Raw genomic sequence first — 243793 nt, 5'->3', positions numbered from 1 at the left:
ACACTGTTGTGCAACCACAATAAAAAAGCTCCTAATTTTCATATTGTTTATTTTGCAACTAGAATGAGACATGGGGCACTTGAGTTACTTGTAAAAGAACATTGTCTTCATGACATTTTGAGAGGCCATAGTTATGAGCACAATTCAGGATCATTGTTAATGCATTTGCTATGGCAGATATTCACAGTGATTAACAGACTAAATCTTTCATACTTTGATTGATTGAAGTAAAATGTTCCCATGCCACACCATCTCTTAAAATCCAAAGGCTAACCTTTGCTGAGAGTAGGAGTGGAGGCAAAACAAGAGAAAGGGGGAACACCTTAAATGTGTAAATAATGAAGGTGCACAACTTAATCAAATAAAACTTTATTTCACAAAACATGAACATATTAATAGTCCTGCCAACAAATGTACCTTGGTGGCTTCACAAGCCTTTGTTTTTTTTGTTTTTTGTTTTTTTAATTTACAGGTAACTGGAGAATTTCTTTGGCAAACATTGGAGGAACACATAAGCTAGGCCTTTTCTAAATCAGAATGCTTTGGGTGACACTGCATCTTTGATGATCAGCTGCTTATTTCTCTGACATAGAATCTGTTTTCTATACTTGTAAACAGTAAGTCTGTACTGCAGCTGAACTTGGCCCTCATTGATCCAGAATGACCACAGAAGTAGGGCTTCTAAACTACATTAGTATTAATGTGGTGGGAGGAAGCAAGACTGGCTTTTAAAGTGGTGATTTTGACTTCCTTTGGCAAAGAAGAATACAGATCTATCAAAATCTGGTTATTCAACTTCAACTATGGTTAGGCTTTTTATTCCAGGGAGTACATTGGTTGAGAGGGGAGACTGATCCATGGATATTTTGGCCAAGGCAGACAAAAAAAGAAGCTTTTATGAAGGAATATGAACAAAAGTAATGGAAACACCGCTGGTTTCACCTCCAGAAATAACCTTAATTGTGCTCTTTAAAAAAACTGTGGTTCTCGGTTGCCTTCCAAACTAAACTTCTGCATGTTTACGTCAACCTCTGCAGCAGTATGCTAGATAGCGAGGTATCCCAGAATGCCCCAGGAGAGATGTAATATGGAAAACCCCATGAACGCTGTGTCGGCATGCTTGGAAACGGCATCAAATAGACCTTTTTTAATGAGCCCATCGGATTTACTGCATTTTGAGTACCGTTTGTGCTGTCAGCAGTGTAAAGGCTGAACATCATAAATCAAAGGTTAGCCAGCATTTTCTATGGTGTCCCTCTATTATGTTGTATTCAGAGAAGTTCTGAATACAATACATCATGATCCAATTTCCAACAGACTAGCAGTGATAAGCATCATTAATTTTGCTCTTTTATGCAAAGCAAAGCAATAGATGTGAACAGAATAAAGTCTTTATTCACATATTACACACAGTCCAAGATTCTTCCAGCAAACAGATGTGGTAAAAAAAAAAACTCTCTACACGTAAAATGTAAACAGTCAAAATTGGCAAAATACTACCCAGCAAAAACAGTACTACTTTGTAAATTAAGTACAAGCCACTAAAATCCTAACTATAAACAAACAAAAAAGTAAAGTTTTGACTACTGGATCGGCTACATAGGCATTCTACAGAAAATAATATTTTTAAAGGTGTTTAGTAATGATTTACAAGATGTCTGGAGTCAGAGGATGTGATATGGCTATCTAACCTGGCTATTAGGATCGTGTGGATGCGTTCTCTGAATCACGGGCAGAAAAACACTGAAGCAATGACAGAAAACTTTGTGACGGTTCGTGGGACTGGGAGGCTGTGCAAGGACTTCCTCTACGTCCTCTTCTTCATTTAAAACTCCAGTTAATGGGATATTTACAGAACATTAAAACCTGTATCTCATTTCTGTTCCTGAGTGATTTAATTATGAGAAAAAATTCAGTCTTCGCCACAGAAAAGAAGCGATTTCCCCGATAATTACCATGACACTGTGGATATGTTTTCCTTGCTTTAATCATTTCTAGTAATTCCAAATACACAAATAGAAAATGAAAGGGGGGAAGAGCGAGCTGATTATTTCAGAATTATCTTTGGATAAGGACATTTGTTCCAAAGGCACCTTTGTTAAGGTAAATGGGAAAATAGTTTGACATACAGTATCTGACTAACCATCTTCTTATGAACTACCATTCCATAATGTGTACTTGGATATGTGTTGTACTTGGATCAGCTATCTGACAGTTGTTTTCCCTTGTTGTTGAATTAATGTACTCTCATTTGCTACTTCCCTGCAGGCCCGAAAATCTCTGAACACTCGATGAGAATGAACTCTACAATCTGGTTCTGGTACACCATGTTGAACGCCATATTCCCTCCATCCAGTTCAGGCCACATGAGTGTTGGGCCAAACACAATCCCAATGCCCTGCGTTGACATCAGGTTCTTCAACGACTTGGTGAGAATCCTGAAAGAAGAACAACAAAACGTTGGAAATTACAATGATTTCAAATGCTATTAAGGTAATAGCAATTATAATCTGAACGAAACATAATTACAGTGGTATTTGAAATCGTGTCAAGTTGTAAGGTGAAGAAAGGCTTTTATGCTTTTTTTATTTGTCTTGTATTGTGTAGTGCTGTCCTTATTTATTGTTTTCTCTGTTGTGTAACATAGATCTTGTTAGTCAAATTCCCATTGGAGAAAGTAGTATGATTAAGATGCTATTAGTCAGTGCAGTAGCTTGTTTCTTTTTTGGTGACCTCACATATCCTGTTCAAGAAAAACAGAACAGTGTCCAACCCCCAAAAAATATCCTTGTTTCAGCTCTATGTAAGAAAGCATAATTTGACAAGCAGGGGCTTTATTTTACAAGAAGATGGGCCCTGTGATAACCTTTTAATATGAGACTGAAAATATTATCTACCTCAAAACATCTATTCAGGCTTTTTATTCTTGGATAAGTGCAGATGTTTTGACTAAAAAGGCAAAACCTTGACAATGTACATATTCAAACACAGATACCAATCACATGTGATTTCCTCCATATAACAACATCTACATGCATTTTAAGACACTTTTTTATGACTCAAGATTCACAAGAATATACCATTTATCCTACTGAAGGAGAGAGAATAAACATCAGATATTAACCGTAACATTCCAGCAAAATATTTACAGGGAGACACAAGGCTTTTGTCCCAAACAATACTGACACAATCCAGATGTGTTTTTTGTATACACATTGTAAAAATGAAGTGATGCTACAAGTCACATGTTCCATTTGGCTTCATGAATGTCACTTTAACCTTTTTTGAGCCTTTTAAATGTATTTCAGAAACATTTGACCTCATTATACATTATACCGTAATCTGAATGATGAAGTGGCACTGTAGTGTTGTCACATATAGGGACCTTGTTATGTTAAGTTATAGATTACACAAAAATGCATGCTTTCCAAATTCAAACTGACCAGACTGCTCTGTTGGTGAATGTTTGAATCCCTTCATATCTGTAAAATGGATCATTTGAGATTTATAAAGTACTGATAATGAATCAGGAGAAACGGTCAGCTGTACTCTAACTTTCCAGCAGGGATAGCAAAGATCAAACTAGAGCTGCCAGCTCATCCTGTATTTGAACTTTTTTGTTTATTTATTTATTTATTTATTTATTGTTCTTTAATAAATGTGTGCACCAGGTGGGCATAGCAATGCATAGTAATCAGCCGTATGAAAAGCATGAGCCATCCCCAGAGGTAAATCTTCTAAAAGCCATGTGCAGTCAGAGGAGAACATAACTGCTAACTACAGGACCGGCGCCATCAGGAGTCGGGTCTGCGGTCTCGCAGGCTAAGCCCAGAAAGTATGGCTTCACTACGGTAAAGAGAACACCGCGGTTACCACGGTACCCACGCCCTCTCCAGAGCTCCCAGATTTTTTTTTTTCCCAGCTCTCAAGCTCTCAGGCAGCGGTCAAGCCCTAAACTCAAATTCCGAACGGATGTTCCGCGCTCGAGCTCGCTCAGACCACATCACACGGTGGCAGCGTGCCGAGAAGGGCGTGGGGTGCGACTCGGGTACCCGAAATGACCAAAGTCGGCAGGGCCCGCTTTTGCAACAAAAAAAAAAACAGACCCCTGGCATTCCGGTGCGATTACGTGTTCAATAACCGCGCTCGTTAAGCGGACGGGCCGATTGAGGGAGACACTGTAATAAACTGGCATACGTAACAAATTGTGTGTCCCCATTCCCGAGTAACAAATGCTGAATTGATTATATACAGACTAAACATGAAGCGTGTCGCAGACAAGCCGGGCTTTTCCCTGGTCCTCACATTAAAAAAGCACACACACACACACACACACATGCCCACACACACACGCACCCACACACAGATACACCCACACGCACCACATACAGACAAACACACCCACAAGCAACACACACACACACGCACAAGCGCACACACACACACACACACGCATTCCCACACACACACGCACCCACACACAGATAAACCCACATGCACCACATACACACAAACACACCCACAAGCAACACACACACACACACGCACAAGCACAAGCACACACACACACACACACACATGCCCACACACACACGCACCCACACACAGATACACCCACACGCACCACATACACACAAACACACCCACAAGCAACACACACACACACGCACAAGCACAGGCACACACACACACACACACTCACTCACACACATATATGCGCACACACACGTGCACAAGCCGACACACACACACATTCTCTCTACACTTAAAAAGACTAACTTACAACAGACCCCCATTAAACATTTTATGTGAATACCACAATCACATGCAAACTTGCCAGCCTGGTTATTTTATTTTTGTCCAGTTAATTAGCCGGCTTTGTTATTAGAAAGCAAATTTTCAGGATCATTGACACATGAAGCCATTAGGGATGATGAACATGTATGGATTAACAGGTCGTCTTGAACTATGCTGCTGTACCAGCAATAAGCTACTGAATAAGCATATCAATGAGTGCAATTTGAATGACTGCCTAGAAACTGGTGCTTAAGCCCGAGGGAAGAATATTGGAAAATAGCTATTAATAAGATCAGAAATTGTGATGAAAGCCAAGAACAAAGTGTGCTCTGAGCTACACGCCTTGGTTTATTTTGCGCTTACTGTAAAACTTGGTGTTTTTCAAGTGAAATGAAGCTGAGAGATGTACCTTATATGTGGTCAGACTTGTAGGAACCAATTTGTTGACGCGAGCGCGCTTCTGCCAATGTAAAGCTTGAGGTAAAAAGCAATACATCTGAGAAGTCAGCGTAAGGAATGCACGGCCTGAAAGCCATTTTCCTTAAATCAACACCCAATGCCAGCTTGAATGTGATCTATCTGAAGCATTTACTCTAGTTCTTTTTTTTTTTTTTCTTGGCATTTCAGATTACATCACTGATGGAAAAAAAAAAAGAATCGCCACACGCGATGCGTCTTCTCACGGGATGCGTGACATGCGTGCGGCGGACGCCGCCTCACACTCGTTTGACCCTTTCGGCGAGAACGCGGCCGTTACTCGCGGAAAACCTCGGAAAGAAAATGGGGGTTTGCTACACAGGGTGATGCGGTTCCTTTCGTGCAGGGTGACATGTGTTCCTGCATCGCCTGGTGCTTTTGCTTTCAGAAACTCAAAAAGGTATTCTTTATTATACGTTGTATAAATAGGCCTGGTGCAGTTAGGGGCTTGGACCGGGCCCGGAGAATGCTTTGGAACGTTTCAGCCTGAACTGAGGCTTGGCTGAGAGACAACCACAGCCAATACAGAGGGACTCTAGGGGAGCCAGCGTTTGGCACCAGGAACCATTAGAAACATTACAGATGAAATTGGAACACAATAGAAGCTTGCGGTGGGGGCTCCGGTCCAAGTTGTCAGGGCCTGGGACAAACTATTCTGATTAAAAGCAGCGAAGGAGTATCGGGTCTTCCCCCTAAACTTATACCAGTCAGCCCTCTCAGTGGCTAATTGCGTCCAGCGCTTTATGGGGCTGAACTCAGTCGACTTTGTTGTGGCGATCAAATCCCTTGTTGCAAAGGGGGGGGGGGGGGGGGGGGGGGGGGGGGGCGAATAGAGTTTGGGTGATGCTATCGGAACACAGCACATAAAAACACAGCTCATAAATTTCCAGCTTTCAGGAAGTACTGTGTTCACGTGGATGTATTGCGTGTGTACTTTTCAAAAAAGAAAAATGGGTCCTTTACCAAAAAACATGCGGCGGAGGTTCAGATGAACAATGTTTCAATGTTTCAACTTCATCCCAGTGGAATGATCTTAGCCATGAGGTCTCAGTGAGGCACAAGTTACCGTGGAAACCTTGTTCTAAAGATTAGAATAACCAAAATCAATGTGGCAAACCTCCACCAAAAGAGGGTATAAACGTGACCATGCAGTGCTCCTGTTATCAGTCAAATGAAGGGCACTGCAATGACTAGTGTTGGGAGGAGGGGATGGGGCAGGGGAATTAAATGAAAAGGGCTCTTGGGTCCTGTATCTAGTTTAGACAATGCCACTTGATGTAGTGATGTGCCCAGGTATGTGCATTTATATTCACATTTAGCAGGCATGCTTATCCAGGACAACTTGCATTAGTGCATTCATACAGGTTTAGGTAACAAACAGAGCTGACGCCAAGTCATCAGGATCATGTTAAATAGTACAAATCAAAACATTACCTCACAAAGCAAAAGTTAAATGTAGTAGTACGGGGGAGATGAAGATGGGGACTGCAGTGTTATTATGTGAATGGGTTAGAGGGTATAGTTTTAGATTTGGCGTAGGCAGGGCTAGTAAACCAGGTCAGAATGCTCAGAGTTCAAGACTCATTGCTCCTTTCCCAAACTCCATTCCATCGCTTGGTCACATGACTGCCGTCGGCAGTGTGCAGAGAGTGAGGGTTTCGGTCTGCTCATTTGCCAGAGTTGTATAAATACTCCATGGCACGCAGAGAAAAATAACAAATAGCACAGTGAAAAGAAGCAGCAGCTAGCCACCATTCTCCTGGTCTGAAGAGTGAACATCGCTTGTTGTAGGACAGGCTAACTACAGAAACCGGGCGTTGCAAATGTAGAAATGAGAAAAAATGTTTTCTCAAGGAGAAAGAAATAAGGATTTATCATGTCGGATACTGCATACGTTCAGCAGTCCTGAGAATAATGGTTGTGTGGCTTCAGTGGCTTCCATTTTGCTGTGAAAAGTCACTAAAAAGACAGTCAACTAGACTGGAATGTGGACCGGGTATGTTCCCGTGTTCTGAGAGGAAAATGTTGCTGCTTCTCTTGTTAATTACATTTTCCTCGTAAGGTGGAGAGGCAGTGCCAATGAAGAGCCTTGTCAGACTTAATGATAATAATAAAATGACAGATGAGCCATCAGGTTAAGATTATTCCAGAAAAAAACAACACTTTTAATCCTCTCTCTAACAGTCCTGGAGACCAGACAAGACTGGGTTGTTGTCACACGGCCAAATTGATGGCTGCCCCAAACACTCACTTTCCCGCTTTTGGCGTGTAGTTAATTTTTTTCACTCTGAAAAGACACAAATGACTGAATAAATAATTAAACAACCTACACCATAACCCAATATATAGATGAAGAGAGCTCATGATTTTACACCCGTGGTACACTGCAATTTTTGCACTTAGAGCAGTATATTTTAGGCAAGGTTTTTTTTTTTTGTTTGTTTGATTATTTTATTTTGGGCCCTAACTTGAAGGCTATTAGTGTAATTATCATAGTATATGCTATTTAATATCAATTTAATACAACTGTACAGTATGTGTGTATCATTGTAATATTTTAACGATACGTGTATTATTTTAACAGTCTAGATTAACAATTAATTGTCTAGATTGACAATTAAAACAATTAGTCGCAGGACATCGTGACAGAGGTCTTTGTGTAAATATGCTCATCATGAGGCACTAAACAACACTGGAGTGGAAGATATATTTCCTTTTTTTACTCTTCAGCAATTTGAATAATAAGATGTGAAGGTAAATGCGATTTATTACATAGATTTTCCCGTTTAGTTCACCTGTAGGCAATGGTATACCATCAATATATTTGGATAATAAAATAACAATCGTCATCATCATCATCGTCATCATCATCATCACCACAATGGGTCTTTAAGAGCTATATTAATAAATTTAAATTTGAGTTGTTTATTGCATGTTTTGATGAATCAGTGCATGCTTGATTTATTACAGGTTGCACACAGCACCTTAATTGCTTGACTAAGATCAATACGGAATGTAAGCATATTATTTATCGCTGAAAAATGAAGAAAAACAAGTAGGTGATTAGAGAGAGGGAGAGACAGAGAGATAGAGAGAGAGAAAGAGAGAGAGATGGCTTGTGGCAGTGGCTGGACAGAGGACCTGAATGTTTGTGCTATTATTGGGGTGCTCGGTTTGATCAGATAACAGACAAATAGGACCTGACATGCACTGCTAAAGATGCCAATGATAATTAATTAGCATCTCATTTTTGACCGGCGAGGCAGCGGGATACAGGAGCTGGAGTTCGATGCCTTTCCCCCCCAGGGCTCCTATATTAGGGTCAGGAATCAGGCTGTTTGACCTGGGGATATGGCTAATAAATTGAGGGGGCGGTGGGGGACATGTTGACACTCATGCACTCACAGTACCTTCCCTGTCACCACTCCCAGTTCCCCTCCGGCTACAGGAAATGTGTCGAGCTTCACCATCTCCATGGATACAGGCCAGACATACTACAACCTGGTCACTTTGATTACCAGCAAACCTGCCATCATTTCAACGAGGACAATCTTAAAAATTTAAGATTTGGATCCGCCTTTAAGAGACTATGACTATGAACACGACTGAGTCAGCCATGGCGAGACACATCTGACTTCATCTCAAAGGTTGGTTAAAAACAACATGGGTCCCTTATGTGACTGCTACTTTAGCTCCTCCCAGCGGTCCAATCAGAAGCCCATAGTATAATGGATATCACCAGGTATAAATGTGCTGCTAGCCCCTGCGGCCTGTAGCATTGCACGGTCTTTATGGCGTGAAATTATTACTGGCTAAAGCAGTCAGGGAGTGCAGAGGAGGACATGTGATTCAGCTACAATGCTCTTGGCAAACGGTTGCAAAAGGCTCGGTGGTAAAAGGAGGGGCGTCTCTGCCAATTTCACATTGGAACAAATTTTCACAAATTTAAAAGTATAATAATAAAGAAATATATATATATATATATATATATATATATATATATATATATATGTCATTTCTTTAAACACACACGCACACACACAGACACGTGTGCGTATATATTAATTTCAACTGGATTATTGCAGGTCTCCTGTCAATCAACACCAATGAACTTCTCTAATTGGCGCCAGGGAATGATTTATCTTAACATTTGACATTCTATTATCTTGGCTCGGTTTCTTTTTTACTGCTTTGAACTGAGCTCAGCTTCCCACAGCCAACCGAGCTGGATCAGAGACATCCATTACGGAAAGCCAGGAATCACAGCCTCAGCGAGCCGCGAGCTCCTAGCGCGCTCGCTGGTGGTAAAGCTGAAGAGACGGGTTCGTATTCGACGTGACGCGCCCGATTACAGGGTTCCCTCCGAAAACGACCGACCCCCGGCAATTACGCTCTAAATCCAGGGTTCATTTTACCTGACGGATATAGACCAAACAACCCTAATCCCCTCTCAAAATGTGTGTATAATTTCTCAAAGCGGGCTCCCTTTGTACTCCTCCAGAGCTATTGCGGATATTGCAATCCAGATGAAAACCAAAAGGCAACAATAGCAGGGACTTTTCGCTTGTGGACAGATTTCCACTTCGGGCCTCCTGCTTTGACTCACTCCTACCCTGGCTGCCTCCTAAGGTTTCAGGGTTTATTTTCCGAAAGTTCGAAGAGAGAGAGAGAGAGGGACTTCGGACAGGCGAACAAAAACATAACGCGCAGACCTTCGAAAAACCAATGCGGTGAATTACGAAAGAATAAAAAAAAAAAAAAGGAGAAAAAATGAACGCCACTCCCAAAACACCCACGAGAGAGGAATAAATAGCAAAGTCGAAACGCGAAGGTACACTTAGGAAATCTGGTTTCCTTGACCACATCATCACAATATGGATATACACGCGCTTATTGAATCCAGGCAATGCGGATCAGGAATAAAGAATCCCGGCTCTGCGAGAGCACTAAGTTAACCCACAACAAAGGGCATTTAGAGACAAGCTTCAGAGACTTGTGCTGCGCCATTCGGGTGCCAGGGTGTATAAATAGAGCTCCTTATTGAAATGATTTTTTGTACAGGTTTTTTTTCCCTCTCGTCTTAAAAGCGAACAAAGGAAAACTCCGTTTTTATGATTCGCATGAAAACAGGGGAGTTTGCCGCTGTTTTCTGACATTATGTGCATGCATGTACGTGCGCATGCTGGAGTGAACCACACAGGCTCATTTTGGTTTTCCTTGATGCAGGCCCTGCTCGTTCTCCAAGTTTGGTCACTGGCTCTCTCCCAGACCTCTGCGTATAGTTGTGGGGGTACTTCTTGTTGACGTGTCCAACGAACAAGTCCAACTAAATCTGCACTCAAATTCGGACCGTGCCAGTGGCTACAGTAGCAGCCTATGAGTGCTATGATACCCTGCGTGATTACCAGGGGTAAAATTTAGGATTTTTTTTCCACAGGCAGTTAATGGAGACTAATTACCATCTATAGCACAGGATGTGCAATGGCAGGCATAACCAACACTTTTATGAATCTCTCAGCCCTTTAAAAATCACCAGCACAACGACCTTTCACCTTTCATGATCCTTCTAAGAAAAAGCTGCTATTTCAAACACAGTGGAAATTGAAAGACTACTGTACTATTTAGACAAACATATAACACCGCTTTTGCTGTGCATTTGGGTTATATTTCACTGTTAGATTGACAGTTTTGTAGCGATGCACCACCGCAAAGTAAACACTCTGCGCTGGCCTGCTGCCTGAGGGCTTTGTGGCTTTTTGACGATGCATCGATCCAATGTCGGCATGGAAACAGCTGAATGAATCCATCGTTTTTCTCATTGAAAGTTTGTAGTTCTCAAGATTACGGGATCAAGGAGGACTAAATTTCCTCTTAATGTCACACTTGTCTCTTTTTCCTATGCGGTATTTAACCTTTAGTTAGAGAACAAGTTTGGAGAGCCTGTTGTCATTTAAAATGTCGACCATTTCTGTGAGATACACTAGTCTTTGTTCAATGAATGTCAATCACAAATAAAGTAACAGTCATTAAGAAATCATAATTGATGTTTAACAGCTGTGTATAGAAAATGTATAAATAATAATAATTTGTTTGAGTTTACCTAAATTTACCTTAACTTGCTATTTACATCAAAATGAAACTTGTAATACTAAAAACAAAACCCCAGGAAAGTCCAATCAAATATTTTCATAAGGTTATATTTCCAAGAAAGCAGTTGTTATATAAACACAGATTATATCCATTTTACAAGACTTGCCTGTTATCAAAAACGTAATCTTAATCACAAGCAAGACTAATTTTGCAGTTATTTGAGGTCGAGTTCACTGAATGGTTGCCATGTCAAAGGCAGGTGCACATTCCTCATGTGTTATTCTTCAGTATGTGTCATTCTTTTCAGTCTGTTAATCAAACTTTCTGCCAAAATGACATGTCCAATTTACATGAAGTAACAGATAGGACTACTACATTGTACACTCAGTGATGACACCTGAAGGTGGGAGGACTAAATAACACATAGGTCAAGTACTGAAAAGAGGGATCAAATAATCACATTGCTACTAGATGGTTAAAACCAAACCAAAAAAAAAAAAAAAATTCATCCTCATTTGAACATATGCCCTCCAGAGCTTTCTCTCCTGTATGAAAAACAGGAAAAAAAAATAAACCTTTCACATCCACAGATGATGTTAATTTGGTGTGGTTTAGAGAGTAATTTATATCAAAAAGATCCACAAAAACCAGGCAGTTTCTTAATTAGGTGCCTCTGAAGAGAGGGACGGAGGAAGAGAGAGTGATGGTTGAGGGTGGAGGAAAGAAAAAAGATCACATCTGTATATTTGGGTGTGGTGCATACAGCCTATGGCTTTCTCTGACTCTGACCTGCACACAGTCCTGTGAAATAAAGTATACGCTGTGTCATGCTTTTCTCTTTGACACAGAATAAAAGTGCTTGGTGAGAAACGTTGATTTAGAAAAACACCTTCCCTGGAATACAGCAACAAAAATAAAATGGGTCAATCCATAGATGTAATGATCATTTTTGATGTTGTTCCTGGCTATATTCTTCTCGGTCGAGGTACTGGCCGTGTGCCAGCCTATGATATTTATCCATTAGTGGCATCTTCCCCAAGCCATGCTTCTTTTACAAGGATTATCACATGAGGTGTGCAGTGTTTCTGCTCGCAACCTAGGATTAGATCGCGTGGAACATCCAAGAAATACAACAACAACAACAGCCGCGGTTTGATTAGTTAACAATCTGAGTAATAGAGAACCTGGCAGGGCTTGCCAAACAGACGCTACCCCTCCCCAGCCCCACAACCCCCCACCCACCCAGCGCACGCCAAAGGGTACGCTCCACGGTGCGGGCCGGCTAAGGTCCTGAAATGAGTCATCTGGGGGCAGTGGGACCACCTGCGCAGGAGGTAAACGCAACATGGAGAGAGGGTAACTCTCCCCGGGGAGAAGGAGTTTGCCACATGGCCCGCGCACGCTGCCAGCCTGGCCGACGCCGAGCGGGCCCGGCGCCGGGCCCTCGAAGCTGGCGGATTAATACGCCGTCGTGTCTGCCGGTGAGAGAGAGCGGATACGAGCGCTGCCTTTACCGCCGAGCGTTTTCTTTTCTTTTGATGCCCACCCCCTTTTCAACAGAAGAGGAAAATGCCCCATCTTATCAAAAGCATGAATATTTCGCAGTACGCTCATTACTTTTTTAGCCATTAGGTAGACAAGACTGTCCCAACATGTTTTTTTAAATATGATGATTTCTCAATACCATATCAATCAATCAATATCACTAGCAATCAAATGGATGGGCGTTGGAGCTGTGTTGTAGACTTCATGATTAGGTTAGTTAAAAAAGTAATGCCGTGCCATTATCGACCAGTCAAGATGTTATTCCTTTTGGCGTTGTCTTGGTGACCAAGGATGATTTTATTAAGTGACCATTCACCTACTAGAGACCAGAGACCAAATGAGAACCACTTTTTATGTCTTTAGATTTTCTTATTTTACAAGCTCCCATGTTTGAGGGAGTTGTTGATTGTTCTTTTGTTGTACGAGCGGTTCCTTTCAGTTTGTTTTTGACCAGGCGGAGCAACCGCAGCACAGGTTATTACACACCACATTTTAAGGTTGATTCTGGCTTTTCTGCTCAGGTTTTCAGACCTGAAAATATACTGCATTTAGCCAATGATGTCATCCCTCTGTACGTGAAGACGATGGAACTGTTCTCCAACAAAAGCAATCATTTAACATGCGCAGCATGTAGGACTGGGGTTCGAGATGACGTTTTGGAAAAGACAAGACGCGTTTTGAACATGAGGAAATGAGGGAAAGCTCTTTCTTGGATGTGACAATTAATGTGAAAGTAATTACGAAGTGACCCGTATATCCAGCCAACCCCTCCCCTTGGGTCTCCAGGGTTTCCTTTTCCCAGGAACAATCCAGGAGCGGTTGATATTTGCAGTCCCATTTGCCTCTTGTGGGGGATGGTGCCTAAGACTGCCAGTGGTAAGAACTTCCCAGATGTAATATGTATCAGGGAGATTCAGAGATTTATCAGCTCAAGCTGTAAACAATCCCATAATGCATCAACTCTGCGGCAGCAGTAACGGTAATCTAAAATGGGCTCTACAGCAAGGAGAGAGTTTCATCACTGAGCTGTGACTGATGGCTTTACTTCAACTGCTTTGTTCTGCATTCTTCGGGGAACAAAATAATGGAGAAGCGCTATTCTGGCACTGCAGGACAGGCAAAGTGTGGACCAAGCAGTGAAAACCGCAGTATAAATGTTTTTGTTCACATGAACAGGCATCGTTGGTGAGGGAACTGACGTCCTTTTTTTCATTCAATGCTTCATGTTCTTTTGAGGTCATGCAGGGATGACCCATGTTTTTGCTTTTATAGGCAGAACTATTTAGATTGTAAAATGTTTCCTTGGAGGATGTGAACTGTTTTGGTGAGCTGAATTGTTCCGATAGAACAATAAAAAGGCAATTATCAATAGTGGCACAGCCAAGAACTGTGAACCCTGGAAGTGAAGTAAATCAAACAGGGCAGAGTTGCTGGTTCCTTCGATCTTCCTAATCACACGGTGAGCCTCACAGATACACTGACCTACAGTAACTACAAGCAGCCTCTGGGCAATATTTCTAAGATCCAGTAACTCTAGAATCTCCAAGTGTAATTTCAGCCTTATCGATGGGCCTAATGTTAGGATTATTTGAATATTTCAATCGAGCTGAGGATATTTGTCTAAAACCCCCTTGGGAATTTTAGATCCCCTGCGACCTTTAACTTGAGAGAATTAGAGGGATTTTATTACAGGATGGTCATGACTCTCTCTGTCTCCTTAGAGCTACGCCATTATGGATTACTATTACATGAGGTTTAAGGGTCAATAGCCGGTGAATTAGATTCAAATCAGTGCAATTAAAATGTGTAAAGGGCTTGGGAGTTCTGGATTTATTTTTCCTGTAGGTAATTATCGCTCCAATTTACATCTTTACATGCAATGAAGGAAAATAATTATCACACAGGGAAAGCAACTCTTTGACCACAGGTATTGTTGACTTCACAGTTTTTTTTCAGTTTTATTTTTCTGTTCTTAATAATATGCAAATTGGCAAGAAACACACAAGAAGCAAGTCATGCCTTTTGAGCGGACACGTTATGCACCTTAAGTGTTACTCACACTTTACACATTATCAATGGATTCATTTTAATATGTGGTGATTTACATGGGTCAATAATAATAATAAAGCCAATAATGGCCAAGAAACCACCAAGGTATCAGGATGACATCACATTCCTGACCTAGCTACAGTCCAAAGCTTTGTTGGAACAACCCTTTCAGGAGCAAAATGGAGTCCTAATATAGGAATACGGGTCACATGGCTTGGTAGCCTGGCACCAGCTCCATGTTGCAGCTCCTCTAGAGTACCTTACGTGTAGCATTCGATCATTCATTTACTCAGCAGATACTCCAGTCCAATATGACTTGCAATGCATTTTTTAACACCACAGACTACTAATGCACTTAAGGTTACTATAGCTGCCTCATAGGGCAACAACAGCTGTGCCATTCTAAGGTATTAAATGTGAAACCGTCCAGTTACAGTAGCCATTATAGTGACCCTCTGCATCTCCCTCTCTTAGCCACCATTCTGCACAGACTTGAATCCCATAATGCATCTACTCTGCAGTAGGCAGTTGAAAGAGTCAAAAGTTCAAAGAAAGAAGTAGACAGTCCCAATACCATTCCCTCCTCAACCTTTTACAGGAACTTCATAAAATTGTTTGTAATTTCACGCGATTCACCTTGCAGTCTCCAGCATCACAGTTGATGCACAGCAATTACTGCTTTCATGTGAGAGTAATTAAAACAGAACTTAGGGAGCTGCCGTATCTAAAGAACTGAGATGTAATGCAAGTCGACACGGTCATTCTATTGTTTACGGTCGCCGGGTTTGAAGCGAGGACGTTCGTATCACGGTTTTCATATCCATTCGCTCTTGACTGAGGCTTGGTCACTGTGCTTAATTAATTAGCAGTGCTCCCCAGGTTCTGAAATGGGGCTGATCTTTAAAAAGTTATATCTCTGACTTTCAAAGAGCTGGAAATAGAAGCAGGAACAAAGCAGTGGAGGTTTCTGAACCGTTAGTTCAAAGAAACAAGTTAATTAGTTTTCTCATATACAGCAGATGATATGATAAGAATGTATACAAATACATTCAGTGCAGGATGAACCAGGCTGTGTGACACATTACTGTACAGTGATACATGAGCGTTGTTAGTGGTCTTTAGAGAACTTTCTAGATCAAATGTCTTGCAGCAGAAGTGAGTACAGACATGCTCAAAACTGTCATGCACAAAAAGGAGTAGAATATGGGAGAACTTGCCTTAATTAAGAAAATAAGTATACTTTATTAGTAGAAGGTGAATGACTACATATTGGAAATGTAGAAATATTCCAGTTCTTTTGGGGTATGCAAATGAAGTGGCATGCTCAGTTTCACACATACTGTACCCATGTGTTTATGCTACACAATGCATGGCCATCTATATATCGCATACTTACCACTCCAGTAACCAGCTCAGGGTTTTTTTCTGGCAAACATTTTGTTCTCTGCTGTGACCTCTGACTTTTTACATTTTAATTAAAGTGCTCTGGGTTAGTTAGATGAAAAATGTACTATATGTACTAAAACATTGTGCTGTATTATTTTTTTTTCTGTGATTTGTGTTAAAATATATATAGGTGGTTCAGAACAGAATGGTAAAATAGATATTATATAGGTGTGACACTGTAATATAATGGTTAGGGAACTGGGGCTAATAGCACAACGTTATACTACGTGAAGCTGCTTTTCTGCAATTCCCATATGTGTACCTTTGAGCAATAACAGAAGCTTCAGCAAACCAACCAGTTATATGTGTATTGTATGAAAATAGTAATTAATGAATTAGTCTGTGTAGGTTTCTCTGGATAAATGTTGTGTGTCAAGAGCAGTGACAGTATTTGGGGTTTGGACTTACTTCTGCAGGTGTTTGAAGAGAAGTTTCATTGTGTCGTGGTTAGGCTTGGGAAGCTGATGTACCAGCTTCTTCATGGCTTGCACCCGTTGTTTATCATCCTTTGTTTCTGTTAAGAAAACCACACTGAAAATATTAGCAAGGATATTACAGCACAGTTTTAATCATGAGCATTCATCCATATAATAACATTGCTTGTATACAGAATGTTATTCCCTTAGACCTCAGACTCAAATCTGGACCCTGGAGGCCTGTAGTGTTGCTGATGTTCATTCCTCCCCTCTGATCACGGATGCATTTAGACCTACAGTAGCAGGGACACCAGGTGAGTGGCATCTCTGGCCAATCAGTGACTTCAATTAACCAATCAACCAATTAACTATCAGCAGGGGCAGCTCCAGAAATGATTTGTGCAGGGGAAAAATATGAGAAAGAGCCCCCACACACACGCAAGCAAGCAAGCAAACACACACACACATACATAGCTGGTCCTATAGGGGCCCTCTGGACCTGCTAGTGGGAAAGCTTTCTCTGTTATACCGCCTTAGCCCCGCCCCTGACTATCAGGTAGAAAAGAACACCAGCAGCCCTCCTGGCCTTCAGGGCCCGATTTATCTATCCTTTCCTTAAAGCGTGGGGATGATGAATCACTTCAGTTTTCTTTAAGGAATAGTATGTATTGTAATTTGTCGACCTACAAAACTATGTTTGGAAGTGTGTGTGCGTGTGTGTGTGTGTGTGAATTTCACGAATCTCTGTTTTGAAATTTATGTTTCTTTCCAGGTGAGGGAATGATAGCAAACCCAATAAATCACAGCCCATGGCTTACACCATTAAAAAATGAACTACCGAGCAAGGGTCTGGCACGAGGCGGAACCCGAACCTGTTAATACACAACAGCTCGAGTCAGCGATTCAGAGCCCTGAATGACAAACCACACCGCCTCCCCGGCTACCTTTATCTCTGCCCAGATCAGTGATTACTGCAATACAGAGAGGTATAGCAGCCATTATCATCCAGCGAGGACCAAGTAATCATAATGGTTCTCGAAGTAGCTACCTGCAGCACGCTAGCTGCAACATTTATCACGATTACTTTACAGAAGGAATCCTACCCTTTTGTATATCTGGCAGGAAAATCACAACAAATTATTATTGACAGCTATGTAGAAAATTGTACCTTCTAGGGACCATTACTTGAGATAAATCAAAAAGTTGCGTCTCACCTCACAACCGCTCAAAGCTGCTGAGTGCGGGGTTCCCCCCCCCCCCCCCCCCCCCCCGAACCCTCTTTTTCATATTCCCTCATTTTATTTTTTTTCCGTGAGGTAGTGGTGAACATTTCTGAGCACGCTCCCAGAGCATGAATAACTGTCATGGCCTCCGTTCGTGCCGCTAATGTATACAAATGGGGAATGACTGGCGCGAATGCTGCGCTAAGTTAGCAGGCGATGAAGGGTGAAAATATATTGTTTTGGATTCTAAAGAAATAAATGCTAAAGCTAAGTAGGCTCTTTTTCCATGGGTCACTGTCGTGGTAAACTCTGTTATGCACTGCAGAGTTCTCAGAATTTTTCCCACGTCATTATTCCAGGACGGCAGAAAGAGTGCCTGGGATTTGTACACATCATGCACCGCTATCAGGAAACAAAATTGGTGCTACCAGAAAAAAAATGCAGCTCAAAACAACATTTGGGTGGATGCAGCAAGGGGATATAATTCAGCACTTCAAGGGCTGTTTACTTGTTTATTTATAATTGTGCACCTAAGTACTTTCCCTGGCTTTTATGACAAAAAATAAGTCACGTACGTATGAACTACAGACATCTCAAATAATTCCCTACGTTTTGGGAATATGAGAGAGATTTCTCAGCTGTCACTCTTTCTCAGGAATACATGCCTCTCTGTTGATCCTCATGTTACTCTCTTTATTGCTGTGTTAGAGTTATTAATATTAATGCGTGACATTAATCCGGCTGAACACGGCCCTCTCGGACAGGCTTCTCTTTGCCTGACTGAGCACCTTGCTGTAGGTGCCTGCCAGCTTTGATTATCCGCACGCAGCGATGCCTCTGTTCTAAATGACAATGATCCCTGACAAGCCAGGCCACAGCGTAGCTCAATACATCAAGTCTATAATGTCAGATAATAGGAATACTGTTACATACTGTCTGTTATTACAGTTCACTTCGGTCTTGTAATCGAAAGGTAAAAAGCAGCTGCTTCATGAATGACTGCTTGGACAGACCACAATCTCATCTCACATTGTTTTTCCACAGATATTTAAAAAATAAAAATAAAAAAAAAGCTATGAGGATCACACTATCATGTTTAGGCTCATTTAATCATCCCCAGGATATTTGCATCTATATAAAAAATAAAAATGGTGGCTCTCAACTGAACTGGTGGAAGTGAACTGATTGAATTTAACCATACTGGTGTGAGTGAACTGATTGAATTCACCTGAACTGGTGGAAGTGAACGGGACTGAATTCACACAAACTGGTGGAAGTAAACACACTGAAATCAACTGCCGTTAGTTGTATTTATGCCCATGCCTTGCTGTGTAATATCCTGAGCTGACTGCTCTTTGATGGATTGGAACAAGAGGCTAAAAGGTAACAGGGTGTCGAGAGACCTACTGTCCATTCAGCCTGCGAGACATTTATAATATTGCTTATTGCAGATTCAGCACCTTTTCTGTTTGTGTCCGCTTCCTGCAATCATTTTCTGCAATCTATAGTACTTTCTCACCTAAACATAATACAACCTGGACAAAAAAGGAACATTTAATCACTGTGTAATGACAAGGGGCACATGTCATGTTTTAGATCTTAAGGATTAAAAGCTACAAGCCCACAGCATTGAGTGAGCTTCACCCCAAAGCCTTAGTTCTTTTTACATAAAAAATATTAAGGGGACCTATGGCTGTTTACCAAACAGTTCTAATTATCATTTAACAATTGATAGTAATTGGATGCAAACTTAATTTAGACTTTTTGGAAAGGAAATATGTGGGAAAAGTGTTAAAGCGGATGTGCCAAGCACATACTGGTCAATTGTCTGTTAAAGGATGTTTCATGACTTCTTTATTTGAAAAAAATTCAACAAAAAAAAATTCAACTGTGAGTTATAACGTATTGCGAAACAGTCTTGGTAGCTCTGAAAACACATACAAAATAAGTAACAGTGCCTGGATGTGAAAACATTTAACTGGGTAATCGGATGTGGTTCTGTCCAAGTGTGTGCTTGCAAATGGTGGAGCAGGGTTAAAGAAGAATGGGGGTGAAAGGGGGGGGGGGGCACTGAGGGGTATCCAGCCCAAGGCTCAGTTAACATTCATCAGTCTAGCAGGGTAAGGCTGAGCGGGTTTAGATTTTCACAGCAACACCGCACCAACATTTCCTGTTCAGTTAGCTCTCTGATCCCTGACATCCACCTTCCCCCCTGATTCCTGCCCTTACCTGACCAGGTCAAACACTGAGAGTGCAGGGAAGCTAGCGAAGCGTCAGACTCACACCATGGAGGGCCCACAACAGATGCTCATGGCATTTGGTGTGTTTTTTTGTGATAGGCTGATAATCGCTGAGAGTAAATCTTGGGATTTAGCCCTAACGGCATCGAGGATTTGGACAGAGCGTTGGTCACGTGTCTTTTTCCAATTTACAGAACCTGGGTGTGCTGGCAAACCCAAACAGATGTTTGCGCCTTGTCTAATATGCTTCTCTTTCTGTTTTTTTGGACTGGGGATTGGTGTGTGGATGTGTCGGTGGCGGTGGGGTGTTGATATTATCTTGGAACATTCATTACATCACCACTGGTTCAATTGGTAGACAGGCACACTTGCATCTCACTAGGATTAATACAGATTATTTAGAGAAAACTAAACTTGACAATTGTCCATTTAAAGAATGTCTAATGAGTATGGGGAGCATCAATGAGTAAGTATGGAGCACCTTACAAGCCTGTCCTCTGTGATGTCTTACATGTCTTACACTGGTAGCTGAAATGTTTATTTTTATTTGGGTTTTGACTTCGTTGTTTGAGCTCCTTGGTTTGGGTAGTCCAGCAAATTTAGAAACTTGAGAGGAAATTCTTCCATGCCTCCTGTCACTTCAAGACAAGCAAAGTAGACAAAGGAAAAAAGGTCTACCTTTGACACAGGTGAGCCCTAATGGCCCCACAGGGACTGCTTCTATTGCATGAAGGCTAATGGCTAGACAGTAAGCAATTCAAAACAAAACCCGCCCCTTTCCTCCCCAGTCTGGAATGTCTGATTGTATTTATTGGTGCTCATTGCTGCAATATGCAATACTGATTCAGGAGAGCAGCGACATGTGTGTGATGTCTTCTACAGCAAGGGAAGTCAGCTGCCACTTCTCATCACACTACAGTCAACGAGTCAGACTCGCACGGACAGGAGTCAGAGGAAGACACTTCATGCATAGTTTTAGCAGGCAGACTTTTGTAAATAGCCCCGTCTGGCCACAGTCAGCACTGGCAAGGTCCGACACCAGACTGCGGGGCCTGTCCGTGCGCTAGTACAGTGCCTCAAAAGGACGAGCTGCCATTTGGGTCTTTCTGACTGAGGAACTGGCCAGAACCCCCCCCCCCCCCCCAAACCCCTCCAACCCCTCCCCCACCCTTGGCACGGCCCAGTCAAGTGCTCACTTTGAACCACCAAGACGGGTGATTGCAAGTGCCCTGTGACCTGGCATTGCAACAGGCAGCAGATGCCCTCATAGGCGCCAGGTTTCCAGGTTGCCAGGTTTGCCAGAACACGGTCTGTCATGGAAGGTGCAGGGCTTACCCCTTGCCAAAGGTGATTCCCAGCAGAATATGTCACAACTTTGTTTCTGTGTAATGATTTATTTATTTATTTGTTTTTTTGGTATGCAGTTGGCACTTTCTCCCATGATGCATCAGGGACTTTGGTCAGAGTACAAGATTAATTACAAGAATTGGAAGATTAGTAAGATGTGTTATTTTACTATTTCTTACTTTATTAAATATGATTGTGTATGATATTATATAAACACTACCACCATACAATGGAATAGTGCTCTCCACCCATAATCTTTTATGGCAATGAAAGCCCTCTTGAATATAGTTCTAAGCAACTGCTAACTACTAAATTAAAGAAAAAAATAGTTACATTCTAATACTCACATTTTACCCCATCTCGCCACAATGGACACCCCTTCCTTGGAGAAAGGCACGTGAAACCCTGTGTGTGCCAAAAGGGCGGTGCTCAGTTCATGTACCGAGTCTCCACATGGCAAATTATCACCGACTCATTTCCCCACTGTTCCCAAAGACAGGAAAGAGACCACAGAGGAGTCTCTTGTTCCTCTGGCTTCATTCTTTGGAGGAAAGGTCTTGTCTGCCAAAGGTAACACTGCTTTCATTTGCATCAAGACCACCTGTGGGAAATCAGCCCATTCAGACCCAGTGATTCATAACGAGCTCCGACTGAAGCTCTGCGGTGGTTAAACACGCACGGAAGGGCGCCGCTAAGATCGCATGGACGCGCCCGCATCTCATTAGCGCTCCAAACGCTCTTCTCTGTATTCTCCTTATTGAACAAGCAAGGCTTTTCCCTCAAGCTCTGGGGTGGAGCAGCTCATTCTTGCTGATCTTGGTGAAAAGGCCTCGAATCAGCAGCGATCAATCATCTCCGTCCCACTATGCAGTCCAGCCCGGCGCAAACCATTCCATACAGCACACGACCAGCCTTATGCCGCTGAATCACTCTGTTTATCTCAATCTCAGGTAGAGAATGCTAACGAGCACTTCTGTCTCTGCAGCCAGACACACGGATTCACTAGCAGTCAGTGGATCTCTTGGTTCGGATGGGTTCATACTTCTTCTCGGTTGTTTCAAATTCTTAAAAGTTATGTATTTTCATCTCTTTCAGTGATACAAACATTTCATAGTTTCAGGCTACCTCTGTTCCCGATGTGTTCTTATTTCAGAGCGCGTGCCCTAAATCAGAGGACACTCTCAAGTCAGTTCACTGTTCTCTGCAGTTGAAAAGGAGTCAGAGGAAACCAGGAAGAAGTTTCATTTATTTTGATTTCGCTTCACTTAGACTGGTTTCAACTGCAAGTTTCCCATGACAGAAGCAGGTAGCTTGCACTGTTTTACACAAACAGAATGGCCAGTCACTTTCTTTTGAGGTTTTGATTTGGCCCCAACAAAGAGTCCACGGCCAGATTAAAACCTCATTTTTTAAATCTCCGCTGCCTGTAGAACGGACATCATCCATTAATTATTCCTCCACTGCAGCCAGGCACGAACTGGAGAGACCCCTCTCCGGACAGATGGCGAGGACATCGTTATTTACATCTATCAGGCCTCACTTTTCAGGCCAGGTTACTGCTCCTCAGACAGATCTCTTTCCCTCAGCCCGAGACCCGATTGCGTTGTCAATACCCGAGGAGTGAAAAGCTGCTGCGTTTGCCATTTGTTTTCCTTTTTGTTTTTCATTTCTATTTTTTTTTCTACTTCAAACATTCAATTCTCGGGCATTTGCTGCGCTTGCTCTCTTTCAGAATCCATCGGGGCTTGTCTGTTTTTCCAGAGTGTTCGGGGTCAGGGCTAAGGCTGCCACAACTGCTGATGCACACCGGCTTCTACCTTTTAACACCTATGACCATGCTGCTAATCTCCACAACAGGCCTCTGAAGGTTACAATATAAATTTGGGCCTTGTGAAATAGAGAAAGGATGCTATATTTCATTGGAAGATGTCCAAAATTGTATGTGGGAACTTCACATGATATTATACTGTTCTTCAGCAGTGTAGCGATATTAAGCATTTGAAATATATATATAACATCTAAGACAAAATGTTAAATTGGGCTAAATTAATTCTGACATCCTTTGGCTGCAAGTTCAGGAAATAGAAAAATGGGCTCTGATAAAAATCAAACCCTTTCCCCAGCTGCCAATTTCAAATTACAAACTTATTGCTCATTTGCAGATAAGCATTTGGTAGAAATGTCTGGCACATCCAGTTTTAGTTTTGATTATCCTTTACGGTTCATAATCACCCGTCACCTTTCCTCTCCTTTAATACGGTTTGAAATCATCCCAAACATTATTTGACCTGGTTCACTTGCTGCACGGTGACCTTTAACTGCCTATGAAGAAGGGCCATGCATTCCCCAACACACAGAGATCATAGAAAAGCTCATTCTCACCCCTGTATTAGCAGCTATCATTAGTTATCTCTTCACGTAAAATGTGCGATTCAAGTGATAAATGAGCATTGCGGTGCCAATCTTATGGGGGAAATGGACATTTTTAGTCAGCTTCCCTGGGTCCACTGTATGATTAACAGCTCAGCTGGGGAAACTTAGCTCAGGAGGTAAGAGCGGTTGTCTGGCAGTCAGAGGGTTGCCGGTTCGATCCCCTGCCCTGGGCATGTTGAAGTGTCCCTGCACAAGACACCTAATCCCTAATTGCTCCCCATGAGCTGATTGGTGCCTTGCATGGCAGCCTTTCACCGTTGGTGTGTGAGTGTGTGTGTGAATGGGTTAATGAGAGGCATCAATTGTAAAGCGCTTTGGATAAAAGCGCTATATAAATGCAGCCCATTTTTTTACCATTTAGCTCACTCAAATTCCGCACGTTTACATAAATGGACCTAGGCAAACGATGAAAACAACTTTTACTAATAATGGTAGTAGTAACAGGGATCATTTTCAGTACGATTATTACAGAATATTTTAACAATGAAACACGGCATATTGGTTTACATGGTTTAGATTCTTGGATTCATGGGTTTTTCCTGAGTTTAGTGTTAATGGTGATTTAGAGTTTTTCCACCCACTAACAGGGACAAACGCATTTCCATGCTGAGACTTTTTCCCTGATGTGTCATGTTTATCCTTGTAACTATCTCGGTTTTGTCGATTATTATCCAAAAAAACTACAAAAAAATCTAAAATTGTGGAAAAAAATTCTAAACGGCTCTATGTGGTCTGTGGGTTTCTTACCAGCAGTTAAAACCACTGTATCAGCCACCAGTTCAGTTTCTCAGCTGATTCATGATTTGTTATGGCCCCAGACAATTAAAAATGAGAAGGGATCCATTCTTGGTGTTCGTCTACACCCAGGTATAAAAACACCATTTTAACAAATATTAACAGTGCTAATCCAACATAATTCCTAAACTCATAGTGATACATATTTTCTTTGAATGTTGCATGAATGTGTATTGATACTTAAGATAATTCTGTTAAGATGCCTGAATGCAGCATTAAGATATGGAAATATAAAATATATTTTCTTTTGCCTGTCAAGGTATGCAGATATACTGTGGCAAAATGCTACTGCCCACTTTAACTTGGGTCAATATGCCTCATTAACATATGATGTTGGTATGTAAAGAGCCTTTGGGCATCTGTCAATTACAGCAATTTTACACTACAAGGTAGGTGAAACCTACAGTGTTTAAAGTACTTCAAAAATTGTGCTTTGATATTTACAAACATCTTAGTTATCAACTGATTCAAGCCGTATCATGCTACCTTATTGCAGTATTAAATATTGGTCCATAATTACACATTCAGTGTCTAAAATGCTCTTGATTTTGTTCTATAATATGTTTTATTTTTAAAGGTAGTTATTATTATTATTATTATCATTATTATTATTATTATCATTATTATTATTATTATTATTATTATTATTATTATAAAGCTTGTTGAATAACTTGTTATTGAGTTTAATGCTTCCATCCAGGCAAATATTTGCAAACTGCTAATAACCTTGCAGGTAGTGATTAAGATTTGAAATGTGCGCTTTTTTCTGCTTTTAGGAAATGGAAAGCAAAGTCTTGGAGGATCTTAGTTGTAATTTATTAAACATAAAAAGCTCCTTGATAAAATATAGAAATTAGATATATTTTGCATTTCAAAGATTGAAGCTGACAACATTCTTGCATGCAAATAAGGTTGGGATTCATTAAAAAAATATATTTGAAGCCAAATTATTTCTGAATGCACTTACTATAATAATGTGGTACACAGATAAGGGGGTGCAGAGGCTATTAAAAGCCACTGATGTCTCCAAAGTGCTGAAATGAGTTTCTTTCTGCCATTGTGTATTAATGCTCTTCTAACAGAACGATGCATATTAATAAATTAACAGAATTGGTAATAGATTTGTTAATTACAAATTTAAGAAGCTCCACAGTGTTGTTTTCCCAATATGTTTTTCCCCCTCTTAATTCAAAACCAGAATTGCAGATGCATTGATTAATAGTTAATATGCAAATATGATGCTGAAAAACAAGCAAACAAAGAAAAGAAAAGTTTATCACTTTCTCCTCATGCGTTTTGCACAACGACTCCAGTTATACAGCGTATATTGTGCTTTTCTGTTCAGACAATGCACCTATAAGATGAATGTGCCACATCTGATCCCTTTCATTCATGTATTTTAATGGGCAATTTGACTCAATCATATGTTTTTTTAATTAAATCTGTTTGTGTTGGGGTACCAATATGTTAGTTCAATAGGAGGCACAATTGTCCTCAGGAAATTTTAGTCTTGACTTTTTGGTCAAGACAAATATTCATTAAACAAGGTTTGAGTAACCTTGAGTGACACCAAATATATTTTTGCTGTGCTTTGTGCAAACAAAGCTAAATGAAAACATAGTTTACCTCAAACTAATCAATTAGGCACCAGAGGGCCTTTTCAGCCTGATGGTTTGTTGAAAATAATTTAGCAATAGAGTGGCAGGAAACAGCACTGGCAAATAAGATGGCAGAAAAACGCTAACCGCTGATACTGATTGATGTTGTGCGCTAACAATCATCCTCACCAAAAACCCTTCCTCTGAGAGCCGGGGAACGAGGCGTCTCGAATCCTCGCATTGTCCGTTTTCGCCAGGCAAATTTTGACACCGAAGCCCTTGCAAACCTCCCCCCCACCCCCCCACCCCCCCTCACCCACCCACCCCCACGATATCAGCGCGACAATGTTAGTCAGCAACGCTCGTAAATACCCAATTCATCAACGCGGGAGTAATTTCGAAACGGGGCGCTCACAAAAGGCCGAGCTTGTCAGCGAGAGAGACAGGTGGTGGCGGATCTCGCTCTGATACGGAGCGATATGAATAATATATTCCGCGGAGGAGCGTGCCAGAGCCCAGGCGGTAAACACAGCTGCTTCCTCTCTCTTCCAAAAGAACAGCTTGGCGGGACGGGAACCAGGGAGCCCATCCCACCTGAGCACCGGGGACTATTAACTAATCAAACACGCGGGCTAAGTAGTGAAGGAGGAGGGGCCGAGAACAGGGGCGGGGCTAAAGGTATCAGCTTATAGGTCTACTGGACTTGCCAGCCAGGTGGACCAGTACGCGATGGGAAAGGATGAAAAAAACTTTTTTAGCAGCTCGATGGAAAAGTTGACATCGAAGCTAAAATGGTTGCTTGAATGGTATTTCTGAGAAATATTATTTCAGAAATACAGTCCTAGGTTTAGAGCTTCCAAAGCTGCTTGTTTTGACATTAATGTCTTTCCAATGACAGACACAGTAACAGGAAGCCAAAGGTACAGAGTGAGTACTGGCATTATGAGTTGTCAGCAACTTTCTGGGTTAACTTACACCCATGATGATCTGCTGAGGACAGTAACATCCATACAAAAAAGTTTTTATATTATCATTTTCACAGAAACAGTGAAATCCCAAGAGTGTATCAGTAACTCTGCAACAATGGAAAGTGTTTGTTTCTTCAGGGGATGGGTGGTGGGGGGGGGGGTGGGGGGTGGAGGGTGCTCAGGGACAGATTTTGATGTTCCAAAAATCTATAAATCTTGTAAAGGCCATCTGTTTGGTGTGAGCTTAGTACTTACGACCAGGAATTTACCCAAGGGTCCATTTTCTTCTTCTTTTTTTCTTTTTATTTTTTACATTTTTTACAGGGAACTTCCTTCTAATTGTAGACCTCAGGTGAAATATTATTGCAAAATAATAACGGCAGGGTGATCTTATGATCTGTGACTCATGAATGGGAGTAAAGAGCACAGTGCGTCAGTGTCACGCAAAAGTTCTTGTCTTTTTTTTTTTTGGTATCATGTTTTGTCTCTTGTCCAGCTCCACATACTGTAGATATCTCGTAACTGTTTTGATAAATGAAAAACTTTTTTTTTTTAATGCTGTTCCAACGAATTCCTTCTATTTTTTGGAAAAAGAGAAGATTTTGTGCAATGCTGACGTATGATAACCCAAGGAACCTCAATAAACTCTGAACTATCCCCTACTTCATCAGGGCAGAAAGATACATGTATAAAAAATACATTGGATTCCTGTAACCAGCAAAGGGAGTGTGGGTTTCATCACAAGCGATTGCTGCTGTATTTTGTCTTGTCAAGTTTTTTTTTTTTCCACCCGTAATTTCCCTTCATATTCTCACCCATATTGCAGATTGCGTTGGGATCGCTGCCATAGAAAGTCATAAAATCCCTGTCATCGCGCGGAGCTCTGCTCGATACATCAGAGGACAAATGACCGCGGTCCCAATTTGGCAGATTTAATTAATGGAGGAAAAAGGGCGGGAAAGGTCGAATTAAGTACAATATCAATTCTGAAGCAGGTTCTGATTCCCATTCTCATTTCCCAGTCCATTTATTGTAAATGAAGTTGTGCGCTTGACCAAAGTAGGTCCGCGTCCCTCATCAGCGTAACGACTTGGCGCTACCTCGTAGTCCATCCCTGAAATTGTGCTCCTGACTTTTTTTTTAAGGGGTCTGTGAATACAAACAAAATACAGTAAATTAGGATAGATAGAGGCTCTGCCTCTCTGTAGGGTAATGTTTCAGGGTAATCATGTACAGTACATACTTGGGGGGTTGGAGGAGTAGGGGGGGGTGGGGGGGGCGGTTGGTTGTGATGGGGATACTCTTTAAGTTCCTGGAATTACAGTCTCAATTAGTGACTTGCAAATGGACTGCTTTCTTAATCACCCCCCAAAAAACTGGCCCCCGGGAGCTACGCTAATGTACCCCATTAAAATGGCCATCTACAGAAGGCTTCTAATGACAATGATCCCTCGCCGTCATCACCAAGAAAAGCCAAAGTTTTGTCTTAAATGAGGAGTGATGAATGGCCGAGGGTGGCCGTGTCACAGAGCTCTTTATTAGCGCTGACATGGCGGCCAGGTTTTGCGTAAACGGGACATCCTGTCACGTCGGAAATTGCGACGGGGAAGACGAGACTTCCGAGAAGCATACTGTAAGTAACGTAATTTAGGTTAGATTCCCACCTTCCCGTCCAGAAGCTCCACAGCGACTCCTGCTGGCAGAGATCGCATGTGCGGCACAAAACAGTGGGGCCTGTTGTGCTCACTGTTATTCTTGGATGTTTTCTTAGGGCGGTTAAACTTGAGAAATTTGTTTATGAAATGGGCACTGCTCCACACACAAACTACATAATTAACTGTCATTGAACTGCTTTCAATAAGTTAATTTAAAAAAGGCTTTTAATTGGAGAAAAAGCAACCCGTTAAATTATGTGCTTTCCAACTGTTTCTGGAATGTGATGCTTATTTAAAAAAAAAAATAATAATAATAATATATTTTTTTTAAATATATGATTAACAAGTACACAACTAGCCATAACTAACTAACTATATTCTGCATTTCTGCTTCATAGTTTTTTTTTCCTTTGGTAAAACTTTGAGTAAATATTCCATCACAATTCAGGGAAGAAGTATAGGAGAACAAAAATGCAATCCATTTCTTAAATTTATGTTTAATTTATTTGATTTAAAAATGGTTTCACTAATAATAATAATAATAATAATAATAATAATAATAATTATTATTATTATTATTATTATTATTATTATTACTTTAAACATTTTAAAATATGATTTTAATTCTATGAAAATTCATCCTGACATTTGCTTTGATCTGTGTCACTTAAAGATTTTTTAAAGGCTTGGGTAAATCCACCTAAAAAGTCTTCAATTGCAGTTTGACTTTCAATAAATATATATTTTAGATGAATTATTATTACATTTTTGATGTTTCATAGACCTATGCTTTTGTTTTGGGTTTTAATTTCCTTTGTTGTGATGTACCCAGAAATAACAGAGAGTGTGTCTCTTAATTTTTCCTAATTACAGATTCTGTGTGCACAAGACTGCTGTGTGTTATCAGTGACCCTCCCCCATTTAGCTGTGAAATCAAGAGGAAAGGGTTCCAGGTAAAGCTAATTATGTCTCCTGCTATGCAGGGACTTTGCAGTACTAATTAGACGCCTAAACTCTGAAACTGATCGGCACTGACAATCCACGCTCCTGCTTTTCTGTGTAATGGGATGTGAGCAGCCAGAGTACAGAGGGTATTCGGTCCTTGCATTCGGTGTGTAAATATTCATTGATATTCATATGATACTTGGGAATTGTCTTGATTTCGCCTTGTGGTTTGGCACAGCCAAAAGCGTTTCGGAAGTGCGGGGTGAGGGGTATATTAATTTCCCAGCCTTTATGTAAAATTAGATCGTAAGGGCATTATGAATGGCTCAGAAACCCGGCTCAAGGCTTGCTAACGGCAGGAAAAAACAAACAAACAAAAATCTTATTTTTCTGTTTGTTTGTGTTCTAAACATCTAAACATCTGAACTAACTCCCACCTAAATCTCGTGCAAAATTACCCTGGCTGATATAGGCTAGACGGACTCAAAGAAAAAGAGTACGACAGGAAAAGACGTAACGCAGCAATGATCACAATTATCTTACTTCGTTATGGTAACACAGGTTGTTAATGAGCCTAATTAAACATTTTTCCACGCTCATTATGATTGGCTGGCTCGCGCGTTCTGGAAAAGAGACTCTATCCTGGGATGCGGGTCCACAATGAGACATGTGACCACGGTCCTCAGCCTGTCAGATGGACCGCATTGACGTGGGGGCGAAAGTGGGGCAGCCGGACAGCCCTTTCTCCCAGCAGACCCCCCCCCCTCTCTCTCTCTCACACACACACACACACGCACACACATGCACGCGCGCGGGCGGTCGGGTGCTCAGACACAAACTTCCCTGGAACCTGAACAGCAGGCCACAGATGGCCCTCTCACCATTCCGAGCTCCGGCACGGCGAAGATCGCGGTCTTTGAGAGCCCACATGATTTATTCATGGTGCTGGGTGACGGTCAGGGGAGTGAGGGCCAGAGAGTTTCTGGGCACGTCCATCAGAGACTGATTGAGATGAGTCAAAAAAAAAAAAAAAAAAACCAGGGTGACTCGAATTGGACAATCTGGTGACAGCGTCTGTCGGGGTTCCGTGCCTGGCTGTGCCCTTTCTGGGGAGGCAAAGCCCCCTCCCCAAGTTGGAGTGAGATATATGGGTGAGCTAGTAAGGAGGGGGGGGGGTGCAGGTGGTGGAAGAGTCTTTGGCTAAGCCTTGTGGACAGGGCCAGATGTATGAAAATAACACTGGGGCAAAGACAATATATCAACAGGACCTACCTCATCTGAAAGGGAAATGCTAACATACCTGGTTTTCTCACAATATCATTATGATTCCTGTCAACTTTTAGAGTTAATTCAGACCTGTAAAAAGGCTTTGCTTTGAAATATTTGCTAATTTATTGGCAGATCAGGGGAAAAAATAATTCTTAATTATTTATTCTTAAAGTTATTTTAAAGATCATTTGATTATATTTAGAAGAGAAAGAAAGAGGGGGAGAGGGAGAAGAAGAGAGAGCGAGAGAGAGAGAGAGAGAGAGAGAGAGAATGCAAATCTGCTTGTTTGCTGTGGTTTGGTAGAGTGGTTAGGGCTGTGTCCCCAACTTCCTGCCCACAGCCCAGAGGGTATCGTGGGAGGAGAACGACACTGGGGGGCATGTTTCAGGGGCTCCAACTGGCCTGGCCTGATGCCTCTTAATGCTGCCCAACAGGCAGGAGAAGGCCTGTGTCTTTTCATGCAAGAGCGAACAAGCTTTCAAACCAGAATGCCAACCACCGCAGCATTGTGCAGCTTCTTCCTTTGGTCGGCTGTTTTAATTTTACAGCAGACAGAATGCACATTGTTCTTTTTCACTACTGATTCCATTGTAACAATGTGCATAAATACTGTATTTAAGTGTAATTTTGTTTTGGAACGGCCAGCCAGATCATTGCATGTTTACCCTGAAAACATAAGTAAAAGGATTATGTTTGCTGACGACACTGGCAGACTTGTTATTGGGCATAAATAAAGCAAACCTTTTAGCTCTTTTTCCACAGTGCTTCACTGGTGTGCTTTTATGTGGTCACAGCCCCAACTAAACGAGCAGCGATGGATTCAACTGATCTGATTCCAGTCGCAGGAAGCCAGGGAATTTAGAGGATGACAGATGAAGTGAGACAGATCTCCGTTTACAAGGGATGGCAGTGAGGTAATCTGTCCTGTACCCCAGCATTCCGTGGGAAAGAACGGAACATGTACACAATTACAGCTAATAACTATAAGAGCTTCCTTCTCAGCATGAACAGCATCTAATTTGATCGGTTGACAAAGCTTAAAATAAAAAGCCTAAGTCTCAATGGAAACATTTTACAGCAAAATAAGGGCTACCAATACTGTCAGTCCTCTGAATTTTACCATTGCAGTACTAGGCAGCTCTACAAGTGAACAGTAGGTAGCAGTTGAAGACAGATAAAAAAAACATAATCATAATCAATAATATTTAATATTAAAATAGCAGTTCACAATAATGTGATTCGCAAATAGAACTCCAACATTATATATTTTGTTGCTCCAACAGGCAGACACCAGAGCCAGATTTGTGTATCCCTGGTGGAGGCTATTGGTTAATGGACTCAGCTGAGGAGTTACAATTGCACAAGTCTCTCTGGATAAGAGCATCTTCTAATTTATTGTAATGTAATGTAATGAGTAGCTCTGCAGGGCATAGGGTGTAACTGCTAACAATTAGGAAATGAGTCGCATCCGGCTCAACCCCAGCATCATTCTCCAATGGGCGAGTGTCTGGGCGTGAGAGCCCTTATGGATTAAAGAGAGAAAGTGCCAAAGCGAAGGCACTTTATGCACCCAGGGCATATTATTACCATGAGAGGAGGGTGACCATTGGTCAGATAGTTCTGGTAATTTACCTTGAGGGAGCAGGAGGAGCAGGGGGAGCAGGGGGGCATTACATAGTGAGAGTTAAGCTAATATATGATCTCTTTCTGACCAAACCCACACCCCGCTGCATAATGAATCACTAGGAGTTTCCGAGATTAGCAGCCTGGCGCGGAAAGTTTTAAGGTGTAAAATTACGGGACGCGAAAGGCTAATGTTAACAGGATTAGCTTTATCGGCCACATGCGAGAGAGCTGGTGCGCTCGCATTAAGGGCAATGCAGATAAAACGCATGAATATGTACAGAGCCGAGGGTCTTCTTCGGAATCCGCGTGCATGTGTGTGTGTGTGCGCATGTGCGCGTGTGGGGTTATGGGTGTGGGATATGGGGTGGGATGGAATGGAGTCGGTTGGTGGAGGGGGGTGAGGGGTGGAGTTTGACGGCCACAGCATTTATATCTTGGCTGTTGTCCTCGTTTGAGATGCCTGTTCATGTGATGGCAGACTGGGAGGATGGGGCTGAATCTTGGGGGACGGTATTATAAATAAAAAAATATGTGGAAATTTCCAGAACTTGTATAAGCCTTGGTTTTTTTTCCTCGATTGGGGAATCACCCTTCCCCCCCATATATATATATAACTTAACACGCCTATATTGAATACAGCTGACCAATGGGACAGGAAATTAAGGAATGACAAAATTTCATAACTTCTTAAAAAAAAAAAAAGACTGGAACTGAAAAAGTGTTAATGGATCAAATTAAATTTTAATGTACACCCTTCATGGTGACAGAGAGCAAGGTGAATAAAGGTGTTCTCTAACCGAAGCATATGAAGGAGAAATTACATTGTTTAAGTTGCTTTTTTTCCCTCCCACTTCGAACCAGATATCTCAGAGTTATTTGAAATTTCCGCATGCAGATGGATGACAGTGTTAATTTTTAAATGGCACAAACATAATCTAGGAGGCTTATTCAGGATGTTGATTTATAGATAGGGCTCGGGAAGCTAATTGCGGAGCACGGCTTGATCAATCACGGCCTTTGAGGAGATTTCTAAGCTGCTGCGTGCTTATCTTCGACTGCTGTTTTGGAAACTAACAATACATTCATATTTGCACAACAATTTGTTTATGTGTGTTTCTCAAATCACACACTGCTGCGATGTTAGAAACAAAAAAACCCTTTCCCCTTAGTTATAATAAATGCACTGATTCCCTTGTAATGGCGGTGAAGTAGTTTGTTTGCACGAGACAGAGTAATCTGTGTTTTCTGGGAAAATGAAAAGGAATGTATATGCTTTTCCTACAACGAGGCTAGCGAATCAGGCGAGCGTATGTATGTGATCTGCAGTTTATTTGAGGTCATTAATCTTGATTGGATGTACTGTGATTATCTCAGGGAAATGCTCTTTGAGGTACTGAGAACAGATAAAATGTCACATTCATGCCCAAATTATTTAGTGTAAAGCAAGAGTGGGTGAATGCCATCTACGTGCTGTCACTGTTGTTTGTTCCCACTCTGATCCCATGAGAAGTGCGCCCCCTCATGGATCCAGAGGGACACAGCAAAAAACATTGAATCATATAAAAATAGAAACAATAAAATAGAAAAAAATATACAGATGTATCATATTTAAACATCACTTGTAATGGTTTATTTAAATGATGTTCTAAAAAAAGGCTGAAACTATCAACATCCATAAAACTGACATGGCTTATTTATTTCAGATAAATATTATTTTTTTCTCTGAAAAAAAACAAAAAAAACAAAACAGATGGAAGAGAAATGCTTTTGAAAAATGATGAGACAACTAATGGAACATTATCACATTCTCTGCTTTAATGTTTCAGTCGGAGAGCATTGACTGAACTTTGACTGAACGGGCAATCGCAAAGCGCTGTCTGTTGCCCTATAGGTTCTTATGCTGTTAGTCAGCTGCACCCTGTCTGTTTGCTGCACACGTTAACATCTGCCCCGCGGTTCCAAACCCAGGCCCCGCTGAGCTTACAGCAGAGAGTACACCGGTCAGAGACCTCACAACAACCCCAAATCACTCTCACCCAAAACGAATAAAAAAAACAAACAAGTTCATGTAAAAATCCTCAGGTTTTCTAACCAGCATAGAAGCACAGAAAATAAATAAAACTCTGTTCTGGTTATACTGAGGAATTTTTGTATAAATTTTTCAATTTTTAAAAATATCCCCACTGCAATCAAAAAGACCTGAATAAATGAATAAATAAAAATCTTTGAAAGTCCCCAATTCATGATCGGACCAAGAGCCAGCCAGTTAAAATGACAAGTGCTGATAACTGTAGATTTCCAGCCTTCACCATCTCCTGTGGGTTTAATAAGGACTTCCTAAGAGGAATACGTTGCTAATACATTCCTGCTAATATTTGGATGCTAAGCTATCGCATTTTAATGAAGTTCATTGCGTTTACTTAAGTCACTCTGGACAAGAACATCTGCCAAATGATGTAAATGCAAATAGGAAAATAAATACACAAACAATATTGAGGCCTACTCACTTATCGCCTCCACGAACGGTTCGAAGAATCGGTACGGAAACAGGGGCTCCGGCAGCTCCCGGAAAAACATCTTGAGCGCTCCGGTGACCACGTGGATATCTTCCCACTGGCAGTCGTCCAAATTCAGCTCGTCTTCTGGGAAAACAAGGGAAGCGATGGAACAACCGCTTTTAATGAAACAATTACACTGCACTAATTATTATGTTAATGTTTGCCGACTATCATCAGCCAGCGCTAACAGCCGAGCGCACCTAGAGGTTTAACGCAGTGCATTTTCCCTCTCCTTTTCTCTCCCTCTTAGGAAAGGGGAATGCCATCTGCAGAAATGTCTGTCATCTCTGACATAGTGTCAGGTACATGTAATTCCCACAATGCACTGCTTTAAGACACTGGTAACAGGGTAAAGCAATTCATTGCTATTAGTTTTAGGTACTAAAAGATCACTGTGTGGTGCTCCACCTCTGGCTCTTGAGACAGGCCTTGACGTTCAAAAATAAGACATGAGCCTCTTGTGTTTAGCCTCATGCTAACATTAATTTTACAAGAAAAAGCAGAATTTTTATGAAGTGTTACATTGGAATAACTTTAAAGGAAGGAAATTCCAGCAGTCATGTCACCCTAGATCCTACTCATATCAAACTGCTAAAGCTAAGCAGCCATACCACGATGTACAGTACCCTTCTCATGGCCAAATTCCTGGACAACATGCCCAGTGCGTTTTCAAACAATAGTTGCACACTCTTCACTGTGTATAAAATAAATAGATATGTTTTTAATTCAGAGGCAACTGAATACATATAGTAAAGTTGGGGAGCGTTTAAGTGCCGGGGTGTGAGACTGCAATCCTGGAGGATCACACTGTCTGTTGGTTTCCAGTGTTTCAGCTCTTCTTAAGTGATTGATTTAAGTCATTGATTGGTTAAAGAGCCCAGACACCTTCTTTCAAGGCTTAAATTGGCCACTGATTGAAAGGAAACCACAAAAACAGCAGAGAGCACGGGAGTTTGACATTCCTGCTGAAGTGTATTACGTGAAAGAAATGTTAGGGATTTCGGTCAAAGGAAAAAATAAAAGCATACAAGTCTGTTATTCCACCAAAATCTTTTTTTTTTGATGTGGAAAGAGAAATTATTCAGAAAATGAAACTTTTTTCTTTATAAACTATTTTTCCTGCCTCACAAGCCAGCACTCTGCTATCCCCCAAGCCCCCTGCCCCGACCCCCAACTGCCCAAGTCACATTTGATTGAAACCAGTTAACCAATGGCCCTAAATTTCATGGTATTAATTTCATGGGACTTCATCCTAGTGCCAGATCTGAATGCGCAATGCCTGAACAAAGACACCAGCCACTCCAGGGAACTCATAGAGCTGCATACTGAAAGACACAGGAGGGGGGGCTGGGGGGGCTTTTACTGATGTCTGTCAAATATGTTCATACCACCCCCCCAACACACACACACACACACACATACACCGTGATGCAGCCAACCCCCCCCCCCCCCAAAACCAAAAAAAAACAAACAAAACAACAATTGAACCTCTTCCTTCTTGAATTGCCTTCCTCCTGTGCTCTCACCAGACCGTTATGAAGGCCCGTCATTTCCACCATCTGAACAGCTGCAGTCCTTCTCATGGTCCCCCCCCACCCGCCCCCCCTCCCTTGACCTGAAGAAATTAACTTACCCTTTCTGTGTGGTCTGAAAGGTTCCCTTAGCATGACACCATTTGTTCTAACTGATCTCAGTTTAGCAATATTATATAGAGCCCATATATTCACAGTTGTGTACTGTCACAGGGTTGACATTATAGTCATAAACATTAATGCTGAGTATTTGCTAAGAACAGACATTAAGACATTGACCGTAGCTCAGCAAGAACAATGCATACTTGTGCTTACTTATGTGTAACGACTGGTATGCTTGTGTATCCCTAGCTCTAGTGGAGTTTGCTTACCACTTGAAATGTACTTTTTTTTTAAGTCGCCTTGGCTAAAATCCTGTGCTAAAAACTGTTAAATTTTAAACTGTAAATTGTAAATCATTTATATGTTTGTTCCCAGCAAAGAAAGAGTGGTTTGGCTCTGAACCACACTAGTGGCCCAGAAAAACATGGAATGTGAATTTTTGTGTGAATTTTAGCAGCCTAGCTTTGTTAGGGAAAATATCAGATATTTTGGATGTACAGTGTTTGTGAGCATGTTTAAGGCACTATTAATTCAGTGGTGCTCTTGTAAAACACTACATAAACAAGTAGTTTCTACATGAAAGTGCTGCAACTGCAGCAAAAGAAAAACTGCTGCCTCAGTACTGCTAAGGTAGAAGACACCACAAAGCTAATTTAGTAAAGATGATAGCGGGGGAAAGTGAATGTTTTTATGAAAGGATGAGTGGATCTCAATGATGGGTGTGTTGAAGAGAGATCTGCCTCCCTTTAACAGTCCTTCTTTGGGATACAATGAGCAACCAGCCATTCAATTAGCTTGCCACTGCAGACTGACCACTTGACAGGCCCAGCTAAATGTTAATCTGTCCATAACGGATGTTTTGTGCAATTAATCATGTTCAGCCCAGCAACAATGGGGCTTCTCAGGCAACCTGGAGCTCTGGGAAGAGTAGACACTTCTCCTACAAGCTCCACAATTCTAATTTGGAAGTGCATTCAAAGCTTGTTTGGCCTAATCGTTCACCTTAATGTTGACCGCGTTCGAGTACATAAATTGTCTGTGTTCGTTTTCTCTCTCTTTCTTTCGGCGTAAACGCAAGGACAATGCCACCGAAATCCCAGAGAAACCGAGGTCTGGAGTCGCTCTGTCCTTCTGTGATGTTCGGGGGGGAACGGGTCCTGGGGGGGTCAAGCACCATTCATCATCAGATCGAGCGACTTCCTGCCCATCCCCCCCGAGCGCCCCTCCTTACCGCCCCGCTCTGACCAGCGGCTTTGTCGAAGGAAGAGAAGAAAGGTATTCTTTGAGAAAAGAGAGGGGAGATTACAGGCCGGGCTCTCCGAGCGCAGGAGGGATGAATAAGAACACAAGGTGCCACTGTGTCGGAATCATAATGCATGCAAAGTCGATGATGTCATCCTTATTTTCCCTCCTCTCGTCTGACCTCCAAAGTCACAAGGCTGGGCCGCAATCCTGGAAGCCAGGCGCCCCTGACAGAGGCAGAACCGTGCGTCCGCTGAATGAATTAGCCGTGACCCATAAGTGAATTTTTTGCGCCGCTGAATTATTATGATTTATATCTGCCTTCTGTCTTCCTGTTCAGGGGAGTCGGACGGTCAAACAAGACCGTCTCTTGTTCTCTTGAAAAGAACCCCAAGCTAGAATTCCACAAAAAGGCCAAATTAGATAATTTGAGAAAGTAGACATAGTCCTGGGGTTTTTTTCTTTTCTTTTTTTTTGCCTCCCAACAAAAGCTAGATCTAGACTGCCCTTTCACAGTGTACATTTCTGCCCAGTCGCCCCACCCCCGCCTTTGGGAGATTCCATCAATACTTTCTTGAAGAATTTGCATGTGTTCAGCGGTATGTCTTCCATGCCAAACTTCCACTTACATTCAATGTAAGGTATTCCCCCCATTTTGTACTCAAGAGGTGAAATGCAGCACTTCATGGAAAGGAGTAATTATTCCATAATTTAATTCGGCCAGATTTCAAAAGAATAAATCTGGCTGTTCTTCCACAAAGTCAGAAGGCTTCCTAATTGAATGATTACTCAAACAGAAATCCCCTCAAATATGAAAACAATAAAGATTTTTGTGTGTTCCTACATTTGATTAAATGTAGGAACACACAAATCAATCCCCTGATGTTGGATGTTGTGTTTTACACAGAATGAAACTAACATCCGTGTTTTGAAAACATGAGTAATATTTTATTGACAGTGTGTAAAGAGTTTAACAAGTTCCCCAAACCACTATTTCATACGCATACCACTTTATTCATTTCTAAACATTGAAATAAGCACTAAGCAACAGATTCCACTGTTAGAAGAAAGTACAGATGATTGACATTGTTCCTCAGTTGGCATGTACTAACAGAGAGGTGTCAGGACCAGGAACTCTCCTTACTTAAACTTGGCTCAATGAGACGCTGAGCCTAGTGGGGAGACTGCTTAGGTCTGAGCATTAAAATGAGTCGCCAAAACAAAGCATCAAACCTGGCCAGCCTTGCCAACCGCCACATCAATCTGGAAGAACGTTAACACCCTACACAGAGAGCCAGGTCCCGTAACTACGAGAACGGAGAGACTCCCGCTCTAGTTTGGCTGTTGCCTCAGGTGGTCCCTGCCCGCGGACAAAGGGGTCGTCGCCGTTGTTTGGATGAACTGGACGCGCGGGCGATGCCTTGCAGCGCTCCCATCTAAAAATAAAAGGGTTGTTTTTTTGGCAGCGCCCCGAGATAACTCCCCGGCACTGAGCAGCGGACACTAGCCTTTTTGTCCCCGTGTCTGCACGACCTCGATGAAGAGGGGAAGGGGGGGGGCATCGAAAATTCCCCGGTCACGTGACTTGGAGAATGCCCCCCGTGTGTCAGTTGTGGACAGATTCCTTTCTGTCTATTCACACAAGCCCCGCAGGGTAGGACCCTAGGCCGCTAAAAGCCTGCTGCATGCTTGTCCGTCCGTCATAAACGGTAAATAACTCATTCAAGAAGCTGAGCTGAGATATCACAGCGGTTTTATTATTAGTCGAAGAGTCCTGAGATCATGGCTCTGAAGTCATCGCGGTCTTTCATCAACTTTTAACATGGGGCTCTTGTTATGACACTGAAGATATTGCATTAAACAGCCGTGTAGAGTACTGTAATGAATTCTGTTAGAGATTGTTTGTGTGTGTGTGTGTTTGTGAGCATCCGTGCGTGTGTGTTTGTGTTCTACTGCTGGAAAACTAAGAGTAGTATTAATAGTAGTAAAAGGTATTAATTAACCATGCACTTTTTTGTGTTCGTTCATATGTGTTCATGGAAAATAATGTGGTATTAAATGAATGAATATGAAAAAAATCTTAATACCAATATTATTTCCAATGAATACAGACATATAATTCTTCATAAAGTTAAAGTAAACATACATATATAAATGATTTAGTCTCTTAATAGATATATAGACTTATATCAGTAATTTGCCTTCCAGTTTCCACTAAAGAGATATGTCTAGTCAGAGTTCAACATTATTTAAATTGAAAACATTTTACAATAGACTCCTTCTACATCCGAGCACGCATGTTGCTTTATTTTATCACTAAACCACCCTGCGGCCAAGTGATGAAATAGACGTCCATTGAACACAGGGCCACTGTTAGAATCCAGCGCCATGCAGCGTGACATTTTAAATCCTTGGGGTCACCAAAGACACCCACCCCAAAGCCCACCACCCACTCTGCACTCATGTGAACGGGAAATTCCTGCCATAAAAGAATCACGAACACTGCCCCTCCCCTCCCCCTTTTCAGTCGCCAATTTAGACGAAAGCATACAAAGGGTTTCTATCGCATTTTTTTATTTTTGGTGGCTCATGGAAAATGTCACGCTGACCTGCGTGCAGTATATCTTCCCCCGTACACAGAGGAAATTCTTCTCGAGTCTTACGATTTTGAAATATGGAATTGCGGAATGCAGCCGCCAGGAGGGCGGGGATACCTTGGAGTGCCAACGTCTCTTCTTAAATTTCCAGCAGGTCAGTGGTTTTGCTCTGGGAGCTATCTGGAAGCTATCTGGAAGGCCTTTTCTCAGGGTGTGTTGTAAATTGGGGAATGCGAAGGTCCGTGAGGAATATACAGGGCATTTTATTCTGGTCTTCACACCCGTTCCACCTGTCCGTTCCCTTTTCCTCAAGGAATCTCCCCCCCCCCCCCCCCCCCCCCGCTTCAAATAGCCCCAGTTGAAGTATTTCAGAGAGGTTCATGTAAAGGGCAAAGCCGACTCTTCTCCCAGGGAAACTGGTCGAACACACCCACATTTAAGAATCGGCCACGTGAAGTCGTGTACTTGGTAGGCCCTATCAAAGACGTTATTTCATGCCTTCACTGAAATCGCAAGCTCTTATTTAAATCGGGTTGGATGGATAAAAAGTATGAACCTGAAGTGGGGGTGGTTTAATGTTCATTCTTTGGAAATTTAAATAAGAACATTTCAGACCATCGGAAGTTCGTATTGTGGCCAGTTTCACACTGCCGATAACATACAGGACCTACAGGTCCAACAGACTACAACCCAACTTGTGTCCCTTTCAATCCCCTTGGCAAATTTCAGCTGATGCCACAGAGAAAAAGCGATTCCAAAGTTAACCCTAGTTCTTTCAAATGAGCCCTGTCGGATTGTCTTCTTGCTTTGCTGTATCTTCACTTCTTCGCTAGCTAGCTCTGAAACAACATCCATCCCTCCCCACACAGAAAACAGCACCACACCCAGAAACGTCTGAAACATATTTTAGAATAACAAATAAAGGTGCACAAATTCAACAAAAGTGCATAAAGAAAGAGATTGTCAGCACATATCATAATTATGCTTTAGCAGTTATTTAATATTTTCAAGGTAAAAATCCTGCATAGTATGCTTTTAAGTTTTATTACAAAATGAGAAGCCTCAAATCAGAACTTCATTTTCTATTTTTGAGTGAATTTATAAAATGATTGTTCCTCTCAGCAATTAAAAAAAAAAAAAAAATAGTTGTCATTTGGAACAGGATCACCCGACCACCCGCCCCCCTCCACCCCCCAATGATTCTCAATTAAAAACAAAAAGAGCAAACAGAACAGCTTAATTAGTTGATGCATTTACTAGTCTTAGTGGGGTCATATATAGCAAATACACTTTGTCTTTTTCTGTTAACTATAGCCCCCAGAGGAACCCCACTTCTGGATGCTTTCATTCAACGAGCTCTGAAGTGATCTGACGGACCAAAAATTGACTTAACCATGTCTGTGCCTATGAAACCACACCCTGAACCAGAGAGGATGATGTTGGGTCTGGTTTCTCCTAAAGTTACTTCCCACATGCCATCCAGGGAGTCTTTCCTTGCCACTGTCGCCATTTTCTAATAATGTGTAGCATAGTGTGAAGAATTCTTTGTAAAATGGGCTATATAAATACAATTTCATTGATTGCTTGAGATGGTAGCCTGCACAGCTCCCACTGATTTCCTTACACTGCTGTACTGCTGACACATATTTATACTTTACCGCCATTTAGCAGATACCCTCATCCAGAGCAATTTTCCTTCAATTTTCAGTGATCTTAAAATGTCCCCACAGTACAAGATAGCTTGATAAACACTTCCGTGTATGAATTAGGGAAATAAGATTTTTGTTTATGTGGAAGGCTTCATGGCAGGAGCACTGCTGACAGATGTGAAACCAAACTTAAGCAGTACAACACAATCAGCCCAGTTAAAGGCTCACAATGTAATTTACTCTCTCTGTTCCCTGTGCTGGCTGGCTTCACAGAGAACTGAGACGCAGGGAATTCTGAACAAAACATAAGTCTCAGACTAACACTTTTCTCGAATTTGAAAATTGTAGATGGCAGGAAAGCATTGTGGGTGGAGAATTGTACTTGCAATCAGAAGTTTTCAGGTCTTATGCCCGGAAGAGCTACTGTCGTTTTGTTCTCAAATGATGCCTGATTTGCAGGAATGTGGGCATAGTAACAGCTGACAGCATCATTATAAACGGTGCATTCTGGTCAGACCTGACAACTGCGAAGATCTACAGCCAAAGTTACTTAGCGAAAAGTCCCCGCGCAATCAGTCAGATCTCTGATAGGCGGGGTTCCATGCGCACAACTCCTGTCAGAACAGATATGGCTGATCCCAGGCAGTTTCCGTGGGCAGACTTATCCTCCGTGATGTTTCGATGTCCCCACAATCTCCCCGAAGGCGCTGTGCCGTTGGAAACCGACCGGGAACCGATCGCGTAATTTGAAGAAGTCATCTAACGCGTACGCCTGTCTACCTTAATACCAAATAATTAGTTGTGTCTGCGCCTCACTGGGAGTATGCCCCCCCCTCCCCCCCAGGGATAAATCCCTCCCCCCCATTTGATCGTCAAGTTAATTAAATTTGGCTCCGTCGCCGGGGATTTTCAGATCAGACAGGTAGGTGCCGCGTCCACCTCCGTGAGGATTAAAACACCCGGTGCGAGTAAGTCCTCAGTAAGGCTCTGGGGCAGACGTGTAACACTGTGGGGTGGATGGGGGGGGGCACAGCTTGATACTGCCAGACCTACGGCATCCTTTGGACACTGCCGTGGACCTCCCACTGGGGACAAAACCAGAGGTGCCTTCCAAAAGTGTCAAAAGTGTTTTCAGCCTACTTCTCCACTAAGTAAATTATTCCAAAATGATTGAATATTGATGTGCACCCTGTGTTATTCTCTGACGCATGAAACATAGACCCTACACCCAGCTATTACACACTTCAAGTGCTTTAGGTTCACAGGTGTCACTGAGAATTAAACTTGGGAAGAGTGCTTTCATGGATATACAAAGCACACTTGAAGCAGATACAGAGTTTATACAGCTGATGTATACATACATAGCAGGTCTAAATATTTTCCCTGAGTACAGTTTCTGATTTCCAGAGAGTTGCCCTGTGTGCCCTTGGAAATTCTTTGTCTTCTCACTGGGTGACAACATTGCCTTAGGTAATGCAAAATTAATTTCTTGAAGATGAAAAAAACAGATACAGTATATTTCAGTTATCAATTAAGGAACATGCTGTGACCAACAGACAACCAAACAAACAGTAATTCAAACGGCTGGTCCTGTTTTACCAATGGGGGGTTGTGTTAATGATGATACATTCTCAGGTGAATATCTCCTTAATTATCTCCTGGTGTTTCAGAGATGATTGCCCCACATGGTAATCTTGTAAGCATTTTAATTTCGGTACACAGCTGGCACGTAGACCTATCGCCACACTGGCAAAGGAAATTCGCAAAGGAACGATTCTTTTATCAACATTTGAGCCGCGAGAGTTGTTCATCACACACAAAACACAAATTCCTTAATACGTTGCATATTGAGCTGGCATTCATATCCATTTACCGTATTATCGTGAAAAGCAGTCACGCTGTGTTAATAAAGGCCCCTGGATCAGTTTAAGGACAGTATCGACAAGTTCAACATGGTACACACAGGCTTTTCACCAGAAAAGACAGGTGTGAAATTTTACCTCCTTCAGAAGAACCGCGTGTGTACTGCAAGTGTGCGTAAATACTACATGTTTGTGTTTGAATTGAACAGGCTTGTGTTGTGCTGTTTACATCGAGGTAGAATTGCTGGTTTGAAATGGTTGCAATTCAACGATGGGAATCCTTTGTTCGTTTACAAGCTCTGTTTAAAACGAGCTCGTTTCCAATTTCATAATTAGCAGCTGAGGGCCTCAGATACAGGGGTGCGATGCTAATGAGGTGTAATTGAAGGAATGATTAACAACTGGGAACACCTGCTGTAATTATGGAGCTCCCTTTAGAAACAGGTGTACAGGAAAGCGCTCGCTTGCGTCTGCGTGCGACTGCGATGTTCTGTTGCGCGCTGTGAATGATAACGCTGGAATATTTTCTTAAAAAAAAACAAAAAAAAACAGATTGTACTTTTATTATCCGTTGCAGAATTCTTCAGTCTCTTCTTTTATACCTGCTGCATGACAGGTACAAGTATCTATAAAGAGATTAAGGCCGCCAGAGTGTCAAAACAAACCGTTTAACGCTGTCATTGTTGTCGTTCTCGTAAGCAAAACTGACACATCATGCCAACGACCTTATACTTTGTAATTAGTCATTTCATCTGTCATCTTTTTTTCTTTTCTTTCAAATATTCATAAACATTCACCTACAAATGTGTTTTTTTAAGCCTTTTAATTCATAAAAGGACAGATAGACAAGGCATTTAAATTACAGTCCTTGGAGCAAATCATTTTCAATTTGTGCTGTCACATTTTAAAGGCATTAGTTATGCTCTGGCAGGAAGAGATCACGCCGTATCATCTCTGATTCGAAATTAATGCCATCTTGTATCCATACGGAAAGTTATTTCAAGTTAGGGGCTCTGTCAAGACTGTGAAGGATGGGGTGATTACGGAGTAAATTAACAATACTTTTAAATGAGCATTCACTTATCTTTTCAATTTAAACCTTGTTGAACAATTTCAGAGAGGGTAATGGTTACTCTTAAGGCACTGACCACGCAGGCCTTCCAACAACAATTAATCAGGCATACATGTTCTTCATTAAATTAAGTAATTCATATATCACGTCTCCGTGCATGTACATGCCTTTTAATGATTAAATGAGCACCTTTCCCCCTGCAATCTCTCAAAGTTTGTAACTGAAATATACAATTGTGTCTCGTTATATTGAATTTTGTAGTGCGCATAATTAAAATCTTTGCTTAATGATGCTTTTCTAAAATGAAGACAGATACTGCATATGAGCACATAATGACACTGTCTTAAATTTTATATTTTGTACAATGTAAAGCTTAAGAAATCAGAAGAAAACTATACGGCCTCTACAGCTTTATAATTCTTGTGGGCTTTCATGGATACTGAACTGTTCCTCGTTCTCGTAATGAGAGGATAGTGTAAGCGAACAGAATTGAGTGATTTTGCTGATGGGAAGAAATTATCTGTCAAAGCAGGGGTGTGGGGTATTGGTTAGGGAAAGGGGAACTGTCATGAAAAGGTTGCTGGCTTACATCCTAACAGAGGCGTGCTGGGACTTCCAGGAGTGTGGCACAAACCAAATTGTTTCAGGTATTATCTAGCCATATAAAGATAATAAAAGTGCTGTCAATTAAGCAGATACTATATATATCTGATGCCTGCACATAGACTGTACTGTAAGTGCCCACTCTGTTTAGTAAAGCAGGTACCTGGAGCATGCACAGTAGTTTGGGGCTATATATCTGCACTCAATACAGGTAGAGAGCTGGTTGAGAGCTCATTTTAATCAGGTGGACAGCTACTCTTCTGCTAGTAAAAGAGGTGGCATTCTCCTTTAATGGGGGCTCTGTAATAACACATCAATGCCACAAATGTATGTAAGTAGAGATTTCAAACACTCCATGGTAGTTTGACAAAGTTGACAGAAAAGCCATTTGGCAATCCCTAAGATTTAAAATACTCCTTGCTTTCCCCTTACTTCTCCCAGCCCTCTCATAAGACGTTTAACAGAATCATCTGATGGATTGTGGAGAGCCTCCTCCCCTTTCAGAAGGCTACTGTCTGCTGATGACCTTTTCAAACAAGATGATTTACACTGTGGTCAGAGCTTCTGCATTAATGTACATAAGAGATGACCAAGCAGACAGTGGGCAGGTGGTTTGGGGCCTCTGCTATAGTCTTCATTTCTCTCTCTGTCTGTCTGTATTTCTGTCTGTTTGTATGTCTGTCTCTCTCTGTCTCTCTCTCTCTCTCTCTGTCTCTCTCTCTCCCTTTTTCTCTGTCTATCTCTCTCTCTCTCTCTGACACACACACACACACAGTTGAAAACCTAATGGTCTCGGTAATTGTACACCAAGGATGTGGAATTGTCTGAACCATATGCAGTATAGTTAATGAGTCTGTTAGAGCCTCCTGGTCTGGTACATAACCAATGTCAATAAAGGCCATTTCAGTTGAGTTTTACACGTACACAGTCCCCTCGAAGAATTCATAGATTTATCATCAATCTTGCGCCACCACAGTCATTATAAAGGGAAAGATTACCTTGGTCGACTAAGAACCGTAACTTCTGGATAGTCGCCAGGTTACCGCTCACTCTGTATATTCCGTCTGCTTCCAGACCTGATGACGGAAAGAAAGAATGTCAAGAGTGAGATCATCGACACAGACTGAATACCCACCTGCAGCATGGCTTCCTTAGCCAAAACTGACCTCTCTCCCAGATATTTCCAGAACGATTTAATGTATATCTGCCAGTTATTTGACTACTGGTGCCCTTCTGTGTCTATGTTGGTCTCATCTAGCCTTACTGTATGCGCTACTCTTTAAGCTGCTCTGTGAAAAGATTTATGATAAATGAATGCATGTGAGTAAAAATGGGTAGATGTTCATTTACATGAGACCTACTCAATTGCTGCAATGGTCTAATCTCAAAATAAAGTCTTGAGAATTACATCTGAAAGGTGAGGTAAACTACAACTATATTGTGCTTAATGTATTTACATTGTTGTCACATTTGTGCATCACTTATTTTGCCTATTGCAGATGATGCAATGATGCACAAAATGATGCACAAAATATAACAACAATTCTATATCAAATAAAGTACTATATCTGTGTATCATAATGTATTTAGGCTGCAGTTAGATAGCCCCCGATGCCTACAGGCCTGTTGATACAATACAGCAGTCAGTCCTCTGACAGTATAACACACTGTATCCTTTGTAGAACTTTCATCTGCATCATTCCTCTGCTTAGACTTTGTATGCTGACACCCGGCCTGACTCCGTGGCTGGAAAGGTGGATCCATCTTGGATCTATTTTAATGTGAAGGAAATCAAAGACTTTCAGAGGAATGCTCCGATTATAGTGTTCCATCAGATTTTTGGACCCAAGAACGTTGAGACAACCCAGCCAAACCAGAGCTGGATCCGAAGCCTTTCATTACTTTGAAAATTAAACGTGTCTCCAGGAAGTAAAACAATGACTGTTTGGCCTTGTCGATTCTATGAGGATATTAATCACCTGTTGTGGCTTAATAACAATCTTGAGCACTGACAACAAAAATTACCCATATATATTAAAGTCAAAGCGATCCTATATCCTACATAGAGAGGGAGAGAGAGAAAATGAGAGAGAGTGAGCATGGCATGGGTTTAAAGGAGAAATGGTCCAGTTGTTAAGAACCTTCTCATCACCATGGGATCACTGAGACCTTCCCCAGTCTTACTAAAATACTTTCAAGTGCCTTTAAAAAATCACAAGATATGAAATTCTCTTTTTTTTGGGGGGGGGGGGGGTGTCATTCTACATGATAGATCATGCTGCTGTTTGTGTGACTGGAGATTACAGTACTATGTATAGCGCCTTTCCTTGTTTTGTGGCTGCGGAGCCATTTGATGTCTATCCAGCAATGATGAGGTGATTCTGATTACATTAACCACAAACCTCGGGATGGCTTATAGGACAGCTCTTATGGGGGAGAAAACATTTCAGGAAAAGAGTATATTTGACAGCTGATTTCACATGTACATAAATATAATTACAAGAGCTTTCCTGTTTTGTCAGTTTAAGAAACAAAAACATTTAATTTCTCATGCATTGCCTTTGAACTCTGGCGAAATGGGGATTAGCCACATGTGCGTTGGTTAATTATGCCGTTTACCTCAGGTATGTAGTTCTGAAATAAACATTATTCCCTCCTGTGTATTTCCACAAAAAAAGCTTGAATTCATTATGCATGCAGGATAGAGGCATCTGAGGAAGTGCATTTCCAAGATGATTGTGAATTCATTTACGCGACTCAGTGTTTTGCTAATCAACAACCCCCCCCTTCTCAGCCCCAATCTTAAATTGTTGTCTGCTTTCTGGGGTCCCTCTAATCAACTGCTTAGGGTAGCCAGTGCTGACAGCATCAAGGGGAAGAGTGCAGAGTCCCTTTAAAAGAGTTTTCATGAACGGGGACGGATTTGCAAATGGCAGAAGGGCCATCGCTGAGTCGCAGAGCATAACGCGGCATGTAAAATGATGAGCTTCCGCGGAGCGGGGTGTTCAGATGCGCGGTGTCATTCTGTCAGAGTGGAATAAGATGCTATATGATGGCAGGGGTCTCTCGGTCTCTTAATCGCATTAATGCTCTGATGCCTGATCCATTTTGCGCGCCAGTGGACGTTTGATATTTACAGCAGTCGCCAGCACAAGTCCGGAACGCCGCAGTTGATTTGAAAAGTAACGAAACGATACAAGTTTTACTTTCAGCGCGTTCATTTGACGCGATCATCATGGGCGAAGTTATACTTTTGAACTTTGAAACGTCTAGACCTTTAACTTCCCCCCTCCCCACCCCCCAATGCTTTCGTTACAATGTAATCAAATCTCCGCAAATTTCCCCTCCACGTCAAAGTCGAAATGTCTTCAACGCGCCTCTGGAAATCCCAGGCCTGGCCCGTCTCGATGAATATGCAAACCCTGTCATTAACATCCTCTGCTACTCAGTCTGGGCACTCCTTTAACAAACTTAATATGGTAACAGCCTCACATGCTATGGAAGTGAGACTGTCATTTGCATATAGTTTCAACACAAGGGAGAATCAATTACAGCCTGTGCATTAAAGTTTTTTTGTCATCAAATATGAATGTGAGCGTTTTTATCGTCGTAACAGTTGGTATTGGCAAACCTAGAAACATAGAGTCATCTTTATTTTTAAATGTAGGTTTATTTTCAACTTAATACCTATGGGTACTGTGAAGAACACCTGCTTTTTACCACCAAATAAAGGTGTGTGTGCTCTCCCAAAAAAAGTCTGATGAATTCCATGTTTGGGAAGACTGTCATTTTAAAACTCCTACTCTTTGAGCCTACGTTGGTTTTGTCTTCTGCAGATGGGTATTTCTGTAGTGCATGTACCAAAAGCAAGCCAAGTCTTGGAAACACTTAAACAGTTTGCAGGCAGACCTGTTTGTTTTGAGAAGAAGGAGAAAAAAAAGGCTTTAAGCTTTATTCCTTTAGGGGCATATATTTCAGGTCACAGTAATTTTAACCAAAGATAACTAATTGTTCAGCGCAAACACTCGACCAAAACCCACAAAAGGAATCCGTTACACAAACATATAATTCGTGCACATTTTTAGAGGGCTGTAAACAGACTGAAAGGGGATGCGAAATGGGATGGGAATCAAAGTGAACATTTTTTGCGATGAAAAAGCGCTTCGGCCTCGAAAAGGTCAGTCCCTTCGCCTGGCAAAGGAGTCGGAAAAGCCTGGGAAAACTGCTGATCGCACATGTACAGAGGGAATTTTTAAAGCCAACAACCTCAACTCTTTTTTAAACAGAGATCGGAACCTCGAACTGGGTCCTGTCAAACAAAAATATGTCAACAGCGGGGGTGAAAAAAGGAAAGAAAACATCTGCTGAGAGATTAAACTGGGAAAGATAAGACTTCATTAAGGATGGACCGGTGCCAAACAGGACCAGGTGACATGCCAGAACTCCTCTTTTTGGTCCAGTGCTACGGCTTCGGAAAGATGCTCCTATTGTTAAGGTGTACTTATTGTTTTCATGTTTGGATCAGTGAACATATGAACCCCAGAGAAGGTCTTTGATTGTACGCACAAAGGATTTATGAATTGGCTTTCATCAGCTATCAGTGGGCCTCTGAATTCCAGCACACCTGAGCCAGCCAAAAACTTTCCCTTGGTTTAATTTCAAAACATGCTGATTTATGTCAAGCTCTAATTCGATGATTTATTAAAAATGAAATTAAATGTCAGCTTCTAGGTAACAATTGAATTATCTGATAGTTGACTTTCTTATCCTGTTCATTCAAAATTAGAGGGTGCATTTCCAAAACTTATTTTCAGTACTGGAAAATGTGAAGCCTTCTTCTCACTGTACACAATTCAGAAATCCAGGCGAAAGCTCTTCCTAGGAATTACAGATTTCTTCCGAATCTATCAGTCAGATCAGCTTAAAATAAATTCCCCTTCCAGAACATCCCAATTATGAGTCCACCCTATTTGTCATGTGAAGAGGAATAAAATGTTTTAGAAAAGGATTCCCCTCAAAGTAATAGCAATTCATCATTCTATTACTAGATGCCAGAAGGACCAGCAGAACATCAACAGATCTTTAAAAATATATATTATGATATAAAGTAATATAAAAAGAACAATATATATATTTTTTTTTTCCTGAGAAACTGTATTAGTATAAAATAATACCATTTTCCTGTCTTTTGAGCATGCAATGCAGCTCATTACCTGTATAGTTTATTTCATACAGTCTGCTTAGCTTGTCTTTATCAAGGGTGTGAATAATTTAAACAGCACTGAGTTCTTTTCTGGAGAGGTACAGAAAAGGCTCTATATTTCTACCCCTATCCCATCCCACAGCCCATTGTGACAGGTGTCATTCAAATGATGCTGCATCCAAAGCTCTGCCCCGCCCACAAATTGCTCACCAGGATCTGACAGGAAAGATCCAATGCAATGTTTCATAAATATAAAAGTCCCAATTTGATTTCTGAAACTCCAGCATGAAAATGTGCACTATGGTATTTAAATTACAGTTAGAAACTGCTGTTTAATTTGTTTACTTTGCTTGTCTTGCCTGGTTCACCTGTAAATACAGCAAGCTATTTCCCCTTGTTTTTAAAATATCATGTTTTAGCAGCATGCCTGTAAGTTCAGTTTAAAATTGTTTACCCACACATTAATATCTTAGATGTTATTCCACATATGCTAAACATTTCTTCATGTTTGTACCAACCTCTTTTTTCAACTGCCTGTACACACTTCTGTACGAAGCTGGGGATCGTAGTTCCCTCCCTTGTACAAAGTGTCAGCAGGTGACATCCAAACACTCGGTCTGTGAAAGAGAATGCGCTTTTATGTTCTTTTCACTTTAGTTCGGTTAACACAAATTTAGAATGAAAGAATAAATTACAAAATGGTCGTCATCATTTCTGTATCGTTATGGGACATTGTATAAACATTCAGAACGCATTTTGTGATCCACTGCATTCGAATTTACCCAAAGGCTCATTTTCAATAGTAGTCCCTGACTTCCTGGGTAGGTGAAATCATGTCTACATTAAATCAATCTCTCAAACACACACCCATACACACACACATGCGCACACACACACATGCACATGCACACACATAATTATACCATACTGTACCCATGACACAATTTAAGCTGAAATACTAGAAATAAATGGTGTGAATCTAATATTTTTCTACAATTTTTATTTATTTTTTTTACTAATATGCAGCCAAAACGTACTTAACCACACAAACTATGCTCTCCCTGACAAGGTCATGCAATGTGAATGACCTCAATGTAACCACAGAGGTCAGTCTTTGAGTGCAGTCTCGGCTTTGCCAGGTCTTTCATAGCAATCGATATTCACATATGGGTTAGATGTTTCCCTCAGGCCAAAACGGTTCATCCCTGCTCCATGTTTCTCTGCTGTCTCTTTGAAAGGTTCCTTTTGACAGTTTGTCCTCCAGCAGGTTTGTCACATCAATTCGCATATACTGAACGGGAAGTTAAAGGCACAGTCGTGCTCGTTGGCTTGTCCATGCAAAAAATAAAAATACATTTTAAAAGGCCTGAGGTAAATTAGATATAAATCAGCCTGACTAGGAAAATGATGAGCAAGTAAGTACTGATATTATTTTTGGTTTTGCAAATCTTTAACAGCCCTGTTCATTGGAAGGAAACTATTACAGCTGAGCCACTTGGGACTCTTCGGAGGGATAATTCCCGACTCCCACTGTTTTGTTTTTCCCCCACGATCTTCACATTGCAACTCAGAGTCCCAAGTCACACACTGTTTACTCCCTAATAATAACATCTAATGATGAATCACAGGCTTGCTGTTTTATTCCTAACATTTTTCCCATAGACCTCCAGCCTCCTTCTGTAAGTGTCACAGTGCTAAACAAAAGAACACATTCTTTTGCCATATTTGTACGCATTTAATTTTTTTTCCCCTCCCTCTCTCTCTCAGCTGTTATCAATTCAAACTCAGTGAAAACTCCCACACTCCGTTTGAACAGTCGTTTGTAATACCTCAGGGCATCTGTGGACATTCTGTGTTGTGCCACAGACGCGGGGCTAACGTGATAAGCTGCAACAGTAAGTCAGCATCACGCTGGCAGTACAAACATCGGACAAAGATGGTCAATATTAGGGAATGGGAAATTAAAAAGGCCATTTTAGAGCAGGGGCTTATGTTCTACATCTAGGCCCTCACTGCTTTTCCAGGGAGGCACATAATGCCACGTTATATCTGGAGGATTAAAGCAATGCACAAATAAATAAATTATTCAAGACTCCTTTCCCCACAACATAATTGAAATTATTACTGTAAAAAGAAAAATAAATAATAATGACAATAGCCGCTCACTTTGATTCTGTGTATAGCCTGAGTAACATTTAAAGGTTAATTTAAGATACGGTCAAACTCATAGCTTGTACTTTTATATTCCAGAAAGGGATAACATTCTTTAATATTTGAGGCCTCACTTTATACTGCTTCCAATAAAAAAGATACGATTGAGTTCTGTAGATACCATGACTTCTGGTGTTACACAAATACACACAGAATATGAAATAAAGCACTACTATGAAATGTGTACAGCTATACGGAGGTCAGTTGGATATTATTCTGGTAAACAGATCTGTAGACTGACAACTTTTTAACATAATTTTACTTTAAATAGGTTATCATAACACCATTGATGGCTTTGAATAATGGCCATGACCCATATCACAAGTATCCATAAACATGACTGAATAATAATTACATACATTACTTTTTACATACACATGCTGTATAAAACTATTTAAGTGTTACCAAATAATCAATAGTTCACCTTAAATGTACCATTTAATTACAGAAATACATACTGGTGTTTGCAAGGAATTCTCATAATTGTCAAATCATGTGTTATAGAAGTCAAAATGTGTCTTTAAATAAAACACATTTCCATTTGGACACATCAAACACATTGTAAGGCAGAAACAATTGTATACTGTAAGACACATTTGAGCACATGAACGTCTGCTACAGTGATGAAAAGTTTTTTTTTTCTTTTTTTTTTCTGGGCATTAGTTTCTCATAGAAGCACCTGTGCCAGGGTGGAAGTCTCTGTGATTGTGAATATAAACTTGGGTCACCGAAACTGACAAAGAAAAAAAAGGCAAGCTGTGGCTAGCATTTGAGATGTCTCAAATACAACTGGTGAGGCACCAGGGAAAAGAAACACACTGCATTGGGCATTATAACATCAGGGAGGTTGCCAAAGTTACCATGGTAAAATATTACATGCACAGTGCATATTACATGCATAGTGCATTTCCTGCTATTGTCTTTTCCAACAATGCTCTTTGTGCTTGCTTCCACCCACCATGCTCCTCACTGGAAGGCAACAGGTTGCTATGGAGGCATATCGCCTCTGATGTCACACCAATTTGCTTTTTACAGCTGGTACTCATTATTGATGGCCAACTTGACGGATATGGTCATAATATTAACGTAAGACTGAAAGATAACGATGGAATCACTGCAGCCGTTGTTTTAAAGCTGACGTTTATTTGGCTTGTCTTGGACAGCTGTGCAAAAATGGAATTTGATGGCAGCCGTAAATTAAGCAGGTCTGATAGAACGTGTACACTGTCAATCTGTCATCTAGCTTTCAGGTTGAATCTCTCCTCCGTAGTAAGCACTGAGGTAATCAGGTTTGGTTGGGTGGAAGTAACATGTTTACAAACATGTCAGCTATCACTGGGCTAATAATTTGAACTACAATTAAATGCTCTGTACTCTAGCACCTTGTATTTGAAACAAAACAGTGAATGTGAGGTTAAAGTGTGTCAGATCTAATTTGAGAGTATTGACATCCGTGTAAGAATTAGAGCCCTTTTACAGAACCCCTCATTTTAGGGGACCAAAAGTAACTGTATTTCACTGAAAAAGTTAGCTTCGGCACACAGATACGACACTCTTACAAGCAAGCAGTTGTGTTTCCTAGGTACCATTCAGTGTTATGGTCATCGTGATCATGCACGAAGGTGACTAAAGTGACTCAATTGCACGTCGGTGTCAACTGAACAATGAATTTAAGCACAAATTAAATTTCTTTGATTCTGAAACATCATCATGAGTTTGGCAGTCTTTGAAATTAATGGAAATGAATCAATTGTATTTAATGGTGAAACAAGAATGCAGTCAGTCCTTCTCATAGCTAAGGACAAAGCAACAGTCAGATTTTAAATGGCCCTTGCTCTACAGCAGTGCTCCACTGCAGGTTCTCAGAGTGAGGAACCAGGGGACTTGACCTGCTCACCTTTGATGATGCCTTTCTCCTGCAAAGTTTTCATGGAGGGCCTCCTGGAGATGAACTTTTTCAGCCGGTTCTTCACCCCGTTTTTGTCCGCAGTGTCTGACGCGCTGTAGTTCAGCTTGAAAACTGGGGCAGGCGAGAAACATAAATAAATAAATATTTATCTGTAATTAGTTTTCAGCAAGGTATAAGATGGATAATTTTGTTAAGCATTATTTTGAGCAGCATAACAATAACCACAGACGCATGAATCAAAAGCAGGTGCACCGGACGACTTCACCCCTCAAATTGAAACAAAGAAGAAGGAAGTGTAAAAATTGCTGCTGAATGGATTGTGACAATACTATCATGATGAAACCTTTCATAATTACTTCTATTGTGTAGTTATAACCACAACAATCCACTACAGCAGCAACCACACACAGAAGTAATTGGCTGACAAAGAAGAGGCAGCATCCAAATTGTTTCTTGCACACTTGTCCATGGAGGGTTAATGTTAAGTTCTGGCATGTGAGCATTTCAAAATCTTCAACTACCACCCCCCCCCACCCCCCCACCCCCAACACTAAAGGATAGATCCCACCACCAAGTGTTTTTTTTTTTTTCTTGCCTGAGGACACAAGATTTTTTGCAAGCAAATTAAAGCAAATTCATTTCAGAGAAACACACCAAAATCAATACCTTCAAATACGCTTTGAACTTTGAACTAGCACTTCTGACATTCAGGCGAGTATGAAACGTACATACAAAATTTGGACCATCAACAAAATACATTTTAAAACATTTGTTTTGGGGAGGGGGGGAAATGGCATGTATTTTGTCCATATCATTCATTTGATGCCTGGGATTGTCCCCAGATCCAAGGGTCTTACATTGTGTCCACTGAGCTCTCATTACTGCTATTACAGATAATGATCTTTGTGCGCTACATGCACCCTGAGGCTGTTCATCACACCATTGTTTAGAAAGAAAAACTGGAGGTAGCACAGTTTGAATTGAGCCCATTCTTTTATACAAGATATAGATAAACTAATTTAACCAGCGTCTAGAATATTCAGACCTCCAATCAGGCATTACATTTGTTCTGTGATACAGTGGTTAATGTGTTATGCATATGTCAAAGCTTAAAACTCCCTAACACATGACATGCAATAACTAATAGTAAAACAAATAATACACAATAATAAATTAACTAAATGCTTAATCTCATTGAACCATAAACCGCATTGTGTTTGCATCTAGAATAATAATCTTCTAGATTTTACATGAGCAATAGTGGACACAATGCTTGTAATAATTTCTATTCAAGTGTTATTTAGTCTTTGTGGTCTATTCAGTATTCAACAGTGATCTGCAGTTTAAAAAAAAATGATATTGTGAAAACCTAACATAGATGTGTAAAATTGCATGCATGCACACTAAAGACTGCAAACTGTATCAGTGTGTGAGTGTTTTATGAAAGGTGGTTTATTGAATAAATAAGGGCAAAAAGGAATAGTCACAAAAATAAGGACATGGTACTGTATCTCTTTTTCTCATTACAATATTGTAACATTTAAAATTTTCTTTTTTCAGTGCAGTTACACATGCATTTTAGGATTTTTATTAGTAACATAATGCATTTAGCTACAGGGGAAAACAAGGCCATACCAAGTAGATATTTTATCATGGCTGTTAACTGTGTTCACATTTTAGCTCCAATTATATATGCACGTTAATTAAGTGTAAGCATTTAATTTAGCTTATTTAATATTTATGTATTTTTATGGAAATACTTTGTGGAGGCATCTCTTATATCTAACACAATACAATTGTTTCATAAGCCGCTTCAAAACTTGTTTCAGCAGTTAGGTTTAGTGAGGCACTACAGAGAATTCACAATCAGGCTGTGTTAGCCATGGAAGGGGCTGAGATTACAGTTCTTATGAAACTCATATATCTGATTCCCTTTAAAGCAGGGGCTGTAGACTTACACATTAAAATAAAATTATCCTTATATTTTAATTACTGTATTTTTCCCAGGGATGTTTGCACATCATTTCCTTTAAATGAATACAAAGTATTTCTTCCAATAACCTACCCCCCTCCACCTCTAACACACGTGCCCTCAATTTACAAAGCTACCATCCCAGGAGTTAAGCAATAATTAATTACCACCAGTGTACACTAGAGTGCTTTTAACATATGTAGGAAGTATTGGCTGTTTTTGAAGAGCTATCAATTAAAGGGCATCTGAACTGGACCGATGTGAATTGGCAGTGCAGATCAGGGGTAAAGCACTATCGACTGCTTTGCATCATGCGTATAGCAAAAGCAATTTATTTCAAATGCATTTGCTTGGCTGAAATATATTGAGGCATAGTCCTTAGTCTTGTCTTTTATGTTTAAATGTGTTCTCCTGTGAGATGTATGTATCACAGGAGTACAGAAATATATAATAGCCTAATAATTTTATGGCTTCTCTCATTCCTAGACAAGACTTGATCTGCTTTTGATCTGCATTTATAAAACTGATTTAAATTTCTTCCGAACACATATGCCACTGAATGCCCTGAACTGCCTTTTCCAATAAGAGATGCAGCAGCAGCAGTAACAACACAGCAAAGCACACAGCAAAGGATAACATTGAAAAGTGACACCACACATATGTGGGACTTAGTTTTCCTGAAGATTGTTACAGCCAATCACAACCACAGATGGATTGAATACTCATGGTTTCTTCTTCCCTTTGTACCTATCACTGTGTGCTTTTTATGCTGAAAGAAAACCACAACAACCTGTAAACACTACAGCCCTCCAGGACTTGAGTTGACACCCCGATCGAAAGGATAACGTCAACATTAATTGCTATTCCACTTAGCTTCTATTGCAGTATGCTTTGCTTTATAATTGAACAGTGTGTGAAAGGTAAAGTATTTCCACATGTGATTGGTCCAGAGAGAGCTTTAACAGAGCACTGGGGTCAGGCATCGCAATGTGTTGACTGGGTTTAATAGCTAGAATAAAAGGCATTCCCATGATTCTGAGAGGCGTTTGCGTTTGTTTTCATTGCGTGTAAACAGTAGGGAGACGTTTCCCACTGGACCGGGAATGACTGACCTCTGTAAGGGCTGCTTCTCCATATCACCATCAAAACATCAGTCGGGCTTCTTTGCTACTGAAGCCGTTCCAAACGAACAAGTAGAGGAATGTCGCTGACCTCACTGATAAGAACAGAATGCTCATGCTAGCGGTAATTTAAGGCGATCCTTATCAGGACTCCGCAGTAACTTACAAAACGCTTCCCACTAAACCAGAGGTGTAAAACTTCCTGCTGTCTGCCGCTCTATGTGACATCCTTTCAATCAGCAGCCAATTAAGGCCTTGTCATTTAGTGCCATTGTGGCGTAATGGTTAGTGATGAGGGCTTGCAACCCCAGGGCTGTCGGTATAATTCCCAGGTGGGGTACTGATGTTGTACCTATGAATTGCTTCAGGGAAACATCCAACTGTAGAGGAATGTAAGCTAAAGTATTATTTACTATTACGGTGTGCGGATTCTTTAGCCAATCAATGACTCCAATGATTCACTGGTGGTGAAACATTGAAAATCAGCAGCCATTGTGGCTCTCCAGGATTGAATTCTGACACCCATGCTCTAAACTATTACAAGGTGCATTAACGTAGCTGAACACACATTTCGGCCTTTTTTACATTTGGACTGCAGATAACAGGAGCGTCCATTTAGCGGAGCATTGTTACGCGGCGGTGTTTGTGGATTGTTTTTGGTGATTATTTCTTTTTGAAAGGATTAATGAAACCGTACACATCTAAACATCTGATGTTGTGAATTGCGATTTGTGCTTTCGCAGCTTATTGTGCGTCCGCTAAAAGCATCAGAATCTGTCAAACATCTGGGGTCTCGCTCAGCTGTGCCATTTATGCAAAAAAAACGCCATGTTTAGACGGAGTTTGTACAATTGTGTGTCAGATCATCTTGTGTTTGGAAGGACTGTAAACACAAAGCTTTCAGCTTTTCGTTTATAATTCAAAGGCTTTTAGTGATTTTGTCTGATTCTGGGAAGCTATGTTGATCTGACAGAAAGCATACTGTACAAGGTTGCTCAGATTTTTTTTCTTCCATTTTGCAAAGTTTTAAAGAAAACAAGTGTAAGAGATTTAAATAAACTATTTATGATTCCCTAGTCGGGCAATACAGTTGTACCTTCATTGTGGCAATGCTGTAAATATACAGTTGTTTAAGTTAAAATGTTATTAATGTAAGCCACTGTTCAGTCACTTAAGAATATGTTCTCATTAATTTACTCATTAATAAACTTAATTCCCTAGTGCTGTTGTACAGACTTGCATATCTGTATCTATTACCTATCTTTGATTGACTGGGGTGTATGTTGGAAATTCTGATCACCTGTAATGAGCAATATATTCATTCATGCAAGTCAGACTCTCTGACATCATAAGGTACTTTAACAATGCTTTTGGATTTGCTGAGTTTGTTGTATTTGAGGTTTTTGTTATTTATTTATTTATTTAATTTTTTTATTTATTTTTTTATTAAAATTTTTTTTTTTTTTAATGCACCCATGACATATTGAAAGACTGTGACCCCAGATGAGGGCACCTGTGCAATCTTCCACCTTACGTTTTATGTGTATCTATGTTGACTCAACAGGTGTGCCAACAGGTGTGCCACACTGCAACACCACAGTCAAGCTTACATCATGGCTACAGATGTGCTTAAATCACATGTGTTCTTTGAATGTTCTGGATTGCATAGGGTTGGATTTTAAGGCGTACTTCATACTTACTGAGTGACCGCCTGTTTTCAGGTTTGGGTTCCTTGGAGATGGGCAAGTCAGAGCCATGCCGGGACAAAAATTCTGTGCTGTTTGCCTTCCGGAGAGTGGGTTTCCCCGGAAAGACGCCTTCCCATCCCTTTGCCTTCTGAAAACACAGTAAGAAGGAATATTTCCATGTCTTAAGCAGCGTATCATATTGCTTCCACCACCGGTAAAACTGTCACATTATCACATCCACCCTCATTAAGATAGGGGGAAAAGCAGGTAACTGTACAACAGAGTACGTGCAAATCTGTGAACGTTCTGCAAATGAATTTTAATCAGATTATGCAAATCAATGAAGGGGAAATTCTGAAATAAGAGAAACTGATTTAAAAAAAGAAGCGACTACTCACCAGGCTGTCGGCTGTTTTTTTAATAGCGTCATGCCATTTACATATTGTTGTAGAATTGTCAGCCTGGAGCAGGAATTCGTTGCCAGACCTAGTTGTTATCTGTAAGGAATGCAAGAAATAATCTGGTGTCAACAGTGAATAAATGTTTTATTTTCTGTCCGATAAGAGCAGCAGTGTTTGTTTTGTTAATAAGGGAAATAAGCTTGCACAGCGGCCGATGTTTGAGATGAGGGCAGGGATTCGCCGCCCGCCCCTAATTGTCAACAAAACGTATCAGAGTTTGAAGTGATGCGAAACTAAGAGAAGGATGATATGATATCAGCGGTACTCCAACACGTGGTTGTCCGTTGTATGCTTTTTGGTAACACGCTGTTGATGTTAATATTTGTTTGAGGTGTTGCGACAAATTGCGGTCTGTGTATTGCCACTGCATTATCTAAGTGGCTTGGTTGTAAAATGCAGTGTGTGTGTGTGTGTGTGTATGCCTGGGGGGAGATCATGATTGCTGATCATCTTTGCTTTCAAAAAAGGAAAAAACAGTTTTGCGATATTTGCCATCTAAATATTGGCCCTGTTTGTTGTCTTTTCAGCAGAGCGATGGACATTTTTGGCAGTGTCAAATGGAATAACTGTGGCCGTAATAAAAATGTTTTCCTAAATATTAAGGTCAGCGTTGTCAAACAGTTAGATTTTTCTGAAAGTGGAAAAGGTCTAGATTTGTGCAGCATAAATTGTCCAAATCCATTAAAGCAAAAAATTCAACTTGTAAAAGGGGATAACATGTGTCCTACAACAGTTATAATGGTCACTGACACATGATTCAACCTTTTATTCAGTGGTATGGTCTTCATTTTTTTTTCTCTCTTTTTTACCTCTACAGAAAGCTGGTCATAATATTAATAGTCATCACAATTATACTTTCTTGCTGGTCTTGAATCAAACAGGGGTTTAAAACCCTCCTCATTCTAGTACACACTGAGCTACTGAGAGCAGCTGTATGATAAAATGAATACCCTTCTGTTCATTTCACCCTCTTCTTTAAAATGAGCACAATTCAGCTTGAGCACATTGGGAGGACGCTGACAGTCCTCTGGTCGCTGTTGAAAAAGGGTCTGAGTGGATAGCTGATGGTGAGGAGCTTATTCTGACTGCACTATGCTGCATTAATACAAGCGCACTAATACAATGCGCACTATGCTGCATTAATACAAGCGCACTAATACAATGCGCACTATGCTGCATTAATACAAGCGCACTAATACAATGCGCACTATGCTGCATTAACACAAGCGCACTAATACGATGCGCACTATGCTGCATTAATACAAGCGCACTAATACAATGCGCACTATGCTGCATTAACACAAGCGCACTAATACAATGCGCACTATGCTGCATTAGTACAAGCGCACTAATACGATGCGCACTATGCTGCATTAATACAAGCGCACTAATACGATGCGCACTATGCTGCATTAATACAAGCGCACTAATACAATGCACACTATGCTGCATTAATACAAGCGCACTAATACAATGCGCACTATGCTGCATTAATACAAGCGCACTAATACGATGCGCACTATGCTGCATTAACACACGTGCACCTCTGCCTCTTACTCCAGAGCTCTGAGAGCACTGCTTTAACTCATGGTTTACCACACACTCCTGTACATTTCCACTTCATTACCTCACTAATGATTGCAGGGAGTGTATACGTCAATTATTGTTTAAAAGAGGCTGGAACCTTTCAGAAATAAAGTGAAAAAACACCTTTATAGGAGATCACCAGAGGACAATGTTATTTTTTATACAAACAGGACCAATTTTTATATTGCAGCTGAACACTACTTCCACGGTACTTTCACACATGTATGTTACATTACTCCAACTCTTACACATTTACTCATACTTTACTAATTTCCTGTATATTACTCACACATGACTCTCTCCCATACTGTATCTTACACACTTTACTCACACACATCATTCACACTTAATTCCCAGTCCCATGCATTACACCCATGTTACTCCTATGCCTATACCCTCACATTACTATCAAACTTGTACATCGTTTATCATTACTTTGCTCATATAAAACTACAGGCAATAAATAGTTCTCACAACATTATTCCTTTATATAACAAATTGTTCTCAAATTCAAATTAGTGATTTTTTTAGTGAATAAAAAAATGAATTAATGGTTCACAAATATATGAAAAGCAACAACTTTCCCAAGGTGTTTTTTTCTTTTTTCTCGCAAAACCACCCAGACCACAGTGTGCAAATTTTAATGCTGAGATGGTTGATTTTAGATAATGATCTGATTTAAAGGTGCTGTACAGTGCATGCATGTGTCACACTCAAACCTTCCCCTGATATTTGAATAATTTTCAGTGTTTTAAACTTAAGAAGATTAAGCACACTAACAGCTGCAGAGAAACAGAGAAACTCAAAGCACTGCAAAACCGCTGGCACTACCGCTCTGTTAAAGGTTACTACTGCTCCCTACAGTTCAAAAATGTCCTAATTTTATACATTCTCCCTCGCTCTCTCCCACCCTCCCTCTCTCCCTCTCTCCCCTCCCTCCCACTGCTTTGAGTCAGTCACACCCAGTCACTTAATGCCAATCAATGAAAGCTCAAATACTTCCAAGGGTTCTGGCTGGAAAATCCCGTTTCATTTGAAGTGTGGATATTTCCCATGTTGATGTGCTTCCTGCTTGGTAAATGTGACTTGGACAGCATTTCAAAACCATAATTGCACTTCAGACTATCAAGTATAAATACCATTGGCAAAAGGCATTAATTAAAGAGAACTCAATCTCCTAAATGTACAGGAGCAACAGTTTCTGACCAGTCTTAAGACCTGTGCGGCTAATGGTTTTTACAGTCTTTTTTAAGACTTATCAGCTCTAATAGCACTTTTTGCATTCCGCACAACTCTTTACAAACTCTAATCCAGGCGTATCCAAAACTGCCTGCAAGCAAGTTTCCAGACCTCAATGTTGTTTTTAGTGGCTTGTGAGCAGTAAGGTTCAGGAATCATGAGAGCAGAAGTGTTCTAGAAAATTTAAAATGACCACAAAAGTTAAACTTAATATTAACATAAGTCAATCCAGGTGGTAGCAGGCGCCTGCATATAATTGCTGATGACTTTGGGCTGTGTTTATGGGCTGCACGGAATGGCTAATGAATAACGCGGAATGACACCTAGTGAGTCTGAGGTGATCACTGCGTTTACTGTAGGCCAGGCTCGCCCACCACACATTATGTCAGTCTTTTATTATTTTATTTTGCAAATCCAAAAAAACTTTTAAATGCCATGTTAAAACCACTGTCACTATCAATGTGCAAGTCAAAAAAATGTATTTTTATTTTTTAAAGCTACAGTTTCTTGCTACTGTATGTAGCAGCTGCTGACAGTTCAGGTAGCATTTTTGGCCTCAGTTTGTCATCATGGTAAACTGACAAATTGGTTATTGCAATGAAACCGGCTGTTTTATTTTGACTCAATTTAAGGCTGTTTTTGCTGAGAACCATTCGCTCCGCCACCAGTAGAACTTTAATTTTTTGAGCCATGACAAACACATCCTTCCCAGCCAAAAAGATTGCAGAGTTGTACGCAGATAACTTTGGGATGTCACTACCTGTTAAACAATTTCTCTGCACACGCATAAGAAGAATAGTTCTAGGCGCAATCTGTGTCAAAATGCATTTGCTATCTTTCACTTTTCTTCCCATGAACAAGAATGCACTGGCATGTTCTGGAAAGTTATCTTTCCCGGGGTTGTTCTTGGAAGCAGAGACAGCAGGGTTAGCTTTGGGGTCAGAGAGGACTGAAGACTCATGAACGTCATCGGGCATTTGCCTTCGTTTAAACCGGTGAACATGAGCTCTTTTTGCAGCGCATCTGCAGACTGGTAGGAGAGGAAACAGTGGCCCCTGAGAACAAGGTTCCTTTTCAGCTCCGTGGCCTCGGTATTAATCCCCTTCAGGAGCCGGCCGGCCTCCTCAAAACGAGGGCGCCGCGGCATGCAGGGACTGTCAAACTTCATCCCACTTTTTTTTGCGCGCCCTTAAAATAATCAAATAAATGTGATGAAGCTTGTTTTTCTTACGCGGCGAGCCGTACACAAATCACGAGGCGCGGACCACTCGGAGATGACAGTCGCGTTGATGTACGGTTTGGTTTATGTGCTTGTTTACCATTCGGAGAGCGAGAATGGTTCAAAAACAGGGGACTCTCGGCTTCGGATTCGATGATTTTATGGTTATTTGAAAGCCTTCAACTAAAGCATTTCATGGTGCCATTAATAAAATATGTTTATACGACTATGAATCAGATTGCTTTTGAATACAACATAATGGAAATGAGCATCGGGACATTAAGACTATATTCAATAAATATTTCTTTTTTTATTTTTTTGTTTTATTGAATTGTCTATTATGTGCTCCAAGCTTGATATTTAATGATATTCAGCCCATTAAACTGAGCGCATTGAAATGGATGCTTTGACGTTTGCGTTGCATAAGACTCTTCTTTATCCATGGGGCGTCCTCTTTAGCGAGACCCCCCCGTGCCCCCTCCACGTGCGTACAGGCAGTTGGATAAAATTTGCGAACATACTGAGCGCTCGCACATTTAACATTAAGGCGTAATTAGGATCATTAAAGGCTGTTTATTTAAATGCCGCTTGATTTCAGTTTCGATTTTTTTAAAAAAAGGGGGGGTGGGGGGACTGTTTCCATGAACATTTTGATGGAGAGACAGGAGAAAATGGCGTGCTTCTGGAGTCGTGGCAGTCTGCTTTTTTGGCTTGAAGCACCTCAGATCTGTGACATATTTACGCATACTTGCTTTTGTGCCGTTTGAGTGGCATATGGAGGGGGGAATGTGTAGGAGCTGCCAGAATGATGTATGTCGTGGTTCCATGTGCTCAATAATTAATTGGTTTATGATTTACATGAGAGGCTTGATATGTGATACGTTGTTTTATTATTTTATTGCGATAACTTGTTTTAATGTTGCTTGATATTGACTGCTTTTGAAAAAAAGAAGAAGCTATATTCTGCATTGTTTTATCAATATTTAGCGCATGTATATGTATGTGTATGCACACAGCATTTCATAAATCCTAGATGTATGAGAGTAACGCCAGTGTACATTTATACATCTGTAAATGTTATACATTTTACCTTTCAATAGCTTTGGGATTACTTTAAATTAAATAAAGTGAGAAAACATACTAGATGTCCTAACAGATTATGAAACTCAAAGTATGAAGCGGAGTCACTGAATCAGAAAGGAATCAAAAAGTTACAAGAAAGTTATAATTCCTCTCAGTGTTTACAGTCCTCTCTAAATTTGATATGCTTTCTTTACTCCCTGCATAATCGGATTGGCTCTATCACGTCAGTGTGTGGACCCCAAACAGATCAGATACGTGGACTCGCTTCTCGCGTTCAAGTTTTGCACAGACATAACTGGCTGCTTTGTACCAAGTCCGGCTGTGGGTTTTTAAGTGCAAACCGTCACTGGGTAGGCACACATCAACAGTAACTACTGCAAAGCCCTTTATAGGATATGAAAGCAAATAGCACTGGGATGCCAACTCAGCTTCACAGATTTGGAGAGGTGTCTCAGTCCTCATTGATGCCCATCCAAAATGTGTGGTATATTTTTAAGATGGTGTTAAAAAAAATCTGTATTATCATGAGATGCTTTAGATAATTCATGTCTGTTCATAGCAGCTACATTTCAACACATGAGCTTAAAAAAGAAAAGAAACAAATGCAAAAAATGAAACTTGGCCATACAGTTTTTGGCACAAATTGTGTGTGTGTACCCATGTACTTACTGTATGTGAAGATGTACTGTACTGTCCATCTGAGTGGGTGTATGGAAAAATCTGGAGAATACCTCAGCTATGGCGATTTAGTGATGGTTCAGTCATCATACAATCAGCTGCTCTGAAGCACATGTAAAGAACTCTATATCCAGGCACGAATCACAAATTTGTCCTTTCACAGATTAATATGTGGGCAACGCTGTAAAGTGCGGTTAATCGCACAGGTCAAAACTCCAAAGAGAACATCTGTCAGGCAAATCTCCTTGAAAAATATTACACAAAAAAATGTGACCATTTGGCAAACATTCGCTCATGTCCAACCCTTCAAAATCACTCAGAAATACGGAAATACAGCGAGATCTGCGATTCATTTTTGAAACAGACTGAGCCGATGCAAAACAAGTCACAAATTTTTACCGACATTGCAAGACAGAACAGAGTTTGTTTCAGCCTTGCGTATCGGGTCCTTCTGTTGACATGCGAGTCCAGAATGATTTCATATTTGAAAAATAGCCGGGCAGCTGGTGTTCCCACAGCCCCGCTACAAATTGTCCGATGGCGTACTGTAACCATATCTGCTCCGCACCTGGACGACCGCCGTGTCAGGTGTCACCTTCGACAGAGGCGCAGAAAGCGCCGCGAGTGAGCAAGGATTGTGTGTGTGTGTGTGTGTGTGTGTGAGAGAGAGGGAGAGAGGGAGGGAGCATTTGGGAAAAGTGAGATCATGCCTTTATCTTCTCCCTGTTTTTCTAAAAATATGTTAGCACCTGTCGCGCTGAAATTGCTGTTAGCAGCATTCCAAATGACACCCCCGGGAGAGTACCCCCATGCCAACTGACCTGAGGGAGCCTGAGAACGAGGACAGCATGAGACTCCACTGATTCTCTCTCTCTGTACCCACACACACGCATATACACTCACAGTCACACTCACACACACACGCGCAAACACACACACACACATTTACACTCACACACCCACACACGCACCCACACACACACACACACACACACACAGGTACACTCACATAAACACACCCACCCACACACACATGCACACACACAAACATACAGTGTAACTCACCCACACACATACACACACACCCACTCAGGTACACTCAGACACACACACACACACACACACCCGCCCCCCCAGCTCACAGCCTTGTTTGGTAGGGTGTCTGTAGAGAGGAAAGCCAGGCATGTAGCACCCCATCTCTTTCAGCGGACCCTGGCCCTTCTGTTCAGATCTCCCGTCAACGCCAGAGAGGTCACATGTAAAACATGTGTGAAAACATGTTGCTCTCTCGCCCACAATTCACCACGCTTGTTACATATTCTCTTATTTCTTTATTTAGTCGTTCATTTTGCTCCGGCATAAGTCCAAAAACACCCTCCGCATATCTCATAGGCATTTACTTTAAGAATGCTTAAAACAACCTGTTATAGTGCATAATTGTAGCATCACAAATAAAAATACATATTAACCGATGTCGACCAAAAATGACACGTAATGAAACTGCGAGCAAACTGCATTGCCCGGAGCCACGCTACCAGACGATGGAGTCTGTGTAACGCACCGTCCGGCTCTGAAGATCAGAGCCCTCCCTCGCGTGCTCTTTCATCGACAGCCGTGGGATTTATTTGGTGTGCAGAGCGTGCCAACGCGTTGCCAGATGGAGAAGCAGTGCTTTGGTAAACAAAATCACACATGCCGTTAAAAAAAGGGGGAATAATGAGAGTGGGGGGGAGGAGGGGGGGGGGGCACACCTTTCCATTCGTCTAAAATTATTTAAAATATGTCTCTCCATAGACTGCGGACTATAGCTGCAGTTCACGTCAATAAATAAATAAAAACATAAATAAATTTACTGTTTGGCATCTTTCCCTATGATGATCAATGGACCTTTGAAAAGTAAATCATTAAATATATTGTTTAGTTTGAAGTACCAAGTGAACATAAATTCAGCTGGTTTTATTGGAAAGATTCAGCGGGTTTTACTAGGCAGATTCAGTGAGTACTACTGGGTAGATTTGATGGATATTACTGGACCCACAATGGCTGCCTTTTCAAGTTATGGGAAAAAAGGGCAAATGGTGCTGTCTATGGAGTTTAAGCACAAGTCTGGAAAACAGCCAAAAGGATACAAGATATTCAGATACCTCAACAAGCAAAATATCTAAAAATACAAACCGAGTACGTTTTATAATCTACCACTGCCCTTCTCTCAGGATTTGCTGTGTCTTCTTGTGCAACCATTTCGCCCATTAAATGGAAGCACAGAAGCATCATGACAGGGTTCAAACTGAAGCAACTTTGATTAAATCTTCTGTAGGATAAACCCATAGTTCACAAACCCATGTTTTACTCATCATACATAAAGCACTCATGTTCTAATATCTGGCTCACGCCAAAATCTATTTGTCCAACTAAGGAGAAAAATACTTTTCCTCTGAAGGTTGATCAAAGACACAAAGAGACAGCTTAAATATACATTAAGCATCTTCTAAAAGCTGGGAGTTAAAGATGCGATAGTGTGGCGCAGATTATCAGAAGTTTGCAGGGCATGACAACCGATCTGCATAAAGCACTGCGAGTCTATTCATTCCGCTAATGAAAATCGTTCAATAAGCTTCTTCCCAAACATAATGCCATATTCAGAAGCTCATCAATCACAGAGTGAAAGTACGGCTCCCTGTGTGCGTAGGTCTTTAAAATCACGCATCCATGTTGACATTAATCCTGATGTGTGTGCGCGCTCTTGAAGAGGGACCAATAGTGTTTAAGGCTCTGATGAGTAGAGTCATTTAATGAGGAGTATCGGACAAAGGCCAAGTATAACCCTGCTTCCACTCTGCTCTCCCAAGATCGAATACATCAGGGTCTGGTTGCATAAAAACTCCCTAGGACTAAGGGTTGCATAAAAACTCCCCAGGACTAAGGGTTGTATAAAAACTCTCAGGGAGTAAGTGCTAATGCTGGATGTTCAGTTCACGAGTTTGGGTGTTAGCAAACATCCACCATTGCTCAGAATTAAAATCTATGCCAAATACTGAGTAACAGTGGGTGATTTTTTTAACCAGATCTCATGTGGTCTATTTGTGGGCGTAACATTGTTTGCTGCAATAATTACAATCCGAGCTTTCTTCTTCTTTTGATTTGTGTTTGAATGAATACATTTGGACAACAATACATCTTTGCTTTGAGCAAAAAAATCAATAAGACAATGAGCGTCTCCTTCAGAAAAACATGGTTTTCTTCTTGGCTTTGCCTCAACCATTTTATAAGAAACCAGGATAGTTTAGCAGGATTCAAATTCGGTACACACTTTTATCTAACTGACTTTGCATGTCAACATCTGTTGTAATTAGTACCTGCCAACATCTAGCTGGTACAACCAACATCAACTTCAGTCTTTTGCCAGACATATGTCTATTGTAGGTTGGGACTAACAACATCAGACGTTAGGTAAATAGGGAGTAATGGGTGGTCATACAACCAACATTTACCCAACCAGCCCTAGATGTTCAGCATGGTTCATTAGAATGTCTTTTTATCATTGAAACATTGTATTCACTTTTTTATTCCACATAATTTTTTTTTTTTAATTGCACGACTGCTCAAAAGAACAGCAACAGCAATCCAAAATGAAAAATAAAATAAAATAAAAAACCTTATTAAAGGGTGTATAAAATAACCATTAAGATCACAACCCCTTTTATTCAGGTAAAATGAGTGCACCAATCTGAGTAGAAATGGTAAAGAAGAGGAAGGCATTTCAGAAAACACTTCTAACATACCATTCCCCCAAGCTGTCCAGCCGCCCAAAACAAACACATCTGGCTGTATCTCTTTAAATTAATCAAGCCCTTAGCAAAGACATGACATCTGACACCTCAAGATATGGAGACGGTAGAAAATATGACACATAATTAACCCATTAAGGTCCAGCGATGTACTTGCCCACATCAATCGCATATGCTGGGTTTATTTGACAATTTCAAATCAGGAATTAAAATCCATCTGATTGTAGCACACGCACATACACACACACACACACACACAAAGGGATTTTCATGATAAGCAGAATATGACTTCTACTGTATGTGCATGAAAATATGAGAAGCAACATGATTACATACCCATCTTATCCTGGTAACTTGTGAGTATACTTCATCATTGCAATTGTTTTCCACAAACAAAGCATGTCGGGTGATACTGTTATAAACATAAGAAGAGCTATCATAAAAGCTTGGATATTTCATTTCAGTACCCAATAGTTTATTTAAAAATCTAGCTCTACTTTTAAATGAAGCCATTAATATTTAAGTAAGCAGAGCAGTGAAAAGATGAATAATATTTGCAAGCTAAAATTTTGCATTTTACTGTTAAATAAAACATTAATTACGCCGCTTCATAAAGGAACAATGTAACTTTGAAGCCCACTAGATGGCAAAGTTAATTATTTCCAATTAGCAACATCATTTCTGCAGAGATGTATCAAACCTTTTAATATCATGCAATGTTTAATAAGCAGAGGAAAAGAAAGACTAAAACAGGAGTTGCAGTTGTGTTTCTTGAAAACGTGAGGGGAATACTAATTTATTAGGAGTCGTACCATTTCTGATGGAATGTTCGTCATTGACGCTGCATGCACACTTTTGTAATACTGATACAAAAACATGAGGTTACTTATATCACTCATAAATTTAAAAATGAATTGTAAGCTTACAGACCAGTTTGAATGCTGAGGTTATGGACCAGTTTAAATTCTGGGGTTACAGACCAGTTTAATCACTGTGGTTAGAGAGCAGTGTAATCACCGTGGTTACAGACCAGTGTGAAGGTTGTGATTACAGACCAGTGTAATCGCCATGGCTGTAGACCAGTGTAATCACCGTAGTTATAGATCTGTGTAATCACTGTGGTTACAGACCTGTGTAATTGCCATGGCTATCGGTCAGTTTGAACACTCTGTTTAGAGTGGTTCACCTGAGTCAGGAGGGGGGTGCATATGAACCCTGTTAACACGAACAGGCTATGGATGCAAGTTTTCACTCCATCTGAATTGTATGCCCATAATCCCCCCCCCCACCCCGCCCCCTGCCCCCCGCCTCCCCCCCCAATCTGCTCCTCCTCATCTTGTAATGTAAGTGGCGAGACGGCTACATGTTGTGGAAAAAATTTACTACAGCCTCCACCTGCTCTACCGGAACCTTCCATTGCCGCTTCACCCACGCACAAACCCTGGCAAATGGATTACAGTAAGAAGAGAACCAAAGGCCCGTAGCTATCCTGCATCATCTGAACTCAGGCTTAGCAACAGGTTTGAGGTGCTCAGTACGAATGCTCACAAACGGATGCTGCTGAGGTACTCTTAATTCGAGACCTGAAATGTTAATTTCTGTCAATTCAAGAAAAGCACATGTTGAATGTTTCCCTGGCACTAGAGTCTTTGATATAGCCAATATCACTGAGAATGTTTTAAACCTGCTAATATATGAAAAGGTGGGCACAATTATAACACAAAGTGTAAGGGAAACTGAAACTTTGAAAAATAATTTTCCATACATCCTGTGTGAAACTTAAAAGTCTCAGTAAAAAAATAAGTTTCTCCCTCAGTTCCAGCATTTAAATCATAACTTAAAAATACCTTTTTAAAAAGGCTTTTAATTCAGGTTTGTTTTACTTACTTTAAACCCTGTATGGAGTATGTATTAACCTATTAGCTGATATTATTATCTTATTGTTTTTATCTGTTTTATTGTATTCCTGTGGTGAGGAGGGGACTGCAGGGGGAGTTTTCAAAAAAAACATATTATGTATCCCTGTTTTATTTTGCGTTATGGTTTTATTTCATTTTCTTATTTCTATAAAGCACCTTGTGCTAAAGACTTGAAAAGTGCTATATGAATAAATAAATAAAATGAATAAACTCCTTCTGTATATACCAGTAGACACATTTTTCCATAGTTAAGTCTCCTGGTTTACCCCTAAGAAGCTCATTTTAAAGTTGTAATCCCCCCGCAGGAAATGTGGGTCTAAATCTTTGCCTTGGCATGGTGATTCATAAAATGTGTGTGTGTGTGTGTGTGTGTGCGTGTGCGTGTGCATGTGTGTATCCATATGTGTGTGTAGCAGTTTACTCAGTGTAACTTTGTAGGTTCGCAAGCTGCAGGTACCTTTTCTAATTTTGGGATCAGATTGCTTTGTTGGCAGTGTATGCAATTTTTATTTTAAAGAGGAAAGCAGCTGCTAATGCACTAATATCAGAAATTAGGATCAGTCATGTGGCTCCCCAATAATGATTACATTATGACAGCATTTTGGCCTTCCTGTTCTATCTTCTTCCAGCTCAGTTCCTCAATTTTCTTCCTTCCGTGGATGTGACAGGGTGAGTGATTGGATGGAACCAGCACAGTCTGCATATAAAACCCCAATCCCCCCTTCTGTTCAAAAACCAGGCAAAAACAAAATAAAATACATAAAAAAGGGGGGAAAAGGAAATGTTGTTCAGATAAATAAAGAAATCAAGGCCGGGCCTTAAACCAAATTAATTTGGAAGCTGTACTGTGCCAGCCATCTCCATCGTTTAGGTTCTGATTAAATCTGCTGCTCGCAGGTGATACCCCCCCATGCTCCCCCCCCCATTCCTGCTCCCTGTGGGCTCGTAGAACAGGCTTCCCTCGGTGCCTGTTAGATTCAATCAGGTACTAATGTGGAGGGACAGAGGATATAGCACTTGGCAGATGGTAGAATAACCTGGAAACCTTGCCATCAAGGGATCAACCAGCAGCTGACAGGTATTAATTCATAAAATGAAGTCTGACAGGAATTTCTAGTACCCAGTGCAACCCCCTGCCACCACACAAACACACACACACGCACACAAGCATGCATGCACGCATTAATCTGAGACCCAGTAGCGTAACACCACTGATGTAAGGACAAATCTGTTTTGGCGTAAACAGAGGGAGTAAATGCTTTTTGATGAAGCCCTTCATAAATTTTTAAAACGGGCCTTCAGTGACCGTAATGTGCACTCCTCCTGCCTGTCCATATTTCATAGGATCAGAGTCAGAAAAATACTAACAGGCCTGTGCCTCACTTTACACGCAGTGAAGTATATATATATATATATATATATATATATATATATATATATATATATATGTAGTTTTTTATTTATATTTTTAGCACCTCAGAAATTATAGCAGGATTACACATAATGACTGAAGTGTAAATATTGAGTAAATTTGGTTAGTTCTGCATATTATGGATGGATAAATATCACAACAGCAGTGCAGTACTATCAACAGGATTCAAACTCGCAGGTCCGGGCTGAGAAACTGCACCAGATGGAAAGGCAAAAATCCATTCGAATCGGGGGAAAAAGGCAAAAAATCATAGCAATAACATTCTTGACAAAAAATGAATAAATGCACAGAAATTTTATTTTCACATTGTGAATGACTTCTCAGAGGGCAAGACACTGCAAAGATTAGAACCTTTTCCCTTCATAACAAGTATACTTCTCCTCCCACTGCCAGCCCTATGTAACAGTACATGTGATAAGCATCATGCAAAAGGCTGTTGTTCTGCGAAGGCTTCATGATAATTTTTGAAATCTGTGAGGGCATGTGATTTTGCTCGCCTCTCTAAAACTAAGTTATCCATGCATGAAGCCTCCCAGCACCATGTATATCCCCACCACCACTTCATTATTTTATTTTTAGAATTTAATTTTTTTTTTATAATTACAATATTTTTGTTGTAAACCCACTTTGCCAATTAAACATACTGTATCAAGAATGTTTAATTTTCCTGAAATTTAAGAAAGCTGGCATTATGCAAATTGCCGGAACGTTCCCGTTTTAGCACAGAGCAGAAGTACTGCAGCTATTGGATTAATTAGGAACCCAGATTCCGAAATGGCCACATTACTTCGTTTGGATGACTGGAGTGGTGAAGGGTAAACCGGAGAATAAGTAATTAACTTCATGTGTTATCAGAGCCGTAGGTGGCAAACGCCAATTTCCCAACTTTGTCCGCTTTCTCCCTGCAAAGGCAAGCGCACTACTTTTCCTTTAATTGATTTACAGCACTTTAAAATGTGGGTCTCGGAGAAGTCAAAGAATTAGCTGCACTCCAGGGCCAATTAGCAAGACCTCTGCTTTGCTCCCAGTTGCTCCCAACCATCTCAATCAATCCAAATACCCACAGGTGAAATGGCCGACCTGGCAGCAGCTCAGCCCCCATGAATTCCAAGGCCCGGCACAGCCCTCAGGTTATTTCAACCTACAATATGCTGCCCTACAAATGGCATGGCAACTTGGTGGTTTTCCAGTTTCTCAGAATGATCATTAATCTCTCGCACGCACGCACACACGCACGCACGCACACACTGCAGTATGTGATGATGTTGCGTTTTTGAAACTTTTGTAAACAGTTGCAGTGCTGTGTGAAGATAATTTGTTTAAATGGACACATATGTATGTTATACTTCGCTATATAACTATATTTAGCTACACTATATTACTATATAAATGAGTGACTTTGTGACTCCAGGCTTCCTGAAGGGTTTTCCTTTCACCCACATTCAAAATGCATTGGACCAAACTATCTACCACAATGTGACACAGAATAAAATGAAAAGGCAACGTAATCAACACGGCTCAGAGCATTTATCGTCTCTTCTCTCTGCTTGCTACACTTAAATTGTTCATTAAAACAGTACAGATGAAGCCCAAGGATATAGTCTTCGTGTGTGATAATAAACGAAAGACATTTTGTTGAGGGTTTCATAGCTTTATAGTCATTGGCTACTACTCACCGCTTTTCGAAGGATACGAATGTTAATTTTTCAGTGGATTTGTCATCTCTTAGCATTTTATAACACACGGCGGTACGGTATTTAAATGATGGGGTACATTCATCAGCATTAGACAATGGCATCTTCTTGAATAATTTCCACCTGTGCTCGTATTATGTCAGTGCCAGGATAGTTCAGGATAGTGGGACTAACAGCATCACAGTATAGAAAATTGTATCAAAAGGTTGTTTTTGCCCATATTGTACTTTTCCAACAATGGAAACGAGCCAATGTTGCAGTAGGTGACAAGCTCAAGCTCTTTAAATGACTACACATTGTTTATATGCATAGCCAAAACTACAAATAACATTACATATTTCCATTTTAATAAAAAATAAAACTTAATATTGATGAAATATTTTGCTTTCTCTCATGCACCGCGCAGGCATTCAAGACAAAGCAAGCAGATAAATCAAGTGAATTATATTAGCTGTCTGTCTGTAATCGCTTCCCACAAGGATGCATTTTTCTTTAGAACAGGGTAATGTTGGCTAAGAATGGCAAGAAACCATAGGAAGCACTCCACAATGCTACAATTAAATTACAGAGTTACCGACCACATTTAGAAATTTATTTTGGAAGTCACTGTCTTGTCTAGTAGTGGCTAGATACCATAACACAGAATGGCGTGTGCACACCTGACTGTAGGATATCAACCAGTCAGAAGTTGTGACTAGCCTGCTAACTAGATATAACATGTTATAGTCGAGTGCCACCGAACGTTTGTATTTTTCACAAAAGTTATCTAGCAACACTCTTCTACCGTCTAGTTAGCTGGCTGGGACTAGCCAGCAAAACAGCTCAATATCTAGCTTGTGGAACATTCGTTATTTTGTTAGCTAAGTAACCGTAACTTCCCACTGCATTTCAGTCTTGCTAGCTTGCATACCAGCTGAATTTTCCAAAAGTAAGGGCTACATATATTGCTAGCTAGCTAGCTAGCTAATGTAATGTTCAGTCCAGTGTTGCCAAATGCTTCCATAAAAATACTGACTACCTTATTTATGACTTTAACTTGCAGAAATGTTAGAAATGCCTTGTCACAATGAGTTGTTTATTTCCACAAAATCCTGTAGCTAGCCAGCAAAGTCACAGTTTGTCAGACAATTTGAAAGCTTTTTCTGCGTTCACCCCCACGGGATATCATCATTGCTCAGTGTTTACCATGACCCTTCACATTTAGGTACCAAAGGTGCATACTCTGGAGGCAAAAGCCCCATAGTCAAACATGGCAGCCTCCATGAATTGGCTTCATGCACCATTGCTCCCATAGGAATCCATGGAATTGGTAAGGGGAAGCTGTCTCCAGTTCTTGTATGCATCGCAATGCTTTTTTGCACAAATCGATTTAGATTTGTGCAGAGAATAACTGTGGTTGATAATAAGCTAAGTGTCATGTTTTGTGCTACAACATAGATTACATTGTTTATTGTAACAACTTGGTAGCAGCTTACTATTTAAAGCAGGTAATAGCTTCGAAATCAATGGTTGAGATATCAAAGGGTGCAATTTATGTCATCTAACAAAATGTACAACTATTAAGCTTACATTAACCACAGACCTTATCTTCTGTAATCAAAATCCCTATGGAAAAAAAAACATTGGAAATATGCCACTTATTGAATGATGTAAATTTGGGGGGGGGGGGGGGGCATTGAAAGGGTTCACCACTGTAAGGACGACAGTATTTTCAGTACGGTTCCTTTGCTGGTCTTATGAAACGACGAGTCAATGTAATTTGCTGACAGTATAACAAAATAGCAATCGCTAGCAATGACAGATAACTACGATAGGTCCCCTATTCAGAGCAGTGATAGACACCAGATTATTATCCCAATCGATGGCTCCGCCCCCCTGACTAGGATGCTTTAACGACTGTATCTGAGCCCGCAACTGGATGTCCAAGCCTATTTCAGTATGTTCAAATATACAGCTCTATCTGGCAGACAATTTCAATTATTATGTTTTCTCTGAAATAGCGGTGTAACATTACGCAACCCAAAATAATATTTATCTCTATAGCCATTAAACTTGATCTATGTAGAAGTGTAATGAAGAATAATCAATCAAATTTAACATCCTAATTTTTATATACCCTGATATTCAGTATAACAATACATTGGCCCAGCACTACCTCAATTTAAAATAGAAATAATTACTGTAAATAATAACTGATTTTTAAAGTAACATGCTTATTGGTATTTCACACAGAAAATGCACATGCACAGTTGTGATTTGTATTTCATTCTGCTTGCTTCTTCTTTTAATTAATAGGCCATTATAAAAATCTTATTTTTCAAGAACAGTATAAAAGTTGTGAAAACCTGGATAAAGCCCTGTCCTAATGGTAGCATGATAAATTGTACATAGGCAATGTTAAATCCAAGTAGCTGGGATTTTCTGCTTAATAAAACTTTAGAATGTTCATTATGCAACCTGAAGAATAATCCTTATAATCCTGCTATGTGCTACAGTATCAGGCTCTACAACAATCTGTTTTATTCTATCGTGTAATGAAGGCCTGTCAACTTGAAATATTGGAGCTTAAAGTCTTCCTAATAACTGAAAATTGTCCCAAACCTGTTTTTTACTTTTTGTTATTTGTATGATTAATAAATTAACTGTTAAATAAGCATCACCAATCAGCAGATGATTACTTGTTTCGGGCACAAACTTTCTTGTTGTCCCGCTCTCCCTGTGACAACTAATGGATCCAATCACTTCTGGAAGACCAAGCCTTCTTGTGCGTGGATGGGAGAATTTGGTTCTGAGCCGAACGTAAAAGAGGTTAGTTTTTGGTGCAGCGGAACCGGCGGGGCAGAAATGACCGGCGCGATGAACCTTCGATCCTGCCGAGGTGCCGCGACTCATGGTCTCTCGCATCGGGGCCTGGTGCCAGGCTGTCCTCAGCTGGAGAAACGCACGCCAGGTCAAAAATGTGCGCGAGTGAGCGGCCCAGATGGTGATTACACAGAAGCAGCCCAGGGCCCATCACATCGATGCCTCACAGGTTTGCTGTTCGGCAGCATGGCACAGTGGGCTCTTCCTGTGTGTGTGTGTGCATTTGAGTTTGTGATATTTCACGGGCTTGACATTCAACAGGTTATGTTACCTCAGAAACAGTTTATCCCATTGTCTCTGTGAATAATGAATCAACGACTTCCTGTAGTCACTGGAGCATATGAGAAACAATCTGAATTATGATTCTACTGTTTAATAAACAGTGGAGGTTATGTAAATGGTGAAATGTAGAGGTTAAATGGAATGAAATATATATTTAGTTGGCCTTACTGTTTATTCACTGCACCCAGAGCAACATTCATTTAATAGAAAAGGTTTACAGGCCAGACACTGTCTCGCCGTGTGTTATAAAACAGAATTATCACAAATTTCTGCATAATTACAGAATACAAATCCTTCATGTTATTTATGCCTCCAGTGTGTCAGTTGGTTTAGAATCATTCTGGAATGATTATCTCACCCCCCCCCCCCCCCATCCCCCCCAGAGCACGTTTCAGACACAAATTCTAGCTGTCCCTCTGAAAAATCTGTTTATCTCTGGTTGTTTATCCAGAAACTGTATCTAAAACAGCACTTTAACATCTGCACATCATTTAGGTGCAAACACTGGAATTACAACAGCGTCTGTTCGCCTCTCTCTCCGGCCAGCTCTCGCAGCTGAGCTGCGTCACCCAGGTTTGTGGGGCTGAGCTAACTGGTATTGATCGAGACTTTATGTGACCGCAAGCTGTTCCCTTCAAGGGGGCAACATCGGCGAACCCCCTCACCCCCTCCATGCCATATGTGACAGCGTCCAGCATCCCTCCCCTCCCCTCCAGTCCCCGTGCCATGTGTGGTAGCATCCAGCGCCCCCCCTTGGTCATGTGGTGTCCAGCGACGGGCCGAATGAATTTCACGGGCTTTAATCACAAAGGACAGATGAAAGCAATCAAACCGGGAGCGCTTAAGACGGATGGTATTAACTACCCGGGTCAGAACACAAGGGTCAGCTGCACGTCAGAATCTGCATGTCATCCGTGAGCGTAAAATGATTTGTGTGTGTGTGTGTGTGCGCATGTGTGCGTGTGTGTGTGTGTGTGTGTGAGGGGTTGGGTTTGCACGCCATTATCACCGTGGTTACGCGACTTATTTATATCCTATTATCGATCTTTTACAAATATTTTTCCAAGGTATCTTAATTACTCTCAAGAAGCAGCGCTCTGGCCGCGGTACAACACAAACAGGCTCATTTGCATTTCTGCGCCGCGAGCGTTTCTGGCAGCGGACGCGCCCGTCCAGATTGTAACCCCTATCTCTGCCTCCAAAATCTGCCTTGGAGGACTGACCGTGCGGGGATTGGGGATTTAGTGGGGAAGGTAAGTGTGACTACAAGCCTTGGCTAGCCATCTGCTCCCCAGCACAGCTCAGGCCAGCCCGTTCAGCCCGGCAGCAAAGACCCGCGTGCCTCGCTAAATCCGGTCCTGGCCAAACCGGCCCAGGCCAGCCAATCAGCACCAGCTTCACCATCAGTTGTAAGAAGCTGTCTTTATTTAGATTTTTTTTTTTCTTTCTTCCTATTTTTTTTTCTTTCCTTTGCACAAATGGAATTTGTGCAAGCACGCTTACGGTCCAGCACCAGTTGAGCGTACCCTGAATTAAAGCCCTCTGCTCTCTCCTCCTGTCGTCAGAATAATCCGCAAGGCCTCGGCCCTCATGCATCCAGTAGGCTGTGCTATAAAATGCATGTATCAGGCTTTGAGGACACCGCCCATCTCCCATCCCCATGGTTACAGTAGTCATTTATTTAATGGTGACTACTGCTACAGGTGGGCTTTGGTCCAAGCTGGTTCAGCATGTAAAGGAGACACAGACCGCCTCTCCGTTGCAGATCTCCAGAGTGAGAAGGTCCCTCGAGAGAAATATGAGAGGGCGGAGTAACCCGAGCAGCAGGCGAGGAGGGCGTGGTTTACGGGTTTGTGAAGAAACACAACGATCGTTATCAAATTGCAGCTGATGCCATTGCCAGGAATCTATTTCTTATCATCAATTATTCATATTTTATTTCAATAATCCAATACCCAGGTGAGGTGTACAAAGATGATGGAATGGATTATTTTGAGACTTAGTAGTGAGTGGAAAATAAAATATGAAACATAAATTTACATTGGCCACACTAATGAGAGGCCTGTACTTAATCTGTCCAGTTCAGTGTTTATTTAGCATATAATACATTATTTTGCTTTTGGGCAAAATGGTTTTGTGTTGCACTCTTCATATTTAATGTCTGTTATACATGCTGATTATTTTTTCAATGTAAAATGTGAAAATGATTGTCATGCTATTTGCTAGACAATCATCAGTATTGATCATTTCTGCATGACAATTCTGAAAATATACTGACCTGAAAAGTCAATGTTCAGTCTCAGAAAATACAAATAAAATTGTCAGACTATATAATGCAATTTGCATTCATACGTTTATACATTAAGGTATTCACAAATGTGAGCATTAGTTAATTTGCATGTTTATACATTTATTTAATCTGTTTATTCTTTCAAATACAGTGCAGTTTTGACGATAAAATATATGTGTAATATATAAAACAAAGTTAGCACATATTTTCGCATGTCATTTTTATTCTGAACTTGTTTTCTCTATGTCATGCTAAAGTAATATTTTATTAAAAAGTTCCCTCATTCAGAGCTGAGGGTATAAAAAATAATAGTTAAACTTTTAGTTTAGAATAATAGTTAAACCTGTTTAGCTATTTTGTGCAGACATTTTGCATTGGTTGTCTGCGGGTGTGTCTTTACATAAAAGCAATTCGAAAAGAAAGTTCCATTTTTCTCTATGGTAAATAATGAACTTTAATAATTAAAGTTTCAGTTAGAAGCCTCAAATGGTCCTGTCACTTCATCTGAAATGAGTACAGATCTGCAGTAAGGGTTCCAATCGTTTTATTTAAAAGTTTTCTAACATCTTTGAACACTTGACAGACAATGACCAAATAAAATCTGGGTTCCTAATAAAATGTGACAGGGGGAATTTGTGCAATTTATAGACATAGACATATTTCTGGCATATCACTGAGACCACAGGCAAAGTTCTTGTCTTCTCAGAACTAAGAAACAGAAAAAGGAACTTCTCTTCCATATGTTTTCACAATGTTTCACAATTTTAACTGAATAATTATTCCCCTGTGAGAGATAGCATTCCCTCTCCTCATCCTCGAAAACGTGAAAAGTTTACCTGCTGTTGGCTAAGAAAGTGCGCAGTATAGCTGTTTTAGTGCTTTTCCTTTTGCACCCCAACCCCCGACCCTCGCCCCTGCCACCCCGCACAACAGTATATGTGGCGGGTTATTGGAGCGGTCACAGAATTTGACAACCGGAATCTTCCATGAAGCACTGTGCTAACGCCTCTAAGTAACTGTCCTACTTCAATTAAAGGTAAATATTCAACAAAATAAAATAGAAAGATTACGAAATAAACCTGATGCAATGCTACAGGTTGAGTAACTGCATGAGTTCTCCTGAGAGAGGGAGTCTGCTCTGTGAGTAAATCAGGGCCTTATAAACAGCCACACGTTTCCCAGAGTGTTCTTGTACAACAGTACCTGTTGTTCTTCAGAGAAAATCTCCACACGGCAGATGAATTTCAGGATGGAACCATTTGGCCTCTTTCCAAAGCAGATGGGCGATACTTGTCAACAAATCGTGACGTCACTCATGGTTGACCACACCAGCTGTCATTTTCACAAATGAAATACACGTTTTTTTCTTTCATTTTTCTTGGCACACTGCACTGACTAAGCGTCACTCCCAGCAGAGAAAACCTAACGGTATTCAACCAAGGCCATGCGCTCACACACAAACAACCGCAATAATTTAGGGATGGATTCCGCTTTGAGGTTTGTCCTTAACTTTGCCTCTAATAAATTCTGTTAAATTCAGCTGCACACCAATAATTTCAGCAATAGCAGAAAATGATAGAAAATATTGCTCAGAAGGAGCACTAAATAGATAAAGGTGCATCATAAGCAATCTAATGTTTGTTATTTTCATTTACTTAATCATACTGATTTCATTTCGATTCCCTTTGTAGTCAAAAAACTGAAACTCCATTGGATTTTGATATAATCTTAAAACAAACACAATTTATACCCTATGGTGTGGCAATATGGGTAAACACATGAAATACAATATCATTTACATTATTATTTAGATTAAAAAATGATTAGCAAAAAATATTTATTTTTCAATGCAACAGTAATTATGCCACAGAACATGCTCTGTCCTTAATGCATTTCACTCATCCCTAATGCCTGGTTAAAAATGTGCGGGTCAAGCGTGATGTAGTCAGATTTGCACCCTCCAGACACTAAGCAGGTTTGTGGTCAAGTGAAATGCATTTGGCGCAACATAATTAGCCCTCGCCAAATTCCCTTTCTGCCAGACCCCTGGCACAGAAACCTCTTTGCCCGACAACTCGGCTGGTCTCATCCAAACCTCTCTCGTCCTCCGCGGTGCACTGACATAGCCGCATGCCTCCTAAAAATCTCCCCACAGACGTGGGCAGCCAGCGCATAAATTAGTGGCCCGCATTAGCATCAGCCCCTGGTGCCACCTGCTCTTTGCGTGGTCATTAAAGGTTGAGAACGCTGGCAGAATGCCAGGCGGGCACCTAGCGTCCAGGAGAAGCGTTCCCGAGGTGTGCGCAGAAAGGTCAGAAATTACCTTCCCGTTGATGTAGTCCCCAGATAGGTTATAATTAGAGGATTTTGGTCAGGTGACAGGAAGGCATCTACGGACAGTTCCTGAAGAAGAGCAATACTGCCTGTCAATCCTGACAGGACTGCGAGAATAATAAGACATTAAAAAAACAAAAACATTTATTTCAGGGGGATACACAAGCAGAGTGTACGAGGCCTAACCTTTGCACAAATCTGTAAACATACCTATTAGTTAGAGCTTTTACGCTGTCTCCTCCCTGCTTCTGTTCCCTCTGGAGGTATTACAATATTCATGTTTATTCAAATGGACAGTTTACAAAGGCAGAGTGTTTCACAGTGCTATAATAGACAAAGAAAACAGCATTTGGGCTGTTGCTCTGCACTAGTCAAACTCATATTAACTTTATATTTAGCTGGTTACAATTTAAATAGTTACCAAACCAGAAGAAAATGGCCGCACGTAATAGCAGGGAGGTGCTCAGAAATGTATGTTTCAGTTTGGAAACAATGATAAATAAATTGTAATGCTACAAAGAATACACTACTAGAATAACTTATCATTGTGTGTTTATTTATCCCTCTGTTTCTATATCATAGCTTGCACCTGAAAAAAAATCATTCACAAACTAAGGAAATCTCTTGTGCATTGACCCTGCCCCCATCCCAGAGACTACCAGCTTAGTAGTGTCAGTCAGAAGGGAATATATCATGACCTCCTCCACCCCGTCCCCCTCCAGCTGTTCTGTAAATTTTGATTACACAAGACATGGGGTCTAGCCTTCCTCCGTGCTAACGCAGTCAGCCGTTAGCCAGGGGTGAGAGAGAGAGAGAGAGAGAGAGAGAGAGAGAGGGTGGAACGGCTTGACCTGAAGTTCTTGCTGACCCCAGAACGGGATCAGGAAGAGATCTGGCTGTAGGGGTTCCTCTGACGGCCTTTTCTCCCCTCATCTCTCATAGAGAAAAAATCATCAGAGCTCGCGCAGTGGGAATCGCAGACAGAACCGCCCCAGGATCCGGGGAGCGGCTCGACAACAGCCGAATTAGAAAATAGTTTCAGGCAAATAAATATTTGCGGGGAAAGAAAATTAAAGGGGTGGAAAAGAAGAAGAGAGAGAGAGATGAGATTATGCATATATTTTACAGCTTTCATTACAGAGGAATAGATTCCCATCGCAAGAGCAAAGCGAGCTCTGGGGTCTCGGTATGGCATTGCTTAAGAGACCGCCACGAAAATGTGGTTCGTGTCAGTGAGCTTTATTGCGTGGAGAGGGACTAGCATGTCGTTTGAATCTCAAACGTTTCTGGCAGCCAAGCCATCGAAATGTCTCTGTTTTTTTTTTACTTACAGCTGTTCTAAATTCTCCAAACATTCTGACAGAAGGCCTAAACAAAACCTTACTTTTGTTTCGTATGTTTTCTAATAGACAGACCAAAGACATGCCAGAGCATCCCGAAGTGAGGTGGCCCTGAAGCGTTTTCTACAGACAATAGCTACACTGAATTCCCAAATGTGCAAAATCTAACAAACGGCAGTAGTTGTATAATCATTAGCATTTGCAAGTTTCAGTCTAGCCATAATATGCTTTCTCTATAACTCTGACTTGCAAATTTAAGTGTTGCTTTTCGGTTTATGCGACCACATGAGCTAAAAAAAATTGTAAAAATAATTACTGAACTGTGTGATTTTTGATTCAGAAGAAGAGACCTTAAGGCTGCATTATACTTGATAAGAAGGCAAACGTGAACAGAACTGAACCGCAGCCAAACACGGCGCCACATACAAACGTGTGTATCCTCATTGCCACTTTTAACTGTTCATTTAGCGACATTCCACACCAGTGGGGGACGCAGATTCAAATTCTGCGGTCTTGGTAACCACAGGAAGCAGTGGAAGTCACTATGTCTCCCACACCAAAACAAAAATGGCTGTTGTGAAGGAGTAGAAACTTTGACAGATGGAAGTCGATAATTTTGAAGACGCCTTAGTTTATTTTGAGCTGCAGAGAAAGAAAAGAAGACAGGGGACGAGGAACATGCTGTGTTCGTCTGCTCAGTCAGACAAGGTGACGGGACATATAGCATGCTCCACCCAAGTGATACTGTAGATCAATTGCATGCAATCTGTGGAGTTTCATTTTTATCCACAAATGTGCCTTTTTAAGTCAATTACTTTGTACAAACGAGCCAAAGTTTGTTTCCGTAGCAAGCATACTGCCGCCTTCAGTTGGATACTGTGAGTAATCATTAACAAGATAAGCCTGGATTTTCAAAATTATAAATTTGATTTGCGATTCTACATTTTGGGGGTTTTCTTTTAATAATTCCAGCTTGAGATAAAGTACCTAGCTTAAAAAAAAAAGTAAATGTCAAATTCATAGTTCAAATATGTGACTACTGAGTTAGGTAAACTGATATGGGACAGTTGGATTCTAAAGACCTCCACTTCCACTTGAGGAATGAGAATCTCGGAATGCCTCTGCCATTTGCAATGCCACTGAAAACTGAAAAAAAAAAACGAAAAATGTACTTATTCGTTTTCTTTTCAATCACATAAATCAGTGCTAACCTTTTTTTTTTTTTTGGAGTTTGGAGCTGGTTGTCGGTCAAAGCTGGGTCTTTAAAAAAAGCTCATTACTTCCTAGCCTGAGGCCTTTACTCGCCTGAAATATCTCCGTGTTGGTTCTTTTGTTTTTGCATCTGTATTTTCAATTTTCTGAAGTGCGTTGCCGTGGTGAATTCTGTAATGTTGCAGTCGTTCGTTCGAAATAGAACAGCAATCCCCCAGCAGGTGATACACCAAACCTAATCAATTATTGAAGGGTGTGTCCTAAAGAAAACCTCACGACCGTTGCATCTGACGAATGAAAAGGAAATCGAGAGAAATGGAGGGACACTGCGTGTGTGTCCTACTTGTTTATGGAGACCAGACTTGCATCCTTTTCTTTTCTTTTCTTTAATTTATTTATGTGCTCCCCCCCCCCCCACACATATTTTTGACACTTGTTTTATATGCATGAGACAATATGAAAGATGCATTTGCTCCTTTTTTTATTTAATGTGCAGAGGCGATGTTGCTAATCTTTTGATTGTGGGCCGTCTCGGTCAGGTCAATTGCGGATGTGTTTCACTGTGATTCTCACCCCCTCAGGCTGCTTAGAAGTCCGGCTCTTTTCAACTTTCCTCACTCTTTCAAAGCAGAGAACATACAGAAGCCAGCCGGTTTGATTAATAAATGATAATGGCTCTCCTAAGACAAAGACCCAGTGGACTCCCTCAGTGGGACTGACATGAAGACGATGTAAACCCTACCACAGCTCCTCTCTCTCTCTCTCTCTTAGTCTTGAAATATTAATGCCTATTTTGCTGGGTGTTTAGGAGCAAGTGATCCATGGTGGTTGATTGCAATCAACGTCAGATTGTGCTCTCTCCACTCCAGCCCACTTCAGAATTCAGAGTTACTGATAACCGCAAAGGTGTAACGCTCAAAATCTATAACATGCCCGCTGTTCAAAGAAGCGGTTTGCAGACAACAGGTTTTTAGATAGTTTAGGTTGCGAAAATCTAAATGAAAATCATGAGCATTGCTGTAATAGGAAGTGCTAATATCACACAAATGTGGGTAGACTTTATTTTAAAGTAGGTCTCTTTTCAACAGGAATCTCTCACTTAGCTATGCCACAAACTCAAGGCCTTTTCTATTTTTTTTTTTTGTTGCAGTTTGCAATTCTGCTTTAAGAGTAGACGTGTATGTGCTGAGCTGACAATTGCCAATGTGAGGTTCCTCTCTGTGGACATTCAGTGAACCACAGAGAAAAATACATCTGCAAGACTTCAGATGGCATTTCTGCCCAAAATAAGTTTTCGGTTGCTTCACTTCCCTCAGAAATAGAACATAGTCCCATCCGTGTGGTCGTCTGGGTTCGGAAGAGGTCGAGAGAGTTCTCAAACACCACTCACAAACAAGTGCCTTTTGAGAAGATCTAGAATCGAGATGAAGATCTCCAATTGACAATCAACAATTTCATTTCAAATACGAGGCCTGCACTCAATTTATAGATTTTTGATGGTACGGTGCTGTACATCTGGATGAAGCCGTTGCCGTGGGGACGCCGCGGTTTAAAAACAAGTTGCCGGATCGCGCTTTTCCGGCGAGCTGCACTTTCGCCCTCTGCTCTCTCGCTGTGAAGTTTTGCGAGTCTGCGCGGCTGCGGGTTCGCCTTCCCTCTCCATTCCCACAGACGCGGAGCCGTTTCTGAGCGGAACTCCTCGCTCGCTAATTAGGCACGGAGCATTAGCGCGGACGGCGGAGACAGGTGCGGCCGGCCTGCCGAGGTCACGGTGTTCGAGCCGGCGCTCGAGCCGTTTAAAATAACAGACCGGAGAATAACAAGACGCAAGACATGCTCACTTCGTTTCCCATCTGCTGTTACGTAACCCCCTGCCAGCGTTCTGCACGGCGAGGAAGAAAAAGAGGAACACGGGAGCGGGAATCGGAGCAGGAAGTTGAAAACGTGTCTGTTCATTTATGAGATAAGCCGGTCCTGTGGCATCCTGAGATACAACCTCCATTTTATTTTTTTTAATTAAGTGATTGACTGGGATGCAAATGCTAGACTATTTAAACGAATATAAAGATTAAGTTATTTTTTCTTTGAATTCTTGTCTAAATACATGGACATACACACATTGGGTACATTCACCTTCTTATAAAAATGATATACAAATGAACTGATTTGGATGTGTTGCACAGTATAGTGTATAGAACACATTTTTTTACATTACATTTATTTACTAGATACTTTTATCCTAAGTGACCATAAGTTTTTAGTGCTTTTCTAGATGAAATAGAATATAAAACTAAAATTAAATCTAAATTCTGCATACAGGTTACCAGCAGCATTTAAAAAGCACTGGTCTAATCTAGAGTTATATTTATGATATTTTTCATTACATATTTATTGGAACTGTTACTTCAGTTTGACTATATCTTAGGCCTAGTTGTTAATTATTTTCCGATATGAATTAGATAGTTGCATAATGTCTTCGCCATAGAGAACAACAAAGAACCTTTTAAATATGTATATGTGTCATAAATGTAATGGCTCAAACTTAACGTACACTGGAAATTCACGTGTGTGGTGTAAACCAGTGGAGTAATGGTGACCAGCCCATGTTTCAGGCAACATCAAATGGCCCCTTCTTTATTCTGGTGACCTTTGACCTGAACAAGACCGGGAGAATACCAGCAGGACGGGAAATATCAGGCTTCAGGGCGCATATAGCAACCCGACCATCTGATGATTGACAGCTTTTCCTGACAGCCTTCTCATATCCCTGTAACTGCTTTGAACTCAAATTCATTCCAGGAAGATGGCTTAAGTTCCGTGTGCCTGTGCAGTGTGTGTGCATGTGTGTGTGTAGGGGGGGGGGTTGGTCAAAAAACAAGGAGCACAGACAAGCAGGAAACTCTGTGAGGTTTCAATGCAGAGCTGAGTTTCTTTCCAATGCCAGGATTCACTGTGTCAACACAGCAGGTCACCGACCCGCAGACAACGCACCGCGCTTGGCCGGAACTTCCAGTTCTGCTCGGAAAACGGGAAAAAGAAAGAGATGAATCTTTCACCTCCTCCTCGAACACGTGGTCCAGATTCCAGCTCAGGGCAGAGGTGGGATTCTCTGCACTCGCCATTGCCAGAGTATACACACCGACAGATTCCACACGGCACCTCTGGGGCGCTTCGAAACGTGCCCTCAATTCATTCAGCTCACTTGTCGGTTAACAGCAATTCATGATGGTGAAGAAGCTGTTTTGCAATACTCGGGGACTTGGATTAAGGAAATGAAATAGTCAAGACTCTACTTTTTGGTTGGAGAGTGAAGGTCGATGATAATTATTCGCTTTTTTTGGTTAATATTCCCAGAAAGCCGCAGTGGATGCTGCACCTGCTCAATGCCCATTGGCCAGAGGCTCACAGTGAAAGCCAGCAGTGCTGCAGGCCTGCCAAAATAACCCCTTCGGAGCGTTCCAGAACATTCCACAGCTTTCGTCAGTCACCGCTACACAGCTTCAGCTAAACCTTTTACTCATGTATATGAAATGAACCAAATATTTGCCCTTTCGACAGACTGACTTCTGTGCCCCAAAAACATCTGTAGTATTAAGTATTGTGCCCCCCCCCCCCCCCCCGCTTTGAAAACAATGAACTGTAAAACAGGTGTTCAGGGGTCCTGGTGGTCGCGGCACAAAGAAACACCTGCTTCCGAAACCTGAGCTCGGAGTTCCCACATTCTGCCACTCTACTTTTCAATCGCTCCCTGTTCCAGCTCCTCGCATAAATCCTTCATTCTGCTTGTTGCTATTATACAGAGCTCCATAATGTTTGGGACAAACACATTCTTTTCTTGATTTGGCTCTGCACTCCACAATTTTACATTTGTAATCAAGTAACTCACATGTGCATGTTATGTAAATGAAAGTAGTCATGTATAATACTTTGCAGCATATCCTTTGCATGCAATGACTGCTTGAAATCTGTGAACCATAGACATCACCAGGTGCAGAGCATAATCTCTGGTGATGCTCTGCCAGGCCAGTACTAAAGCCATCTTCAGCTCCAGCTTGTTTCAGGGGCTAGTTGCCTTAAGTCTTTTCTTAAGCTTATTAAATGCATGTTCATTTGGATTCAGCTTGGGAGAATGGCTCGGCCAGTTGAGGATTTTCCAGTTTTTGGCCATATTCCACAGATGAGGGTGCCTTGGATATTTAGCAGTTCCTTTTGGCCTCTGCATTTTGCTCTTGCCATCACTCTGATGCAAGTGAATCTTGGTCTCATCTGTCCACAAGTTCTTTTTCCAGAACTTTTTCCAGTTAGCAAACTGTAACTTGGCCATCCTTTTTTTGCATCTAACTAGTGGTATGCATCTTGCAGTGTAGCTTCTGTAGTACTGTCTGCCTCCTGAAGAGTGTTCCTGACCTGTCGGACAGGTGTTTTTTCTTAATTATGGCAAGACTCTTTTAGTCAGTCATAAACTGTAGAGTTCTTCCTTATCCTACCTGGCCCTTTGTGATTACTTAACTCACCAGTGGTCTCTTTTTTTTGTTAGTGATATTCCAAACTGTTCAATTTGATCAGCCTAAGGTTTGTCCTATACCTCTGACTGTTTTTTTCTTTTTCTTATTTCTCAGGCTCATAATGGCTTCCTTGACTTTCCTTGGCAAAACTCTGGTCCTTGTGTTGACAAATACAAATAACAGACTCCAAGGGCAATCAAAACCTTAGAAGCAAGATTTGACACTGAAAGCTTGTACCAAGGAAGCAACAGAACACACCTGACTAACTGGAAACACCTGTGAAGCTATTTGTCCCAAACATTATGGTGCTCACTGTATGTGCACATTATGTCTGCTGTGTACATCAAATATTTCCACAATAACACCTGCCTAGCCTTCTTGCAAGCCACTGATCTGTATGGATGTTCCTTTAATATTATACATTTGTTTACATTTTTTAGCCAAAAAGTGTTATTTAAGAGAGTCTGATTTAACAGAACATCTTCTGAAAAAAACAAGCACTCAGAATGCATAGAATGGAAAAATTTCAAATACATAAATATCAAATCAAACCTGATGCATGTTTTCAATAAATTTGTTTGATCCCCACTCAAATAAATTCTGTCATATAAAGGCTCACATGACTGCTGGACCTGTCTGCCTGCAGGTGGAGCCGTGGAGTCCTGCTGTAATTAACTGAATGAAGAGCACCTGGGCAACTCCACTCCAGAGGATAAATGTAACCTGTGGCTCTCAGCAGCCCATTTTGTCACTGGCTTTCTATGGTGCATCTGAACTTGCACCATAGGCTTTTCCATGGGCTTTTCCCCTTTTCTTTAGTGATTTGTACTGTGTAGGCTGCAAAGGACAGTGCGTTTGTTTCTGGTTCTTTTCATGCACATTGTTTTTTGGTAAGTTTGGTCATAAAAGGCAACTTTCAGAAGACTTTCAGAATTTTGAGAGAGTGGGCTATCTACCTCTTCTGAGATCAGAGAGGTAGTTTTCTAGAGACTCTGCTCTGGTCTGCTTATTGCACACTTTGTGCTTTATTATTTAATTAATACACTTAGCTGTCCTTTTTTTGTTACGTTTGTGGTTTTTGTTGTTCAACCTCAGGTTTAGTTAACATTGCTTCTGTAGTTACGCCTCTGGCTGTTACAATTCAGGTGGACTCTGAAAGGTAATGGATGACATGCTAGATGTAAGTTCTCAGGGTACTGTTGATTGTGACAACTCCTTTTTAAACCCGTTTGAACTCCTGACCTGAAGGAGGTGCTGCGGATTGGCTTACGGGCACACGGCTACGCTGTGTAAGGTGTAATGGCACAAAGGGGCCTTCTGGGAGCAGGCAGACTGGCACTCAGCTGTTGGGAGTGCGGCTTTGAAGATTAGGCAAGGAAGTCCTCCCGGGCCAGACAGAAATACAATTCGCATGAGTTCACCATGCTGGAAAAGCGCGCAGCAGCGCAGCGAAAGCAATGGAGGAAAAAGTGTATCGTACGATAAGCGGCCTTCTGACCGAAGCGCATGGCAGGTTGTTTCTGAAAAGGGAATCAGGATGACCTCTGACGTGTCGGCCTACTTCCTGTCCCGGTGTCCTGCAGAAAAGCTGACGTTGATGAAACTGAAGCTGTGTTTAGGGTATCGGAACAATGCCCGGCAGTTTCGCATGGAATGCGTCTTTGGTGGCTGACTACTACGGTTTTTTTTTTTTTTTGTTTTCTTTTGTTTTTGCCCCCCCCCCCCCCCCACACACACACAGATTCCAAGCATGTTCCAGGATATATATAAAATATACTCCATACTTAAACACTAATGCTTTGAAAAAATGATACCCTTTATTGTGATCAACTTGCCAGATTTCATCTTGCTACATGCTGGAAATCTGAATGAAATATACATTTTAAAATGTATTACAAGTTTCAAATATATTTTTTAATCATTATTTTTTCTATTTTATTTATAATATCAACTACTCAGTGATCCCTGTCCTATCTCTCACCCCCCAGTTTCCTGTGAGACCTTTGTATCCACAGTGCTATTTTCCACAATGCATATGTACAAAAAAAAAGGAAAAGAAAGAAAGGACACAAAGCGCCTCGGAGAGGTGAAGACTGACGGACGGTGCGGTCCGATGCTTCCCAGGTCTGGACCTGGCTTTCACACGGCAGTTTGATGGTGACAGCGCCATCCGCTGAGGATCGGGAAACAATGGGGACGGCCCCACTGCGCATATGAGCGGAAATATCAGCCGGAAAGCCCATTGAATTAATTATTCCTTCCTCTACGTTCTGAAATCCCTGTCACTTTAATGGGAATGGATGTGTTGGATCATGGATGCTGCGTGATTAATCCAAATGAGATGTACTGGGGGGGAGGGAGATGTCTTAAAATGAAGTGATTCAGTACTATTTATACTGGTCACATTATGGCTGATCATACTTTGTTGTTTTACTTGCTTCATCTCTCAGCCTTCACAAACTAAAATGCCTTATGTGATGACAGTGATACAATAACGCAGAACACAGAAATGGGCACAAATTTTACATAGGACAGTAGTAGAAAAATAATAATTTAAAATACAGTATTTTACATACAGTATTAGAATTGGTCAGAATCGGGAAGAGGGAGAGACAAAAAGGATAAGATGGAGAGAACAGTGCATTTTTTACGTTTATTAACTGACGCCATTATCCAAGAAACCTCAAAGGAGAGATTTATTTATTTTAAATAAAAATTTTGCCTGTGACTCTATCTTCAATGCTGTTCAAAGGAAGAGACACTAGGTGGCAGAACTGCGAGTTTGTTGTCTGTGGATAATTACAGCAATTTCAAACCTGGAGGAGCTGGTGGATTTTAATCGAAATGCGGTAATTTAATGTTCAGTAAGTGTAAGTAATACTACCTCGCTGTTTCATGACACATCATAAGTGTACTTAACTTTTGTGGAATGTAAGTATTCCAGAAAATGAAATGAATACCCATGAAAATGTTTATGCTTCCTCAAATTTTTGATATGCAAATGACAGAAATAAAATAAAAAGCCAGTAATTCATGTAATTCAATCATTATTACTTAATCATTATTCATATCTATTTAGTGGCCTTAGAACAGTGAACTTGCATAATAATAAAAATAATAACAATAATAATAATTTTCATAAAAAGGGGTTAGTAGAGTGAATCATACAGCTGACTATGTTGTAGACTGTATTTAATCTATTGAAGGAGATTCTGTATGTAACATTGAAGGAGATCCTGATTGTCAAAGTGTACAGTGCAGTGTGTCCATTGCTAGCACTGAAAATTGTAAAAGGCATACTTAAGTCATGTCACTGCGCCACAAGCAAAAGATTACATACGTTAAGATGGTCTTAATCTAGCCCTCCCAGCTTTGACATGAAAGGCGCTCTTGACTGCTTTCTGCTTTCATCGTGGTTTTCGTTTCTTTCCCACACTCAGCCCACACCATTTTGACTTTCCGACCCCAAAGGCTGCATGCCCTTAAATGCAGGCCATCCGTTTCCTCACACATTTTCCACAGAATGACAACTGTTGTGGTTCCTGGGTCAAGGGTGAAACTGTATACTGTCACATCTGATGACATCGGCGCACAATGCTACAATGTCTAGGTCATTAGCAGCTTCACATTTTAGCCTTCTGGCTCTATCTATTGCAATTCATCTTTAATCTAAGTCCTGAATCTGATTATCATGTCATTTGTTATTACAGTCATAATTTTATTTGAGGTAAATATATGACTTAGCCACTATAATATCTTGGTCACTCGTAAAAGTTAATCTGAACTCTAGGGAAAAATATCACATCAAACATGTAGTATAATGGCCAAATAATACAAACAAATGTGTAAACCATTAAGTCTTAAACACAGACTATTGCATTTATGTGCAATGGTTTGTACATGATAGTGGCAATTAATTAGCCCACAGAATGAATATCATTCATTTAATTCAGTTTCATATCCAGTGAAAGTAAGAGTAAATATATTTCTTGTGGTTCCAAAAGCATAATTATTTTACACAATACTTTAAAAATCAGATAAATCTGTTTTTCCACCAGTAAAATTCCTGAGAAAAACTGACAGACATTGCTGAGGGCATTTAAAATCTGTAAATTCAAATCTAGTCTAAAAAAGTAATAATAATCATACAGCATGACATTTTTACATCACATTACATCTTATGAACCGGGCACACAATTAAATAGAAATATAAATCTTCTTAGCCTTGTCTGTCTCGTGTGTGGACTTTGCTCCATTGGCTAGCTAGCCAGTGCTTCAAGAGATACGGATTTTAAATAATACCCCTACAAATGGCTTCTATGTGTTAAAGAATGGTAGATGTTAGTACCAACCACTACGCTATTTGTAATCCCACCATTGACTGACAATGTTGTCAGACCTCAGGAAGTGTTGGTGTGGTTTTTATCGTTCTCTCCTTGTCTGTAGCATTTTGGATTATTCAAGATTATGTTGTAATACCCTCTTAATCCTCACTGCATTAAGATTTCAGTCAAACTCAGAGACGGTAAAGGACCACTCAATGCCAGAGAAGTCTGTGTTATGACTCAGAGAAGAGTGTTATGACATCCAAAGGCCAAGGTCTGAATCCCCCCCCCCCCGCTCCATTTCATATTTCAGAAAGTAATTCATGGTTGATAAAATGAACAACAGTTTGATTTCCTCCCAGGGTACTTCCTTAGAATATTACTAGATACAAGATCATTGCTTTTTTGTCTGAAAGCAATGCACAGTCACTGTAATAAGGGTGAACATGATACCCTTCCCTCCCTGAAGCAGTGAAATCCTACAGGGAAAGAAGGCAATGGTCTCACAGCACACGCTGACAAACACACTCTGACCAAAAAACTCAACGGCTTCTCTGCTCTAGCTGCTGGCTGCAGTCCATCTGACGCAGCAGCTAAGCTTTGCAAGAGTTTTCGAAATTTTCCTGGAAGTTTTTTTTTTTTTTCATAAGATCGGTGCGTGTTTTGGACGAGCTATGCAAACAGCACATGATGCTTTGCAGAATGGCGCTGAGAGTTGTGATTTTCGATTACGTCAATGCAAAAATACAATGTAACCTTTGAGCGACAAATTAAAGCATGCAGGAGAATCAATGGGCAAACATTTAAGTCTGAGTGGAGAAAAGTCCCAAAGGAGACACACACACACACACATTGAGTGATAATTCACTCGCATGAATTGGTCCTAACTGCTTTAAACTCTATCCTAACCCCACATCCCCCAAAATGGCAGATACTAATGAACTTTGTAAATGTAACAATCCTAGGGAATCTACAGATGGAACACCCTTGCATAAGGACACCATGTTTTTTTGTGGGTAATAGGTTAGAGCTTGCATTTGAGACATTTTACCTCCTCTCTGTTAAACTGCAGGCCTGGAACAGAGATACAGGCCAGCTTCTGCTGCTAAGACCTATTTCTGAGGGAGGGGCAGCTTCTACTTAATGAAATTGCTGCCATTGGCTTTGTGGCCGCCAATCACAGTGCAGGTCACCCTAGACAAACTTAAAAATGCTGCAAGCTCAAACTCGATTCTCAGCCTTTATTTCTATCCTTTATTTATTTTCTCCCACATTGAACAAATGTTTTTATTTTTGTCTAATATGGCTAATTTTGTCAAATCTTCATGACTGACCTTTTTTGCCACGTTTCTACGTCTTAGATTATATTTTGAAGAGATCTAGCATGCATGACCAGTGGTCAGAATGAAGTAAGAGATTCATTCGGGTCTTTATAATATGATGTGTTGATAAAAACCAGCAGGAAACTGGTGCAGTTGGGTTGCATTTGTGTGCTATTCTCCATAGAAATTTATGAATACATATGTCATACTGTATAAAGTCAGAGCAATTTATAGACTCATTAAACATTGTGATGAAAAAAAAAATGAGACGGATGTCCGCTTATCCCCAAAAATAAGCTGAATCACGTGGTCATATTTTCTTCCAAATCTCACGTTTCTGTTTTGGGCTGAGTTCCCCAGGATTAGAACATACTCTACAGATGCCAACTCCATTGCAAAAGCAATTTTGCTTCCTCAGTTTACAAAACGCACATTCCACATCAAGAAACGCACACAGAACATTACAGAAATACTGTGTCAATAGTCATATACAACAAGCTCCTGCCAGAGCAGATGTCCGGAATGATTCCAGTGTTGTTGTTTTTTTTTGTTTCTGAAGTTTGAGCAGCAATGGCTGCTGAAATCCCTTTCAAACAAGAATCTGCACTGACTGCAATTCCCTGGTTGTGTGTTTACTATAGTCTCAGACTATAGTTGGACAAATAAACAGGAAGACCACAGCAGCTTGGACAGACACCACTTTCCAGGACAAAGTGATATGTGGACTGAACGTGATGCACTTTGGGATGTCTCAAAAAAGATAAAACATGCACGGACACACACCATATAACTGTACAACGCCACACTACAGTAAAGCCCAAAGCCCTATAACATTTCAACATAGTCTATCTGTGTCACCACTGATTATCCCAAAAAATGATGGACTGGGCACAATCAGACTGCCCTTGCAAATAAGTACAAGTGTCCATTTGCTGCTTCACAACACTCAAAGTTAGTTTTGGTTGTTTGAACTGGCAAAACTAAAGTTGGTGGAGAACATTTGCAATCGCCAGTCAGAGTTTACTGATAAATGTTTTCAACAGAAAACCTCAGATTCCTGACCTGAAAGACGTTCTTCCGGCTCGACTTCTCCGATGTCCATTCAACGAGAGCCCCGCAAAGATCGATGCCTTCTGGCTTGCATCCCGGCTTCTGAAGAACAAAGAAAGAGAAAATATTTCCCGTACCCTGCATCAGGCAGAAAAAGAGGCGTTTGCATTGCGCTGTCATAAATATGTAAGGATATAAAGGTAAACTGTGGTGTGACAAATTAGCTGCCTGAAAACGGTGCACAAACAAATGAAGAAGCAGAGTGATAGATGAATTATAATTTGCAGTCATCCTCAACCAGTAAGAAATCAACCCACCAAAAAAGGAAAGGAAGCCTGGTTTTGTTTTATGGTTCACTTTTGGGTTTATATGTCAAAAATACATTTGAACATGGGTGCAGTCCCTTAATGTGTTTTCCTGGGTGTTAATCTTCATTTAAATCATTTTTATTTTAATGTTTTAGTCACAGCTGAAGTATCAACAATAGACTGCACAAAAAGCTTTATTTTATTTAATGTATGAATGCTGGTAATTGTTCAACTAAATGAATCTGTTCCATAATCTTTATTCTGAAAAAGCAATCTCGAGGCACATCATAGCTAATAACTTGGAAGTGCATGTAAATACAAATAAACGAATAATGTATTTCCTGCAAATAAATGCACAGGAAAGCATGGAATAAAACAAATGAGAATCAAGAGTTTTCAGATTGCATGTTCCCAGTATGATTCAGTGATTTCAGCAAGTAAAGTCAGGCATGCTTTCCACAGGCAATGCTGTGGTATTCCCAAATCCCAGATGACAGGAGATTGTGACAAATGACGTACTTTTTCAAAAGAGTGCATTTTTTTATTATACGAGAAAACAGCAGGAATGTGCTCATGCTGTCAGTATTTCATGGGTGTGTCCAAATCACCAGTTGATATAAGCGCCAATTCACATGAAATCCCCCAGTGAAACCCATAGGAACACACTTGTATGCCGCACTTAACACATCCCCGCAGTGCTCCATGCTGTTGAAAGACGGGCTTTGAATTTAGTGATTTATATTAACTCTTGGATGCACCAGCGTTTCCAAGGGGCCAGGAGAAATATTTAATGTCTAAATAAACTCTGGGGGGAAAAGTGTAAGAAACCCTTCTTTTGCAATATAAACTAGTCTGTGGACACGCACACACAACCGGTCTGCTGTTTATTATTGGTTATCTTTTCCAAAGAGAATACGAGTATAGTTACCTACAGTATGCTGAGACAAAAGTAAAGGCTGTCCATTTCCTAAAGGTAATAACTGTACAATGATTGCCCATTGCCCAAAAATGTGAATAAATAAGACCATAGATATGAAACATGTTTTATCTAAATGTTATATAACACTTTACCGAAACCTTGTAATGCTCTTTGAGGGCATCATACTGACAGTATTGTAGACAGCTCATTTCAGTCCCTGTGCCCTCTATAAGTCAAATGGTCTGCTGATTTTTATTCTGACCTGGATTTTGGCAACCAGTTCTGACCCAAGAAACCAACTGAGCTGGCTAAACCACTTAATTGTCTGCTTTAAGCTATGGATTGAGAAACCCCTGAATCAGGCTTGGGGACCCATGAATTATGATAAAGCACTGAACATGACCAGTTAGTGAATTCATAAATGAACTTCATGAACAAGCCAAGTCATGAGTGGGTCAAGGAAATGGTGGTAAATGAGCTGTAAACATCAGGGAATACGCAGAAGCACTCTGTTTTAACTTTTAATAATAATTATTATTTTTCTAAGTTCTATTAGTGAATCAGATTAGATTTGTATGTGTGATGCATCCCTGCTTTTAAAACTACAGTAAATTACCAATCACTAGCCTCTGTGCTTTTTATTTACACAGAGGGTAAAGGACTGTAAGACCTACTCTAGCTACTTACAACATGGAAAGCTACTTACAATGTGCCTCCTGAAGACCTCTCCCTAAGTGGAAATCAAAAGTGAAAGCCTTTGAAAACGGTTCTGTCCTTCAGTAAACGCTCACCCCAGAGACTGCTGTTTTTTCCAACCAGGCTACATCAGAGACCAGAGGGATTAAAATTGTGAGAATTAAACATCTTCACATGCTGGTAAATATTTTGATTGCTTTTTTATGGGGTGATCTCCAATCCTCTATATCAAAGATAATTATATTTGCCTGTTATGAATGAGAAGACCCAAGAAAGAAACCGTATTAAGTGTTAACATCAACTGAAATATGAGAGAGATGTTTTCATCTGCTTCGACATACATGCACAGTGTGCAGTTCTTGTTAGTACCATTCATTTAAGTCTCAAAGAGGTCAATTATATCTGCAGCACATCAATAATAGTTCAGTACATCAATACTGATAATAATAGCAGTGATTTTAACAACATTCAGTTTAAATTACAACACGTAAGTGTAATGCCCCATTTGGAACAGTTTACAACAAATATAACATCTGCAGCATTCAGTGGATGAATATGCAGAAAAGTGAATGTCACGTATTGATCTGTAGCTGGTGTCAGAACATTGACATCATCTCATTTTACAAGAGAAGGAAATCAGCTCTGAGGCTAATTAGATCCGTTCACTCTGCCAGTGGGGGGACTGCTGTGCCAGGAATGCAGGCCTAGCGAAATGCCAAAGTTGATTTTACTCATTTTCTGGAAACGGTGGCCGGCCGGCCGGCAGACCTTAACCGCTCTCCGAGCGCGTGAGGGCGTTGACCACAAACCTCAACGCCTCGCTCTCCTGTCGCTTCCCAGAAGCGGCTACTTGAACCGTTCCGGTCCAAAACTCTGCAGGACCAGATCTGTCATTGCAATGCACTGTGTCTGGCTGCTAATGTGTTTATTTTTTTAGCTATTATCGATTATTGTTTCAATTGATTAGTACTAGGTGAGAGTACTATAAGCCCATTTCGGCTTTTTTTTTTCTCAGCTGCACACTCAATTCAATGCTGTTGTGTCTGTGTGTGTGTATGGTTTCCTTGCGGAAAAAAACAAAAAACAAAAAAAAACAAACAAAAGCAAATATTAACAAATGATTTCTTCTGTTTTATCCCCAAAACTTCTAGTTTTAATATCCATTTAAGATAAGAATCACTTGCACTCCTCTGCTCTTGTCTCATGCTGGACAGAAGGGTGTGTTTGTACTTTGGAGAGTCCAACCCTTGCCTGAGTTAAATCAGCAAAACAAAAACCTTTGTGTTGTGATGGGAGAGAGAACCACAAGGTGGGCAGTGCTACACAGTGCTGTCAATCACATCTATGAACAAATCAAAAGCACTTTCTAATAACATAGGACTACATTGCATAAATTTAGCAGGTGCTCTTATCTTGAGTGACCATATAATATAAACATGACTGGATCATGGAACCAGAAGATTGCTGGTCCAAATCCCCAGAGGGTTGCTGCTATTGTACCCTCAAGCAAACACCTGCTTTGAGAAGCAGTACATGCTCTGTGAGCTATGCTGCCATACAAGCCAGTCAGGATGAGAAAAAAAGTGAGAGACAATATTAAGCTACAGTATTAAAGCCATTTAGAATCATAAAACCAGCTGAACAAAAACGGTACTCTAAAACGAGAGACAGAAAGGAAGAGAGGAAAAGGCAAAAAGGGGATCCCCAGGCTGTAAGCGTGAGCGATTATGACTGAGGCTCTTCCCTCCACTACCTGTCAGGTAGTTATAACAGGAGCTGTCATAACTGCACCACCTCCTGATGGATGGCAGGCAGAAGGAAGGATGACACACACACGCACACACACACACACATACACACACACACTCCTCTGAGCCTGCTCTGTCATCCTTTCCCTGCTGTTGTTACAAGGTGAGCTGTGCTGCCTCCCCGCGAGTTAACATCTGTCTGGCTGCTCCTGGGACTGTCACGCTGAACACCCCCCCCCCCCCCCCCCTTCCCTCCCCCCACCTCTCACCCTGTCCCCCGGGGACCCTTATGACATTCACTCAGAGTATTTACATGACTGTCTGTTTGCACTGAACTCTGCAGGAGATGAGGAGATGTACCTCTCCTAAATAGCTTGTTTAACACAAGGTACAAGGCTACCCTGTGAAATTACCTTGTGCTACCATGAGGGAGAGAGATAAAGAGACTGCGGGAGAGAGTGAGGAGGCTGGGAGAGAGCACTGATAGTGTGTGCCCTGTGTTTTTGTACTGAGGTTCAGTCACTGAGCTGTGAGGTGTGGCTTTCTGTTTACATAAAGGCACACATTAAGATTAAAATATGAGCCAGACACACACACACACACACACGCACAACACACAGATGCACACACACTCACAGGTAATGAGCAGAGAAATCTGCGAAGGGTTCTGGTAAATAAATCCCATATCTTAATTTCCTTTGTCCCACCAAAGAAACGACTAAATCAAATCCAGCTTGATCATATCAGCCCTGCCGGTATCTCCAGCATGACGATCAGGAGATCCCACCACTCCATCTGTCACACCGTACTAATTCTCTGACTGTTCAGGAATAGGAAATCTATGGATAACACAATTACATTTGTCATATATCTGACAATCTGATATCTTAGAGGCGACTGATAGAAATCACACAAATTGATATCAAGTCAGAATCCAAAAATGTTCGGGAAATGATCCACCTACCAAATTTGTCAAAGCCTCTTGCTTGCTTTCTTTGTAAAACAACAGCTGGTTAACATCAAGGACAACCCATGTGGAGGTCCAGTTCTTCCTATGAAAAAAGGAACGCAAAAATAAATCTAATTTAGAGATAACATATATGACATAAGGCATCAAAATTAAAGATTTTTATTTTTTATAGCAGATCCTACATGAAAGCCAGATAAAACAGTATCTATGAATGTTTATTTAATGCTTAAGAAGGTTTTATGTAGTCACATGTAGAAATACAAGGGTAGGACACTTATGGATGCCATCTAAAAAAAAAAGGGGTCAATCCTAAATCTTACATTTATGATGTTACAAACTGAACTTTAGAAGGGCATTTTAAAATAAATTCCAGAGTGGGGTTTTGGACACAAAACACACTGAGCAAACACGTGGCCTGGTCTTTATTTTATCACGTCCAGTGCCCTTGGCAGCAAGACACAAGAAGATCTATCTAAGTAGGTCAAAGCAGGAAACTCTGACCTCAACTGCATGCTGATTGGCTGTAATCCTGAATCTGTTTCAATCCTGTTCTGACATCTCTTCCCAGTATTTGGACAAATTATTTCACACATGATTACACTGTTCATTCCTGATCTGAAGTTTGTAATCACCATCTTTAATTTTACATTAAGGCCGATAGCGTTTGACAAACACAATCTCCCCTTTCTCAGTGGAAGGATTACGATGAACAGAAGTTAAGGCCTTCTCGATAACACGAAACTACCCTCTCTGTTAATGACTAAAGCTTTTCAGGGCAGATTATAACATCTTTAACCTCCAAGAAAGATAAGGCAGCCATTACTGTCATGGACACGAAATGCTAATATGAATCGATGATCTTTATTTTTGGGTTGAACATGAAAGGAAGTATACATCTGTTCTTTGAAAAAAAAAAGCTATTTTAAGCTAAGATCAGGGATTATATGATATTCAGAGATCTCTCAATGTGTTAACTTCATCCTCCGCAGCATTAACTTTAGTTGAAATTGAAGATAATGTTCAGTGTGGCATGAGCCAATTTATAACAGTGTATGATCCATAGTGTACTCAGTAAGCTCCAAATGATCATAACTATATAACTGTCCCCGTGTTCATTGTGGTATTCCTTATTTTTGCTCCTATCAATTTAGGGTTTAATTTTCTAAAAAACTTTAAACGCAACTCCTGTATCGGACTGTACTCAAACATTAGCTAAATATACATGCTCAGTCTTCTCTGCAATAGCCCAAACCATTTAAGAATAATTGAGCAAGCATTTAGAATAATATACCAGGACAATATTTATTTATTTATTTATTTATTTATTTATTTTATGTATTCAATAATTTGAAGACCTTTGTCCGAAAATTCAATTTCTGTGAGTGTCCATGATGCATGTTCCAAAACTACTGGCCACATCAATGCTGGACAGTTGTTTTTAGCAATATCTATACGCTGACAATGCTACGTGACTAATAAAATAATGTTAACCAGTTAGAATGAAGGACGGATGTGTAAAAAAAAAAAAAAACGTCTAAGTCTAAGACCTCAACTATACAAGCTGACTTTTTGTGATACCGCAGTATTTTCCATCATTTGCTCGTATTTCTAAAACAGAAGGAAGCATTTAATTTTCAGCGACCATGGGAATGTGGGCCATGTTATGTTTGTTCAGATCTGTTCCATCATTTTCTGGGTTTCCATCCCCATCCTCCCTCCAGGCTTCTAATGACCACCGAGCTTGGAGCGTACCTCAGTTTCTTGCCTCCGTCTGCTATCTTGGCTTTGTTCAGATATTCACCTTTGAGGATGGTCTGAAGTTAGGAGAAAAAAGAAACATGTATGCAAAATTGTTACATTTACAATACAAAATTTTGTTCCATAAACCAACATGTGCAATAATTAAATAATATCCTAAATGAGGATTATACCCATGTTCAATTTTGCAGTTTGTTGTCCTTCATTCTTACTGTAGGTTAATACAATACAGCAACCCATACCTTTTTGCAGACTACTATTCTCGAACATAGAATAGAATTATTAAAATAAAATTAGCTATAAAGATATGCTGAGTTATGATTATAAATGGCCCACTGTCTGACCTGCATAAAATGTAATTATCGATGTCATCAATGCGATGACATGCTTAATACATTGAGGACAACAGCGAGGGTAATGTCCTGCATAGAGGGTAAATCTAGAACACAAATTCACATCTAGAATTCCTTGCTGGCATGGAATTTTTAAGGAATTTCTTTTTTAAATATGAAACTTGCTGTTTTACCTCTTTTCCCAGATGTTGGCATATTACACAACTTTAGTACCTTCCACGCATGAGGAAAATTGCATTTGAAGCGCATTTGTAATGAATGAATGGAATTCAACTGGCGCAAGACAATAAACATTATTTATGTAAAGATTTCAAAATAAAATAAATGGGCTTTGCCTTCTGTAGCCAAGGACAATACAAGGCCTTAGGTAGAGATGAGAAACAGTTGAAATGAGAAACTGGCCAGGAATGGGGGTGCAAACAAGGCAAAGAGTGATTCCCTGCAGACTCCCCCCCCCCCCCCCCCCCCAAAGGAGAGGCATAAATGAGGTAGAGCCAGGTTAAATGCTCAAGAAAGCCAACGGCTGCCCTCAGCAGAGTTCCTGTCAGATTCCAACATGTGCCATCTGACAAAACAACTGTCCAAAAGGAAATGTTTTTAAAGCAGAGGGTCAAAAAAAAAACAACTCCTACAAGTGAGAGCCCTTCAGAAAATAGAGGGGAAAAAAAGTTGTGAAAAAGAAAGAAGAATGCAGTTGTACCGGACCTGACCCACAAAGGATAAACACTGACTTTTCTCTCAACAGTGTCTGAAATCCAAGCATAAACGACCTAGCCCCTAAAAGCTCCGAAATTCCGCAATTTAACTCCGCGAGTTAAAAAGTGCCAAAACTATAACTGAAATCCGGACAATAAGTTATGCTAAACAATCGTTATTAATGATGGGACGCTGCATCACTGAATAAACAGGAGAACTCTTTGTTTTGAATACGTGTACGAAATTAAAACAGAGAGAGCAATGTAATAAAAAAATTTAACAAATAAAGAACAGCTGACCTGCCAAGGTTTTGAATTAAGATGTTTGTAGATCCAACTAAACGAATAGAAAGCTGTCTTGCATAAAGACCATATATAATGATAATTTTTAAAAGCATAATCATTATAAGCCTAGATAGAGCGTTTGGTTGGTCTTTGGTCTGCGTATTGCAAGCACATGAAACAAACACAACTGCAGGAGATAGATGATACCACAAGTAGAGGGTTACAAAACTGAAGAAGCTTTTTAAGAACAATTAACTTGCTCATTTATTCTTGAATCACTTTAAAAAGTTCCTATACTGAAATTATTCAGAGGATAATTTTCTGAATAAAAGGCTTCCCCGTATCAAATCATTTCATTTGTAATTTTTATTATGTCTTTAATGAAAATGACAAAGCCTGCCTTGAAGCATAGGCACACATCTAGTAAGTTGTCCCCACATACCTGCTCATTGTTGCAAACCATCGCTTTACCCAGTAGCCTGTTTTCTCTTGTTTGCAGTACAAATTAATGAGCTTATAAAAGGGGTTCAACAGAGAGGTATCAAACAATACCAACCCAGACTTTTTTTTTTTCTTTTTCTGGAGATTAACAGGAGTATGTTATCACTTATATTGAAGGTTTTCATATGAGGCCCACATTTGAATTGATTGTTGGTGGATGCTTGGTTATAAGTCAACCCCATTAACACGGAGCCCGGAAGACATAGCCTGGTTTTAAATACACACCACAGCCTGGCACTATGATCAGTTCCGTTACCCCAATTGCTGCACTGTGTGGCATTAGTGGAGTCAATGGGCATACTTGCAATACTTATTTTGCTATTCATTTTGAACCACAGCCCTGTCTTATCATACAGACAATGAACGTCTGCAGAATACTCTTGTGGCTCTGGAAGTCAATTAAACATGATGAAGAATTATGTATTTATATGAATGGTTGAGTGATGAATGGTTTTGTGTGAGGCATGGAAGGGCAGTTTTGTTGGTCTCTCTCTCTCTCTCTCTCTCTCTCTCTATCTATCTGTCTACCTCTCTCTCACACACACACTCATATGCATATTTTTAGACTTTTGATTTGACATGTTGCCTGATAATTCATCTTATTTCCTGTTTTTCTTTCAAGTGCCTTTATGAAAACTTAATTTAATTAAATCAATGAATATTGAACTGTCTAAGGTTTCATTGGACATTCATTGGACATAAAAGCAGTGAACCACCTTTGCCCAAAATCAGCACTCTTACAGCAGTATGATCGGAGTGGCCAATGACATTTCTCAGGCAAGGACAACAGAGAGGTCATAATGTTCCGTTATTGTGATGTAATGCTTCCTACTTCCTGTCCCCCACAGCAGACAGATGGCGGTACTCACAGGATGGTCCGTTGTGCTGATGTCACTCACGTTATGCTGAGATTGATTCCTCCGATGGCGCGTTATCTGCATCAAGGCAGAGAGGAAGATCGTTGCATTTCCTCATTTAATCAAATCTCAGACTGCAGATGGAAAATGTTTCAGGAAATTATGTGAATATCAAAGCAAACTGGTGCTGAAGAACTGCACGACCAAACTTGCGTTTCACAAGCGCTTGATCTGGGCTTGCACCTGCTGCAGATTGCGTGAGAGAAATTTGTGTGCTTCCTTCCTGCTTTCTGCCTCGCACTCCCTCCACACATGTAAATTCACGTTTTCTGTTTCCTACTGCAATGTTGAAAGTGGCTGTTTGACACATCAACTTAACAATGTGAGTCATCGAATCTCAGTTTGATCGAAATGTACCTGCTATTTCCTGTTTGCCTCATATAAACTCCCAAAATACATTTCTTTTCTCCCTGCCTGTACCAGCAAAACCAAAGGTCACAAAGGTTAGGGAACTCAGAGACTGTTGGTTTGATTCCCAAATGGGGCCTTGTCCTGATGTTTTGGTTGATTTCTTTTTGAAAGCCATAATGAGTATCTCAGGTGAGAATGTTTAGAAAAATACAAATCTGATTAAATCTAATCTAATACAAATAAAAATAAAACAAATAAAATAAAATAAATATATAAAATTTTAAAAAACTTCAGATATATTAGGAAATCTTCAAAGAAATTAATATAGGTACTCATCTCCCATTTAAAACTGAATTGTGGATATTGGTATGTTCTTTATCAGCCTGTGCTCTAAACCAGACAACTGAAAGTATAGCAGTCCTCATTATCCCTCTGAAACTGCAGACATGTATCTGTTGGACGATAATAGATCGTGCTTGTTTCTTGTCTCAAGGGAAGGATAGCTTAGCCATAGGGTTCTAGATAGAACTTCAGGTTCATTGCACAGAAGATGCATCAACTGGAATTGCAGCCCAGTGAAATGCACCTCGAGAGCCAGAGGAGATTGTGTTTATTTCAGAACTCTTCAAAGAAAATACATCTGCGGGTTCCTTCTCTCCGATGATTACAAAACATGTTTAACGCAAGGTGACGCGAGGATAATTCTGCACACGGGTGAAACGAGAGCAAGTTCCAAAGAGCTTGAGGTGAAAATGATTTGGAAGCCACCCATGCTTACCTAACCCTCGAATGGGGCAGCCTGAACACCACTCTTGGGGAATAGCTTCCAACCATAAAAAAGATGTACACTGACAAACCCTCATTGCCCCGAGGCGGGGATGCCAAAAACCGCACAGTTTCCTCTGAAAGATCTTTTACCGAAGGTGGCGAGGATTAAGAAGAGAAACCACTGCAGGACACATCTCTGTCACCTACCATTAAGCAGCCCGTATCTCTCTGCTAAGCGATACTTTTCCCGAAAATAGGTCAAGGGGAAGAAACAGGCTTTGCAGTTGAGGCTCTGAGTTGGTCTACTTCTCTTTGCAGTGTATGTTTGTGAGGGAGACAAGTTCCTGCGGTCACTTATGCAATTAAGCCCCCCCCCCCCCCCCCCCCCATGCTATGTGACATGTGACAGAATAGGAGGGTTTCCCCAGAAACGGACAACCAAGCAATGTGCCCTGGGGGGGTGGGTGAGTCTATACTCAGAACCACACTGGTTGCCTTGCCTACTACCTCTTGACTGTTATTTTAGTTCATTTTAAGTGAATTTTACAACCCTTCAGTTCCTGACTATGGAACAGCAAGACTTTCATAGTGTATTAATACAGTACAGACTAAATACCTTGGCATTTTAATACACATACAATACAGAAGACTTGCATTTGTTTGCGTACAGAAGATAATGAATCGAAGAGCATTCTCATGTCAGGATATATGTGGTGTGGATATACAATACTGTGAGGTTTTGTTTTTAGCAACTGAAAACATAGAATAATAAAACCTGCACAAACTATGCAAGAAGTGTCACCCTGTGACTCAGTGTCTTGACCTCATGTGCTTTGGAGAAGAGCTTGTGTTTGTGTGTGCTCTCTTAAAATGACAGAGGGCTACAGGAATGTGCATAAGCCCAACTGAGCATTCAGAATTGAGGGTAAAAAGAATGTGTGTGTGTGTGTGTATGTGTGTAAGTGTGTATTTATTTATTTATTTATTTATTTATTGTAAGCAGAAACTGTTACATTTTTACACTGTTTATTTATACATCTAGATAGTTGCATTTCTAAGTACTGTGCTGGTGAATATTACAGCTTTTTTATACCAAAAATGTATTACACTTTTTGTCAGTTATAATGACAATTTTCAGTTGTTTCAATACACAGATTTCTGGCAGCTAATATTTCTGCATACTACCAGACTCATTCTCAGAAAATATTCTCAGAATATTATTGATGTGATTAGCTCACCATAAAAGTTTGGTGAGTGCTCTATGTAAAATATTTATATAAGACAGTGATAAAGAGGACAGAAAGAAGATACATATCACTCCATAAAACCAAGAGTGATATAAAACCAAGAGTGAAATAAAACATTTAAAAAGACAAACCCATGCAGCAGAAAGTGTTGTATATTATTTTACTTTAATACCTAATTCCTTTCACACACGTTCAGTCTCAGCTTGTCTGTTGGATTTCCTTTACCATTTCATTACTGTAAGTGTGGATGATTTGCTTCTTAAGTGAACAGAAATAGCCTGAAAATCTGTTACATATGAAATGGTTTTAACTTGAAATGAGATTTTTGGCTTCCAGGGGTACTTTCATACCAGGTACCCCCAGGGCAAAGTCTTTGTCCTAAGCTGATTCAATATGGTTTAATGCAAAATTCCAACATTATGTATAATAATGCCATGTAAAGGAAATATATTAACTTGCATCATGAATATTCAAAATGATTCATAAATGCAGTCTAATCATATGCAGGCTGCCTCTGAACAACCTCTGTGCCTCTGTGGAAAAAAAGCATATTGTATACAGAATCAGTACTGTTTTAGGCAAGCTATCCAAAAACTTGGAATAAACACTCAGCACAAATGTTCAATAAATCTAAACCCTTTTCAAGGCAATTGCAAATACCTGTCAGTAAGGAATGGTTACACAGTGCTGACTGAATTGAATTTGTGTGTTATCTATACCGTTTGTTTCACCTCACAATGCTTATTTGCTCTAGTCCTTTTAAGGCACTGCTTTTCGCTGAATTGACGCACCCTGCGGTCGGCACAGGACGGCACATAATTGCTTGCAGTGTTGCCTGTATGACGGAGTAAGGTCAGCGACAGCTTTCAAACAGCTTCCTCGCGACATAACGAGACATACAATTAGCCCACCGAGCCCACGACCAATGGTCCCCAGCTAAGGCACCTAATGTACTTATGTCTTCTCCTGTAGCAGATGTTCACCTGTTATCCCTGTCTCCGGACTCCACTGCTCCTAGGCATGGAGAGTTTGGCTTGGGGGACTTTGAGTGATTCCTGGTCCTTTTCCCTCCCTCTGCTGTAGCTGAAGCCCTTTAGTGAGTGTTTGCCTAGCTGGTGAAATCTTATGTGCAGGGAGGGGGATGGGGCGGGGGGGTGGATTTAGTCTCAGTGCTGGGGCACTCGGCCTTACGGTGACACTGGGTACGGAACTAAAATATTTGGACAGAAATATCATATTCCAGTTACTGTAATAATAATAATAATAATAATAATAATAATAATAATAATAATAATAAAAAATAACAACTTTACAAAAGATTTTTCTTGAATTGTGTCAAAAGCCAGACTCATCAGAGAGAGTACACAAATTCACAAATTATAATTTATCACTCAGCATGCGAGAAGTTTATAAAAGCATTTCAGTGCTCTTTCTACATGCAAAACAAGGTTTTAATGGGACCTTTCAGAATTCCAATATGATAAGCAAACAAAAATACATGTCAGACTTTCAGATTTGCTAGCTGGTATTTAAGTGTCAGCTTGATTGAACTTTATGGAGAATGACTGGCTGGATTTCTTTCCTAGACAATATTACTATTTTCACAAAAATATAATTTACACAAATATTCATATGATATAAATTACAACTCCTCAAGTGACTTAGACCTTTTTTTTTAAATTTAGTTTACAGTAGTTCTAAATTACATATGGAAAAAGTACTGTTTGCAATTATGTATTGTCTTCTGGAGAAACAAATTAAATCCAGTATCTTATATTTAAAGCAAACAAAATGAATTAAACTTTCAAGGAATAAAATTTGCCAAAATGTATATAAAATTAATAAAATACTAATATCCTTCAATGCACACTAACTAAAAGTTTTTTAGCGATAGGATGGGCCAAAAAAAAAAAAAAATGCAGGTAGGATATGTTCATATACATGTTAAAGGTATGTGCTATGGAAGAACCATTGCTGAGGACATGGAAATAGTACAGTGGTATAGTTAGTCCAACTTTATAGAGGGAATATGTTTTCATATTTCCCTTTACGACAGTGCTGCCCTGCCCTCTACTGTCCCTCACAGAGCACTGCATCTAACGGAGGAACACGGCGCTGTGACTAAAACGCAGAGCTCCTGCCATCTCTCACTTCACAGATGGGTTCAAGGTCAGTTCCCGGCTATTTCCAGCTCGTCTTCGCTTTGTTCAGTGTCACAAAATGACAAGGTAACGCGAGCCGGGGTCAGCTGCGATACAGGGGCACTCGCACGCATCGGGAAGGTGGAAATCAATCCTGGCTGACAGTGTCTTTAGGATAGGGAGGCCTTAATGTCACCCCCCCCCCCCCCCCCAGTCCCCAGCTTGCATATACACCCCTCCTGACCGCCGCAAATCAAAAACAAGAAAGAGCTGTCAGTCCACATTAGCGGAGTCATTTTCACTCCTGGCAAGGTAAATAAACCTTTCAAGAGGGCACTCGGTCTGATGTTTTATGGAAGCCATCCAACAATGTGCCCCACAGTTGCCATTTCTATTTTAGTTTTTCAGGCGTGATACAAGGATTTATCCAGTTTACAACCATTCAGGATATTTTCCCCCTTCTCACTATCTTACTCAACATTTCTTACCACTTTTCACCTACAAATGCAAATGCTAGTTTTTTATTTTTATTTATTTATTTATTTTGTACTTGAAAAACAATTTTGGTAGTGATTTCTGAACTTAACACCTACATTTAATTGTTAATTGTGAGTTATGGATAATGGTTAATTGAAGCTGTTATTTTTTCAAAGAAATAATTGTTTTCTGTTTAATGCAAAACCACAGCACAGCTTTGTCAGTCAGTAATGTTATGTTAATTTGCATTAAGCTTAGTCATATGTATCTTATATGTATCTTATCTCTAAATATGTTTTATATATGATAGATCAGGTCGTTAATATTTTTTATTGTTAAAATTTGAATAAATGCTATTTATTACATACCATATTGTGTTGCTTTTTTGTTGGCCAAACTACGGTCAATTTTAATTTCAGTGAAAATTCAGCAATGCAACATTATCTGTTTTCTTATTAGCTGAAACTATACAGTATGCATGCCCCTATTCAATGTAGCATTCAACCAACATGCATATAGCTGGACATGTTCAGTTCAGGTTAAACGTGCTGCTAAAGGCACAGCATGGACCATCTCAAACCTACAACCTTCTGGTTTCCCCATTGCTGTTTTACTGCTGTTTATAGTTTTTCTAGGTCTCAGTGAAAAAATGAATTGAGTTCCAAGTTCACACAATCACATTCATTGATCTTGGGAAGAAACCACCCGAAAAGGAACAACAAGAGGAACGATTCGGAAACCAACGCGACCGCATCACTGTGTCATTTCCCTTCTATTCAAACTGCTGTCTCAGGATTTTAATCGCCTCTATACTTGCGTGACAATGCCTGGACTGGACTAGCAGCCCGTTTTTCTCTCGCGCGAGTCATTGAGCAGCCTGGTTAATTACCGCACGAGTCGGCTGTTTTTCTCCCCTCTGGAAACACAGGACCGATGAAGACGGGGGTCTGACAAATGTGGCGTCTGAATAATTAGCCAGGAAGCAACGCATGAAACATTAAAGCGCGCTGTGCGCTGAGGACGACAATCAAAACAATTAATTTGTTGTCAATTATTCATCACTTTGAAAGTCCTGAAACGGCTTGTTAATATGGAAATCAGCCAAGATGCTGGTAACAAGTTAAGAATATCTGATTTAGGCCCAGAATCATTTGAGTGAATTAACTATTCTTCTTTTCAAAAACAGTTATTTCTTTTTTAAAAATATAATTATTTATTTTTTTATGGCAACACTAAACATTATTTTTTGCTTCTTTGCGATAATCAATTTATAAACCAGTACGGTCGTTATGAAAAAAGAGACTTAATCAGATTATAATGGATAAAAAAGATATGCGATGTTAAACTGGCATTTGATGGTTATAGTAGCCTATGATTGAAAACAAGGTAAACGGTCACGGAGAAAAACGTATCTGCTCTGCATTATCAAACTTATATTTGCATGCGAGGAATGGAAGCTCGCTAGTTCAGGTGAAGACATAAATTGAATCTTACGAAGAAAAAAAATGCTACTAGATCATCAGTGTTGCATTTTAATGACTTTGGTCTCAGAACCGTTGCAAGTTGACGTTTTAAAATGTTTTTTTTTTTTTTTTTAATATATATAAAATAAGAATTTAAAAAACGACAGAGCCTTCTGTTCGAGCCGTCGTTCCGCTCTCCGCGATTTCGAGGACCACGTGTTTTACAAAAGTCTCCGACGGTATCAGTTTAGCCGCCGCGAGCCACAGCGATCTGGCACACGCAAACGCAAATCAATGTTCACCTCCCGGTGTGTCTCAGGAGGTGTACTGGAACCTCCCCGAAACAAGCCCTCTGCCAGCATCCAACCGCAGCTTATTTGAACTGTGCGATAGTTCAACGTGTATAATTTACTTAATAATAATAATAATAATAATAATAATAATAATAATAATAATAATAATAACATTATTTGAATCCGAATCAGACAATTCAATGTCTGATTCAACAATACACAGTTGCTCTAAGCACTGATAATTATACGAGAGGTCCACCAATTGGGTTACGCTGAATACAGTTTGTAGGCTACATGTTATGAATTTCCTTGTAACCCCGTAACCAAAGTTATCTGATAATGGTTTTGTCCTATTTATTTATTTATTTATTTAGCCTATTTGTGGAAAAAAAAGCACCCTGATGAAGACAGTTGTTGCTGAAGTGTCAGTGTTTTTAGTCATGATTTACCCATACAATAAGATTAAGTGCCTTGGAGTTTTATTTATTTATTTATTTATTTATTTATTTATTTATTTATTTATTTATTTATTTATTTATTTATTTATTTGTTTTGTGCACATTTTTAGGTTATGTGTTGGGGGAAAATTTGAGGGTAGGGGGAGGGGGGGGAGTGGAAGAGATTAAGTATTTAAAAAAACAATTAAAAACACCTGATGCAAAAATTGCTGTCTTGCTCATTTCGAATATATCCCGTCCCCAAACAGTGACAAATGCAGCTGTTTTCCCATTTGCCAGCTGGGCATGGGGGCGCTTGTTAGTTTCTGAGGAGGTTAATCCATTCGGTTTTTTGCATATTGATATGCCAATTATGGCTAACTGCAGATGAGTCATCCGTCAAGGTAATAGCGCATAGAGGCAGAGATGCTGTGATCAGGCAATTCTGGGAGTGCTAATTGGAAAGTGGCTGCTGTAGACTACTGGGGTGTGCAGTGAGTAAAAGGGTGGGCCACTCATTATAAAATAAATAAATTAATTAATTAAAAAACCTAATACTCTTAAATAAAAGTTGTACCTAATAATAATTGAAATGGCAATAGTAATAACAATAATAGCAATAATAATAATAATACTCCTCAATTTGATATTGCACTGTCCTCTGTCCTAAAATATCAGATGATTATGGAGGAGGGAAGTGAAAAGAAGGCAAAAAATGCACAAAAATTAAGGATCACAGCACTGATTAGATTAAGGCTTCTGGAGTGGTGCATGCAGCTAATGCAGTAGGCAGTGATGCAGTCATGCAACCCCTGGCCTGGATCTTAGCATGGCCTGCAGTCTGCCTGCAGTGAAAGCAGGAGAGTCCTTAGGTACAAATACTGTGCAGGTGAGTAGACTGATTGCAGAGCTAAATAAGATGATTGCGCAGCTGAGCAGTCTGACTGCAGGGTGAAATAAGATGACTGCGCAGCTCAGCAGACAAACTGCAGGGTGAAATAAGATGACTGGGCAGCTCAGCAGACAAACTGCAGGGTGAAATAAGAAGACTGCGCAGCTCAGCAGACTGACTGCAGGGTGAAAAATGAATAATGGCTGTCTATGTGCTACAGAGGGCATGCATCCTAGACCCTCACTGACAGAGGATGTTGCAGTAATGGAACTTTGAAATTATTATTATTATTATTATTATTATTATTATTATTATCTATACGTGCTTATCCTGGGCAGGGTCGAGGTGGGTGCTGGAGCCTATCCCAGCGTGCATTGGACAAGAGACAGGAATACACCCTGGATAGTCCGCCAATCCATTGCAGGGCGCATACACCAGTCACTCACACACTCAAACTTATGTACAATTTAGAGTCTCCAATTAGCATACTGCATGTCTTTGGACTGTGGAAGGAAACCAGAGTACCCAGAGGAAACCCACACAGATATGGGGAGAACATGCAAACACCACACAAAAAGGCCCAGGCCAGATTTGAATTCAGGACCTTCTTGCTGTGAGGCAACAGTGCTACCCACTCCACCACTGTGCCACCCCATTGTTATTATTATTATGATTATTATTATTATTATTATTATTTAGTCATATGTGCAAGTGATTTTAATTGTTTAAGGATGTAATGATTTGGACTGCTGCTGTTCATATGCCAGTTGATTTATTAATAATATGTTCAAAGAAAATTTCTTATGTATATGTAATGGGTAGCATTGACTTAACATTTTGTCAAAAAGGGTACTATTTCAAAAATATTAGAGTGCAGTACAAGCAATCCAGACATTTATATCATGCCAGATTGTGAATTTTTATATGGACCAGAAAATGAGATCATACAGATTATGTATGGATCATTCTTAACAATTAAAAAAATAATATGACAGATTGAAAGGTTGTTGCATTGCATTTTCTATTTCACAAATATCCCTTTACCTTGGATTGCATTTCTACTGAGAATATTTCAAATAGAATAAAATGTTCAAGCCAAATATTCATTGCTGTCTAGCAGCTAACAGTAATCATCTTATCAAATAAAACTGCTTGGGAAGTCATAGTAATTACAATCAATTCATATAAATGGTGTTCACCAAATTCCAGAAAAACATGGCTGATTAAATGATGCTTTCCTAAATAAGACACTTACTACCAGCATTAAGGCAACAACTAAATAAATCTGAGTTGCTTTGATTAAACACATTACCCAAGGCACAAACAGTTTCTGCTGTCTAAACACAACATTACACACCCACCCACCCACACACACACACACACACACGCACACACACCAACGCATGCACACACACACACACACACACACCCGCACACACACACAGTTTCTTCTTCTTTGGGTGTAATGTGACATAAGGTGACATTTGGCTTTTAGCATCACCTCCCTCCTTAATGTATTTCTTTTAAATACTCCCTCACCTCCATCTTTAGCATGTAATACCAACCATGTGATCAGTTGCTAGTACACAATCCCACAGTTTTCTATTACATTTGCTCAGTGGTATATCACCATTTTTGTTCTTTTTAAAAATAATCTTAGTTTTTAATAATAAGTACATGAATAACAAATATGTACTATATGCATTTATTGGTTCACTCATTTATGCAATATTTCTGTTAATAGCTTGTTTTTATTTTGTTGTCAATTATGTATTAATCATATAATGCTTGATTTGGTTATTACAGCTTTAATTATCAATGTTTCCATTCAGGCAGTTGAGATTTTCATATCAATTTATATTTAATCTCTAATTGTTTTCATTCACCATTGAAGGCTTCATGTTATATGATCTGATTCCAATTTGCACCCTCATTTTTAATAATTTTGCTTGATACATTCTCATTTTTACTTCATATCCTTGTGACATGCACCAGATAACATGTTCTGATGTGAACAGTGATACAAGATATGAACTCCAGCAATGTGGGGCTGTTTCTCTTTTACGTCTGTAATGAATGACCTTTGCATAAGTAATCCTTTCATGTTGGCTGTTTACATCATGGTGACCGTGTTGTAAACTCCATCAACTCAAATGTTTTTGTGCCATAATTCTTTTTTTTTTTTTTTACCGTCTTATAATTAGCTCCTTGAAGTTGTGCTATAATTAACAGTTGGTGTTCCAAAACAGGAATGCCTGACAATAACTGCATTAGTAGATGAGGTCTGACCCCATTTAAGGTTGTTGAGCACTGTTCCTTGCAGCCCATTGGCTGATGAAAAATCTCTGGAGAAACTGCTAACAAAGAGTGCGCATGCATTCGCAAACTCTTTACAGTGTCCTGATCCTGTGCCAAATACAACCGTGAAATGGGTACTCACAGGTTTCTGGGTCTGTCCAGGGTCTGGTATGACCATGGATTTGGTCTGGCTGAGCCGTTCCCCGGGGCTGGCGGAGGTCTTAATCCTCATCTGAACTGCACCAGGACCCGGGTGGGCCGGACTTCCCAGAGGAGTTTGTTTTGTGTAACTTTGCATCTTTGTTTTTTTTCTGTTTAGAGTAAAAAAAAAAAAAAAAAAAAAGACATGAATTCATTCTCCCTGGAGTTCATTCTACGCTTCTTTGATGAGCATGGACAACATGGTGACAGCATAAATGATGACAGGGTATAGTTTGAGGGAAATGGCTATTAATTGAGTCATTAACAAACATATAAGCAACCACATATTGTATATGAAGTCAGGAATCTGCACAAGCAGCAGTTTTGGAGAAACTCAAATTAACCTTGAAACAAGGGATTGTTTGAATGATTAATGTGAACGATTGATTGTGATAATGTAAACTGTTAGATACATCTATCCCAAAATAAATATGTTAGCACATATTTCAGTGATGTACTGTATCTTCCCATGCACGTATAGCTGCAATACAGTAAGATACTGCTGTCTTTATTTTGTGTTTCAACAATTGACCACCAGGGTGGTAATACAACCTGCTTTCTAATCGTTATTAAACTGCATACAATTTGTAAATATATACAATTAATCACAGCTCATGCATTTACTTTTATAGAGATATACATATCATTACATATCATAATTGTAATACAAATGTGTATTGCTTATTGGGAGGCATGTCTTTATCAGTCTATCATGTATATTAAGAACAAGCAACTGAGTCATATTTTTGCTTTGTGGTAGGTATTCTTCAGCTTTCAGGTGCTTTAAAATATTTGAATCTGTGCTTGCTTTCTAGGATAACTCCACATAAAAGGAAGCACAATCATTCTCTGGAACTCAAGTAAAAAAACAAACAATCAAACAAAGAAAAAAAAAACAGGAATTGAGTGCCGCCCAACCAATATGATCAGTCGCACTAGAAATTGTGTTTTCATTGAAACACACAATAGATTTCTCCTCTTTAACTAGAATTTGTTTTTGTAAAATGTACAATTGGACAGAAAGAAAGATTTTTTTAAACCTGTAGATAAACAATGTGATGCATTCTAAAGTATTTCAGTTTGAAACCCATCTTTTTGTCATGCTGATTGTCATTTTAAACACTCAACCCTATATGCTGAAATCAGCAGATATTAGTCATGAGCCTGTCACGAGCATGTTTTTCACCTGGTAAATCTATCAGTCTAAAAATAACTATAGTGACTAACTTATAGACACCACTTGGCATCTATAACAAAGGCAACTCAAAGTTGAACTCAGGATGTAATGTGTACATTACACCTTCCCATAATATGTCTATCAAACCAAGAAGAAAAAAAACACTTGTAAACCGTATGAATACACACTGTGAAAATAATTTAAATATAGAATAGGAAGGTCACGTTCACAGTCACTTTTGCAGAGCTGTGGTCTAATGCACTGTACATGCTTTTCTGTCTTGCTGCAACTGCAGTGGATTTGTGTTGATAATGTGTTTAGTACTATTACATCAATACCCATTCAGAATTAATATCTCATTTCAGCATTCTCATTTCTCATCACCTTGAGTGTGGAACTGCACAATGGTATTTATTCAGAGATTATGTGCAGGTGCTCTGTGGCTTTGGAGTCGCAATTTGTAAGACTCCTCTGTTTACAAGGATGGTCTCCAACTGTGAACATTAGAGCTACAATGCAAAAGGCCATCTCAACAGGGACAAAATACTAATAGAAAAAGTGTTATGAGAACGTAGGCATAGTAGCATCTTTACATAAGTCCCCCAGTCTTTCTACATGAATGGAGTCATGGATTCATCCACAGAGATAGGACAAACACAAAAGTGAATTGTTAAACTGATAGAACTATTACACATGCTCTCAGTTAGGAACTGAATAGTTTACAGCAACTTGAATTGTGGACAATGAAGCCATCGTGCCCACTGAGCAGCTTGAGCCAAGGAGGTTCAATGAGTACGACTATAATCAACAGAGGAGGCCCATTGCCTGCATAGAGAAAAAAAGCCAAAGACTTGGCTGACCCTGGAAATACTAACAAACAGAAGCAGAGACCATATAAACACGGATAAAAGTAATCCTCCATTTTTATATTGAGTGCAGTTGGTCAAAGCACTCTTACAGCCTTGGAGTGACATTAAAGAACCGATGTGACAATGAAGGATGAGTCATACAACACAAACCTTGACAGACCGCAGAGCTAACCTAGAACACGTGGTCTCGCGTACATGTTATCTCAAGGATCGCCAGTCAACAGGTTAAAATGCAGGGCATGACAAAGCCTCTTGTAAAATTTTGACTTCAGAAACCTGTTGCTTAATGTGGTCAGTACAGTAATATGCCCCTTGCAGTTACCTCACAAGCCATATTAATAAAAATGTTAGTACACATACTAATGAGTAATGACCAAGGATTAAATCTCTTTGCAGCACTGGCATATTAAAGATAATCCTGTTACAATGTGGGGTCTGTTATTCCAGGAGGATAACTCTCACCATGGAACAGTTGTGTAAAACTTGCAAAGAGCTCTTAAAATAAAAATAAAAACTATTTAGCTGGCACTTTTAAATTACAATGGTCCAAAGTCCAGGTTCTGCTCAGCGCTACATCCAGAAACACTGGTATTACAGTTATAGTTCTGTGAGTTTAATGGAACTGGTGAACAGGAAAAGATGGTATCAATCACAGAATTGCCTTAAATAGAGCAAAGGAAGCTACTATTAGGGCTATGCAGAGATTTCAACATTAAAAATTCATTTATATATGTATGCCTTCAAATATTTCTGACAATTATTGATTTAATGATTAATTTCAAAATTTATGTTTTATATATTTGCATGAGGACACGGTCCTTCATACTGTATGCAAGTATTCATTTCATACTAATAATACGATCCATATGAAATATACAAATAACTTTCACATGCCAAGACAGAAATAACGACTACCAACAACATTCATGACAACCAGACCACAGGAGCTAAATGAAAAACACATCTTGAAATGCATTAAAGTGCTTAATGGTATCATTCACAAAGTTTACAGTCCAAGTATAATAGTACGTTAATCAGCACAGTACACTATGTGTCTGATGCACTGTCCTAGTTTCTCTTCACTTCAGACTATTGTAAACCATCTCAGTTTGAAAGCATAAAAAATTACCCGAAAACGACAAAGTCTGTGACAAATAAGAGACTGGACGTGCTTTTTAAAATTACGGCAATACAGTTAAAATGACCAAGTGCAATCATGTACATTTTCCAGTGACTCATAACTTGCACTTGCTCTAAAAGTTAATATGAATACGTGGGGGAGTCTTCAGCTTCTGTTCAGACGTATGCCTGGAAAAACAAGTAATATATATTCTGTACTCCTGAACACCTTAACCTACAGTAAACTGTAAATCTTAATACTGTTAAGTTGGAGCCACTACAGGTATTATCAATTTTGTCTTCAGGCAGCGATGTGGAAGTGACAGTAGGCCCCAATAAGGCAGCCGTTACAGGAAACAGTCCGTGTTTCCTCTTAAGACTCTTGTTGTTGTTCAAAACCACTTTTACAAGCCTCTCACAAAAACCAAAAAAAAGTAAAATCCCAACTCTATCAAATGTGAACACGATCGTCGTTTGGGCTGCCTCAAACTGCTTGTTGCCCTTGAGCGACGTGCTCTTACGTCCGTTAAAAGCGGTCGATCGTTAAAAGCCGGAGCGCGAGCTCTTACCTTGGCCCGCTGTGCCTTCTTGCCCCTTAATCCGCCGGCGATGGGGAGAAAGCCTTCTGCGATAAGGGGAAGTTTCCGACGTGACGCCCTTCCCAGCGCCGTCGACTCAAACCCGCCAGTCTTTCTCAGGCCCTATCTGATATGAGTATCAGTTCTAACTGGATTTAAAAATTTACGACTGCACCACTTCCTGGAAGTAGCTGTCTGCGCAGAAATAGCGGCGCTCTGTCTGGTCGACCCTCGGAAATGACAGTCAACAGCGCAGTCAATGCTTTGCAACAGGCTGCTTCACTCGGGAAGATGAAGCTTTTGCAGTTGAAGCAGAGCACAGCTTTTTACTTCTGCTTTTTGGCCTGTTTTTAGTTCTCATTTGCTTACACAAACATGGCTTCAGAATAAGTACTCTGTGTCTTGAAATTTATTTAATTTATCTTTATTTTTTGCCTTGAGCCATTTTGGTGATCAGAGATTTTCCAAGCCGCTCTGCACAAATTTAACAGACATAATACTTTTGGTAATATATGAGATTAAGACAATGGCCTGTATCTCAAATAATTTTTTAGTTTTTTTGGAGAGGAGCATAATCATACAGGAAATGACATCATAACAGACTCTCAGGTGGCGGTTAGGGGTGAGTTCCTGTAGCGTGCATGTCTTGCCACAGCATGTAACTTGTAAAGAAAGCATATCAGCTCTGCTTGGTTTCGGTTTTAAGCAGACATAAATGGTTAGCTCTGGGCTAGTGCTGCTGAATGCTAAACGCTTAGGGCTGGCTTTTGATGGGATGCCCTTCACAAAACACATTCATTCCATGTGCAGTTCTTCTGTATGCTTCACCTGTCTGCTTGCACCAACAGCCTTGCTGAAACATCTTAAATTTAAACAGCACACTGAGGTGGGGAATTTTAGAGCTGTTCTCACAGAGCCTGAGTTGGCTTGCAGGTCCACAATTCTCCAAGGCAAAGCAACCGGTATGCCTTGGGCGATGCACCAATCTGTCACAATCCTCCTCTTTGAATTCTGAACGTCAGCCAGGGTGTGCATTTTTGTTGTGGTCATTTTTGTGCATGTCTGGTAAAATATAACTCCATAGCTCCCTGTGGAACTGTAGTGTCACGGCATGTAATCATGGAGACCAATCACACTCCAACCCTGCTTCTGAACTAAAACACATATGAAGACATCATAAACAATCCATCCACCCAAAAAGACAGCTTCAAAGTGATTTATTTTATTCTTTGGACAGATGATGTGCATTTGGGTGAAAAGAGAAACCATCCCACGCCACTCTACACTGCTATGGGAACTTTGGCAGTTGGCACTGTGAACCTGCACATTTGCTCCCTCAGAATAAAAACCTGTCGCAACAAAGATCTGTCCCATCATGAATGGCACAAGCTTTCGATATCTATTCACTTCAGTTACAATGTTTTTAGGACCTTGATCAGACACTGAGAAATTGTTTTTATTATATAATTCCCCAAAGATGAGACTTGATTGAATTACTGAATAAAATAAAAAGTAATCCTGTAGTTTGTGACTGAAGACACAAACACAGCATTTTCCCCCTTTTTCATGTAAGGTTGATGAAAATTGCACTGGTTTAAATCCAAGTCACACTCATTTCACAAATATACTACATGGCCAAAAGTATGCGGGCACCTGAAATCATCTCATCCAAAATTATGGGCGTTCCCACTTTTCTGGGAAGGCTTGGTATTAGAGCATTGCTACAGGGATTTGCTTCCATTCAACCAGAAGAGCATTAGTGAGGTCAGTCATTGATTGGGCAATTAGACCTGGCTTGCAGTTGGCTTTCCAACTGATCCGAAAGGTGTTTGATGGAGTTGAGGTCAGGGTCCTGTGCAGGCCAGTCAAGTTCTTCCCCACTGTTCTTGACAAATCCATTTTTGTTTGGACCTCGCAGTGTGCCTGGGAGTATTGTCATGTCAACAGCAAAAGGGCCTTCCCCAAACTGTTGGGGAAGCACAGAATCATCTAGAATGTGACTATGCTATTGCATTAAGATGTGCCTTCACCAGAACTAAGTGGCCTAGCCCAAATCATGAAAAACAGCCCCCATCCAAGGGCTGTCCAGATACCTTTGGTCATATAGCGTAGGTGGAAGGATTTGCAATGCAGACACCAGTCAGGGATATCAACAGAATCTGTGCAACTGCGGGACTTGCATTGCAGAGTGCATCTGAAAAATGTGAGTAGGGAGCAGCTTCATTCCACCTAAGGTTTTCCGAAATGTGTCACAGGACCGTGACCTGGAAGCTGGCTACATTGGTCACGGTAAACGGAGGTCCCCGGGTGCTCGCCCGCCGGTCGGTCGCAGTCACGCGCTGAGCGGGAGGTCGCTGCTGGCTTCGAGCGCTGACCCCAGCAGGTGGACGAAGCGATGCACGTCGCTGAAGGAGTTGTAGAGCGGCACGGGCGCGACCCTCAAGATGTTCGGCTCTCTCATGTCGCACTGAAATCAGAGAAAAAGGAGATCGGTTCAGCTATCCTGCATGGCTTTCCTTTACACAGGGGCCACTCAACCCTGGCTGTGGTGAGCCACATTGCCTGCAGGTCTACTCAACCCTGGTCTTTTAGAGCCATAGCCCCTGCAGGACCACTCAACCCTGGCTGTGGAGGGCCACAGTGCCTGCAAGTCTTCTCAACCCTGGTTGTGAAGGGCCACAGTGCCTGCAGGTCTACCTAACCTACAACTGGCCAGAGCGTTTGTGCCCTAGATGTGGGTCAATGTGCTATTTTGTGCCAAAGGTTCACACGAGTGCATTCCCAAGAACAGCAAGCGTATTTCACACTATATCTGCATCAATCTGTGTTATATAATTACAGAAATAGCCCTGACACTGGTAATCACCTTGACTCTAATCAAGAGCCCATCTGTATACCTCAAATACAATAAAGTTTATTTAGGATGTATTTAGTGCAAACTTTGAATTAATAATACCCCTAGTTTCCCCTAGTCATTTATTGGTTATAAACAGGAAATAAATTTAGCTTAATTTACTTTCCCCTGATTTGACACCAGTTGATACATCAGATTGCATTTATAAGGAAAGAGGTGAAGAAAGAAGCAGGCGGCGTCTTCGCCCCTCGCTGGCCCATCACACTGGACAAAACATCCGTGTGAAAAAAAGGCAAGCGGAAAACCATCTCCTCAAGGGAGAACTCGAGCAGAGCGGCGTACGGGCGGGGACTCGCGAGCGAGCGCGGCGGTAACTCACGGCGACGCCCCTCTTCTCCAGCTCTTTGAAGACGGAGCGGATGGGCACGGAGAAGGACAGAGACAGCTGGCAGCCGCGTTCCTCGGGGTCGGCCGGGGTGATGATGCGCACGTAGGGCTTGCCGGGGTGGGCCTCGTCCGGAGTGTAGTAGTGCTTGATGAGGTACTCCAGGTAGCCCGTCAGGAGCTTCGACTTCTTCCTCAGGGCCTGCAGGCTGGTCTGGTTGAAGACCTGGAGAAGGCCAGAGACAGCCGCAACTGAGATTTCCCCCGTTCACAAAATTCTATACTGCTCTCACTTCTGTTGATTTTTTTCCCCACTGTGGGAGAGTAAAGTGAGGGAATTTCTATTGGTGGAGAAGAAAACGCTCTTCCACTGGTGGATTCTGAGAAGCCATGCGATTCTATTGGTGGATAGAGTATTAAGAGTGCAGTTTAGTGAGTGGAGCAGTAGTGCTGCAGTTGTATCATGGATAATGTACTGGTAGACATGGCTACTAGATGCACATCATTTTCATAAATCATTGTTATTGGGACATTAAGCGTTCATAAAACTCAAAGGGTGTAGCTATATCGCCACACGCGTCAATAATCGACTAATTTGACCCAATTATAATGCATTTCTCTCCATAGAAAAACTACATATTACATGTGGAGTTCATTTTTGAATACTTTGATTTTATTTCCAGGAAACAAAATGCAGCTCAAGCACCATTAAGTAACAATAAACGTTTAAAAGCCCGCCCCCAAAACCTACTCAGAGAACGGCTCATGGTATATAATTAAAGGCATCGAGGGACACTAAATGAGTCACTCTCCCACTTCTGCATGGCGTGTGAACGGCCACTGTTGGCTGCGACCGCATCACCTCTTTTTAGCCTAAACCTTTTTGTTTGCGTTTGTAAGCGTCTCTCGAATGGCTTAAATGGAAAATGAAACTGCGGCTCCTCTATGTATAAAAACACCACTCCAAAGTGATGCCGTGAGCCAGTTCTTTCACCAGCATGCCATTCTCTCAGAATTACACAGTGAGACGCAGCATTTATCTATAACTTCTGACAAAATGAGAGGTGTAAAGTTGAGTAGAGACCCAAAATACTTACCTCTAAACTTGCCTGCAGGGTGCACACCAGTAGAATAGGCTGGTTTGAGAGCCTGAATCCACTTATTCCTGGGAGTAGATCCATTACTGTGGAAAAACATGCATTTTGGTTCTACTCCTCATATTAATTCCAAACAGACAGTGAGTGGGCTATGAACAAAAAAAGGAGTTTGTTCTATTTCTTGCAGTTTAAAGCTTCTCCATGAGATGGCAGTATGAATAAGCCAACCGCAAAAGAACTCGCGAAAAAAACTGGTTCACCAGTAAATGCAAGGTTCAGACAGAGAGCACACAAAGCTCCAAATTAAATTTAAATAAATTGAGTAGCCTGGTGGTTAAAACTCAGAGAGAAATGAAATTGACAGTGATAGCTTTTGCAATTTCAATGATCATAATACAAGATGAAATAGGAACCTGTAGACATTTTAAATTAGTCATTAATGGGCAGAGATACTCCAAACTGTATTTTATATTTTTGGAAGTCATTTTATAATAATCTGTTAACTACAATTAAAATGGTGGAACATATTCAGGTGTATGAACCATACAAAAAAAGGAGTTGAGAAACCTGTATTACATATGAAATAAACACATGGGAATACATATTCATCTGAGCTGCACACATGCCAATGCATCAAACACATGTATTCAAAATACTGCTCATCGCTGTTCACGAGCATCAGAGCTGCACAGGTACTCCAAGTACCACATATTTATACAGCATCTGGAGGAGCTAATCTGTTTCCATGAACATACTTTACATACATACACACACACAAATAAAGGGATCTATGTTGTTGCCAACCACTTAATCACACTAATTAAATTACTATCCACTGTTTACCTCCACAGCCACTAACTGAACACACTGCAGTGCATAGGTGTAGGTATGCGCATTTCTGGCCAATTCTTGTTGGCTGGATTTAGCATCTGATAAAAATGCACAAGTGAGAGCAAGTCGTTTTGTGTGGGAATTTGAGGCAGGTCTGAGTGTGGTGGACCAAGTTTTGAGTGAGAGAAGAACAAATCTGTAAGTGAGCATCTAATTCTGCATACTCAGACTGTTGGTACTAAATTGATGCCACACAACTATCATCTGAACTAGCATCGATCTGCGATGACAGGTTTAGATCCCACACTAAGGTGAGTGTCACTGTGGCCCCGCCCATCCAGAATCACATTTCGTCATTGGTCCACCTAATGATCTGTCATTAAATATATTACCGTCACATTAGGGTTGATACCACTGAAGCCTCAACAGCCGCCGTCAGGCACCTGTTGATCTGTTTATCAATATGCGACCGCGTGCAATTAGGAGTAATTAAACGCCACAGACAGTGACTCGCGCTGCAGTGAGATTACTTTTAATGATCGCTCGGCAGCAGGTGGCTTCGAGAGAGGGCTCCACCGCATCCACGTACCGCTGGGACGACTGCGCCATACGCCGCAAGACTCGGTCCCCGAAAACTCCCCCCGCCCCCGCCCTAATTACAGACATCGGCGTGCGCGCCGTGTGAGACAAATATCAACAATAATCATCGCGGAGGGGGCGTCTCGAGTGTCGCGACGTGGGCCAATTTCGTTTCGTTTAGAAAGGAAGACGCGTTCGTGTCGAGCCACGTCGCGAAAGCGGAGAGCAGGGGGAGGAGCGGAGCGTACCGTTGTTCATGACGAATCTCGTCTTCAAGTCGTGACCCCACCAGCCCCACAACCTGCAACAGAAAAGACCAGCAGAGCCATTACGGTAATTTCATAAAATACGATACAGACACAGGGAGACCAGCGCCACAGGCTGCTGTGGCTGGTTTGGAAATGGACCTGTATATCCAGCACAAAGGTACTGCGACTACCTGGACTCTTAACCAAAATGACATGCTGCAGACACTGAGAACCTTCCGGCAAACTCAATCTGCTGCCTATCATAAAAGCCTTATTCCGGGCATCCAGTCATCTTAGCATGTGCCCAGCAGTTGCCAGGAACAACTACTAATTAGCCACTGAAACACACCTGTGCATATAAAGCATACATTCCGGTTCTGAGACAGCCTTTCGGCGTGGATACAATGTAATGCATGCGGGAAAACAATACGGCGGAGTTTCATGTAACGCAAATACAATCGAATTCATGCATCTATAATGTAATGCATGCATGCATGCCATGGATGCTAATGCTATATGATGAAATTTTATGTACTGTGGGTACAATGTAATGCATACATGGCTGCACTGTCTTGGAATGTAAATGGCCACTGTTTTACACTGACATAATATCTAGCATCTATTTTCAATGCTGTGAAATAACTTAATAGCATGAACGGTGATGGAAACAAATTAAAAAGTAAACACGAGACTCCTCACAAAATATATACACAACAAAGGAGTGTGTCTGGGCACGATAGGGTACTCACGCTGATTTGACTGTGTGGGCATGTTTTTCATGGATGAAGGCCCCGGCCAATCCCCCGGCCCCGGAATTTAAATACTGCAATCAGAAAACAGAACCGGGTCCTTCACAGATCCACCGAGCGCTCCGCTAGCCCTTCAGCTAAACTGAATAAGCTCCGGTGCTTCACTCTTCTTTATTACCCTTACAACGGAGAGCTGCAGGGTTGTCATGCACCGCAGAGTCTAAATGGCAAGGAAGCTATTAATTATGCCAATTAAAACCGTAACACTGTGACAATCGCTGTTTATTAACTAACCGACAGGCAGACCGTCTGAAAGAGATTTCTGTGTTTGTTCAGTGAAATGACAAGAGCACGGCATGCGGGCCCCCTGGGGGCCAACTGTAGACAAGGGGTCGGCGTGCTTAAAGGTACGGAGAACTGTTCCTTCTGGCACGGCGCCGCCCACCGTCCAATCCGTGCCGTTTGTTCCCTGTGGGGGGGGTGGGCTTCTGTCGGACAGCCAGTGAGAGCAGGCGGAATCCCGGCGCTTACCTTATAGGAACACCAGCAGGCGAAGTCCACCCCCCAGTCGTGCAGCCGGAGCTCGGCGTTACCGACCGCGTGCGCGCAGTCGAATCCCACAAAGCAGCCCTGCGGGAGGAGAGGGCTACAGCGTCAGACCCCTCCAGCAGCCACACCGCCCTGTAGCCTTCTGGGGCCCGTATCACAAAGTGGGATTAGCGAGCTAGCTGGATAACTGCACTGAGTAAAACCCGGAACCATCCCAAACCTGGAGCACGGACCGAAGTAAACAGAGCGGTTCAGGGTTTTACCCAGTGCCGTTATCCTGTCAGGGCTATGTGTAGGGGAAATGCAAACTGTGACTCAGTAACCCTGCTTTCGACACAGGCCCCTGGATGCTGCTGAAAGATGTGTCAGAGGGCCAGTAGGGGGCGCTCTTCCGTCTGGACCGAACAGAAACCCAATGCCCCAGCATAGCGGTGCGGGCACTGCGCTGAAGGGGCCGTCCTTTTTGCCAGGACGATAAACCAAGGTCCTGACTCTGCTCATTAACGACCCCATGCCATTTTTTTGAAACAGTACGAGTTTCAGCCCCAGTGACCCAGTTAAATTCCCTTCACACCGGCTCTCTAAATCTGGCCACCTAATCACCACCTGAGTCCAACTGGCTACACAGTCCCTTGCACTGGCCACCCTCATGAATTCCTCAAAAGAACAGAGTTCTCAGTTGACCTACCCAATTAAATAAACGCTACTTATTTTAAAAAAGAAATAAGAGCGGAGTCAGGCAGGAAATTGTACGTCTGCCCAGTCTGGACAGGGGAGGAAAGGCAAGATAATTCCGCTGCGCGAGAGAAGAATCCAAAATCTCTCCCGCCGTGTGTTTGCTGTAACTTGGCTGTGTGCACCGCTGTGCGTTTGATGTAAATTGTGTAACAGCCACATCTGGACAGTAGGGGGAACTGTGGCTGCACGTTCAGTCTGCACACAGGACTGTCAGGGCTGCGTGGGAAATGCAAACAGTTCAGCCAATAAACCCACATTGGTTTCCGTCAGTGATGCTTGAGATTTTCACAGCTATTGTTTATATATGTAAACAAGTAACTACGCACACTATTCATGGTGCATCTGCTAAATAGCAGAGCGGTTTCTTTAACCAATCTGCTTTATCAATTACTATGTATAAATGAGAATGTCCATGGATTTCACACAACTCTGTACCTCTATGTCCTATTGTATTTTAAAAGCCTACAGACCTCAGAGGCTCCCTATACTAAAGGTATATGAAGAGACGTATCCTGGGAGCATTCGCCCACACTAAGAGACCCCTTTCCACCCCCGCTCCAAAGTTTGGCGAGTTTCCAGTTCGTGAGGGCAAGGTACAAATATATTTTTGCCATGCCAGCTTTTTGATGACAGTCAAACAAAAATCCCCGTCCCCTACCTTCACCTCCTGGCATTTGACGTGATCTCAGTGACATAATGCGGATTTGCACTGCTGTTCAGTCTGAACAAAAGCCCGCCCCCCCCTCCTGATACAGGAACTATTCATCAGTAACCTCCCCAGGTATCACTCCAGTACAAGAGAAAGACTGTGTACCGGCCAAAAAGGTACAAGCCGCATTTGTATGTTAAACAGCCCTAACCATCTTTAAATTCAGCTGTCATGCCCTGACAATGGCTCAATATGGCACCCCTTTTGTTTTCGAAAGTGTTCTGCGTCGTAGCGTTCGTACGAGCCGCCCACCAGAGGGCAGTGCTGTCACGGGGAAACAACGCATGAACCGTGACCTATTCGACATCTCCCCGACGGCACCCTGGGTAAACACAGCTTGCATTTCAAGAGAAGGGATCAACTCCCAGAATCAAGCAGGGCAAGGTCTGAGAGAGAATGGGATATAAAGAAAGAAAAAAAAACAGGAGCGCACGAATTGCATCAATATGGTGCGAGACGAGAACCAACTTATGCAATTTAATAGTCTTCAATGGGCAGGGAGGGCAGCATGACATCACCTTTGACACCAGTCGCCGTGGGCGACGAGAAGGACATCGACTGGCAAAACTTCAGCAACATCTAACAGAGCTATACTGGTTTTTGTCTGTCTTTCTAGGGTTTACCTTGCTCTGGCCAGCAGTGGTGATGGCGGCCATGTTGAAAAGTTGCCCGGTGTAGTACTGAACGCCGCTGAACAGGACCACGGCGATGGACTCTCCTTCCTTCTCGATCATGGCCAGGATGTCCTCCGTCCGAAGAGTCTCCTCCCCCTGGTGGTTTAATGAATTGGTCAGATGAATTGGGGGGGCTGTGGTTTCTTGTGACACACAATAGAGCATCCCTAATGAAAGAAACCCCCTCAGATACACCAAACAGCGGAAGTATCTGAGGGGAGAAGCAACGTGTGCGGTCTTACCCAGTGCTACTGGAACGAGGTTCATTTAATGCCGTCTCAGTTATCTGACTCCAAATATAATGCTGTACCCTTCCCTCTGTGCCAACAGTTGTGCATTAAAGGAGAGTGAAAGTGATCTGCCAGTAGTGTCTCCCTATATGGATCGCTATCTATCGTAGGTAGTAGACATGTACGTGCCTCTGACGTGTGTAGCCTGCGTAGATACAGTAGTGCATCTTGCTACGGCACTATAAGTGGTGTAGGCGGGGTGCAGATATCCCCAGAGTTCTATGCCTATGTTAGGACCCTGAAACTGCTAGACGTGCAGCCGTAACAGTTAAAGGAATGTCAGGTTAGTGAATGCAGTTTATTTTACAGTTTGCGCAATGACGATAATAAATATGTCCAAAAGAGTGTGTAGTGAGATGGCTATTCGCATATGCGCAGGAGGTTGTATTGACGAGTCTCCCCAAACCACTGTACATTTCCCCTTGTATACAAAACGATCAAAGCAAAACACCAAGTCAAAGAAAGAGACAATCATGGCAAAACAATATAGATCAATGATCTTGCTTGCACTACCTCTGTAAGCATATCACACCGGGTTAACCTTTGTATCTGGCTGGTCGCTGACCCATAGGTACTGTATCAAGATCTTTAGTCAGCACCCCACCACCAAAGACACCAACTTGTTCCCCGTGATGTCAATTTTCCAACAATACATGATTACATTGTATTACGGAGAACCTAAAGTTCACATAATGCCGATCCAGTATAATGTTTTGCAATTGAGCAGTCTCTTAATCACAATTGCTGACTCCCTGTTAGCACAGTAAACAGTCAGTTTTACTTTGAGGGACTGATAAGAGGCAGATTACTGTGAACTGCTCTACACTAACAAAGACCTTCATTCCAGGCCTAGACATAGGACTCTTTACAAAAGGACTGTGACAAAACACTTCACAGTATATTAGCATGAAGATGTCCAAATAAGAAATTGCTTCCAGAATTCAAGTGATAGTTGATAACTAAAAGGAATAAGAGATTCGGGTAACGATAGCAACACAATGATAAAAATGATAGCTGCACAATATAACCCTAATATTCCTTTGTCGTGAAAAGATTCATATGCTGTAGAGAGAGAGAGAGAATGTTGGTTCATTTAGTGACCCCTGGTCAATGAGGCACTCGTTAGTAGGCACGTGGTATTCGGCTGACGAGCGCTGATCTGCTCCGCCTCTGAAGCGGCGGAGGCAGGGGAGGGCGGGAGGGCGAACCGAGAGCCATGGCAGACGCCAGGAGACCTTACCGCTCTGGATTTCATTAGCAGCAAGCTCTGCTGGGGGTCGAACCCACGCAGCCGGATCTGGGACTCAACGGCGTACTGAAGCGGCCGCATGCAGGGAGGGAGGGAGGGAGAGAGAGATGGGGAGAGAGGGGAAGAAGGAGAGAGAGAAAGGGAGAGACAGAACGAGAGAGAGATTAAGAGACACAGAGAAACCTGAAGCACAATCACCAGGACGCACAAATGCCAATCAGCTCCAGGAGGTTTCATTTTCAACCAGCACTGGCTTCAATAAGTCACGGCCCTTCGCTGAACGAAACAAACAGCTCCTCCCTCGTTCTGAGTTTGTTAATCATTTAAGGATAACTGAAGGATTATGGACCCTGAGGGCCAGGATCAGTATATCACTGTTTTATTTATCACAGTCAAGGGATCCAATGCGCATGCTATCTTATTTCCTACTGACCAAATCGGTAGATACACCAAAAACTAACATTTCTCTTTCCAATGTTCATGTACGTAGGGCACAAATTAAAAACAAAAATAAAAATTGACGAAGCTTCTGTTTATATGCCTTTTTTACAAACGCATCTCTTCCCGCAAATTGCCCTCATGACAGTGCTGCAACTGAGAAGATTAATAATCCAGGTCATAATTTGATTGACAGCTCAGTCAAGGCCATTCAATATAGAGGAACCAGCAGGAATGAAACCAAGTAACACAGCCTAGGAAACACCAGCTTGTTATGAAAGAACTACAAAATGCTGAACCTTTTTAAATAAATAAATAAATAAATAAATAAATAAATAAATAAAACGGAGGAAGGCGCCATTATTTGGCGATTACTCACGTGGTCAGACGGAAAGGCCTTGTCCTCGATCAGGATTTTGTGACGTTTCTCCGTCGGCCTGTAGAAAGACAGCTGTGCGGGGCGAAATTAGCGTGCGGTTACTTGAAAGAGACCCGAATCCAACCAAGAGCACTGATGGAACCAACTCCCTTACCGCAACTTACCAGCAACAGATGCAAATTAACTGTTAATCCGTTCATTATGGCAACCTCTTCAGGCTTGGCACCTGCTCAAAGAAAGGAGGGGGGAAAAAAGCTATACATGAAGGCTTGGCAAGCTCCCTTATCCAAAGCTTTAATATTAAATGTTATCCATTTCATGACAAGTTGGATATTTACAGCAGCAATTTGACTTAAGGACTTTCCTAGAAGGTGCAACAGGTCACCTAGTGATTAAACATGCACCCTTCTGGTTAAAAGACTTTCGAGCTCCCACTGTGATTCTCATTCAGCCCAAACAGGAAAGCAATATAATAGTCAAAGGGAATGTGTGGGCCAGTGTACACCTAGGTCTGTGCTATAGCTACGTGACTAGACTGCAACTCAAAATCAATAACAAGAGGGATTTCATTGAGAAGTAGAGTCAGTTTTTAAGGTCTGTCAAAACCCCAGGTAGAAGACAGTTTTATTGATTTCGTTTTTTTTTTTTTTTTTTTTTTTTTTAAACCGCAGTTCAAATGGTGAAACACGCTGAGGCTTCTCATTTAATTGGACAAACTAATTGTGTTTTGACTACCATTGTCAAAATGTTGTCAAATGCTCGGAGAATTGCTGTGCTGCCGAAGCACTAAATTGACACTGATGGTGGAAAAAGAGACTGATTTTCTTTCTGACCCAAAATAAATCAATTAGGCCTGATTGAGCTGTCAATCAAATTTCGATCAAATACTTGACATCTCTTGGTAATCTGCTGCAAGTTATTTTCGCAAAAGAAATACATGATGGAGACTTTCATGTCATAAACACACAGAGGGTGCTTTTACGCCTTGTATTTATAGCACACTTAGTTCTTATTGAAACTGACTAAATGAAATTGAAATGAAGATGTTGGAAAGGAAGGTAGCCTACACAGTGGCTCACAAACACAATGGTGGAGAAACAGACAGACTGCCGACACGTTTGCCACCATCGCTGAGGGAACTCTCACCGACAACGTTTGCCATAAGGTCCTCGATTGTATTCTCTGCATAGGCCCACGGTCGGTGGCCTTCCATGTGTCCATGGACCCCCCTGTAAAGGAAAAGCACCTCCACTCAAAAAATCCTTTTTAGGCTTGCTTCCCCCCCACTTATCCCTGGAATTGCAAGTGACTGCTTGCATTCATGCGAATGAGTGAAACGCCACACATTCCTTCAATGAGATCGGCCTGCAAACCAACTTACACACTACAGCAGGGGTCCTCAATCTTATCCAGAAAGGGCCGGTGTGGGTACAGGCTTTTGTTCCAACCAAGCAGTAATACACCCGATTCTACTTATCAACCCCTTGGAATCTTTGCTAAGCACCTTGATTAGTAGAATCAGGTGTGTAACTGCCCAGTTGGAACAAAAGCCTGCACCCACACCAGCCCTTTCTGGATAAGATTGAGGACCCCTGCACTACAGGCAAAACAAGTGACTGTTTCCTCCAGGAAAGCAAGTGACTGTTTTACAGGCAAATACAGCACTACAGGTGAGCCAGTGACTATTTTATATCCTACAGGCCAAACACAGTACTACAGGACAGCCAGTAACTATTTTACATCCAAGAAGCCAGAGTACTATAGGAGAGCCAGTGACTATTTTACACCCTATAGGCCCCACAGTACTACAGAAGGGCCAGTGACTATTTTACACCCTACAGGCCACAGAAATACTACAGGAGACTCGTAACTATTTTGCATTATAGGACACACACAGTTCTACAGTAGAGGTAACCAAACCAACCCGTACTGAGATGAAGATAATTCTGTCTGGCCGCCCCAGACGCTCAGTCATGGTTGGTTAATGACACACACCTTACTCAAACGCAACGGCTAGGCTACAGGTCGCAGCCAGTAGTCTCGGTAAGTGGTTTTAGTAAAGATTTACGGTCTTCTTACAAATGAAAGATGTCTTCGGGGGAGCAAAGCGACGCAGCGACTTACGTTTTGGCCCATTTGTCCAGCTCCTCGTCGATATACTTTCTGGCGGATTTTGGCTGCAGTCCGAGCGAGTTTCCCACAAAGTAAATGCAGTCCTCCGTGCCTTCCACCAGCGTGAGGTCGGCTGCAAGGAGATTAAATAAGCATTAGCGCAGCTCGTCTGTTCTCTCACGCTGAAACCAGGTTAAACCAGGGATACTCAAATCTGGCCCTCGGGCCCAGTAGTACCTGCTGGTTATTATTCCTCCCCACTAATCAGAGAGCAATTTAAACCTGACGCACCACAGGAGTGCAATCTCTGGCCAATCAGCGATATTATAGGGCTATGAGGGCCACATGTTCCGCTGATTTCCATTACAGGTCAGGCCTCATTGATTTATCAGCAATCGCAATTTGAGTAAATGTTCAAATCAGGTTCCACGAGGCTGCCCCCACTCTGTGTGCGGTTTAACAGCCCAGGAGAATGAGTATTTCTCTGCACATCCACATTCTTTGCACATTCTTTGCAGTATGCTGACCTATGGGCGGCAGTGTAGTATAATGGTCTTGTAACCTAAAGGTCACTGGTTCAATTCCCAGGTAGGACACTTCTGTTGTAGGGTACATTGCTTCAGTATATATCCACCTGTGGCCATCTTAAATACCTAACTCAGCATGGCTAGAGGTTGTTTACCCTGATTTGGTGATGATTTAATGTGTAGGAGAGAAGGGAAGAAGGGTCAGACTAATTTATGACAAGGACTGGCCTACCTAAAGATTGCATTCAAACTTAAAGCAAAGGGAAATGTTAGGCATGTGGCCATGCAGGGTCCCTGACCCCTTATATCAGTGGTTCTCAACTCGGGCCAGAAAGGGCCGGTGTGGGTGCAGGCTTTTGTTCCAACCAAGCAGTTACACACCTGATTCTACTAATCAACCTTTGGAGTCTGGACCTTGATTAGTAGAATCAGGTGTGTAACTGCTTGGTTAGAACAAAAGCCTGCACCCACACTGGCCCTTTCTGGCCCGAGTTGAGAACCACTGCCCTATATGGTGTCCTGTGTCAACTGGTTTGTCTCTTCTGAGAAAACCTCTGCCAGAGGTGAGACCCATAGATCGTCTGCCTTGATTAGAATATCAGAGGATTTTAAATTGCCCAGTCACATTTGCTTTGGTCACATTCTTAGAGGGCAGGTCACATTCTTAGAAACAATATAATATTGTATCAAATTTACTGTTTCCCTCTCTCATAATCTAAGCACTACACATCTGACAAATGTAAATGCTATGTTTAAAATAAAAAAATAAAAAATAAATAACATAAAAAATCTGTAACTCTGCTAAATGCCGGTAATGATAATAAAAGGAATACTTAAACCAGTATCTCTATACATTCAATAGGGTAAGGAAGCTTGGTATGGCAGTGTGGAATTCAGCGGATTTGTCTCGGGCACGCCTGCAGGGTTGCGTTAACTAATCAGCCCAGGTGCTCAAAGGTGTGCTCCTCTCCACAATATGGAGCCGAGACCGGGAGCATGCACCGAGCCTGTTTGGGCGGTTCTGTCGCAGCACGGAAGACGGAGAAAGAAAACACTGCTGAAAAGCAGAGGAGATGGTCAGCTCAAAAGCTGTCGCTGTGTTTTGCTTTCTTTCGTCCTTGCCGTTCCTTCCATTTTTCTTTAAGTTTACGTCATGTTTATATTTTCCAGCTTGTCAGCTGTCACTTGCTCATTAGCCCCTGTAAGCGGTTTTACTTTGATGTGACAATCTCCTAGCATACAGTTTTTGTTTTATTATGTGCATCTCTCATGTGCAGTGTCTAATGATGATCAGGTGAGCCAGTTGCACACTTACCTGAACTGTTTTTAAAATGCTTCGTTGGCCATGGAGGTAGGTTGATTGTTTGGGCTGTTACGGCATCAAGTTTGGTAATGATCAATGTTCAATCTCATTGCTCCTTTTGTATTTAGTGTTGCCCTAACGCACATAGACTAGTGCTAAGTAAGGCAGTGGTGCCCTTTTTGGGGCTTTGGTTGGATTTCGTTTTGGCGCACAGAGCAGACGACAGCGTCCAACGGCCTACTACAGGCTGGCCTTGTTTCCTCTGAGTTATATTTCTTCTTTTGGCCCACTTGTCCACATAGCTTGAGTTTTTGATTTTGTTTTGAACACAGCACACCGCGCATCCCTTGTCCTATCTCCCCTGACTGGCTGACTTTTTTCCCGATGACCGGCGCTTCCATGTTTATTTGTAAAATCTAATTAACAGAACAACCTCAATCTTTGAGACAGCAGAACACCTGGGTCCATAAGTAAACAATGTGGTTTTGGTGATCCACATTGTAACGTTAGCCAAAGGAACTTGAAACTATTTGTTCCCACAAGCCTGTTCAGGCCATCATCAGGCTAATTATTGTCACTAAATCATAAAGGGCTAGCATTAATTGGAAATTAGTCACACTTTCCATTGTTCAAAACATCAAATCATTAAATGTTGAATCTCAGTATAATAAAGGTTTTTTTTTTTTTTTGCTGAAGACATGTTTCCACACTGCATTAAATATTGCTTTGTGATATTAGCCTTATGATTTATTCCAGGTCATTGGAGCAGAATTGTGGGTATTTTTAACACTGTAAAGCAGTGCTCAACACATTTTAATGGGATTTTTTTTAGTTTTCAGTAAGAAGAACAGTTTCACACTTTAAAATAGATAATTATGAGTAATAACTGTTCATAAAATACTGTACTCCAAAGAAAACCAATCAATCAAAAAGCCCAATACAAACTGAAAGAAAGGTCAGCTGGAACTAACCAGGCATGTAACAGGTTGAACACTGTTCCTGTACTTCAGTATTTGGGGTTGCCATCTGCTGATTTGCAACCTTCACATATAGGCATGTTCTTCCAATCACTGGAAAGGGATTTTCAAATCGACTGCTCGTGCAAACGGCACTTTGCCCAGGCACATGAACTCACTGGGGGGCAGGTCACCAACTCTGGGGACCAAAAACTGTTTGCGCAGATGTTGCAATGGGTCCCGTTTGTCCAGATACAAGGCCACATTCCGCGAAGTTGGAGTGCAACCCAGCTCTGCTGCCACCCTCTGCAGAACCTCGTGCGGAGAATCAGAAGGGGAAGATTCCATAGTGGTTGTGGTTGAAAGCTGTAGGCGTGGACGTTACACAAACAATAGGGTAAATGCTTTCTCCATAGATCTTACTTGGATGTATACACACACAAAGCTTCCTGATATCAGCTGGCAGGACAAAGTCATAAGTAGTTCAACAATACAGAGATGGACAGTGATTGGATATCTATCTTTGATTACCCACACCCCCGGACTTCAATTCCCAACCGTACTCTGAAACCTTGCCCAGTGAAGTGTTTCACTTCATAGTTTCGCTTCTAGAGAACTTAAAAAGGGGAATTAGACAATACAAATTAAACACATGCTGAATTCAATATTTCTAAGCCATAACTACTTTTTTAAAAATGTATTTCATATCTGACACACTTAAATTATTTCCTGAACATGATAAATTTAAGTTTACACTATTCAAATTTAAGTTTACAATATTCGTTACCTTCAATTTCGTTCCTGTTCAGAACAGAAGAGTTGGTGCGCGTTACGCAATTTTCAAACTGGCGGTTTACTTCAAAAGTACGATTTTAAAACGAAAGACACGTTTAACATAACTTTGTTATATAGTGAATTAATAGATACCTGACGAAGATTAAAACAGGTTAACCGCTAAAGTTCGTTTGATCCCATCAATACGTGCATCTTTTTTGCAATTGGTAAAGAATGTTAAATTACAAAATTGAGATGTAAACTCCCCGTCAGTTTAAACCGAGTTTCTACAAGCAAATTAAAAACTCGCAATGGGGAAACTCGACTACCTGTACCTATTTTACAGGAAGGCAAAATTCAGAATACTTACGTCACTCTGTGGTTGTTATATTAGTAGTAGAATAAGCTAGTAGTATTAGTATTTTCCTCGGGGGTGAAAGAAGCGCGTGATATCCTTTTCTGTTCCCTTCCAACTGGCAAGAGAGCGAAAGTAAATCCTACTGTATGTGTATTTAAACGTAACGCCCGCTAACCCTTCTCGCTTAGTGCAACAGTGTTAGCAAGTGTTGCCAACTTTTCTCGCACAGGGAAAGTAGGTAACCCACTCTCAAAAAGCCGCTGAAAAACGTCATGCGTCAATTTACATATTTATGACATCATTACGTACATATTCGGAATTGCACAACATATTCGGAAACGAACAAAACAAGACATATTTTTAAGCTTAGGCTGTCGAGAAGATATTCTGAAGAAACTGTGTCAGTTGTAGTGAGCATGTGGCATATTTATTTTGGTGGCAGTGTGTGAAAGAAGGGGATTTGTTTGCTGTGAGGGGCCAAAGACTTGGCCGAATCCCTCCCGTCTCTCTACTCTCAGAGGGAGCGCAGTAGAGGAGAAAGCCTATCAAACCATCGGGGACAGCAGAACCCCAATCTGTAGCAGACAAGAAAAGGAGAAGGAGAGAGAGACATCAGCCCCATAGTTAACACCATTGCCAAAGGGCCTGAGATCAATATTCAGCTGAAGTAGTGGTTACCTGTCAGTCAGTCACTTTTAAAAGGGCCAGACAGGACCAATGGAGAGAGAAAAAAAAAAGATATTTTATAGCCTACAAAAGATGAAAACAAACATCATGAAAAAGACAGTGATGTGCTCTTCCGAGAGAAGCAGAGTGAGACTTACTATGGGTAATGTAGCTTTATACAAAGGTTTAGACAATGTATTTACAAAAAGTTTATACGTGTATTACAAAGGTAGAGCATAGTGAATTTTAACAGAAATGAAATTAAATAGGAGCCATTCCCAAACAAATTAAGCAAGCTCAAAAGAGTTGTATTGATAATTATTGCACCTTTTATGCACTGTACATTGTAGACTGTACATGCACTGTACAGCAGACAGGATTGCATTTGCCAGTAATGATGAGGTTGTTTAAATCTTCTTGGATTAAAATGTGCTTGAAAATGCATTTGCATTGCATGTACTGTATGCATGTATAACGAAAAGCAGTTTGCCAAGTTGAGGTAGTAGCTTAATGGGTTGTAGAGGGATTTAATAATATAATGTTAGAATGTGTTAAAAATGATGTTACACTTTTCGAGTAAGCTAAAATCGCATTGTGGATAAAAACTCCATCTTATCCACACACAAAAAACCGAAAAAACAAGAAGAAATTCACTTGATAATCCAATGAATGCAGCCAAATTCTACAAAGTAATTTGGCTGCATTCATTACCCAGAAAACTGCTGTTCTGTAAGCTGGATCGATTTTTCCATCTATTACAGGCAAAATCACCCCCCTTGAAATTACCAGGAATATGGAAGACACCACCCCAGCTGCCTTCTCACTCGAATGCTGTAATGACCGAACAGCCCTTGATACTAGAGCCATGTGTGTTCTATTACTTTTGTGACATACACAGTGTGTGTGTGTGTGTGTATATATATATATACACACACACACACACACACACAGTTTTGATCTGGTGACTGCGAAGGCCATGGCATATGATTCACATAATTTTCATACTTGTGAAACTATTCAGTGACCCCTTGTGCCCTGTGGATGAGGCCATTTTCATCCTGGAAGAGACTATATCGGGATAGAAATGTTTAGTCATAGGATAAAGGTGATCACTCAGAATAACTTTGTATTGATTTGCACCGATGGGTTCCCGCTAAGGGGACAATTGGACCCAAACAATACCAAAAAAACCTGTATGGCTTTGCACAACTGAACTCTCAAATGTGCATTCGTCTTTGCACGAGGGGTTAGGCACTGTAACCCTTTTATGATATTCCTCTCTACATAATTGTCAATCGACTTTTCTTGCTGACTTTTCTTGTTTGATCATGTCCTGCATTGACATTCTCCGTCACCAGAAAAAGAGTTGATCTTCTGTTCTACTAATGCACAAGCATCATGGTTATTGAATGTGTGCTTTCAACCCCATTTTCCAACCCTATTTACTGTTGTCTTTCCAACAGATCAAAATGCAGATGTCACTCACAGTCACTGTTCCTCTTGAAACACTAACCAGTTGAGCACTGACTGAAGCTGCTGCCATCCGTGCCCCAATAATGAATCCTCTTTCAAAGTCACTTAGATCTTTTGGCGTGGGGTGGGTTCTTTGGTTCTCGGGCAGTTCTGATACAAGTGAATATTGGACTCATCTGTCCACAAGACCTTGTTCCAGAACTCTGCAAGCTCTTCTAGGTTCTTAGTAAACTGTAACCTGCTCACCTGTTTTTGTGGCTAACTAGTGGTTTTCCATCTTGCAGGGTAGCCTCTGTAGTTCTGTTTGTGAAGTCTTCTGGACAGGTGTTAGGCGGTTTCCCATTACTGAGCTCACCAGTGCTCTCTTTCTTCGTAATGATGTTCTAAAAAGTTGATTTTGAGTAGTCGAAGATCCTAATTTCTCAGCCTCATAATGGCTTTTTGCCTTGGCACAACTCAGGTGATTAACTGAGGTTAAGTATCACCCCAGTGACCTACCTGGGAATCAGCCCTGTAGCCGTACGTTACATGCCCCATTCCTTAACCATTACACTACACCGCCGCCCCAGTGTAACAGTGAATCCCCTATTAATTCCAGCCACCTACCACAATTCATTTCTGTACTAAAAGAGCAGAGTGCGGGCAATAAAGTTTATGAAGTGGACATGTCCCTAGGGGGTTGAATGGAAGCAAATTTCTTGGCAATGAGATAATGGTCTTGCCACAAGCCTTCACCTCCTTTTCTTGGGTGATTTCTAATGGCTTATTATGCTGCAGCCCACCATACAACTTCTGTTCTTGGCGCTGAGGTGTTTCAGAGTACATTGACATTTAATGGCTTCTTTTTATGCGATTTGAGACCAGTTGTCCACTGTCTAGCTGTTGAGAATGCAGAGTGACACTCGCATTTATAATGTTGATGGAGGATCGATCCTTGCTGGACTGTAATTTGTTATTATTTTCTTGCTTAGCAAACATCTCTGTCCCAGCCCACTGGCTTTTCCTTTTTACGTATTATCTGTTTATAAGTATAATGGAGTTGTAAAAACTTGCTTGTGGTGCAGCAGAATTTCTCGTCAACATATACATATTTAGCTCATAGCAAATCACCTATAAATTATTCTAGGCTTTTAAATTAAAAACATATATTATAGACCGTAAAATCATGTGTGCATGCATCGGTGTAGTTAATAGAAAATGACATACACATTATTTCAGGCTTGTGAAATAGAAACATAAATTAACAGACCGTGGGATTATGTGTACATGCATCTCTTTAGCTCATAGCAAATCACGAACACATTATTCACGTCTTGTGCATAAGAAAACATAGAATAATAGATAGTGAGATCATGTGTACATGCATCTGTTTAGCTCATACCAAGTAACAAACACATTATCCAAAGCTTGTAAATAAAATTTAAAAAAACACATTCATATAGTGAGAATGTGTACATGCATCTGCTTAGCTCATAGCAAATTACATACAAACTATTATGTCTTGTGGATAAAATAAAAAAAAACACAGAATAATAGTGAAATGTCACTTGCTGCAAACCCATCAGTTTCTACATCCATCCATACAGTAGTGCTGTTCACTGATTTAAAAAAAAAAAATCAATCAAATGTTACCAGTGGCTGCATATATGGATAAAACTGTTCATGTTGTTCATGGTATTTTTTGATATTGTCTAAAAATAACATTTTCTGCTGTAAAAATAAACTGCAATTTACTCTTTTGGTTAGATGTGTAATACACGGGTCAATTTTGATCATGTTTTTGTTTGTTATGTCAAGTCATCAAGACAAACAAAATATATTGGAAGTGCACACATTCTATAATAAAACAAAGCATATGCATTCTGTATCTGTCGTGGAAAATATAATCAGTAAGGTGCATAAAAATGTGTGTTAAGTCATGAAAATGAGTGGTGTATCAGAAAAATGATTATATCTGGATGGACTGTTAAGTGCATAAAACATTAATCGCAGTCATTGATCACTGACTAGGTGGTAGGTAAGGTAGTTGTTATGACAGCTAGGAGGTGTTTAAACCATACTGGGCCAAAATTGACCAAGGAACATAACTGATGTAACTGATCCACGAACATAACAGGAGGTTTAAGCAAGGTACATTAAGTGCTTCATAAACATCCACTGTATAGTGTAAACGGATAGTTTGCGTAGCATTAAGCTAAATCGGATTGAACATAACTTTGTTAAAGGTATCTGCGAGACACATAAATAATAGGCCAGAGCACATGAGGAAAAGGATGCTGTGGGATGCTGGGTTGTTAAAAATATGTGTGTTTCAGCAGACAGAGCACTCTGAGAGATGGTTTCTGTCTCTCGTGGAGAGCTGCCGTTGAAGGGGTCAGTCATCGATTCCCCTGTTATCTCCAGAAAGGCGCTAACAAGGCATGCTCGGTTTCCCCTGGCGTTAGAAGCCTATGCTGGGTCCCCAGCATTCGCGCCGTCTTCGGGGAGGACTGTGCACGACAAAGGAAATGCATTATTTCTGAACTAAATATTTATGGCATCTCCACGAGGTCCCAAAGTCAGCGTGGGTCTGCTGAGCCGGAGGACTGTTCAACCGCGGCCGATGCAGCCAGGCCACTGCTAGTGAAGCACCGGCAGGGAGTGGTTTTGTCTGAAACTCTTCTGCATACCGTAAGGATAGACCAAAGGAAACTAAATATGAAGTCTTTACATTGTGCACCTTGTCTCATATGCACAGCAGGACAGTAGAATCACAGAGAATGTGTTTGTTGTTTGGATGGTAATTAGCATCCTGTAATTTGCTTTGAATTCCGACGGAGTCAACAACGTTCTATTCTTAGCCGTTGAAGAGGTAGGAACAAAAGGTGGGTAAACTAGCGAAACACTCACCTCAGCAATTCACGCGATTAGAGATATAAACGAGAGAGAGAACGCGTTAATCAGTGGAAATGGGCCAAACGCAGTTTCGCCAGGGAAGCAATGCTCATCCAGTTAAGTGCGTAAGGGTACAACAACAGTGGCTGTCTGGGTATTTTTTCCCCCTCCTTTGGATGCAGCTGCCGTAGCCAGGTCTTCCAGTGAGCGGCTCCGCTTCGGCCAGATACTTTTCAAATTATGTGCGAGTCAGGAAGCCCCAGGTCGGAACCACAACAATTCCTGTGTGGTCTAATTATTCCAGCTCATTTCCTCATTAGAGCCACGCAGTCTTTAGAAAAAAAAAAAAAGAGAAAGAGCCATGGAAACATCTGCATGCCTCCTCATTACCTGCCAAGGCATCAAGGCCAAATACACACAGACAGCAGGTAATGAGGTGTCATCCCCGGGCCTGACCAACTGCGCCATTGATTGCTGTGACAGCGGCGTTAACGCACGGGAGCCATTTTGAAAAACAGCTGGGACTGAATAAATAATAAATAAAAAAACCCAGAAGGAGAGGCATGCAATCTTGTGACTGACATTTTTAAATGCAATTTTTTGTTATCAAAGAGCACCCCCCCACGAGATGAGAATTGGCATACACTTTTCACCTCATACTGAACTTGTGAAGGGGGGGTTGGGGGTGGGGGCTGCTGGTTGGCTCATCCTTTTAAGTCACTGCTCCACTGCTTGGATGGGCCCCAAATTCTGGCAGCAAATCTAGTCCGTGGCAGTGCCAACCAAAAACATTATGAATAAATACTAATGTGAACATAAGATGAGAATGTGTGGGTTGGTGAAACTAGCGGGGTCACACCGGGGTATCAGTCAAGATGTAATTATCTTGTTTTTGCCCATGACAATTTTATTGTCAATCCAGTCTCACCTAATCATTGGTAGCCGCTAAGAGAGAACTGGGGATATAGATGTCTGCACACATAAGTTTTCCAAAAATAAACATGGGAGACATCATTAGTCCGGACTCTGGCACAACAGTGCCATGGGCATGTGTGTGTGCTGCTTCTACGAAGTTAGTTTGGATGGAATTGTTGAAATAACGCTGTGCATTTGCCAGGGATTTTTTATTTATTAATTTTTTTTGAGGTCTGTTGGAATCAGTCCCAGGAGTGGTGTCGGTACAAATAAATGCTTCCAACTGAACGCTCTCTCTTTCTCTCTTTCACATATAGCAAGGCCAGAGAAACAATCAGAAACAACTATGGAACTGAGAAATGATGTATTAGTAAAACTATTTTTCTATCCACCTAGTCACCAGCCAAATGAATGTTGTATGTGCCAATTCTCAGTATTTGTCTCCGTTCTGAAGAACACAGTAAAAAATTGATTCAATTTCCTGCATTAGGGTGGTATTTGCATAGCTCGCATATTAAGACAAGTAGCAATGAGATGGTAACTGCAGCATGTGCAGGTGGAAGCACAGAACAAGGCCATCAATAGGAAAAAGCTGGCAAACCACCACATTCACATTAAAAACAAAGGCTGTTCATTTTTTTTCCTTTCAGAATGTTTATGGCAGCTTGGATGAAAGAGCCAAAGTGCACTTTCTTGCACAAGCAGCAGTTCCTACGACCCGAAGGCAATTTTCAATGAAGTAATATAAAAGGCTGTTTCAAATCAGTGGCGATAATACAAGCTTTACCCATTGAGTCGGCTCCAAATACCGTCTAATTACAGCAATGCATTGGCTGTCATCTCTTTGTTTTCACCCCGTTCTATTTTTTTTCCAACGTAATTAGTCTTATAAATAATACTGAAAACTGGTTTCTAAGCGTAAATCTTCAAGTCGTAGCCAGAATTATTAATTCCCCACCTGCAGATGCTTGCTTTTTCTTTTTATTTTAGTTTTTTTCTAAGATGCGGTAAAAACTGAAACATGAACTATCAAATAAAATGTACCCGTGAGCAGGCTGCCTTTGTTCTATCTCTTAAAAGGAGGAAACTAACTGTATCCTATTATGGCCAATTGCTGTCCAGGGTCTCTGTGCCCATAACTGAAGAATTTGAGCCTACTTTGTTCTGAATATAGAGCCGCAGAATGAAAATAACAGAAAAAGTGCTTCTCTTTAGCCAAGAGTTCATTTAGACAAATATTACCACTCCATGCCAGATGGAAAATATTCCTGGTGCTTCCCCTGTCCCCCATTTTGGTGCATAAGCCCAATTACTGATCACGGCTTCCCTGAGATGGGATAGCATATCATAGACATGACTTTCTACGTGTGATCCTACAGGTGGGAACATATAGCTGTTTTGTTAACCTTGTAAACACCACATGCAAATGTCCATGTTATGTATAATTCTCATTGCATAATTATACAGAATGAAGAAATTGATAATTAAATACCCATACTAAAATTGCACCATAGACCATGAACTAACTTTTGGCAGTTTTTTCGTTTTTCATTGCATCTCCAGTGCTGTATTTGGTATTATTTTATTTATTGATTTTCCAAGACCACAGTGCCATGAATAATAGGCTACACCTCAGTGTTTTCAGAGAAGTGAGGCTTTCTAGCTGACTTGCATGTCTGAGTCCCTTTTAAATCCTTAATATGTAGCTCACAAAAAGACAACAACTGTAGTGACCCTATCAGGAGTTTGATCTTTCACCTACTAGGCCATTGACCTGTGCTAGATCTTTAAAGACTTATTCCAAATCCTGGTTCTAACAGAGTTCAGTGGTCTTGTAGTCTGAGGTCAAATTTTGAAATCAGTAAAATCAGGGACCTATAAATACACTATACGACTTGGTCTGGGGCTGTTGTTCATGGTTTGGGCTAGGCCACATAGTTCTATTTCATTTTACAGCAGCAAAGTTGAGCTTGTTCAAATTTCATGAAAAGATGATAAATCTTTAAGCAGAGCAGAAAAGTCAAACAAATTGTATTTCTTGCTGATTCATCCAAGAGGCCTATCGGTTAAAAATGAAATGGCACGATTGGCTTCTTTAGCCCTTTTGCTCTGTTAACTTATTAGGAACTGTCAAAGTCTTAGCCTGGGTCAAATATATCCAGGTCATTATTGAAATTGTAAAGCAATACAGAAATAAAATGAATGAATATATGTGAAAACATATGAAAGGATATTAAAACCTATGAGAAAAATCTAAATATGTATTATTTTTATCTAAGTTATAAACAATACTGCATATATGGCTAATGGTTGCCCCTGCTTGTTCACATTTAAAAATGAAAGTGTTGTTCTTATTTTGTGAAGATGTGATTTACATAAATATATCCACTTTCTACCGAAAGCATGGGCACATAAATCATGTTTATCTCTGAAAATTGAAACAAGGTTTTCATGTAGTAGATTATTGACATTTACTGTTTTTAACTGACATGCTCAATTATTTTTAATCTTATATTCAAACAAACCATGTGGGCAAACATAAATCAAATTCAGATGATGAAGAACAAATAGAAACACAAAACAAACAAATCTATACTGGTTATGAAATACAACTCTTAAAAGTGTGAGTTCTCCTTTATTACTAAAAGTTCTAAACGGGTCAATTTGAGCCATACTGTACAATGGTTGTCCCCATTAAACCGCTAAAACAAAAGAATATAAGCAAATGAACCAAAAAAAATATATTTTCAATTGCAAAAAAAAAAAAAGCATTGAATAAAAAATGTAACTTTTTTACATTTATCCAAATAAACATTTTTTATCCGTGTAGTAATGATCTGATTTCTTTGAGTGGTTGTGTTTAAAATATTCTCTCAGGAATAGATAAACACTATATATATATATTACGCCTGGCCTTAATGTCACTTTTTAAAAATGTATTTATTTATTTAAAGTCTTTTGGCAGTTTCCCTAGTAAGTTTCCATGTGAGGGTTTATAAATGTATGTTTTGCTCCTATTTGCTAACAATTTGGAATCACAAACTTTCTGCACTGCTGCTTGTGAATGTTCTCTATGACTATGCTATGCGCTATGACTGCACATGCATGAGGTCTCTGCACTGCAACAGCTCTCTCCTTGCGGCTAACTGCTACTAGCTGTCACTAATAGAGTGGCAACCTGAGGAGGCCTGGCCACATTAAAACCACCCCACAGCAGCTGGATGGAGCAAATTGTGTTGCGCTACCATGGGCTTCTGAACATCATCTGCTCGTGACATGGCCAAGTTTGCTAATTACACGGCCGTTGCCAACTTTTCAATCTTGTTTAATGACACATTAGTTTTATATTATGAATGAATCAAACAAATATGAATGTGTAGTTGTCACAAGTGAACATGAAAACAGTTGTTTTTTTTTAATGGTTTGATTTTGAAAACCTTGCCTGTTACTAGCTGAAACATTTGTTTCACTTCCACTTTTCTGGCCATTGCTTGATAATGTGTCCGATACAAACTACAATAAACTGCATGCTTTAGGCTTAGATGCAGGCTTCCCTATATCCTGCCAGCAGACAGGCAATTAAAAATGATTGTTTTCAATCTAAGATGTTGCACTGGCTTTAATTATACAATGCGTACAGCAAACCTACACCAGGAGCGTAGGAGTGAGTTTTACATTGGGGAGGGGGACGACGACACATTTGCTCCCCAGCCCCTAACCACCCCTATAATTAGTTAGTGAAAAAGTTCATTGGTTCCACAAGAGCCAGTTATAGGTATTAAAGATGCAGACACATGCTAGCCTCATCCATTCTCACCTGTAAGAGCTGGCTTTGTTGTTCCTTTATTGTTCTGTATGTATGTGAGATACAGGTATCTCCTAGTCAGTAATAGGCTAACGGTAGGCACCCACAAGAGGGCACAAGACTGAATGTATCGTGTTTAATCAGCTTAATTAAACCATATTTAAACCTATGATATTGAAATGCGTGAATTAAAAACATTACAAAACTTTATCTTTTTAGATACATGTGGGGTGTAGATGAGGCATGCCAACTGAACAAGGTTGAAGAGCTACTCGACACCTACACCTCTACCGACGACACATGAAATATATCAAAACTTGTTCATTTACATTATGAAAGAGAAAAAAAATAAGATGGATAGTTTGTCTTGAAAGGAAATTCTTTATCAGTTCATTTATGTTCAGGCATATGAGAACATTCCAAAAACATAACACATATACAAAAGTCTTTGAATTTCCCTTTCTCTCTACCCAACTTTCACAATAAAAAATAATTAAAGAAAAATATCTCAACTAGATTTTTTCACTGTATCATGGAAATGCTGTTCAGTGTAACATTATGTAAATATGTAACATGTATGTGTGTCAAACATAGTAAAACGATGCATTGAGCCAGATTAACGTTGGACTGGATCTGTTACTGGACTGCTTTTGTTGCCGAATGAAGGAATGCTGGAAATTAATTAAATGAAGACTGCCACATCAACCACTGGGCTGTGTCAAATTACCTCTAGCTATCCAGCTACCTACATTAGGTGGGGTAGCTTACTCGGCCGAGTGGGTGGGGTTGAAGATAGAGGAAACGTCTTTGATTGTAAACACAGGTTAAGAAATCCTGCATAGTGTGCCTTTAATAAAAATAACTCAGGTCGATAATCCTTGGTTTTAGAATGCAGAGTTTGAGGGTATGGTGCATGGTGCTGTTTTTCTCTCACAGCGGCTTATGATTTCTATGATTACGCAGGACGGTTCCCTCATATCTTTCAAAAAAGTTACTGCAGCTTTAAATAAAAGCGTCGAAGAGACAGAGCTCGTCTTGATGTCTGCGGCATTCCAATTCTGTGGGTGTTGCTTTCATCTACAATTGGAACAGAGACAGCAGGTAGGAAATGTAATCTAAAAATGTAATCTTTTTATGCAATGGTATAAAGGAGACAGGCAAACGGTACATCTGCTTGAAGCCCTGAAATCAAAAGCGACGGAAACAACTTCTTTCAGCGTGCCATCTCTGGCATCAGTCCACACACAGAGCAGTTTATGCACCATGCATAAACCATGTTTATGTGTCAGTTTATGTACCAGCCTGCATTTATCAGCTTAGATTTTTTTTTCTTCAGGACCTGCAGAGAGTTTCTTTTTGAAATTTAAGAGGAGTGAATAAACAGAAAAATAAATACAATCTAAAATGATTATAACAAGGAATACAACAACAGATATTTGTTTTCTTGTTTTCATATCGCAAGCCTTGTTTAAATTGATCAAGTGTTCCATATGAACTGAAACTGATCTGCAGTGAGTTGCGAGAACTCATTAATTTCACAGTTGAAATGCGTTAATGTGCTCCTTGGACCTTGAGGTTGGCTCCACAGTGCATTTGAAGTTGTTTGACCTAATTTCCTTTAAGGGCTTTCTTCATGTCAAACCAACCCGCGCCCCCCACCCCCCCCCCACCCCAAAAAAAAGAAATCTAAACAGCGTGCACTGTGTACACGCAGCGTGTTAACTCCCACAAGACCACCACCACAGCCTCTCAGAACAAGTGCTTTGATGGCGTTTGCCCATTTTACCTCTGAAGATGAAGAATATTGTCACAGTGCATTATTATGATTATTTATTATGAAATGTATTACTTCTCCAGCTGGTAATACAAACACTATTCATGAACATGACAGAAGTAGAGTTGTTTTTTTCCTTGAGTAATGAAATGTAAAATGCAATGTTTACTCTGGAAAAAAAAAGAAAACATTAATTTTTTCAGTACTGAGTAATGTCTCTCATTTTCATACACTTGGGTTGTCTCTGTGATTTATCAACTAATCAGCATATGTGCAGTGCTGTTTCCTAGTGTCATTATGCAAGATTAAAGATTACATTCACAGGGCCTTTGTATTACAAGAGAGCACTTCACCATTTTTTATTTTTTTATTTTTTTTGCATTTGACTCTCAAGCTCCAAAGCTAGACCAAGGCACACAGCAATGCTGAGATTTGGCAAGATCATTAATGCGTGTGTGTGTTTAATTAATTAATTTATTTATTTGGGTTTTAGATTGAATCTAGCATGTCACACTCTTCATACTTTCCCTATCCTATCTTAGTGCAGTCAGTACTTGTCACTACAGTATATCAGACATGCATCATTTCTGCTCAAATCAAGGGCCCAAAAACAGCTTGCTTGAGGTGTTCAACTCATGGGAAGCCAAAGCACCTTTATTTTCTCTCCTTTGGTAGAGTGTGGTGGACAAGGTGGCAGAGGGGTTGATGAATAGCCGCGTTTGGAGCACGAACCCCCCCGATCGCACCTCCGGCGCCGACCTCACAATAGGAACGAGGACACAGAAATGGAATTAGAAGCGCTTAATATGGCACCTGCAGGGCGGTCGTTTCCACGGAGGCTCGTGAATATTCACGATCCTGGCTGCCGCCTCGGATGGAGCTCGGAATTTTTTTAAAAACCCGGCTATTTCCCTTCGTGAGTGTAAGTGGGAAAAACCGACAATGCAAGTGAAGATGCCGCCTGGTTAGCTGCATGCGCTTGGCGGGTCCGTAAAACGCTGTTCATATGCATAAAGAATTTCGGCATTAGGCTTAATTATTGACTTATATTGAATTATTGATTTATTTCCCCAAAGTGATTATGCAATGAGCGCAAGCCTGCTTTGAAGCGCAAGTGGAGAAACCCACCAGTGGGTATAATGATGAGGCTGGCCTCCTGCTATCGAGATAATAATATATTCATAGGGGTCATATTTCTCCTTGCAGTTAACTGGGTGAACGGTCTATGTTCATAGAAAGGACAGGGGCTGGACAGAACAGCCAAAGCCTACATGTTTTACAAGCAAAGAAAATTAATTCAAAGAATATATTTAAATGTGCATCTAAATATCCGGGAAATAACTAACATGTTGCAACTGTGTATTTACATTTATACCCTGCACACTTGAAACACATGGTGATGCTTGCTGCATAGACAGTATAAGAAAGGAAAATTAAATATTGCATGTACTGTTTATATCCATGCTGCATATATTTTAAAAGGAGCGTCATACCTTGTATATCTGTTATGTTTATTTATTTTTTTTAAGTAGGTATTTATGGTATTTGATACTTCTCTGGAATTAGATTGTAGCTTCAAAAGTTCTGTAAGCTTTATATTGGGAAATCACTGTTGTACAAGCCCTATAGCTGTGGTAACCAGCCCTGTGCCTAGAGATCTACCATCTCATAGGTTCATTCCAAACATAACAAAGCACACCACATTTACCAGCTGGAGACCTTGTTGAGCTGCTCATTAGTAGAGTCAGGTGTGCCAAATTAGAGTTGAAATGAAAACCTAGAGGATGGTAGATCTCCAGGAACAAGGTTGGTTACTACTGCCCTAAAGCCTATGAATTTGGGTAACTCTTTACTTTCATTAGTGAAATTAATGGATAGTTTTCTGTATCCACCCTTTTGTAAACAGATAATGCAAATCAGCTTCAGTTAAGCCATGGTAATTATTCTGAGCAGCCACAGAAAGTGTAAATTAAGAGAGGTGAAATGGCACAGGCTGTAGATGGAGTGGCAATTATTTTGTAACATTTCCATAGATCAATTATAATTAGGATTCAATTAAATATTAAATTTTAAATGAGGGAGTTTGTCAATCAAATTTAAAGTGTAAGGTTATTGTTACGTTCCTCTTTATTTTTTGATGCTTAATCTATTGTTTTGCAGAGGTTACCACTGTAGAATGTGTGCACTGTGAGAAGCTCTGCATAGATCATTTTAAAAGAGGCAGTTTTGACTCTTTGATTTTTACATTTTTTTTTTTGTATCAATAAATGTTTGTGGGCTGACTAATTTGTTACACTATGACTTTTGGCTCTGATTTTCCAGGCATGAAAATATGCTTGGCATCTGTATGGCTGTAGCTATATGAAGCTATAAGGTTTACTTGGTCTTTAAATGTAAATATCTAGCTTGAATGTACTGTTTAGATTTCCAGTTAGATGGTAAATACAATAATTGACCATACATGCCCCTAGGTATGAATGTGTGAGCGAATGGTGTGTGTGCTCTGCAATGGATTGGCGACTTGTCCAGGGCGTTTTCTTGCATCTCACACAATGCATGCTGGGATAGGCCCCAGCACCTCCCGCAACTCTGATTACAAATAAACGGGTATAGATAATGGATGGATGGATGTTTACTTATTTATATATTATTTGCGATGAAGCTTAAATTTCTATACAGTGAAAAACTACAGATCATTCCCCCCCTCAAAGAATGACAGCCACCCTTAATGCATTTATCATTCAAAAAACTCAATCATTTTAATGATTGAAAGACAAAGATAAACAAGAAAAAGCATTCCCATGCTCCACTTTTCCTGCTCAGCGATTCACATTATGGCAAAGATCAAGCTGCTATGATCTTGCCAACCCGACAACCAGTCGCGACCCCCCGCGGACACACACATATGCATGCGCATTCTCTCTCTCTCTCTCTCTCTCTCTCTCTCTCTATCTCTCTCTCTCTCTCACAAACACACACACGAGCATACTTCTGCATAACGCTACTGGTAGATGCATGAAGCAGTTTGTGTCATTAGAGTGGAGAAAATCTCAGGCCATTACGAAGGTTCATTTAATTCCACCAATGGCATTTCATATTTCACAAAGTAATAAAGATTTAATTTCTATCATAATCCAGCTGACAGTGTGTCCTGCTGCTATGCTATAGCAGTAACAGCATCCAAGTGAGATGATTTTATTAACATAATTGGAAATATGCAACCAATACCAATCCGAGACGGTGTCCATGGGGGTACAGAAAGGGTGACAGTGAGACATGAGTATGGTGGGATACACTGACTTTGTTAGATTTGTTTTTAATCAACTGGGGTTCCCAGGCCTCCAGAGGCATCAGTAATGGTTTTTTTTTTGTTTTGTTTTTTTGAGCCATCAGTGTCACAGATAATGACTTTGTGTGACAGTTAATTACACCAAGTTCTGAGCTCCCAAAAATGTGGTTAAAAAAATTACCATTAACACATTTTCAGTAAAATCTTATGCAATGTTTTTAAAACAATCCAGACAATATAAAAAAAAATATTTTATTTAAATGAATATGGATACCAAATAAACTCAGACACACACACACATACACACACACAGAAGGATATAGGGCAGTATTGCTGCTTAGCATCAGCAGTTACCATTAGATGTGAAGAGCCAGTAGGTGTTTGCACCATTTTTATTTATTTATTTATTTTTTAGACTTACAGCCATCCAGCCCCACTGTAACAAAGCAGGGAATAAACTGATACGGCACTTTTGATCAACTGTCCATATTCATCAAAATCATTTTCATCATCAGAATCTGCTCCCCCTTCATCTCTTGTTGACGGGAACAAAGATGATTCCCCCATGAATGACAAACGGCCTATATAATCTTACATATCTCAGGAAGTAACAGGTGTTTTGCAAGTCTAGGCTATGCCTATAATCACAATGAGTCAAATGTGGCCCTTTGCTATGCAGTCACTGCAAAAGATTAGCAATTTAGCAAATTCTTAATTGCTTAAACTTTATATTCAGTATAACAAATAGTGAAGGGTTTATGCAATTCCTAAGGGTTTTAAATTATCACACAGCTTTAGGTTTGGTATATACTGAAAATATTATTCAATCCAGAAGGCATGCTGAATATTGCAAATACTGATAAAAAACTAATGCATTAATCAGTGTGATTTGCACTTTTTTCTTACTGAGTAAAGAACTCTTCAAGGATATTCCCAAATGTTTTACATGAATGTGTTACTGCACCATTCAAAAACTCTCTGTACGTGTAGAAGAGCCTTTTATTATAATGAGCTAAGAAGCATATTGAACCAAGTGTTTTTGAACCAACTGTCATGTTTGAGTTGGATTTCATTCGTTCATTTGAAACAAATGACACATGCACACAAGATATTGGCAATTTTAGCATGCTATCGATGAAGCAATGTTAAGCCTGATTTATACTTCTGCATTGAATCTACGTAGAGCCTACGCCGTAGCCTACGCAAGTGGCCTACGCCGTTGTGAGCATTTATACTTGTGCGCTAGTCTGTCTGCGTTGCTCTGCAATACACCATCAAAACGCTAGTTGGAAATGCGTAGGAGGAAATGCGATGCTACCAAGCGGACCAATCACAGTTGTTGCGGTCTGCGTCGCCACGACGTGTAGTTACATTTATGGAGAGGTGCATGTCAGGCTACGGCGTAGGCTACGGCGTAGGGAACGCGGCTACGCCGTACCTACAGCGTAGATTCAACGCAGAAGTATAAATCAGGCTTTAGCATGGTGCAATGTTAGCATGTTAGCAAATGACTGTACAATGTGTCTTCATCAAAGCTTAATGCATGCTTTTGTATAGAGCTTAGTAGATTCCAATTTCTTAGGTTCCTTCAACCTCCATTACACACTTGTTTTAAATAATTATTGGAATTAAATTGCATTTAATGAAATGAGGGATGCGTGGGGGGTGTTAGGGGGTTCAGCTCCAGTGTGGTCTTCTTACAGATGTATTTCAATATGACATGCATTCTTACCTAGGTTCTAGGTGAACAGTTGTTGACTCCTTATTTCTATTGTTTAGATCAGCTACACTGACAAATGAGATTCATTGAATCAAAAGAAGAAAGAAAAAAATGAAGAAGAAAATTGAAAGAAGCTTCTTGGTGTTAATTATTTCCACCAGAGAGTTCTCCACCAGAACATCACGTGTATTTTTCCTTCTATTTTTCTTCCTAAAAGACTGCATTTTGCTGGTTTCCATGGACGACACGTTTAAATCAGTCTGATAACTGCTCATTATTGGTATAGCCTCTCTCAGGGAAGAGTAACATGGCCTGGGACATTTACATGGCCACAAACCCACTTTCAAATCAATAATGGATAGCTAATGAAGTCAGTTTGTCTCAATGCTTTTGAAAAGCTGAATATGTATTCCATATAAAACAAGCCATCACTTTCACTAGTCAAAATAATCTGTCTGAATGTAACTGAATTTCATACCCAAGATGTCCTTCGGCATATGTAGGCATTTAATTTCACAAGTTCTTTTACTGTCATGTCATCTTAAATATAACTTCTAAAACATTTTCTAAAGAAATAGGCTGATTACAGCTAAAATAAATTGTTTTGTGAGGTCCATAGGCAGGAGATAACTCCAAAAATCAAACAGGGAGCATTTGTCTTTATGAATGCTAACTGGCCTTTATTCTTTATCATTTTTTAGGATATTTTATTTTCGCTTAAGGGAATGACAGATGGTTTGGGATGGACAATAATAATAGTTAATACTATGAATCAGTATTTTTGCAATTCATCACAAAATGAAGCATATGGTTCTGACATATTGATTTAGTACTCTTCTGTAAATACTGTTTCCATTATTCATAAAGATGAGGGGTAGTGTGGAAGAAATCTCATGTCAAGGAGTGCACAGAATAATCTGTGTTGCCCAGAGACCAAAATAATAATAATAATAATAATAATAATAAAAATATATATATAAAAAAAAAAAATAATAATAATAATAATAATATGCTATATACAATGCATAAGAGCATCTACTATATGAATGTAATGTAAGATCTGAGCATAATTTTTCCCTTATATAATAAACATTCACACGCACACACGTATACACACACACACACTATTTTCTTTTTGTGAATGCACACGTGCCCTTTTGCATGAGCTCTAGATCGCCTCTTAGTCAGAAGCACTTGGACATGTGAAGTGAATGATTTCGAAACTGATGAATATCAATAAGGAGCAAATGAATATGCACCACTTATCATGTTCACCTTTTTGAGTGGGGAAAAATAAATGTAAACAGCGATATACATGTCCCGGGGTTATTTCTGTGGTTTAATAATAACCCTTGTTGCATAAAGTTGCACACAAGCAAACGACCAAAAAGGAAACAATATATGAGGTTGCTTTAAGGTATGCATTCATAAGGCCAAACCATGTTGACTTTATCATATGAACACATACATATGATGTGTACATACACATGTGCTAGCATGTACAGTAAGTGCACACATATGCTTGACAGACTGTGGAAGAATGTGAGGTTGTGTGAAGTGTGGAAATGTGTTGTGTGTGCATGGCTGTGTCCCAAATGACACACTTGTTCAATCAATCACTATTCCCTATATAGTGGGAAATATGTAGCACACTACACAGGGAGTGAGCGGAACAACGAACGTTTGCTTTGGGAAACTGTTGTCATCATCCTGCGCCGTTACTATCTTTTGAATATCTGTCGCACAATAACGGAAATTGCTTTCGTTATTGATGTGGCGAGAAAGCGACGTTGTCTTTGGTCCCTGATAAAATATTTTTTGAACGTAATCTTTACGTGTATATATGAAATTCTCGGTTAAATATTCATTAATATTGGCATCGACCAAATGTATAGCAATGTACTGTTCAAAAATATTTTATCAGGGACCAATAATGATGTTTTGCTTGAGTTGCACTGCTACCGAGATTAGCTAGCTTCTTAGCTAGCAAGCAGCTCTCCGGAGAAAAACCGTTAACGTTACACTTGGCACTCTAATGAAAACTGGTGAATTTTTGTATCAAATATGCAAATATTATTCATGATTTGACATAACTATGGACAACTTGCATTTATACAAGTAGCTACCACTCGCTTTTTCCAACCGCTATCTTTGTTGAAAAAAATCGTACAGCCCTACCGCAGTGTAATGTGGGATGTTGGGCTTCCAGATAGTGTACATAGCTTGTACCCTACATTTTGCAGTGCATTGTGGGGCGGAAGTAGTTCACTATATAGTGTGCTACAATTTTGTTTCTCAGATGGGACACACTACAAAATGGCTGATTCCAAGAGTAGTGCACTATATAGGGAATAAGGAGTGATTTGGGATGCAGCCCATGAATCAGCTTTCCAGGAACAGTTTAAATTTTCCAACAGTAGAGGCATTGAACAATGCTGTCCTGTGGTGAATCTAGTACCCTTTCTTGGTACACCTTCTGTTGATCAGCAGGTTAAGTCAAGTCTGTTTTTATGACAAAGAAGTTGGATTCTCTTTCCATTGTGGGAGCACTGGTTCCCATCCTTTCCAAGAAAGAGACCGGTCACTCAACTGGTATTTTAGAAAGAACAAGCCGGCTGGTGCCCTGGACACACGGGCACCGAGGTCTGACCTGCGAACCATGAAACCGACATCCCATAATCCCATTCAGTCAGATTGACGATGGAGCTGAGCAACAGCTTTCTGGAGCGAGACCAGGAGAGAAGAGTGACTTTTGTCATCAAAGCATCTGACAGGGCAGGCAAGGCCCAGCTTCTGCGGAGCGTGCGTGGACAGAAACGTCAGCCACTGGCCAATTAGGCAGCAGGAGTGGCAGAAACTCAGTGCCTTTGTCGCCCCCGCTTAACGTACCCGGGGCGTTCCGCTTGACTGTCGTCCCCGATGACAGAGGATGCCCGACGGTTGAAACTCGTGTCCGCCGTTGACAAGCAAAACAGTGGTCAGACTATAACAAAAATAAATTAAAAATTACATCAGTGCTGTCATCAGAGAACCCATGTTTCTATTACCTAGCTACCTAGATTAATAACTTACCGATCTGCCACCCCTCAGCCATCATGGCATCCTATTACTACTAGCTTAGTGCCTAACATTTCAACGGTAGTTTAACATTGATCAAATTTGATCTGAAGATATTTTTTGATTTTAGATTTCAGTTTCAGTTTTATCATGAGTCTAAACATTTTGACATACCACAAATACCAGCTAGTTCTCCCCAGTCAGTTTCACAAGAGATAAATTATTGAATAGTGATTGGCGAGTTCTATACGACCATAGCAGACATTTCGAAGAACATGTTTACACATTTGTATATACGTGGGGCACTTAATTTAAATTTCTTAGCTTAGCTATGTTAGCATAGTTAGTTAATAACACCAATATTAGTTCGCTTAGCTAAGTTAATATGTGCATCTCACTTGAATCCGAGCAGGAATAGTCTGTGAAAATTAGCTGCCAAGCCTGCAGTTGAGCCAAGCTTGTTACCAGCACTACTCATAAGTTGTTGGCAGCTTCTTGAGACAAGCTGTGCCATTTCAGCCCAAGAGTGCAAAAGGTCACTGACCACACAAACCCTGTCACCGTGAGCAGAATGTCACTGTCTTTATCATAACACAAGAACTGACCCGGGTTCTAAATTGCACCTATAATAGTGTTCCTCCATTGGCTGGATCAGCTGTGCAGCACGCTGGGTGTCCATGCTAAGGTGAGAGTCCTTGCTGCACTGTCCTTTAGCTCTGTGGAAAATTGAAGTGGTGGGGGGGTGACTTGTTAAACCCCCACTGAGAAAGGACTCATACACTCACTAACAGATATGTAGGTTTGCCTTAGAATGATGCTACTGCAGTAGCATGCCTAGAACTGGACTAGGGGAAAATTGGACTGTGAGAATTGGGCCCTCCACACATACACACACACACACACACAAAGAGAAATTGTGAAAAGCATAAGGTAAATTTGTAGGGAAACAGTGTCGCGGGAAGGCGACAGACCAAACCAACATCTTTCCACAGATCAGAAGAGAAGCCAGCCAACACAGCTTGTATTATTTATATGTGCAGTTTTGTTTTTTTGCTTAATTTTCCTAGTACAGAGTGGGTGAGGGTGTTTTATTGGAACCATGCCGACAATTCACCATTTGAGTTTGAGCAAGAGAGGGTGGTGGGGGCAAAGACAGAGACGGACAGATAGAGAGAGAGAGACATTTGGAACTCATTCTTCAGACAGGAGAACTTTTTGAGCCCCCTCAGAAAAATGTAAAAAAAAATTCCACAGGCACCCTGACCAGAAAATACTCAACAGGTCAATATTTTGACAGGAGATGACCTCCAGTACTGATGCGCATTGACAACTCAGAGCACTGTACTGTGCTTCCTCGCCTGAACCCAAAGATAGCAATGTCCAGCCGCTATCAACCAGTCATAATTCCCAGTGTGAGGAGCTTGTCTGAGGTTTGACACTGCATGGCATTTACAATTTCAAAAATAAACTGCCACAAAGTCTATCCGTGTAATGTAATTTCTGCCGGTTATCTGTGGTCATCTCAGTTATGTTGTCTACACAGGTAGATTTAATGAACAAAACTGTTTGTATTAGTTAATTAGATTATGGCAGGGACAAGTAATTAACCTCGGCCAATAATTCCACGTCTGTATAAATACAAATTGACATTGAACAATCAGAAGGTATATTTTGACAAGAGTTAGTACACTCCAGAAGAGCATGGAGACTGATGCCATGGTAACTGTAGGATGTGTACTGTTCTGCACAGTGAGTATAATGTCGAAGGTATTGTGCAATATTGAACCACACACACACACACACACACACACACACACACACACCTGTTTCCCACTGAGGGTTCAATTACGTGGTGTGGGATTTGTCAGAAGTTCTAATTAGGTTGGCTTTTCCTGCAAGTGATTATCCTTGGTCTTACGGCAGCACATGATGTGCACCAACATTATTATTTTCCCACTCTAAAAAACGGACAACAAAAGACCAGCAACAAGGTCAATCTCAAGCAATAAAATTGTATGCTGCTAGGATAGGGACATAAGAACTTGAAACCACATAATAGCTAGAACAGACCATTCAGCCCATCGAAGCTCACCATTGGGCTGAATGGCCATATTTATTAAATGTAATCATGGTGGTTTGAAGGCACAATGACTGAAGCTAATGAAATATCGGAATGTGTCATACGTCCTCCACCCAGGACCACTTGCATCCCCCCTCACCACCCAGACCCAGTTGTGCCTTACCCCCTTTCCTACCCCAGTCCACACAGACCCACCTCACTCCCAGCAGAGGCTTTATTGAACATCACCAAGTTATGATTAATGGGACACTTTTTGATTGATGTGGTTTCATTTTTACAAATGGTCATTAGGTTGTCCCCACTGTGGCACATGGATTGTGTTTCAGACAAAAGACAAAATCTGTATTTGCAATGCCATTCATCAAATTTTATGAACATAATGATGTCTTGACATCTATGTGGATAGCACAATAAATGTAGTAATCATTACTACTACTGAACATCTCCCACCCAACTGTCTTCACACCGAGGTGCAATGTTATTTTTGATCTGAATTTGAGTAAACAACCCTCCAACCAAAATGATAGGTTGAAAAAAAAAAAAACTTCAGGGAAGGAGTTGTTGTTACAAAACTTCTTGTAGTTGCTTCATTTATGGAAATGAGTAAAAAAAAAAAAAGTTTCAAAATGAATGTTTCAGAAGTGAATTCTCTTCTGTGTGAGTAGGGGGGAAATAGTCCAACAGCAATAGGGAAAATATTGTCAGGCTTTATCAAGGGGGGCTTTCAGAACCAGGCATTGCACCACGTTGCACCATGACTGCTTTCCCAAAACAATGTATCATTTCCTTTTCAAATGATTCATACAGCACTTGAAGCATGAATACATTTCCTGTAGTTTACCTTACTTTGTTAGACTCCTGATATGAGTTTTGTTATGTACAGGTAGAGATTTTAAAGATTCTTAAAGCTGGGACTGCCAGTACTTCCCTGTTGACAAGCTTGGCATGAGGGATTAAATGGAAAATGACATGATTTTGATAACCTGTCAGGTGACCCATATTTTTCTTGGAAAAACATGTCAGGTTTAAAGAGCTTTGACCAGGCCTTGTGCCTATGTTCCTCCAATCATTCGTTTGTGGGGGACATCTTGTCCTTGATTCATGGAGACAATATGATAATACAGATTTATTCTTTGTTTTTTTGTTTTTTTTCAGGAACATCACAACATGGTCGCAACCAGGAAAGATTTTCAGGAGATCAAAAAGCTCTTGCGGTTGTTCTTTGTTGGCAGTCATCTTACAAGCAATATGGAAGCTGATGTTTAAAAGGTGTATCTTTTGTCAGAATCCCTTTCTCTCTGTTCTCGTGGGTCCAGGTTCCTTGATCTCACCCACGATTACTTCCTAACCTCCTGAGACCCAGCAGAACAGAAGCTTAAGTATTTCAAGTTTTTGACATATTACAAGTGTCTAGGGTGATAAAAAAAAAAAAAATAAATAAATAAAAATGAAAATAAAAACATTGCAGTGAAAATATTTTCTGAAATATTATTTATTTTGATCCTTGTAGTTTAGGTGTCAGTTTAGGAGAATATATGGTTTTTCAGATTAAGACTAGAGATTTGTGTCCACTATATGGGACAAAAATGAATTGCTGGGTCTTAATATGCATTGCTACCCGCTAACATATGTTCTCATTAACATGTTATCATAAACGTTAGTATCACCCCCATTATCTGATGATAATCCAAATAACTGCACATGCCAATTAACGTGCTATATTGAACTAAATATTTAGTTCAATCGCCTGGCAGAGATAATAAATATGCATGATTGAAATAGGTTTCAAATTGAACACAAACCACTCTACAGAATCTGTAAGTTAAAAATGGTCATTATACAAACACATGATCCAAATAAATGGCACAGTGAGACAGAAGGAGGGAGAGAGAGAGAGAGATAAATTAAGCCAAAAGGCAGGGGTTCTGTTTGACGTATATGCATAATATCAAATGAATGTCAGTGGAAGTCCTCCAGAGACACAGGGATTGGGTATAGAATGGATTCTCTAGATCTGAAGAGGTCTTTGCCATTATTCTGCCTCATCCAATCGGTTACTGCCGGTGGCATTGTATCTGGGGGGAAGGGGTACTGGGGGGTTTCAGCTATGGAAGGGAGGGAGGGACTGTTCAGTAGTAATACACTTCTTATCTTTTACCTCACCTCACTGTATTAGACTGCCAGTGTCTCCACAAGGGGTCCCAGCGTGAATGAGAGGGAAATCCTGTGCAGAGCATGGGAATTTATCAAAACCATTAAAGTCAGGCAATTTATTTCCCGAATGTAAACATCACTGTCGAAGTTCGTGTGAAGATGTCAGACATATTTCTGGATTTCCTCAGTACATTCAGCAAGTGGCCAGATATTTTTAAAATAAATAAATAATACAGTAAACTCACCACCCAGTTCCTCAGCACCTATGGCTTTGTTAAGCATGGATGTGATTTTATGCATATATAAGAAATCAGTAGTTTCCTCAACCTGGCCTTCTAAATTAACTGTGATTCATTTAATTGGCACAGGTCTGTTCTATATCTAGTTTTTTTTTTTTTTTTTTTGCATTGCAGGCAGGCGTCTAATCTTGTGTCTATCGTCTGTCAGGCTTTGGCCGATCGGTATGTACTGACATTCAGTAAATCTGTAAATGAAGCACTTCAGATCGAACATTGCAGCAACGATGACTTTTTTAACTGCAGGGCTGTTAACAATGCAAGAATCACATTTAGAAAGAAAGATTTTGTTTTAAATGTAAAACACATCTGTGTTAGCTCATGCATTAATTTTATACCTCCACAGGGCATAAGCCTAAAGAGTTGCCCTAGCCTTGTTTAAGACCATGGCCTGTATTCAGTCAAAATTTGTCCATAGATTTAGCCCAGATTCAATCAACATATGTTAGTAAATTTGACTCACAATTAAATGCAACTGTCTTCTCAAACACAGTTTAGCCAGTTGATCAATTGCCAAAATTAGTTCACCAAGCTGTGTTTGTGAAGGAATAAAGTAACATTTGTCTCTATTTGTTAGTTTTTATTTGTCTTGTCTGAGGATTTGTCTGAGAGTACATTGCAAGAGTTGATTTTTTTTTCTTCACAAACATAGTTTGGCGAGCTCAGTAATCACCAGAATTAATGAAAAAGAATTACATTTAAATTATAGTAGTTACAACTGTACTTGTGGATCAGCATTAAGGGCAGGTGTTGAATGAATTTAGGTCTAAATAGGAACATGGGTTATGGGAACCTGCTGGGACAGCTTCGTAGTTAATTTCTCATTTAAGACTCATTCAATCAAATGCTGTGCTTTAACATGTTTAACATGTTGTTAGGTCACTTTCCCAAATAACGTAAAAGCAGAGTGAAATTTAAGCAATACACAATTTGTGTGTTATTCCCAATTTTGCCAGCTCTGACACAGAAGTGAGTCACTCACAAACAAAATATTTGTTTTTCCTGTTTCTGACGAGAAAACGATTTCCCTACAGTTGACATCATCTTGGATCAGGGCATTTCCGAGACAAACTTTGGGGTGACTGTGCTGTCAATCAAAAATAAAAAGTGTGATATATTTCAAGTGGAAAGGAAGCTCAAAATATTAAAGATGATTTATTATTTTTTGTTTTAACCCACAGGATGCATTTTTGTGCACACCACACATCAGTCCCCCTAAATATTTTACTTTTTTTTTTTAATTTACAGAATGATTCATGGTGAAACAGCAGGGTAAATATTATTTTTTTAAATTATTTTTTATAAATGTATTTCAATATACTTCTATTTTTTTCCTGAAGCAAAAATGAATCCTTCTGTACTGTTCCGGCTCATTTCACTCTGTTTCTGAGACTCCTACCTCCGCACTTGCTGTGCTTGTGGAAAATGCAGCACGTGCTCACATGGAAGTGAATGAGTACTCATTAACATGGAAGTGACTCTCATTATCTTGGAAGGGAATTGGTATTCACTAACATGGAAGTGAGTCAGTACTCACTACATGGAAATTACTTGGTATTCACTAATGTGGAAAGGAATTGGTATCCAGTAGGATAGAAGGGAATTTCTGGGTACGTCCCAATACTTTTCACTCCTCAAGTATGTGGAGGAAAGGAGGGGAGGAGTGGAGTGGAGGAAAGGGGAGAACAAGGATGCATGAAGAAAATTGGGACTGCTTATCTTCTTCTCTGTCATCAAAGGTGACAACGACTACTGATGAAATAGCCCTATCATGATTGTTATATTTTGCAGAGCCCGCAAATAGTCCCATAGCCAATCATAGATTTTAAACGTGGTCTGCCCATTTGAAGCTACCAGTACATGTAATAGCCACATTAGCCTACAAACATGAACCTGACATTTCGGTTCACATCAAGAATTAATATCTAATCGGCAACATTAGATCAGAGTAAACTGCTCATAGTATACAAACAACTATTTGCAGTAATTTCTGAATCCCAATGTGACTGAACATTAGAGTGCAAATTCACCTTGCTACACTGTGACAGCCTACATTGCCGGGTCATTTCATCTCACATAGACAAATTCAGAAACATTCCCTTAGATTAGTGAAACAGATGTTGCTTCATATTATGTGTTATTGTTGCCCAGTGTTCAGTGTTCGCACTGAAAAACAATTATTTCACACTGTAACACCTGAAATCAGATTTGTTTGTAAAACATATGACCTTTTGGAAACAGTTGGTTGAATGAATTAATTCATGCATATTCATACACTGAAATAACAGTAGCTGTCGTGCTTATTTATGTTTAGAGTCGTGCTCACAACATGGAAGTACCAGTTTGGTGCTTCATTATACTTGCGTTGCCGTTTTACGTCAATATAAAACAAACATGTTTGTCCTTTTCCTCTTGTGAGTAAAATGTTCTTACTGTGCCTCATATCATTTCGCCGCGCTGGACAGGCGGACAGATAAACATAGCAGGCCAAATGTAGTGCCCTCGCGATGGCGGCCAAATATTTCCATGTGTTTCACATTCTGATGCACACTGCACACGCTGTGCACTCCACGAGACCCCGAGGCCGGGACAGCGCACGTATAGTGCCATCTGTCCTTCGCCCCAAACGTATAAAACGGCCAAGCTTCTTTTACACTTCAGGGAGGAAAACGGGGCAGAAATGAGTTTAGAAGAGAAAAATAAACCAAAGTTTTTGAAAATGACATGAAACAAACACACAAGAGGCAGGGATATAGGAATATTTACTCTCAGCCAGACATAGCCCGAAATTACAGTTTTACAGTAAGGATGACAAATGTTGGAAGGAAGGTTGCGTAAATTGCATTACAATATTTGCTTTCCAAATATTGTATTTGATCTAATAAGGCTGCTTGTGCGGAAAATAGTACCAAAATAAATTTGCTGCATGTATTTAAGATAATATTAAAACCAGCAGACTGTACTTTTCCAACAAGGTAGAAACATGATAGCAGCAAACAACTGTTCACACAGAGAATTTTACCATCTCTACCACTATGTTTAATTCATATTCTGTATGGTATGCATGTTCATATTTACATACGTATAGAGGGAGAGAGTTGGAAGGATAAGAAGAGTGGTGTAGTATTCCCCCAACAGAATTCTAGATGTTGGTAGAGTTGGTGCTTATGGGTTGCACTGGCTACACAATGTGACCCAACAACCTAATACATGACTCATCCTGCTGTTTCCACTTCTTCTTGTTCTCTGCATGTAAATATGCATTTTCTGTTTTATTGTTTTTGATTCAGAGCTGTTACTAGACAACTGAACAATGCTTAGAACTGCTAATCAGAAATAAGCATTTACAATCCTTTGGGTCACAGGTTTCCTAGTTTTTGATTTGACTCCTCGGCCTGAATTTAATATACAACTGCCCCTAACTCTGAATTGAAAGACATTGTGTGGTTTATTACTTACCATAGTGTGGTAATGTTATAGAAGCTCTTGGTTTATGAATGGTAAAATACATCTTTTTGCATGTATTTGCTTTGACATGTAATCTCGAAATTTAAAGCAATATTTCTGGTGAAAGAAATATGGTCAGTGAACCTGGCATTATTCCAGCACTGGGTGTGTCAGTAAACAAGCCGTTGTGAATACAATGATGAATGTGTTGATTCCCCTTTATAGCATAACCCAGCAACAGGGGAGGTAGAGGGTGACCCATTTAGATATGAGGGTGATGTATAGAGGATGTAGGGGAGTTGGGAGGAGGGAGGAGAGAGAGAAAAGTGGAGGGGGGGTGGGGTGGGGGTTTGTGAGAGGAAGAAATCTCCTGTTTAACTTAGGCATTATTCAGTTCTCCCAGTCTATTCTGAGCTGATCATTAACATGTGAGGCACACCTGCATATTCTGAATCACAGCATCCTCTCTTCCACTCATCAGATTACTCAGCCAGCCCCAGCTAGGGTTTGCCTTCTTGAAATATGAAGCACCCTGATGGAGTTACACCCCCTTAACACTGAGGCCTGGGGTACGTCGCCACGGTGACGGAAAGGCCAGCATGGTTCATTCATCACTAAACGTGCCCCCCCCTCTCCTCCCCCTTAGGAAAGGGGGAAAGGGCAAAATCACAGAGGGCAAATAGCCCTTTATATTCCCCCTCTGATCAGACTGTTTCCCCTACCTAATGGGGCTCAGCCCCAGTGGGGGAAGGCCTTATGCTGGCTGGGGCTGGTCAGTCATGCATGGAGCCACAATGAGCTTAAAATAATTGACTCTGATTGAGCGGGAACCACAAATTTCCTCCGCCCACGACTAACGTGTGCCCAATGGGGCACCAACAATGTCGTGTGAAGGTGCGGAGAGGTGACCGTATGGGTGACTTCTACATTTTTTTCTAACATTGAACATGTCCTTGTCTTTAACGATATCCATCATGGAAAATTCCTTGCCGTTCATTTTAATGGCTGGCTTTAAATATATAAGCTTATTTTAAGTCCTTGCACAGTGTCCTAGCTTCATTTCAGGCTGATCCTGAAAAGTCTGCTCTTCTAACCACCATACAAGCCCAGAACCCATTCCTTCACATGACCTTCTATATACGAATTCAGTTTGAAAATAGTGCTTTCTTACCTTTAAACACTATATTTTGCTATTTTGCAAGTGTTACAGCCCACACTTGATATGTTAAAACAGGTGTAGGCAACCCTAGTTCTTGAGTGTGTCAGATGTTCCTGGATTTATGCTCCATTCAAACCCCAAACCACAAAAGTGGATTAATGTAATTGTCAGCCTTTTTGAATGCAAATATCCATGTAATGGAGGTACTCAAGAGTTTCTCCATTCAGTCATCAAGATACTTACTTCATCAGACTGTAATTATGTTCGGGCTGAACAAAGAGCAGAGCCATCATTCACACTCTGGGACCAGGATAATCCATTCCTGCACTAAGGTGCCCTACTGTCAAACTGGTCCTAACTCCATGCCATCACTGCAATAACCTTAGTTAATTAGTAGACATGGGGAGACCAGTTTCACAGTGCTTCCCGAGGGCTCGATGCCTGTAAGGCATTTTAAGGAATACCATTATAAAAAATACATAGACTCAGGCTTATAGGTTCAGCACAAGGTCAAGTGTATGGCAGGAGTCAAAATTTAGAGGGTGGCAATGCCACATGCTTAAAGTGAGAAAAGTTTCAAACTGTGAAGGGTTGACATTCTTCTGGAAGAAAAGGAACATTTCTCAAAAATGTGAAACTCACAGTCTTAATAATAAGGCAAGGACACCGAACTTTGTATTCAGTGTGACATTTTGGGCAAAGTTGCCCTTTCAGAGTTGACTTTGTCCTTGTTTAATAGTACTGGCAAGGGTTACACAGAGAGTCGACAGGAGGGAACCCTGTTAATGAATACATAGGGTATCTCTTTGTTTTTTAAGTCTCAAAATTACTTCAAAATCCACAAAGGAAGTTAGATATGTTTGCCCAAGTGCTTTCCCTTGTGCAATCACATCTAAGTTCTGTTTAATTTGACTGAATTTGAAGATAGAGAAAGTCAGTACAATAAGGTAATACAATAAGATAGGAAAGTCATGTAAATACATTTTTTTATCTAGCTGTTGCACTGAATATCATAAATTACATAAATGCCAGCAGTTATTTATTTATTTATGTAATTATTTGTTTATGTTTTTTTTTTCTGATACAGCTTTTCTTCTTTGTCTTAGCAAAATTAATTTAAAAATGATTGTTTCTAATTAAATCTTGCACAACTGGCAGAATTCAAAAGCAGACTACTTCAGGTTTTTGTAGTTGATCTTATTTGCTGTGTTATAAAGTTATAAGTTTTTATCTACCCATATATAATGTCATTTAAATATGAACTCATGGCACCCACACCTACTCTGGCCACTGATCTTCCTTTGGCACAAAGCTGCTAACACACTGAATTAAATCACTATATTTTCTTTGCTGTACATTAAATACCCGCTTGTCTTTTTACATACTACTGTGCTCAACTGGGTCTTCTTTGAAGTTATAGTTATTATTGATGTGGCTTAGTGTTAGTGTACGCCTGGTTATTGTAACGCAGGTGGATTACAGGACGTAGCAGTGTCAGAGATTTGTCACTTATCCTGTAATCACTGCTACATTACCACACAGTCAACTGACTCTCTCTAGACACTGCCACTGTGGCAAGGACAGTCTCCCTAATGACAATATTAGCGAAGGTAAACTTGTAAAAATTTGAATGGATTGTTTTTTAGCCTTCTAGATAGAAAAAAGGGAACAGACGACAGGCATATATTTATAAAGTAGATCTATAGCTACCGAAGAGAGTCTGAGCTGCTAACAGCTCACTGACTGCCACTGGCTTAATCTGAACGAGAGCTTGGCTTGTCAGCTAATGTCACTCGCACACCAAGGGAAAGAGCTGAGAGAAGTGAAGGCTGCAGAGGTGTCTCTGTGTAGAAAAGCTTCTGTATTGTGAACTTGGGGGTTCGCATTCGGTGATGGATAACTCTCCAGCGTGAAGAGAAACCGGATGGAGACGGATTATCTTTTAGGCAGCTTTACTGAACGACTGCACACATTTTCGGCACGCAGACAAATCCAAGATTGAGTCTTATCAGCAAGTGTGTCTTCTAATATACAAACACTTTAGCCAAGATGGAAATAAATAATAAGAAAGTAAAATTAAATGAAAACAAATATACTGATACAATAGAACTATCGATTTCATAATCAACAATGCAAATATAGAAATGAGTGTGAATCAATAATAAAATAATTATATGCACAATTACTGTTTAACACAAAATTCAAGATAGCCTGGACAGTATCATCACTGGAGACTGTGAAGCAACCTGGTTTGTACACTCTTCCATCTCCTAAACACACTGGTGAAACTATACGGTGAAACTTAGATTGAAAGACAACAAAAGAGAACAAAACGCCACATTGCCATGCATTTTTAAATGTACTTGAAATAGAAACTCAAAATATGTCAGTAGGCTACTTTTACAAAATCAAGAAGGAAAAAAAAGCAAGACTTTTTTTTTTTTTTTTGCAATAAAGCTGCCAAAGAGCATTTTAAATACAATACACCAAGAACCAAATGTGTTTTTAAGAGGTATAACTGTAAAACTGTAATAATTACACTACTGAATTATCTGTCATATTGGTTAATATAATTTATGATAAACAAACAGATGAACAATTAATAACAATTTGAAGCACAGTTCCTATTGTTTTGACTTTCAAAAAGTATATTATTCACATCCTTAAGCCTGTTTTTTTTTTTTTTTGAAAGTTTTGAGAACAGACATATAATTAAGACATTATTATTATTATTATTATTATTATTATTATTATTATTATTATTAGTATTATTATTATTATTATTATGATTATTATTATCACATAGATCTCATATATGTTTTCACATGTTTTGAGGCATGCACCTTTATTGTTTGACTTTTATGATTGTAACTATACATATCTCTAGCTCTTAGGGTGTTTTACTTGCTTGTTGATTTTTTGGTAACACTTTACAATACTGGACACAAATAAGTATTGGAAATCATGATGAATTAATGCAGAAATCATGATGAATGAAGGTACAAACCAATGTGTAACACATCAAAAACTAATGAAGCACCCACCAGAGTCATTTACAGTATGAATGATCATTAAAAATTCCCATTGTTGCATATTGATTCCCTCTTAACATATGGTGTTAATTACTACTATGAATTAATGCATTAATTAACAGTCTCTTGTAGACATAATCAAATGGACTATGTGGTGTAAAATTAAGGGATGACAAATTGCGGATAGGGATCACGGAGGGGGGGTGGTTCATAGTAATTGCATGCGGAGTGAGGGGGGGAAGTTGGGGGGTTTGGTGGGGTGGGGGGTGGGGGGGGCTGAGGTCTGCAGCTATGCACTAACATATGCCAGCTGTTTGCTAAGGTATGGTGGCTGCAATAGACTATCCGACTGATACCTGTGAACTGATACCCATTCGATTAAAAACAAACTTTGAATAAGGGCGTGGGGTTTAGCTGCTGGCAACCCCCCTGCAACAGGGCAAAGAATGAGTACCGCCACTGCATTGTGCAGCCCTGGTATGATGGTGCCTGCAGACAGTGTGAGGGGGGCTAAGTGCTCCCAGCAGACCTATTTTGCATATTAGAGGTTGCCTGCCCAGCTACCAACTGTACGCTGCAGTGCCATGTGGAGGGTAGCACACCATTCACTTCAGCCCTTTCATCAAAGGCGTATACATACCAAAATTGCTCTATTTCCATTCACCCTCTGGGTCATTATTAGGGTAAGTGTAGACCTTGACTGAACTCAGCCATCCTGTTATTCTGGAATACTGCATTAAGGTCTACTTACGTTGTCATATGGGCCTGTGCAACTGACATAAGGTAGTGCCAGTTGTTTATCCCTGTCACCAGATGGACAATGTTGGTTTATACCTTTTATTTTACTCCACATACCCCATTTGATTAGGTCCATAAGAGACTATTAATTAAGAGTAGCAATTAACAGCATATGTTAACAGGGAGTCAAACAAACAAACTTGGCTGGTTGCTCAGGTACAGTAGGCACTTCATGAGTTCTTGATGTGTTGAGCATTATCCTTTGTCTTCATTCATCATGATTTATGTATTAGTTATAATTTAAATATTTGTAAATGCTTACTTGTGTACTAGTATTGTAAAGTGTTACTGATTTTATTTATTTATTTTCTGAAAGAGTCTGCAAAATGACTAAAATGTAAATTGCAATTTAAATGATTCAGCCATACTAACCATCTGTTTGGTTTAAAATATTTAATGTAAACTGATTTTAATTACACATTGCTATAGCAGGGACCAAAACAGACAGTTGGGTACAAATATAAGCAATCCTGAACTCTTTAAGTCTTCATGCATCTGGCAATAGCAATCATGCATGAACCAGTACAGGACTTGTACAGTACCTCTGTCCCTAAATGAAAAGTTCCAGACACACATTGCGTCAGTCACATATTCTAATGAGGAGATTTTACCTGAGGCCATACATGGAACTGTCATCACAAAGATATCTGCTACTCGACAGTGGCAGGTGGAACAAGGTGGCTCAGAACACTCGGAAACAGACGGAAAATGAGAGAGGAAAAAGGTTAGCTGGCTGGTTTGCTGGTTTGTATAAAGTGCTAAGCAGGGCCTGGAGTCAATCACAACTATATTGAGCTAATGTTAATACATACACACACAAACACACACTCACATGCACACGCACATGCGCACACACACACACACACGCACATGCGCACACAGACATACATCCACATACACGCACGCAAACAGACACACACATACACGCAGACACACACACACACACACATCTCTGTGTCAATTATTGTGTTGTAAAATATTAATTTTGAATAGTTGTAAATTTTATTTTTTAAATAAATTAGATTGAGTTGGCTTGAAATTAATTCACAAGTTAATGAATCTGAGGTCTAATTCAACATAATTTGAGTACTTGTTTCATGATTATGCAGGTCTGAATATTATTATATTTTATTTGTTTATTTTTCAAATTTTACATTTAAATGTATAACTTTTTTTGTACTGACTTGTGCCAGTGGAGTTTTATATAAAAAGGAAACCATTCTTTTTTCTGAAGCATGAGTCATCCATGCCCACTGGCAATTGTATTACTCTTGCTTAATATGCTATTGTTGTCACAAACCAGAAAAACACTTTGCATTTGTCTTTGAGGAATCTTTTTACGATTTTATTTTCACCAGCATTTTGCATTGTTGAATGCATTAAACTTTTATGCAATGGGAATACAGATAGTTGAGATTTGAAAAGGCAGGTATCTGTTTTTGCAGGGTTTGGCATCAATCAAAGCTGATAACTTAGCTGTAGAGAAATTCCCCAGCAGGTGGCTATAAAGTATAGCAGGAAGAAGAGGAACACAGAGTACCTGAGGAGCTATTTGAGTTTATCTATTTACACAATATCATATATTTTCCCTTTTTTTTTTTGCATCTGTGCAATGCCAAGGAGCCTCACTAAGGTATGTCTATTTTTAATTTCGTGTGCGTAACATTTTCTTTTTATTTCGGTTCTTTTTGAAGTGATATTTTTATATGAGCTAAAAATAAACATGGGTTTTTTTCTTCTTTTGCTTGATAAAACATCACTAAATTCTCCTGCGACAGACATACCCTTTCAAGAGAGATATATTTTGTTGTTGTTGTTGTTTTCATGTTTCTCACACAGGAATATCTATTATACTGATGGACAACTGTTTATATGGAGCTATAATTGGCTATAGACAGGGCCCCCAATGGAGAGTTTTCATTTAAAAGGGATTCGTGTCCACATTGAGCTTTTATGGATTTCATATTTGTTCTTTGAGATGTTGAGTTTGTTAAATGATGGCGTCCCTGCTGCTCTGATAGTGTGTCTGGGGCACAGTGTAACCCGCTACACAGTAACTGAAAAAATGGGAGAAAAGGACATTAAACAGTGAAGATCTAAGGTAGCTAAGGTCTGTGTAAAAAATGAGAACATTAAGTAAATTAGGGACAAGTGTATGCAAAGCAGAGACTACCACACAGGTGTAAGACATACATTAATAAATAAAAATAAAAAACACCCCAGCATGCACTTGGTCATGGACAAGCTTGGTTGTTTATAATTGTGGTATTCATGGCTGCTAGAGTAGACCTCAGTAATTGTGTAAGAGGGGTGATTGTTGGATAGGATAGCTCAGTGACTGTGAGTTTTACGCAAACAAAGAGATGAAGTGCCCCAGAAACGCACATGTCATTACATCACAGTCATCTAGCAGATGCTCTCATTCGGAGCGATTTACACAACCTTTGTGTTTTTACATAGTACCCATATGTGCAGCTGGATATATACTGAAACAACTCAACTACACCAGCAGTGTTCTAACTGGGAATCAAACCTTTTGGAGGCAAGCCCCGCTCCCTAACCTGCTGCCCATTCTAACACATAATGCACCCACAATTCTCTAAAGCACGTGATCTGTCCTCAATTGCACTGAATATGAATAAATTTGCTCATCCTGATGCACCACCACAGATGGTGACTCCATGTCAGGGTGTGCACAGACTGTAAAGGCCCAACACCCCAGCGAGTAACTTCATCTTTGTGTTTGTATTTTTTTAGCCACTAATCACACATTTAATGTAGATGTTCATGCAATGTCTCAACAGATTTTATTTGGTTAGAGAGAATAACTGAAGGCAGATAACAAAGGCATTTGTTTAAGTTAAAAAAAGGATGCCTCTAAAATAAAGATCAGTTTTCTATTGAGATGTACATACACGGTTGAAATATTTAACGGGATTAACTGGATGGGGTTGTGTATGGATGTTCTAAAGTGCAGCTTCGTGATGATTAACGGTAAAGATCGGAATATTGTTGGCATCGTGCAAAAACCTCGTAAAAACCTTCATTTTTCATTTTAGTTTCTTAACACACATTGAGAGCTCTCCTCCGGCTCTATGTACTGCCAGAGTTTTATAACTCAAGAGCTAATAAAGTCGGATTGAAACCCCAAATGATAAAATCATAATGCTCGTTGGTAAATTGCAAATATAAGCACTTTTCGCCTGTTCCTGATAATTCAATTTTCTGTTGATAAGAGGTTTATGAACGACCAAAATGTTGCACGGGGCCATGGCAAACGAATAGTATGGTTCTTAGTGCCAGACCATCCAAGTCATGAGGTCATCACACCTTCTTAAATTGAAGCTGAAAACAGGGTGGTCTGAAAATTGCAGGTTGCCTGTTCTGCATTAATTATTATTCGCGTACAAAGCAATACGTTAATTAAGACAGTGTGCATATAATTCCGTGTAATTTTTCATTTTCCCAGCTGACTGGTTTTGCATGAAGCCTGTTGAAAGTTCAAGTTATTTTCTGTGTATACCACCTCATTTCAATACATTTGAAGTATTTATTTTTTTATTTCTCATTCATTTATCTTTTGATTTGAATTCTAAACAAGTTTTCCTCTTGCACATTGCCCTTTCAGGTTAATTTTTTATCAGAAATACTGATTCTCCTGTAAATATGTGAAGTATAAACAACTGTAATTACTAAATCATATTCACCTGGTACCATATTCCTCTATATTAATAAAGATTTGGTTTATTGTATCCAGTTGGCATTTAAGAATTCCAGTTTTTTTCCCCCTAATGTCAGTGTCGTGCTTGATCTTTGCTTGGAAGAATTCATATTTGCCAGAGCTAACTGAACACTACATTCATTAAGAAAAGTATGCTTACCCTATAAAATTCTTTGTTTAAATTTAAATACAACCTAGTATAATATTGTACACCTTTATCAACATCAGAGATTTTATTTAAAGACAGAAACAGACTTGGCGCTTGATTGGTCAACCTACTTCATGCAAATATTCTCTACATCGGAATGTAAGTAAGGCCTGGTTCCATACCCTAGACCCAAAGTTATGAGACATGTTTCCACATTCTGGACCTAAAGCTATGAGGCCTGGTTCCATGCCCTAGACCCAAAGCTATGAGGCCTGGCTCCACATTTCAGGCCAAGAGCTATGAGGTCTGTTTCCATGCTCTGGACCCAAAGCTGTGAGGCCTGGTTCCACGCACCAGACCCAAAGCTGTGAGGCCTTGTTTCACACTTCAGGCCAAAAGCTATGAGGTCTGTTTCAACGCTCTGGACCCAAAGCTTTGAGGCCTGGTTTCATGCCCCAGACCCAAAGCTGTGAGGCCTGGTTCCACACCTCAGGCCCAAAGCTATGAGACTTGGTTTCATGCACCAGACCTGAAGCTGTGAGGCCTGGTTCCACACCTCAGGCCCAAAGCTATTAGACCTGATTCCATGCCCCAGATCCAAAGCTATGAGGCCTGGTTCTACGCTCCAGGCCCAAAGTTATGAGGCCTGATTTTTTTACGCTCCTGAGCCAAAGCTATGAGGCCTGGTTCCACATCTCAGGCCCAAAGCTATGAGGCTTGGTTCCACACCCCGGACCCAAAGCTATGAGGCCTGGTTTCACGTCCTGGATCCAAAGCTGTGAGGCCTGGTTCCACGCCCCAGACCCAAAGCTATGAGGCCTGGTTCTACATACCCGGCCTAAAGCTATGAGGCCTGGTTTCACGTCTTGGATCCAAGGCTGTGTGTAAGCTATGCTGCCACTCCCCAGAACCAAGGCTTTGAGTACGGTGTAGTTCCATGCCACAGACACAAGGCCACAAGTAAAGTATGGTTACCTTGTCACGGACCCAAGACTGTGAGTAAGCTGTGGTTTTGCGCCTTGCGGTTGTGGCACTGTCGATTCAGGTCGATTCACAGTGTCGTAGCTGACAGTCATTCTCCCTTTTAGTCCTTCACAAGTGGGCATGCTCAGAGGGCCAGCGAGCCCTGCAAATAAGAACCATTCACCTGTTACTAGGCAACGTGACGGGTGATTTTTTTGTTTAGTTTTATTCTGAGTGTTAACAAATGATGTTTGATTGCGCTCGGATGACAGCTCTTCAGCCCTCCTGAGACGCCCCTAGAAAATCATGAGGTCTTCACTGAAGAAGTGTTTCATTCAGCCGCAGTCACAGAATAGCCTGTCAGTTTGTGAGAATGACCCCTACTGTAAATTAATTAAAGATGTTCTGACAGGTAGTGAGATTCTGCGATGAAAAGTTTCCACATTATGACCTCTGTTTCAAACATCCTTTGTCAGAAGCTCTTGCATAAGGACTAATACAAGAATTTTTGTCATGCAATCATACAAATAATCTCCTCCTACAAAATCTGCTGAAGTCAAAGGCTTTTTTTTTTATGCCTTTTATAATTTTTCTCACAATTTGGCCAGTCATGCTCAAGCTTTAGTGCTCATCCCAGATTCGGGAGGTGTTCCCTCTTCTGAAACTGGTGATGTCACCACCAATTAATTTTTCACACCGCGGTCAGCCCTATTGGGATGAACGAAGATTTGTACACTGCTCAAAGGGTGAACCACATGGGCTGATTGAACAGTGGGGGGTGCTGCTGCTTGGTGAAACATTATCAGCCATTTGAATCCCTGCGTGTTGCTATAGCCAATCATGTACATGCCCTAAATCAATACCTTAACAGATACCAAACCATGCGGCCCATCCATGCACTGAGGCAGTGCCTAAACAGATACCAGACCATGGGGCCTATCCATGCCCTAGAACAGTGGCTTAACAGGACAAACCATCAGCCCACAGGCTTCGTTTTTTGTCATAAAAACGGGAAAGCACTGCAGCTGCATTTTGTTGTAGATGTCATCATATTTTCAATGTCAATACCTGTCAGTCTCACATTCTGATATTCATTTGGTGCCAAATGTTGCTTCACAATATATTTTACAAAGATATTAAAAATCAATGTTTCAAGAACTGACAAATCCTTACCGTAAACCTGACATGTTTTTGGACCCGAAAGAGAATTCTGAAAGTGCTCTTTTCTGAAAGTTCTTTTTAAGGGTAGAAAAAGGGGTAGAAAAACTTACCTCCTCAATAAGCTTGATCTGATAAAACAGAGCTTTGAACAAGGAAAAACAAAAGTCCCTGTTATTTAATCTTTAGAAACAGGAACTATTTTTGTATGGCCACAGGCCACAGACTAAATATTAAGTATGGCAACACATTACTATTTAATCTGAAGCATTGTAGAGCTATTGTATTTCTTATGAATAGTCATAAATCTAATGATGGGAGAGTGGGATTTCATAAACCCTGTAATTGGTCAAAGTACAGTCAGCTGCCAATCCCAAATCACCAATGTTTGAACCCATGACAACAAATTTATCTTCATAGCAAAGCATAATGATTGGTCAACATCAGTAAGCACATACTAGCTCCATCCATTTTCATTCTCCCATCCCTACATAAATGTATTATATGGATTGCTGACCTGACCAGGGATAAGCAGGTTAGATAATGATTTACTGATAACTGTGCCTGATGGCATAACAAACCTCAGGAATTGGTAGTGAGGGAGCCATTTGAAAAAGGATAGTGACTTTGTTGCAGTAGACTAAATAGTAGGTTCAACATTGAGAGCATCAAAAACAGAATATAACAGAGTATAAAACTTTCCAAGTTCAAAGTTAATTGCCCGTTTGTAATTAATACTTTGGAATCGCCACTAGCTCTCATTTAAAAGATAAAAAAGTAATAATAGTAATAAAATGAAATTTAAAAGTAACAAAATGACATAAAACAAAGTTGCAGGATTAGGCAAATTAAGGCATAAGAGAGATGCCGGTTATTCCATAACGTACGATCAGCGAGCTCCTCGGGGTTAGAAAACAGCGGCCGGAGAAGCACAAGTGGCGAGCGGATCGAGGGACGCCGCTGTCGAGAGCGCGGCCTCTCGCCGTCAATGGACGCATGATTGCTGATGGATATGAAGGAGTCGCCGCTGGGATAATGGCTCGGGGAGCGTTCTGCAGTGCCAGCCCATCCCATTCGTGGAGGGAGCAGACGTCTAATGAGACCAGACCGTTATGAAACGGCAGGCGGGCCGGTTATAAACCCACGCTTGATTGCACTTGCTTAAGTTGTAATGATTTTCCGCGAGTTTTCCCTCCTGTGCAGATTCTTCCGACGGTAAGATCAACCCTTTGCCCCCTCCCCCCACCATGTTTGTTACCTTGGTAACCAATTCATCCATCTGAATCAGTGTATCTCTTTATAACTTTCACAGCAAAAGACTTATAACCTTGTCTATTGACTATGCAAGCCGCAGATCATGAATATACTGCTCAGCTATAGATGGGCTTGGTAAAGGGCGGCATTTTCGCCATATACCATGGCTTTACACCTGTTGGCTCCTCCTGTAGTGACCCTGATATAACCACACACGCACACACACACACAAAAGAGAATACTGGAGGGACTTCATTATATATTTCTTCCAGTGGTTACACTGTTGCTTTGCATCTTTTATTTTAAGTTGAAATTAAGGTTTCCAGAGGTTATTTAATTCATATGCAGATCTGTACAGGCTGCCACACAAAAGCTATTATCTTTACACGGGGATTCTAGCACAAAGTAAAATTCATCAATGCATTTTATAACCTCTTCACATAAATAAGTCTAATTCAAAAAAATATAAAACTATGAAATATGTGAAATGAGGCTGGCATTATTGGTCAAAAAAGGAAACCTTGTGCTGTGAAATAAAAATACACACATGCACACACACACACATACACACACACACACAGGCCTAAATCAATATTTAATTCATTCACACTGTAGGTGCATTTGGATGGCAGACACTTCTCCATTAGTTATTTTCCCTCATTTCAAGCCACTCTCCAAACTGTCCCTTCTAATGCAGTCCGTCATGTATGAATGCTAACATGTTAACCCACTAGAATATTAGCTCTATTGAATGAGGTCTGGTAAAAACGACCACTATTCTAACCATAGGAGAATGTTTCATTTTTCTGAAGAGTGACTTTTAAATGATCATGTTTTCAGCAGCATCCTTGTGTAACTTACAGGTCCACGTTACAGAACATATACGGTGTATATTTATTGCTAACCAGAACAGTGCAGGTTTAGACCTTGGGTTTGGTAGCGTGGCTGTAGCCTTGAGCGAGCGACTTGAACTGATTTTCTTCAGCAAATACCCTGCTTTAAATGGGTGTAAATGGACGGAATGCAAAATGCAAGCCACTTATATTTCTCAGGCTGAGGATGCCTCCAAGGCAAATTATCCCCACAGAAACCAAAGGGATGGGGGCCTTATTTCCCACAAGGCTGAACCCAAAGGATGGCTCCAGGTTCACCTGTGTTCCTCTAATGCAGTATGTGCACCTGATCCACCTTTCATACCCGTTATTCCTTCTTCATATAAGCCATCTGAAAGAAGGGCATTTTCATCCCTCCGGGTGCAAGAAACTGTTTTGAAAAGGAGAAGGAGAAGTATTGTTTGCATTAGTTGTGTTTGAAATGTGCTGCAGGGACTCTGTTCTCTCTCTCTCTGAATACATACTACCAGGATTGCATGGAGTGGCTAGGTAGTGCAAAACTGTAATAATATACCAATGGCCTACTTTTCTAGACCATTTGCATCCTGCAACAACACCATTGCTCCCAGCTGTGATTCAACAGCCAGTCAACCTCTCCAAAAAGCATGAAGGAACTCATGGTATGACTATGCCTATGCTTCTCCCAGGACAAAACCATAAACAGGTGATCAAATCAAATTAACAAAGAAACAACTGTCCTAATCTCAAGGGATAACCGATCAGTGGCATCTCCAAAGGTGCCTAGCACAGGTACTCTCAACTGCAGCACTGGAGAGAAAACACGCTAAAACATTACAGTAAGTCAGTCAAATCAAATTAAAACAGAACAACCAGCAGAATAGAAAGTAATAATGTACATCACTAAATGAAAAGTTTAAGGTCTGAAGGATACAAACTGGTTTTGCATTTCTGGAGGAAATGTAAAAATCAATAATGTGCTGTACATACAAATGGTAATATCTCATTTCTTCATTGTCCAGTCTTTATGAAAATAAATTGCTGAAGCAAAAAGAAAGAATTCTTACCAATTTGAAAATTTTTAATAAAAACTCATTGTAAATATTCTAAGGAGAAGCATTAATGCTATTCTTGATGATCACATAACTAAATATTTATAATAATAATAATAATAATAATAATAATAATAACTTATTAAAATTTTGTCTGCACTTTTCTAATTAACTTGAACAAACATTTCCATGGAATTGGCTTTAAAAAAGATCAGACAACTCCCAATATCATGGGACAGTGTCACCCAGAGGCAGAATTCTGGGTTTGCAATCACACCATTATGACTTCAATGCTCACTTTGGGTGAAGACTAACAATGTAACTTTTTTTTTTTAATAAAAGTGTATGTTATGCATAGTTATAGGTGGAAACAAATGACTAAAATTCTGTATGCTGCAAGCATGTTCCTCCTTTCTTCACATGTTTCCCATGGCTATAAGAAGCCAAATCAACAGATGAAAGTGACCAGGGAAACCTTTCAAGCATTTTCAAGTTTGGATTGGTAGAGTAGAGCTGATGACTTCAATTGACAACAGCTGAAGCTTGTTAGCTTTAAAGAGCTTTGCCAGTGATTCAACGCAAGATGGAAGAGCGAATGTTTGGATCAGAAAGCAGTGTGTTCATCAGTCTTTAAGTGAGTACCATATCAAATTGTGCTGGTTGTTTATTCTTACAGTGCTAAAATTGACAATAGCAGGTATTTTGGTTCTTTGAATTATGGTTCACAATGGCAGATTTAAACATTTGTCAACTGCACACCAATAAAGGGAAGTATCAATGGATTGTAATAAAAAAAGTGCTTCAAATTCAGCAAGAAACATTCAGTATTCAAGCTGAAAAAAATAAGTACCTATTGCAATTGGTTTATAATTATGTGATTAGTGTTTAATAATACTGTATATATATATATATATATAGTGAGCTCCGTAATGTTTGGGACAAAGACACACACATATATGTATATCTTTTTTGTACATAGCTCTTTGCTAAATAATTTTATATTTGTAACCAAACAATTCACGTCATTAAAGTGCACATTCTCAGCTTTTATTTAAGGGTATTTTTTTATACATTTTGCTTTCACCATATAGAAATGACAGTACTTTTATACGTAGCTCCCCATTTCAGGGCACCATAATGCTCCAAAGGTATTTCTGATTCATCAGGTGTGTTGCTTCCCTGGTGCAGGTATAAGAGAGCTTTGAGTATCTAATCTTGATTATAGGCTTTTGAGTCTGCTATTGTTGCTTGTCAACACGAGAACCAGAGTTGTCCCAATGAAAGTCAAGGAAGCCATTATGAGGCTGATAAATAATAAAAATGCAGTGACAGACACAGGCCAAACCTTTGGCTCACCAAAAGCAACTGTTTGGTAGATAAAGAAGAAAGAGAGCACTGGTGAGCTCAGTAATTGCAAAGGGGCTGGTAGGCTAAGGCAAAGGCTAACTCTACAGTTGATGCTGGGAGAATTCCCATTAAAATGCGTAAAATTCCCATTTTAATGCACCAAACACCTGTCCAACAGATCAGAAACACTCTTCGGTAGGCAGGCATGGATGTGTAAGTGACTATAGAGGCTAATTTGAAAGATGCAAGCCACTAGTCAGTGGCAAAAACAGGATTGCCAGGTTGCAGTGCTAAGAAGCACCTAAAAGAGCCTGCAGAATTGTGGAAAAAAAAAAAAGTATATATATATATATTGCAGACAGATCAGATCAAGATTCACTTATTTCTGTGCTATGACAAGCGAAGTCTGAAAGCCAAAAGGAACTGCCCATAATCCAAAGCACCCCCCTCATCAGTGAAACATGATGGTGGGGGTGCTATGGTTTGGCCATGTTATGGATGCCACAGGTACTAGCTCACTTGTCTTCATTGATGTGTACAGAAGCATCTTATCTGCTCAACAAAACGCCTCCAAACCCATTGAACGGCGCTCCATCCTACAGAAATACGATGATCCCAAACATACTGCTAAAACAACAAAGGAGTCTTTCAAAAACTGGAAAGCTGGCCAAGTCATTCACTCGAACTGAATCCAACTGAACATGCGTTTCATATGCTGAAGGGCCCCCGAAATGAGCAGACGCTGAAGATGGCTGCCGTACAGGCCTGGCAGAGCATCACCAGAGAACATACTTAGCATCTGGTAATGTCGATGGGTCACAGACTTCAAGCAGTCATTGCATGCAAAGGATATGTGATAAAGTACTAAACATGAGCGCTTTAATTTACATAACATGAATATGTCCTGAACATTATGATACCCTGAAATCGGGGGTTATGTATAAAAAGTGTTCTACATGGTGAAACCAAAATGTATAAAAAATATCCTTGAATAAAAGCTGAGAGTGTGCACTAAATTACAAATCTAAAAGTTTGTCTCTGCCCCTAACAACATACTCATTGTGCGTGTGTGGCTCTATGCAGGCCAATCAAGTTCTTTCACACCACACACACTCAACCAAACCATTTCTATATGGACCTTGCTCTGTGCCTGGGGGAACTGTCATGCTGAAACAGTAAAGGGCCTTCCCCAAACTACTGCCACAATGTTGGAACCACAGAATTGTCTAGAATGTCAAAGCATTAAGATTTGCCTTCACTGGAACTAAGGAGCCTAACCATGAAAACAGCCCCAGACCAAGGGGTGTCCAGATACTTTTGGATATATCAGATATATGTATATATATGGAGCCACAGGAGAAGCACGCATCAGCTTTCTCAGTCCAAGACGGAAATTGAATGCCCTGCAAGTCAAAACCATGAAAACAGCCCCAGACCAAGGGGTGTCCAGATACTTTTGGATATATCAGATATATGTATATATATGGAGCCACAGGAGAAGCACGCATCAGCTTTCTCAGTCCAAGATGGAAATTGAATGCCCTGCAAGTCAACTGCGCTGTTATTTATTTTTTTAGTTTGTTGAAAGTCAGTGTGTTGTTGTGTTTCTGTCTGTTCGCAAACACGCCCTTTAAACGTGAGTTTAAATCTTGTTCGGCTGATGGCCCATACGGGGGGGAGAAAAAAGTTGTGAGATTACATTGTTATGCGTGGCTATAATGGCCTGCTGCAGAATGGTAAATTGGAAAAATGTTTTGTACGCCTGTTGGTGGTTTTGTTTGCGTAACGTTTAGATCGCTAATTCACCGTTTGAAATCTGTAGGCCTACCATCACAAAAGCGGGCAGCCTAAAGGTACGTTCTTCAGACACTGAGCGTCTGAGAGCACAATGGGAGAGAAATAAATCAATCCATCCGGTGCTCGGCTCCACTGTGGGTAATTTTCTCTTGTTCGTATGAAGTGCATAACCAGGAAACGAGTCAGATGAAATGTCTCGGGGGACGAAATCGCTCGGGGAATGAGGCGCGAGGCTCTTAATCATCGGGAATCTAGTTCTCTGCCTGCTGTCTCCTTGTAGTGATGCACTTCATTGTAATTCTAAATGCAGGCCATTTGCATATTTGCAAATCCACAGAGTGTGTGTGTGTGCATGCGTATGTGTGTGTGTGTGCGTGCGTGCGTGCGTGTGTGTGTGACAGTGTGTGTGGTGGTAGGAGATGCTGTTGTACAAATGGGGCACCGTGCAACAAAATTGACGGCGCGTATCATTATATCGCCACTTATTGTCACCAAAGGAACCGTTGCTCTCACTGGTTTCTCCTGCTCCCAATCGTTGTTTTGCTGATTGCCCTGTGTGTGTAATAACTATAATAAATAGCCTGTATAAGCTGGTCAGGGTGCTGCAGCGGACTGTATCAAATGCTGCCTTTGATATTCGGTACAGAATATTTCACTACTTATATATATTTTTTTTTATGATTAATCCCCGCAAATCATAATTATAAAGCAAAATTTTGGGTAATTCAGGTGAGGGCCGCAGAAAAGGCTCCGTTTTCACGGCCTGTCCACTGCCTGGCATGGAACATTTAAATTGAAACCTACAATTCTCCTGCGAGCCAGTGTCCGTGTGACACATTCTAATGGGAAATGACTGTGAGAATCCATCTTAAGTCTTCCAGCTGCCATTAAAATAGTCAATCTTCTCATTTTTTTCCCCCCACAGTAAAGCACATTGCATTGCATTCAGTTGTATTAAATGAGCTATAAAATAAAGATTGATTGATTGATTAAATCAGAATATAAATTGCACCATGCTGTTTCAGCTCTGTTACCCTTTTACCAAAATGAGAATAATTTTGTATCTCCAATCCACAGGAAAACCAGGCAGCGACATACATCCAGCCAGTCTTCCAAAGGGAAAAGCATCGGACCGACCGACCGACCGACATCATCAACTTGGCTTTTTTATTGAGTGAGAATTTCCCGTTTTTATAATTCTGGGGTGCTGGGAGGCTTGTCCTTTAAACGCTCTAATTGTTTTAGTGCGTGAATGGGTCCCGTGGTATGGTCTTGAATCTGGATCATGCCAGTGCTGACTGCAGCTGCCAGTCCCACTAGCCAATGCAGCCAGGCAGGGTCACAGTGTCTTCTAAAAACTCTTTAGAAACCCCTGCCTTTTAGAAACCCCTGCCCCCCTACCTCCCCAATGTTGCTGACAGGAGAAGATTCATGCTAGAGTGTTTCAAATCTGATGCCAACAGAATAAGGCCCATGCTACCTCTGGGTCTGACAGAAATCAGATTAGGAAGAATCTGATCCACTGTCGAAACCAAATGCTACTATCAGATTTTTTCATAAAACTGTGTACATGTCACACAAAAATAATGTTAGGTTTGGCCTATGCAATGAAAGTAAACAGGGTCTTCTAAAGGTGCAAATTCATCGGTGAGTTTGGCACTTGGGTGAGTTATGTTGTTACTATGAAAAAAAAAAAGATCTTAATGCAGCATTACCCCTTGTTTTTATAACACAAAAGTAGCACAAATGAGTAATGCCATTTTTGTTTAACTGAATATGGTGGAGCACAATGTAGCAGTTATGTAGTGATATTTTATGACAGTTATGTGAATAATTACATTGCATTACATTTATTTGGCAGGCGCTTTTATCCAAAATGATGTACTATATGTGTATACCAGAGGTCACTGGACAATTACAAAACACAGGTCCGATAAGGTACAATATATGATCGACATACAGCATCAAGATAATGATACAAGTACAATATAAGCACTGGATGTAGATACAAGTGTAATATGAAAGTGCTAGAGGATCAGGGTAGAAAGATACAGTGATGAGAGTGATCCTAGATTGAGAGTACCCTGTAGTGTAGTGATAGAGTTAATTCTCGTACAGTCTGAAAAGATGCGGGCAGGGACAGAGGGGTTCGTAGATTGAATTACATAGCATCAAGGAAATGGGGTCAAGCAATTATGAACAAACCACCACATATTTCAATACAGATAATGGAGTTGATTTATTGACTTGGATGGGTAAACTCTATGGATAAACCGACAGCAGTCCTTACACACTGCTTGATTGTAGGTGAGATTGATCCCCGACCTGCCATACGGGTACCTACTTTAGAGCCACATTGGGCAAATGGACATGCCCAGATGTAATCTGCGGATGATGGCAGCCATTTTAAATGAGTTTGCAGGTGGGTTTGAATTTTAGGGCTAGGTTCGAGTTCACATCCATTAACCATGTCTACGTAATAGATTAATAAATAAAGCAGTCTAGGAGATATTTTGAAGATCACGCAGTGCTGGAAACACACTGGAGATGCCTGTTTCTGAAACATTTATGGCCAGAAGTGTGAGACTTCCCGTGGACCTGGAGGCAGCTTTAGCTGACATATAGCCCGTGTATGTTTTATTTACTGTGCTCAGTGTTTAAGGGAATGACCTTGTGTTCCCACCATTGGTCCTAAACCAAAAAAACAAACGGCGTTCACCGTCACCTCATTTCGTCAGCTCGCAGCGGACCAAACGAAAAGCGATGCACCGCGACCGCAAAATGTCAGACTCGATAAAATGTTAAAAAGTTTATTTTTTCCACCACCAGGATAGGCATTGGCAGAATGGGCCACAGTTGGGGAAAACTGTTGCACAAGTCTTCTTTGGTCAATGTCGGAACCGCTTAAAATTCATTTCTATTCCTCTTCTGTGCCTGAAACCCCCCCAAGCACGCAGATCTTTGGGTAGTGCTGTTTTTTATTCTTTTTTAAAGTGTGCTTACTTTTTTCAGCAAGCATAAAATCTAACATGAATATTGTGAATTGAAATTCACATGGGGAGGAACTCGGAAAGGGGGGATTGCTGTGGGACTGGAGTCTTCGTTGACCTGATGATTGGTTGGTAGGTAGGTAGATAGATAGATAGATAGATGCACTTACTGTGCGTCGTTTTGGATAAAGGCATCTGCCAAATTAACGTAATATAACATATGAATAGATGGATGGATAGTTATATAAATAGATTCTGCATTGTCCTCCAAGAGGAACTTTATTTTCAGACAGTTCATGTACACATGCACAAAGCCCAAAATAACATTTCCACATAGTTCACATCATACGCACATTCCATTAACATTCTTACACTCATTCCACAGGTGAGATTGATGTACACATATATTCAGGTGTGAATACAGGGTACATGATCAGCGTGGGAGTTTGGTTGACCTCAGGTTTTCAAAGCAGCTCCAGTCTTGTTTGCGAAAGAGTGGTTCTCAGCCCCCTCTGTTTGCGGTAGGGTCCGCTTCCCCAGGGTTCACTCCACCTGGAGGATGGAGGACACACACCCACACACACACACACACATTGACTACATGATTCTTTCTTTGAACATTATGGGGTGATTTGAAAGCCTCCCCCCCCCCCCCTACACACGCACACACACACACACACACACACACACACACACCTGTCCCCGTAATGTGTGTGCTGGTTTCTTGTGTTCCTTTACACAGACTGAAGATCTGAACCTAATTATCAGATTGATTGAGACCCGACTGCATGCTGCTTCCTCCACTCATACCCCTGCTGCATATTAATTGCTCAACAGTGTGATCAATGTGTGTTCAGAGAGGGGGAAAAAAAACAAAAACAAACAAAAATAAAACAAACTGTTTGACAGTTACTGCTAATGTTATAAGCTGGTAGAGTCCTTTGACCAGATGTTACCAATTCAGTGAAGCCTATATTTGAGAAGGGATTATGACACACACACACACACACACACACAAGAATTTATTGCTATACTTGTGAGGACTTCCCATTGACTACATTTATTCCGTAACCTTTAACCCTAACCCCAACCACTACATGCCTAACCTTAACCCTAACCCTGAGTCCTAACCCTAAAACAGCCTCTTGAACTTGTGGGGACCAGCAAAAGGTCCCCACCTTGCGTAATTTTCCTCATGCTTCTATCCTTGAGGGGACATTTATTTCTCACAAAGATAGTAATACATGTCCACACACACACACACACACACACACAGGGTTGATTTCCATCCTATCTGATTACATATTTTATTTCAAACAACGATTACTTGGGGGGAAATGGTTTTCACTGTTTTTCCATTGCAAGTGATGAAGCGAGCTATGCTAATGCTACGTTGTTCGAAAATCATTGTTCACTTGCTCACCCTCAGCCGGGTGTGAAATGTTGTTGAATGGAAAGACCTATAGGGGGCGCCCCAGTATTGCAGTCTTACATTTACATTTTCAAGCCACGTTCAGCCCAGCAGAAGAGTGAAAGGAACAATTCATTCTGAACATGCTGTTGGCGCTCTCTCCAATCTCCAAGACAAAGTCAATGAATAATGTGAGATATATAATAACAATAATACCTATTTTGTAAAACAAATATAAATAAAAATAAACAGTGAACAAAGGTGGCTTGCTGAGACACACAGAAAGGCCATAAGGAGGCTGCCTATTTGTGAGAATGTAAAAAAGGAGCTTGTGAAGCTTTTATGCTCCAACCCTGGCAGCAAATAATATTCTCCAGTGCAACGACGTGTAGTTTGAGGTCTGTCACGTGGCCAGCTGTTAGTTCCCAGCTTGCAGAAGTCAGGAGGTAATTACCACTTTGCTTTCACCCAAACCTTGTTGGTATTTTGAGGAGTGTGTGTGTGTGTGTGTGTGTGTGTGTGTGTGTAATGGCCATTTGTCCACAGAACTAACAAAATAAATCGCCATGACGGGGTTTAGCTCTTGGCTAGAAAAAGAGCCTCCAGCAAAAATTACCAGGTGGAAGTAGCTGCCATGATCATGACAACAACAAATACCTGTCCATCTGCATCCCAACCATGGACGAGTTACATAATAATGAGAGAGATATATATTATGGGAAAGGATTATGCATTGTCTTTAGACTATACAGTCTTGTTTCTGCAGTAATATCTACCTGTAATGCTAGTGCACGAATTGTGCAGGTCGTAAGTTAGTTATCACTAACTGCTTGGCACTGCCAGTCCTGCTTCTTCCAACTGAAGTTAGTTCTGGATGTACAGCTGCTAGTGTAAGTACATCATCTGGTCCAATGAGAGATCATCCTCCAGCTTTACGGGGTTCTTATCTCCTCGTCAGGGGTGACTGAATTTAAGAAAGTTCCCCACCCCCCATGTGAACTCCTGCTCCAAAGGGGTGGCGTTGGGGGTTATGTTGGTTAAATCTCGTTCCAGTAGAGCTTCCATCATGGACCCAAACGCATGTCATGTTGCATTAATTACTGTGAGCCGCGGGCTGGAAGGGGGAGATCTTCGTGTAGCATGTACTGTAATTGCAGGAACCAGCCAGGGGCACCGTCTCAGAGGGGGTGAGAGAGAAGGAAGGAGGGAGGGAAGGAGGGAGGGAGAGAGGACTGTCATCTCTCGCGTCTTCAGAGAGAGAGCGATGGGGAAGCGTTTGCCGAGGGGATTCATTACTTTTTTGCCACGCCGCACCAGCGGGCAGCGGCAGAGAGCGAGGAGCCTGTCTGGGAGCAGAGCAGGAGAGAGCAGGCTGCACTACCCAACTCGAGAGCAGGTCGCTCCCCCCCACTACCCAGCCTGCGCCATTTCCTCACTTACCTGCTACACGTCTCAAGCCTGCCACCGTCATCCATAGTAAGGCAGGTCTACTGAGAACCATGGTCTTAACCGTTATACCAGGTGTGCACAAGCTATACAAAATGGGCCGGTGTGGGTGCAGGTTTTTGTTTTAGCCCAGCATAACGACACATGATTAAACTAATTAACCAATCATGGTCTTCCATTAAGACCCTGTTAAGTAGAAGCAGGCACAATAGTGCTGGATTGGACATCTCCGAGAATGGATACCCTTGAGATACACGTATCAGTGGTGTGCTTCCGTCATTATTTTACTCTGACTGTACTCGGTGCTGTAAAATTAATATTGAAAAGCTGAAATACTATACAGTGCATACTTGATAGGCATTCTTCTAAGGATTCATTTCTGTAAACTGGAAACAGAGACATTGAAGCCTTTAAAAAATTCAAGCTTAATTTCAGATTATATCCTAATCAAATATGTTGATAGGTGATGATTTGACATATGTTAGTTTAGTATCAAGGAAGCATCCTTTAGCAAGCATCAGCCAGCAACACCTTTAAATGCTCCGTTTGCACATCTGATAACATGGGCCATCTGTGCATGCCTTCAAACACAGTGCAACTCCTTGTTCTTTTACAAATGGTAGCACGCACATTTGAATCCAGAGGATGACATGTAAAAGCGTCACCTACTTCCAGTGTGACTCTTGGATACACTGACCCATTATCTGGAGTTTAGTGAACCTGTAAGGACAATGCACAGTGTGATTGTTACTTAATTTCTTAAATGTACAAACCTTTATAAACACAAAGGGTTGAAATAAGGGCATAGTCCATTTCCAATTTAAAAGTTTCCATTTTTAGTACTTTTTGCTTTTGCCACCATTTGTTAAGTACTGTTAATATGCTACCTGAAAATATGCTTGATTGGTAGTTCCTCTGTTATTCACTTGTGCACCAGTAGTGATGCTACATGGTTTAGGATATAAGGCATCAGCATACAACACCATTTTAATGATGAAAGAATGCTCCTTTTAGCCTTATATTAACTAAAAACTGTGTGTGAATCTTTCCTGGACTAGTTACTGAATTCTTCAGTATACACCTCTGTCTTTAACCCAAAAGGGCTGAAAGAAGAGCACAGTCCATTTTCATTTAAAATGCAATGCACAATTGGCCATAGCATCACTCAGTGAGGGAGTGTTTTGCATGGTCGGATTTCTAGCTTCTCATTGGATAACTCTGGGACTTCTGGCCAATTGGGCGCCTGTTGTCTGCTGTCCCCAGCTGCACATCCAGCCTCTCTGGTGTAATGTGGCACAGCTCAGCTGGTAGAATGTCAGAGGGAAATAATATACTTTTTAATCTGGCACTTTCCCAAATGGACAGAGGACACTGAAACTCTGGCCTGGTCCTGTGGATACAAGTGAGAAATAAAAATAAGGAGAAGAAAAGCCAGGATTTAGAAACTGGTTCAGAATTAAAGTTTGTGAAAAAAGTAATCTTCACATCTGTTTACACCACACATATCTACATGTTCTTAAGCAGACTTCTGTGTCACGTGCTTTATCATAACACACTGTACATGTATGCTTTATAGCAGGTTTGTCTCAACTGTATTTGACACACCCATTTTAAGAATATTTATCATAGCTTCTCTTCACATCCCTTAAAATAACATACCTCTGAATCTTTCAAGTACCCCAGCCATGCCTCTTTTAAGCATTCCATGGTTTCTATGTTGGAGTTTAATGGAAGAGCCAAGTATTTAGAGTATTTACTATAGTCTATAAGTATATAGAGAATCAGCCCGGAAATACGGTCAACATAATATCTCCGTGGTAAGATAATATGAACTGCATGCAATATTTCCAAATAAATACTGATACCAAATCTGAAACGATTATTCACTTTTTTTCCCTCAGTTTTTTACACATGTAGACGCAACACAATCATACAGTATGCCATATGTGGTATGCGTTTAATCTAATCTAATAAGATTATCCTGATTTAACACGACCCGTTCATTATTATTTTGCATTGTTCTATTATGGAAAAGAAGCAATGTTCTCTAGATGGCAGTAGTTCGTCAAACATGCCAGAGCGCATTATTATACCATACAGACGGACAATAGTTTTGGGCGAGTTAATGTTTGCGCGTTTGTTCCTTCAGTCAGAGGAAAACACAATATGGTTGGATTTCATGACAGCCAGATGCATTTTATGAGAGCTGTATTTCAGCCTTATTTTAAATGTCTCGCTAATCTCTGCTGTCCATGACGATTAAACTTGTGATGGCTCAATTACATTATGCAAACTGTAATATCTTGGTTGGAGTCAAAATGCAGGGGTAATTAACTTAAAATTACTTTGTGCTTTCCAGAACAGCTCTGTCTTAATCGGAAAGATTATATCATCGGTGCTTTTGTGTATGTGGATTTCATCGAAATGTGCTGTGTGCGTCTTTGATGTCAATATTTACAAGAAAAAAAATGCAATTACCAGGTCTGAAATTAAAAACAAACATAGTGTCATTCCATTAATTATAGTTTGTATTTGTGTGGACTCATTTTGTTTGTATGGTAGGCTATACGCTTTCACTGTGTAATTTACTTTTTCAGTGGTGTGGATTTGCTGGCTACATTCACGGATAACTGTTAAGTTTTGGATTTACATAGTGTAGTAGTTAATGTATTAGCAAAATAATTAGCAATTTGTAATATCTATACTTGTTCATGGATAAAGCGTTATGCGAATCAGAATAATAAAATGAGCCTATTCGCCTTGGTACTCAATACTCTCAGTAGCTACTACGTAGTAGACTATTCAGCCTGCATTGCGGAGCAAATATAGTTTAACGTTAGATCATAATACATACATTTTGGAGTGGGCGTTACTTTTGACGCGGAGACTACTTGACAAAATTTTCAAGGGCAGCCCACAATTTAAGCGTGGTTTGTAGTGCAAGGACAAATACATCATTCTAAATCCATCCCTCGGCGGCACTTGATTGACGCATTCCGCAAAACCACAGGACGCATCGTGCGTATCCACTTTCTCGTAATCACGCAGCCTTTATCAAAAGCAGTAGGGAACCGGGTGGCACTTTCCACGCGTACTCTTTTACATGTTCTCTTCTTCGGAATAAAGTAGGGTAGGCTACTCGTAGCCTACATATATGAATGTTAAAGGAACTGCATCGCAGTATATTTGAACAGATTTAAGAATGGTGAGCATTATTTCGAGTAATATACTTAGAACTTTTGTTGTCTTTGCAAGTAGCCAAACAGTAGCAGTAATTACCAAAATTTCACGCGTTGCACTTAAAAGTATTTCACGCGACGCATGAAAGTGTACGTCCAATTAATAATAATAATAATAATAATAATAATACATGAAGCACTGCGTGAGGTATTTTACTTTTATTGTCCACATGAGGATGCACGCCTGCACATGAGGGCAGAGATCCGATAAAACACATTTAATGTTGCGGAAAGCAGTGGCCGTTCAAACCGTCATCGTAAATCGTCGAATATGATTGCACGCAGCATGTGCCTTTTCAACTCACCTTGGAACTCGGCGGCATTTATTTTAACTGCTGGGCTGCACATTAGTATAGCCGGCAGCCAGATACTTTGTTGAAGCCGTAACCTGCGCGGTTATGGGAACACTTTGGATGTGGTTGTGACAAACAATTTGCGAGATATGGCATTCTGCCATGAAAATGACGTATAGAGGACTTCACGTCATAGCGATTCTTGTGCAAGAGTCAAAATTAATATACGTTTTTCACAATATTACGGAAGTAGCCAGGAGAATAGACACCTTTTAAAAAACGAATATTTCTAATGTGCACAACAGCTTTTTCATGCAAATTTTCACTTTTGATTCTTTGTTTTTCCTCTTGTAATCGCGGGATTTGAAATTTGATTCTCACTTGCACTTCATGATTTGACTTTAAATAGAACGCATTTCGCACATTTTCCTGATTATAGTGTCAATATGAACATGTTAGCCATGCCTTTTAGTGAAATTAAATGCCTTACATTGGCTGGTCACTACTTTAGGCATCTGCTATATAGCTCAGCATTGTAACACTACTACAAATAGTGCTAATGATAAGCCTACTGTTGTACACACTGCTATACATAATTACAAAACTGCGAATCATATTCTATATTCTGCTGTGTATCATTACTACACTACCTTTGCTATTGGTAATACTGCTAATGTACTTATACTTCTACATCAAATTTGAATAACTGTAGTGATGTGACTTCTGTTTCCAGTCTTAGCAGCTGGCCCCCTGACCCCCATGGGGGGTGAGATGCAAGTTAAGCAGGTTCAGGCCAGTGCAGTGTGATTGCTATGCATACTGACAGGTATCTAGTTAGTTCATTCTCTGGCAAGAATAATTAATAGCAGCAAGGGACCTTGTATGAAAAATGGGAGAAAAAAACACCTCTACGCTTATAGCAGATCGTTAATTAAGGGTAAAGGTGAAACCCCAGGGCTGAACAGTGATTTGATTTCTGACACTCAGATTTACCTGAACAAATCTGCAAATACAGCATCTGAACTATACCACGGATCCCAAAACAGGAGTCTGTGGTCACTCATATAGAGATGGAAAGCAGAATCATTGTATCTGAATACTAATAACCACGCCCATCCTGATTCTATGGTCAAAATGAACAGCATGCTCGCTAACTCAATCTTCAGTGGCCCTATGCCTTAACTGTGATACTGCTAGCTTTACACTAGGCTCATGGGTAACTAAGGTCATTTTTTGGATGAATGGGCCCACTGGATTCCTTGTAAAATGCTTCCCTGTATCTTCCTCATTACCTGTATGAGAGAGAGGGTGGCTGAATTACTTTACAAAAATGAAACAAGTCACTGAAACACGATTATTGTCAGGGATTTTATGTAGCTCTATTTCCTGTGGAGCCAGAGAACATTTTTCTAAGGATGCCATGTTTGTTTATTGTAGATTTTAAGAATGTACAGGCCACAGATGACCATGCTTATCTGAGCCTGCGTGTGCAGTCAACCAGCTGCAGAAACACAGAATGAATGTGTTTCTGATGAGCAAGCCTTAGGCTGTCCATAGTGTGGACAGCCTCTTGGAATTCATGCTCTTTCTTGGCTTCTTAAAATCACCAGTTTTCAGGCTTGTTCAGTAATTACTCTGTGAAATGCCATTCGCCACCAGCATGGCAGAAACTTGAGCAAGGCAACTGTTTATCCAGGCGATTCCTTAACGGCTCGATTACCAGAAAATGAGCAGCTATTTATCATTAGGACTTATGAACACTTAATAAAGAATGAAGGCCTTTTCTTCTCCTTCGCAATAAAATTTCTATCGATCCAATATTTTGGGGGTGGGAGGGGGTCATAAATGTCCTCTTTCAAATGAAACATCCGTAATAGATGGCAAAAAGGCATTAACTTTTGCACAGCACTAAACAGCTATCTTTCGGTGCATTTTCACCAAATCATCATAAAAAACATTGTAATAAAGATAAGTTATAATTTAATGTTATTACTAGCCCAAGGTAGGTACCAATATCATATTGATAACACCACCTTCACTTTGCCTATTCTTCTAAGCCACTGGTGTAGTTTGTAGGTTGATTGGGGGGGGGGGGGTCACTGTTTGACTGACTGGAGAGAGCAGTAGTCCATATTAAATAAAACAAATTATTTGGCTGTAATCTGTCTGTTGTCCGACACCAGCCCTTTTGGGCCTCATTTCCTGGGACCTAACGCCATGAGATCACATTGGTCATTCTGTCCAGGCAGTAACCTGAAGGATAGAAAGTCTACTGGACAGAGGAAATGCCCTTTCACCACCCCTCCCCCCATTTAACTCTCTGTGAGGCATCCCCCAAGGGATTGTTTTCAGACACATGGTTTCACTTAGCTACCTGTTAATTATATTACCTGTATTATAAGCAGTGAATCACATGCTACCTTTTCCTACAGAGACACATCCCATCTTTGTTATTGGATTTTTATCAGATTTGAGGTAAATTTATCTCTTGCTTATAGTCAAGCCAAGCCATATTTGGAATGGAATGGAATGCATTAGTATGGAATGCACTGTAATTTGAAAAAAAAAATGTTAAGGGAAAAATGAAAAAAAGCAATGTCGTCTGTGTTGTAATAGAGATTATCATTTGAGATAATGGATCAACTTTGCGCATCCTTAAAATAGTTTTTTTTTTTTGTTTTTTTTTTTTTGAAATGTGTACACCAACACACTAAGGAGATACGAAGAGCTCGTTCTTCAGCCCTAGTGGAAAAGGCGATCCATATTGCCTCGACTTGGTGCCAATCCATAGGTAGCTAATGGTGGTGATTTATGGGAACTTCGGGGGATCCGTGTGATTAATCAGTGGTTTCTCAGTCGTTGGCGTCTCGCTGCCCCTCGTGCGTGATGTAGGGTCAGACGTACCCAGCATTGAAAAGTGAAGACACACACTCTCTGTTCTCTGCAAGCCAACCCCCCCCCACCCCCCACCCCACACACATACACAAATCCTCAGCTTGTACCCCCGCCTCTGTCCTACCTCTTTCTCTCTCTCTCGCGCTCTCCCTCTGTGCACCCTCCCTTTTACTGTCTCCTTACACTCATATAAACACCTAGAGATCCTAGTGAACGCAGGGAGAGGTGGACCGCTGGCTCGCTAAGAGAACGAATTCCAACTGACATCCTTGAATAACCGGCGTGTGACTCAGTTGACTGAGGGGTCCGGACTTGTGCGAGAGTCCTGCTGGAGCCGGAGTCTTCATTCCGCAACGATGTCAGAATTTATTTTAGCATTTTTGACCATATCGGGATTATTTCCAATCGCCAAGGTGCTGACCACCGTCGGCGCTGAGCAAGGTAAGACTGTCTCGTTCGAAATGCAAGCGGTCATACGAGGTCTGATAAAACTTAACGCACTGAAATATCGCTTTCGGATTCATAAAAAAAACGGTTCTAAACTCAGCATATAGTAGTTTTACTTTTTAACACACTGTATGCCTCTTGTTTTATACATGAACCCTACTACAGAGTGCCTGATTGCAATCACATTGTTTATAAATCGTATGTGCATGTTATTCGAAGTGTGAGAAATTGTAATCTGGTATTGGTTGTATACGTTCTGCCGTTGTCACGTGACGAGTTTTTAGTTTTCTGCTCTTAAATTTAAGAGTAGGCTTCGCTCGTTACAAATTAACTGTAGTATTTCATATGCAACAAAAATGTCAGTTCATGCTTAAATGACAGACGGATCCTGTGATTAGGCTATTTGTTTTTGTTTAAAAGCTACCTATGTATCATATGTACGTGTGTTTTGTGTAGGTTACAGTAGGGTAGTTATCACTGGGGCTGAATGAGAACGCAGCGATACTGTACGTATATTAGGCAGCCCTCCAATTCAGATCTATTCAACTAGAGCGTAGTTCGCATTTGAAGCTTTGTCACTGCTACACGGTGGGCTACAGAACTGTGTTACAACATGGTTTACAAATTCATTGTAGGCTATACTGTAAAGTAGCCTATATGTGTGCAAGAACCGCAATGAAACGGCAAAATGAACAAGGTAATGGATGTGTACAACATGGACACGTGCTTGAGAATTCTAATTTGCTGGATCAAATAACTCTGAATGAATGTCCTTTTGAAATCCTGATTTCCCAGAGTCCATCGATTGCTGCCTAGCAGAAACAGGAATATATCCCCTTGTCGAATTCTTTTACACACAAGTGATCTCCTCCTGTTGATTTTCTGTCTTGCCCTTTCGGGGCTCAGTTTTCGAGGATATGAAATCCAATAATGTGTCCCGCCTCGAAGCGCTGAGATCCTTTTTATTTAGACGCAACCAGCGAATCGCAGCAGGTGCCTACATAATAGTTTATTGAATACTTGCTCCCAAAGCATCCACTACGAACCTAGCTCTTTGGTGGTAATTATGAAATATTTTAATTTCATGAAATTGAAGTAACTTAGTGTTTATTTATGTTTTGTGTTGAAACAATTTTTTGCTTGAAGGTGTGCCTGTCGAGATAGGACAAGCTTTAGAAGACGCGCCCTCCCCCAACCCTCGAACTAATATAAGACAGACCGACAGCTTATACAACGCTGTTTTAATAAGTAAACGTCCCGCTGCTCAGTACAATGTCAAATCGCTTTTGCAATATTAAGTGGAAGCTTACTGACTATGCGTTACGTCATAAAACGTTATTTACAACGATGATATTGGCGGCAATACTTTGTCTTCTATTATGAATATGTTCTGAATCTGAAACCTACATTTCCGCACCGATAATTTCATCCATCTAGACTAGTATCGAAAACTGCACCGTCACTAGGTGGCCTGTTATGTTGGTGTAGCCTATACCACATTCCGCGTTCTGTTCAGTTTTCTGAACGCGCGTTTACGTTGACGTTCGGTTCTGAAGAACAGGTGGAGTAAACCTTTCTTAAAAATAAGACTGACTGGGCTACCGCAGAGCACGTCGATCAGTACGTTTTTGCAGCTGTATTAAAGAAAGACCGTTCAGGGTATCATTTGAGGCGAACTATTGCCAGTTAGTTTGGAAAACCTGCTTAAAATCCCCATCTGGGCGACTGAACGTGTAAATCTGCACAGTAAAATAAGTGCTTAATTTTTTATTGTCCATCATACTATTACACGTTCACAATAGTGTAGCCTACCTGTTTCCGGTGCTTCCTACCACATGACTGAAACAATACACATTCCATTTCAATTACTGTAGCTTTGTTCTCAAGTTTTAATCAGTGAGCTTGTATTCAGACTAGAGCGAATCCCTCAGCTAGTTGTAATGCCATACTTGGGCTAGCTGAATTCAGTCTTTGGCAAGTCTTGGACTGTTGCTTTGGAGGGATGCAATTAACGTTTCCAAAAGTGGAAATTGTACTGACATGAAATAAAGAGAAAAAAAAAAAAAGTTTAATTGCTCCACCAAACAACCGTGCATGCCAATTACCGTTTAGATTTTTAATGTGCCAATTCGTTGAAATGCGTTCTTTTGATTTTGATTAGCAGCCCATGCGCCTAATTAATTGATTATTTGCATTTTCGCCCAAAATCGGTGGTGGTATAAAAAATAAATAATATTAATAATAAAAATAAAATAAATAAAAAGTTGGTGGAAACGTTGTTGAGTACAACATTGTTGTTACTCCAAGTTACCACTTTACTGCAACTTAAAATAAATAAATAAATAAATAATGGCAATAATTGCAAACGCGCTAACAGGAACACTATTGCTTGTTCAGAGTGTTCATACATGGTCGCGTTGTGACGTGACCCTTTTTCTAACCGAGTATCTTGTCAGCCTTCCAGAATTGAAAAGCGAGAACAATTATTTGCAGGCTGCGTAAATAGTGAGAGCTGAGGCAATCCAAAATAAAAGATTTATTTCCCTACATGCTTATTTGTATCACATGTGCGATTTGCATTTTTCTTTGCTCCATGTTCGGTTTAATAGCTCATTGTAATGTACTCCATCAGTTTCGCCTACTTGTGTTGTTCTTGAAGTGTGTGTGTGTGTGTGTGTATGCGTGTGCGTGTGTGAGATGCAACGCACAGAAAACGTCGATATCACATTATCACATGTGGATTTGATGCGTACTCTTGCCTACTCTAAATTTTGTGAACTTGAAATGATTCAGACTTAGTTGGTATTTTCCTACTTTTCAATCAACCAAGTGCTCCCTTGCAATTTAAAGCTCTTCTGAAAACATTACGTTTTAACCATGTTTTGCTAATCCATGTTCCTGGAAATTATCTAAAGACAGCACTCCAAGGAAGTCTGTAACCAATTTATCCTGGTTAAAAATAAATGAATTCGCAAATCTTGCACTCAAATTGAATAAAAGTCCAAATTGCTCGTGTTCAGCATTATTGTTATGACAACGCTATAAATAGCCGAAGGACATAGACTGAATGACCACTGATCCACAGTTTCAGTTGCGTCATATCGTGGCGGGTTTGCCAAGAAAGTGGTGTAGTTAGTAGTCATTTTCGTCCCAGCGCCGGGGTTGTTTTCATAGCTGGTTTACATTAGTCTGGAAAGTTTCATGGCGAAAAGTAATGTTTTTCCTTTAGTTGAACCTTCGCCCAAATCGGCTGGACATGGAACATTTTATGAACACTTTGGAACTTATTTCTCAGCAACAGGTGTTTCTTTCCGCAGACGGAGAGCGTGACATCATCGTCGCGCGTTGATTCTAAAAGCCACATTTTGCGTAGGCCTACCTTATGTCAGCCCTTCATCTAATTTTACCACTGAAACATAATTGTTTTTGCTGACAAATATAAAACTGCGTCTGTAATTTAGGCACTAAGTGCTGCTAGTAAATCGTTGCGAGTGACATGATCATCATGACTGACGGAACCAATGATGTTTTTGAAGGAGTGATATCTTACAAGGAATGATGTTTACATTAAGTTGGTAAGAAGGACCAACTCACCTCTGAGTCGGCACTGTTCTTTCTCATTGCATACATATGTTGGCCTACGCTATCTTTTTGTTTATGCATTTTTTGAGTAGTACATAACAGGAAGTTCTTGCGCATTATCGTAACTTTGTTTGGTCATATAGACAATTTAAGAAAATATTGTGTATGATTAAATGTAAAATGATTGCTTATGTTACTTCAAGATAAGGACAAAAGCAACTTTGGCCCAGCAGTGATGTTAAAAAGCCTATAACGGGTTGATTCTTGGCAGTAGATTGGACAATTTTTTTTTTTTTCATTTCTTTTTTCAGCCAAACATCAGCCCTCATAGTTAGACGGTGGATACTCATTTCACAGTGATTTAAATGCATTGTTTGAACTAGAGCAGACAAACCCAGAAGCCTTTTTGATTTGCCACGTGTGTTTCCTTTTTTTCTACTTACGCTGGGGGTTGGGGGGGGGGCGGGGGGGGGGGGGTTGGTGCTTGTGCTTGCTCTGGGTGGTGTGAATTCTGCTGGCTGCACACCTGTCTGGAAAAGGGACCAGTTCTTGGGGTTGGAGACAAAGTAGTGACTTCCCCAAGCAAAAAATACACCCAATCTAAATATGATTTGCAATTAATTGTTGTGTGCTGATATACCTGCCTTTGGCATTGACAAAGTATGATTGCATGTGAAATTATATTATTTATCAGAATACCATATTGTAAAATTTTTGTTCTGCTTTGGCAAAATAGAAATACAGTAATGCACACTGTTTTTACATAAGGTGAAAAATGTGATGCGATGATACCCCCATCAACAGATTCAACCCGCAAATTAAGCGTTTTATTGGTTTGGAACTCCCAAACTGCTACTGCCTATCTGTGACACCATGGATGATGGCAGGCTTTATTCTTCCCACCATTTCCCATAAGTGCCAGCTCTTTGTGTCCATATGCACTGCTATCTAGGCTAATTACTACAATAGAAGTTGCCCTCATTTGGAGTGACTCAAAAAGCTAACATTATTTGTTTATGGCCTACCTCTCGGTATTTGTAGAAGCGTATTGGGTTAATCCCCCTTAACTGAATGATTAAATGACAGTGCCCCATCTTGAATTTGAACCTGCAACCTCCAAATCACAAGCTGAGTGCACACACTTCTGACAGTCATACAGATTGCTCTCTCGGGCTTTACTGTAGCAACTTACCAGGCTTGTAACCAGCAGGTTGCGGTTTTAGTGTCTCGGGTGGGCCGTTGTAAAGCAGAGTACTTAATCTGATTTACCTCAGTAAATAGCCTTCGGTATAAGGAGGCAGTATGTACTAAGGAGATGTACTGTTGTAGGTAAAAATCATGCCTCCCTGTATAATCATGCCTCAATTGTGTTTGTTTCGATACAAACTGTAATTCTTATAACCTTAGTATTGATTGAATGCCTACAGTTTGATAGCTTTAACTGTGTGTGTGTGTGTGTGTGTGTGTTTGTGTGTGTGTGTGTATGCATGTGTGCATGTGTGTGCATGCGTGGAACATTTCTTTCTTTCTGGTCTTTACATTCAGGTCAATCCAACAGTTCTTGTTTAAGATCTTTAGGCTAAATTAACAGATTACCTGAACTTCGCTGACAATCACAATATGCATACACGATTACACAAGACAGATCGTATAAGCACTCGCCTACCACTGCAGAGACCCGGGTTCAATCCCCAGCAGCGGTACTTCTGCCTGTTCCTATGAACACAGTTGGCAGTGTTCGCAGGTGGGAAGCCGGTGAGTCCTGATCGTTGCATTAGCGACACCTACTGGTTGGTCTGGGCGCCTGTTCAGCAGGGAGGGGATCTGGGGGAGATAGCATGAACCTCCACACATGTTACGCTCTCCCAGTGAAAACTCCTCGCTGTCAGGTGAAAAGAAGTGGCTGGCGACTCCACATGCATCGGAGGAGGCATGTGGCACTCTATCCACTACATCCGGGGGACAGCGCATCGACCAGGACCGTGATTCACACGGGGAATTGGTATAACGACTAAATTGGGGAGAAAATGGGAGAAAAATGGCAAAAAAAAGATTACACAAGACAGTGTGCATCATGATTTTGCATGGACTGGATGTAGAAAGGTTTCTGTAGCTGGTAGTCTGTTTGGGCATTGAGAATTGCATTACGTTATGGGAAGTTAAACAGTCGCAGTGATTTGTATCGCAGTGTGTCACGACGCATATTGCATCGTGACGGGCGTGCCAGTATACAACGCAGCGTGATGTGAGCTCGATGCCATGGCTTTTGGAAAGTGAACCGAGACCTTTGCTTCAGTCAAGCAAATGAAGCATCCACTTAGTGAATCACCAGCTGGAACGGCTCGGAGCTTATCAGACTGCCGGGAGACTTGCAGGTACTGTGGAAACCTTCTGTTTGAATTTGACTCCACCGAATTGATTTGGCAAAAAGCCAAGTACTTTTTTTTTTTTTTTTTTTAAGATCTGTCTCTGTGTTTATTTCTCATTTCGAAGAGTTAAAAATCGAACGTGAAGTAGCAAGGTCGTTGGGAAAACTTTCAGGAAGAAGCTTTCCTGAAAACACAAGGATGCAAGACCGCGTCTAGTTTGTGTTTTTCTTCTTCGCCGCTGAAGCTGGTCGCGCGCGTCATCTTTTGAGAAGAGCGAGCGGAGAACACGAATCAACAGCACCCTTACAACAGTGGGAAAGGCTCGGAAACTTTGCGGGTGGGGGGTGGGAGAGAGGCTGCACGTGTTGCATGCAAAGAGAGTGCAGCAGTGCTATTGGCAGCTAAGGCACCCCTGTCTGGATCACGGCTCCGTTCTGGCCCTCTGCCCGTCGCCTCGACAAAGCCCAGGGTCGCAAGCTAGGAGGGGTGGGGACCCAGAGCAAACCCCGCCTAATCACTTGTGAGTTCAGATCTCCTCGGAGAGAGGAAGGGATGGTGGTGGGGGGATGGGGGTGCACCTCAATTTATGTGACTGTGAAGGCGACCCGAGACCCCCTGCCCTGAGAAAGGGCAAACCGTTACACCGATGCGCCTGTCTTGCCTTCGTCTGCGCTTTACAGGGCTATGTACTGCACCCGGGTACGGAGAAGCGGTCCTGGCGGGAATACGCGCGTGTAAAAGCTGCGAGCCATTAGCCGTACGCCTTTGCTATTGTACGACCAGAGCCAAACGACCTTGGAGCAGCGCTGTCGCTTTCCCGCTGTGCTACGCGCCCGCAAGAGCTGCAGCGGGTGATGTCGCCGCGGATTTCCTCAGGGAGCCATTCCTCGCCTTTGTCACCCCTTGGCATGCTTGTGGGGACCCGAGCCTGTAACGTCTGTATAGCGCATAGAGATATTTGTCCTTAAGGAAATAAATAAATAAAATACTTGCCATACAAATAAAGCTGAGTTGAATTGAGTTGAATGCTGGTGTCCGCTCAGATCGAGATGACTGATTGGACCCTGCTCATGAGTACCTTTGCCTTGGAGTGATTTTGCACTGGGGGTGGGGGGTTGGGGGGGTTTGGGGGGGGGGGGGATTGGTGATGGAGGGGGTGCAGTGGCACTGCTGCTACTTGGACGCAATGAGCCGTGACTTCTGGCTGAGTCAGAAACCAGGAAGCAAACACTAAGATCCATCAATCCATTCATGTCCTTTTAGTGGTAAAAAAATAAAAAAGTGAAAGGCACCTGAGGTCATTCTATGGAAAAATGGAACCACAAGAAGCCAATCTATCAAATATTATTAATATATCACATTTTGTACACAGAATTGAAATGCTATGCATGTCTCAATGAGATAAATAAAAGAAGATGTGAAAAAGTAAGAAAGTGTCCTAGACATGAATTACCCTGGTGTCTGGTCATTTACTTGGTGCATGCTCAGAATGTTTAAGTAAAATGTTCAGGATTCATTTGAAAACAATGACTAAGAACTCATAGAAAGTTTCAGTCAGGGGGTAATTTCCAGCTAAATCACCATTCATTTCCCAAAAACAGTTTTGTGCTGTTTAAAAAGTGTTGGGGGTTGAGGAGTGGTCCCTGACTCAACACAGGAGAGGAGTTCAGCTCTCAGAAAACATGGGCATTTGGGGAGAGGGCTGCGTGGCTGATTCTCAAGATGCGTCTTCCACTGTGCAAACTACTGTGATGTATCTGAGCTGGGCGGGGCCAACACGATAATCCATGAGCATCGGGGAATTGGAAAAAGAGGAGCAGCGGAGAGTCATGTGACTTGCAGGTGGGGATTTACAGCAATATTTCCTGGCCATTGCCCACAGGCCAAATCTGGGGCCAATTATGTAAATACTTGGAAATGTAAAAAGAAGGGCTTCTGTCCCTCAGAATATGAAAGGATGAGGAAGGCTTGTGTCTTCAATTCTATGCACAACAAGCGAGAGGGACACCAAGATCACACAAAAAATGGCCACCAACTGCTCTGCTATCATGATGCTACCGACCAATCACTTCATGTCTAGAGACTTTTTTGATTTGGTTTTTATTATTATTACTCTATTGTGTGTGTGTGTGTGTGTGTGTGAAAGAGAGAGAGAGAGAGATCATGGTAGCCCTCCCCTTCATATTGTGAATTGATATCAGACCATAGGCTACTACCTCTACTTCTATTACAATTTATCATTTATCCTGCATCCTGTACGTTAATGAACACTACTTTCCCTAAACACAACTACTGTTAGCATTTCTACTAATACAACTAATCCTATTTAATATACTAGCATTAGTATACTAATATAAATGTTATTCTATATTGTCTCATTGCCACAGTTATGGCAGTAATCCTTTTATGACATTTCATATTATTACCTTGTTTAATTCACGTTTTACCATTCTGTCTTTCCACTGCATCTTCCTGTCGTTTAAAAATGCGGATTAGGAATATCTTGTCTATCACTCTATTACATTCTGTCAGGATGAATTTGATAAGTGGACCATAGGTCATTTGATCAGTGGTAAAATATTCAAACAACCCAACTGTTTTTCATAATTGGAGATTCTGTATTCAGTGTTTTGTTTCTCTCTCTCACTCCCTCTCTCACACACACACTCTTCTCAAAGCTTAAAATAGCCAATTATTCCACCTGGCCTCCCTGCTGTGGCTTAGTGACAAAAGGCCAGAGGATGAGCTGTTCTCTCTTAGAAACACAGCCCATCAGAGACACCCACTCTTAAGAGCAGTTTAAGGACATTTGCCAGAAATGGCACTCTGTAGAGCTGAAAATCGTTAATCTGCTTGAACTTGAACTCTCGTCTGTTATATTGGTTCGAAGCAGCGGTTTTTTTTTTTTTTAATGAAAACAAAGAGATTACCAATCACATTAACTTATGTTTTGGTAACAATAAGGCAATCATCTTGAAATGCATTTAAGCTTTAATTTATTTGTACTATATCTGAGTTCACACTCCAATGCAGGTGGTGGCAGCAGTAAGCCTGTAGGTGTGTAACCTGCCATTATACTTGAAAGTCATTGTTTTCAAATACTGTTGGACATTGTTTATACGTTTCTTGAACATACATTTTTCAAGTATACTGCAGTCAGTGCCTGGCTTTCTTTCTTTCTTTTTTATTTTTATTAGTTTTTGGAATAGCAGAACACTTCTCCAGAAGGTTCTTTTGGAGTATGAGAATTACAAAAAAAAAAAAAAAAAACTTTTTAGGTGTATTTCATCTGCAGAGAAAATATATTTCCAGGTTTGAATTGTCTTGTGATTAGATTTTTCTTTGTAGGTTTTGAAAGAATGTGCAAAGATTGAGTCATAAATTACTACCTTCGTCGAAGATGATTGATATTTCAGAGCTTTGTGCTTGCCAGTGTATGTGCATTGCACAATTATGTTTGTGGTTGATCATTATGCTAATATTTTGGATGGAAATGGATGGTATCACGCCACAATTTCAATCATGACAAATGTGATTTATTTGGACATTTCACTCTCTTTACGTTTAACATTATGAAAAAAAAATACGTTTCCAAAACAGAACCTTGTTTGAACAGCAAATGGGCTGTGACTCCACTAGCCAGTGAGAGAATGACAAATGTATATTTTTAAGGAATTCTACGTTATATACATGACCCATTTCATGTTACATGTGACCATACTTTCTTGTTTGCTGAATGCTGGGTGGTAGGCTTTCCAGGGTGGTGTCTGCCAGAAAACTTTCCCTGGGTCAGTGGTGTTCGTATGCTGCTGTGACCTCCGAGATCTTTATAGCAGTTTGGTTTTCAAGAAAGGAAACGGGCACAGCAGCTCCAACCTTTTTGTCTTAAGTAACACATATGGACAAAAGGTTGTCCTAGGCGTTGGTGTCAGAGAGGTTAATAAATTGGACGATGACTTATCCATCTGCGAGCTTCCAAGCATTCCTGCAGTTGGCGCACGTCCATATGACTGCATTATGCATCTTTTTTTTTTTTTCCCCTGCCGATGGAAATGGAGTTCATCCGTTGGCAGACTTTCATTACTTTGTTATTTGTTTGTCTGAAAGGCAATTAATTTTCACAATAGAAAGAAATCTAAGGCCCTCTTGCAGCTAAGCTGCACATACCCGGAGCTGAGAAATCGCGGAGCAGAAGTCTCAGGTGCAGAATGAAAGGACGGATTGTTACCGAACAATTTTCAGTCCTTTCCCCACCTCTCGCGTTCGAGGGAGAAAATATGAGGCGTGTCTCACTGGCAGGTAATTACTAATACCGTTACACGATGGAACTTGTGAGCAGTAGTTTAGTTCATGGACAGAAAGCAGGTTGACTGGCAGTGAATCAAACGGTGGTTCTTCGCTGCAGCTTGTGAGTAAACATCCTTTTGTGACTTGTTCAGCGCTTCCTTTACCCGTAAAATATACCGTAACAAAGATGCTTCTGTCTGCCTCGATTTAATGTCTTGTTTTGAACACTTCTTACTGTGAGCAACGCTGAAGCTAAGCTGTGAACATTACGGAATTGCCGCCGTTATACTGTTCTAATTGCCCGTACTCTTATACTCAGTGAGGTCGGTGACACCACAGACAAGACTAAAATCAGAGGCTGCCACGGTCAAAGAAAATTATATTTTTAGACTTGCTCTTATGCTTAATGGTTTCCCACCTCCTAGATCCTCACAAGAAGATCTAAAAGCAGACGATCTAAAAAAGAAAAAGGTCACATGTGAGGTCATGTCACATAAACCTTATATAATAACATGGGTATTAATGAATTCATCTTATGCTGAATGTATCTCATGTGCAAGTGCTGAGCGTACACAAATATCAAGTTTATTTATAAGTATGTGTTCATTTGCTTAATGGATTTGATTTCCAAAGAAATGTGGAAGATGTATCAGAGGCAGAAATCTGTGTTCTGCTCTTGGGTTTATTTCTATTCCAGTATGATGCAGTTCACACTACTTCAATCCAATGCCATTTTCTGACAGTCAGTGATTTATGAACTGATGCTAAATGTTTGGCAGTGTGTGTTGCAGCAGTCTATTTATATTTAACTGCTTTACAAGATTGCTGAGCCTTCAAAAACAAAATATCTCCTTGGACCCATCACATTTTGGCAGAAAAAAATCATGGTAGCTCCTTTGAACACAGATCATTAGCTTTAGGCCATTTCAGCCTTTTGGCCACAGTGTGACATGCTTTGGTTGCGCGAGGCTAATCTGTTGTGACTGTTGGCCAACTTTTGATGGCTCTGACTACATTTCTACCACTGAAACAACAGGACAGTTAAACATGCATTATTAATTAACAGTGCTGTTGTAATTACTGTGTGAGCTCTATATTACACATGCTGATGGCCAAGACACAGAATATCTGTATGTGGATTCAGATTCATGTCACTGGCAAAGCTAATGGACAGTAGTGTGACATAGTTGTTGGACACTGGATTTGTAAACAGAAGGCTTGAATCCTGTGGGACATTAACCTTGACCAAGACACTTAAACTGAATTACAACAGTAAATATCCATCTTTTTAACTGTGAAAGAGTGGCTGCTAAACAAGTGAAACATTTAATGAATTGTCTGTCTGTCCTCAGTGACACAAGTAAGATAACAGCAGGTAGCATGAAGCTTTGATCCATCAAGTTGTCATTGGATATTGGCTGTGGCGTGTTCCGGAAATCTGGAGCTGTATGGGTTCTAACTCTTCAGTTTGCTTTCTTCATGGCATCTGTATTGCCAATATATATTGAAATGTTAAATTGGCTGAGTCTTGTGCTGATTTTGCTGTTTGTGCTTGGAATGGCTTGGAATTATGGGTAAACTCTTAGTTCTTATGGGCTGTCATACTCCTGTCACAGCGGAGCGGGCGGGTGGGGGGACAGCATGTTGATGCCCCGCGTTAGACGGACTCTGACACCTCGCCACAGGGGTGAGCCGGGTCCTGAGCTAGGGGATATCGGTTGTCACAGGCACTTTTTAGTTATTTATTTATTTTTTGAGACTACACTGGCTATATTCCAATGTACTGATATGTTCTCCGATGGTCAGAGAACGGTCTCCACCCAGAATGCCTTTAAAGTCCACAGGCCGACTGGCCTGTTTTTATTTTTTATTTTTAAAAATCACAGAAATGCAAGGGAAACCAGAACTTATCCCAAAAATGAAAAATAAATACATAAAAAATAAAAAATGTAAACCTGCAGCATTCCCTTTCAGCTTCTCAATATGTAACACATTCAAATTCTATTTTTTGCAACTGTGATCTGTACAAGTACAAATCTGCGATTTGTATTTCAAAATAATATCAACGGTGGATGGTGTGTTTAAATGAATTAAGGCTGCAAAAAAACTAAATTGTGCTTTATCTGGCACCACTTACTCCATTAACACTGCCAAGTGATTCCGGAAATAATGTCATACTTTCATGAGAGACTTAGCCACAAGCAGCAATGTGAATTCAGTTTTGCTCAGCGCGGTTTTGGAGAAGCCAGCAAAGAAATCCTGCATTTGAACATTTGTGTCATCAGCGGAATTGGGGTCCCATAGCAATGATGAGACAGAAATGATAGAATTGTGTTGATTTAATAAAATGGGTGAGAAGCAGAAGACCCAAACAAGCAAACACATTTTCAGCTTCGCCTCTTATGAAGGCATAGCCATGCGCTAACAAAAGTAAACCGAAACTTGTTTTTATTTGCTCACAAAATTTCATTAAACTTTGCATTAAATCAAGACCATTCTAATTCATTTTTGTCATTATATGAACTTATGACCCAGCGTCCAAAGAATGAGCATGCCAAATACCCTCTTGAGCATGCCAAATCCATTTAAGCCAGGTTGTCTTCAATCACCATTCATTTTTAAAATCTGTTAAGATTTTAAGTTCTGAATGGTTACTGTTGGTGGAAACCTTTTTGTAACATTTATTTGTCTAAATAATGATTATTTGTGTAATTGTCACTATTTCATAAGAAAGCAAATCAATAGCAGGCAAAGAACCATTTAAAATAGTACATATTGATTTCAAGCAAACCCAAAATTAGACAATGCATTCATAAGCAGGATCACATTATGAGCAGCATTCATATACATAATCAATATTTCAATATTTAACATTTCTGCATGCAAAATGAAATGGCATCAAATTATACACTTCGATAAATCTCAGCACAAAGGAAACAGATGCCGAAAGTGGGACAAGTGTCAGGCCAAGTGTATAAGGAGAGATTCTTTCAAACAACTAAATAGCATTCTAATTTTAATTAGTCTCGTCAGAGTACACATTTTCAATGTTATTTTTTCTTTCTCCTTCCTATTCCTAAATCTATAATATTCCCAAAACATGTAATTATCCAGTCAATTGTCCAAGAACACAGCTTTAATCACCATTTGGGTTATACTCGCACGTGCTTGCATTCTCTACCAGCCTGGCTGCTTAAACTGCAGAAGTATAAAAGCATCCAGTCCCTTGTTCATGGATTACATGCAGTTCTACAGCCATGTGGGAGGAAGTGGTTTCTTTTTCCCTGCAGCCATTTTCTCAGGAGAATACCTGAGGTTCACGTTAGCCTTTTCCTGCTCAAAATGAAACATCCAGCAGGGATGCCTCTAAACTGGAGAACTTTAGAGATTTAGAATTTTATTTCACTCGTCTCGATTTTTCTATCAGGTTTTTCAGTTCTTTTTTGGCCTGTGGAAATAGATTTGATGTGGTAGGCCGATTATCGCCGAGGGGTACTTCCAGCTGAAAATTTCATGCTGTTGTCTGCATCCATGCACACATCCTCTTGGTTTCTTGAGAGGAATTGTGGGTGGCTCTGAGTCTAGTTCAGGCTTTGGATACTTATTTTTCAACCTTTTCCCATGGTATTTACTAGATCCCTGCTGCGAACCACATTTTGAAATTTTGTAGATGACTAATTGATTTTATCTACAGCCCATGTCTCTCAGGAGCAGTGCCCACCCAGCTTCTTTAAAGAATGGGACAAACATAATGTGAAGCTGTGGCATTTTCTCACTGCTGATTTGACTATTGTTCAGCAACTCTCTGCTTCCTCAAGCATTAACATATTTTAATGGATTGAAAGAGAGGCAAAATAACCTATGTCAATTTGTGGCTGCAGACTTTCATAAATCAAATTTTGTGCATCTTTCATGGCCAAGCTGAGTTACTTTGGAACATATCTTAGCCATAAATATCTTAAAGGAACCAGGCGTTTTCCTGACTAAAAAAAATCTATATATATATATATATATATATATATATATATATATATATATATATATATATATATATATATATAATGGATTTTCCTGAATTTGAATACGATGTGTGTTTTATACAAATATTTTTTCTTATTTGTTCAAATTTCATCAATATCATTCATATTTTGAAGCCAGTCTATATAGCTACAATTATAAGGAAAAAATAGCTATAGGTCTAGTTGACTGAAAATAAATTTCTTGACCTGCCTTTCTTAAAGGATAACACTGGTAATTTTCTTTTTTTTTCTTCTCAATATCATAAACATATCCTATGAAAATATCAAAACCCAAAATGTTTCTGCCCAATTCTGAATGAATTCTTCCTAAGACCAATTACTGTTTATCTAGCCAATGCCAATATACCATAAGTCATAGAACTCCATTGTTTTCCCACAGGTTCCCTCTCACCTATTCTGAAACTTTAAGGACCATACTGGTAGTTTGGATATTAAAGCACATTCACTACAATTTTTTTGTAGGCTACTTTACATTGCCAACATTTCTCCAAGGGTGCTGTGGCAATGCATCCAAGAAGTCACAAAAAATCCCTGAAGAGCATCCAATAAACTACTGGCCACTTTAGCCTCAGCTAAGGTCAGTGTTCATGATTCCACAATAAGAAAGAGACTGGGCAAAAATGGAATTCATGGGAGAGTAGCAGAGCGTAAACCATTGCATACCAACAGAAACATAAATGCTCATCTCATATTTCCAAAAACACACCTGGATGATCCCCAAGCCATTTGGGATAATTTTCTGTGGGCAGATGAGTCAAAAGTGGAACTGTTTGGATGACATTGATCATATTATGCCTGGCATAAAGCAGATACAGCATTTCACAGTGAGAACATCATACCAACAGTCAAACATGGTTGTGGTTGTGTTAAGTTTAAGGGGGCAATTACATTAGGTTGAACATACCAAACAGGTATGTAAAAAATAAATAAAAAAAATACATCAACCCTTGTACGTTGTAATTTGACAAATTCCTAGTCCATCAAAATACTTTTTTTATGGATCTGATTTCTCATTCCCTGGAAAATGCGATAGCTTCCTTATCCGTGTTTACCAGCCGAATGCTGCTGCCCCTTGTCAGTCCCCCGAGGGTGTCCTCCTCATTTCCTCTGCCAGAAGGTTTTCATTTTCCCACAGCTATTCCTTAGGATTAAGGCAAATCTCAGTGTCTTTCTGACAGAAACCATTAGCAACCCAGCCTTTGAATTCTGGCTCTTAAATTTTTATAGCCGACATGTTTCTCACATTGTCTTTGATGGAGACATTCAGGAATAACTGATGGGCCCTTGAACAATTTAATTATTGTATTGGAGCCCGCAATATAAAAAGGTAGCCGCTGGTGTACAGTTCAGTGGACATACTTAAAATTATGATGTGATCTGTAAATTGTACAAGCTAAACTGCTGACGAGTGTTCAGGACCTCTGCATACGGCTACACTGTAAGTAATACAGTAGCACATGATGTCTTTAATAAAGATTTTGCTTGATATTTTATTTTTTTTTTTGCTGGAAAGATCGAAACCACAATGTAATTTATGAAAACGGTGCATTCAGAACACTCACCTCAACACGAGAGAAATGTGTTAAGGTCGTATGTTCTCTAGTAATCGATATCTGACGACACACTGATTTTATATTGCGAATATAGTTGTTTGAGGTTTTATCACTTTGACTTGTACATAACGGGAATTTGTTCAGAAAAGCACACAGAGTAAATGTACAAACAGAATCTCATTAATAAGCCTGTTTCTCATGTTGGAGAGGAAACAGTCTCAGAGTCTAAGAAGATAATTTTATTATTAAACGCTTGTTTTCTTTTACTCATTCGTAATTGAAATCCTGCCCTTGGGTAGCTTTATAATCATAGCATTTTACCTAAGGCATTTCTTGCAGTTAGAATGTCTCACAATTTCATAATTAAACAGGGACATTATTGTGATGGGAAAACTAATGATATTCTTCAGAATCAGCAGAGCATGGTGAAGCTAAATAAGATTTCTCTCATATTAATAGGGCACAAAGCCAGAAGTTACACCGGGAAATCTTGTCCAGCAGCAGAAATCTCACTGTCTGTGTCATATACTGTGCTGCCAGTTGTACCTAGTTGCAGAAACATGAATGTCAAAGTAGCTTATTGATCAGAGTTCATATGACGGCGCAGGAGAAGGGTCTGGTGGAAGTTTGCTCTGTCAAATTCACCAGCAAAGCAGAGTTGGATGAAGACAGAACCCTGACTATGTACTATTTCCATAGTGAAAACTTTCCGTTTTGAAAAAAAAAAAAGAGTGAGGCTTGATGTACAGACGTCCGGGGCCTTGTCAGGTGGTGACCTGATTGATATTTTCTCAAGCATCTTTATAAGCACATGTGCTTGTTTCATGACTGTCAGTCTTCTCCCTCTAAATATATTGCATTTGTTAGGAAGAGACATGGTTGGGCACATGGTAACAGATAAGGACGTATATTTAGCCGAGCTCAGGATTTGATGGCAGAGTTTTCTCTCACTGAGTTGTGTGCCGTAGGTGTATTTATATGACAAAAATGATTTGCTTATCCAACACTCTCACTTACATCATTCCCTGTTAACATCCACACAGCAGGATGTGTATTGAAGATTAAGGGTGTAACAGTAGGAACTTAACTTGCAATCTCCTGCCTACAAAAGCAAGAATTTAACCAGTGTGCCAGTCTGTTGCAATTATAAGCAGCCCTCTGCTTACCAGGACTCCTGACCAATGACCACGGTCTATGCAGCTCTTCGATCCGTCCTAGTGTATAACCAGTCAATGCAACTAATTGTGTTCTCAATTGGACCAATTTAAGTTGTCCTTCTGACTCCGAGGCTTTAGCAAATGGAAATGTACGTGACCGGGTTTGAACCTGGCCCAGCCCAGAGGGACTGTGTTTAACATGTGGAGTTTCTTCCTGCCAGCCAGCGAAAATACATTGAGAATACAATGATTCTGCATCATTCGCATAGCAATAGGAGAGGAGCATCACCAATCACAGAGTACATTTATATTATGCAACAAAACACACAGTGGTTGGTGGATTCTTGCTCCCTAAAACTCCAGGATCCCTTTATTACTGAATGAATCGTGAATGTGTAGTCAGAGAATATCCACCAATCAGCAGTGGGATTTTTATTTTTTGTGCTAGAAACATATTCTGTGTTTGGTGGAGCCCCTCACTGGTTTCTATGTGAATGGTGACATGGCTTTCCTACCCCTGTTTCAGTAGGGTCACATGATTGAGCTGGGGGTGTGGGAAGTTGGGTGGATTGATGGTTATAATATATATAATATAAAACTCCACGTCCCTGGGCGGAGCCTCACGTAGTCCTCTCAGAGAAACAGGGATAGGCTGATGTAGCCCTTACTTCGCCTGTTTAGGAGGACATAAACTGTGCTTTTCAATGGAGATCTGGGAGCTACTGTTCATCCGACTGTGCCCGGCTTTAGCCGTGCTATATTGTGAGGTATCAGCACTCTACAGAACTGTGCAAAGCGATGAGATCAAGGCCTATCTGACTGCTGTGGAAACAACTGAGCTAATTGGACTACATGTTCTCCTTTGCCAAATATGCTCTGACACTCAACACCACAGGTTCTAAAATCTTAGCAAAGTCTGTGGCTTTTAAGCATTTCAGTTAGAAAAGAGAGAGGGCGCTTTTGGTGTGTCATGTCGACGGTGTTAGAGGAGGTTGTAGCTAATGCGGGGAGGCAGGGAGTGTGATCTATGGGGGAGCTTTGATTTTCCTTTTGACATTTCAAAGCATAATGAGAGCTGAAGGGAACCTGCTCCATTTAAGCCAGGTTTCCTTCAGCAACTGCAGAGGCAGGTTTGAGCTGGAACGTCAGTGCAAAAGCAGCACGTCTGTGTGAGCAGAAAACCTCCCGACATCAAAAAGCATGGAGACATCCTGGCCACGTTAATCCAACGCCAGACTGCTCAACAACACTGTCTTCCCAATCCCAATTAAGGCATTCATTTTTTTTAGCAAGCCCAAAAAAAACCCCAATATATTTAATTTAGGAGTTTAACAGAAACGTTTTCCGAGCCCCAAATAAAAAGCAATTCAATTTTCTTTCAATTATGGGAAGGCCCTTTGCTCAGTTGTCTGTCCTTGAGAAGAGCCTACGGTCATATCTTTGTCTTCCCTGCAATATTTATGATGCTCACATTTTCGGACTATCTCCTGCGCTAAGCATCCTGTAAATGGTCTCTCTACGAGAGTGCTTTTCCTTGGGCCTGCATTTGTATTGATTATGAATACCATCTGATAGAGCCGCATTAATATGTCCAAACAATTTTCCATCTCAGCTCTTCGTGAGCACCACCTACCACTTATATCAGGATTAGGATGAGGCGAAACTGCAGGTATAAGTACTGGAAATGACTCGCATATTGAGTTCAAAGTACAGCTGTATGCTACACTGCGACCGCAGAGTTCCCAGCTATTTAAAATACTTACATGCTAATATACGTGTCAGCTGAGAAATATTATAAAGTTATAAGGGAGCATTTTAGCAAAATGTGCTTGGCACCAGAAACGATGTGCTCAGAGTCAGAAATGGACTGTATAAGAGAGCCACCCATCCTATCCGGGATACAGATGGTTCAGCAAGCATAAAAAAGAGCCTGACAATCAGCAATATCTCCTCCACCTTTTTTTAATTAAAGCTCTTATTAGAACTAAACTACGGCGGGGCAGCTTATTATTATTTGTCAGTTTTATTTTGGAAAGAATCATCAGCTCTGCGCCGCTTTTTATATCCTGATTATAGACACCAATCATTTCCTTCACGGAGGAAATTGAATTTGCGCCTCCTATTATTGTGCCCTGTCTTTTATCTCGCTGGATTTCAAAAAGAGTCGGTTCCCTTTCTCCGTTTATATAGAGCTCCAAATTCAGATGACCTGCTAGCTTTCTGGCACCCTGAACGTCAAGGGCCTTTTGCGCCAGTTCGGCTAATTGAAATTTATGTTCGGCTCCATCGCACCGAGGCTACGCCGAGCCTGATTTGCTCTTTGCTCCTTCCCTGTATCATAACTGTTTACCTTAATTAAGCTTTCAGGTCCCACTGAAGTAGCCCAGGCAGAGCGCTCGGTGCCGATTGCTGTATATTAAGGTATTTAGAAACGTCTAGCAGTCCCGCGGACCGTTTTGTTTAGCGTTAACCGTACATCACTGCTGCTCTCGCGTTGTAAAAACGTCCTCACCAATTATGGGGAAAGCAGTTTGGAAGACATGTCAAAATTGCTTTCCTGTTAAGAGCCCCTGCTTGTTACTGAAAGAGTGTTTGGCATATTTAATGTACTGCAGTTAAACAGCAGGCAGATAGTTGCTCAGAAAGTCATTATTTGGTACAATACCCGTTTGCCGTAACTAGAGAGGCATGAAAAGATAGCTGTCAACATCGTTGTTTTCTTTACCTTGGTTGGCTAGGTCAGGTGGGACAGCTTTGTGAAGATATTTCGGGAGTAATTTCAAGGATCTGTGTGCACAGGTGAAAAACTGTGATCAGTCTCATTTATGTTTTAATCAGTCTATTCCAAAAAATAATAAACAAGACTAACAGATGACTGCCGGCAATGCTGAAATTAAGGCCACACTTTTTGGTGATTACTAAAACGACATCACACTCGTGGGTTCTGCACACATTTGTAAATCATTGTTTTTCAGATTACCATATTCCAGATGCAAGTTTTGTAAGTGCAAATTAATATTATTTCTGTGGAGAAATAGGAAGATAGGCATTGTTGCAAATGATAGCCGGGTTATGTTGAATAGCAAAGATCTATGTTTTTCTGCATAATTAGCCTGTGCTGTTTTGAAGGGCAGGGGAAAACAAGGCCAGAGGGATGCTCAGACAGCACTGCAGTAAAACTGGCGCTAGAACGTGTCACTCTTCAATAGCTGTAGTTCAGCATTTTCCCTTCATTTTACATTAGACTATTCAGCCTGGCTTGCTGCAATTTGGTCCTAATGCTCTGATGGGAACAGTCAACACTTTGATTTTTTTCAGACAGCTCTCGTCCTTATATGTTTTTTATAAGAAATAAGTGCTGGAGTATCAATATTGTATAGACGAGTATAGATCTCAAAAGTACTTATTTTCCATCAGGAATAGTTACTTGGGGAGCATTTAAGGCTGAATCGATTGAAAGATGTCAAAAAAAAAAAAACCCTGAGCATGTGTCTGTTTGAAGGAGAGGGAGAGGGAGAGAGAGAGAGAGAAAGACTTGACTAAGAATATATGCAGCCTGCACTGCTGACACTTATTGTGCTGTCAAAGATTGTACTACATTTTCCAGTAAAGCACCCTTGTAAAGTAAAATTTCATACTAAGTAGAATATGTTTTTAGCTTCCTGCCTCCAGCAGAACAAACTGGGTTTGGCTCCAGTTTGTGTCTTTACTGTAAGATAACTTGACTGTACAGTACTAACAGCAGGAAAGAGAACTGGCAACCATATTTGGAACAGTGAGGACAGGTCCTTAGGCTGACGGTTACAGTAGTTTAATCTTACGTGATGCAATAGAACATGGACAACATCCTATGGTCAAGAACTAAATTAATTAAACTGACGCTTATGTTTCCCCAATATTGTAATGATAAGGGAACCCTTAACGTGAACTGTTTTCTTTGTGTTGCATCACAGGCAGTGCAGGCAGTTTGAAAAGCATTCAGCCTCATCCATGCTGGAAGAGGAATGCATATTTCACATATTTATGAATTGATTTGAAATATATTTCAGACAGGTAAAACATTTTGGATATGTTTCAGAAAGGTAAAGTGGTTCGAGATGTGTTTCAGACAGGTAAAGTGGTTGGAGTTGTATTTCAGAGAAGTAAAGCGGTATGAGATGTTTCAGGGAGGCAAGACGTTTTGAGATGAGTTTCAGAGGTAGAACATTCTGAGATGCATTTCAGAAAGGTAAAGCATTTAAAATATATTTCAGAGAGGTAAAACTTTTGGAGGTATGTTTAAGTGAAGTAAAGCGTTTTGAGGTAAGTTTCAGAGGGGAGAAGCGCTTTGGCTGAAGCTTACGCATGAAATCCTTTAAAGGGAAGTAAAAGTCGTTGTCTGCTGTTTTAATACTCACGGCTCAGGCGGTGAACAGGGGGAGTTCAGGATAGCATCAGAACTGTCCTTGGGGACTGCGTGAAAGGACCCCACATTTCATTATGCGGCGCTAATGTAGCTGAACGGGAACTCTTCCCTGAAATGGGAATGATTTTGTGCTATTTCCCTCTTTTAGATGTCAAGGTGTTTCAGGGTGAATGTGACTTTGGTCTTAAATAGACCCTCACATACCCTACATGCTAATCGCATGGTCACCATTAAAAATTACACAAGGTCAGTGTATTATTTTTTTCTTTCACCCGTCTGACTTTGGTTTAGCTGGTGGCATTCACTGGGGCATGTTATGGCATCAACAGGAGCGTGTGGTTTACAGACCTAGTAGGAGCCTCCTATTTAGTGTGTGGCTAACTGAACACTGTCTTCAAGGTTCATTTTAAAATAACTTTGCAGAGAAAAATGTAAGTTAATAAATAAATAAATGATCCAGTTAGGGACACATGCGATGTGATAATTGTCGTTTACAATAGATATATAAATAAATAACAATGACAATACCCTAAATAATTTCCAAATCAGTGTACAGATCCATCTATGTTTATGTTAAGCCATAGATTTGGTTGACTGCACATTCCAGTGCAAACCAGCTTGCTACAGGTACCATTCTTTTGACTGATTAATCCCCGAAGCTCCTCATTTTTAGTTTTGGTTTCTCATGTTGTTTTTGGTGTATTTGTGTCATTTACACATCCTAATTAATGGCAAAATTGTTCACACAATGAAGAAAACCCTCTGAAAACCATGTAAAAGGGAACGTATGCGCAAGTTCAGTGTGCCAGATGTTTGAGACTCGAGAGGTTAAGAATGTATTGTCAAAGCACAAAACAATGGCCTAAAAGTATTCTGATTAAAGACTACTGAAAGCCATGGGGGGTGTTTGCAGTGCATTTGCATATAAAATGCATTGGTGATTAAGTCCTCCGTGGGCTGTGGGCTTGTGTGTTCTTATCAGCGCCAGCCTGATTGACTGGAGGGCGACAGCGTCAACAAGCTTGGCACTCCAAACGGACTTCTCGGATCGTGTAATTTGGCGGGAGGACATGCCATCGCGGACCCCGGCCGCGGCGGCGGTCTCAGCCGGCGGCGAGGTTCAGGCACAGACCGGATTCACGGTTAATTCCGCGCGGCAGTCAGAACCCAACATAATAACGGTGACAGTCTCCACAACAAAAATCGAAATTTATTTCATTTATTTTCTCGGCCCCGAATCAGATTAGCTTTTGGAAATGCTTTGTGCGCCTTTTCTTTGGGTAGAATGTTGACGGCCGTTGTCTCCAGAAGCTTAAACGTCCATTACACAAATAAATGTATTGCCCAGGACAAATTGTGAAGTTTAACGTATTTACAAAGTATCGTGACTTCCAAATGGAATCTGAAGTCGCTCCGTTTGCCTTTGTGATTAGAGTGCTGTTTGGCTAAAAGCAACAGATGCACTCCCAGTGAATTTTTCTGGCTCCATCTTGCATGGCACACTGCATGACCCTTGATTAAAGGGAAGACATTAACCTTTGCCAACTCCAGGAAGGAGAGCGGCGCCGTGACATCAATAAAGAACTACTGGAGCGGGAATGCCACGCATTCCTGACGTTCTAAACGGAACGCGTCCCATCTTCATTTTTCACCACAACTTATTCATTAGGGCTGTGTTTTACTGGGCGCAAGGTTAAATGGCTACTCACTCAGGACCAATACATCGTCTTCTGCTAATAGATTACGTTCAACAGGACTTCTCGGGCCGAACTAATTTGTTAAGTCCATGTTCAATGGGCAATAAAAGTGTTGAAATATATAGAGTACTAAGAGATGACCCCAAGATCCAATAAACATTTTATAGATTACCTCTACCATAGATTACCACAATCGTGTTCAGCGTATACACGCAGATACAAATCAGTTTCATGATGTCAAGCATATTGGCAAAGCGTTTAGGACACTTTATACCTGGTTGCCCAAAGAGGTGACATAATCCTTCTTGACTTATGGCCTTTTTGTTAAAGTGGGTAAACAATGATATATAATCAAGCTCCCTGTGGTGGTGGTGGTGGTGGCTATGAGATTGAAAATCTGTACTTGTCATCCACTTTGCTGGAAACAATTCTACAGTAATGTTTGCTTCACCATCCTGCAACATAAGCAGGAAATAAATGTTGGCTGCAAATTAAGGTGACGTGCAGCAGCTCCGTGGCTGAAGAAATCTGCTCTGATGTGGATTTATACTGACAGGCTTAAAGGGCACATGGAGCTGTTCTCCATAAATGTTATCTGTGGTTTACCTAACAATTAACATTTGACATGCATATCTGATCGGGTCTTACTGACATGCAGATTTATTTATTTATATCAATTTATTTATATCCTTGAAAAGGAAAGTGCATGAAAATGAATTTGAAAAGCTTTCAGTTGGAGGAGCAAAAGCACACCTTTCATTAAAAAAAAAAAGAAAAAAATTAAAATTCTGAATTAGAAATGCACAGTTTTGTTCAGCCACGTACTTCCCCTGGGCTTTATTGTTTAATAGAGCCATTCTTGGTGCCCTTTAACTGGACTGGAGTTGCATGCAGGATGCGCATCAGTGCAGAGCCTTGTCTGTTGTCACTGTGTGTTCATGGTTAGCCCATGTGGCCATCTCTCAATTTGTTACATTGGGAGGGGGGGTGGGTAGTGGGCAGTGGGCTTGTGGTCAGTGCTCTCACTCTGTGAATATTCACATGGACAGGGATAGTAGTAGGGCAATGCAGGACATGAATGACCACTAAGGTCTCTGTGTTTTTCTGTCAGTTTCAGGACTCCACGTGATTGGAGGAGCACATGCTGTCAGTCGAGCTTTTTATAGATTTTTTTTTTATTTGTACACATTCGTTAGTTTTGATCCGCAGCACCTGGCAGCGGGCGGGATTTGCAGGGGCACCGCGCGCCATGTTTTCAGCGATAGGCCCGGGCCCCGGCAGTACGTCCATCGCGGACAGAGCGCGACGGCGATTCCCCCCGGCGCGGCCGCCCTGCCGCGGACTGCCTCTTTTCTCCCCGAGCCGCGGCGGAGCGAATTAAAGGGTCCGCCGGAGAGCGAGCGAGAGAGCGCGCGCGGCCGAGCGGTAAATCCAGCCTCTTCACTGCACCGGCGCGTCCTCCGTCGCTACGCTAGCAGCCTGCCTGCGCGGCCCAGTCCTTTTCATACATTTACCGCTCTATAAAAGCCGCTACGCTCTTCCCTCTCCCCTCTCCTCTCTCCTCGCCCCGGTTTGGGTAAAAGAAGGCACCAGGTGGTAAGGTGGTTTTACAGCATAGCGTTGTGTAAACAGTGGGAGTTTAACCTCATCTCTTTTATAAATGAAATACAGGGGGGGAAGGACACAATACTTGGTGATACCTTATTCCCAGTGACATTTTATGACTAATCTCCTGATGCGTGGCTCCTGATGGAGCATTCTTCCACACGCCGCCCTGTTTGTGTCTCGCAATTCTTTTTTCGGGAAATAGCAGAAGGAGTGGCTGTAGTGAGGGGTGTCAGCCCAGAGGAGAAAGAGGGTGCTGCAATTAATTAAGAGAACTGGGGAGTTCTTTTACTTTTGTTTCATTTCCCGTAGCTGATGCATGCCATGGAACTCTTCTAGATGCCCCAGCATGAAAAGGTTACAGTAGTTGTGAAATATTTTACCGGATATTGTTGTCATTTGTTGAATTTTAAATATGTTGAGTATTATATTTGGAATGCAGAATGGCTGTAAATAAACAGGAGTGCAGCTCGTTGTTGCTGTAGACAGGGAGAGCAGTCAACAGAAGATCCAGCAGCATTATAAATGCTCCCGGTTCCTGCACGTGAATCGATCGGAGACGTGAAGCCTATCGTTCAATAACAATATCAGCCCCCTAATCAATGAGCGGTGATTGGCTGACTCGATGTCTCTCACCCAATCAGAAAGATTGAACGTAACTCGGTTAGAGAACCTGCACCTGCAGGGTGATTTCGTGTCTGTTGTCTATCACAACTAGCCCCCGTTGCTGTCTGCTGGAATGTGGGAAATCTGATTACCCAGCTCCACAGTGATATTTAAGGGTTCACCTGATGCACATTTTGGTGAGAAGATGACTCTTGAGCACAAGCTGGAATGGTTGCCAGTATGGTTAAGTTAAAAACAATACCCTGAGTTAGGGTATGGAAGGGGGGTGGAGGCCATGTATTTTTATCTGATTTTTCATCACCCTCATCATCAGTCAGTATATGCTGCAGTCTGTGAATATTTGGACTGTGACATGAATTTAGCTGTTTTGGCTCTGTGCTCTAGCACATTGGGTTTGAAATGAAATAATGAGTAAGCGATTAAAATACAGACTGTCAGCTTTACTTTGAGGGTATTTGCATCCATTGCATAAGTGGCAAATGTGTAGAGCAGTGGGCTTTTTTGGCAGGAATGACACACCATACGTTTTGTAAGTATGTCTGAGTATATACGCTTTGTTTTGTTATTAAAAGTAATGCTAAAACAGTCCATTTTATTGTCCTGCTTTGTGGCATTGTTTTTTATTTTATTTTTTATTGACGGTTTCAATTTACCTAATGTTAAAAAGTTGTCAGGCCAATAATATTACTGCTAGCTTCTGTCAATGGTTCAATCTCTTGTTAATGGTGCGCAGTGATATCAGGTGAACAGGTGTATTGTGTCATTGATGTTACTATATTGTACATTATGGCACTGCCTTGACCAATCAGCATCCAGGATAGGAACTATCCGTTTTATATTATACGTAGCAGCGGGGTGACATTGCATACAGAATTATACCAGTATTGCCACGGGCACTCTTGCCAAAGGTCTCTACGAGTATCAGAGACTATACCAAGCCGTAGCTGCGTTAGCTTTCTCTCTATCTGCCCTGAATTGGTGTGGTCCGTGTGTTAGCAGCACCACAGCCATGTCACAGCGCACAGGCTATTTATTTTTGGGCCTGCAGCTGTCAAAGCAGATGCTCATATCACGTATGGTGGTGCCAGGTCCTTTGGCAACAAAGAGAAATATTGCAGAAAGGCAACTGTTCAAGAGTGGCTGTTGGTGTGCTTTGCATAAACACTTGTCTTTTCCGCACAAATGGATGCAAATGCAAATGAGATGGTACGTGCATTAAATTCAGTTGTTGGAAAGCAATGGTGATTGTTATGTCCTTTATGGACAAACCTGGTCTGTTCCCCAACGATTTGTTTCCAGTTTACCTGATTTCAATTTGATGTATGTCTGTGGGTGGTCCGTTTGGCATATGCATCAATCCGTATTTGAATATAAAAAACGTGAAAGCGAAAGTGATGCTTTCTGAGACTGTGATGCTTTCTGCTGTGTGCATCGTCTGTGATTACCCACATAAGAACCTAACGTGGTTAATTTAATTTATTCTCTGCCACATTACACTAACATTCATTCTGGGAGTTTTTTTTTGTTTTTTCCCCAAACGCGATATTTGTATTTACTTTCATTTCCTATAACATCACAGAGGGATATAGCTCAGGTCGGATAATATTGAACTTCGCTCAGTGCTGTAAAACCTCATTTTTTAGCAGGAAACATCAACGACAGAAACTCAATAAGATCAACGAGTTATTTATTTATTTATTTATTTTTAAATGCCGTGCCATATTAAATGTCTAATTGTGGCTGTTGGTTGTTTACCCTGTTGCTGGAATATACTGTGGTCCTTATGGCTTTACATTTAGCTCATTGAGTGTTAACCTATTTAACAACTTCAGTGACATTTCAAAGCCTCTTCACCGGTTTTAATCTACCTCTGTGTACAAAGCAACCTTGGTGAGGTGCACTTGAAGACAAGAGAAGCAGCCATGAGATGCCTCTTCAGCAGTCTGATAAAAGCTCCCTGTTGATATGATCAGATAATTGAGAAAATGATAGCTGTGACCAACGCTGCTTTCAAAACAGTGCAAACCTCTGCCTGACACGTATGCCTAAGCAGTGCTGAAGAGCTGAAGTGTTGAGGATGACAGGGATGAGCTTTCTCCTGGGGGTTGCCATTTCTAATCCCTCATGAAGCATTAGGATTGTAGCATTGCGCATGGTGCTTGAATTACTGTAATAAGCGCAGGGCTTCGCAAATGTAGATTTAGAGTGCGTTTGAACTGGGCTGACAGTGTGAGTCACCACACGATCGGATATGTGCAGTATGTGTATGTGAAGCAAGGAAAGGGTGATGGATCTCTCGGCATTAAAATTTTGTTTATCGCAAAATAGTCCTGATGGTGAATTGTTCATCACAATCTCAAAATGTGATTTGTTTGAATATGTATGTTTGAAAAGCCCCCTTCACACATAGACACTCATAGAAAAACACAGACAGACAGACAGGCAGGCCGGCAGACAGGCAGGCAGGCAGGCAGGCAGGCAGACAGACAGGTAGGCAGGAAGGCAGACAGGTAGGCAGGCAGGCAGGCAGGCAGGCAGGCAGGCAGGTAGGCAGACAGGCAGGCAGGTAGGCAGGCAGGCAGACAGGTAGGCAGGCAGGCAGGCAGGCAGGCAGACAGGCAGGCAGGCAGGCAGGCAGACAGGCTGGCAGGTCGACTGCATCTGTAATGATCGGCTACACCGGGGCTACTGTGCAGTTTAAAACCCAACTACAGGATAGTGTTATTGCATGTCCCTCACAATCTATCCTCTTTTCTTTTGAAATTAGGCTGGAGCTCCTGCCAGCTAGTGCTGAATTAATAATTAATAGAGTCGGAGAGCCCCAATGTGCAGTTCCTTTAAAAAGTCACCTTGGAATGACTTTGTCCAGCTTTTGAATTCAACTGGTGGGAAAGGTGAGTGCTTTTGCCATTTTCAAATTGGCTTGCTCAGGCCTTCGAAGAGGGGCATCTTTTCCATTTTCTCCTGGGGTTATTTTTTTTGTCTTGCTTTTAAAAAACACAAGGTGTAAGAAAAATTATGTGAAGTCAATAAACCATATCCAGTGCTCCCTTAAAGAAACATGGCAGTGGATCTCTGTTACATTTCCTGTTTACGTTCAGCGAACTACAATTAGAAGTTTCAATTTCCGTGGGTAAGTGCCGGGAAATGAGATTGTTCGGAACGTGTTTGTTATGCGCAAACTAATAAATTATGCATTTTCAAAACGCTGTTTAGGAGCGTTGATCGATGCTCGCTGTCATCTTCATGAGCAATTGCTGAAGTCATGTCTGTCAAACTGCATTAGTCCCATTCTAAAGGGACACTGCTTCAAATAAATTTTTAAAAAATGTAAAAAAGTTTTAAATTGATTTATTATGCATAGGCCTATACTGTGGACAAAGTGTTAGATTTATCCCCAAACCCCTCATTATTATGCTATTTAAAGTCAAAATAACGAAATGAATAAAACTTTTTTTGTGGAGCTGCAGGTTTGGAGAAGGGACAGGTGGGCTGAATTAGAATGCAGAGCGCGTTATAGAGGTTTTGAGCTGTTAAATGCTGTGAAATACGCCGCCGCATTTTTAACAGTGCATTCAGGTCAAACGAAGTCTCACTTTTTTGATAAAGCCGCGCCTTTCTCTACCTGCTGCTCCCGACGGGCACGTTCAGGCAACCAGTGTAGGTGATCCATTAAAAACATCGCCACTCAGCCCCTTTGAGCCTTCCACGAATGACTTTCTGGCAAGGACTCGGATTTGAATGAACGCGCAATATCGAGGAAAGACCGCGTTTCGGAAAAAAGGCGGCTCCCGCGAGATCGAGCCGTTCAGAAACGAGACCGCCGCGCTGCATTAGAGGCTTCTCCGCGAGCGTCCCTTCGAGACGACGCCGGTGTCGTCCCCGGCGTTACGGCGTCTCGCGTTCGAGTTCCGCGACCTCTTTCGATTACGCGCCCGTAAACGTCCTTACCGCGAGATGCGCGAGGAGAGGGGGAAGGGCAGCTTCTTTTTTTTTTGTTGCTGTCTTGGACTCTACTTTCTCATAGGAACTTTTGGCTTAGAGTTTGGCGCTTGCCGTTAAAGTTGGAAATAATTAACAAACTAATCAATAGCTCCCGCTAGCATTTTTTTTGAGGGGGGGGGGGGGGGGAAACGGTCGTTCTTTTTGCGTCGCGTAGGCGACCGTTTTTGTGGAGCGCTGCCCGTGGATCTCCCCTCCGTGCCGTTTAATTAAAGCAGGCTGCGGATCCGGGCCGCTGAGTCTTTGTACAGCTGTCCGACGTCTCTGTCTCACCAGTTTAAACACGGGGGTTCTGTTAAAGGCCGGAGCGCTTGTTCAGAAGCTCATAATGGGAACTCTGAGTCTCGGGGGTCACTGACAGCAGATGGCCGGCTGGTCACTTCAATTACCCCGGAGGCAAGAGTTGTACGCATTGCTGTGGGATGGGGAAAAAAAAGCTCCATTCTCTGGGGCTGGGGGTGGTGGTGGTGGTGGGGGTGGGGGTGCGGCTAAGACGTCCCACATCATTCTTCCTTTTCTTTGTACTTTATCTCGGCGAATCAAGTCTGGGTTACACGGTGGGAGTTCTGTTGCATGCGCAAACAAAACATGCCAATTCAGGATATTAACAGCGGTACAGAGGTAATCTCGCTCATCGAGCAATAAAGCCGCGCGGCGGCCTTAGGGCTTGACGTAGGAGCGCGCATCACTGCAGCCCGCACGCGCGCAGACAGTGGTCGCAATATTTCATGTGTGTGCGATTAGCCATTAAAGGTGAAACGTGCAGGAAATAACATGCAGGCACGAGACTTTAGCAATTTCTGCTATGTCTCCTGTGGTCCTGTCACCGTGGTATCCGGTTAGGGCAAGTCTCCAACGTATACGGACGGGGCGATCTCATTAGCCTGCTGTAAATTTGTCTGATCTCCCTCCTCAGCCTGCTGCAAAACAATGCTGTCCATGGTGCTGAATATCATAATTTAATTTTAGAAACACCAGTGCATTTAAACAAACAGAAATATACGGTTCAGATTAAACTCATAGCTCGCTTGGGTTTGTTTGTTGATTTCATGCCTCGCTACCTCCTGCTTGCATGACGCGTCACGGTTCTGACCATGCTCTTGCGCAACTCCCCTACGGCAGGACTTTATTGCATCGACATGACTTTCGGGCCATTAACTCGCATGTCATTTGCGACGCAACCAAATGAATATGGAGGAATGGCGCAGTCATCTTCTCATTTGATCCTAATTCTAATTACATTCCAAGTGGGTCACTTTGTTCCCCTGTCAGACGCGGGATATAAATTGTGACGCCGTCAAAATTGCGCTCGCTGCAGATTGCGAGACACCGGCAGCACCGGGCTGCGGCGACTCCGCGCGGGCCGGCTCGAAAGACCGAAGATAACGTCTCAGACAGACTGACGTCAAGGCAGAGGAGGGCACAGCCTCCCGCGGTCTCTCGGGCAGCCTGCAATTGCACTTTCCTTGTTTGATGGAGAGAAGCCTTGATGCAGGGTAGCTGTGGTTGGGCAGGGTCACAGAGGTGTGGTTAGAAGAACAATGGAGCCACTCTCAGACAATGGGCTTCATTTATTTCTTATTTTACATTTGGTCGCTGCGGCAAACGCGCTGGATGACTCACCGTCCTCACGGAGCGACGTAGGCAAAGACATGCACACTGTGAAGACCTGCCGTTCTGCATTCTACATGCACTCTCGCTGACTGCCTTGGGGATCTGTGGTGCAGCTCGATAGTCGCTGCTTCCAGGTTGCATTGGGGGGGTTGGGGTGCGGTTTTGAGACGTCATAACCTCTCAAAAGGTGCCCCTCAGCGTTTGGCCCTTGGTCGTCTCCTCAGGGTTTATATTCAAAAACTGGTGGAATTAGGCTGAATATGGTTTAGGAGCTGGCCACTTGTCGATTAAAGGGTTTAAAAGTTACACTGGCTGAGGTGTATATTAAAATGATGATTCAGTAGCCTGCATATTTCTGCAGATGAAAAGCACATAATGAAAACAAGCAGGAAAGAAAGTGAACCTTCAGTTCTCGATTTTGTTACCAGTGAAATGAAAGTGTAAAACAGCATTCCAGAATTCGACCCTTTAGAGAGCACTCCTTTCTGTTTCCACACAATTGTAATTAATATAATTAATATAAAACTAAGTAATGGCTCTTGTACGGGCATGGAACATTTGCCAATCATCCAATTAAAAGGTATTCCTGATACACATCCCGGTCTCTCACTCGCCTTTCTTGCACTCTTGCTCTCTCATTCTTGCTCTCTTGTTCTCTCACTCTTTTTCTCTCTTGCTGTCTTTCTCTCACTCTCTATGTATCCATCTATTTCTGTCTGATATTGAGCATCTTGAAGTGGGCACATTGATCGCTGCCGTTAAGCGTTCTATATTGCTTGGTTGAAGGACAATGTTAATTATTTATGATTATCAGGGAACAGAAATATCAAAGAGGAGCAGAAAGGAACTCCATTTTGGATCGCCAAGCAACAACTTAAAAACCAACAGAGCCATTTATAAAGGTATTAACTTTTTTTAAAAATTCTGTATAAGTTGCGATTCTTTATTTAGCGACATCTTTTATTCATGAGCACGAAATGGCAGGAAACATATGCATTGTGAAAATTGCTTTTTGAATAAGGGTAAATGAGATTGAGGTTCCTATATTGATGGCTGTTTTAATTTTCCTCCAGGTAATCATTCTTTGCCAATTAACTTCAAAATCAGTAACCTTCATAAACCTGGTTGTGAACATTTTAATTGTTTTATCAATTCCACCAGTTATGCATCATAGAAAAAAAATATAGGTAAAGTAATAAAGATTGTGATCATCCCTGTGCTTACAATTTAATTATCTAAAAATTCCACATTAAGCCTTTAGAATAAGTAAGACACTCTCCAAAACCCCCCCTACTCCTTAATACTATATCCCAGAAGGAACCTTATATGGATTCGATTTGGCGATTGGTGCTTTGTCTCACAGGTGAATGGGAATAACAGAGTTTTACTGCTTCTCACTGACCCACGGAATCTGGAATACGTGAGGGAGGTAAACAGCCTGACTGACTCCTGACGACTTATTAAAGCATTCCAGAATTCCAGGCTTGGCAAATTACTAACCAGGAATCAACTCTGTCCGCCCCAACTCCACGTACTCCGGGATTCGATGGGGCTAGCCAAGCGGAAACCACGAGCCGACCGACTTTTAAAAAAAATTAAAAACGTTTTTATTTTGACTAGCGGGAGGAATGGTTCTGCCAGTGCCGCCGATGCCGCCAACACGCATCGCCGTGCGGGTTCCTCGCTGTCGCGCTCCAGCTTCGGCTCGCAGCGTCCGCGCGATTGATGCGAGAGCCACGTCACCTGCTGAACTGTCATCCAGCCGGGAGCTCCCGGGCAAACGGTGAACGTCAGACCCCCATGAATCCTCCCCCTGCCACTGCCTTCTTCCCCTTTCGCGCGTATGAAAAAAAAATAGCAGATTCGGTACGGTCATCATTTCAGCGATATGCACAGGCGGTTCGACCCGCGCGCAATCTTTAAAGAGTAATAACAACATAAACAACATAGCCGTGTATCTCCCCCGCCAACTCCTAAAAATGAAGCTTTTAATGTTCTGTGTGAAATGAGGACCCACTGTAGGGTTGGGCAAATACATATGCCCTGCCGGGGCCACGCTGCCTGATAGCGGCTGTTTCAGCTTCGTTTTTCAGACAAAACGCTTTCCCATTTTCAAATTTCATACCTCGGTAAATGTCAAAGCAGTTCCACATAGGCTCGCATGTATATGCAAAGAAAACCGAGCTTTTTTCCCCCTCCCCGCCGTCTTCCCGAATGCTTTCATCCTATTTCAAGAGAGACGGCTTCAAGCCATGCACGGAGGAGTAGATGCAAATCTATACGGGATTGTTAAACAAAAGAAATGGAATTCGAAAAGAAAAATGGTTGGAGGCCGCCACTCCCTCGCTTCCCAACACTGTAGTGTCACGGTCAATTTGAGTTGACTTGTGCAATGGATACCCCCCTCCGGTACGAAACCGGCCTCCGGATTTCCACATTAATCTAGAACAGCTCACTGCGGGCCGGGGAACACAGAGGCGCATTGTCGAGCTCGATTCGTTTCCTCAGGCGGTCGCCGATTATGTACGCGTGTGCAATTACGCCAAAGTTCCATTACGCATAATTCTCTCTAACCTTATTGGGTTTAATTGAAAGTAGAGTGTATGGATTTAATTCATCAAAGGGTGACGAGTACGTTCCTGGAGCACCTGTTTCCTCCCTCACCTTTTACGGCGACGAGGGCGAAATTTGATTTCTGTCTCTGGCGATCGGTAACGTATCGTAACCCCGGGCGTCCTCTTTAATCGCTAGCCTTCACCGTCCTGTTGAGTTGCGCGCTCATTCCAGGAGCCAGATAATACTGCCTTGGCACAAAGTGTAGTCCTGCATTCACAGGAATCTGATATTAAAAGAGCAATCTTTAATAGACCTTATCTGTGAAATTCCGCAGGGGTTTTTTTTTTTTTCCCCTCGTAATTGCTGCGTGCTTTTTTCTTTTTTCTTTTTTTTTGAGGTAATATCCCTGATGATGAAGTGCTCAGAGACCAACACAGCAGATAACATTGTGGAAATGCTGCACCTGGTTCTAATGAGATTTAGCGGTCTTCGGTGCTTCATAGTGATCCCGTCCTCCTGTCTATATGTACATAATGCGACTGATATTCACACAGATAGGAGTGGCAGAATGTGAACATAGATTCACATTGTCTGTGTGTGTGGTCTGTGTGTTTTGTGTGAATATCAAAAATCTTTAGCATTATGTGATTTTCATGTATAAAATTACCTTTTGTAGGTTTCATTCTTGGCCAGGAATTTGCTTTAGATTGTTAACAGTGTTAGTTTACACTGATCTGATGTTATTATTTGATGAAAGAGGCTCCGCCTCTTCAATAAATGGAAGAAATCATAAGATTCATTGATTTGCTTTGAGTCTTTATACTATTTTATTTACAACTACATTGTACTCTTCCATTTGTATGTTGTTATGAATTATGTTCTGTTCTTTTCATGCAGTCACTTTCAGTTACTGATCGCACAAATGACTGTTTACAACCCTCAGTTCATCTTTACAACCTTCAGTTCAGATTCTCAGTAGCAACAGGAACCACAAAAGCAATCTAATAATAATAATAATAATAATAAATAATAATAATGGTCTTATTATGAATGACTCATTAAAAAAACTTTCTTATTCTTAGTCTCATTCTTATTATTCTTATATAGTAGTATTAGTGGTTGTAGTAGTAGCAGTAGCAGTGTTAGTATTTGTAGTAGTATCAGTATTAGTAGTAGGAGTAGTAGTAGTAGTAGAAGACAGTACTAGCTGCAGCCACATCAGCATCAGCTGTAGGACATATTCTATATTTATACTCATCGTAATGACATAAGTGTAGTTTTTCCAGGGTTATTTGTATATCATTTATAGATACACAACACAATGAAGTGTAAAAATCTAAATAATGTTAATTATTTCCCCCCCCCCACACACAGGAACATAATTTACACATTGTAGCATATTCCAGAACGGGCGATTTCACCACCAAGGGGCTGGGGGGCTGGTGGGCGGAGTCTCGCCGCGGGGGTCAGGAGGCAGACAGATGGCTGGTGGGCTGGGAGACTGGAGGAGATGGAGGTTTGGATGTTAGTGAGGGACTGAGGGTGTTATGTAGGAGGTGGAGGATCCAGAGGAAAGCGGCTCGGCAGCAGAACTCAAGATGCTTTGCTTGGTATTGGGGAGAGGGGTGGGAGTGGGGGGTGTGTTAGTGTTGACAGAGTGTTAGTGGAGGAAGGAAGTTGATGTGGCTAAAAAGTTTTCTTTGCAGTATTTGGCTGGCGAGGTACAGTACAGGTGAAGCATTTGACAGGAGATGACATCCAGTACAGAAGCAGTATTTGACATGTGAGGTGCAGTATTTGGCAGGAGGTGCGGTACAGTAGAGGTGCAGTTTTTGTCAGGAGGTGAGGTATAGCAGAGGTGCACTTTTTGTCAGGAGGTGAGGTACAGTAGAGGTGCAGTTTTTTGCATGAGGTGAGGTACAGTAGAGGTGCGGTGTTTGGCAGAGGTCAGGTACAGCAGAGCAGAAACAGTATGGGTTGTGATTAACAACATATTTGCCACTTGTATGATACACATCAAAAAAAAAAAAACTGTACACTTATTTTCCTTGAATGTGTGGGCATGTGTTTGTGTGTGTGTGCATATTTTTTGGACATTTTGATTTTGTGAAATATAGAGGTCAGAGTTTTTTTTTTTTTTCTTGGCTAGAAGAGGTACCCAGGAAGTCACTGAAAATCATATTCATTTCAATTCCACTGCCAAATGACTAGTTAAATTATGCATAACTTTTTAATTGGCAGTGCTCACAGCTCACAGTGGGCTCTTTTTCTCTCCCTCCACCCCCATTCTCTGTTTCGGAAATATGCGAGATGAATTTGGCGGCTGGAAAGAGTCTGGCCTCAATCCAGAGGTCATGCTTCCCGCCAGCAGGGGGCACTGCATAAGCTGTGCTGGCTCGCCGTCACCTCTGTCCCCTGTACTACAGAGGAAGACTGCGCTTACAACCCTGAAGCTTTCAGAATGCCCATGGTCAATCACAAAAGAGAGTAGAAAGGGAAAAATGACCCATTCAGATAAAAAACGCTGGATGTGTATCCTAGAAAACTGACCTTGAGATGGTCATTTCCTTTATCTGTGTCTGAGTCAATTTTAAGTCCATAGTTCATATTTCCAAAATATATGCTCCTGTTTCTTCAGCATTTGAAAAAACAAAATGTTAGTGTGTGCGTTCATTTTTATGAGTATAATACGGTTTTCCTGAATGAAACCATCAATTTATGACAGGCTTGGAATGAATGATGAATTTATGAATGAATGAATGAATGAATGAATGAGGATGAAAAAGAAAATTTGGTGGCGTTATTGTATAATGGTTAGGGAACTGGGCTTCTAACCTGTTGGTTGCAGGTTTGATTCCCCGGTGGGGGACTGCCATTGTATCCTAGAGCAGGGTATTTGGTGTGTAAGTTTACCCTTTACCCTTGAATAAGGTGCTTAACCTGAACTGCTTAACCAGCTGTATTAATGGATTGTATTTAAAGACAGGTAAGCTGTGTGATTTTGTTCTGAATAAGACTGTCCTCGAAATGCCTAAATGTAAGAGTCATAAGGATATGGGTTCACATGGCAAAAAAGGGACAAATCTGTGCAGGAACATTACTTTGGTGCGACTGAGGGAGATGTACTGCACTGTTTATCACCTTTTTTTTTTTTTTTCAAACTTTATTTTTTTGTTATCAAACAACCTCCAGGACGGTTGGAGCAGAAGGTGCCGTCACGCATCACTCAGGGTGCCTGATTTGGCTACCCTCTGTCCTGGGTCCCCAAAGGGGTGTTCTAACGATCCAGACCCAGTCCGGTCGGGAGGGTGGGTGGGGGGGGGGGGTTTGGTTCCCACTGGAATTCTCTGTGGGGTCAGGGACACGGCCAGTCACAGACTCGGTCGATCGCAGCGGAGCGAGTAATGTATTAATGTATTCCCAGATCTGTCCCAGATCCCCCCCCACCCTCTCTTTTTACAAGCTGTTAAAAGCACTTCTGCATGTTAGCAAGGCACTCATTCCATCTCCCTACACCGGGCTGCAGTTAATTCCATTGCGATCTTCCTTAAATGCACTGTTAGCTTCTTAAACCGATAATGCTGGCAGGAATTCATCAGTAATTTGTCTCCATTGAATCCATGTACAGTAGTATGATATGCATGATGCAGAATAAAGGAATCAAATGTTTTTTGTCATGATTTTTATTATTATTTTTTTATTTCAAACACTTTCACTGGTAGGCTGATTATTATAACACCTTTACCCTTTAGTTCTTAATCACAGAAATTAAGTGTCATTAGACAAGGGCCCCTAAAATATTTATAGCAACACTTAGTGCAGTCATCATACCCACTTATGTAATCAATCCACTTTGTGGTTGCCAGTTTAATGCTTTTTAAAGCCCTGTGAGAGTCTCCAAGACATTTGTTATTTCCTTCCTGCCCACCCATTGGAGAACTTGTATAATGTCAGGGAGGAAACCTTCCAAATATGAGACTACTTATGAATGCTCCATCAATTGTAATAATTATGATATGGCTAGAAATGAGAAATTACATTTGCATGTAGTGTGGGGGGAAATTACAATAAATTATAATGTGTTATTTGGAAACATTCGCATCTTATTTTTCCTAATATTATGCATTCACACAAGCGCATATTTACCAAAAGCGATTCAGGCTATGTGATTAGCTTAACTTTACGATGACAGTAGCCTTGCCCTCACACCAAACACCACCTCCCCTTTTTGGAAAAGCTCCTTCGGCTTGTAAAGTTCAGCTCCTTTACATCGATGCTGCCATGCCCCCCTTTATGGGCATTTAGGAACTGAGGGTGGATTGCTTTAGAGTGCACCCATGAGAAATTAAAATTCCACTCCAGAAGGTCCTTGAAGAAATTCAAGCTAATGGTATCAGCCAATCCGTGGTTGTGAATGATACGCATCGTGATCAGAGTGACAGTGTTCAAGCTTGATTTGGAAACATTAGCATATCGTGGCAAAAATGGCATTTTAATGATGAGAGGTTTGTCCTCGGTGATTAGTGTCTGTTGACTTACACAGTCTCTGGACTCCTCCTCTAATATTTTGCCTGATTTCCCCCTGCCCCTCCCCCCCCCCACTCCCACCCCCCCAACTTCAATCGTTCATCTGCCTCAGGTTTGCATATTGCTAAGTATGTAAAATTGTCCACGGACCTTGACTAGATGATGAGACCTGAACAGAATATCAATATCCCTTTATCTTCTGGCTCCTAACTGAGCAATTTCTCTGCTGTTAATCTAAATGATAATTCAGGGGAGACGCCCGCCCCTCTGGTGCCATCCCTTCATTGTCTTTGTGTATTCAGATGGCTGCCCCAATTAATTCGTTGGACCTCAAATATGAAAGCTCGTGACGCTCAGTCAACGTTCGGCTTCCGCAGACTGTGGTTTTTTCCCGATCGGAATACTTCAGTTTTTTTTTTTTTCCACTCTCCACCCTCCTTCGCCGATTTGAATGATAGATGTGTCCCATTACACTGCCGCGGAGTCACCGATCTTAAAGGTCGTTTTCTGTAATGCTCAGCGATCGGGCGGAATTATGAGAAATCCCGGGCCGCGGGGTGGCTGACTGGGATGTGGCTCGCGGCGAAACTGGGCGCTTTGTTGCGAGGCGCACTGCGGAAGTTTTCGTTCTGCCCTGTATTGCGTTAAGCGCGGTAGCGGCCCCGGTTTGATTGACTGCTGCACTTGAGTTGAGCTCGTTTTTGCTCTCAGAGAAATGCACTGTGCGGGTCCTACACTGGAATTGCGTGGCACCGTAACTGGATGACTGCCTTAAAATAGTTCTCTCTCTCCTACCTCAGCACTTAACATTACGCTTTATGTTGAATTAATGGCTAGAACTATCGGTTGTGATGCTGACAATGTGGCACTGTCCATTCCTTACCGAACCTCTTTACACACACACACACACACACACACACACATTTATTTTAAGTAACTCTGGATAAAAGCATCTGCTAAATGTAAATGCAGTTCTCCATCTGAAGTGCCGAATGGATGGAGAGTCCTTACATGGCGGAATGATCCAGCCGGTGATGTTCACTCTCCCCTGGCGGTCACCTCGCCGAATACCCGTGCACGCCACTAGCGCATTCCAGGGACGACGCGCTTTCCTTCGCGCGGTCACACCTCCGCTCCGCTCCGCCGCAAAGTTTCAATCGGCGACCGGGCTGCGAAAATGCGTTCAGGTTGTTTTCTTTTTTTTCCCCCTCCCAGATGCGCTCTTTCATCCCTTTGATCCCGTGTGTTTTGTGCCAACCAGCAGTTTCTCCCTTTTCCCCGATTGAGCCGCTTAGAAAAGAGGCGAGGCCTCCAATCGAATCGGCAGGATACGCGCCCGACGCGGAGGGCGAGACGCGGCGCCAACGCGCCGGTGGAGTTTTTTTTTTTTTTAACGGCGCCACCTGCGAACGCGCGGGGTCCGTCTCTTTCTCTCGACTTGGGGATGAGGGGAGGCCATCTGACGGTTCTGGCAACCGACGGCACCCTCCAAATCTGCTAATCAAACGGCTCTGAAAAACCCAGAGGACCAGGGATTCTGTTAATAGCTCCAGCCCTACATTGTAAAGCCATCTGCTCCGTCTAAATCATCGGGGGGGGGGAAACATCAATTCGGCTCCGCGGACTGTGTGTTCGCACTTTCCTCTCCCTCCGCGGCCCACACTCGTCGCCTCTGTAATGCCGGGTGAAAATGTAGTCTCTCCGTCGCTTTCCCAAAAAAAAAACCAGAAAAAGCCGGGAGAGTCGCGCTCGTCGGCTTAACCCCGTCCTGCCCGGATGGGTTTGAGAGCATGCTGTGCCTGGTGCTGTGCGCCTGCCATTGTGTGCCAGCTTCTTCCAGCTACGCCGCCTTCATTTGCTTTCATTTAAGGCCTATTAAATGATATAATAGGGCTTATATTTCATTTAAGCCCTATTGAGTGTCATGTATTCTTCTTTCGTGCCATAGCTTGGCGAGATCGGCAATCACTAAAACTGATGAAATTCACAAACTGAGTTAGTGAAGAAGAAGCTAAGGAAAATGTTGATTGAATACACAAAGATTTAAAAAAAAAAATGTTTTGCACAAAACATTGGGGAACTTTGGGGAATTTCTTTATTATTCTGTATTATATGATTAGTGTTTTTCAAAGGTTATGCCACATGATACTGTATATAAACACATTGCAGTTGCTTAAAACAGTTCAAAACAATCTATCCTATGAGTTTATGTTGCTAAATATGATTTCTATGGATGATTCAGTAATTCATCTTTATTATTTTTGGTTAGGCTATTTATTTCTTCCTGTGTTTAGTTATTATGGTACATCAGGAGAAAATGGATAGAGGGCAATAACTGCACATTCAGTACTGATATAGTTGGTGATAAAAAGGAATTATCTGATTTTCATAAGGAATGGTTTTATGATAATAAAAAGGAATGATCTGTTTTTCCTAAGGGACTGGTTCTGGAAAGCTTGTTGACTGAAGCAGTGCTCTCCTCAAGCAGCTTGCATTTTAATCACCACTGAAATAGAAAGACTTCCAGACTTTGCAGCTTCTCCACCAGCAGCTCATACCCACATACACCAAACACCCCTCTCCCCTTGTGAAATATCCAGGAAACGATTATACATGATAAGTGGTTCTCAAGTGATCTTCCAGGAAACACTGGTTGGTTTGACCATGATATTCACAGTATAATTTCTGCTTGGGGGGGTGGGGGGGGTGGGCAGGGGCAGGGGCAGGGGCAGGAAGGGGGTGTTTGTTGAGTAGGGGGCCAGTATAGCTAGCTGTTCAGTATTTTGAGGAAGTGTAGTAGAATACCTTTGCCATTGCCATATTTGCCAAATATGTCTATTTTCCCCAGATGATAAAACAAAGGGTTTATCTGCATGGAAAGAGGGTTACATCAACCAGCGCAGTGGAGCCTCATTGGTTTGCACAGGCAGCGTGTGTTTGGGTGGGGGGGGGGGGGGGGGGGGGGGGGTGTTAGGGGGGGATAGGTCACAGCAGAAGAGGGGGCTCTGAGGAAGCTGTGATGGCTGATGTAACCCCCCCCTCCTTCCCAGGACCTTACAGCTCGGAGCAGCATGTGAGCCATCTTCCTTTACAAAGGCCTTTTGAAAGGACCTATTGGGGCCTCTGAAGGAAATACCATTTTCTCTGCTCATAATCCTATGCAGGTTTCAGATTCTCCTCTTTACAGTGCCTCTGTGCTCAGTCAGTCTGGAAAGAAGAAACGCATTAAGCTGCTATTGTCTGGACACCTGCAGCAATAAATTGTATTTGGTGAGCACAAGGAATGATGGGAATTTGTTGGAGACTTGGGCTCTTGTGTGGCACGTGTACTTCATTCCCCCACGAGATTAGCAGTATTTCTACTCAGTTCCGGAAAACCAGAACTTCATTACAGCATTTGATCTAGGGAATAATATTAAACATGAAGAAAGGTTGAGCTTATTACAGTTCCTATTTCGCATTTGCACTTTTACAGGAAGCTCAGCCGATTGGATGCGGGGTGATTGGGGTGGACAATATCCTGGGGAGTTAATATTCAGAATCACAGCATCGCGTCCAGTAATTTATTCAATTTGCTCGCTTTAACGTACATAAAATGGTATTCTTTCAAAGATAATATATCCGATACCTCGTGGAGCTGTTTCTTTACAGCACAATATGCCCAATATCAGACCACGTAATTACGTACGCCTAAATCTCATTGTAATAAATAATTAAATTTAGCACATGACACACTGCATTGAAAGGATGCTGTACATCCCTTTTCAAAATTGATTGTCGCTGTAATTGTGAATGCACTGAATTACCTCGCGTAGGACTTCAAAGGGAAGCACGCTCTAGCGCGTCCTTTGGCAAGTCAGATTCCGATTCTGATTAACCATTAATACTCTGATTACTGATAGACATCCAATTAGTCGAAGTCCTCTCAGCCCCGTCAGTATGATTGCAAGATCTCCCTGGATGGATAAAGAGAGACAACTTACATTCAACTTCTTTGCATAACTACTTTGATGTGATTGCCAAAAGGGTCCACTTAAGATAACAAATATAATTTTAATTTTTTAAATAAAAGTTTTACAGCCATTGGTTTGTTATAAAATTTAATATTGCTTCCTGGGCTTTGAGGAAAGGTTACTGGCATAAAATGTCTACGAGTACAGAGACAGCACTCCAATATAAATCATGGTACAAAAATCATGTCTTACAGTACATATAACAATACATTTTGCAAGTGATTATTGTTTCTGAGTGGTACGCACAAATGTATGTTTATGGGATGTGGGGGTGGGGGGTGGTGGTGGGAGGGGTGCAGTTAAAATGAAGAAAAAAAAAAAAAAACAATCACTTAAAAGAAATAGAAGTATTTTTGGGAGCAGTTTGTTTTTACTGCTCAGTCGTTTCCAAGGCCCCGTGGATAAACTGCATATCTAATGGGAAGGCACGGACGTCGTAATTGCGGTAATAGCAGGTGCTCGGCTGTGAGTAGCGTCTATTGAGATTTCAATTTTCTGTCTGTCTGTGTTTCTTTCAATCATTGCGAGGCGCGCAAACTCTGAGGTTGAAAGGGTGTTTAACGGCCTGTTTGTTTAACAGCCCGAGCCTCTGTTCTCTGGGCCCTGGACGTGATATTTGGCCTCCTGACAGCTGAATCTGATGCGATTTAGACATTTTTATTACACTGGGCTGTATTTTAAAGCGAACGGAGAAGCCGGTGCGAGCTGATGGAGGAGGCGAACAGTGAGAGATTATTATTGCCGTGGTGGAACGTGTTTTGCCGTATTTCAAACGTCAGAAATGTTCTTAAATGCATCAAAGTACGGTCATTTTGTTTGAAATATATTTCCGCACTGGGGTAAAGGGTCTGCTGCTATGCCAATGCATTATGCTGTACGTAATGTTCTCGAGCTCAGCCACTGGTGAGTTTAATCTTTTGTTATATCGCTTCTGCCAATATTAATGAATACGCTAATGGGTATATGCAGTACTTCGAAACCTTCCACAGAATGATTATAGTTTAATGTTTGTGAACATTAAGAATTAAAAGACATCTTTAGCTGGCAATTATTGGAAAATTAACTAACTCTCCTCAGGAAAGTGTATGTTTGTTTGCGTGTGCATGCATCTGTGCGAGTGTGCCTGCATGTGCCAGAGTATAATGGAACACGAGTAACCACCACATTTGTTCCCAGACCTCATTAGTAGTTCAACGGCACATGAACCGGTTTTGAAATCAAAAGGAGAAAAGAAAGGGGGAAAAAATGGCATTTTGTCTCTTTTGGGACCGTGACTACAGAAAGGGAAGTTGAATAAAAAAGACTGAAGTAGAACGGCAGCAGCAGGTGGGTGGCGCAAGGTGAGCATTCTGGAATGTTCTGGAATGTTCCCTGTGAGACTGGGAGAAGCCCAAAATGACATCCTATTTATTGACTGACCACTTGCATCGTTGGTCCTCAGTTGTCAGTCCTTATAACATGCAAGCATGATCTTGTATCCTGGTTCATTAAAAGTAGTAAAAAACAAAAAGATCTGCTTTGCAAATATGGGGTGTACCTCAAGTTAGTAAGCTCGAACATGGCTTCATCTGAATGGGGGCTTCAAGGTTCCCCCTAAAGCAGTGTCAAGGCACCCCGTAAACCAGGAGGATGGGCGCTGGATTGCAGTATCCGATTTGCACTGCCGCTGAGCGAGCATTTTCCGAGTTCAACCCCACCCTCATTCTCATTGCTAAGCCGGAGCAGCATTGTGGAGAAGGGTCATATCCCCAGGGACTGAAGACTTGTGCTCCTGTGACCTGTTTGTCTGTGAGGACTGTAAACCAGCATCTCCCGTAAACAGTTATTGAGCGTTGCGAGTGCTGGGTGACAGGGTTACTGGCGGTCATGGTTTATGTGGTGGTCTGATCATTTCTGCTGTGCCGCATTGAAGTCTTTCTAGATGTAATATTATCAGCAGTGGTGATTACATTGTAACGCCCATTGCATGTCTACTGTTAAACATTGAGAGAAGACAGTGTGACAGGTGTGGACACACACACAAACATTCAGTTATACTTGCGCACACACACACACACACACACACACACACACCCCTGCTGCATCGGCGTACCCCAATTGGAGTGGCCGCTGGCCTTTAATAAAGGAAGTATTGTTTCTGTTATTCCGTCTTGTGTTCATACTGGAACCCCATGGCGATCGGCCCTAATGAACAACAGAACCTTGGGGATCCAAAGCATGGGTAGATCACACCTGATGGAACAAAACAAAATGATTACACTTCCTATAAACGACAGCATATAATATCCAGTTTCAGTAGATTTTAAATACAATATAAAACTCCCTGTGGGGGGTACTAAAAATGAAAATTACACTATGCAGGTATGTTTAGTGAGCAGTGTATGTGTTCTGTCAGCCCCAAACCGAGTCTGCTTTTATACGATCCCCAACTATGATATCATTGACATTGATGCGCCTTGAAATGATGCAGTGCAGTAGATTCTTCAGTGTAGTATTTTTATTTTTCATACACACTTATTATCAAAGGAACACCACACTGTTGGCACAGAGTGTTCCTTTCAGGTGGGAAGTTAAAGTGATAGCAAAGTGCTGTGTTCTAGGAAGCACAGACAAGCAAAAAAAAAAAAAAAAAACTGTTTATGCAGCAAGTAGTCCATCGGACCCATTCTGGAATCACTTTAGGATATAGGCTCGGCCTGGTGCCAGGCGTGCGTTTGAAGGGATGGTAACTGCAGCTGACACCGGTATGTCCCGGGGGTAATAGATGTCTCTATGTGTAGCATCCTGCGAACAAGTCTGAATCACTCTAATTTCAGAAGTGTCACAAGACATGCTGGCGTCCAGGTGTATGTGCTTCCGTATAGACATGCTCTCAGTGGACGTGCTTCTCGGTGTGGGTTGGTCATTGCCTCCTTTGGATAATCGCCTCAACTAAATGCGTGAGTTAGTCATAAATTCTTGAAATCTTAACAGGAGCACCTCATTCTGCACAGACAGACTTATACCCAGAACATGGACCAAAAACATAATACAAAAAAAACCATTTCAGCCCAAATAAAATCAAGCGATTTTCATGCATGAAAAATGATTTATACCACATAGTCATTTAATTCAGTTTTTTTTATTTTTATGTTAGTACTATTGAGTTTGGTCGAAAAACATATTGGACAATAAATGCTTTTCTTCACTCCAGTTGACAACTCCCTTGTGATTAACCAACACATTATCGTTTCCCGGTTATTCAATAAGACCACTCTCTTTTTGTAATAGGTATCCATAAAGATTCATAGCTGAAAAAAAATTCTCCTTTTATGGCACTCTGTCACTGTTTACCATGCATTATTCATGCCGTACACATGTATCCACATCCTGTGTTGAAAAGGTCACGGTGAGCTTGAGAGCGAAGCTGGAGTTCTGTAATTAGCAGCACGGTCAGTGCTTACAGATGCATGCGGCTGGTTCAACTGTCCAATCAGCAGGGAGTGAAACTTCTCTCCTAATGGGGAACGAGAGAAGCGTGATTGTGAGAGAGCTTGAGAGGAGGACAAACTGTAATATATTTTACATTTATGTTAAAATATAAAATATAAAGTACTAATTCTATTTAACATTTGCATTTTACATTTACATTTTACATTTCGTTCAGCATTGTAGGCATATTAGACGCTCTTATCTGGAGCAACTTACACGGCTTAAATTCTTTACATTCCTTTATAGAGTTGTATATTTACTGAAGCAATTCAGGTTAAGTACCCTGCTCTAGGGTACAGTTTTTAATGCATTTCCTATGCTATTGCTGTCACATCACTGTCATATCCTTTGCCAATTTGCACACTCGGTCCCCAGACACCACTGCTACACGAACAGAGGCTAAAAACATTTGGCTGATAGAATCAAAATCAATTTAAGTTTGATTTACTCAAACAAATTCCATGGAACGACTGTCCGCAATTAGCTTTCGTAAATCAAATGTAATCAAATTGAGCTGGACGAACATAAGTCAAACAGTTAGATCCAATGTAATTGATTTATTTTGGAGGCACTTGATCCAATTGTGTTACATAAACATTAATGTATTACGTCAATCTGGCACAGTTATTTCTAATTATAAGTAATTTCTCAGTTCAATAGCGTTTCAGTAACACATGACCATTCAGTAAATCTAGAATCAATCATTGTGTGGAAGCCACTATCCACAATTGAATCAAATTGATTAAAATATTTATTTATTTATTTATTTATTTTCATTTTTTTTGCTTACTTGCTTGTTTGCTTACTTGCTTACTTACTGTAGGTTTGAAAGTCCTCTACTTCTAAACCAGCCTGTGAATCTGGCCATCTATCCTGTCTTCACGCAGTTTCCTCTTCCATCTTGAACTTGATGCTGTCCTTCTTCTTTTTCATATGATTGGATCATGTCCAAAGGGCAGGTGTAACACAAGTTCATACAATTTCAAATATGTTATATCAAAGCATGTGAGTAGCTATGCTTTCTGAGTACAGTGCGGTCCGTGCTGCCTTCTCTCCATGTAAATGTGCTTCGGCTAGACATTTTTTATTTTATTTTGGGGGGGTTATTTGGGCTTATTGACTTAAATATTAGAGTCAGGCTTACCCATACTTCCAATCTGTCAAAGTCCAACTAATCTAGAAGCCTGCTTACACTGGCTGCAGATAACCAGACGCAACTGTCATAGCAAGCCGGTGTGCAGGAAGCCAAACAATAGATTTATCTGGTTTACATTTAAGAGTGTGGACCTCTCAGCCATTACTGTAAACGCTGCTGTTTCAGAGCCAGCGCGGCGCATGGGAAAGCGTAGCGTAGCCCGAGGGGTAATGAAGACCCGCGGTGGGGAGGCGGAAAAGGCCGGTAATTGAGGTGCGGCGCGCGCGGAGCGTCTGTCGGCCGGGTTTCTCTCCTCCGGTGCTGGAGCACACAGGAGAATTATGGGCGTGGTGTTTGTCTTTCCCCTTTTTGGGGGAGAGGCAGGGGAGGGGTCTCTTGTGAGTGTCTGTTTTTTAAAAAAAATTTCCCACGGCACACAGGACTGCCGCCGTGGGCTATGCCTGGCAAATTGTACTCACGCACTCACTCACTCGTGGACGACCTGAGAGGGACCACTTCGAACGGCACGAGATTTTTAAGCACAGCTTTATCGCATCACGTTACTTTAGCTAACCCTAACATGTTAGCATTTCACCTACTTTAGTTAACCTAGTTAGCACCGTGGGTCTGGACGGTTTCATGCTTGTTATTTACTAAGTTACCTCTAGTTTGGTGAAGGAAGCTAAAGCAGTCGGCTTTGTGATTTTTCTATGATGAGTGGGTTTGGGAGCTGTCGGGAGGCCAACAGTATTGAGGTGCTAGAAAGAGAGTTTGTGTGTGTGTGAGAGAGAGAGAGATAGTTGGTGACAGTGTGTGTGTGTGTGTGTGTGTGTGAGAGAGAGAGGGAGAGTTTGTGACAGTGAGTGTGTGATTGTGTGAGAGAGAGATATTTGGTGACAGTGAGTGAGAAAGAGAGAGAGAGAGATTTAAGGCTGTGGAACGAATACTGCCTACTCTTGCACTCGAGGCAAAAGAAACACAATGATTTCCCTCGCTGTCGGGAGTCTGAACATTTTGATTTTATTTATTTGTTTTATCCAGAGGGCAGTCGCTGAGTGTACGGATTGACAGAAAAAAATGAAAGGTCTGGAGGAACGCTGAGGAGGGCTTGGAGCAGGAATAACTTGGCTCTGGGCATTTATCCTAATAGTCTTCCAGTCGATGATGAACTACCTCAGAGGGTGTAGGGTGCCTCCGGTACTTCCAGTTCGATATCGGGTTATTGTTTTGTGTTTTGTTTAAGTGAACTGATGGGAAATAGCATTACAACACGCACTGCACATGCTCTCTCAGCTTCAGGTGTCACATCCAGAATCCATTCATACAGGCTCAGTGCTTTCATCTCCGCATAGTTTCTAACCCCGGCGCTGATGCTTTGCCATCCAAAAGTTAGAATAGAAGCAGCCCACTATGAAGAGAAAGCTGAAAATAATTTCCTTTTATTGACGTAGTGTGACTTGCGTGGGGTTAGGGTTGCATGC

At 40.9% G+C, this 243793-nt stretch overlaps 3 protein-coding genes and 1 long non-coding RNA gene across 9 annotated transcripts in view; 2 read left to right on the top strand and 2 right to left on the bottom strand.

The window, feature by feature from the left end:
• Positions 1–353: 353 nt before the first annotated feature.
• On the bottom strand, positions 354–120619 carry arhgap15 (Rho GTPase activating protein 15). Of its 3 annotated transcripts, none has more exons than XM_035408164.1 (14): positions 120315–120619; positions 116522–116690; positions 105965–106030; positions 103256–103317; positions 101498–101585; positions 96875–96964; positions 60639–60737; positions 60253–60385; positions 55448–55570; positions 51858–51956; positions 47135–47212; positions 35427–35561; positions 16813–16918; positions 354–2438 (listed from the first exon to the last, which is right to left on the bottom strand). In XM_035408164.1, exons 2-14 carry the CDS (start codon positions 116675–116677, stop codon positions 2255–2257), a joined length of 1419 nt encoding a protein of 472 aa, XP_035264055.1. In that variant the 5' UTR covers positions 116678–116690; positions 120315–120619; the 3' UTR covers positions 354–2254. The 3 variants fall into 3 exon arrangements, with proteins under 3 accessions (XP_035264055.1, XP_035264054.1, XP_035264056.1); XM_035408163.1 differs by having other exon boundaries at positions 60253–60388; positions 116522–116689; positions 120315–120618; XM_035408165.1 differs by lacking the exon at positions 105965–106030 and having other exon boundaries at positions 60253–60388.
• On the top strand, positions 90974–92528 carry LOC118222519. The gene is made up of 2 exons (XR_004764295.1): positions 90974–91055; positions 92154–92528. It is a non-coding gene; the product is annotated as an uncharacterized LOC118222519 (long non-coding RNA).
• A 904-nt stretch (positions 120620–121523) lies between the features above and the next one.
• Positions 121524–138363, bottom strand: kynu (kynureninase). The gene is made up of 14 exons (XM_035408166.1): positions 138134–138363; positions 137169–137355; positions 134216–134336; positions 133238–133320; positions 132256–132317; positions 132092–132163; positions 131266–131340; positions 129685–129831; positions 127597–127695; positions 127066–127139; positions 126317–126369; positions 124659–124744; positions 123557–123787; positions 121524–122790 (listed from the first exon to the last, which is right to left on the bottom strand). The coding sequence occupies exons 2-14, from the start codon at positions 137335–137337 to the stop codon at positions 122656–122658; spliced, it is 1407 nt and encodes a 468-aa protein (XP_035264057.1). The 5' UTR covers positions 137338–137355; positions 138134–138363; the 3' UTR covers positions 121524–122655.
• A 56969-nt stretch (positions 138364–195332) lies between these two features.
• LOC118223692 (low-density lipoprotein receptor-related protein 1B-like) overlaps positions 195333–243793 on the top strand; it is a 400652-nt gene continuing 352191 nt past the window's right edge. For 3 of the 4 annotated variants that reach the window (XM_035410580.1, XM_035410579.1, XM_035410578.1), the window contains exon 1: positions 195334–195666. In XM_035410580.1, coding sequence (XP_035266471.1) covers positions 195582–195666 — 85 coding nt within the window. In that variant the 5' untranslated portion in view covers positions 195334–195581. Of the gene's footprint in view, positions 195667–243793 lie in introns of all 4 variants that reach the window. The other variant, XR_004764484.1, reaches the window with a different exon arrangement.

The sequence above is a fragment of the Anguilla anguilla genome, chromosome 3 (assembly GCF_013347855.1).
Source record: "Anguilla anguilla isolate fAngAng1 chromosome 3, fAngAng1.pri, whole genome shotgun sequence".
Taxonomy (NCBI): Eukaryota; Metazoa; Chordata; class Actinopteri; order Anguilliformes; family Anguillidae; genus Anguilla; species Anguilla anguilla.
This window is presented reverse-complemented; position numbering and strand designations above follow the sequence as displayed.

Coding starts and splice junctions, on each gene's coding strand:
- arhgap15 (XM_035408163.1), bottom strand. CDS start 116,677: ATGCAAAGTTACACAAAACAAACTCCTCTGGGAAGTCCGGCCCACCCG. Junction 103,318..105,964: donor TCAGCACAACGGACCATCCT/GTGAGTACCGCC, acceptor TCCTAACTTCAG/ACCATCCTCAAAGGTGAATA. Junction 55,571..60,252: donor TGAAAACAGGCGGTCACTCA/GTAAGTATGAAG, acceptor CGCCTGCCCCAG/TTTTCAAGCTGAACTACAGC.
- kynu (XM_035408166.1), bottom strand. CDS start 137,337: ATGGAATCTTCCCCTTCTGATTCTCCGCACGAGGTTCTGCAGAGGGTG. Junction 134,337..137,168: donor AGTTGGTGACCTGCCCCCCA/GTGAGTTCATGT, acceptor ATCTCCTTGCAG/CCGACCTCACGCTGGTGGAA. Junction 127,696..129,684: donor CCACTGCTGGCCAGAGCAAG/GTAAACCCTAGA, acceptor CTCCTCCCGCAG/GGCTGCTTTGTGGGATTCGA.